The sequence below is a fragment of the Molothrus ater genome, chromosome 12, assembly GCF_012460135.2.
Source record: "Molothrus ater isolate BHLD 08-10-18 breed brown headed cowbird chromosome 12, BPBGC_Mater_1.1, whole genome shotgun sequence".
Lineage (NCBI taxonomy): Eukaryota > Metazoa > Chordata > Aves > Passeriformes > Icteridae > Molothrus > Molothrus ater.
In genome coordinates, this window is record NC_050489.2 from 7,378,849 (window position 1) to 7,622,641 (window position 243,793).

The 243,793-nt window shown below is 42.2% G+C and overlaps 9 protein-coding genes across 10 annotated transcripts; 4 read left to right on the forward strand and 5 right to left on the reverse strand.

Moving 5' to 3' along the window:
• Positions 1–56,566: 56,566 nt before the first annotated feature.
• Positions 56,567–68,659, reverse strand: SHCBP1 (SHC binding and spindle associated 1). Its single transcript, XM_036390345.1, has 13 exons — positions 68,536–68,659; positions 67,780–67,968; positions 67,139–67,254; positions 66,309–66,517; positions 65,438–65,530; positions 64,483–64,716; positions 64,211–64,376; positions 62,831–62,951; positions 59,795–59,926; positions 58,830–58,948; positions 57,825–57,911; positions 57,264–57,405; positions 56,567–57,022 (listed from the first exon to the last, which is right to left on the reverse strand). Exons 1-13 carry the CDS (start codon positions 68,657–68,659, stop codon positions 56,703–56,705), a joined length of 2,052 nt encoding a protein of 683 aa, XP_036246238.1. The 3' UTR covers positions 56,567–56,702.
• Positions 68,660–85,346: 16,687 nt separating this feature from the next.
• Positions 85,347–90,252, forward strand: LOC118691047 (histamine H3 receptor-like). Its single transcript, XM_036390068.2, has 3 exons — positions 85,347–85,572; positions 85,641–85,807; positions 87,963–90,252. The coding sequence occupies exons 1-3, from the start codon at positions 85,347–85,349 to the stop codon at positions 88,842–88,844; spliced, it is 1,275 nt and encodes a 424-aa protein (XP_036245961.1). The 3' UTR covers positions 88,845–90,252.
• Positions 90,253–91,257: 1,005 nt separating this feature from the next.
• VPS35 (VPS35 retromer complex component) lies at positions 91,258–115,603 on the reverse strand. Its single transcript, XM_036390067.2, has 17 exons — positions 115,577–115,603; positions 108,712–108,810; positions 107,260–107,356; positions 106,642–106,765; positions 105,303–105,485; positions 104,786–104,999; positions 103,976–104,059; positions 103,435–103,544; positions 100,333–100,429; positions 100,094–100,242; positions 99,400–99,607; positions 98,741–98,896; positions 96,595–96,717; positions 95,516–95,695; positions 94,117–94,356; positions 93,291–93,434; positions 91,258–92,151 (listed from the first exon to the last, which is right to left on the reverse strand). The coding sequence occupies exons 1-17, from the start codon at positions 115,577–115,579 to the stop codon at positions 91,972–91,974; spliced, it is 2,391 nt and encodes a 796-aa protein (XP_036245960.1). The 5' UTR covers positions 115,580–115,603; the 3' UTR covers positions 91,258–91,971.
• A 164-nt stretch (positions 115,604–115,767) lies between these two features.
• Positions 115,768–121,536, forward strand: ORC6 (origin recognition complex subunit 6). Of its 2 annotated transcripts, XM_036390181.2 has the most exons (7): positions 115,768–115,839; positions 116,231–116,360; positions 117,154–117,317; positions 118,389–118,478; positions 119,289–119,401; positions 120,596–120,667; positions 120,958–121,536. In XM_036390181.2, the coding sequence occupies exons 1-7, from the start codon at positions 115,775–115,777 to the stop codon at positions 121,122–121,124; spliced, it is 801 nt and encodes a 266-aa protein (XP_036246074.1). In that variant the 5' UTR covers positions 115,768–115,774; the 3' UTR covers positions 121,125–121,536. The 2 variants fall into 2 exon arrangements, with proteins under 2 accessions (XP_036246074.1, XP_036246075.2); XM_036390182.2 differs by lacking the exon at positions 118,389–118,478.
• Positions 121,537–121,890: 354 nt separating this feature from the next.
• MYLK3 (myosin light chain kinase 3) lies at positions 121,891–167,516 on the reverse strand. The gene is given in 17 exon segments (XM_054516140.1): positions 121,891–123,585; positions 124,428–124,560; positions 127,508–127,660; positions 128,656–128,741; positions 128,743–128,785; positions 130,195–130,265; positions 130,983–131,124; positions 131,745–131,854; positions 132,138–132,231; positions 133,376–133,481; positions 134,668–135,221; positions 137,276–137,714; positions 138,941–139,031; positions 139,990–140,055; positions 156,079–156,202; positions 158,358–159,314; positions 163,011–167,516. Coding segments are annotated over 15 exon segments (2,169 nt in total). The 5' UTR covers positions 156,088–156,202; positions 158,358–159,314; positions 163,011–167,516; the 3' UTR covers positions 121,891–123,513.
• Positions 167,517–167,591: 75 nt separating this feature from the next.
• C12H16orf87 (chromosome 12 C16orf87 homolog) lies at positions 167,592–179,836 on the reverse strand. Its single transcript, XM_036390180.2, has 4 exons — positions 179,630–179,836; positions 175,980–176,076; positions 173,669–173,851; positions 167,592–168,130 (listed from the first exon to the last, which is right to left on the reverse strand). The coding sequence occupies exons 1-4, from the start codon at positions 179,693–179,695 to the stop codon at positions 168,012–168,014; spliced, it is 465 nt and encodes a 154-aa protein (XP_036246073.1). The 5' UTR covers positions 179,696–179,836; the 3' UTR covers positions 167,592–168,011.
• A 6,914-nt stretch (positions 179,837–186,750) lies between these two features.
• GPT2 (glutamic--pyruvic transaminase 2) lies at positions 186,751–211,581 on the forward strand. Its single transcript, XM_036390317.2, has 11 exons — positions 186,751–187,436; positions 195,992–196,081; positions 197,556–197,664; positions 201,274–201,407; positions 203,323–203,566; positions 204,303–204,382; positions 204,940–205,076; positions 205,775–205,949; positions 206,380–206,535; positions 207,538–207,650; positions 208,882–211,581. The coding sequence occupies exons 1-11, from the start codon at positions 187,110–187,112 to the stop codon at positions 208,970–208,972; spliced, it is 1,656 nt and encodes a 551-aa protein (XP_036246210.1). The 5' UTR covers positions 186,751–187,109; the 3' UTR covers positions 208,973–211,581.
• A 1,903-nt stretch (positions 211,582–213,484) lies between these two features.
• Positions 213,485–220,174, forward strand: LOC118691065 (borealin-2-like). Its single transcript, XM_036390101.2, has 10 exons — positions 213,485–213,679; positions 213,941–214,069; positions 215,027–215,067; positions 215,424–215,484; positions 216,125–216,192; positions 216,951–217,018; positions 217,690–217,728; positions 218,797–218,929; positions 219,146–219,232; positions 219,997–220,174. Exons 1-10 carry the CDS (start codon positions 213,523–213,525, stop codon positions 220,042–220,044), a joined length of 831 nt encoding a protein of 276 aa, XP_036245994.1. The 5' UTR covers positions 213,485–213,522; the 3' UTR covers positions 220,045–220,174.
• Positions 220,175–220,878: 704 nt separating this feature from the next.
• On the reverse strand, positions 220,879–232,139 carry DNAJA2 (DnaJ heat shock protein family (Hsp40) member A2). Its single transcript, XM_036390100.1, has 9 exons — positions 231,967–232,139; positions 229,215–229,274; positions 228,042–228,262; positions 226,652–226,732; positions 226,196–226,329; positions 224,823–225,019; positions 223,269–223,413; positions 222,967–223,094; positions 220,879–222,485 (listed from the first exon to the last, which is right to left on the reverse strand). The coding sequence occupies exons 1-9, from the start codon at positions 232,042–232,044 to the stop codon at positions 222,297–222,299; spliced, it is 1,233 nt and encodes a 410-aa protein (XP_036245993.1). The 5' UTR covers positions 232,045–232,139; the 3' UTR covers positions 220,879–222,296.
• Between the last annotated feature and the right edge of the window lie 11,654 nt (positions 232,140–243,793).

A 243,793-nucleotide genomic window follows, 5' to 3' on the forward strand; every position in this document is an offset into this window, starting at 1 on the left:
TATTTATCTCTGCAACCACTAAATATTGATGTTGCTCATCAAAAATTTCTAAACTACAACCAACAGAACTGCTTGGGGCTAATTATATTTGTACTACAACTGTGCATTGCCTCTTACAGTCATATTTGAGCTTCCCTACTTGCTTTAGTATCAAGGGCAAGCTACTGCATCAGTTTGCTCAGGAAACTGCAAACTTTACAGTCATTAACTTGGTGTCTTGAATGCTGCAGAGCAGCTTAGTAAAAAATTATTTATATGATTCTTAAAAGACAACAAAATGTTTTCCACAAAGAACTCAGCTGTGAAACATAACAACACCATACAAATTCTGATTCAATTTTCAGAGTCACAGAATGGTTTGGGTTGGAAGGAACCTTAATGATCATCTTGTTCCACTCCTCTCTCAGGGACAGGGACACCCAGGGTGCTCAGACCCCCATCCAACCTGGCCATGGACACTTCCAGGGACCCAGGAGCAGCCACAGCTTCTCTGAAAACTTGTTCTGGGGCCTCAACAGCCTCTCAGGGAATAATTTCCTCCTAGGATCTAACCTAAACCTCCTCCCTGCCAGTGTGAAGCCATTCCCCCATGTCCTGGCACTCCATCCCTTGTACATTGTCTCTCTCCATGTTTCTTTGTAGGCTCCTTTCAGGCCCTGCAAGGCCACAATGAGCTCAGCCCAAAGCTTCTCCTCTCCAGGTGAGCAATGCCAGCTGTGCCAGCCTTTCCTCCCAGCAGAGCTGCTCCATCCTCTGCTCATCCTGGAGCCTCCTCTGGCCTGGCTCCAGCAGCTCCAGGTCCCTCCTGTGCTGGGCCCAGGGCTGGGGCAGCTCTGCAGGTGGATCTCACTTGGATTGTATGGAAAACAGGCATTTTTACTGTTTTACTTTACTGTTCTAAGGACTTCTGAGTTAATAACTCTTTTAAAGAGCCACCATTCAACCATTCCTTAGGCTGCTCTACCACTAAAGAAAAAAGCATTTCTATGCAATAGCAGAAGTTATCAAAGGCTGGAGTGATTTTTACTGAATAAAATTACACAGGTTCTATATAAACACTTTAGAATAGAATAGCAATATAGCAATAATCAAATAATCCCCTGCTATGCTGAAGAGGAGTTCATCTAGTTAGGCTGGGCAATATAGTTCATTTCCTCATCACAGTGTTAAAATTAAAGATGACTGTACTGCAGTGACTTATTCTGATCCTTATAGACATGGAAATTACTGTAATACAGAAAATGGTACAGTTAGTTGAAAATAATTATTAAAGCCTAAGTTATTAGCATATATGAGAGTCAAAGAGAACAGGAGAAATGCTGGTTGCTATTGTTTATGTGGTAAATTTTTACCCTGGTTATTATGCAAATGGAAACAAATAGGGATACTTTTCACATGTAATGAAAAGAAATTAAAAACTTGACTAAAATAAATCACACTTTTAACATAGCAGTTCTTTCAGCTGAAGCTCTGGTTGATACATTGGATAACCCTGTATGCCTTCACCCTGACATACTCTTATTTGGAACAGTTTGTTACATTCCCATTCTGTCAGTGAAAAGACATTTTAATTGAAAAATCATTTGCCCATAAAATTATCATCATCAATTTACATTCTACAAAGGGACTGCATTATGACCATAAAACAATTTGTAAGTAGATTCATTCTACCCACTAAATCACTTCACATTATTCTGTGAACAGAATGATTAAAGCAGGTTAGCATTTTGCTGGCAAAGTAATTATGTTGTTATGCATTTCAGCCATACAGATACTTGTAATAGCTACTCCATTTATCTTGGTGACAGAACATCTATACTAAATGGGTAGAATACATTTTATTTACTTGATGCAATTCACTTAATTCACAAAATACTTTTAAACTTAGTTTTTGCCATCAGGAAAGTTTTGTCTATTTATTTATTAACTTTCTTTTTATTTTATTTAGCTGATCAGAATTTGTAAGCCATTTTAAGAAAAAGTGAAAATAAACGTAGTACTAGGAGTAGCTCAGCTGCACAGAACTCATGTGTGTAGCTTAGGAAAAACCTGCACAGTACAGCCTGCCACAGCCTTTTCTCTGCTGTTACTGGTGAGCTAGAAAAGAAAAATGACAATTCAGTTCTGAGGGTGACAGCCACAGTTTGTCATGAATCCCACTGGGAGGCAGAGCCCAGTGGCTCCAGGCTGTGGCCAGTGGCCAGCTCTGGCAGTTGGATCAGCAGTGTGGGGGTGGCCACCTGGACACGTGCAAACCAGCACAGAGAGCAGCAGTCAGTAAATGGCACTGCAGTTTTATATCTCTGTGCCATCACCATCACCACAGCACTGCCCACTGCAATCCAGCACAGAGAGCAGCAGTCAGTAAATGGCACTGCAGTTTTATATCTCTGTGCCATCACCATCACCACAGCACTGCCCACTGCAATCCAGCACAGAGAGCAGCAGTCAGTAAATGGCACTGCAGTTTTACAGCTCTGTGCCATCACCACAGCACTGCCCACTGCAATCCAGCACAGAGAGCAGCAGTCAGTAAATGGCACTGCAGGTTTACAGCTCTGTGCCATCACCATCACCACAGCACTGCCCAGTGCAATCCAGCACAGAGAGCAGCAGTCAGTAAATGGCACTGCAGTTTTATATCTCTGTGCCATCACCATCACCACAGCACTGCCCACTGCAATCCAGCACAGAGAGCAGCAGTCAGTAAATGGCACTGCAGTTTTATATCTCTGTGCCATCACCACAGCACTGCCCACTGCAATCCAGCACAGAGAGCAGCAGTCAGTAAATGGCACTGCAGGTTTACAGCTCTGTGCCATCACCATCACCACAGCACTGCCCACTGCAAACCAGCACAGAGACCAGCAGTCAGTAAATGGCACTGCAGTTTTACATCTCTGTGCCATCACCACAGCACTGCCCACTGCAAACCAGCACAGAGACCAGCAGTCAGTAAATGGCACTGCAGTTTTACAGCTCTGTGCCATCACCACAGCACTGCCCACTGCCCTGCAAATGAAGGATCTCTGATTGCTGGATCCACTTGAACCCAGCATAGGTAAATTATTTATGTTGTCTGCATTGGAAAATACATGCAAATATGCAAGCCTATACACTTAAATCTGACTTCCTCTGCTAGTGAGGATTTAAAATCCATTTACAGGAATTCTAATGGTGAACAGCAACAGGAGCAAGGAACAATAGCTGACATACCCAAAAGGTCCATCTCTCCATATTCTTTAGCTTCAAGGTAGGAAGAGTTAAATGTAGGGGTCAGATTTCCAAATATGCTAAGAGTGTCAAACTTTCAAAGATATAGTCAGAAAAGAAAGGGTCAAAATTATTTAAATATCTATGTGCAATTGTTTAGGTACTCTTTCTGCCATGATTAACTATAACTTACATTTAACAAAAACAAATTAAAATAAAAGCACAGACAACATCTCCACACAGACACCTTTTTGTGGTCTTCTCACACCAGAAGGGAGCTGTGGACATGAGGGGAAAAAAGAGTAAAAGCCCTTTCCCTTCACCTCAGGTTTGTCACATCAGTCCTGTGACTCCCTCACAAGCACCAGTCAAGTTTTTTCAAGTTACCAAGGGCTCTTTGAAAATTTTGTTGTTTGACTGGGTTTGGTTTTTTGGTTTGGGGTTTCGGGGGGGTTGGATTTTGGTTTTCTTTGGGGGCTTTTTTGGTTTTTAGGAGTTTCGATGAAGAGCAAAGCATCGATTGCTTGGTGACCATAATATCATGTTTTATTTGATGCTCAAGCCCTTATGTTAATCTGATGAAAATGTGCTTGCAGTAACACTATTCCTGCTAAAAGAAGTCTCAAACTGGTTTCATTCCACCCCTGTGCAGACTTTATAAACTGACAGCAGCATTATTGCTCTCCAAACACACTCCATTCTCATTAAATGGCTAATCTAAAACCAATCAACCAAAACATAGAAGAACTGCACCGAATACAAATCTTTTACTCCCAAGATGGAATTCAAATTAAGGTAAATCACAATTATATCTCAGATCTGAGTGACCACCTTTCAAAAATAATTTGCTACAAAAAGCAGTAGCTGGAAGAAATCAGATCTTTTCCTTAGGAGCCCTCAGCAATCATTTACTCATGTGAATGATTAGTACACTTTAAAATTTCAACAACATTATGAAGGTAATAACCTATATGCAGTTAACACATCTCTAATAAACAGTAGAATAAAATAGAGGTTATTAAAAAGCAAATGTCAGGATTGAATAATTAAAATTATTTCTACTTAGGTGGATATTGTCAGAAGTTAAATTTTATCTAATCCCTAACATAGTATGTATCTGCTTAAAAGTGGTGTAACAAGCCTTAGAAACTGGTGGAACACAAAATATGTGCATTATCTTACACACCAAATTTGAGCAGACAATCATTACTTGAAGTTTTCTACTTGCTCTACTCCTTGGTACCTGTGTGAATAGTTTCTGCCTTAGATCCAATATAATTCATCTTTAGGACGTGCACTAAGATGTGCATAAATCATCATCAATTAAAAGTTCCAGCAACATAAAGCTTGTATGCAGAGTTTGATATTTTTAATTTATTTGGGGAGGGGATAAAACCAAATAAAAATAAGTAAAACTTTGAAAACGTAAAGGAAGAATTCTTCAGATTGCATTTTGGAATTAAAGGAAGATTTGAAGTTCTCTCATTCTGTTATTGACCTGCTGTAGAAACCCCCTTGGATAATTCATTTCAGAACTCTCTTTCTTTGTGTATTTACTGGGGCCATAAATGATGTCTTTCTTTACTCCTGAAGCATTTTGAAGTCCACAAGTATACACTGAATGATCAAACAGGATTTACAAAGAATAGCAAGGCATAAACTGCACAAATAAATGCCTCAGGTTTTTGTCATGATGATTTTATAGTTAGAAACTTACAGTTATATGGATCTAATTTGTAAAAACATTTCAAGGTACTTCATGGAAACCATTTGTAGTTCTATATTTGTCTTGAAAATTGACAGCTCATCATAAATTCCTTTTTTATGTGTCTAATTGGCCATCTTAAATTGCATGGTGACTGCAACAAGCAGTTCCAAATTTCTGTTATTATGAAATCTTAATTGCCCCTTAGCAAATGTTAGAAACATTGCAAAGAAAGAGAAAATTGACAAGCAGCATTCTTCAATTAATTATTTCTCCCCATTCTATCTGTTATATTTCAACAATTCCACTCAACAGATCCTCCTATGCCTTTCTAGGATGTTAAAATAATACCATTATCACTTCCTTTATGAAAGCTCTAACTCATAGATACTCAGCTGATGGAAAATATCTAATCTCCCATTAAAACAACTCAGCAAGATTAATTCACATCACTGAAAAGAAATTTAACCTACATTGTTTCAAAACAGGCTCCTGTTCTCAGCATGCTGCAAACCAGGTGTGCTCTAACAAAGCCCACTGGTGGGATTCCTGCATGTCTGTGATTTCACAGATCAAGGGAGGCTGGAATAACACCTGGGCTGCTTCAGCTGCTGCTTGGAGGAAATGTGTTTTATGTAAATAATGAAGGAAGGGGGATAACAAGCCATGCCCTTGAACATCAAGGAAAGAAAAATAAAGCAGAGCATGGTCCATTTCTTTCACATGGATGCTCAAGAGCTGTGTTAAATCACATTCTTTTCAAAACTGATTTGGAGACTCATTTAATCAGTTATTTAATTACAAATAAAACAAACAGTGTTTGAGCTATGAAAAGCATAAATACGCTTGGAAGCCTGAACGGGTAAATAGAATTATACACTGTAATAAAACCTTGCACAGATCTTTTCAGCCAGGGCTTCAGAGCACTGAGATGCTCCTTTGGAGAAGCATAAACAATGCAAAAACCTGTAATTGCAATGTCAGTCATGGTGTCCATACAGAATACCAAGTACAAAATCATATCTTGATTTATTTCCATGGTCTTTGGCGAAACAAAACCCTACAAAGCCAGCAGCAGAAACACAGTGTCCTCTGCTGGGGAAATCCCTGACATTCCTTACCTGAACATCAGGGGGCCAGGGAGAAGCATGGTTCTCCTAACCAAAACTGAGCCAGCTCAACCAATCACTTGTTCCAAAAATTCCATTTTTCACACCACACATAAAAATAAGAGAGAGAAGACCATCCTGGAGATCCTGCTTCAGTGACTTCCAACAAATCCACCTTGACTGATTGATAGCTCAATAGCCATCACTTATATAATTCACCATAAGTGATCTTAAAATCCTTTCCTTTTCATGCATACTGTCATTGTTAAAAATGACCAATTGAGCCATTTGTCACAGTGAACTAAAAGGGCTCCTGAGAACAAATGTTCTTAATCTTTTTTTCTTTTTTTTTAATAAGATGAGAATTCAGCTACAAAATGTGCCATCTGTAATTTAGAATGGAACAAGAACTGCTGCTTAAGTCAATAGCTCTCTTTGATTACTGGATGTGATCAATTTGCCCATGCACCTGAAGAAGCTGTAGCTCTCTCTGCTAGGAAGACAAATAAGATCTCTCTCTCTAAACTGAGGTACAGAGGAAAAGCCTGTGTGAATCCTCTCCCACAGCAGCAGTCAATAATGCAAGGGTGCAAAGTTGTAAATTTAACTGAACAAAAAAGGATGCAATTATCAGAAGCATCTCTCCAATTCATCTGGCATTTATATTTGAAGGTTAAATATTGTATTTGAGGAGAAAAAATAAACAAATGCATAGAAAAATGGTAAAGAAAACAACAGAAGCACCAACCACTAACCAGGGCCAACAATAAATTTTTGTAAATACATGAATTCACAAGTCACATCCCTTATAAATTGCTTCTATATTTTGTGATAAATCAATAAGACTGAACTTTTAGTGACAGGCAATACCTTATTTGCACATTAATATCCCTTTATATTTAAGACAGCTGATAGAGTTACATTTTTTGCTTAGTTAACCAACATAACACTGAGGCAACCTCACAGCAGTGATGTAATGAAGTTGAATTAACTCGTGGACAGAATGTATGGCTGTGCACCTAAAGTTCACTACTGATGCAAAGCAATCTTGGTTTTAATTTGCACTGTTAAAATACCCAAAATGCACTGAATGGTACAAACTGAGTACATACCCAGGGTGAGACTCACCTAGTTGTGAAAAGGAATATGGACAGGGCAGAAGCTGGTACTGATGTGAAACACTGCCAGAGGCAGCATGGTACCAACAGGGTAAAACCAGGCAAAAATCACTTGGTTTATTGTACATTCATTGTAGAATAACCTCTGTACATTGCCCCTAAAAACCTCCCTTTGTGACAGGCTGGCAGTGCTTAAAATCTTCAACTATAGTGAAAAATCACAGGAGCCTTTCACCCTAATGTTTAATGACCAGTGGAGGACGCAGTGAGACTCAAAATGTGTTAACTTGGCAAATATGTCTCCCTGGAAAAACACACCCTACTCCAGCACCTACCTTTGTAAAATCTTCCAAATATTTTTTTTTTGAGTTCTCTAATGGGCTTGTGGAAATCATGACCTCTGTTGTATTTAGTTAAATTGGTAAGAAGCAGCTTTTAGAAAGCATCTTTATTTGCATGGGTGTGTCAGAACAGGAACTACAAATTGTCAGTGCTGGTATCATTTGGAGCTGCTGACTATCAAACAGTGTAGCCTTATCTGCTTTTTTAGTTCACATGGGCATAAGTTATAATATCTCTTGAAAAAGATTCTGCTTTAGTCACAGGTTTGGAGCACAACAAGAGCTCACAGATCTGGATTTATTCACATTAGAGATTATTATCTGTCCTGAGTCTGTTCTAATGCAGACATGATTTTCATACACAGGATCCTGTCATGCACCATTTCAAATGAGTTCTGCTGTGCATTATGCACAGCTCAGTAGCAAATGAAGGGAAGGCTGTGTTGGCAGATCAAGGAGAAAATTCTAAGGCAGGTATTCTTAGACACTTCAAAACTCCAGCCTGCTCCTAACAAAACAAAATTCCCCAGTGACATCACTGGTGGTGGTGTAATATAATATTTATTATATTATTGTGATCAAGTTGAGTGTCTGATTTACCATGACCACACTCCATGTGCACATTGGCTAGTTCATTTCATGTGTGCTCATTCCATTTGTGCACATAAGAAAGCAATTCTTTGCACAACTGGAATCTTTGTTTGCTTGAAGTTTCCAAACTCTGTTTCCAGATTGTTTCCTTCATTCAAAATATACTTTTCCTGAAAAGGATTCAACAACTCAACTGTGACAGTGCTCATGCAACTCAAATCAACTAAGTACAAAGGCAAAAATCAGGGATGTGCTTGTATATGTTTACAGGAAGAAATATTCTCAGATGAAGACTTTTTCCCTAAACTAGAATGAAACTTTATTTCTTTGAATGAAATGGTAAATTTAAAGTCTACAGGGGGGAAAGATAATTCTGTTTTTCCATTAAAAACTGTTCCCAGTAAGATAACTATCAGCTAAATTAGATAGCAGCTAAATTAGACAGCCCAGTTAGATACAGCTCCAAGCAGTTATAGAGCATTTATCAGAACTGTACTTGAGCCTAAGGCCAGCTTGACTATAGACAGCAGATCCTTTACTGTGGATGTGGTACAACAGATGCATTTTTTGTCTTTGCATACTCAAACAAACACTTGATCTACAGGTTTGTGTGGAAATACAGCACAATCAGAGAGCAAAAACAAAACCCAAGTCCACAGTCATTCATTTAGCAGTTAGAAAAATAATGAAATATTTTTCAACAAAGGAGACCATGGTTGTATCTGTTCTTCTCTATACAGATCTTTTTAAAGCACTACTCTGTAAAATGGTACTGGAAAATCCACCCCCAGCTATTCACAGTCACAACAGAGAGATAGACAGACAGACAGACATATACACTTCACACAGAGCAAAGCACATATTACTGCAATATTAATTGGAGTAACATGCAGTAATAATTGGATCCAAATGCCATTTCACTTGTCTCCTGATCTATTTCAAGAGCCTTCCACATTTTCCCTCTTTTCTCTTGCAGAAAACCTTTATACCATTCTCTGCTATCAGTCACCAGACACCTTCCCAGGAACATAAAAAGCAGCAGAATAATTTAATGCCTTGGATCTATATGTCATTCTTGTTGCAGTGCTGAGCTCCCTAAAAATCTCATTCAAACATATCATTGCATCTCTAATGTCAGATTAGCTCATGCCATCAAAGTCTAGAACTATCTGTAATTGTTTAGTTAGTCCAGCAATATTTTCATTTTCTAGAATGAGTTGTGGAGAGGGGAGAGAAGATGACTGAAAGTTGCATAGATAAACAGGACAGCTGGTTCAACTTGAATGGGCTCCATAGAAGTTTTATGTTTCCAAGTCTACTGAAGAAGAGTGTCATCATTCCTGTCTACTGATAAAACTGAGGAAAAGCTGCCACAATCATTCAGCTGAATTCAAAGCACTGCCACTGTGATCCCCTAAAGCTGCTTTCTTAAGTTGGAAATAAATGATTTTTTTTCTCCTTTGTTTGCTATGCCAAGAAGAGATAATGCAGCACATTCAGTTAACATTTGTCCCTGAAGCACATTATCCCTCCAGGAGTATTATGTGGGAGTAGCACAGCCTTAGTGTTTCAAATTAATCAGGAATGGGATTAATCATGCAAGAAATAGAAGTTAAAATGCAATATTTAAAAATAAAGTTACAGCAGTAGAAAAGTATAATTAAAATATTCTTCCTATCTACAATTTCTGTAGATATTGTAGACATCTTGCCATGTTAAATTTGATTTTATCAATTATTTTTTAATTTCTCCGTTTTAATGCCTTAGAGAACAAACCTGGCATTTATTAAATCCTAGTTTGAAATTCCTGAGCTTTTCTTCCTATTCCCTCATTTTTCAGCAGAACATAACAGCTTCACAAAGATTCTGAGAGCATCAGGTGAGGACAGGGGCCTGTGGAGGGCCAGAGAGCAGCACTGAGAGAGGGGAAGGGAAGAACTGAGCAGGGGATACAGGGAGCGTTGTCCCACCTGAGAGCTGACCATGGAAATTAAAGCAGAATTTCAGAGCACACTCAGAACAATGTCATGTGAGTGTCAGCATTAAGCACAAGAAAAGTGAGCACAATTCATAACAAAAAAGGGCAGCCAGCAGTGGAAGGGCACGTGGCAAAGTTCACCAAGAGCTCTGTGTTACCTCAAAGTGGAAAATTATTCACTCTGCAGAATTCACATGTCAACCTCTTGGGCAGGATTGCTCTAACTGAAAATATGGGCAAGCATGCTTATTCCCTCCTTCTCCTCACATGTGGTGTCTTAATTTCAATCAAAACCCTTTCATTTACTGAAGTCAGGTTTTCAGGGAATTCTGCCAGGACCTCACTAATTCCTTCAGCTGCAATTTCCACCAACTATAGGACAGGATCAAGCATCATGACATTATTTGAAAAAGTTATGTATCATGGACTGCTGGCAGAAAAACAGAAAATGAAATATTTATTTCACATGCATATTATGAATCTCCTCCTATTTATTTGCCACGATATGTATTAACAAGGATTGCTCAAACCTTCAGTTTTACCTGGCCAGAAGCAGTTCCCCAACTGGAATCATGGTTTTATTATTTACCATAAACACCACAAAAAACTAAGAGTATAGATAATCATATGTGTATGTAGATTGCCTGTATCAAAATTAATTGCCTATATTAAATTCATGGACAGTAATCATCTGTGTGTATTTTTACAGGTTCCAACCTTACTCCTGTGGAAGATAAAGAGACCAACACTTTATTTCTGCATGACCACACTGAAGCAGAAGGCAGCTGCTTCCCTGGAACCACATTTGCTCTCTCCACCCATTTGTTCTTCAGAACTTGCTATCTTCCACCCGTTGCTATTTTATCCACCCATTATCTTATACCACCAAATGTTCACTTGAAGTACAAAAAATGTTTATCCTTTTGGTCTGCCAAGGCATTTTTTTTGTATAATGATACTGATATTAAATATGCCAGATCAATGTTAGTTTTCCTTTCCTACCAAGAGGCCAAATGAAATCTCTTAAGAGACAAAGTGCTAAGTGTTTTATCTAGTTCATGGTTTTAATCAAACAGTATACTCTTAGTTTAAAATGTATAATACAAATCAATACAGATCCTAGGATTTTAAAATACCAGAAGTGTTGCTCAATTAAATTGCTGTCAGTAAAAAAGAAAGAGCTGCAGCTTGTATGAATAAGGCATTGACAGTCTTCACATTAACATGCTGGGGATTAATCTTAAATATTGAAGAGCTCAGAGGTTTACAGTTAACAGATTTAGAAGCTCAGTCAAGCACAGGTTTTATACCAGTGGGAAGTGCTCCAGCACTTTGTCCTTCTCTGCTTGGAGCACCTTCAAAGGCAGCAGGAGTGGAGCAGTGATTTCCCAGGGACAGGGGCCCAGCCCAGCCGGGTGCCCCAGGTTATCCCCCACATCCAGCATCCCAAACCATGCCTGGAGCACTGGGGCTGGTCTGGAGCTCCTCTGGGGGGAGGCACCCTCCAGCCAAACTCCTGGGGTCTGGAGCAGCCCTGCAGGGATGGAAGGGCACAGGCTGACAAAGGGAAGGCTCAGGACATCCCACTGCAGCTCTCAATTACTGAGGCAGTCAGGGTTTAGAGAGCAGGCGCAGCCAGGATGCAACAAAAGGAAACAAGAGTCACAATCTGCAAATGAAATTCTCACTAGATATATTGAAAAAAATTTTCACCATGAGAACAATCAAGCCCTGGAACAGAATTCCAGAGAGGTTCGGATCTCTGTTCCTGAAAACACTCAAAGATCAGTTTAAAAAAGGATCCCAAGCAATTTGGATGCAACACAGAGTCAAAATAAAAATATAAACTGGGGGTGAACACTCAAAAACTTTGTTGCTGATTATCAAAAGGTTTGGAGACCACTTCAATAAGGAATCACACAGCCAATGCAACCCATTCATGAGTGCATTGCCAAGTTCATCATTCATTTACAGGAAAATATTCAGTTCCACGGAATATTCAGCACTGCACACCAGACTGAAAGAATATTGAGATTCAAGAGAGAAACTAGAAACTCTAAATAAAGCTTGAGTTATGTGAAGGCATCCAAAAAGATTTTTGTGGATTTACTAAATTATTCTACATGTAGATTGCAAAATTTAGGACTCAGAAATCCCACTAAAATTCTGGACAGCTTAGTTATTCAAATAAATCCTCACACCAGCAGGTGCCAAGGGAATCCAAATCACACTTCATTTCCAAGGAAGCACAGCTTAACGTCAAGAAATTTTAAGTAGGGGCTAACAGTGCCAATTAGCTAAGCCTGTTAAACCAAAGACATGGCAGATTGCTCCAAAAAGTTTGAGGCACTGCTTAATGTTAAACTTGCAAATCTTTAACAAGACAAAATCCAAGAACAAATTTGTCTCAAGCTGGAAGAGAGGGGCTGGAAGTAACAGCAAATCCCATGAGTTACTCTGCTGCATTATTTGAAATCCTCGGGTAATTTTGAAATCAGATCTATTTGCTTGAATCAAACTGTGGTTTACATCACAGTTCTATCCCCTCACTTCCACTAAAAACTGAACAAAATACAAATATATATTTAGTTGCTAATAAAGAGAATTAGCTATATATATATATATCTATAAAAATCTTTTGAAATTAGAGAAAAAGATAGACACAACCCTTCAAAATTGTTTTTTCATGTTTGATAATATTTTGAGGATTAAGAATTATTTTTGAAACAAACTCTTGACCATGTCTATGGAATTCCCATTCTGGCCAATAAAAATATTTCTATTCTGCTAAATTAAATTAATATTATTACAACTAATTTATTATTTAATTTCTTAACTCCCAAAAACCACAAAGTCTATGAGGAGCAGAGGAGGCAAAAAAAGTCCTTCCACAAACCACAGAATACTCCCCTTCTAACCTTAATTACTAACATTTTTAGAAAATACAGTCATTTTGCAATGTCCCTGTAGCCTGTTTATGGACAGAATAAAATAATGGCAAGTTCTAACACCATTATTGTTCCAAAATTTCCTTGCATGCCTGATTGATCAGTACCTCATCTATGCACATTTGTCAAAAACTCCTCAACAACTTCTTCTGCTGTTTTAAAAACGTCAAATGAACATACTTAGGTCCTCCATGTAAAAATTGTATCGACTATCACCTCCTTTTGCATAATTGTTGTTTTACTCAGCTGTTTTTTGATTTTATTTCAGAAGCCCCTACCCCACACCCCCCTTGGCTACTCCCAGCTCCAATATTCTGCTGGAGGTCTCACATGCAAGCCCCTCAAATCACTGTTTAGCAAAAACTGCCAGATCTCAGCAGCAACTGCAAAGTACAAATGAGAGTAAGAGCACAAAACCCCAGCTCCTGAAGACTGGGCCATGCAAACATCTGGAGATTTCCAGGGTGTGGGAGTTCACTGGGCAGAATTTTGGGGGCACCTGCTGACATGTTGTGCTCCAAGAGCTGCTCTGAGCCTGTGACTTCTGCCCTCCACAGGAATCAATCTCATTATCCTCCCAAATAAATACAAATCTTTCCCAGACTGTGATCTTCTCCTGCTTTCATGAATTATAAAGTACAGAATTGCTCTAAGGTCTCCCAGTATCAGGCTCTTCTGGCATCAAACTACACACAGAGATTCCTTAGTTATAAACACAAGTCCCTTAATAAGTCAAGAAACTCCTTAGTTGAGCCTTTGGTTGCTTGGTGTTTGAAGAAAATAAAATTGTATTTATCCTACAATTTTTTGCATATTTCTGATGGTTCTTAAGCCAAACCTACAAACTTTATGTACATTGAGCCATTACAAACAGAGAGGGTGCCTTCCTGACTAAAAATTATTCCTGGATAAATTTTATGAAATAGCACACAGATATTAGAAATGTCTTGAGACAAATTCCTGTTTACCAAAATTTATAATTTCACATATTGTTTGCAATATTTGCTAAAATCTATTTCAAAGAACCTGCAAACACTTAACTTTTCCCAACAGCTGAAAAATAAAAGGACTGACAACAATTGAGCCGTTTCTGTTGACTGAAATAAATAATTTCTATTTTTAAAAGATTTTCAGAATAAGAAAAGTGATCTGCATTTTTTAAATAGATGTCAACAGCTAAGTTTTTGGTACAATTGGTCACTTCAGCTCTTCCAGCATGTACAAATGCAATAATAAGCAAGCAACAAAGATACCTGACAGAAATTCTCCTGAGTCCACCTGGAGCAGGCTCAAAATAATGAGGCTGCAACTAAAAATAAACTAAACCCTTTTCCAATAATAGAAATAAACACATAAAACAACAACCAAAAAAAAATCTGTACAATTCATACAATTTTTTTCTAATAGCTGCATTTCTAGACCTAATCACTGTTTCAGAGATGCATCATAATTGGCTTGTTCAGATTTATTAATGAACTCATGACTAATTACAATGCTTAATAGGCGATCTCAGGTAGAATTCCAAGAATACAAAATTATGTTTAATGGGTGAAGAGGGAAATGTTGATGGAGAGATGAAGATAAATCATGTACCAAAAATCAAGAATGAAGACAGGTGATCCAAAAGAAGAAATCAGTATCTGAAGAGAGAACAGATGTTGCCAGCTGACTCCAGAGCCACGTGGCAAAGCTGCCCCTTCATTAGCAATCACAGCCCTTCCCTTCATCATATCCTTGTGCAGATGCAGAATTGGATTTGGGATTTTTGTATTTTTTTTAATAATCCAGTCATCACTCAGATGGCCAGAAGTGCCTTCCTAATTCAAATGGGCCCATTTGGATCCACTTTTAAAGAGGGGAGATCATTTTCCCATCAGAAATTCAAGTTCTTGAAGCTGAGGTTTTGCAGGAGGCTCTGTGGAAATGTCTCAGTTTAGGAGCCATACCCAGTGACCCCAGAACAGCCCTCTCAGGAACTTGAGACAATCCTCATTTGAAAACTGTGTGCATCCTCATTTACAACAGGAATTCTGTATTTCACACAGCAGAAAACTGCTCAGAGCAATTCCTGCTTGCTGCCTTTTGCTTGTCCCTCAATGTGGCTTTACCCTGAGACCAAGGAAAATCAGAATTCTGAGAGCATTTCTTCATCTGCCATCTGCTCACCTGTGCTGCTGAGCCCATGGAGTTGCATCCTCAGAAGTTTTATTAAAGGCTGCAATAATGGCCCAGCTCTCATTATACACCAGAGAGAGCCTTATGAACATCCCAACCACAGGAAAAACTTTAATCAGCATTTGCTGATTTGCCTTTTTACATAAGAGTCCAACCATGAATTGAAAGCCAAGTCTTATTACTTGCACTGCTTTCATAATTAATTGCTTGTGAAAAAGTTAATAAGGTTTACAGAAATGTAATGCAATGAAGCCCAGAAATGTCAGAACACTAACACAGTCTAAGAAATGGAAATTGCCTTTAAAAACAATTCTGTTCATAATTTACCCATAGTGTTTGTTGTTAGCACATTAAAACTTACTTAATTACAAATGGCAAATTAGAAACTATCATGTCCAAAGTGGGTTTTAATCAAAAAATAGAGATACCTTTAATTAAAAAGAAACAAGATACCTTCAAATGAATCACCAAACCTTTGGATAAGCCACAGAAATAAGCAAACCTCAAATAATCCACAGGCCTTCAACAAGAATTGAGACCATCAAAGAGAAAATAAATTGTCAAAACAGACAAGAAGGAGAGTCAACTTTCCCCCTTATTTCCTTTACCTAGATTTTTAATTGGAAGCCACTTATTCAGTATTAGAACACTTTGTACTCAAAAGTTACTTTCAGAAATCTCTGTAACTTCAGTGAGGAAAGCTACAGTTATGGTCAAAATGACTTCAGGTATCCAAAAGGCAGAAAGCAACTTAACAAATGCAAGAGACTATTTTCAATAAAGAGTTACAAGACCTCCTCAGCCTTTCCCCATTTCCCATTCATGCACTGTAGATTGAAATTTAACATCAGTATGCAGCTTGATAAAAGCAGCCTCATAAATTTACCACTCATTTTTTCATAGAATCACAAATTCAGAGAATCTTTCTGATAAGGGAATCTCCTTGGAGATCATCTGGGATTTTTGACCCTGCACAGTTACTGTGGTGAGACCTCACAGTGACGTGGGACCCAGGACTCCCAAAAACCTCAAGGCACCCCTTGATTGACCTCAATGCAGCATTTTTATGCTCCCTGCAGTTTCATCACACAACAAACAGGGAGCTTTAAGTGTTTTTCATTCTGCTGTGGTTTGGGAGGTCTCTGTGCCTAACTACAACTTTATCAGCTTGGCCCCAGCCTTAGCAGGGACTGAACAAAGCTCTACATCTGATCTTTGCATGTTCTCTGGGTGTGAGATACAAGTTCATCTTTAGTTTCAGAATCCTTAAAATATAACATTAATTTGATAGATTCAGCCTTCAGTTTTAGCCAAACCACACTTAAATGCAAACAAACCTCTCTGGGGTTTACATTTTACTGGAAGGAGCTCTCTTCTGTCAGAAAAGCCAAAGTTAGAGGAATGCTGCTCTTTACAGTTTCACCTCACACATAAATAGTCTTGGCAGCTGCTGGCAGAGGTGACATTGCCACAAGGGCTGTGTCATGCTCCTCACACTGTGCATGCACAGCCCTCTCAGTGCTGTGGTCACATCACACCAAGGCTCTGAGACACCTGGCAGCCCTGGGCCTTCATTCTGCTGGTTCTGCCCCTGGTGCTACATCAGGATGGTTCATGTCTCACTGTGGGCACCAACACAGCTGTACTTCACATGCCATGGGACCAGCAATTACAATAAATATGACTTTACCATGATTTATTTGACTTTTGAAAGAAACTCACCCAAATAAAAAGCAATTTTAATTGAATGAAATCTACTCTGTTTCATCATTAAGTCTTAATTTCATATTAATTTTATTTTCCACGTCTGCAGAGCATGTTTACTCATAGAAGCAAAAGATGTAAAAACTAAAGATAATATTCTTTTCTCTTGACCTCGTTTGGTCAGAGCTATTGTGTCAATGGTGGTTTCAGTTCACTCCTGCAGCAGCACTGCCTTGGTGGCTGTGGAGCAGGAATTCTCTCTTCCCTTGGGTCTTGCAGAGTACTCATATCCCTGTTCCAGTGGATTTTTTCCTCTGTGCATGGACAATTCTTTCCAATATTTAAAGACCAGTTCAGGTTCACCTCCCCCAGTGTCTTTCTGCTGCTGCCTGAGCTGAGCCTGCCCCAGGGGCAAATCCCAAACACCAGCACCAGCTCACAGCCCCCCCAGTCCTTCTCCAGCCTCCAAAAACAGCTGTCCTAAAGAGAAACTATCCCATTTCTCCCTCAAAATTCAAGGTAAAAACCTCCCATTCAGTGTTAAAATTGTGTCCAGGGTATATTTAGTTTTCCTTGCTTCTGAAACATAACACATCCTTTAGTGGATCCATGAGCATGGCCACAGTGCCCAGATAGCTTCTGAGTTTTTCTTTAAAAAGGACAAAAATCTTTATAGTAAAAGCATTGCTGCTAGCCAAAAGCACTTAAAATAATACTTTTCTTTTGATATTGGAGGGTAAGCATCAATAGGAACTGATATAAATTAGGGCCTGTGAATAGGTACATTGTACTTTTAGAAGACTTTATAACATAAGTGTCTCTTGACTTTTTCATTGTTTGAATAAATGACTACAGGAGAAGGGTTTTTGAGAGGTTGCTGATTAAAGTGCCCTTTATTGTTAAAAGCATAATTAAGTAATACTTGAATTTATAACTCTCTTCAGGGAGTCCACACTCCTAAAGAAATTAGAAAATGGCTCAGCCAGAAAGTCATCTAGTTAATAATAGCTTTTAATTATCACAGCTAGCCTGTGTGGCATTCACATTTGCAAGGTTTCATTTTATTTAAAGAAATTAAAGTGCAGATCAAGTCACAAAACTCTCCTTTTATGCACTGCCCAAAGTCCATTAAACAAAATATAATTTAAGAACAGCATGGAGTTATAAATAGCCTGCTGTTTGCAATAGCCTGTCAGTCTGTTCCCAATTATATATGTTTAGCTAACAGCTCTCTAATTAGCAATCTCTTCTGACTACATAGCTCCTAAAATGTTTACATTGGAAGTCACAAATTACTGTCTAATTATGTTGGCTACATTATTGTGCATAAAACATAAATAAAATATCAGCCTATGCTATAAAAACAAAATGTGCTGTCATCACTGCATGACTACAAGACACACCATTGATATTCCAAGCCTTAGAACTACCACTGAAATATGTAATCATATAGAAATATACACAAATATTTATACAGCCAAACTTGTGTCAGATGATGAAATCTGTATCTCATCTCCACAGCTAAACCAGAGCCAGCAGATAATTGACATTTTCTTCCCCCTCCAAAACTAGGATGTACTACACAACTGTGAATCAAAAATAGAAATAAATTGCCACGGTAAACTTTCCCTTGGAAAAGAAGTGGCCAACATCTCAAGTATTGGGATACTTCAAATAAACCAGCAATCTCCTCTTCATATCTGAGCTACTGTAACACATGTGTGAATTTTTTCTTCTTCATTAATTATCCTGAAGTGGCCTCCAGACTGTCAAATGAAGAGCACCAGGCTCTCTGTGGAACTGCTGTATCTATCCAGGACATTTTTGTCAGATATGCTGCTGTGTTCCTCTGCTGTGTTTATGAAAGTTGTCATGCTCACTTACACAGAGTACAGCAAACATCTCTGTGCCCATGTAACACAGCCCTTTCTCCAGCCAGCCATTGGCAAATCACATCCATCAGCACACACAACAGCTGGCAAATATTGTATTTCTCATCCTCTAAATGGGAAATTGTTGATTAATACTGAAAATATGAATTGATTTCTTATGAATATACATAGGGCAATTCTTCTTCTCCTTAGAGAAGTTTGTGTGGAATGAACAAAAAACCCATGAGACTTTCTAGCCTGTTATTGAGAGCTGAAGGAAATGTGAAAATCAGGAAACATTTTGCTCTTCCCAGGAGGATAAAAGCTGGCAGAATATACTGGCAACTTATGGCACCACCACTGAAGCTAGGCAAGGTAAATCATGGTGGAATTACTTCCATCTTGTGTTTAATTGTATGTATCACCAGGCTTTGGAAAAAACTGTGTATTGCTTTTTGTTCTCAATTAGGTTACTTTGGATGCCTAAACATTTTTTAGCCAGATCTAACACCACAGCTTGCTGACACTTTCTGGAGTAAGGTGGTTTTTCAGACCCCAAATAATTTCAGTAGCAGATGTATTAAAAAAAATACTGGTCTTTGATACTGTTTATACTGGTAGGATATAATTAGTTGCATAAGTTTTCTAATTTAACATGTTGGATTTATTTCAGGAATAATAAAGTACTTGCAAACCCCATCCCGTGTCCTTAAGGAGTGACACTGAAAAGTTAAAAAGCCAACCAGGTTTGTTGTGCATTTCCTCTAATAATAGCTGACCTCCACTTGTGAATTATTCTCCCTTTAGAAAAACAAGACAAACCCAAAATAGCTGTTCCCATTTCCTCCAGGGCCCTAAACTATTTTTTAATATATTCTCACATCTCAATACCTTAATTATTAATTTGTTCCCTCAGCTGACTTGTTTTGTGAGCTCTCCTCACCAGCATAAACCTACTTACCAGGCTGCAATTTTCAACTCATATATGAGCCTTCATTTTATTAAAAACCTACTCCCTAAACACTTGCCTATCACTCAGAAAACCACCTGCCACACATGATTACATTAATTCAGCTTAAAGTTCAGGAGAAATGTGTACATTATTAACAATGAAAGCAAACATATGGAGCAGGTGACCTTGCTTCTGTCAAAGAATAAATGCACTCCATACATTCAGCGTTTGGTGGGAATGACCTTTACATGCAGTTAATTCACCAACTCAGCTACAGTGAGAAATAGAACATTTTTACTGATCGCAAATTTATTATGGAAAAGAAGTTCCCATACTTTGTTTTCCTGGCACTGTTTTATTTCAGAGGATTCCATGGGCCCCAAGGCATTAATCCTGAAGCACTATGAACAAATTACAGAGCACGTTGCAAGCAAGATGGACAGGGAAAATCCAATGGCAAAGCTGAACTGGGCAAAGATTGGTAAATCAGCATTTGAGGGGGGGCAGGGTGGGGGTGGAAGAATCAACTAAGCACAGCATCCCATTTGTCAACTGCTGGATTCCACAGCCCTTTCCTGCAGAAAATAGCTCTGCTTCTTTCAAGAGGCTAAATTACTTTCCATGTGTTCACTCACAGCAGACACATTGAACATTAAAAGTTTCCTTCCAGCCTTTCCCACTCAACCTACACACAATGTTAGTGTACAAAGGCTTAAGAGTGGTGGAAGCACAGACATGAACTTCAAAAAGACACTAAAATTCAGTCTCATACCTGAGGAAAATTGCTCAGCTATTTCGAGGTTATCCTACAGAGTCATGCACCAAGAAATATGCCCAGAGTTAGCTACCAAGACACTTTTCTTTCTCAGGATCCCCCAGAAGTCTACAGAGGGCAATTCCAAAAAGGGGAACACACTGAAATTACAATTACTGCAAGGGCTAAATACCCAGCTACAGGAGTATCCATTATATGGTGTGTTTTTTTCAGAAAATAGCATTCTAATAAATACTCTCATTAGAGCTCCACACCTGCTGCCAGCCTAAGCTAAACCTACAGAGAGATTTCAAAGTGAGGCAATATCAGTTCCACATTCACCTATTTCATTTTTATTTGCAGAAAAGCAGAGGGGCTTGTCATTTGTTCACCTTCCAGGACACAGCCTATGTCTTTTAAATAACTCTGCCCCTCCAGGAAAACTCATCTTTATGAGTGTATTTCTAATATATAGATGATTATCTCCACCACTTTCCACATACACATTTCTCAATTTTGTTATTGTAAATAGTGAAGGAGTGTCTGAAATATCCCCCTCCCCAGTGAAGGATAGGCCACTTTTATGTAAAAGGAGTGAACTTTTTTTTGTAAGGTCCTTAATAACAGCATTGCAGAAACCACAACAAAACATTTATGACATTGGGATAATTATAATCACATCCAGAGAGCCTGCTAATAAATCTAGTCGGACATGAAAATGAAAAGGAATTTTATTTTACTAAATCAATTTCATTTTGTCCTTTAAAGTAATGTAAGTAAATTAAGTAACTCAGTTTTGAGACACACTATTTAAGAGCATCTCTTTGGAGAGCAAAAACAACAAACAAGGTTTTACTTCAGAGATGGGATTGAAAATTCCAGCATTTAATTCCCATGGAGAAATCCATTTGAAGAATTTACCATAGATTAAGGTAGGAAATATATGACTTTCCTAATTTTTACAGAACTTACCTCACTAAAGGAACAAAAAGTCACAGTCATTTGTTTGGCAGGCTGGCCATCAATGACAGTAATTTGACATGCTGTGAAGCTTAATTTTCATTCATTTTAGGGAGGCCATAAAAGGTTAAAATTTTTGTCATTGATGATTAATGCCATAAATTAAGGATATGTTAGAGAGGGTATTACACAAAACAGCATTAGTCTGTAAGGAACTTTGCTAATATAATCTTGGACCTGGTGAACAGCAGCTCTAGAAGGTTAATAGAGTAATATTGAGCATTCATATGTTGTCTTTTGTGTTTATACTTTGGTGGGCCAAAAAAAACTGGTCATTAAAAGGAAACCTTGGGTTTTTAATAAGAAAAATTACAGGGAGGAAAAGAAATTATGATTAATCAATTCTAATAATTTCTACAAATTATTATCTCAGCTGCCTTCATGGTTTGTAATAATGCCTGTAAATATATCATCTTAAAAGTAACATTAATATCATAGTGAAATTTTAGCTGGTAATTGTCTAATACAGCAATAAAGAAAACTTTAGAATTCAACCTACATTAATGAAATGCTCACAAACAGATCATTAGTTGTTAACATTTTAAAAGTAGCACTTGACCTGTTTCAACATCAACCTAATTCCTCAGTGTTGTTTGGATTATCCAAAACATCCTATGAATGTTCACCTTTTTCTACTGGCTTTAGACAGGCTGGAGAAGAATGTATAATAATAACAAATAATCATAACTTCTAAATTGAACACTACAAATACTTGTCTTCAACTTGGTAATTTTTCTATTTTACAAGTATTTCTGTTAAGTCCCCCATAGTTCAATATGAGGGGAAACACAGACATTTCTCTAATGCTTTTCTTCTGTATTTTTAATATAGGATTTTTTTTAATATGAGCCTTAAGTTCTGTCAACTATTTCTACTATTTTACATTATGCACACAGATTTAAAAGTGCTTTGTTTTTTATTCAAATTTGTCTATTTGCCCAGATCTCACTTAGATCCCTTTTCCATATATTTTTATTCCTAGTATTAAATTCATTTCATGTCTCCCCTCCTTTTGAAGGCATCATTTTCTCCTAAGCAACAGATGAAGCTTTTCATCTTTACATCACCTACTTTTTGCCAGGAAAGCTTTCTGCTTCCTTTTGTATAACTCACTGCAGTCCAGTGGACAAGTCCATTTGCTCCATGACCACAATCACTTCCATTTTAAAACAGGAAAAACAGCAACACTGGTGTTTAACCAGCAAACAGCCTACACAAATAACCTTATCAACAGTTCTTGTCTTGTGCCAGCAGAAATAAAAATATCAGTAACATTTATTGCATTTGTCACTACTTAAATAAACCTAAATAACCCAAGCAAACAGGCTTCCAAACTGAGCAGAAGATAATGCCACTTGCCATGGCTGTTTGGAAAAACAACATTCTCCCCAATTTATACCCAGTTTACTTCAGATCTGTAAGCCAGCAGTGAAACACACTGCCATATAATCTTTCTTAGTTATAAATTATTAAATAGTAATTAATTGTAAGCTGAGAGTGTAATTGGGCTGTTAGTATGTAGGTTTTGCTCCTGGGATTATTCAACTTCAGCTTTAGTGGAGGTCTCTGAACAATTTCCTATTACCTTATAATGACTTTCAGTAAATGCTTATCTGCATCCAGCAGATTGTTCTGCTTCAAAATACTGTGCTGCAAGAGAAGCTGAAGTATCATCACCATGAACTAATTATTTATGGTTGAAAATGTCAAAGAGACCCTTACAAGTTGCTGAAGCATAAAATTTGCCCTGCCTTCAACTTGCTATAGTCTGACGAGATTTCAGGTTAGAACAGAACATCCCAGGGCTTGCTCTGGTACTGTTTTAATCAGATTTCTTTTTTTTTTAATAGGCTTCTGAGAGAATATTGTACATTGCACACATCCCTTCAGAAATGGTCTCTAACTGGTAATGAAGCACAAAATGGTTTGTGATTATTGGGTGCTTTCCACAAACTGCAGAACCTGCAATGTGCTCAACAGAGCTGGCAGGGCCCTGCTGCAGCAAGTCCAGTGTTTCCTTCTAACAGCAGCTGGTTTGCTTTGCATCTTACAAGATAACAAAAGCAGTTAATTGTCCTAAGTTTATAACAACACCAAACACACATCACAGGACAGACAATGTCATAAGAAAACAAAGAAAGATGGCAATATGTAGAAACATCCCAAACATTTGCCTGAAAATTATTGTCCCACTTCAAATCTTTCCAGTTTTGAGCCACTAACTAATGTTTGAAGCCTTGGGGCTGCTTGCTAAATTGCTCAGAGTTGCAGAGATGAGTAGAGGATAGTGGGTCACAGATGCCAGAAGGGTTTCTTCACATTCACCTGGAATGTCCTTTCCAGCCATGCCACAAGTTCATGCAGTCCAGAGCAATTGCAGCAAAACAGGGCAAAATGTGTGTGTGGAAAATCACCTCCCTCTCCAACAGAGCTGCTGAAAATCATCTTCCTAAATAAATCTTTCCAGTATCCTTTCGGGATTTCTGCAATATTGTAGAATGCTGAAAAGACTGTTAAAATCAATGGATGTGTCAATTATTGTAATTTTGAAGAACACTTGTTAAAAAGGAAAGATCCCCGAGTAGAGGCTTTGTGGATGCTGCCTGTATGCTGTTGCTTTTTAAATGTAATAATAAAAAAAAAAATCCCTTCTACCATAGCTATTTTTTAAAAAAGTAAAAGATTCACTGTTTTGCAGTTCAGGTCTTGATCCCAAACTGTTACTGAGTCAAATCAATCCCAGAGCTCCTGGCAAATTGTCATTTCTGCAAGTGACATGCACAGAAAGATGCAGAAACAGTTACTGTCAACCTTAGTGTGATTGTACAGTCTACAGGAGTACAGAGAACAGCCTTTAGAGGTCTTCAGACTTTTTTTTTCTCCCTGAGATCCCCCTGATCATTTCAGCAGGTGTTATTTTTCTGACAGACATTCAGGGAACTAACAAGTCAAGCCAGATGTACACGAGCACAATATCTGAAGGTTTCTTTAATGTGTTCTTTAGATTGTGAATATCTTTTGGACCCAAAAGTTCCCAGTTAAATTGTTGCACAACCTAACTTTTATATGAAGGGATCTCTAACACATCATGCTATAGTTGCTGGTGATCTGATCTCTGTTTATAAAGAATTGCCAAACACATGAAAAGCAATTAAGTTCTCTGAACTCTCTGCTGCCTCCTGAGCAGTATAAAATTACACCTGTGTTCTGAGAGTCCAGCTCCAGCACTCCACACCAAGCAGCTTCCCACTGCTCTCTGCTGCTTTTGCAACAGTAGAAGATGAACATTTTCCTGTGAGGACCCACTGGTGGGACAGGAGGTGATAGTGGGTACAGATTTTAGGAAGAAATTCTTCCCTGTGAGCGTGGGCAGGCCTGGCACAGGTGCCCAGAGCAGCTGGGGCTGCCCCTGGATCCCTGGCAGTGCCCAAGGCCAGGCTGGACAGGGCTTGGAGCAGCCTGGGACAGTGGAAGGTGTCCCTGCCCTTGGGGCTGGATGGGATTTAAGATCCCTTCCAACTCAAACCATTCTGGGATTCAGAACTGCAGGGAACTGCAAAAGCCTTTTTCAGGGTCCACCCCTACTATCAATATGCAACAAATTATCAGGTCTTAATTATGAAAGCAACACTAAGCAAACCGAGGTACTACAAAGTCCCAGCTGTGGCAGCATGTTTCTTTAAGATAACAGACACACATTTCTCTTGAAAGTGAGATTAATCTTCTACAGCATATCAAAAATCTCGCTCTGGGAAATGTCTCTCCACATACTAAAATGAATTCAGATTTGGGAAGGATCAGAGAAAAATTGCCACTTTGGGCTCTCCACTCTCCAATCACAGCCATTTGAACTGTGGTCCAATGAGTCCAAATAATAGGAAGAAGAGAACAGAAATTATCTCTGATCTACTGTGCTATGCCAGTTACTGCAACATGCAATACTTGTCAACCTCCTCAGTTTTACAGGACAGTGACACAAAAATTTCAGCTGTTTCCTAGAAGTTTCCTTCTATGCATAATAAAACTTTTTCATCATCTCATGGCTTGCATAGAAAGAGCCCAGTACACACATGTACATTAAAAGCATGAAAATTCATGCACAGCACTGAAAGCCCTCTGAAGACCCAGCCATATCCAAATATTTGTGTCATCTTTAAGATTTCTCTTCTACTTGTAGAAATCCCAAACATTAAGAGAGAAAGTTGTGGGAGGAGCTGTGATAAATACTCTGCCATGCTAGCAGAGAATTTTCACCTCCAGTTATGCAGGCATTTCAAGACAGCCTGAAATCCACCATGCTAAAATTTAAGCAATTAAAAGGACAACTATCTACTTTATCCATAACAATCTTGTGATATTCCTTTTTTGATTAATAAATTCTCTACGTCTTTGCAAAATGCAAGCTTCTCTTGGCTGCAAAGCTGGAGCACCCTGAGCACTTGCACAGCAGCTGTTTGCCATAATTCCATGCAGTATTCCAGCCATGGATCAGTGTAAAGTAGGGCTGGTAAATGGCTCCTAACAGGACATCATAAGTCTACAGACCAAACCCCTGCATCCCTGTCTCATGAAAATACACTGCATTGGGATTGCTGAAACTGCCAGCCAGGCTTTAAAAAACAAAACAGAGAAGACATTATGAGAAGAACATTAGCATTAAAATATCAACTCATGCATTCTTCCAGGGAAAATCCTACACAAAATGAAGCTGAATTCCCCTCAAAACAATAAACTCAGAATGCAGCCATCACTTTCCTAGTATACTATACATTTATATTAAAAAAACCAAACCAAACTGAAGAAACAAAAAAAGCAACTTAGACCCATTTTAAGCTTCTTTACCCAGGAAATTTTAAGAAACAGGCCACCAGATTCTACTCACTCCACCTTAGTTAATTTTCCTTGAATTAATAATTAAAGGTACATCTGGTTTGTTCAAGAATAGTATTTAACATTAATATTAAAGTAGCAGCCATAATGCAATAGAGGGGAAACCCTCAAATAAACCATCCCATGGAATGACTGCAGGTATTTACTTGGCCCCCCCTGCTCCATTTGTTTCACTGCAATTACTCCCCTAGCCATAATTAAACAGGGCAGGAGATAATTTCAGGTTTTTCCATCACTGGCAGGCACTGTCTGAAGAGGCACATCCTCTGTGTGCCATGAGAGCCAAGTCACAAACACAGCCCTGAATGTCCCCTCCCCTCACAGCGGCACCTGAGGCTGCCCAAAATGCAATTTCTCCCTCTTTTCATTTCCCACATTTCCCTTTTAATTTGACTGCTGCCACTAAGGGCCCAGTCACTGCTACCTAGCAGAAAAAAAAAGCTTTTTATCAAGTTGCTGGTTTATCAGCATTCTGAATGTGCTATTTTTGGAAGTTGAAGTTTGCAAACAAGCCTGATTTATTGAGCTGGAATTGATTTACCATACCTTATAGGCAACACTTTAAAAAGCTGTTCTGGGCTAATTACATACTCGCTGATTCCCAAGTGATTAATAAAGTTCCTGACTAATTTTCTGTCTCTCTTCTGAGCTGCCAGATGGAGTACAGAAAACCCATCCCATAACGCAGACTTTCATATTAGTGGATAAAGTTTGCAGAGATGAAAAAAAAATAAAAACATGGGAAAATTTTATATTTGAACATTCCTAAAATATATAAATAGATCTCACAAAACAGGCTTAGCCTTTCCTCTGTTTTCAGATCAGGTCAGTGATTTTTGGTATTGGCCTCAGTTTTTACAATAGTGTTATTACACCAATATTTTAGGGTGAATAAAAAGATATTTTTCATTAAGCAAGACAGAAGGTACTTTGCAGACACTTGTGCCATTCAGAGCTGACATAAGTTCCTCTGTTCTCTCAGTCTCTATTCTTTCCTAAGAATGGTTAAGAGGAGTTTGTGTCACTTTCCTTTGGCTTTCTCACAAACAGAAAACACTCTGAAGGTGACCTTGCTGTTCTTTTTTTTTTCTTTAAATTTCATCATGAATATAAAGAGTAATCAGAAGATGTCCAGTGATCTAATTCTTTAGAGAGTGATTCAAATTCATTTGTCCCTTACAAGAACCAAAGGAAAAAAAATTCATTATTAATTTAGGCAATTAAGAGTCATTTGAAAGCAATAACCAGTACATTAAAGAACCTGTCTCTGGAGTGCTGCTTACAGTCTACCAAAAGTTAATTTTAGAGCATTTCCAGTGAAGAAAGGTCATTTCTTAGATGTGTTCTAGAGAATATTGTAATTTTTAAATGGCAGCCTAAATGAAAAGTGGTTTTTTGTAAATATGGGGTAAATGGTTAAGAGAATTAGAAACAAAATTAAATATATGTATTATACTGATAATGTCACTTTAAATTAAACTATGTATGATAAATATTTATCTTTTCTTCTTATTATCAAAGATGAATCTATGTATTTCTTCCCTATACGGTACAGTCAAAAATGCAAATTTCTATACAAGACACAATAATGAACACTAATTCTTTCTAGCTTCTAGAATCAACTGGTAGAAACAGAGTGTAACTTTGCTTCTACAGGAAAGGTGAGGAAGTGCCTTACAGTGCAAAGTTTAAATTGATATTCAGTTTATTAGTGTTCAGCTCTTGCCAGCCCCAGTGTACAGGACCAGAAGCAGCCCCTGGAGGCTCACAGGATCCCCAGCACTAATCAGATTCTCTGGACTCATCTACAAATTACCTGTCTCACCTTTTGCAAAGGGCAGAAATAGATTATCTACATGAAAACTCAGTATTTACTGATGGCATCAATTCTATGGCAGTACAAACTGGTGAAGGGAACGACATTAAACTCTGTACAACTGGCAAGAGTTATACCAAGAAAAAGAGTGCAAGACAGGAATAGTAGAGGCAGATAAGTAAATTTCCCCCACAGTAAAGTCAGAGAAATGATAACACAGTCACCAAGGCACAAAGCTGTGATTAAAGTTTCAAATTCTGTCTGCACCAGACTTTCTACATGATAAAAACAGTGCACAGCAGCACACCCACATTCCTCAGTTTGTCATGTATAATAAACTATTAATCTTTTCCACACAAAGGGGGAAGTGCTTCACAAGCCTAACAAATGTATCAAAAAATACAGGGCTGGTCCTCACAGTAATTAAAGGTTTGTGTGTGATATTGCTTGGCAAATGCAATGTTAAATGCTCTGAACTCTTGTGGAAGATGAGGTAATGCTGTAAGGAAATATTCTCCCCTGCCCTGAGTAGGTCATATTCTGGGATTTTTATAAAGGTATTAAAAGGTAAGAAAAAGTGCTGATGAAATTTCATGCATGTTCATTACACCACAGAAACCAATGCTAGCAGAGAATCCTTTCCAGCTTTACTCATATCAATAATGCAGCTAGATTAGATAAAAACATGAGCTTTTATTTATTATTCTGTCTGTCTACAAAGAAGTCTTAGGTCCCCATTTGAACACCCCTCTCAGATCTTGGCATCCATCAAGAATCCTTATCACAAAACAGTCTTCAATGAATAGGAAAACAATAGAGACAAAAGCCAATAGCACAAAATAATAATGTACTCTCACAGAAATCATCTTCACATGACATCAAAAAGGATGAGTTCGGAATAAAGGTTTCTTTCAATCAAAGGATTACAAGTACATATAATAAAACATATTATTGTGTTCTGTCAAATTGGAAGACAGCAGTAAAGTTTATTTTGATAAAGCAGAAGAGTTCTTGGGACTAAATTTTACATTTCATACTGCAAAATATATCATTTTTGTACAAATATACTAAGAGGCAACAGTCCCAGTAAACTATATTTCTTATCTTTTCTGCCTGGTCTGGCATAATAACAGTCAACTGACATTCTGAAATAGCTGCATGTGCCAGTTAGAAATTTCTTTCCCTCACACTCACAGACAGATATCCAGCCTGGACTGGAGAATGACTGAATATTTATGCATCATAGACTATCCCCTAAAATTATTCCAACATCTAGACATTATGATCTGCAACTTTTTAAAGGAGAACTAACACTAAACTAGCAACACAGACATGGGTTACCACACTGGGATAGATCCACAGCCAGCAGTGGGGTTTCAGCAGGAATTTGTGGAAGTGTGCCTTTCTGCTGAAGAAGCTACAAAAAAGTAGCAAAGAATTCAAAGAGGCAACTTCAACAAGAACTTTTAGCACCCAATAAAGAGGCACATTTTTTTCCTGAGTAAAGGCTTGGCATTGTAACCAGCTTGATTCCTGCTGTGCTCCAAGGAACCTGCTTTTGTGATTCTTTATTAAATAAATCAACTGGACTGTATTAGAAATACTCAGCCTCTCTAACAGAAACAATAACAACATGATAGCCAGCTGAAAGAAAGGGTCAGAATACTTCTGCTGCCAATAGCTAAATTTGAGTTATCATAAGGATGCACAAGGTAAATTAGGAAATGGAGCAGAAAAGCAGATAAGAAAAATGAAATGAAAAGCATAGGCTGAGAGGATAGAACAGAGAAAATGTGGCTCAGGGCAGCAGAAAAGCACAGATTTGCAAATGAAACATGCTGTAATAGAAAACAGATTGAAACTAAGGAGCCTTAAGAACAGAACCTTGCTCAGAGATCCAAATTATTGTGTCCTTCAGCCTGCTGACAGCTCCTCCAATTGCCCCCCAGGGCACTGCTGGCCCTTTTTTGCTGCAAGGGAGCATTGCTGACTCCTGTTCCGTTTGTCACCCACCAGGGGTTCCAGGGGTTTTTGGCAGAGCAGCTGCTCAGCTCCAGGCTGCCCAACAAATGGAGTTACCTGTCCCATAGGCAGCATCTGCACCTCCCTTTGCTGGACTTTGTGAGGTTCCTGTCGGTCCTTTGCCCCTCACTTTCCAGTTTTAACCCATGGGGACACTGTGAATGCCTGGAGTGGCCACACAAAGCCCAGCACAAGCCCATGCCCAGCAAAGTGGACAAATTCCTTTCACCAGCAAGGCCTCTGCAGAGGGGCAGTGTCACTGTCATATTTTCCAGAAAAATCCCTTTGCCCGGGATTTCTTATTCTGGGAAGCTGGGGAGAAAAATGAAAATAATATTATCTCATTTGCTTCTCCTGTGTTTTGCTGCTTTGGAACGTGGTTGGAGATTGTTCATCCAACATGTGAATTGTTTTGACTTAATGACCAATCCCTGTCCAGCTGTGTCAGGACTCTGGAGCGTCACGAGTTTTTAATTAGTATCTTATTAAACCTACTGTAAGTATCCTTCCTCTATTCTTTAGTGTAGCTTTAGTATAGCATTCTATAATATAATATCATATCATAAAATAATAAATTAGCCTTCTAAGAACATGGAGTCAGATTCATCTATTCCTCCTTCGTCCTGGGGACCCAGCAAATACCACAGGGCAAGAGAAGGAGCTCTTAGTTGGCAGCTTTAGGAAAAGAGATACCTTGGCACTCCTGAAGGAACTTACTTTGTTCTTGGAATTAATTGGTTTTGCACCTCTAACTTCTTCTAATTGCATCCCAGACTTGAGCTCAAGCCTTTGTCCAGATGTGAATGTGCCCTTCCAGCAAACACAGTTTGGGAGTCAGAGTTTATGAACTTGAAGTTTCCCCCTCTCTTTTGTGATACAGCTTGTGGGGCTGTGCACTTGAAGTTTCCCCCTCTCTTTTGTGATACAGCTTGTGGGGCTGTGCACTGAGTGCCTCAGAACATAGCTTGGTTTTAGAAGTAAAGCATTTTGCTAGTCTTTGTCAGGAATGATTACAAGTATTGCTCATCTTGAACAACAAAGGTTGAGCCAAGGTCGTTCTCCTGTTCCATTCTGAGGCCAGGGCTACAGAGGGTGTCTGTTTGTCCATCCTGTCACAGTGCTGATGCATTTCATGGACTGTGCCTCATTTAAAACTAAACAAACATTTCCTCTCTCCATCCTGGCTCTGCTGCAGCTTGTCAGGCACTACAGCCTGTGTCATCTGCTTCCCAAAACCAAGCACTAAGGGACTTGTGAGAAATGCCTAGGAAAATCATTGAAGAACATTAAAACAAGCTGCCCTGTTTGATTTGCTTTAAGTGGATATTTCAGTATAATCTTTACCACACAATAAAAATATCTATTGAAAAAACAACCTTGCTCCTTGAGCACCATCTTTTTAAATACTGCAATATATGAGGCATAAAACCCCCAAGTGAACAAAAGCCTCAAAGGTATTGGTAGGAGAAGCATCCTCTTTGGAGCATCTGCTGGAATTTTTACTTAATAAAGATAAAACCAAACACATAATGAGTTTGTTAACTTAAAGGAAAAGTAATTATTCCAAATGCTGTTCTAACCTTCCTTCTTTGACTGGGAACAGACAAGGTTACCAATATTAGCACTTGATAACTGAATATGTTTATTTATCAAGAGGAGAATCAGACAGGAAAAGGTAGGAATAAAGGTAATTTTACACCACAGTGATTGAATAAAACTGAAAAGGAAAACAGGAACAGTTTTTTTATCATGTATCTCTGAAGCCAGTGGAGGACTGGACCTGATAATAACAAACTGGGATACATTTTTCTGCAAAATAACCAGGCAGTTCTTCCCCTTCCCTGATACATTAAATAAAATGAAAAATTATCTGGACTCAAGAATTTGGATAACTGAAAATCCAGGCCACAGTTCTCCCAGTGTGGCAAAAAAAAATACATGCCACTGCCTCCTGGTTTTCCCTTAAAACTTCTATAAAGCACTGAAGATTTCTGCCTCTGGCTCTTCTCAAAAAACTCACTTTACTGTATGACAGAAAAGTATCTAGAAAATTTCATTTTCATGAGGTAACAGCTTTTTCAGTCTTCTCTGATAGGAAGTACATGAAGTACCTTTAGACTTCAGGTTTTTCAGGCTTTTCTCACATCTGTCTACTTCCTTTCCTGAGTAAATTAAAATATCAGAAGATTTTTTTTATTTGGTTTTTTTTTTTTCCAGAGCTGTTTATTGACATAAATGCTTAAATCATTGTATTTGCAGAAATCTTTCCACATCTAAATAACAACTCAACAATTTTTGATATTGTTTTTTCTAAGTGTTGCATTTAACTGTTGCAAAGGTGTGCACAGGCCCAGGGAGAAGCTCCAGAGCTCCTCTGAATTCCAAGATTCTGAAGTGAAAAGTGCACACAGGGAGAAGTGCAGGCACTCGGTGAGATCACAAGAGCTAATTAGCCACCTGCAATTTGTGGTGCATTGCCTCAAACTCCACTTAGACTTCACAGCATTTGAAACACTTAAACTTCTGACTTTCAGGATAAGCTTGCTTAAAACAAAAGAAAAAATGAACAGAGCACAGTTCCCTGAAGGAAGTAACTTGTAATCTTCATTAACCCCATTATGTGCAGCATCATTTCATCACCCTAACACTCCCTGCAGCTGTCTGCCAAGCACAATCTCAAGAAAAGCTCATTTACTTATGGCTCCTGGCCTTGCTCCCTAGAAAAATTTGCTAAAACAAATCTCAGTGTCAAAAGCAAGCTCATTAAATTTTTACATCAGGCTGCCATGTTCCCCTCAGCTCCCTGGGTATCCATACCTCTTCCTGTCGTCAGCTTCCAGTCCTCAAGGCTCACATGTTTTCAAGGGCACAAGCAAACCAATTATGAGAAAGGAAGTTATTTCCTCACTGCTCTACAATTCACATTCACCAAGAGCAGCTCAATTACCCCATCACACCACCCTGCTGAATAACACAGTATTTCCACATGCATCTCATTCAGTACCAGTATTTGTGTTGAGGCAACAACAGCACTTTAGCATACTGAAAATGGGGATTGAGCACATTTTCCACCATTGTCAGTCCCTTTTAATGATGTAGTTTTTCCTTAATATAAAGGAACACCTAGCCATTTATCCAGTGGTGATGTTAATGTTTCAGAAGACATAAAAATCCTTAGATATTTGGAAAAGTTAAAAACATTTATTGGCTTCACCTTAATCTATATTATGTTGGGTATTTTCAAGGAACAGGCATTTAAGGAATTGAATTACATGAAAGTTATATTCCCTGTTCACCCATCCACTCTATTTAAAAGGTACATAAACAATTTTTGGGTTTTTTTTAAATCTCCTCTCTAATTTTATTGGATTTTAAATATTTATTTCACATCTAAAGGATTCACATAGCAAATATTTCACTATGCTTCTCAAAGAGTTCTTGGGATTTTACTTGTTCACAAGGCCAAACACAGTAAAGATTATGATTTTATTCACCACCACTTCACTTTTTAATCTTTTTTCAGGTCTGCCACATCTAACTAACATTTGATGGAGTGCAGTCATTCCTTCCCTGCCCAGGCCTGCACTGCCACTGGCAGGTAGGATGCAAATCAATGGAATTGCTTCTGAACTTCACAGCAAGAAAGATTTCTCCCTCAAAAGTGCCACAGGCAGCAGATGCTAAAGCTTGCAATGCTTTTTTCTACTTCCCAGATTTCTTGGAGTTCTGAATCAGGATTTTACACCAAATATGCTATCGACTGCAGATCTACACTTCTTCAACCACAAGTGTGGTTAAATCATTAACAGGCAACTGACCCAAAGACATCACAAAATCCTCAGACACCTGTTACACGTTCAAGCTACTGATGATCATCACCACCATCTAGAGAGTAGAGTCAACTTAGTGAGACCTGGAACAAAAATAATTAATTTAAAGAAAAATGGGGCAGAGGAGAGAAGCAGGATGTGGACTCAGCCCCTCTCACCCAACTCATTTATTGCAGCTGAAACCATTTCCAGCACCATTGTGAGTGATCAGGAGGAGCCACGAGGAGAAACCATCAGCATCCCAGGGATTATGGATACCCCAGGACAGGAAGGAAAGGCTAACATTAACATCTCTGCAATTAAAATCAAACATCCAGCACCACAGATTCCCATAGCTCCTGATGGCATTTGCAGTCTTCTGATGTCAGCTAAACAATGTTACTCATGGAAATGACCAGAAACACTGAAAAAGTCATCATGACCAGCTGCTGAGAGCTCAGGGATGCCACACTGCCCCTGACCACACAGACAGACCCACTCCACAGCCATTTTATGCACTAATATATTAACAGCAAAGTACATTTTGGAGCTTTTCTGACATTTGACCTATAGCAAAGTATTACATTTAATATTGGCATTCCTGCATGGAACTAAGGGTAGAGTAACCCATTCTGCATCTTCCTAGCTGCACTTGCACAGCCTTTACAGACAGAAAAAGCTTGAAATTGAAAACCATTTGAAACCAAGACAAAGTAGACAAACAAAAAATCACAACAGGTATTCCTTAAACATCTGAAGCTGTTTTAAATTTCCAAACATCAGCTTCCAAACTGCATTTACTCTCTGCTGCCAGCTGAGAGGCAGCTCTGGCACCCAGAGCCTGCCAGTCCCTTTCATTAGGGCCAGTGACCCACAGCCAGGGTACTTTCTGCAATCATTGACAATTGCTTTGCATTTAGTGCCCAAGGCCAAGGCTGCCCTGACATGAGCCAAAATTCTCTCATCACCCACACAGGAGGGCAGACTTGCCACGAGGATTTCTGACCAGAAACCTGTGCCATTGGTGTCCAGCTTTCAACAGCCTAATCATGGTATCCTTGACCAAATAACACTGTAGGGATTTTCTGATGCATTGTTTGGGGGCTTTGTGAGGGCTCCCTCCCAAATATATAACATTCATGAGCAAAAATTATCTGACACATGATATGCCACTTAAATAATGAATATTTACTCCATGTACACATGTCCAACTGGCTCTAGTGAAAATTCAGCATCTTGGATGTGTCACAGAAAACTAAACATCAGAACGAATAAACCTTTAGTAGAAAAATGGCATCTTTTTCTAAAATTTGACACAAAAATTATTCTTTAACATTATCCCATTGAATAGAACTTTCTCCCCCAGTTTCACAGGGCTGCCACTGCCTTTTTAAACATGTTCTTTTCAAACAATCATGCTGGGTTAGTGAATTGTGTGCTCTGTCATTCTGAGATGAACTCAGACAGCAGTGCAGAAAAAAAGATAAATCCAGAAACCCCACAGGATCTATGTGCAGCATGTATCCCAATACTGGCAGCAGCAATATATTTTCAGGACCTGAAAAAAATAAGTACCAGCTGCACAAAAACAAGGTTCAGCTAAATAATAGGCTGCTCTCCTGGTATCTATAGCAGGTAAAACAAGCATCTTCATGGGTGCTTCTGCATTTCATTTATTAAAGCAAAGTGCACAAAATAAGGCTAAAAGGGCTAAGATTTTGACCTGAGAATGAAGTACTAATCATGATCTAGCCCCTGCAAAGTATTTTAATTTCCTAGGTATCCCATTGAGATAAAATGTCTCAAAGTGGCACATCTTACATCGGATTCTCAAATCAGAGCCTGTTGTCATTCTTGCTGTACCACATTCATTTTTCAAACAGCAGAAACATTCCCAAATACATTTTAGCTCATGCCAGAGATTGTCCATAACCACTTAATCCTCAAATGTTTAACCTGCTAGAGAGGCAAGTGAAACTTTCAGATGCACTTCTAGAATGAAGAGAGGCAAGTGAGTCTCATTTATCACTTGCAACTTCAAAATTTTGAGCTTTATAGATCAAGACACTGTGAATATTCCCTGGAACATAACATCAGCACTGCTCAAATAGGGGCTGTTCTCATTAGACTGCTGGGCACCTTTTAGGAATATTGTGTTGTTATAAAGACTGGCAGTTCCTTGGTTAAGATTAAAGTGAGCCATTTCATTACTGAAACCCTGTAAAACACTGCATCTGAAAAGCCTTACTGCTTGTAATAGACCCAGCCTGAATAGACCTGAAGAATAATATATTTGTGCAGAGCTCTTAAACTGATTGGATGCTGCAAGCTCCTGTCTGTGTGGGAGTCTGCCCACTTTGGAATTTCAACAGCTTTTTCATGAGCTGCATGTTGGGATTCACAGCACATCTACACTTTGTCATAGGCACTACCCTTTATATCATTTGATTTCAAAGCTGCTTGCTACAAATCCTCTGCAATCAGGTTGTTATTAATACCTTTAATCTGCCCTCAGACAAGAAATCTAGTGCAGTGGGGTTGTGCCAAGCAGGCTGAGCAGTAATCAGCAACCATATCTGATGGATTATGTTCTTTGTACACTATTTACAGTGAGCAAGGAACAGAAAAACACACATATGCTCATGCCTTGTGCTACTGTGCATGCAGGCACTGCTGCTGGCTCCATCTGTATTCCCACCACTGTGTTCTCTGCAGCCAGAGCAGCTGAAAAGGAATAGAGGTTTGGGGAAAGTGCCATACTGCCCCTCTAATGGAATGAAATAGTCACAGCTTTTATCAGGTAACATAAAAGCTGCTACAACTTGAATATACTGTGCAGTAAATTGCAATTCTGAGCTCTGCTATATGTTGTTTGCTTTTGCATATTGATTGGGAAATCCAGGAGTTTGCTGAAACTTAGGAAAAATGAATATCAATTTCTGTTCTCCTTCTGGAAAAAATCCCTCATCGCTGCTACTTATCCCTTCAACTTCAAATCCCTTCAATTTCACTGCCCTAGAGTCATAGTTCTGAGACCCATGGAACTAGAAGGCAGTCCTGTGCTACTAATTTGAGAGATTTTTCCTTTCATAGAATTAATTCTGGCAGTTGTTCCTCCTTTTTCGATGTTGTTGGGGTTTTTTTGTTTATTGGGTTGTTTTTCTTTGTTTTCAATGTATAGCCAGTGGCAATGTTCTATGTGTGTACTCTAGTCTAGACTCCCTGAGCCCCTGCTTTCTACAAAACTCCTTTGCTCAGTGCACAAAGAGCACCAAGGTTCTCTGAGGTTCTGGTGAATAGCACAGATTTACCACACACACAGCAAAGAGTAATCAAACCCCACAGCCTTTGTCAGTAGGAGCCAAATGAAAATTCATTGCATGGAGTTTTCAAACAATGCCAATCTGCTGAAATGACAGCACAATGAACTGCAATGTTGACAGAGATAACAAGAAATCACCCAAGATTGACTTTGAACAAACACACAATGCTCCCTGGATTCCAGGAACCATTGGTGATGGGTGAAAACTGGGAGACAGCTCAATAAAAGCAGCAGCTTCATACAACCAAACTTTGCCGCTTTTGGATTACTCTGAATTCATATCATTTTTCAGCTTCTACTTGAAGAAACTCTTGCTAGAGACCATTGGACCTGACTCACAGCTGGACAACAGCTGGGTGGAGGTTGCTGAGTTAGGAAATGAGCTATGGCTATCCCCCAGCTCTCAGTTCAGGAACTGGGGATAGCTCAAAACAATCAGCACAAAGAAATCATAAACCATTAGTCATTCAAAGAAGCGTGAGATTACACAGTGCAGGACTTGTGTGAATACCAAAGACCAAAATTTATCTGAGGAATTTCCCTGCACAGATCTGGCAGCACTATATATATTACCCTGGCTGCATTTGGTGAATAAATAAGTAGATTTAAGCACTTGCAGAAGAGGCTGGAAAGGGTCAGACGCACTGGAAGGGTTCAGAAACTGATTATTGATAATCAACATACTCACAGAGATAAATGCAAGTAAATGTCTCACTCTCACCAAATTTCTTTGAAAACCCCTTTTCTAAAGGAGTTTTACATGCCAGATAATAACAACCATCACTGACACTCTGAAACAGCCAGGAGTTATTTTTATGGAAACAAACACAATAATTTTCATCTGCTGCCTATTGATTTTGTTCTGCAGCTTAGGCACAGGTGTGTGTGTGCTCAGTGCATTTGAAATGTTCACTTACACTGATCTCTAGAGGCTCCCAGAACAGGACAGGAAAATAATCTCTCTCTTACTCTGTCATTTCTATTTATTTAACAGCAGCCCTTTATGTGGCCCTCCTTGCTGGTTTATCTCATTCACAGCTATTTTTAGCATGTTCCAAGGTGGGGGAAGGCAGTAAAAACTGGCACTAGAAAGAACAGAACATCCTGGGAAAGAGGAGAAAAGGATAACCTCATATGCATGTAAATAATTCCACACTGCATGACAGAAAAGTGATCGATTTTCAGGCCTGACTCATGATCATTTCATCCAGCTGTGTGCACACTTCAGAGCACAGATCTTGCAGCCTTATTATATATATATATATATATATATAACAGAAAATGAACATGTGTCATTTCCTGGAGTATTGTGACATTAGTTCAAGTGCACAGAGTAGCTGAAATGGAGATGTATGTACTATCCCTGCACAAAAAGAGATTTTTTCAATCATTACTTTGCTAGTATTTAGCAAAGTGTAGTGAATATCAAAGCATGAACATATTCAGTGTTTACATCCTCTGAGTTTACTCTGTTTCTCCCCAAGTTCACTGTGATCTGCAGTATAGAAAAACCTTCTGAAAAACACCAAAAACTATGACAGTAAATCAACTGGACCACAGCAATGACTATTGAAGTTCTTTTAGATTAAAGATTTGAAGAATTAATGATTAAAAAAAGAATCCTTCTTACTGTAGCCAAAATTAAAAAAAAAAAAAATCTGCAGCTCATTTTGGATCCTAATATCACTTCCTAAGCATAATTTGCTCACATCAGTGAGATAATTTGACAAAATTCTGCGGAAGACATGGCCTGCCAGCTGACAGAACTCAGGAAAATTCCTCAGGACTGGAGGCCCTGGAGGGACTCTGAACCCCCAGCACATTTCTCCTTACCAACAGGCAAACAGTGCAAGGACAACAGCACATACATGGAATTACCTGCCTTGGCAAGCACAGGAGTTTATTCAGAAGTGCTAAACAGCTTTGAGGAAAGGCCAAGAGTTAAGCTGGTTTTGCAAAATGTTCTGCAGAGTGAAACAGCTGTGATGGAGAAATTCTAAGTCTGAGCAGAATCTGACCAATGTTTTCAGAAACTCAGCTGAAGCATTTATTTCATGGAAGCCTTCAGAGAAAAAAGTCAGATAGTAAGAACAGACTAAGTTACAGCACATGGAGCAGTTTCATGTTTTTAAATTTATTAGGCCAAATGGATTTCATCCTAAAATATTTTATTTGCCAAGAAATCTAGCTGTAAGCTCTGAGAATCCAAGGAAGACAAAGGTAGTGCCAGAACACTGGAAAAAATGGGAAATAAAGAACTGATCCTCCAAAGAGGGACTTGGGGAAATCATTTAGCAGCTTAATTTGAGCTCTACAAAAACTCAAAACCCAAAACAGAACAAAAAAAGCAGCAGCACCAAGAGTGAGACAAACAAAACTCCCCACTGCAATCAATAAGCTCCTGAAGATAAAATACAATTATATAGCAGGCAACATTGATTTTTTTTTTCCAAAACAAACCAAGTTAAACTTAATTTTCCTCTGTAACAGTGAACAAGAGCACCTGGATATCAGGTTTTCTGTAACTTGTCTGTAAGAGGTTTTTTGACAGTATTTCATGTGACAGTGCAAAGCAAGCTTGGAAATGAGATGAAGATGAAACTATTGCATGAAAAGAGACAAAAATGGTTGAACAACTTCACTCAGAGAACAGTTATTGATTATTGCCTGTCCAGAACACACCAGGAAGGTTCCCCTGTGCTCACTACTAATACATTTCTTTAGCCCAGGATGAAACTTCCTCACTAGGAAAGTCAAAAATGTCAATTTTATCACAATAAACTATTTCAAAACCTGAAGAAAAAAAAAATATTCTTATGGTGAAGAAATGCCACACCAGAATGAAAAGGAGGCACTTGACTGCTTTCAGAGCCTAATGATGGCTTGATGAACCCAGCAATGCCCAGTGAGGGAGCCAAGCAGCCTCGTGGGCCATGTGCAGCCACTCTGTGACTTACGGCTTTCTACTCTTTAACTGGCCTCTCCAGCACCAGCTGATAAATCAACACACAAGTCATTAAATGGTTCATTATCCCAGCAATATGATTCATTCTCTCTGCCAGGAAGAAAGAAGAAATGATGGGCATCTTCTGCTTGTAAGCATGGCTGTCCATCAATCTAACAGATTAAGTGCACGAGGGAGTTGAGTTTGGTGTAAAGGTCAATGGGATGCTTCATGTGCCAATTTTTCTTCTGCAAGGCTTGACCTCTTAGCAGGGGAAAAAAGCATGGACAAAGAGGAAGAGAATGTGGTTATCCTGCTGTGTAGACAGCTTTTTAAAATAAAATAATAATTTACCTAAAAAATAAGAGCCATGACAGAAGAGAATGGAAACAGGGCTTGCACCTGGTCACCATGAAGTCTGGCACCATCAGTAGCCTATGCTCAGAAAAATGTCACTTTTTTGCCAAGCATTCACATTTCAGATTGTCCATGGAGGCCAGTAGGTCTGAATAAGAATTACAAGATACATAATAAATAAGTCTCTGTCATCATATTATGCTGAAGATCATGCAACATCCCTCTAAAAATAAAAGAGTTTGAGGAAAAAACCTCTGACCTAACCTAAGAAAAAGCAGAAAAATGTGTATGATCATTCCTTCATAGAAACAATGAATAGAAGCAAGTGTGCGTTCTTACTTCCAGTCACTCATCATATATCAGCATCCATTACATAATTTAAGAACAAGCTGATTTATAAAAAGATTCTGTCCTTATCTCAATCACAGTAACTCAAAGCTTTGTCTCCAGAATTGAAGGATTGTTATATTTCTGATTTTATTTGCAACAAGAGTTTGACTTCCTAAGAGTGCTTGGGTTTTCTTTTTTTTCTTCTGCCAGAAAAACACTCAAAGAAAAAAAGCAGAAACATTTGTAGTATGATACTTAGAGGAGATGGGAAATATTAGATTTTCCTAAATAAATCAGAGAATTGTGTAAAACCAGACTAAGAGCCAGAATTTGGGCTAATTTTGTACCCAGAGTAAGCCCAAGGGTTTTTACCAGAACCTTTGGTTGGAGCTTTCCACACAAAATTAGATACAGCAAGATTCAAAGGATATTTATGCAAATACTACATGATAGTGATGGTATTTATATAAATTATTTTCTATAGTTACATAGGCAGATCTGTTCCTCAAAGGAAAATCATTTCCAAATTTCCAGACTATGAGCATTCCTTATAAAACATCACATTTCAGTGTCCTTGTAACCACGGCCCAGAGAGATGAAGACATTCAGGCACAAATTTTAATAATATCACTGCACTTGTATAAAGATCCAATTTTGTGGAAGTTGAAAGCCCAGGTATTTTTCACCAATGCCAGTTGCTCTGTAAGTACAGAGCTGTTACATTTATTCCTAGATATCAGCTATTATGCACCTCTCAAGAGGTGGAATGTAAACTGCCAGAGCAGCAGGATGGTTCTGCTTGAACAAATCATGGAGATTGCATGGTCTGGCTTTCAGGCTTAACAGGACTGCAGCTCTTCCTGCAGAAATTGCTAACAAATATCTGCTCCCCAGCTGGCAGAGCACACAAATACAACAGGTTTAGTAGAAAGATTCTTTGCTGTTTCAAGTTACTGATCAGAAATAAGCACTGCTCAAAAAAATTAAGTCTCAAAACCATACATTATCTTGAATGGCTGAAAAACTTCTCTGTGAAAAGTAGTAATTTTGGAATTGGAAGAATTTTTTTTTTTGCTTAAATTTGGAGGTAAAAATCTAAACAACAAAAAATTACCATATTTCTAAAGCAACTTAGAACTGTTCTGCAGAATACATGGAGTGAAGAGGTGGAAGATACGAAAAGGGAAAAAAGGAAATGCAATGTATGCACCTAAATTGTTTCCTTTTAATCTGGAGATATCCCCATAATTTGCTACCAGTAACAGAAGGTAACAATTCCTGCCTTTCTCTTTGGGGAAATGGGGGCAGAGTTCCAGGGTTTCAGGGCAGGCAAAACACCTTCACATCTGCTTGGCTGAGAAGTCCTGGAGTGCTGCTAGAATCCTGATCATTTCAGAAAAATGTCAACAGTCTTCAGGTGACACACAAATTCCTGAGAATCAACGGGTTTTGTGATTAAAGAAAAATAAACACCATGTGTAGCATTCCTCTGGATATGATTTAGTCACAAATGACCACGGTTTAAAGATTTACCTCTCTGCATAAATGGCAGAACCATCTCCCCTCCCAGGCAGAATTCACTCATTCTTAGGGCAAGGCAGGAAGGGCTTGACCAAAGTTCAGGTTCCGGGGACAAGGCCCCACCCCAGGAGCTGAGCTGACAAAGTTCCCTCATCCCTGGCTGCTCTAATGCTGGAATCCACCAAATGCCCCAGGGCCAGGCTGCAGCAGGTGCCCAGCAGCCTGCCTGCAATCACTGTATAAAAATAAAAACTCGTCAAGAGTTTCCCAAGAATTTCACCTCTTGGATTCCTCACGCATAAAAGCATTTTTTTATCTCATGTCAAAGACTAAACTATTTTATTCTTTGGATTTAATGGCAACCATATTCTGCACTTTGGATTTTTGGGGAAAAAAAAGCATATCCTGTAAGGTTTTAATTTACAGTCTTAGTATGTTCTAAGCAGTCCTACATTTCCACAAAAGTGTTGATTTCAACTTTATTCCATCTCAGTAAGTGTTCCTGGGAATTAAATGGAAATGACAGCAACAGAATTGGTTGTGGATAATGTATTTGGAACCAGACTACATAAACTAGTATTATGTATAATTAATTGATGATCACAGAGAGATCTGCCTTTCTAGATTGACTCCTATAAAGAGCACCTTATGTTATATTTTTGCAAATCTCTTTTCCTACAACTCGGAAAAATTTATGTCAAAAAGCAATGAAATGTGACATATTCCCACAGAGCAGAGACATTAACTTTTTCTGAAACTAGTCTCCATGAAATAAAAAAAAATTAGCATAGAATTAACATTTTTGAAGACTCCTAATATGCAAAATTATGTTATTGAAATTGACAGCAGTGAGGTTTGTCTCTTCACACAGGTCCAGGAAAGGATAACCTCAGAGGGACCAATGGGCCAGCCTCAACAACTAATCATGATTCAGATACTTAGCAGAAGTAGTAAGAAAAAGGAATATGAGTAGTAAATCTTTTAGAAGAGATTTTTCCCTCTGTCCTCCCTGACAGGGCTTTAATGAGACTCAGGAAGGGGAAGGTGAGGGTGTAGGGGAAGGAAAAAATAAAAATCTTCAGAAAAGATCACTTGTGGGAAAAAGAAGAAAAGCAGGACGGATGAAAGGCACAAATAGCTCAAGTTCAAGATCTCCTGATTTTCTACTGCAATCTAGTAAATTCTTCATGTTTTGCTAATTATGTGTTTTCTTTGTTAAAATGCCAACTTTTAATGAAAATAAGGGAAAATAAACATATTTTTCAAAATAATATAGTATTTAAATGAGATCAAAACCACTTCTGATGTTTCATCATTTGACATCCAACATTTAGCTATAGTAACTATCAATTTTCATTCTGAAATATACTGAATTTCACTAGTTAGGTGCTTTCTCCCCACATAGCTGCCTTTATATATACTTTATATATACAATATATATCCTACATGCAGCATATATAGTCCTGTGTATCTATTGAGTAACTATTGGCAGGTATCAAAGGTGCTGTGTATGATTTCACAGAACACCTTTCAAAAGTATTGAGACTGAAATTGTTCCAGTACTGAATTCCAGAAGTCTGAGGGTGTTTTAACCCGATACATAACAGGGGAAGGGAAGGGAGTGAGAGAGAAAGGAGCGAGAGAGAAAGTGCTAGAGTTCTGTTGTATATTGTATCACATATTGTAATGGTGTATCAACCTGAAAACGACTGTTTTCCAAACTGCACACTGAATGGAAACACAGCATGACTGAACAGAGGCCATCTCCAAGGGCCACCACTCCCCGCACTACGCAATTCAGGGTCGCTGCAGCAGCCGATGCCGTACCGGAGCTGTGTATCCAGCCGTGCATCCAGCTGTGCATCCAGCTGTGCATCCAGCCGTGCGTCCCGCCCGAGATGCGGCGCTGGAGCGGAGCGGGGGTGGCACAGGCACAGCTGTGCCGGGACCCTGCAGAGCCCCGGGTGCTTTTGTCCCCTCCGTGCCCCGCTCGCAGAGCCCGGAGCGCCGGGACAGCGGCCCCGACACCCTGCGGGGATCAGCCCAAACCAGACCCCGCGCATCGCTCCGGAGAGAGGAATCGCAGCTGAAGGGAACTTTTATACCAGAGTGCCTTCTAGTGGTTATAGATCCCAAACCTCAGCTCCAAACAGAAATCCCAACACCGGCCAAATAATTATTCACTGGGCCAACCACACAAATATAGTCATAGGTGTCTTATGGGAAATGCTTGTGGCATATCACAGTTTTCCTGTTTATAAAAATAGAAACGTGATTTAGTCATAAAAGGGTATTATTTACCAAACACATGAGCAAGAAAATAATAGACACTGAAATAGAGTGTTCATCTTTAGGAAAATACTTAATTTGAATTGCAGGTTTATGTCAGTTAGGAAAATTAGCAATATTGTGAGTTCATTTCATTGAATAACCCTAAGAGTTATTATTTATTAGAATGATTTTTAACTGTACCAACTACACATTTATGTAATATTGGGCCATAAAAGACACAGAAGTTTACACTTGGATACCAAAAAAAATTCACAGTCTCAACTAAAAGTTCCCTAATACATAAAATAGCCTGGAAAGGTGAAAAATAAATGGTCAGACTACTGAGGAATCATTACTATTTTCTCAGCCTATCAACCTGATCTGTGTTTTGCAGAAACTTTGCATTTCTGTATTTGCACTGCAGGTGTAGCTCCCTGGCTGCTGTGTTTAATGTACTTTCACTAATGGCAGCAGCCTTTGGAACAGATCTCTAGCCTAAAGTGTGATAGGAGGACTGGAAACTGCTGGTGAGGGGGATTTGTGCATCTTCACTCAGCCTCTGAGCTGCGTCCACACCACATTGGAGTCACTTCTTCAAGCATCTTTGCCTTTTCTGGAAACATCCCAAACCAGTGTTCAAAGCCATGGGAAACATTCCCAAGGAACACCAAACCATGCTGCTCATGCACCAAACTGCTGCTGCATTTATTTGAATGCCCAAAGGCACCTCAGAAGAGAAGTTTAATGGTTACAGAAAATGTAACCATTCTACCTTAGGGCTCACTAGTAAAAGTAGTCAAAGCTGATTACAAAATTCTATAGACAAGAAATAAACAATCCTTTGTTTCCAGCTCCTTTCTGTGACTGCCAACCACATTACCACATACACATCCTTCTTAATCACCTTATTTAAACCCAAAAGTAAATGCTGCTGCTCCCACAATCCCCAACACACACCTCTCAATTAGGACAGCTTTATACCAGAGGATCTATTCCTTTCTCTTGATGCTGTGTTTAATTTATTTACATTTGTTGAAAAACACAACAAAAACCTCTGGTAATTTAGGGAATTGTTCATGCAGATAAAATCTGCTGACTCCAGACACCAGCTGAAGTACCAGTGCCACTGGAGTGCCCTCAGGTGACCTCTGAGACAACCATTTCACAGGAAAACAGGTACATAAAAATAGAAATAGAAAATGAGGCAGCTTTGGGGTTTTTTACCATGGGGTGACCAGAACCTGAGGGGAGGAGCCCTGGGGTGAGGAGCTCCATGCCCTGGGTGGGGCTGGGGAGGCTCAGATGTGCCACAGGCAACTGAAATCTTAAGCACCTGGAAATCAAGAGATGGACTTTGAGACATCAGTGGCTTTTTACACTTTTCTGGCTCTGAGAAATTCTAGGAAAGCTTTTCACATGCCCAATGCATGTGGGTAGTGTTTCCAGCTGAATGTCCTGATTAGCAAGAGGGGTCCCATCAAAGACAACAAGAAAACACTGGGTTGGCTTTTACTGAGGGAAGCAAATAGCATCCAACACTAAAAAAATTCAAAGTCATTAAAAATGCAGATCTAGAATTATGGAAACATAAACAGCATTTAAACAAGTAGGAAAGTTTCAATGAGACAGTGCATGCATTTGCAAACACTTTGTTAGCAATAAATCCTGGTTCTTGAGAGCTTCAGTGAAGAAGAACAGCATTGCTACTGCTGAGGACACTCTCCAAAGATTCTTGACTGAGTGGTATGTGCATTTTCCACAGCAGTACAGAAGGAAATGTTTTAGATCAGTTAAAATGAAAGAATATAATGTTGGCTGCTTTACCAAAGTAACTGAAGAAATCTCAGCTTTATGGTCTTGCTCTTTATCTATATCTTTTATTAAATTGCTTCATAAGTAGTCTTCCTCTGCAATGAGAGAGAGCTCATCCTTCTGAAGGCGGTGAATCGATGGAATGAATATCCATTGCTGATTGCTATCAGGCACACAGCAGTTTAGGAGAGCACTTAAGCTTTAAAGAACAAGCTTAAATCTTACTGGAGACAATTATGTCCTTTGCTAACTGAAGAAAATGGTTGTAGTACCTTTAACAGAGGCTCATGATTATGTTCAGCAGTAAGAAAAATATTATAAGTAAAAGGTAATATTAGAGTAGCCTGGACACAAAAATACACAAGACAAATAGAAATTACCTGCTGAATTGGAGTGTCTTATATTAAAAAAAAATATGTGTTTCTCCAGTTCAAACTTATAACCAGTGGGTCAGACTGTGCATTTGTGCTTGCCAGGATTGAGGTGGTTTCACAAGGCACAGAAAAGAACGCATGTGCTAAACCATTCCACCCCAGACATTCCTGGCACCAAGTTCCTGCCTAGTCCAGCACTCTTACAGCTCTCAGCTGGAAAAAACAGCTACCAAAATGTTTGTAACAATTGGGAGATTTGCTGGTGCTGGGCCAGGAGCTGGAAGTGCAGTGGAGCCCAGGATGAGCTCTTGGCACAGAGCAGAGAGAATCAAAGCCTTCAAAGCCTTTTCTCTTTGCCAGAGCACACCTGGAGGGGGCACAGAGAGCTCCAAGGTGATGCACATGGGGTCAGGGAAAGGGAAAGCAGCTTCCAAGAGCCCAGGGCAGGAGGAGGCTGAGCAGGATTGGTGCCCCTGTAAGCTGCTCTCGGTGCAGTGGCACAAATTCCTCCTGTGCACATTCCAGAGCCCACCCAGAGAGCTGTGCAGGTGCTCTCAATGGCTGCAGCAGCAGCTCCAGGGGTGGCAATGTTTGCCACTGTCCTGAAGGAGCCAGGTGTGCAAGAGACCCTGGGCAGTGTCAGCCCCCCATAAATCTGCTGCTCTCTGCTGTGCCTGCCTGGGTACCAGAGCTCTGACCCAAGGCTGCTCATTCTAAGTCATGTTTACTTCATCTCTTCCTTCAGAAAAGGTCAGTTCTCTCTGATTTTCTGGTGTTAGCTTGTGTTTCCTTTGTACATCTGCAGCTCAAATTATGATGGAGGTCTCCCCTGTATGGTTCCCTAAGCTTTCCTAAATTGATTACAATTAAAATAGACAGATCTTTGACTGATCCTCTTTTCTTAAGCACAGCTAATGCAGATTAGCTGTCCACAGAAAGAGGCTTTAAGTATCCAGTGCAAGAAAAACCTCATATTAAACATTACCAGTGGCATCACCACGTATCACTGTCATCATTTAATGCATTGTGCTCTTTGACAAAATAACAAAAATTAGCAACTAAAAATACTTCTGTGCTAAAAGACCCACATTTTCTTTCTTAGAATGTAGTGAAAAAGACCCCACATCTTTTTTTTCTTTTTACCCTCTCTCGTGCATTTCATGTGTGCTGTCTCATTGAATAGCTCAAACTACAGCACAAAGGAATCCTTGGGTATCCCTCTGCCTAAGAGTGGCCACAGTTGTATGTACTGGAAAATATGGCTGTACAGAGAGCAATAAATCTGAAATTTCTTAACTACTGTTCAATCTTAATTTTGTTTCTAAACATATCCAAACACATCAAATGAAAGAGATGTGTAATATGAGAATGAAAACATGACAAACTCTCATATTAGAGTACAACATTTTTCACTACATTCTAAGGAAAAAAAAATCCACAAGTGTGAGCACACGTAAATTATTAAACCACAGGACTTTCAAAAGTACATTTCTTAATTTTGGAAAAGGGTTTTATTCTGTTTTGATGAAAAGTCATGGTCAAGAAAAAGATTTCCAGCACACGGAGGCAGATGAATAGAATTTGTACAACTTACTATATAAAAACCAACAAATTTTCTGTAAGATAAACTGTGCCCATAAAAAGCAGATGGATGCAAAGGGCTGGTTCCTATGCTACTGTAAGTGCAATAAACAGCAACCTTGCTCCATTGGGATTAGTCCTTACAGAACAGGCTGATGAGTATCTCAGTAGCTGTTGCAAGCACAGCAATCAATGCCTGTGAAATTAATGCAATTTTAAAATCCTTGCTACGACAAGATTTTTAAAGAATTCATTTGCTCATCCCCATTTCTCCTCCAGTGACTCACAGAGCTTAGGGTACAGCTATTTGAGCCCTCCAAAGACATCCCTGGATAAAAGCATGAAAGGCAGGAATGAGCCCAAGGCTAGGGGAAAAGGAGCAAGGTTGGTTCTTAATGTTCCCAGACATGAATCCTCAGGAATAACCCAAAGAAAACAGAAGGGTTATTCAAGTCCATCTAAGCACTGGAACCTTTGTCAATGTTTCCTTAAGAAATGCACTTGCTTATCTATAATCCAATTTCTACATGAAGATTTGGCCCAGCTTTGGCACAGATTTTCACTCTAATTTCATTCTTTATATATTCTTTCTATGCTTCAGTATCTGAGGAAGTCTCTTAGCTTTTAGAACTAACAAAAGTATTTCTTAAAAATTCCTTTGCAACCACAACTTTCTCCCAAAAAAGAATCTTTGATGACTAATTCTGCAGGAACACAGGTATTGAATTTGACTGGCACAGAGTTGATAATGCATCAAAATAAACGCCATGGTTAAATTTACCTGGACTGATCTCAGTGTGGCAGCACAACCAGGCCAGCCATACACCAGTGATACAGCACCTGCTCATGTGGAACTGGAAGGAAACATTTCTCTTTTTTCAAACTTGTCAAGTTTCCAATAAAAAGGTTTAATAACAAACCCCAAAATTAGGATGACAATTTCTGACAGACACAAGCAGCAGGGATGAGCCATGCTCCCTGCAGGCCACCATCAGGCATGTGAATTTTATCAGAGCAACCACACAAAAACCAGCTGGCAAGACCTGTTCAGGCTCACAAAAGGCCTGTAACAGAATTCTTCACAGGACTCTGCTAGAAAACCCAAATAAAAATATGATAAGAAGCAAAATACTTCATCAAAACTACAAACTGTCCAGAGGATAGAGATTGAAGAAGGAATAATTGCTTTACTGTCAGTATGGCTAAAGAGTAACAGTAATACCTCAAGATTCTGTACAGAGCTTTTCTCTGCAATTTGACAGAAAACACGAGAATTTTCTATCTGCACAGCTTGGTCAAAAAAGCCCACCAAAACAAAACCAAATGGATGATCTGGAATAGAGATGGTGAGCAACATCCAGAGGCACAGAACTATGGTTTTGTTAGGTAATTGTGTCCTGCACAGCAAATAACTGCTGAGAATTGTTGTGTGTTCCTGCTCCAGGGCCATGGAGCTGTGCCACTGCTGCTCAGAGCCTCTGCTTCCATGGCTGGGGCAGCTCTGGCCTGAGCTGTGCTCTGCCAGCTCCTACAGATTCATGCACCCCATCTCCTGAACAAAGGAACTGCTCATGGAAGTGTTGCTAATTTATCATTATCACAAGATGGATTTTAGGCATATGTTAGATTTTCTATTGAAGAAGAAAATTACTCCTGTTCTTTTTCTGAATGAGTAAGGTCATCAGGAGGCAGCTTTCACCTGCCAGTCTTCTGAATCACAGGGTAGAGCTGGATTTTTTTAAACTCACAAACCTTTTTTTTTTTTTTAATAAAATAGAAAAGATTTCCATGCACATTTCAGCGTGAAAGGATATAACTCCCTATTCTTTGCACTGATTGCAGCACTTATCAAAGAGAAACATCTGCTGGGGCACAAATACTGCAGAATAATCTCCTTTGGGTTAACATTCTGTATTTCCAGGATGGATATTTTCTAACCAGATAGCTATAATAATTTTAAATCAATCTAATGTACTATGATTAAATACTATGATTAACTGAAGGAGAAAGTTAAGGTAAGACCATACAGACCTCAAAGTTTCTGCAGCATCCACTCCCTGTTGTACGTACAGGAGGGACTTGTTAGAGATGGAAAGAAATTGAAACTTTCCACAGAACCTTGACATATCAGATCACATATGACTGGATGTGCAGTAAATGTAGCTTTAAATTACACATCTGAACTACTTTGCATTGAATTGCATGCAGGTGAGATATCTACGTGAATTCTCATTTCTGGCAGTGTCTATCAGGGTTTTTCACTTCAGGCAGGTGAGAAGCAGAGTCACATAGAATAAAGAAGGTATGGCTGGGTCAGTTACAGTAAATGCTCTCCAAACAGAGCCCTGGGCCACAGGGATGTGGTTGCTTTCAGCTGCTGCCAAGCTCCCCTGCACTCATTGTGCACTCCATGTTTTATAGGAGCTGCTCAGGCTACAGACTGACCAATTCACCTCTCCAAAATCACCTCTGCTTTGGTGGAAAGCCCAGAACAGGTTTGCAAAGTCACTTGTGAAGTTCTTTCCCTTCCTGTGAACTGGTTTTTTTTTCAGTAGCTGAGTATTTCCCAAGGAAGAAATTTCCCCATGTTCATCCTTTTTCTCCACTGACACTTACCCTATACTCACTGCCTTCCTCCATGGCTATTTCAGCCAATGAAGCTGCTGTGACTTTCTCCTCTGTGCCCCAGTTTGAAAGCCCTAACTGTGTCATGACATATGGAACTGTCACGTTTTACAGGCACTTTTTATGTCCACCCACTTTTCCTGGTGTGTTCACCTTGATTTAGTGCAGGTTTAAAAAAAAAAAAAAACAACTAATAGATGTGTTTCAGGAGGGAAGGAGCACAAACAGTTCCAGTGCTTCTGACAATATGGTCTTACACACAAAAATGACTGAGGAAACTGAGGACTGGGGCAGAGCACTCCCATAAAAAAGCGATTTACACAAGGGAAAAGTGCTGTACTCCCCATGGGACCAGCTTTAAATGTACTCTGTTTGTGTACAGACATTACATTGGCGCGTTTCCCATCTGAAACAAAACACGAGAAAATGGAAAGCCACACACAGAGTGAAGTAACAAATTCAACCCAGCCTCCTTTGCCTGTTTCTATAGTAACCAGCTGCAGTAAGTGCTTGGCAGAAATCTTAGACCCAGACTATATGAATTGTTTATGTAATTATATTTTACATGCAGACAGATCTCTGCCTCAATAAAGTCACTGTATCACAGGAGAGATGTGTGCTTTACTGCCTGCGTTAGCAGAACAGATGGAATACACGGCACCACCATGAATACAGCCAGAGACTGAATTTTCACTCTGAATTTTTAACAGTTCTGGCACATTGTTACTCCATAGTGTGTCTGTTCTGGGACACCAAATGGGGCATTCTGTCCCTAGGGCTGTCAGTCAAGCATATCAGAAAGCACTAAACTCACTTGTAAAACATCTAGGTGTTGTTTCTCTTACTGAGTAAATATTTTCCAAAATTACAAATATTTTTATACAATCAAAGAGTTCAGAGAAAATAAAAGTCCTATTAGAGGGACATCTGCAATCTGGAATGAAACCTTAGGAATGGCCTCAGAATGTCTAACAGTCAGTCAGCTGCGCCTGTTTGTCTGGGGAGATAATCTGAAAGATGAAGCCCCCTATGGATACTTTGTTTCCCCTTTAAAAATGTCTAATTTGTTGTTAAATGGACTATACTCAAAAGCTCTAGACCTTCCTGCTAAAGTCTAAGAAGTCACAAAATAGCAAAGCTATAGCTATTTCCCTACACCTGAAATACAGCATTAACCTCTTTTCAGCATTTATAACACATTTAAAACACTGCATGTTGCAAAGCAGCACATCTAATAAGAGCACAGCATTTCACCCCTTTACTCCCAGGTACATATCATTAATACACTCCAAAACACTATTTTCTTTTGGATTTAAAAACACTGAAGCAAGAGAAGTTATGATGCTAGTCTGTGTTAGTTTTAAGCCCCTTGTTAACTCATTTGAAAATAAGGTCTCCCAAAAAGAAAGGCATGAGCAGCACAAAGTAAAAGCGTGTACAGCATACTGGTAAGACATGTCATTTGTTCTGTGTTCATTTCTGCCTACTTTGGGCTGAAGCATTTCAGAATTTAGAATACAGAATTATTCATAGCAGGCTAAGCTTTATTTTTAACTCTCCACATAATCTGACATTACAGGAATGGATTTAGTATAAATTTAAACCAAACTCTTAATGCAGTCAGATAAGTTCCCTTTAAAACATTCTGTCTTCAAGAAAGTTCCCCCTGCTATTTTATGTCTCTGAACATTTGGTGGCATACCTGGTTTCTAAGGCTTTTATTCCACTGCTCTTTTTTCCTCACTTTCTGACACACTTCCTGGGTTAGAAACTCACTGACTATTCATGATCTTTTCTTCTTTACATGACTGCATGAGTTTTCCCCCATTATTTGTAGGGTTGTCCTAGAAATAAAACAATCATTCACGCTGTACTTCAGATCTGGCTTCTAAAACATTTTACTGGTGTTGTCCAAAACCTATGTCCTTAAACAGATCAAGTAGTTAATGCTATTGCAATCACATCTTCAAAAAGTGACCTGGTAAGGCCAGACTGCTGCTTCTGATAAAGACCAACAATCAGCAGAGGAAAACAGAACTAAGTTTTATACAAAGTTTTGTAAAAACAGCATTACTGCAATAGGAAAAGTAAGGCAGTATGTTCCTGTAAGATACAGCTCAAGTTAAAATGGCTCTCCAACCCATAATGGAATTATATTCTAAGCACCCAAAGATCATATGAAACACAATTCAAGGTGGATTTGGAAACTGCTTTCCACATTATCTAGTCCTGGAATTAGGCTGGGAATAGAAATGGTGGATTTCACCATAACAGAGGGGTCTCATACATATTAATTAGTCTCATCAAGGTTCCTAGCATAACCTTTTATGTACTACAGTATACATTTACCAGAGTGAGGATTTCCTCTGTGCCTTTACTATAATTTCCCCATAACATTGGAGAAGTCTCAGACAAGTTTTCCCACTAATATAGCAATAGAATCAAAGAAAATTCTAAAATTACACTACCAAAATAATTATTGGCTTGTTGAAATTACTATCAGTCAGGGAAGGAACATAAACACAGATTATGCTTAAATTGAAAACTGCAGAGTATCATCCTCAAACAGTAGAAATTATCAAAATTACCTTACATTGAAATGATGAAATTGATTTTTCATTAGGAGTAAAAATACAAGTACCTCATATACCTAATGGAAAAAACAAAACCAATGCTCATCTGTGTGGGGGTTTTGGCAATTTCTTCACTACTTTGAAAGAAATTGCAATTTGAAAAGCCCAAGAGATTAATTTATTGTATCACTTCACTATTCAGCAAACAGCAAGGGTTAGCCTGCTACACATGGCCAAAAAGGCAGGATAACCCTGACCATAATGAAATGCCCATGCATAAATGGATACACTGAAATAGCAACTTAAACCTGGCTAATTCAGCTGCTCTCTCTGCATTTAATTATTCTAATTAAAATCATCAAGCATATATCTGCCATGAGGCAATTACAGGCTTATATTTTCATGTCCAAAAGAAAATGCAAAGCTTCACAACTGAAAAGCAATCTATTACTACACCATACAATGCCAGAAAGAAAAATATGATCATCTATGAAACCTGCCCCAGGAATGGAACACAAGACAGACACATCTGAACAGGGGACACTCGAGGCAGTTGTGGTTTACAGTTTGTCTCCACCAAATCAGGGAGCAGAAGGGAATGACTTCAAAGACCAGAAAACTGGTGGGATGCAAGACAAAGGCTTTCACAGCTCCTGTCGCCTCAATCCCATCTTAAGGCCAACAGGTTTCTGCTGTTTCGCCCTATATTTCAAACAAGTCAAAAAAGGAAGAGATTCTTTCCATACTTAAAAGACAAAAGTAATCAGGAGTTCTGTCTGCCCCCAAAACACCAAAACCCAGAAGCAGGGAAAGGATGGCACAATCTCCCAGGCTGCTTTGTAATTCAAAACAGCAGCTGGTCCATGGAACTGTAGTGTGTTTGTTATTCAGAGCCTGCACAATCCCAGAATGTGCCACAATCCTGGACCCCATCTCAAATATTGCTTTTTTACCACACCACCTTGTATGAGCACCAGCCATTTCAAAGGTACTCTGCCAGCCAAACACCAGCTTTAACCTGATGCATTTCTCTCCCAAACTTCAGTTGCTTGTCCATGAATTTATATTCCTTATAAACAGATGCACAGGCGACTTTGCGAAGACCAAGAACGTGCTAATGTGAAAAATGCCTGTGAAAAGCATGCTTCATACTATTAAATACTCACACCATTAAATAAGCACACCAAACCTGGAGAAAAGCAGTTGAACAAAAGGGCAAATTTTAAAACAAGCCTTTGAAGAAAAGCTCTAAAAGACTGTTTGGGGACTCTCAAGTAAAGCGGGACTTGGTTATACTACTGCTTCCAGGTTTTAATTTTGTGCTGAGCAATCAAGGCCTTGTTAGGGTGGGTTAAGACCACCCAGTGATTTACCAACAATTACACAAGTGCATCCTACTGTGGGAGTGACTCAAGTGCAGTCTGCAGAGCACAGAACGTGTGGGTGCACCTACACACAGCAGGAGCCAGCCACAGCCAAGCATGAGCAACTCCAAACAGGCACAAGAAAGCAGCTGGAGCTCCTGGGGGTCCTGGTCCACAGCCAGCACTGGGTCCTTGTGACCACGAGTGCCACAGCACATGTCAGAGTTAAGATTACCACAATACAGAGCATCACCACACAATTCCAGAAGGCTTTAAACATTCCCCCAAACAGAGGAACACCTTACCTCATCAGAAGGCTTCAGGTGTCTGCCCATGCACAGTAACATCAGGCCACCTCAGAAGGCTGCAAGCAACTGCCCTTCTTGTTCTTTAGGACAGCCTTTTATCCCTTCCTGTTAATGCCCTGCACCTGTGTGCCCCTCACTGTTAATGCCCTGCACCTGTGTGCCCCTCACTGTTCATCCATTGCACCTGTGTGCCCCTCACTGTCCATGCCCTGCCCCTGTGTGCCCCTCACTCTTAGTGCATTGCCCCTGTGTGCCCCTCACTGTTCCATCCATTGCCCCTGGGTGCCCCTCACTGTCCATGCGCTGCCCCTGTGTGCCCTCTGCTCCCTTTGGTGTTGCTCAGTGCCCCTGGGCACTCCATGGCTCGTTGCTGTCAGTGCTGCTCACCTGCTGCTCACAGCTGCAGCTCACTGGGGATGAGGCTGGGCCCAGCCCCACTCCCCATCATCACAAACTGTGTGCCTGCAGGCAAGGCCAATGGGATCCTGGGGGGCTTTGAGAAGAGCACTGAGCAGGTCAGGGAGGTGACCCTGCCCCTCTACTCAGCCCTGGTGAGGAGCACTCAGTGCTGTGCCCAGCTCTGGCTCCCCAGTACCACAGAGACAGGGAGCTCCTGGAGCAGCTGAGGGTGACACAGATGGTGAAGGGACAGGAGCATCTCTGGTGAGGAAAGGCTGAGGGAGCTGGGGCTGCTCAGCCTCGAGAAGAGACTGAGAAGGAACCCCATCCCTGTCTGTCAGTGTCCAAAGGGAGGTGTCAGAGCACAGACCAGGCTCTCAGCAACAGAACAAGAGGAACAGGCAGGAACTGATGCCCAGGAAGTTCCACCTGGACATGAGGAAGAGCTTTCCTGTGCAGTGACCGAGCACTGAACAGGCTGCAGGTCTCCCTCACTGGGGACATTCCACAACAATCCTGGACACAATCCTAGGCCATGAGCTCTGGGATGGCCCTGCTGGAGCAGAGAGGTAAGACCAGATGACACACTGTGAGCTCTCCAACCTGACCCTTTGGTGATAAAGCTGACTTTAAAAACAGAGACAAGACATTGTCTAGAGCTCAGCCAGGCTTAAAATGAAATGCAAGGGAAACCAGTACTACATGTGCATCACAAAGGCAGCTCACCCAGGAGATTTAAGGTGTGGAGAAGATGGACAGAAGAACCAAGTGAGTTTTCAGCCCCAGTCCTTTAATAGGGATTACACTTGGGTAATAAAAGCATAACACCATAATACAACTCTTGGCATGTGACCTAACTAATAACTGTACAAATCCTACTGCAATGGCAGCAGGAATCATGATAGTCAGAAAAAAAAGATACCAAAACTTCCCTTCCCATTCCATTTGAACTGATTGCCATCAACAGAAACAAACATTTCCTGTGACATTAAGTTGTCATCAGCTTCTGTAAATCCCAGTTCACTCAGTCTTTTCCTGTGTATCTGTTTCTTCTTTGCAGAAGTAGCCCCAAGTACATTTGCAATTTCAGAGTTGTTTTCAGCTTGTTCAGAAGTCTCAGCTCGCTTATAAAGCTCCAACTCATCAGTTACACATCCAGGTTGTTCTTGCCTGGTGCTCTCTGCACAGGCTGTCTCATCACCTGCCTGGGTAGGCTGTGTACACCCTAAGGCAGGAAACAGAATGTCATCAACAGTCATGCAAAGCAGCCACACCATTAAAAAATCCTGGAATTAATTTTCTTCAATCATAACATTGTCAACTCATCCCACTCTTTGGTACTTCATGACAGCCACAAATTTCAAAGTTATCAAGTATGCAATCCAAAAACCTGGGTAAATGAAGCATGCAATCCAAAAACCTAGACTTAGTAATTTCAGGAGTTTCTTCTCAGAAAAGAAAAGTACCTTCTGTTTCCTGTGCTGAAGCATCCTTCATTTCAGAGGGCATTGCTGGTCTAACCAGGACCACACCATATCCTTCGTTATTGTGGATCATATTGTTAACCATGGTTATCCTGGGAGCCTCATAAACTTCATCCAAGAAGTTCTACAGAACAAAAGAGAAATGTAACACATCATGTCCAGCAACAGGGACATAAAAATCTTCTTGTTTTAGGTAGAATCAGTTCTCTGTATTAGCTAGAGCAGGATTATTTGCCTACACAGGAGACATTGTGAAAGGCATTTTCTCCTTCTGGCAGATAAGAAGTAAAACCAGGGAATTGCTGGAATGGATAAAAATGAAAATATCATACTGCAAAGCTGTCTGTCTGTAGGAGGGGTTTGTCTTTGCAGAACTGGTTCATCCAGCAAGGATCAAGGCAAGTGCAAGGCAAGCATCATGTGTGACAGATGAGAGTTCCAGCATAGCACAGCAGGGTCTGAACCAACCCAAACCTACTGGCACTAATTGCAGCAGTGATTAATTAGCTTTTGGCAAACCAGCACCATGTGACTGGGACTGACCTTGACCAGTATTCCCTCCTTGCAGTGGTGGATCCCATTGTGCAGCAGGGTGCACGCACTTCCTGGATAGATCTCCACACCAGCACCCTGCAAGACACAGTTGGTAGCAGTTCACAAGGAGTTTAGGCACATTTTTACCCTACAAGACACAGTTGGTAGCAGTTCACAAGGAGTTTAGGCACATTTTTACCCTACAAGACACAGCTGGTAGCAGCTCACAAGGAGTTTAGGCACATTTTTACCCTACAAGACACAGTTGGTAGCAGTTCACAAGGAGTTTAGGCACATTTTTACCCTGCAAGACACAGCTGATAGCAGCTCACAAGGAGTTTAGGCACATTTTCCATTGAACTTGACCACTCCATGGCACATCTTTGTGTTCAGCTACCAGTTTGCACAATGCAAATCTGTATTACCCCTCCAGCTTCACAGCTTTGTTCCCCATCTCAAGCAGCAGTACTCAAGGCTGAGGCCCCACAGCATGGGGCACCAGACCATGAAGGCCTGCTGAAGAGCTTGTGCTTTAGTGATCCCTCTCAATACCTCAAGCTCCATCATTCTTCAAAATACCCAAAGAGTATCAGAGTCCATTTTTGTGTTCATCATCCCTCTGTAAGAATCAAAGGTGTCCAAAAAGGGCATTTCACTTGCAGAAACAGAAATGAGAAAACTAGCTATGGGCAGAGAGACCAGAGAATCACTACAGAAGCACTGCAGGACATGCACCAGCCATGCAGCAATGATTATTTCACAGATGTCCCCTGTTACTGCATCACTTTGCTATCATCACACACAAATCAGCCTGAGACATTTCACTAGATTTGATAAGAGGCTACAAGACCCCTGAGACCAGTCTTGATTCAGTAACATGTAGCTGTCCAAAATGAATTTGTAAAGGTTCTCTCCAGAGCAACACAGGCCACCCCGTGACTGACTGCACTATTTCCAGAGATAAACCTTTATTTTAAATTAGGAAATAAGCCAAAGTTCAGAATGAGTGTGTACCTTTGCCCCATAGAGATCTGAGTTTCTCATCAGTAGCTCAGCTGATGTCCTCACTGTTATTCCAGTGGTTTCACACTGTAACACACAATTCTCCAGTGCTGTTTTCCCATGATGGACATCTACATACACAGAAACAATTACTGCTGAATGAACCAGTTCTGCAAAGACAAACCCCTCCTACAGACAGACAGCCTTGCAGCAGCTTTGCAGTGTGATATTTTAGTTTTATCCACTTCAGGTTCAATTCACTGATTTGCTCATGTGTGGTTTGAACTCATGCTGCTTTTCTGGTCTAAGCAGGGACACTGCTACAAGGGAGCACTGGTTGGAGATTTGTCTTACAGGCTGACTTTTTTAATTATGACAGCAATAATTCTTTTCATTACATTCCTAAGAGACTTTTGGATTCAAAAGATATTAAATACAATCATACAAGTGTTAATAAACATTTTAACATGTTTTAAACCCAAATGTCTGTTGAGGAGAAATATTAGCATCTTCTGCAAAGACAAGGCCACAGCCCATAAACCCCTTGGATACAACTCAGTTGAGTGTCAGCTTGAAGGTGCTGGAAACAAATTTCTACAGCACTCCTACAGCATGTGCTGCTCCTCACTGGAGCACTGGCTGGGGTCAGCTACAGCTGAACATTGCCATGGGGGCTCCTCTGTGCAAAGCAGAATTGTTTCCATTTCCAGGCAGCCTGACACAGGCTGTGCTGCACTCAGGCTGCCTTAACAGCAGAACCATGATCAAGTTAATGATCTTATCCCAGTAGAAGAATAAAGCATAAGAGCCACAACACCAAGTACAAACAGAAGGTATTTTGATTTCCACATCATAAGCAAGTTAAAAAAATGGGGGAAGACTTGATATGTATACCTGTAGGGCTCCTCTTGACAACACTGGGCCCCAGCTTTAATTATGAAAGAGTCACAAAAAGGTCAAGATACTTTTACACTTACTTAAAATCCCCTCCACAGCATCATGCTGCACTAACTTCAGATTGGAGATCTTTATATTGGCTCCTGTACAGTCAAAGAAGTTGTCTCCCTTCCCTTGTTTTTCTATCACGACATCATCTGGCAGGCCATAGCCTAAGGGCAGAGGTGAGAGACACAAGCTCAGAGAACATCTGGTGACAATGAGGTGCTCAGAACACAACAGACATTTAAATCAATGACCGAAGTTTAAAGCTTGATGTTTTAATGCCTCGAATAGGATTTTCAACAAGTGGCCAGGCTACACCTTACATCCCCTCTGTGCCAAGGTGCAGGGACTCCAAACTAAACTCAAGAGTTACCTTACTTGAATGGCACACAACAAAATGCAAAGTTATCTGAGAAAGTTGAACAAATGGGTAACTGAGCTCACATTTGCCAAGGCCAAAGTTCTCACTCCCAAAAGTTACCAACAGAGCAGGAGGGATGCAGGAATTGAGGCCAGTCTGCTCTCAAAGGACAGAAGTTCACTACAGCAGGTAGAGGTTCCCAAGAACACAGAGGGAAAAAGCAGTCACACCACAACACAGGGGAAAAAAGTGCAAAGGGCTTGAGATTGTTAGCATGCTTCATTCAGCTTCCCTATTTACATGGAATTTGGGGGAAAATTCAGTGCTCCTGTGTTGCACAGGCTTCCAGATTAATTCAGTTTAAAAAGCAGCTTTCACAAGCACATGCCAACATTGATTTACTAAACCATCCGCAGTTGTCAGCATTTAAGCACTTACAGGAAAATTTATGAGCATGTAAAGCTTTTATTGCTTGTCACTGACAAGAATCATGATAAGGAAAGCAATAATGCCACATCCATTACAGCAGCACGAGCCCTATCATTTTCTGAAAGCACACACAGATAAGAAGTGCCCGAGCAGGATGCCAGCTTCTAACCAAGTACATAAATAAATAAACAGTGCCACATGCAAGTAGAAAGGTTAAAAACAAAATGAAAATAAAAAGCTTTGAACAAGAGTTGGCAGAAAGTTTTAAAGACAGGCCATTGAATGCAAAGTTAAGTAATTGATACTTCAACACATGATATTACCTAGAAATCTGTTCCCACTGCTACTGATTCATGGTCACCCCTGAAGAGGAGGTGGCACAGGGCAGTTCCAGCGTGTAAAAAGAGAGCACCACAGGACAGCAAAAGTTTAACTTCTCACCACTACAGAAAGATGTTATTAACCAAAGCAGGAGTTTTAGGAATGACTGTCCCGCAGAGTGCCTGCAGTTTTCTAACAGTGCCCTTAGCTTGCTTTACACCTCACCTCTGAAGCAGCAGCTCCAGAATGAAGATCCACCTGCTGCCCAGTGCTGCTCACTGCCCAGCAGGGCTGTGCCCCTGCCTGACCCTGCTCCAGAGCAGCCAAAGGCCACTGTCACCCACTGCCACTGAGCACAGCTGATGCTGCAGTCCCAGCCATGGCACAACCTTGGCACGAGCAGAAGGGAAGCTCTCAGGTGCCTCTGCAGCACCTTCTTGTCTGGCATGGAAGTTATCTTCATCACTTCCTGCAGCTGCTACTGCTTTAACCTTATTTAGTTCCTGTAAGGTTTTATTTATGCCCGATTTACTAATTTTCATACTTTTAACCTCAGTACCGACTTTACAGTAGCTGGGAAAAAATAGAAGCTTCTACTAAGCAAAATGACATATCTTTCATGAGTCACCCCTCCATCCCAAAAAAGCCACCAAAGCAGCCAGCTGCTCAGATTAGTGCCAGCAGAGTTTGTCTTGATGCTCCTACTTCACATGTTCCTGCCAGCTCCTACTGGTATAATACCCTATCTAACAGGAGTCCTTATAAGAAGTTTAAATACCTGACAAGTACTTCTTATTCAGAGCATGGTTTGCACTAAAAATACATATTTATATGCCTTGCTTCTTAAAATAGAGTAGCTCATCCTTTAATGTGTGCTACTGCACCATTTGTATTTCAGTTTCCTCAAAGCTAGAAAAGCAATAAATAGCACCACACACAATTTCAGAACAATGTCATTCTTGAGATAAATAAAGCACTTTATCCATGTCCCTTGTCCTGCAGGTGCACTGGTTATCACAATGTGTGTCTGCATAAATCAAACACACACAGGAGATGGGTAAGAAAGAAAATGACTCATAAACAAGAAGGGCAAGAAAAATAAAGTCCAGAACAGCAGGAAATTAAACCCTCAGCCTTCTTCTCATTAAGAAGCTTTGACAAGATAAAAATGCAACTAAATAAGTATCTGAACAGCTGCAGAAGCTCCAGTGATAAACAGACTGTAGCACTGCAACAGTGTGTGCCTGCCTAAAGCAAAGGGATACACCGAGAAATCAAGAATGGTGAGGGAGAGACAGCAACATATCCTAGGCAAAGCAGAAGCATTTAAAACACAAATATTTTGCAAGAAAAATCCTAAAATCACATCTGTTGTTTCTGTTTCTGTGGAAAAAAATGTGTTAATCAAAAGTTGCCTCCTCCACCCATGTGCTTCACCCACTGCAGAGCCAGGCTGGCTGCCCCAGCTCCCAGCAAGGATCAGTAAATCCTCACTGCACATCCTGGCCCCTGCCCCCTGCACTCCCTGGGCTGCACCAGCACGGGGGCTCAGGCTGCCCTGAGGCACATTCTGACGCTCAGAGAAGAACAAGGACATTTCTCAAGTACTCCTAAGTTAGTAGAAGCCTCTCAGAATTACTTCTCTGTTTCCACTATTACAACCATCAAGTGCCTTAGGTTTCTGTTGAATCCTCTGTATTGCCTATATAATCACCATTTATGCAGGCAAAAAGGAAATTATGAATTTGCTATTAATCAGCAAAATCTGCAGTTTATCTGCACTACAGCTAATTAAACAGTTCACTCCACCCTGCATTAGGCACGGGTCTACAGCAGAAACAGGAATACTTTGAAGAAAAAAGCTCCTGGCAAACTCTGCAAAGAGTAAATCCTTACACAGAGCCAGTTTAAGACATTCCATTTACTTGTTTAAGGACCTTTAGACTAGCAAACCTGCTACCTTCCAGCTCTATTGAATCAGCAATGGAGAACATGCCATCCACAAAATAATGGCCAGGACAGATGATGACTCTGTCTCCTTCATAGCAGGCATTTACAGCTGCTAGCGGATCACGGTGGAACTGCAAAAGACAAAGAAAATACAATCAGCTCCCAAAGAATGTGTAAAAAGGGATGCATTTATGCCTGGAGAGCTTGCTTCAAATGAATGTTGCTGCTTTTGCTTTAAAGAAACCCTTTCAAAGACATTAATAATACAAAATTTCTACTTTGAATTCAAGAATTGTAGCCCTCTGCAGACAAAACCAGCCTTAACACATGACTTTGATGTTTGTGTCACATCTGTTCCCCCAGGAGAAAACTGGGGCACACCCAGATAAAAGAGCACAAGCACCCCAAAGCCAATCATCTCACAATGGCCTTGGTTCTAGGCCAACACTTCAATTGTGCCTAAGTGATTTGCCATGAAGAAATAGATGACAAAAGGTAAAGAAAATAAAAACCAAACAATTCAGCAAGTAGATCAGAGCTAGTCTGAATACTCCTGTGTTTGCTCCTGGTACGAGTCACCCCCAGACAGAGTTCAAATACCACAGTAGTAAATAGTGCCCATATGATCCTGTTCTTTGATAAAGAGGGTAGGGTGATATCCTTAACAAACATTACTGAGGGATTCCATACTGAAGTATGACAAATAGTAAATAAAAACTACACATTTATTGCTTCCCAGCAAATTCCAGGGTAAGCATAATAAGAGCACTTTTTCAGTTGCCAAGTCAGAAAATCAGATTTATAGCCTAAAAGTTACTCCAGGATGTTCCCCACACCTCTATTCTGGCAATCTGTAATTCATGAATGATCAGAATATAGCAAATCATTTCATTTGGGTCCAAGGAATTCAGCCTCTTCTTAACTGCTGAAGTAGCAAGTCTTGTATGAATTCACGAAAACTAAACATGGCTGCTTCTAAAATAAATGTATTTCCTACACAGTACCAAAGCAAGAAAACTATGCTTCCTCCCTCAAACCCTAGATCATTATCAGCAGCATCAAGAGACATGGGCATTTCAAAACTAAATTCAAGTGTCATGCCTTACAGTGATTCATTGTAGAGTTATTAGAGGTTCATCTCATTTCCTACACACAGGAAGCTGCTTGTATACCCAACAGGCACAAATGAATTAAAAGAAATTATTTGAATCACACAATTTTCCTACTTACTGCTTAAATGACAGTGGGTTTTTTTTGAACTGACAAAACAATCCCACCACTGTAGTATCTTGCAAATGTAGTATCTTGCACATGGTAAATTAACTTATCCTTCCACATTGCTTCTTGAGAGGAAAAACTATTAGCAGACAGACAATTCCTGCTACTGCACCTGTATTTCTAAGGCTCCACAAGATTCTGGGCAAAGTTTGTCTCTTGTCAACAGCTGGAGCAGATTTGCTTTCATGTTCCAGGGCACAACATGAATGACCTTGGCACCCGTTGATCTCAGTCCTTTAGCCTGGAGGCTGCCATATTTTTGGTAACCAAACACATACCTGCAACAAAAGTAACAGAGCCAACAGCTCTTCCTTCAGTCCCCACCTCCTCTGAGTTCTGTGACTCCCCTTAGGAGCCTCCTCCCTGCACAAACCCACCAGTTACCTCAGCAGAGGATTCTCAATCAGTTTTAGCCTCTGTTTTATGTGCGTCACTTGGTCATACAATTTTAGTCCTTCCACCATGGAAACGTTTTCTGCTTCTGAGTCTGAATCATTGCTTGATATGCTGTTCCTCACATTTAAAAACTTCTCATAGAGCTCTTCACATTGAGATAACAAGTACTGGTAATCAGCTACCAGCCCAGAAGGCACCCGGTGCTCCAGGATGTCATAGTGCCTGCAGTTCAGAGCAAGGGGTCAGCACAGGGCACATTCACAATCCTCACAGACCAAACGTGAGACTGGACAGAACCTGAGGGGTTCTGCATCAGTTACTTGAGACAAGGTTCTCTGCAGTCTACATCAACACTGCTCCATTTTATTTGAAGCAGCAAAATCAGAAAAAATCTCAACAGATACAAACATTTTACTTTCTAAACAGCTGCCCAACCGCCTTGAGAGATTGTCTACTATCAGAAACTCACCCTAAAAAAAAGGCATAAGCACAGCCATTAAAAAAAGTAACAATTTAGAAGGTAATATCTAAGCCTTTATTAGAATAACTGAGAAGGATTCACACACATTCCTCCTGGAGAATGATCAATTTACAAACTTTTGTTTACATTCAGCTCTGTTGTGGTTTTTATTTTATGCCCAGGGGTAAAAGTGGAGCACCCCATGCCAGCTTTTATTAGGATTAAACTCATATGAGTGTGAGGATGACTATTGCTGGGTTTGGGGCACCACCTGATGGAACACCAAGGCTCAGAAATCAAGTGGCAGCCTCAGTTGTGATCTCTTTCCATACAAGATTTTGACCAGCAGACAGTGAATGCTGTTAAAACAAACCTGCTTTGGCTTACAAGTCAACAGGGGCTTTTCACACCTAATTGTGAGTCCCTATTCCCATGACACTTCCAGCGGTTCTGCCCTAAGAACAGCCAATGTGTAGCACTCACAGTCTCAGTCGGGGCTCAACACATCTCACAAAGTAATCAAACTCATCCTCCTCCTCCTCGTCCCAGGTCCTCCAGATGCAGCGGTAGAAGAACCTTGGGAAGCAAAGTGTTAAATCACACAAGAGAGCAGAGTCAACAGCACTGGAAACACACTGTAACCAAGCTGAGAATTCACCTCTCTCTAGAAATTCATATTACTGTCCCTTAGGCTGCTCAGTACACACACAGTCATCCTTCGTGCTTGCTGCTTACCTGCATAAAGAGTTTTACTTTGTGTGTCTAAGCTCAAAATTCATAATAACCTGTGTTCTACTTCCTCAAAAGGGAGTGAACAGCTAAAACCAGGTTTTGAAAAGCAAGACTGACACTCTTCAGATTCTGAGGCTTTCTGGCTGTTTGGTTTTGGCCAATCACCCTTCAGCTAAGCTTTTTTTCTGACAATGTAGGTAATTCCTCCTATTTTAGCTTTTTTGTCCAGTCCCACAGCCTATTTGTAGAGAGGTTTCAAACAGCATGTAGTGCTTGAAAGAAAAGGAGGTAGAAAAGAGACAGATGATAAAGCAGAAAAAACAGAATATGTGAAGAGACACCTGAAGAATAAAGAGCAAATTTAGGGGAAGAGGCAAAATGCAGAAAGAAAAATGGGACAAGAGAAAAATCCAGAAAAATGTTAATGAAGAGAAAGAACACTGTATCAGTCTACAGGTGATACAGTCCAAAGAACTCTGGGGTGAAAAAGAGAGGGAAAGCAGTCTCCTCAGAGCACCAGTCACCAGACTGACTTTGGAAAGCCTGGCTTGTGGGGCTGCCAGCATGGCCCAAGAATTCAGGACAGAACCCACTGGGTAGCAGCAGGGTGCAGTTGTCCTACCTGACATGCTCTATGGCTAGGGCTGTCTGGTCAAACTCTCCTGACTCATCATAAACAACAAACAGCTCCTGCAGCAGGATCTGATGTTCCTTCAGCTCCAGGAGCTCCTGCATGCACTCCAGGGTGAAGCTGCTGTCCTGGGACTCGCACAGGAACGGCTCACTGAGCTGCACAACTGCCTTCAGGGCTGGGAAATTCACATTCACCACCTGTGGGAACAAACAGCTCCGAAATCCCTCAGAACTGCAGAGCCAGCTCAGGGAGGGGAACGTGGTGTGCCTCAGTCAGGGCCATGCTGGGTCCCATTGACCCCACACAACCAACACAAATGGCACCTGACAGCCAAGGCCATCTCCTCAGCTGAAGTGATAACACAGAGTTAAGCTTCTCACAACTCCACAGCTAGAGAGCATTTTCCATATCCAAAATCTCATTCAAATCCCTCATCATGCTCATAACAAGGCCAGTAAGTTGCTTTTCCCAATCCCTTTTATTTTTTTGCTGTTGCTGTTTTTAAAAAATGCCAAAAGCAATATCCTCAAACTCAAATCCATACTTCACAGCCCTTTGCGACTCCTTTGAGGGTCATTTTTCGAAGTGCCCATAGGATACAAATAACCCAAAGAGACAGCCTGGGCCAGTGAAAGCCATTTTGTCACTAATTGGGCAGAAAAGAGCTGAGGGGCCACAAAGGTTTTCCCTCCTCAACCATGTGATGGAACTGCAAGTTTGAACATCCAAGACCTGGACATTGAGAGACTTCGAGAAGTCTGTTAGGGAGGTAAGTTATGTAAAGTGGAGACAAATGCCTGAGCAGCAGCGACACTCACCCTGACGAGCACGTTGAAGACGTTGGTGCGCCAGATGGCCTGCCAGCCTGAGGGCTCCAGAACCTTCTCCAGGTACTCAGCTATGAACCGCTTCGCCTCAGAGGCTCTGCAATCCACTACGAGAAATTCAAGACACGACATTTATGCAAGGAATGGAAGGAAACTCCTCCAGATCACTGGAAAATGGAAGTCAACATGATTGAAACGTTCCTCTACCACCTCTAAAGTTGGACTTCATTCTGTTATGGTTGCGATAACAGAATAGTACTAAATAGATGATAATACAATGGTATTAAACACATAACATGTGCTTTATCTAAAACAGATTTACAATACACAAAAAAAATTTTAGGAAGACCAGCTAAAACAAGGCACAGCATCCACTACTTACTAATAGTCCTGCCTTTCCATCATTTGCATTTTATTTACTTATATCAAAATTACTGCCTCCTGGTCCACCAGTTAGAGCAGCTGAGGTTACAGCATAAGCAGGGAGGATGTTTTCTATATGTTTTCCAGCCCCCATTATTAAAGGCATCTCACAGCTTAGTATATACAATTGACTTCATTTAAACTGAATTGTTTAAAGTTACTACAAGAAAACTAGCACTACCTTACTTCTGTATGAAAAAATTACTTACCCAAGATATAATCCTGGTAAGCGCTGAATCGCTCATAAAACAAAAGATGATCGGTGTGAAAAATATCCGGGAAAAGCACGTTCCCGTCTGGCACAGTCCTTCCCAGGGTAGTCCCCGGGTTGCCGCGACTGCCATAGTCACTCCAGGAGTCAGCACTCCAGTCACTCTCGGCATCTTCCCCTTGCCGGTCTGGGAAGAGGAGCGGCAGTAAAGCAAACCCCACAAACTGTCACACCACCACTCACTCACTCCTCTGTTCCCAAAGATCTGCTCAGCCCAAGCTCTATCCTGAACCTGCCTTCTACAGCACTCCTTAACTTACCCTTGGGGAAGAGTTTCAAACCCACACACGTTCCGAGCCGCCCATTGCAGCGCCGTGGTAGGCACTGAGAAACACACCAGAGCTTCACCATTAACAGGAAAAAAACTCCGCCACACTTTAGAGTTGATTTGTAGGGCTGATTTCCAGAGCCCTCGTTTCCAGCGCTGTGCCCACGGCCCGAGCCGGGGTGCGGCCGCGGGTCCGGCCGGTGCGAGGGCCGTCCGGCCAAGCGGGCGTTACCCTGCCCGGGGCGCGGCCCGCGGGGGATCCGAACCGCGGCGGAGCAGCCCGGATAGAATGGCCTGACCCGGCTGCCCCTCCTGTCCCCTCCACGCCGCTGCATCCCTAGGGCACTGCCCGAGCGCGGAGCGCCGGCTGCCCTGCCCTGCCGGCTCTCCGCGCCCTCCCTGCCCGCAGGCACACACAGCCCGTACCCTCGGCCTGCTCGGGGCGCTCCCGCGGGACGGGACCGGGGCCAGGAGCGGGACCAGGAGCGGCGCCGGCAGCCGGCGAGTCCAGGCCGTCCCCCTGCGGTCCCGGCGGCCGCGGCTCCGCCATTCCGTCCGCTCGGCTTCAAACCGCCCGGGCAACTGCCGGCGCCAGCGCCGCGCCCTCATTGGCTCGCGCCGGCAGCGCCCCGTTCTGATTGGCCGTCGGCAGGCAGCGCCCCGCTCTGATTGGCCGTCGGCAGGCAGCGCCCCGCTCTGATTGGCTGTCGGCAGCGGCGGCCGTTGGCGCGCGGGGCCCTTCGCAGCCGCCGCTGGTCCCGCGCTGGCGGGGCTCGCTCCGGAACCTCCCCCGTCCGGCACAGCCGAACCCACGAACCGCCCCGGCCCGGCCGGCAACGGGCGTTCCACACTCAGCCTGGCGGCCGGGCAAGCTGCCATCCCTGCCGAGAGCGGATACACAGAGCCCGGAGAGGAGCGGCCAACCGCGAAAAATGTAAAAGCACCCAACAATCAGCACCCACAAATAACAGAATGGAATTCTCTGGAGCGCCGGGCCGCCCCGCTTTGCTTCCAGCCCTGGCCGGTTCGTACACAGCAAGCACCTGATCAGGATGTGACACACCGGCCTGTGTCATGCCCCAGCGCTGCTCCCGGGGCCACTCGGCCTGTTCCCAGCTGTGACAGTAAGGGCTGGCGGCGATTAAAGCCAAAGCAATAGCTCCGGAACAGCGGCGGCCACGAGAGGGCTGCCTTGGATTTCCGACAGGCGATGGAACCGCTCCGTGCCCGCTCCCCAAACACCAATGCTGTTCCACAGCAGCAGCAGCAGCAGCACCGTGCCCCTTTCCCAAACACCAATGCTGTTCCACAGCAGCAGCAGCAGCAGCACCGTGCCCCTTTCCCAAACAAACACCAATGCTGTATTGATTCTCTTAAGTAGTGTGTTAAACACAGTTTTGAGTTATAAGAAAATGTTAAAATAGAAACTATGCTATGTAAGATATATTTTTTAAAGAAAGGACTTGCAGCGAAATAGCAGCCACAGGACACCTAAATCTTTCAGAGAAAAAGAATTTCTTGCCCTCTTATCAGAAGAAACAAACTTCTTCCCGCCTCGAAGGCGCTGTTAGAATTCAGAGAAGAAGTTGATGATGACCAGACAGAATCCTGTGTTTGAATGGAATTTATGCATCATGTATGAAGTGTATGAATATGCAACAGGCTGTTGTTTTTTAGGGTTAATCCTTTGTTAACAGGTGTCCTTTTTCGGGCTCGTGCTGCCCAGAAAAAGGTACCCGGACGTCCGTAACTCTTTGTCTCTATTGTCTCATATTGAATTCAATTTGTCCAAATTATTATTACTCTAATTGTATTACTATTTTTATAACCATTTTATTACTATTAACTTTTAAAATTTTAAAAACAAGTTATTGGTGTTTTTCACAGTTTAGTCACCAAGAGGTTTCTGTTGATGTTGTCAGAATTTAACCATTATACCGGTCATGGGTGTTTAACCATACACATATAGTTGCCATCTATCACAATTAGTTACAAAATTACAGTTAAACATCTGAATCCCTCTCAGAATCTTATTGGCAAGGTCAGGCTTTCAGAGCAGAGTGTGTTTGTAAATAAAGTGTCTTTATATTAGCACATATTAAGTACTTAGGTGGAGCAAAGGGATGCCATCCAGTGGGATTTTCACAGGTTGAAAGGGGCCTCTTGGCCAACCTCATGCATCTGAACGAAGCCAAGTGCAAGGTTCTGCACAGATACAGGCTGGGCAGAGAATGGACTGAGACTATTCCTGGGGAGAAAGACTTAGGGGTGTTTGTGGATAACTACATAACCATAAAGTTATGGCTATGGAGGTTCCCATATTTAGATGTTTTGATTATTTTTCCCCTAAATAGGTACAATGAATTCAGGGACTCCTCAGGGCTTACAGTGGGAAGATCAGTTCTTCCTCACCAAGGTGAAACATTGGCACAGTGTTGAGATCAGGACAACTCATTTACCCCTCTTTGTTTTGTTTGCAAAATAGCTGGGTGCAGATTGTGTTCCATTATATGAGACTTACACACTGTTTGGTTAATTTCCCCCAATCCTTGTAAAGAGCCGTTTTGCTTCAAAGAAACACAGCCCTGGTCATTGATTTCCAGAGCCAGTGACTGCTGCTGCAAGTGTCATGGACATCCTGAGCTCCATTTGGTCAAAAAACTCCTCTGCAGTTGGTTTCCCTCCCCTCATGTTGGAAATAGAAGCAGTGCTCTTGTTGTTGGAGACCTTCCACTTTCCAGCTTGCACGTGCATGCAGAGTGCAGACCATCAGTTATTTTCCTGAACTCAGCTATTTTTCTCCCTACAATGTTTATCCATCCAATTTATTATTGAGCATGAATTAGTGCTTTCCTGAACCTCATTTGGTAACTCACAGTCTCCTGCACAGCACACTTTCCTTTTACCTCAGCTATTCATTTTTGCACTCTTTCCCAAGCTTTTTTTTTTCCCTGTGTAAGACTGAGCAGGTCTGTGTGAAGTCCAGAGGACTGGCAGTATTTCACATGGAACAATGACACTCCTGAGTTTGAGAGAAGGAAGGGAAAGTGTTTTTCCTCACTCTCTGCTCTCAGCCCTCACACTTTTGAATGAAATCTCACTGCTGCTGCTCCTGTGAATGAGATGGACCACTGAGATGTTTCTAAAACCCTCAGCCTTATCTTAGGCCCCAAAAAAGATTTTTTTCACCTGCTGTTTCCCTTGAAATACTAAAACAGTGAGGGGTGCTCATATGCAGAACTCTGTCTTTTGAAATCTGGAATACTTCAAAACTTGACATAGCAAATAGAGTTTGAAAATCACAGAAGGTCATTCATTGCTTTACAGAAATTAACACAAGTGCAGCTACAGAAACCTAAGGAAATGCAGAGAGGAACTAGTGTCTTACTACTAAAAGATAATTAATTGTATTTTGGTATTTCAGTAATTTTAACTGAAGAAACACAACGGTAAAACAAACCCCACAAGTGGGATTTGGCTCATCTGGGTGTCCCCAGACATATCACAGATCACAGTAGTTCCAATGCAGGTGGCACAAAGGCATCAGTGATGGCTCAAAGCCTGGTGCTAACACACCCCACTGGGTAAGAGGAGCCTCAGCTCTCCACAGCGCAGCTCTGGTGGCTCCAGTTATTCCAGGTAAGAGCATGCAGCCAACAGGGCCAGGATATCCCTGCCTTCCATATGTGGGCTTGTGAAAAACCCACACATCTGCAGGAGTACATGTGATAACAAACTCACTGGGCCACTCTCAACCAGACCTTCATTGTGCCACTGATCTTCCTGGAGCAATGTCTGCTCATGCCAATTGAAAATCTGATCCAGAGTTAAAAGCTTGAAGAAAAATAGTAGAGTGTTTTAGCCAGCGTCCTAATCCAAAATTAAAAAAAAAAAAACTTCATTCTAATTTGCTGATGGTACTAATTCTCTTTTATGGACATATACATATCTCATTTGAGAGTAGAAACTATTTGTGCTTTAAAATGTCTTAAAATAGAAACTTCTCAACCATGTCTTAGTACAAGGCAACCTTAAACTACAACAAATTATTTAATTACATGCAACGAAAAAAATTGTTAGTTAATATAAGGCTTGCAAATCAGAAAATGTCTATGAAATGTGGGGAATAAGCAGCTGAGCCAAGCCAGCAGAGATGTGACAGCCATGGGAAAGAAACAAGGATGCACAAAAGAAATTTAGAAGGAGACCACCACATACGACAGTCTAACATTCCTTATACCTTTCTTATTTTGGCACACATCTTCTTTGTTGCCATGGCAATCACTGGAGTCTTTCTAAGCCTCCATTTCTGCACTGTAAAATGCAGATAATATTCTTTACTGCATATATTTCAGTAATGCATTGCAAACGACTTTTATGGCAGGGGATGAATGGTGTCACATAACTGTAGATTGCTGTTAATTAGTTGGCTTATTACAGACTGGGTTAGATAAGTGGTGGTTTTTGACAGGAATCTCTTCGGTCTTTAAAATTTTCTTTTGTAGCAGTATAAACTTAAACCATTGTAAACTTAAGTGCATTGATTCTTACCAGAAAAGCAATTGAATTTTTCAAACCTGTTCTCAATTCTTTTCAGAATCTTCTCAATATTGGCTTCTTCAGGAAGATACTGGGTGGCTTTAGGATTGTTCTAACAGCCACTTTATATTTAAAAAACCCCAATAACTGCATTTGGATTTTCATGTTAATAGACCATTCTTCTCTTGCAATTACCTTTACTGCTTCCAAAATTCTTGTGTCCTCCTATCAAGGAGGTGGTAAAAGAGATTTTAGCCCTTTTGCTCATTGAAGAGGATACTGCAGTTCTGTTTTCAAGATCCACTGAAGAGCAGACAAAGGAACATTCTAGAAGACCTGCTTTGAGCAGGGAGATTGGATTAATGACCTCCAGTGGTCCCTTCCAACCTTACCCATTCTGTGAGAATGCTTCAGTAGAACTGGGTGCAGCTGAGAACTGATCTAAGATAGGTGGGGGATTAATTTTTCCACTTTTTCCTTTCCTTTCCTTTCTATTATTTTACACATATTGAGACATATCTGCACCACAGCCATGCTCTCACCTGAGGGAACTTTCAATCTAGACACTGATTTACATAGGACTCTACATAATAATGGAAATTCAAGTTCATACAGAGTGCTTGACTAAGACTCACCTGCAACAGAAACTATTGATCATGCCCCCTTGGGACTGGGAAGGGCCCTTCCTCAGATACTCATATCTTTGGGGAAAGGCCTTGAAAGAGCCAGGAAACTCTTTCTGAGATGTCTCAAAGTCATCAGGAGCACCAGAGGCATAAAACAAGGCTCCTGCAAGGTGTTCCTCAACTGACTGCAGAGTACAATAGGAACACAGCCCACAACAAAATGTTCTCTTTGTTTGGAGAGGAAACAATAGGCAGGCAGATTTTTCCAACAGATGTTAAAATTGAAATTAAGAATTGATGGGAATAAATAGAGGCTTTGGGCAAAACCAGAAACTGTAAAGAGGCTTCAGCTTTATGACTAATGCTGTGAGAGTCATACATCAGGCATTTACACTGTATAACAGAGTGAATGCTGGTTTTTGCCTCATTACTCTCAAAATTCTCACTGGCATTACTGACTCCTCAACTTCCTGCCCCTCCAGAGCTGCTGACCACATCTTTGAAAGAATAGCTAAGATGCAGTCATTAAATGTAAAGATTAAATGATGATAACACCAGATGCAGAATGCAACAAATTGTTAGGCACAATTATGTCAGGAAGAAGGCATGATTGAAGAGAATGAAAATCACTTGCACTAGTGATTTTGCCTGATCATTGCACCTCTTCATTCACTGTAAACAAAACAAAATTAAATTTACTAATGATGCAACAGAATGCAGCTGCTGGAGATGGGATATGTTGTTTTGATCTACACTTCCTTTTATCTCAGTTAAAATTTTGAACATGGCCATTTAAAGGCAATTCTCCTATATTTTTGTGATAGTTCAAGTACTTTAGGTTCTTTTTTCCAGAGGACAGCTGTGTTGTTATCTTGACAACTAATGTGTAGTAATGATGGATTTAGGTCTTAAAAATTAGCTACTAAAGTGTGTCAGAAAAGAGATGAATTCGCCTGAAGTGATTTCTGACAAACAGTTGTGAGGGGGTTTATGAGCAGATGGCATTTGGGAGGTTGGAGCTGTGTCAGTGCCACCAGAGCAGTGAAGACACACACACACTCCAGCCTGGGCAGGAGGAGCCACAAGAGAGAATGCAGACTCCACTGCAATTGTGGGTTTGCTTTTCTGGTGTTGATTGGGTTTTCTGCAATCTGCTTAGCAATTTGTGCATAATCACAATGATCCTACTGCATGATCCAATAATGACACAACCCATAACTACATACACACTTAAATGGCAAAGCCAATTCTTGTTCTAACACAATTCTGAAGATACTTGGGAATTTAAAAAATATGTTGAAGGCCTTTCAAGAAAAAAATGTGTTTCAGACAAAATACAGGTTTTCTGCTCAGTAAAGCAGGTACTGGGGTACATTCTAAGGTCTGTGGTTTATAAAACAATAGAATATGGGACCCAGTGATTCCAAACACCAGTGGCCCCACCTGTGGCTGGAACAAAGCTTGCTGGAAGCAAGCAATAAAAACCCAATTAAAGCTGCATTAAAGCACAGGCAGTAGAGGGTGGCCTAATTCCCCCAGCTCCCAGGCAGTACTGCTGTGGTGTGCTCAGCCCCTGTTCCAGCAGCTGGTGGCACAGGGAAGCATGGATGTGCCCAGCTGGGTGGGAAGTGCCTGGCAGCGTGGTATTCCCAGGGGATGAAAACTAGTTCTTGTGTGTCCTTGACATGCTGACAAATAAGGGCTGACTGACTTTGAACAAAGTCAAATGCCTGTCTCCTATCTCAGCTGTGACTCACTAAATATGCAGCCTCCTGCTAGGCAGGTAAAACGCCAGCATTCCAAATCTTGTCCATAAAAAGCATCTTTTACTAACATCCTTCTCCTGGTATCAAGCATTCTGCAGCACTTGTAACCACACCCCTGGCACGTGCCTGTCACTGACTTTTTCATGCCAGATTCCTTCTATCCATTAATTCCCTTCCAAGTACAAAAATGTGAGGTTCTCACGTTGGCAGTGGCAGCAGTACATCCCCAGCACCGCTCCCTGTGTGACACAGCAGCTCCTGCTCTCCTGCTGCAGCCTGGAGGAGTGAGCAGGCACTGAAACACAGCTGCTGACCTGAAAAGCCTTCACAGGAATATATCATCAATATGCTTCTAACAAATGTGCCCAGTGAGAGATGCTGCTTTTGACAAGGGAGCACATAGACTCCTCTCCAAAGCTGCCAAGAAGTGGCACAGTCCTCAGTACCCCCATCACAAAAAGTGTTGCTGTCCAGGAGTTAACACTGGTACTGAGGCAGATCTTTCACCTCTGAGAAGATCAGGCTGAGAGGGGCTGGGAGAGACAATGTTTTTGTTCAGAGTTTTGCTACTGATAATAGGAAGATAACAGCAAGTGGTTTTCTCTACCTGTATCAAACAAACCTGGTCCCAAATGGAATATCCCATATTTACATACATTTACCTTCTATATGCCTCTATATCCATCCTTGAATTAATCAAAAATTGCTCTTTCTAGAACTCTGCTAATACCAACACCTGGCCTGGCTTTTCAAATTTTATAATAGATCAAAATGAAATGTCCCAGATATTTCACTGTAAAGATTGAAAGGAGTTACTTTACTCATCACTTGTCCAGTTAGCCTGGTAAAAACAACTTGTCAATTCTGTCCTTGCCAGAATTGATATATATTTGGGAATGATAAAAACCAGGAGCTCTTAAAAAAAGGCCAGGACCAAGGCTGTTATTTTCAGTGTGAATCACACTGCAATGCCACTTACATTGAGCTGTTGTACTGCATGGAAACCAAAAAGTCCTCCAGAAACTTGCATAGCCAGGATAAAACTCAAGGATAAAGCATAAAAATTGGGGCTGAAAGACCAAAACAGTAGCATATCATATCATATCATATCATATCATATCATAATATCTTATTCTAAAGTAAGAAGGCAGCCTGGCCCCACTGCTCTCTTCCAAGGCATCTCCCTCCTGATGCCCAAAAGCTAGGCAGGAAATAAATCCCCATAGACCAATGTCTACAGAGCAGGTATTTGTTTATTGCAGTGCCAGTGGTGAGTGTTTTGTGGCTAATTGGCTTTGCACTTGCCATTTTTTCATTAGTACCATACCTATCTATCTCTAAAGCAGGTGGGTACCTGGTGAGTTTTTTCTTCTTTTTTGTCTATTCAGCATTAAGCAACTAGTTAACAATATACTAGCCATTACATTGTATAAAAAGTTATTTCTATCTGGTTGCATAGGTATAAAAAGCTATGATTCAGGTTAGATAGGTATCAGATTATACAGATATATAAAAACTCATGATTTAGGTTATATTGAAATCAGGTTACATAGATATCTTATAACTCAAGCTATATAGGCACCTTGTAACTTTGATCTAAGTTATACAGGCATGACTCAGAATGGCTCTTGTTGCAGGCTTAACACCCTTAACAGTTACTGCAGAGCCATGAACTTCAAGTATAACAGAATTGAAAAGTGCAAATATCAGCTCAGAAACAGGAAACCTTGCCCAAATTATTTCTTTGCATAGTTTGTTGGTTTTTAAGAGGGATCCTGGTCAGATAAGGTCATCTGGGAATAGCAGCAGATCCTTCAAAACAGGAAGGTTTTGTTGCAACCAAAGCAGATGGAGACACAGAGCCCACAGAAAGCAGCATCTGGAAAAGTCAGCTGCTTCATTTAAAGCAGGAAGCAGCTCTGCTGGTTTTAGGTAGCCTTGTTAGCAAACTGGGACAGGAGTGGAGACTGCTCAGGATGTGGTGATGAATGTGCTATTCTGCTGCCTCTGCAGCTGAGGAAAACACAGGCTGTTCAGGGAGCATCCCTCCTGACACTGGCTTAGGAGCAAAGTCTGTGACATTTTGAACAAGAAAATGAAGCTGCTATCAGCATATCAAATTGTGAGAGTTAGTTAAAGCAAAGACTATGACCATAGGGAACAAAACAACCCTTATTTTTCTTAGTTTCATGTCACAGATTACTATTTAGAAAAATATTTTAAGATGACACCTTCTGGTTGGTTTTCTACCACTGATGATTGCCAAGAATCCCATCCATTGTACATCTCTGCTTCTATGAAAAGTTCCTGTGCAGCCACAACCTCTGCATGATGACTAAAGAAGAGAATTCTAGCAGGGAAAAAAACCCAACAAAACCCAACAAACCAAAAGGTGCAGAAGAGACACACAGGCAACTTCCCCAGATGTTGATGAATTTCATAGGAAGGCAATGGGAGCTTTTTCCTTCTTAGCCAATAACCTCTGATTGTTTAAGTGTTGCCATTAAGCTGGACCCCAAAGGGTGGTCACAGCCTGAGCAGATGCATCAGAGCCTGATTCTAACTGTAAGGAGCCCTTGAAAACCTACACAGGTGATGAAGAGAAAAATGCCAATAACATCTATCATCAGCAATTGTAACATATTTTCTCATTTACCATAGTGTCACCTCTCATAAAAACCAGCATGGATCAGCCATGATCAGTGTAGGCTGTAACACCTCTGAGTAGCTGAGAAATGTTAGACCCTTTTCACCTTGATATTTTCACAAAAAATCTTCACCCTGCCTATGGAATAAATAAAGCTATTGCTGGATCAGAGAAAATCTGAAGGTTGATCTGGTGGAAGAAAACTCATTAATCTCTATGATGAGATGACAAGCTCACCACATAGCTAGAAATGCAGCACCTGTGTTTCCACTCCATTTCAATTACATTCTTTGTACAAATAATAAAGCTGAACTCATCATCAAAGGATGAGTATCCAATTTTAATACAGCAGATTTTTATCATCCTTCTTACAAGTAAGATGAAAAATTAATTTGATGGATCTACACTGTGTCACATCAGACAGACATGGATGGGTGAGTACTGCCAGTAACTTCAGGCATCTAATTCAGGTTGCAGTGTTCAAAGCCAAGGTCACTCTGGATAGTCTTTGGGAAGCACAGACCCCAAATGCTGGTGTCTTGATTAACCCTGGGAGGCAGCTACTGTATCATCTCAGTGGAATTTAGTAATTTACACCAATACCCCTGCAGAGCAACAAATGAAAAGACTTGTAATTCACTGAAAATTTAGACTGGGAGGTGAAGCTGTGTGAAAAAAATGCAGAAGAGTCTTATTGATTTCTATAAATCCCAGATCACTTTCTTCTTCTGACCATCTCTTAAATATTTCATGGTCAGGACCAAACAAATATTCCACTGAAATCTGGGGTTTGACTCATAGACAGTGTACACAGGTTGTTGACGTGATAATTTGAAAGCTACAAAAATGCAGAGCAATGTCAGAAGCTATTTTTTTTATGAGTCAGACATAATAAATACACACACATTGAAATACTTAAATTTCTTGATTGAAAGGTCAAAACTTTTTTGAAATGCTTAGGCAGAAAACATTAATTTTTTTCATAAACCAGATGAGGTCACTTGGAACATGAAAGGAAGTATTCATGAAATCACAAGTTAAATCGAAGTGTTAATATTAACAGCTGAAGGAAGATAAAAGAGAGGATGAAATTCCCAACCCTAGAGTGGCATTGAAGGGTGGTTCAATGACTATAAAATACAGTGCAAATCTGAGGGCAAGACAATCCCCCTGATGATAATTACCAGGTCCTGGTATTAGCAAGAAAAGGGCATTTCTATCATTACAGATGTACCTAGAAGAAATGTTATTACCCATTAAAGTCCCCTATTATTCTGCTGTCAGTTACCATCTGTTAATGAAGCCTTCATGATCTGACAGTTCATTCTCTAATTGCCACCCTGTGCCAGTCTCTGGTTCACAGCACACTGTGAACTGAGCCTTCATATATTATACATTTCATGAGCTGAGTTTGCCAGGCTTCACCTCTGATGTGATCTTTATCTCCTCCCTAAGTGCCATCCTCCCACACAGGCAGCCCATGGCTTCAGAGAACCCTTTGTGGGCTGCTAAATTACAGACTTCTCTGCTGTTCTGGCACTGGAAGAGTATCCTTATGATCAGGCATTTCTTTCAAAGTTTGCAAGTCTCCTGTGAGACAGTCAGCTCGACTGTTTGTCATTAAGAGGTATTTAATGCTAATTATCCTGCCATTCCTCAGCTCTCTCTCCAGAGTAGTTTTTAAGTTTCCATAAATACCAGCTCGTAGCTCTGTTGAATAGCACCCTTTCAGAAATTTGGATTTTTTCCCCTCAAGACAAGGCTGCCTATACTGAGAAACCTGTACAGCCACATTTATGTTTTAACACCTCCTATGTACTCTGATGTCTCTCAGATGCTTCTCTCCCATGTGATATTCTCACCACTACACAGACTGGGATGCTTTGGGTGTGTGTGGCATTTTAATAAAAGGTCCACAAATATTCAGCACACTGAGAGGGAAGCCACAAAAGCTGGTCAAAAGGAAACTCTCAAAGAAACAGATTTTAATTACTGCTTTTCTCAATTTTAGATGGCAAAGTCTTCTTTGCAAGGGATGTGTATATGCTGGAATTCTACAATTAGAGCACTCTCCAGGGGAATAAAAAAACAGGCCAGGGGTTATTCATCAAAAACCAAAGCAGGTGTCCAAATAACCAGGCTGCAATTCCCTCTTCCCCCACTCTCCCTGCAATAGCTGTCACTGCAGCACCTCTGGAGATCTGGGGAACTCAAGCTCAGCTTTCTCCTCAGTCTTTCAGCTTCCATCCTGAGTACATGAATGAAGAGAGGGCTAAATGCCTGTACCTCTGCCACATCACAGAAGGAAACATGAGCCTCAGCCACACTGCAGTATAACCAAATTTCACCTGTGTAACTCAAACATGCTGCCTTTTCAGCTTTGAATGGTCTGACATCAGGCCAGGTCTGTGCCCTGCCTTCCAACACCAATGGCTAATTCTGACACTCTCTTCTGATCTCTCTTCTGATATCCCTTCCTCCAACACATCAGGTATCTCCATTTAGTCACTTATGAATAAGTGTTTTCAGAATTGATGTTCATTTATTATTTAATCTTACATTGTCCTGCTGGATGGAGGTTACTCTGAATAGCAAAGCCCTAATTATGTTTCCCTTTGATGCAAGAATTCATCAGCTGGCTCTGGTTATGATCAAGGCTGAGATTTTGAAAACCAAGGGCTAATATAGGAACATCCAAACCAGATCAGGCTCAGGCACTTAAATCCTGTCTCCCACAGAAAGCCTTGCTGGGAAAAGAGCATGAAAGCAAAGCAATCATATCATGATTACCTCCCCAGAATGAAATGTAGCTTCCCCAGAACACCCTCCTAGTCTCCAAGGATTTGCAGTACAGGGAATTCTTGAGAATGAAGTTGCAGGTTGTGTAATTACCCTCAATGGATAAATTTATGGTCAGGATTTACATGAACTTTCAGTATCCACTATGCCCAGTGAGTTCTTATACAGATAAAATGCATGTTTAGAGATGCTGGGGAGAATACTGTGAGTCTGTGCTTATTATCAGCTTGCCATGCAAATATCCTGTATCTCCTGGCTGGAGATACAGAAAGCAGCCTTGCTCCAGCTTATTCCTGGGGAATGCCATCTACTGGTGGAGAAGAAGTTGTTGTGCAAATACATTCAACTGCCAGAAACACTGTTTGCCCAGAACTTGAGTATCTCTCTGACTAGAATTGCCAGATTAGCAGGACTATGTATCTGGACATTATCAGTGCAAATAAAGGAGGTGACATGCCACGGGGAAAAGGAACTTTTCCAAGGATTAGGGAAGAATGAACTAAAAATGTGAAATAAGCCACAGTCTGGGTACCTCTGATTTTTGCAATGCTCTCATCACCAATACAATGTTAAGAGATATTTTTGGAAGTCTGTCCAGCCCTCACTGAGTGAAATCAGAGAACATTTGGTTCTCTGTAATGTACTTGCAGCCAAGAGACAAAATCAGGATGACATCCTTTGATGCTGGCAACATAAATGAAATTGCCTAAGTGAAATACTGATCCATGAAGTATCCAGGCTAGGAAGCACATCCATGACAAAGATGGATCCCCAGACTGCTGAACTGGTTATACAGAGTACCAGGAATAACAGGTGAAACTGCTGAATGAATCCAGAAGGAGCAAAAGAAATAAAAGTACTTGTAGTGTTTGTATTTTGTTACAATGCTGCTCAGTTCTAATGAAATTCTGGTGTAACCTTAAGGCAATTGCCTATGGGATGACTGTTTCTATTTACTGCAGCCTAATAATCCAAGTTCATTAGTTAAATCATATTTCAAACCTCTCATCTGTATTCATCAAACTCACAAGTCTTACTTCTTGACAAATAGTAATTAAAACAATAAAGCCGACATCAAGGGGGCCCCAGGCTCGTGATGTCTGGATGGATTCCCATGGAGTGGGACATGGCAATTGTGGCCCCCCCTGAACTGCACAGCACAGAGCAGACCCCACTCAGCCCAGCCTGGCCCCTCTCCCCTCCCTGCCTCTGCCCCTGTGTCACATGTGAGCACAAGAGGCTTTCCTTCAGCAGCAAGTCACACTAGAAGAGGATGGAAACCAGTTTGTTGATGTCTGAGCAGGCAGTGATGCCTCTCAGCAGGAACCAAAGTGCTGCAGTCTGCTTTCTCTGTGCCAGAGCCATTCCCTTGCAGGTGCCTTAAAACCAGGCTGGGATAACTTCACCAGCTGCTGCTGCTGACACCCACACCAAAGATGCCACAGCCTCATCCCCCACAGGACAAGCTCTATGGATGTTTCCTTACTGAAGAAAAGAAAGTTCCTCCTTGGTAAATAGTAGGTCACACTGTGAACTCTGAAGCAGATGCCCTTCCACTGGCACTGGTCAAACAGTTGATTTTTCTCTGCATGTGTGGGAACAAGAAGAAAATGTGAACTGCATCAAATGCAGGAAGACTTCTACAGAACATTTTAAAAAATGAAGGGAATCAGTAGGCAAGCAAAACTCTGGCTGGCAAAGGGTATAAGGCTAATAGGAAATGCTCATGGAAGAATTTAGTTTTCCCCGTTCATTTAACTAGGATCAGCTCCAACAGCAACATTTGATTTCCCAAGTGATAAAGCCTTACAGGCATTTTCTCAGAGAGTCTAAAATCATTCCTTTTTTCTTGGCCAAAATACCAATCACTCATAGCAAAAGGATAGTTGACAACAACCTTTAAAAATAAAACAGGACTATTAACAAGTACATATTTTGTCAAGATTTGCAAAACTACTAATGCATAGTTTCTTTTAAATAAGTGAAGGTTCCAGCTATGGCATCCCCCTCTTGAAGTGTGCAACAATTTCCCTTTAGCTTCAGTAAAGCTTTGGTACCAGAGAGCATGTGGCACACCAAGAAAACTGCCCCCCATGTGGAAGTATCTCTGTAAAGAACAACAAGAAGAACATTATGTACACTGTGCCATTTGCAAAAGCCACAATGACTTAGCTTTGGGTTCAGATGCAGGCAAAGACTCAATGTAAATATATTTATTACCTTACTTAACTGGAAGAAGACACCAGAGGGGTCTTCAGTACCCTCTGGCCCAAGAGGCTCTACAGCCAGCTGGAGTGTACCCCCTCTCCAGGTGGTTTCCCAAGTATTTTTGGAAGCTGATTTTGGGCTGTTCTGGAAAAACAGAACTATCTGTCTGCCATGTGGGAAAATTATTCTGTTTTTCTGTCATTGCTCTGGATATACTCACCCACATATGCTGGAGTCATGGGAAATGGCATGATTCAGACAGCTCTCAGAAATTAAGGAAGGATGTCTTTGGAAGTGAAAACAATTTTCAGGAAATCACAGGGGAAAAAAAAAGTTAAAATTTCAGAACACATCGGTATTGATATGCCTTGAAAAACAACACTACATCTTTCATTTTCTTGGGCTATTGTCGCTCCTCTTTACTAACTCTAATAATTTACATATCTTAGAGCAGGAAAATGCTTGAAGTCTGGATTTTATGACATGTTGTTCTGAGAGTGCTGCCCACCTAATGCACACTTGTATCACTAGGACAGTCTTCAACAATAAGTCTCCAGAATGCAGAGTTATGGACTGATAGTTCATGGTTTTAGGAACAGAGTTTTGTTAAGACATCATCCTCTGCCAAAGCAGCAATAACAAAGGAGCTTTTAAAGGCAGTGAAGGCAATTATGGGACTTATTGAGAATCTCAAAATCTGCCAGGAGGAAAAACACTACAAAAGCTCCTTCACATAAAGAACACAAGTTTACATGCTGCAAACTCACTGAGCTGCTGTAAAATTACTTTACATTAGAGGAGTTAAAGAATATAGCAATTATTCATGAAAGAACAAATTCTTCCATGTTTTCCTGGTGCTTGAGATATTTATTTTTTTTCTTTTGAGTCTCTTGGCTGACTCTTTATCTTTTACATACCACAACACGATCAGAGAGCAGTTAATATCACAAGCTTGATCTTGTCCAAACTGAAGTGAATGGAAAACTGCCAATAGGGCTCAAAGAGTAGAGAAAATGAGTCCCCAAACTAGGTGTTAATCACAAGCTCCCATTGTTCCTTTCACTTTTGTTTTGCATGGCTTTACTTATTTGCTTTAGGGAGAAAATTATATGGGGACATGTAAAAGGAAAAGGAGTATTTTCCTCACACATATTGGACACGCAGATGCCATTTCTGTCTCTGCACTGGCTGTATCATAAGCAGTTTAAATTGCAAACTATCCTCAGAGGAGCTCCTGATTTACAGAGATTAACTGGCCTAGAATTTGTACTTCTAGCGTTGACAAAGGCTTTATCTTTCCCCCTGACTAAAAGGCCAGTCCACTGTTACCCTGAGAACAGATGCTTCACCCCAGACAAATAAGAGGGAAGTAATTCAGCTGCTCTTGTTGTCTCACCTGATGCCCATTGGAATAGCTCTCTTTAGAGAGCTGCTGTGATTGCTTCTAAACTTATTTCAAACTTCCGATTTATGCAAATCTTTTATAAAAGAGGAGTTTACCACCTGTGAAACATTGGCTGAATGGCTGAATTAAGGGAATATTATGCATTGGTTTTGAGCAAGTTCTGTTGCCATTTAGTGATAAAGGGGCCCTACCGAAGGCAGCAAACCCCAAAGTGCTCTCAGCCTCCACGGAACTCTCATGGAAAGGGAGGCAAAGCCCATCCCTCAATGGCCATGTGTTTTAAGGCAGATGAAGATCCAGCGGGCCAAAACAGGTGAGCAGAGATAAAGCTGCATTTCCTCTTCTGAATTACCCTTCAAAGTCAACAAAGCTCAGCAGCCTGAGCAGCTCTTTCAGGGGTCCCTAGGTCCCTGCTCCCCGGGCCACCTCAGCCATCGTGCTGGAGGCTGAGGGAGGCCCAGGCCCTTTCCTGGCTGCTCCTGGGTTTGGTTTTTGAACAGAGCTGCCTTCCGGAACACCGGCTCCTTGACATCACCACGACAGTGCACTTCAACACTCTCCAAGGCCACTGCCCGTTTTGAAAAGAAAAGTCTCAGAAATACCTCATTCCTGCAATGTTGAGGGAAGGAGTAGCCAGGCCGGGCAGTGAGCCCTTGTTGGCGCTGTCCCGGAGGGAAAGGCTGAGGCAGAGGAGGGGTGCCCTGAGGGCGAGAGCGCACAGCCCGTCCGGAATGGCAGAGCAGAGACCACCGGGGAGCGCCGAGGGCACGGGGACCAGCTGGGGTGCGGTGTGGGGAACCGGGCAGGCAACCCAGCCTGCCTCGGCAGCGGCTGCGAACGGACTGGGACGGACTGGGAGAGGCGCTGGGAGCGGCGCTGGGAGCGTCACGGCCGGGCTGGGGAAGGCGGGCACGGGGCGCTCCTGCCCAGCCCCAGAACCCTGGGCTGAGGAGGGGCGGGCAGCGGGCACGGGGCGCTCCTGCCCAGCCCCAGACCTCCGGGCTCCAGCCGCGGGCTGGGGGTTCTGGCGCACTCCCCGCTCCTCAGCGCCGCCACCGCGCTCCAGGAAGTTTTGCCGAACCGACTCCGACCCCAGCAGCGGGCGGATTGGGCTGGGCTGGGCTGGGCTGGGCAGGGCAGGGCTGCGCCGCCCGGCCCCTCGCTCCGCCCGGCGGGGCTGAGCGGGGCGGGGCGGTGCCGCAGCCGAGCTCGGGTCCGGGCAGTGTCGCGGGCTCTCCGCCGGCACCATGGGCCGGGACGGGCCGTGGCTGAACCTGTCCGGCAGCGCCTGTGCGGCGGGCGGGCCCTTTCCCGCCGGCACCGCCGCGCTGCTGGCCGCGCTCATGGGGCTGCTGGTGCTGGCCACGGTGCTGGGCAATGCCCTGGTCATTCTGGCCTTCGTGGTGGACCGGAGCCTCCGCACGCAGGGAAACTTCTTCTTCCTGAACCTGGCCGTGGCCGACCTGCTGGTGGGTGAGTGCCGGGGCGCCGCGGGGCGGGGGGGTGGCTCCGCCCGTGTCACCGCCGAGCTCTGTCCGCAGGCGGCTTCTGCATCCCCCTCTACATCCCCTACGTGCTGACGGGCGAGTGGAGGCTCGGCAGGGGCTTGTGTAAGCTGTGGCTGGTGGTGGACTACCTGGTGTGCACCGCCTCCGTCTTCAACATCGTCCTGATCAGCTTCGACAGGTTCATCTGTGTCACCAGAGCGGTAAGGGCTGGGCAGGGGGTGCAGCGGGCAGGCAGGGGCTCCAGGGCTGCCTTTCCAGGCACGGGGATTGCTTAGGGCACCTGGCTCCCAGCGCCCTTGAGCCTCTCTCGAACAGCGCATGAGACAGGGGCGAGCTTCTCTCAGTCCTGGAAACAGTTCTGGGAGTAATCGGCTTTGCCAGAAAATGCATTTCCTTCTCACTTTCACAGTGGAAGAGGTGCTCTGCTTTCCAGAGAACAGGCACAGGCTGTGTCTGCAGAGGGAACAAGGTGTACTTATTTCCTCCCCAGCTGCATCTTGAATAAGGTGTAAGGTATGACCCAGCTGAAGCAGAGCTGCCCCCTCAGGACACGGCCATGCCCTGTTGATAGCCCGCAGGCAGAGACCTGCTCGCCATGGGTGTCGAACTCTCAGGGGAATTGGATGTGTACGGCTGTGATGGGTCAAAAGTGGCAGATAAGAAATTAACATCTCGAACAGGATGCAAATGCCATTTCTGTATAATGGCCACAGAAATAGCTCAAGTCCTGTCTGCAGCATGCCACCTATTAAAAAAGGAAGATTAGACTTTGCACCTAATTTACACTTAGACCATAATGCCTCAAAGTATTTTGGATGGTGTCAAAATAACACATTTTACCTGTTAATAGGTTTCACACTTCTACACACACTTCTTGGTTAGTTCCACCCCCAGTTTCTTCAAGTGTTCATTTAAGTTTGTTGCTCATTTAAATCACCAAAAGTACAAAGAGAGGCTGCAGAATCAATTCAGCAGTTTTACCAACTTCTTTTTGAAGAGGGAGAAATGAACAGATTAATTCTTTAACAGTCAACACTCAGAATTCCTTTATTTTCTAGGTTCTGAATTAGCCATGAATTTTTCTTTCAAAAACCAATCTCTCATGACTATGCACATAGTATAAATATATAAACTAGACAGTTTCAGAAACAGAAATGAAAACTGGTCATAATAAATGAAAATAATCATCCACTTGAAAATACTTCTAATTAATCCCTCATATAAAAATCCCTCCCCAAGCAAGAGTACAGAAGATGACTGTTGGGTTAGGGCAGTAAGAGAACACATAAGCAGTACTATCTGAAGTTCCAAATTATTCTGAATCTCAATGAAAATAGTAACTTCCTCCAAGACTGCTCCCAAATCATTCATAGCTTTGTTAAGGACTGCAAAATCAGACCAAGTTCAGACACACTCAGGTTTCCTCAGCTCCATGGCTCCTCTACCAGAACAGCACTGGCTGTGGAGATCAAGGCCCACAGATGAGGGCAGTAAACGTGAACCCTGTACAGAATTTAAGAATTTCATATTCCAAAGGCTGTGTGGCTGCACTGTGGAGGTGTGAAGGGTGAATTCCAAGCTACTACATGAGTATGTGTCCTCAGGAAAAACATTCCAGGGAATCAGAAATAGAGATGATCTTGACTGATTAATTCTGATTAATTCCATTGCTGATATGGCTTACTGGCTCAGTATTAGTGACACATTATTTGTGCACCTTAGCTTCTCTATTTTCTAAATAACTGAAATCAGTTGTTCTTCTGTAAAGCACTTTGCAGATCACAACACTCCATCTATACACCTTAACTGAAATAGGAATTCTCTAAGTACTTGATGAAAGAATGAAATTAAGTATATCAAACAGAAGAAGGTGTTGTACAGTAAATTGTGTGATTTTCACATTAGGAAAGAGTCTCTCTACAAAGTAGAAATAAAAGAACTTGCCTGATATTCTGTGAATTCAAACCCTTTTACGTATTTCAAATGATTTAAAAATTCCAAATAAAGGGTCCAATAAACGTTTTTAGCCATTCTGTAAACAGGTAGCACAGCTAATGCAATTAAATATGAAACTGGTGACAGCCAGTTCTGGGAAGAGCAGTGGTTATTTGCTTTAAAGGAGACTTAGTTTTCAAGCTTTTAAGATCTGATGCATTTCTCAGAACTTATCCAATCACCTTGGTAAGGTTTCTTGGAAGTCATATTTCAGAAGTAACTCTTCTGTTACCAGTAAGCTTGGTGTAAAACCCTCATCCCAAACCCAGTCTCTCAGCAACCCTCACAAGTGACAGAGAGGGCCATGCTCCAAAGCAGCCACATGGGAGATGTGTAATGTGTGTGACTCTTGTCCCTCAGGTCAGCTACAGGGCTCAGCAAGGGATGACCAGAAATGCAGTGCTGAAGATGGTATCTGTATGGATTGCTGCTTTTCTCCTCTATGGGCCAGCCATCCTCAGCTGGGAGCACATTGCCCAAAAGAGCATCCTCCCTGAAGGAGAATGTCATGCAGAATTCTTCTACAACTGGTATTTCCTAATGATTGCCTCTACTGTTGAATTCTTTACACCTTTCATCACTGTTATGTACTTTAACTTAAGTATTTACCTTAACATCAGGAAACGCACATTGCTCCGAAATGAAAACCTCTCACTCGGTCAAGAGGACTGTGAAATGAATTTCCAGGGGGAAAAAAGGGAACACACAGTGTTTTTTGTAAAGCTAGCTAACAAACATGAGCAGAGAGCAAGCAGCCTCCTTCCCCCAGGGAAGGCTCCAAGGCCTCAGGCCTCGGCTGAGCTGGGCACTCAGCCATGCAATCTGAGTGCCAGTCTTGAGCTTCCACCCCTCCAGGTGGATGTACAGACCAGGCCTCCCAGGAATGGCTTCTGCCAAGCAACAGCAAGCCTTTGCCAGCCCAGCAGCAAAGCGGACGTTGCTAACATCATGGCAAACAGATTCAGACTTTCCCGGGACAAAAGAGTAGCAAAGTCCTTAGCAGTGATTGTCTGCGTGTTTGGCGTGTGCTGGGCTCCATACACACTCCTGATGATCATCAGGGCAGCCTGCCACGGGCACTGTGTGCACCACTCCCTCTATGAGATCTCATTCTGGCTCCTGTGGGTGAACTCAGCCATCAACCCTGTTCTCTACCCACTGTGTCACACGAGCTTTAGGAAAGCCTTCATAAAACTCCTGTGTCCACAAAAAGCCAAAATTCATCCTGACATTTTGATGTGAGAAGTAGGAAGGCTGAAATAGTACATATTGTATTTGGTGGGAACACCAAAAAGCAAGTATTGCAATACCTGCAAATATTTATGGAATACTGGTAAGTAGGCACAAGTGTAGATATTTATGAATATGTAGAAATACAGTCATCCATGTAGCTGGGAAAATCACAGCAATTAAAAGAAAGGTAATTTTTCAAAGCTCTTTGGGAAATTACACCAACAGTGTATTTTCTGGTAATGGTGGACTACTGTTGAAGTGCTGAAAACAAAAAATAACTTTCATGGCTAATAATTAGATTTCAGGCTCTGTCACTTTTAATAACTGTAAATATTGCTGGAATTTCATAAAGCATTAATCTTAGATCTGTTATATCTTACTCCCAAACCCACTTCAAGACATCAAGAATCTCAGTTGTTAAGTCTAGGATGCTTTCCCTGCCTCCACTTAGTGGCAAGTCAAACAAGGCATGACCAAAGATAAAAATACTGGAAAAGCATGGGACAGGAGGCAGCACAACAGTGATGTTACCAGAGAAGCTGAGCAACTGTAGCAGGTAAGGGAGCCCTGATGTGAGGGAAAAGGTGATTGAAATAGAAGAAAGTGGAATATTTAGTAGAACAAAGTCCAGGAACAGAAGTTAAAAGGGTTTTGAGCTTTTTAATAGGAGATACAAGAAATGGTAACTTACACACTGGAAGAGTTTCACTAGGAGTTCCCTCCCTCAGCAGTGACTTCCTGCCCCCCAGCAGGGTCCTGCATGGGCAGGAATCTACTGAGGTCAAAACTCCACTCCTTACAGGGCTGAGGGTATTACCCTGTGCTTTGCTGTAAACACAGAGTAAGCCTAAGTCTATGAGATCCATGACAGAGCTTTAGGTAAACTTCCCTTCCAGTAATTTTTAAAACATTTAGAGTTGGACCTTTACTACTTGTGGCTAGATTAAAAAAAAAAAGTAGTGTCGTTTTCCCCTTCCCCACTCATTGAATCTTTCCATCCATCAGGTCACTAGTGGTCAAGAAAGTATCACTTCAAGTGTTGAGATATTTCCCAGGTTGTGCATCATGACTGGCATGACTCAAAGTCTGTTCCAATTTACAGCCTTGCTACTGCCCAGAGTCTCTGCCATTGTGCCTGTGCCACAGGAGCAGCTCACACAACTGATTCTGAGTTTGGAGTAGGTTTGTCCCCCCAGGTGTCACATGGAGCATCACTAATGATACAAGTTTGTTCCACCATCACCAGCATTTTCTGCATAACCTAACAGATGCTTTCATTGCTGACAAGTGATAGTTACTGAACAGCTCTAATTGTCCATTGGCATAGTCAAAATGCATGGTAATACAGTTGATCTTAAACTTTACAGGCAGTAAAATGATATACTTTGTAAACTTTCAATAAAAGTAATTAAGAGCTGTGGAAGAGTCCTAACTGTGTAGCCCTTACAAGTGGAAGAGGGTGAAAAAGCACCAGACTACAACATTTGGGTGACTGCAGCTGAAACTGCAAAACTGGTATTTCAAAGACACTTTCTAAGTTACAAGGACTGACACTGAGGACTAAACAGACATGGTTAGCAAATACTGTAAACTAGAAGGGCATATTCCTACACTATGAACATATCCACATGAACATAATCACCACACTCTGCTATGGATGTGCTATAACAAAACACCTTAACAGTTCTGCTATGAGGAACAGTTTCAACAGATACAGAGCAACATGAAGAGTTTTGAATCAGCATCAGTTATAAACCTGGGGAAGTAAAGCCTTTAAATTATCTCCCCATTCATTCCAAGCCAGACTTATTCATCAGTATATTAATGATCTAATTGTTCTCTACTCTGCAATTGTTTCCTAGGATTGTATTTGCCTTTCTCAGAAAACACGTAGCACTAAATTACTGAACAATCCCACCAAAATCTCATTTAATTTAATATCCAATTAAGCCAGGACACATTTTCAGAAAACAGTGTTCACTCAAGGAGTAATGCAATTCAATGAGTTATCTTCAGAACACCACGTTCAGTCAAGGCAAAGCAGCCAGGTCAGAACTGCCAGCAATTGGCATTAACCCATGGACAGGACCAGCAGAGCAGCAGCTGCCAGTGGCTGTGCTCTGCTGCTCAGTTCCCTACAGCACTGGCATTCAGCTGTCACTCTCTGGCACAGAATCCAGCAGGATTCTTCTTCACTCCAAGCATGTCATAAAAACATTCTGAAATGTGAGCACACATCATCTCAGCACCACGTGGAGAAACACTGGCTTTGTATCACAAACTCCCACATTAGAAATGGTGGCAGCTGCCCAGCTCAGCCAGGGGAACTATGCCTTGATTCTTCTGTCCCTACAAAACCAAAGTTCTTTCACTTTCATCAGAAGGTTCAACAGTGGGCTCTGAAGAGACATGAAACAACAGGTGTTAATAGCAACTTTATTGTTTCACCGGTGCAAAATCATGATACTGAATAAACTTGTGTAATGCATTTTCCCCTAAATTTACAGTAATGAAGGTTATACATATCTATATAGATTGCAATTTCTCTATTTTTTTATACTATTTGGAACAAAATTATCTTGATAAATATGCCCTGTGCACAGTACTGGCCCTCACTGAATGTCACAGAGCCTTAATATGCAAAATATAACTTCTGTTTTTGAACATGGTACTTTAAAACTCTCCAAACATGCATTAATATATTCTAGTTTTAGGGAAAAATATTACACTTAGTCTTAACTTGGCATTAAAACAAAAGCACAAGCAGAATTTGACATACAATAATCCCAAAAACCTGATGCTCTGTAAGGATCAGACACAGTTTCAGCTGACAGTCACTGCCAGTTTAGAGCTCTAGTGCTACAGAAGCAACAGTGAACAGACAGAAGAGAAATCAGAACTGAAGAGCCCTACCATGTCACATGGATTTCAAAGAAAGTTTCAGCCATGCTAACTGATGAAACCTGTAGTTGCTGGTCCAACCTTCCAAATTTGTTAAGAGTACTCAACACAAGTGTTTGAAGTGCCAGACTGAACACATGAATGTTAACTTGACATTTCTGAAAGGCACAACCTAGGAACCTATCTTAAAAAAACCCATGGTATGTAAATGAAAACAGGTACAGTGAGTGTCTTTCTAAAGAACAAGACCTTCATAAATTGGCCCCTCAGATTCTGGTGATTCCCTCCTCAGACGCAAGTGCTCCAGTGTGTTGTGAAAGTGTTTGTTAATTTGTTCTGTTTCTTCAGTAGACTCAAGGTTTGGGAGATCTTCTCTGATCTTCTGTATAAGCTGATTCAAAACCTGAATTGTCACCTACAAAACACAAAACAGAAGTCTCAACATCCTCTGTGTACAAGTGCACAGACATTAGTTTGAACAGACCTGTCTCTAAGCTCTCTGTCTTTGGACCATCTTTCAAAATGCTGATAAGACTCTATGCAGACAAACTGCTGGGCACTCTCTTCTTGTAACTATTCCAACAGCATTTCTCTCCAGTGTATTCAATACAAATTTTAAAAGCTTCAGACAAATGGCACACACAATCTGACTGTATATGCACTGTGAGATAATTGTTCTTATAGAAGTCAGTCAGGATGGTAATATCAGATTTAAAGTTATTCTTAGAGAACAAGCCATGGCTGCCTACAGGCTGAAGTTCAGCACTACACAAAATGCACTGCAGGCCACCAGAGCATCCAGAGAGCATTTTTACATCTGCCAAGTGCTTTGAAATTCAAAGCTTTGTTTTCATCTCCATCACATACAGCATCTCCTATACTAGAGCACCCCTATACTGAGAAGCCAGTTCAGTTATTGGAAAGTCAGCAAATCCCTCAAATTTCTTTAGGAATTCTCCCAGAACTGCAGGGTATTCTTTAATGTCTGGTCTCAATCAATGACATCAGAGAAGACACTGATCTCTACTTGACCAAGCAGGTTTTTCAAACTGCATAACTGTTCTTTATCTGCTAACAGAAAATGGATCAGGTAACTATCTCAGATTATACACACACACAATTTAAGCTGAGTACATATGGTGTCATATCTATTTTAGAATTTAAAGCTTACACCAACCTGGCAGAGTCAGCAGTGACCATGAACACCTGTAAAGAATTTTCCTTCCCTTATGTACCCATCAAGTTTGGTACCTCTAAAACTACTACTTTCTCATCTAAGTTCCAGTAAGTTTTATTCTAAAATATTTTAGGTATACAAGTCTCACAATGTTTAAATTCATAACTGAACTGCTAACATTTCCCCCCAATGTGAGAAGAACGAAGTTTAATCCAATACTTTTACTACCACATCAAGAATTGACTCTTATCACAAGAACTTGTGCCTCTCATGAGGCTACAGGGCAAGCTGAAGAGAATTTGTGGTATAAGTGTGACTGAAGAGCTTAAAGAAACCTTCTTTAAAAAAGAAGCAACAGAGAATGGATTTCCACTCACCGCCTCATTTTCCTTTTCATAAAAATAGATATATCTATTCAGAATTTCTATGAAAAGCTGGACTTGCAGAGAAGGGTCCATGCACTGATTTGCTATCTTCAGAGCCTTCTTTAGGCATTCCATCACTCTTTTTCCTCCATGAAGCTAGAAGGAAAAACACCAAAGTTACAAGAAATAAAAGAACCTTAGAGAGCTCCAGTATCTCCTCCCTTGGCACACACATCATTTCCTGGGGTTCTGCCACAGAAACACAAAACCACACAAACTGCAAAGAGCAAGCTGTCACTGAAAGCTTACCCTGCCTGACTGCCACCAACATTAGATTTTGTTAAATCACACAGCAACATGAACAGTTGTTGAAAGCCTTCAATTATGAGATCAATTGACTCAATTTTGTAGCATGTACCATAATGCATACTTTGAAAAATATGTTTCAAACACTGCTCCTTAAAATGACAACAGCTTATGTGACAAGCCCTGACGAGCACAGAGGATTTTTTAACCTTTACTTCAACAGCTTGTATCTGTAATTTGGAAGTTTAGTAGTTCACATGCAAACTGAGCTAATAAAATAAATACAAGCAAAGTGCAGCCCAGTCAACTAGCCTTTAACTAGCTGATACTCAAAAGCTTGCCTGGTACTTGCACCCTTAAATTAGAGTTTCCTCCATGTTTTTATTTATGCAGTTTACGCTCCAGTGAGTTTTAGAAGTTTCACATATTAGAACCTACATCACCAATGTATCTACTTTAGAAGTGTCTACAGAAGGAAGGCAGCACTGTTAGTGAGGCAGGATGTGTCCCACTGCTGTCCCTTTGTTCTTACCTCCTCTCCATTCTTGTCAGTGTTTCGGCCAGACCAGAACAGATGGGCACAAGTGCTCACAGCTCTGCACTGGTCTGGCTTCTTCAGGAGTTTGGAGGCTGCCAGTGCACACTGAGTCCTCAAAGGCTCGTGGTTCTCCTCACTGAAGCACTTCATCCTCTCAAATGTCCCAATTATCAAGGTGATTGCAGCCAGCTGTGCTTTTGAGTCACTGATTTCATCTTCATATAGAGAGAAGGCCTAGACAAGGGAGAAAGCAAGACTCAATCAGAACACATCAGGAAAAAAAAAAAATCACACCTGCTACTCACACAGCAAGAAACTGTCCAATTTTGCATTTGTTAAAAGCTTCAGGCAGGAAAAAAAACTTTCATGTAGAGTGTAAAATCAAGTAAATCCACAGACCAGAAAAAGTCTTACAAGAAATAGTATTCAAGTGGTCATAGCAAATAAGTGTGCTTTCACATAAAATCTGAAGATTGAGTTTTTCCTCATTCAAGCACCTATTCAGACACAGAACTTCAGCAGCAGAAACAGTCCTTGAAGAAGATTTGGTTCTTTGAAACACACAAAACAGCTGAGCAGAAGCTGACAGCAGGTCAGTGATGACAGAGTAGGTAAGAAAAGCACTTGCACTGCTGCTACATGGATGAAGACTCGTCAGAGAATAGACAAATCTTGAACTGTATCTCTAATGCAAAGTACATAATTGCCATGCTGCTCTCATGGTCAGAACTGTGCTATAACAACTGATACAACACAGTGAGCAAACCCAGCTTATCAGCAACTCTGTTTAAAAACATGCATTTAGTAGCAGTATTAGAGGAAAGATTAGGACAAAGCTACAACATGGATAATATGGAACACATTGGTTCTTTTTGTGATGGGTAGGAGGGGAAGGTTTTGCCACAAGTAAGGCTTAAGACCAAGTTACAAGTTTAAATAGATTTTCAGAGTGGTTTGTAATAGGTTCCAATAGAAGGATTTTAATTGGCAAAGCCCAGCATAGCAGTTGTGAACACTGCAGATTTTAGAAAACTTCCAAAGAGTGCTTGTGGTCAGGGCAATACCAGCTGGGTATCAGGAGCTGGAGACAGAAGCAGTGAAGGAGCCTTTTATGCTGAGAAAGGACACTCCTCCAGTGAGCCAACTACACGAGCAGGAGGCAGCATTGCAACATACCACTGTTGTCAGACTGAGTATTCAAATCAGTAGCAATGGAGCTTAATTCCACAGCAGCCTGGGAAGCAAGAATGAAATGAGGAGTTTCTACCTAGTAGCACTGGCTGTCCATCATTTCAGGTGTTTGAATCACACCAGATGGTTCAGTGTTCAGCAAACCTACCCAAATCAAATGAAAGGCAGCACAGGACACCAGCTCTGACAGCTGGACACTCACCTGGGACATGAACTCATAGGCCACAGTTTCATGATTCTCAAAGCCAATCTCTCCTGCAGCCAGTGCTCCCTGCAGGAAGAGTCGGAGAGGCAGCTCTGCCAGCTCTGCTTTGATCAGAGCACTGATGGTCTGATGAGCAAATGAGAAGATCTTCTGGCACTTCTTCTCCCATTTGTCATCCTAGACAAGAAAAGCAAGTACAAGCTTGAACAAGAGCATCGCTACAAGGAAAAGGGAATCCGAGTTGTTCTAAGATCTGTTAAGTGCTCCAGTCTGTTGCTCTCTGATGCCACTCCAGTCACTCCAGCAGTACAGCATTGCCTTCAGTGGGTCTGCACAAAGTATTTCTTTCATTTATAAAAAATTTCACACCCATTTTTCCTACCAGCTCATAAGAGCTTTCTTCAGAAGCCTACACTGAACTGCAGTTAGAACAGCTATGCTTAGCACATAACTGAGCAAAAGCCTAGCTAGCAAAGGGGAGAAAAATTCTGTTCAGTCCAGAGCAATCAGAAGTGGAAGAGAATTTTAAAACCTTCATTTTGAAGAGTATTTTAACGTTTAAACTTATTTCCTCACAATATAACACCCACAATAAAGGAAATGCATATTTAAGGTAACTATCTCAATCAGAAAGCATTTAAGAGCCAAAATGGATCAGTCATTATTTTAATGTACACTTTTACTACAACTCTAACTTAAAGTAAGTGCTTTCTTTTAGGTTTGGAAACATTATAATAATGCAGCTATAATTTAGAAATTGATGAATTTCAATATTCAGATTTAAATCAGTTTCAAGCCATCAGTTCTGGTCTCCAGTAAAGGCACATAATCTGTCACCTTAATGAACAAACAAAACCTGCCAATTTCTGCTTCTTCACCTCTCAAGTAATAAAGTAATTTACTATGGCTTGATAAAAATCTTCATTAAATTAAAAAGCACTCAGACCTCAAGAAGAAACCCAAACAAAACCAGCCTTCTGTATCAAGTCTGAGTATATTTCTGTAGCCAGCCAAAATGCATTTTCAAGGAAATAAAGCCAAGCAAGCACACAAGAGCCAGCTCGAGGTGAACGTACCACTTTGGAGTTGTCTTTGTAGCGAAAGGCGAGCTGGTAGGCAGCAAACACCAGGGGCGGCAGCGTGAAACGGATGCGCTGGTTCCCCCCGGCCCCAAAGTGCTTCCGGGCAGTGTTGAGGATCTACAAGAGAACACTGTGAGCTCAGAGAGTCCTCACAGAAACACGCACTCGAGGGAAGCTCAGGCCCCCACCTCAATGTGCTTTTAGGTTACATGTGGATTTCATGTCAATAACCTGAATATACAGAAGTCTGGAATCAAATTGTCACAGACATATTTTATGAAAAATCTTTTGTTAGGAATTTTTTCTCCTGACAAGTTGAGAGGCCTCAGAAACAAAATGTAAACAATGATTATCTGCTGCTGTGGAATTCAACAGGTGCATCTTTGATTGGTCTCATGTTGTTGTTGTTAATTAATGGCCAATCACAGTCCAGCTGTCTCGGACTCGCTGGTCAGTCACAAGATTTTATTATCATTCCATTCCTTTCTATTCCTTGCTAGCTTTCTGATGAAATCCTTTCTTCTATTCTTTTAGTATAGTTTTAGCACATAATTTTCTTTTAATATAAAATATATATCATAAAATAATAAATCAGCCTTCTGAAACATGGAGTCAAGACTCTCATCTCTTCCCTCGTCCTGGGACCCCTGTGAGCACCACCAGAACCCATCACACACTGCTCAGCCACTCCGGCTAATACACTTGGACTAGGCTGTTAGAATTTGCATTTCATATCTCTTTCATACAGAATGCAGAATTTAAAGTAAGATACTGTGAAAATCCTGTAACTTTGGATTTTTCCTCCTGCTGCTGTATTGTAGAAAAATTTGATGCAAGCATTTGTGATGCTGAGGGAGCTATTAAGCATTACTAGTAAAAGGTGTTAAGTAGCTCATAGAATTGTACCTAAAAGATAACGTGACAAGTCCTTTGATGGCATTTAAAGGGGGTCAATGTGATTAAAGCAAAGCACTGCTAGATGAGAAAGAGACTGACACTCAGAATCTTTGGAGAAACAGCTTCAACATCTCTAGCTATGTAAATTCTTTTGGGGTAGAAATATTAATTTCCTTGGAGCCAGCATTCCTTTGAGGGAAGCTTTGCTCTCAATAAGAAAAATACAAACACCTTTGTGCTTGACTCCAGTGATAAGATCCTGAAACACAACTGACTCCAGTTCCTGTATTCTTCTCCCCACTACACAAGTTTCATTACACTTCAAGCAAGAGTTTTTTATACCAGATCTTAAAGTCAAGCTAAATCAATGCTAGTTGTGTTATGCATAGCTTGCACTTTTTTCTGTTGCTCTATTCTCACTGTTTATACAGTGTGACATTTATTTCAGGCACAAACTGTACCTTCACAGTAGTCCCTAAGCAGGCCTGACTCTGACATGAGCTCACTGCCATCTGCAGCAGATCCAACTTCATCGCAGCTTCTGCAGTGGATCTGGCATAGACAGAATATCCCTGGCCCTGTACTCTAACACACACTTCAAGATAGTTGATTTGAAGTTTAAGTGACCTCCCTAAAGCCAGATATAGCAGATTAACAACAGAACTACAATGAGCTGCCACAGATCAGCTCAAACCATTACAAGTACCACGATGTACAGATTTCAAGGATGTGTCAAATCTACTGCTACAGATGGACCAAGCAGAGAGGAAAAGCATGTGGAACCAAGCAGCAGGACATACATACTGTATGAAGACACCATCCTTACAGAAATTAAAATCCCCAAGGCCAAGCATACTTAGCTCTATTTTCTGAGTTTTTCTGCATTCCCTTGGTATCAAAATACACAAATAGCACAGTACTTCATACAGCTCTTGCTGTGTTTTCAATAGATCATTATATGAAGTTGTCAGAACATTAGGAGTTCCACAAAATAATACAGATAGTTGCACCTCATGGGATGAAAACTTTCTATCAACAAATGCTTAAGTCCTCATCTGCTTTTTCTGAATAACCAACATATCATCCTACCACTAAAGGTGTCATACATAATGTTCTCTGCTGAATTTGTAGTGCCAGAGCAGTGATGCCCCAGCTCCCAGCTTCACTCAAGTCTTGTACAGTCAATAATGCAAGAACTGGACAGTTCAGAGAGCACAGACACAGACAAGCACCAGTCACCAACCAGGTACTGCTGGTCAGGGTCATCAGAACGCAGCAGGTGAATGAATCTCCCCACAAGACTCTGCTCATCTGCAAAGTCCTCAGGGTCAGGATCTTCAGCAGGCTGGTCTGGCTGATCCTGGATCAGTGTGGATACCAAATTCATGATAGCATCAACCTGTAAAGGCAATAGAAGCTCTGTTTAAACTATAGTAATCCATAAGCATAAATTGCCAGCAACTGGGAACATCTTTACAGCCACTCATAGTGCTGATGCTTCAGACATATGGGCCTTACACCCTGAAGAGAAGGGTCCCACTCAGCACAAGTGGGACAGGACAGCACAGCAGTGCAGAGGAAGTGTAGATTCCAAAGGCTATGCAGCCTTCTTTAGATAGCAGACTCAGTTTTGAAGGGATTCAGGGTCTTTTTTCACACCTAACAGATTACTGTCTAGGCTGAGGTATGGGAAATCAGAAGTAGCCTCTAGGATGAGGTTAGATAAGAGACATTTAAGAACAAAGGAGGAAGAATTACCAAGTGGGATAAAGCCTGTGCCAGGGGAGGCAGGGGCATGCAGGCTAGGAAACAAAGCATGCCCTGCATGAAGTCACTAAATGTGTTTTCAGGTCTTTGAACAATCATGAAAATACCTAGATTTTCAAATTAACTATATCATACCTGTTCTTGGGACACAATTTCTGTGTTATAATCCAGTACATTGCTAAGCACGTAACAACTCATGCTCTTCCTGGACTCGTAATCAAAGTATTCAAAAAGTGGGTGAAAATGTTTTAGTTTCAGAACTGTCAGGATATTGTTGTAAGTATCAACTGGGATTTTCAAAAGTCTAGTCAGCTCCTTTGAAACAGCACTGCTTGTTGCAATACTAGAAGAAAATATATGCAAAAAATTACAATTAATCAATGGTTCACAAAGGTAGGCAGGTTTAAAATCTGCTTCAGAGTATAAATTCTGAGGTATACAACAACCACCAAGCAACTTGGTGCTATGGAGAAAGGAAACAAATACCAAAATAAGTCAGATCTTGCTCTTTGGGACATACAGTAAGAAATGCATGTTTTAAGTTGCTGCCAGCAGAAGCAGAGTGTGGCTGCAAAGGCAGCAATAGCAGAACTCTAGAGTGCTGTAAAGGATGCCTACAAACTGCACACACATTGTGTGGATATACAGCACAATTTATTCATGTGGAGCAAGTCCTGGTTAGCCAGGAGTTTAATCAGGGCTGCTGCAGCTCAGTCCAAAAGCAGCGACCTTCCACATCCAGAGCATGGCTCTGCTATCTCACCAAATGCAGAAGGCCTGATTTCAGGGTATTAATTGCCATGCCAAAGAAAATGCAAGAGACACTTACTGTTCCAGATTAAGTTTGTTGAATATTTCCACAGTAGTCTCCAACACCTTGTCAACATAGTCCACACGGTCTGGGTAGCATTTCATGGCCAGGTTAATGAGAGAAACTTGCAAAGACACCACATCCTCTGAGGGCATATCCTGCCGAGACTGAAATTTAAGACAGCATGAAACTGACACTAAAGCACAGAACTTTGCAAAAAACACCCCCAAAACTGCATGCAGGGATACCCAACATACCTGTATAACAGTAGCAACCTGCTGTGAAAAGATATCAAACAGTTTGATATCTGCTGGGATACCAGGTCCATCTTCACGATGTGCAAATAAAGCTAACCTGGTGACAGAGCAAGGAAAGCAGCTTGGTCAGGATAGCTCTTCCACTCCTCAAATATTCCATACAGAGAGAAAGTGGGACTGGCAGAAAAAGCATGTCCTTTAGGTATATTTGGAAGCTCTATTACAAGCAAAAAGGAAATTAATTTAAGTGAGAAGCCTTATGAGCAACTGAGCCTGGTAACTATCAGTCCTGAAAAAGGGTGCTGACAGAAAAGGCAAGGTGAAGAAGGAACAGGAAGGACATTTCCTAATTTATGTTCTTTAGCTAGAAGCAAGTGATCTATTTTTTCCAGAAAAAGAAGTATAGAGTAGGCTCATGGAAGAGTAAATATCCTGCATTTATTCATTCAGTGATATTACTGAAATTAGACACCCAATAGCATCCTCCACAAAACAGCCTCCAGGAAAAAACCACACAGAAGGAATATGCTGACTTAACTATTCTTTGTCACTAAAGACCAACCAACACGTCTGGAACTTACACTATTTGCAGAGAACAAAATACAAAGTGAACTTAAGAAGAATGGAGAAGTGAAAAATATTGGGTTTTGGGGGAGTGGGAGCAAGAAATTGCCATCCAGCAAGCATTTAGGAGATGGTGAGAGGTATTTTTATCTGTAAGAGAAAGTCATGCCAAGCACCATTTCTGCAAAAATGAGATACAGGATAGAGAGCACCACTGTCAGAAGACTAACACCTTACCAGAGCTGAAGATTAAGAAGCTCAGCACTATCCTGACTTTCTAATTATTGAGGTCATTATACTCTGAATTAGAAGAAGAACTACAAAAAATATTTAGGAAAAGGCATTGCATTAATTTTTTTAAAATTCTTTCTACAGGGTTTCTCAATTTTGATTCTGAATCTGAAATAAAGAGGCACATAAGAAAAGCCCAGGAGGCAAAAAAACTTCACTGCCAGGAAAAATAACACATTGAACTACTCTTATATTTGATTAGGGTGATAAGAAGCAGACTTTCTAAAGCCAGGAACAATCACTGCCTTTTCTTAGAGGCACAAGGCAGCTTTCCTTGGCAACAGCTCAGTGTAAAGACAGCAATGCTACAAGGTATGAACAAGCTGCAGGCAGATGGCAGCATAATTAAAAGTCATGAATGCTTTAGTAAGGAAACAAAGATCCCAAAGCAGCAAGAGTACTTGCAGAGAGAGATTCCTTTAGCAGGAAAACCCCACAGGAATAAGGATAAAATTTTCACAAGCTTCTTCAGCAGTCACTGATGTTCAGATTTAATTACCCAATGCCAGCTGAAACCAAGATGAGAAATGCCAAGAAGCACAATCTACACAGGGCAGCTTCACATCTCAACTACACAATACTGAAGCTCCTGGCCACTGCTGCTACCAGCTCCAACACAAACACAAGAGCAACATCCTCTCGACACACATGGATTCCAAGGCCAGATCCACTCAAATGCTCCAACACTGGCAGTAACATTACAGTCAAAATCTCAAGCTGCCATACTGCAAAGACAAACATCATGCTGCCACCTTTCTTGTCCTACAGCCCAAAGGGAGCTCTGGAAGCCTTCAGTGGCCCAACAAACCCCAGCAGTGGTAAGGCTGGGAGGACAGAGGGTCACTGCTGGTCAGTCACTTACTGGTGTTTGTAACATAACACAAAAAAACCTTACTGTGGAGGTGACACCAAAGTTTAACAGGGCAGGAAAAGCTATACAAGGAAAGCCTTCTCACAAGAATGACACTGCCACACTCCAGTGTAAGAGCCTAGCAAAATATCCCGTGACCTCTTTAAAAAGTAATCAAGATAGTCTCAGAAATCAGTTACAGGCAACATTTCTTTGGATTTGGGGGTTTTGTGGTGTTTGGGGTTGACAGTTTTGGGGTTTTTTTTTTAAGGTAACAGAATTATGAAAAATCTCAGCCACAGCATTGAAGTGTGGGAAACCAAAGAAGTCCTGTGAACATCTCTGTATGAAAGCAACAAAGGCAGCACAGTGTCTCTGACAAATGCACAAACAGTGAAGGTACTCCAATAAAACCCAAGTCTTGAACATATAAATCTGACATAAGCTGGAGAAGACAAACTACAGACTTGGTGAGTAAAAACTTCAAGATCCTAAGTTGTACCAGTCATGCCCAATACACTCAAGTCCTGTCCAGGCATTAGAGAGGATACAGCAATCCCACCCAATGCTGAATGCCAGGGGGACCCAAGATCCCTGTGCTAACTGAACTCCATGCATTGGTACATAGATGAGATGCACATGTTTGGGTGCAAATGCAAAGGACAAGGCTTTTCTACAGCCTGAGACAAGCCAGGCAAGGGCGCTTCCTTTCTGCGGTAAGAAAGTGCAGGTGCTCACTGAAAATCTGTGTTTCTTTTCAGGATACAAATTAAAACTTCAGTTTGACCTTAAAGGCCTTTTCCAACCTAAGGAGTCTATGATTTCTGCCCCAAATCTGAACTCAGTGCAAGCAGTTTTAAGCAGTACCTCCACAGGAAAAACATGCTTTAAAGAGAACAGTGTAGATGCTAACGGCAAGCTAAGAATTAAGAAGGTAGTTCCATTTCCTACTAGCTCTGAAGAAGCATTGTGGTGTTTTCTGATCTCTGACCCTGCAAGGTGCAGTGTTCCTGACAGATGATTTAGCTACTGGGATCTTCAAGATTTCAAGAAGTACCTATGAGAGATATGGCTGTCAAAGCAGGGCACTGCTGTCACTCCAGTTCTGAAGCATGAAACTGCTCAGTACTAAATGGGCTGTTTCCTGGCTTTATCTGTTTACAAGTTTTAATCAGTCCATAAAGCAGGTTTCATTGGAAGCTGTAAAAGCAGAGTCCAGACAGTAGAAGTTACAGAAATAATATTCTTCACAGCTTTAATTACAGCTGGTAGAAAGACATGGAAACAGTGAAGTGGTATCAAAAATTAAACATATTCAAATGATAGAAGAATTATCATCTGCTTGTGCACAACACAAACTTAATTTTGAGTCAAGTTCCACCCCCTTGGTCACTCACCTGTCAATTAAAGCAATAATTATATTTTTCACATTCACATTTTGGTGCAGCTCAGCACAGGCTCTGAGAAATGGGTTCAGGGTTTGGAGGTGAAATTCATCTGGGAAAACCTGAAGTTTTAGATCAATAGTCATCAAGTTATAAACTGAATTTGCCCATTGTTACACAGAAGAAAAACGCAACAGAATAACTCTAAAGCAGATAGCCACACAGTAAATACACTCTGGCCCATGAACCTGACCTTGGCTGGGTAAATGCATGAAGCAAGAGATATAAAACAAATGGGTAACTGAGGGCCCACCTCTCTATTACAATTCATAACACAGGCACTACTGCTCAGATGCTTACAGCTACTGCAACAGAAGGAGCACAAAGTCTCCACTCTGCCCATCTGGTAAAAAATACAGGACAAGCTACTGTGTACAAGTCCCAGTGATGAAGTTTTCCAGTCCACGAGGAAGATGTGAAAGCTTCTGAATCTGATTAAGTGTATAGAAGTGTCCCTGTGTCCCATCACTGCAACTGAACTCAAGCAGCTCACCTGTATGATGCACTCCATGAGGTACTCCTGAGCTAAAGCATCTCGACAGTTCACAACTTGCTCCAGTATTCCAGGCAGAACAATCTAGAATGGGGGGGAAAAGGTCTTGCAGTGATTTTAGAATTACCTCCTAAGTTTATATTCACACATACATTTAATCCAAGCAGAGCAGAATTTCTAACAGTTCTCAGCTGATTCTCTACATAAAGACTTTTTGATAAGAAGCTCCATTTTTCTGCAGGTCCATCCTTCAGAGAAGAAAAACAAACTACTGATCTCAGAAGTCTGTCCCTTTCATACATTATGCAAGCTTTGATTTCATAAGTCAGTGCCACTGGCTTTGCAGGCACATACCCAGGGTCTCAGCAGCACCATGGCAGAACTTACAAGGGACAGACTTTTAAATAATATATTTCCTTCACAGGCATTTCACACAGTAACAGTTCTCTTGAATGCTTTGGGAAGCACAGCTCACAGCTTGTGAAATCTATCCCAGAACACCGGATGTGTACACATCCTTTAGACCAACCCATTATTCTGCAAGGAAAATGGGAATCAGGAAGGAAAGGTTAGAATTTCTTCTCACTGTCACAGACTTACAGGAGTACGTGTGAATCATGTCCTTGGCCTGAGAGCACGCTGTATTGCGCCAGTATTCACAACTTTTCCTCTGGTCAAGAGTTTGAGAAGCACTGGGATTACTGAACTTTTAGCAAAGCTTTAACACTTCCAGCTGCTCATATGAAAGTCCAAACTCGTTTAGTTTGGAAAAAGCTGGCAGAAGTCAGAAAGAAAGGAGAGCCATCCCACCTGCTTGTATCTCTCCACATTGACCCCCTCCAGCTGACTGAGGCGGACCAGGTTTGTTCCCACCAGGATCCTCAGCTCCTGCCTCTCCCGCTCCCTCTTCTCTCTGTCCCGACTGTGGCCCTGGTGCTGCATTCGCACCCACAGCTTGTTCATCTCAGCAAAGTTCAGCAGCACAAAATCCATTGAGTCACTGATGTCTCCAGTAGTTTCTTCACTGCAGTTGATAAGAGGTTAAGAACAGAAAAGCTTGTCAGAGGTATTCATCCTTCCAGCCACTGGTGAACATACAAGTTTTAATAAGGTTAGAGGGCGGGATTCCTGGGTTCATAAGAAAGGTTCATGTTCTCACTTGTGAGGAACTTTAATGCTAGAAGGGAATTCTTAATGGATCAAACACCTGTCAAGTCTATGGAATTCTAGCACATCTACTTCTCTCAAATCTGAAGTAAGTAACACAGAAAATTTAAATAAGCTCTATTAACAGTAATTTTATTAAGTCATAGCCCATCCTTCTTACTCTGCTTGCTCGCCTTCATCTGGTAAGATATTCCTGGTACACTGCAGGAGATAGTTTCTGAGGAAGAGGCCTCTAAGAGGATGCTGCACTCCACGGCACATCTCCACCAGGTCTTTCAAAATATCCTTCCTGGACTGTGGAAATGACTTGACATAGACAACACCTACTGTTATCAGCAGATACCTGCAAAAGGCACAGAGTCACACAATAAACCATAAAGAAACAACATGACACTTAAAGGCAATAGTTCCTTTTGTCCATGATGGCAGGATTACCAAAGCACAAAAAAAAGGAATAAAATTATCACCTGTGTCCCATAATTTTGGATATTTAGTCAGCTTTCAACTCCTATCCTCCTCTGCTACAGAGCACAGCAAGTCTGAACAGCCACTAGACCTCACTACAATGCTTGACACACTGAATGTGTAAATGCTCACAAAGTTCTGAATGCTCTCAGACCAGCTCATTTATACTTCCAGCATCCCACTAAGCTGGAAAACAGCTCTGACACATATAGTAAGCACCACAGATTTCATCAGGGAGAACCAGAGGCTACAAGCAGGCAGGAAGACAACTCTGATGGTTACATACAGAGGTGAAGACACTGTGGTAGCCATCAGCCAAAGCCCAGAAATAGCATTGAATAGCACTGAAGATGCAGCCTGGTGTGTACAGAGCCTCTCCCTGGCATGAACATAAGGTCAGGAATGAAAAACTTGAGTACCAAGCAAAACCTAAATCCCAGAAGTGACTATGTCAAAGATGCACTGCACCCCAACAGTCACATATTTAAAGCCTCACAGGCCTTCAAGTATCATTTCTGGCAAGTTATCACTTTGCCAAAAAAAAATTCAGAAACACAAAGACTCTAAGAGTGAAGTCACAAACTTTCAGCTTCCTTCTCACACTTCTTATTCTCTAAAAAGGCAGAAGGTTATGAAGCAACTCTTGTGTGGCAGAAGGTAAGATCCAGACCCTCAGGTAACAGAAACAGTTAATAAATGCATAGTCAATCTCCCTGATCAGAGCATGGTACTTGGTTATCTTCCACTGACCAGCTCTTTACCCAAAAGCCAACTTCATTCCAAGATTGAAGTGCTCTCATCTTGATCATGTGCAAAATTAACACACTGCCAGGAAGAACTGACCTTCTGCACCTGCACTCTTGGCCTAATCTCAGAAGTGTCACAGTAATTGACTCCAGATAGGCAGAAATAATATTGACCATTGTAAACTGATTGAGAAGGCAATCACTGTCTGAACCCAGAGCTGGACAACTATTCACCAGTTGAAAAAAGAAAAAGCAAACAAAGCCACACATGAAAATATACACACTTACAGTCTTGGAATGATATTTCCAGCATATTGTACTAGCTCATAAAGGTCTGCCACTTTCCTGCCTTTGGCAAATTCATCTGTCAGGTAGACTTCCAAGTAGTGTAGTTCATCTGAAATTGCCATGTCTTTTCCTCATAGTTAAGGATTCTAAGTTACAATGTCTACAACATCTTTTCATAGTAATTTGCTCATTCACACCCAGGAAGAAAAATGCTGTACCAAATACAAATATGCCCATGCAGGCAGTACTTCTGAACAATAATCATTGGGATAAATGTGCAAAATTAACCTCAAACCTTTGAGCAATTTTTAGCATATTAGGAAAGGGAATAAAACTGGGAATAAAAGAATTGTTTCACAGAGCTGATATTGTTTTTAGAACTAGACTCCTGAAAATTCCCAGAGGAAGATATGAAAGACAATAAAGACTTGTCTTATACCAGAGAAAAACTGAACTTAAACAGTGAGCAAAGTGCATGTTCTCCTACAATACATACACAGAATTGAATTCTGAGAAGTGCTAATAAGTCCCTGACACAAGATACCATTGTACCAAAAAAGCAGATGAATATCCCATTGCAAATACATTTCAACTATTAGTTTCCTCCTGAAAGGATACAGAGCTCATAATAGCTCTTTGGAGACAACATAGAAGTCCTCAGCTCCCCAAGCATGTTGGAAGCATGTTTCAGAGCATCCATGAGCTTGTTCTTGTCCTTCAGAGGAGGAAAGAGTAAAGGCTGTTAGAAATGACACAAGGCAACTGCAGGATTTTTTATCTATGAAAAAAAATCTCAAGCGATTTAATATCCAGCTTATACTACACCACCCATGCTAGCTATGTGAACATTTTACCTGAGGTGATAAGAAGATGCATCTGAAGACAGAGCCACAGTAAAAAAAAAATCACAATGCTAATGGTAGAAAAATCTAAAATCATTCTGCTTATGCAGCAATCTCCTCCCAACACTCAGATTCTACTGAGCAAGCAAAATAGAATGTGTTCCCCTCCTCCAAATCTGGTCTGCTCAGATCTCACAGATCTCCTAGAAAGCTCTAGGAGACAGACAAAACACACTGCCATCATCACCTTCTCCTTCTCACCCACAAAAAACACCTCACTGAAAGCCACCCCTTACTAGTCTGCATCTAACTTGCAATTCTGGTGCATTTAATCCCCTGGCATCAAAGGATACAACACAAACCTCTAATCTACCACTTTTACAGACTTGAGCAACCCATCATAAGCAGCAGCAGTAAGTTTTGAGGGAGAACAAAAAGAATTGCTAGTGTGATCCACTTAGTGTATTTATACTGCCACTTAATCACAGATAGCAGTGAAAAGCACAGCTGCAGCTACTTGAAGATTTCCAAAGCATTCCACTGAGCACAAAACTGGAAGAGGTGTTACACTTCTTGCTACTGTCATTTGGCTGCAAACAAAGTTAGCTTGGCTAACCACAGGAAAACATATGGGAATATTTAAGTTTTCATTGCAACTTTAAGCAGTTTCCCCAAATAAAAGCTGAGGCTTCTCAAACCCGAGAAAGCTCCGTGTGATTACATAATCTGCCTGAATTGCCTACAATTCCCAGACAAAAATCTCAGCACAACACCAGCCCGTGGTGTTTTCCAGTCACAGAAGAATTCACATGTATGTCTACAGTTAATCAGTACAAAATTGATCCCATGCAGCCGGTAATTCATCAGCAGCCTCTCAGTCTGACAGTCACACCAAGAAAAGGCTACATGAAAAAACCAACAGAATGGTGGACAAAAACAATAATCTCATAATAAAGTTCATCTTAGGTTTATTTAAATGCAAGCATGTAAATTATAAAGGTACATCTTTAACTTATCTTGTCAAATACTGGAGCAAAATCAGGAAGACACATTTAAAGAATACCCAAGGCTCACTCTCAATGAGCAGTTGCCTCACTTATTGGCAAAACCTCTGGCCAAAGATACATAAAGGGTTAATTTTCCTCACAGCACTAGAGATTGGTATTGATTTACTGTTTTATTCCTAGCAGACAAGAAGCTTCATTGCCTTTGAAAGTCACATTCTTACCAAGCATCTCTTCATCTGGAACGACTGCACCTTCACAGCCTGAATGGCTTCGTCCAGGAGCTTTTCCTGTTCATCCTGAGGAGATTGCTGTGTTGTTGGCTGGAGGAAAACAGAAACCAAACAAAACAGAACTCAGTGAAGCTGCTTATGACTCGACTAAAACTGAATTCCTACACTTTAGAATGCACTGCAAGTAACACTGCAGTGTGACACTCAAGGCTTGTCAGAAATAGTTGTGTGACATGTAATGGAGAAAGTTCAAGTGCCTGGCAAAAACCTGAGGGGAGTTACAGGTATCCTCAAGCACCACTGCTTCTGGACAGCAAAGCCACAGGGGCAGAGCAGGGCCAGCTTTTCCTTTCCAACATTTAAAGGCCAAGAACCCAGTGCAAGTATCTGGGAAGAAAAGCTCCAAGAGAATGCAGAGACACGACTGTGCTGAGAGGAAGCACTGCTGTTACTTGTGTCCACAGAGCTTCAGAGCAGTGCCCAGAGCACACACTGCAACTGCACAGATGCTGTCTGTGCTCACAATTCACCAGTTCTCAACTGCTACCTGAGCTACCATTCCATTCAGGACAAGATCCTGATAAGCAAAGGATAAAGTACAGTTAGTGCATTCCAGAAGGTAGAAGCTACTTGCACATTGGATCAGAAAGCTGAAGAGAAACAACAACTCTTCATGTGTCCTTGTCCCTGTCACACTGTCAGAGTGACACTCTTGTTTCCCCTCAGAGAGGCACATTCTATGCCTTCAACTGAAATTTCCACTATCTTTTGACTTTCCAAGGCTCATACTGCATTTTCTTAAAATATTAAATAAATCCACTGCTTATATCCTTATATTTCCCCTCAATCCAGCTATAACAGGCTTCTCCTACTGCAGCTGCTACCCTCCCCTCTACCAGAACAATGAGATCAGTTTCTACAAGCTTCTTATCTTTAAGTTATTTGCTAAGATGTCCAAACTTAGATCAGAACCCCACTGCACCCAGCCTTCCTCCTAAGGCTTCACAAGGAAACACTGCCATCCACCTCTGGTTCAGGATCAGCCTTCAACACCCCATTACAGCATCTCCATTCGACCTTACAGCTTGTTTTCAGATGGCCTCTCTGAAATACTGCTGGAGACAAAAGCACTGATGCTGTATTTCAGCAACAGCTTCTCTAGTCATGACAAAGAGCAAGCACAGTCATTTGCACAGCAGGTTCCCTGAGCCTTCACCTTCAATAAACTCTCAGCTATTTATACTTGTTCCCTTCATCCACTGTGCTCAGAAGGTCCCTGGTCTGCTCCTTTTAACTGCATTTCACAAACAAGCTGGAAGGCCATGAATTACATCACCCTAATGTTTTTAAAAACTCTGTCTTCAGTACCAACTCCCACATGTCCCATGTGAGGAGTCCCCAGAAGCATCTGTTGAGGACTGAGATTAAAACTGAGGCCTAAATTAAAGCAGGGAAGTTCTAGTTTAACACCAATTTAATGGTGATAGAGCATTTCACACCCCTGTAATTCCCAATATAATTTAACCCATTTGATTGGGTTCCTTTTCTGCAGTTGAAATCTCCCCACCATCCTTTTCCCCACACAGAAAACAGAGAGTGCTCTGCAATGCTGATCCTGCCTTGATCATGCCCTAATGGAACTCTGCTCTTGAAACTCCTCAATCACCCAGCTGGACAAAACCGAGGCTGATCTGATCCAACACTGGTGACACACCTGCTTCAAGGAGGTTATATGAGAAAAAGGTTCCTTCCAACCAACACTTCTGTGAGTCAGTGTGCCTCAGTAATACTCCAACTATGCACAATAACTAATTAAGACATGTATTTAGTCAACAAAAATGCCATCTCTGCTAATTAGAGTGACTCCACCTCTCACAAAGCTCTCTCTCTATATAATTAATCAATGTGCAGGTCTTCCAAAAGTGATTTAAGCATAAAGAAAAAGTAGCAGCCATGGTTAGATGATCCTCTTTCCCATGCAATTCAATAGCTACAAACCCTTAGACAACCTCAAACTGTGAAACAAGTATGTTCTGCCAGCAGAAGTTTGCTGTAATTGCTAAGCTTTAATTATTCAATGGCAGATCAGACTTTTAAGGAACACGAAATGACAGTGCAGGGACTAGCGTGCAGTAATCAATATCAGAACATCACATTACAGACTTGCTGAATTATGTCTCTGCCAGAACACTAGTTACTCTCTACAGTCCCCTGAATCCATACCAGTGCTTTAGAGAAAGTAAATCACTACTGAGCTGAATGCCATATGCTCTGAGCACATCAAATCTCTATTAAAGCACAGCACAGGAACAATGCAGCAATGCTAACACTGACCACAGCTTCCCAAGCCCCCTTGTCCTCATGGGCATTAAGTTCACACAGCCACCAGCCCTGCTCTTCCACCCCCAGCTGTTCATGGGGCCAGACAGTGCTAGGAGAGCAGTTAGGCTGTAAACCATCTAAAAAGCTGTAAGGCAAGCCCAGCTGATTAATGGATTACCATTTACCTGGTTCAGCCTAAAGCCACATAAAACACTGCAAGTAGGGCTGTGAAAAGAAGGCTTTTTAACAGCAACACCAAGTCAAAGCATTACTGAAACATACACATATTTACTACAGCCCCAGGAAGTATTTGGCTGAGTCCATGGGCATTGGTTTCCTTACTTTTGGTGTGCAAACACCTTGGTTATAGAATCATGGCTGCAAATTCAGAACTATCCTTTTCATGATACCAGCTATGAGCCCAGCAGATACATTTGTATCTTCTTAGAGAACTTTAGCCACTGTAGTTTAGCAGCAGTTGGGGAAAAATTGGAGTTTCATTCAATTATAGTGTCAGCTTTACATCAAACTCTGTCTGCATCAACAGAAGACAGAATACTTCCAGTTCTGCTCTGAATGTGAACAGCCAGGACCCACACTGTATTCAACACTGGGACTAAGTACTGAATTCATCAACAGAAGCACTTTCATATTAACACAAGATATTAATTTATTTCTTCTGTATCTCTCCAATATATGGAGAATTAAGAAAGAAGAGAACTCAATTCGTATGTGTGTTGATTTGAAGACTGAGAAGGTGATCCACTAAATTACAACAAGGGCACTGTACTCCATGTTAAGAAAAGACAACTGCAGCATTTTCCAGTGGCAGGGGTAGCACAAACACCTACACTGCTGTCAAAAAGATACCACAGGAGCAGTGGTGTCACTTGAGGGGTTGCTTGTAGCAGCTTTATTTCTGTAGGAATAGAAAACATCTTAACAACAGCACTAGTGAACAAGTTCCAACTTTTACTTTTCCAAGTCTGAATATGTATCAGCTTACCCTTTTCTTCCAACCCCAGAAGGAAAGCTACTTTCAGCTTTAGAACTGCAGGGGTTCCCAAACATAACCTGGTTATTATCAAGTGCTACACAAGATCACATCAAGACACACACATGCTACTAACACACGCCTGAAGTTTGAGGATGTGGTGACAGAAGGCAAATGAAGGAAAGAGAACATGCAGCAAAAGCCTACCAGTGAGATCCAGCAGGGCACACAATGAATCAGAACACAGCTCTGTCAGAGCCCATGCTGAATAAAGCTGTTTATGTTCTCTATCTTACACTTAAATTACCAACCTAGCAACATAAGATGGTATTTTCAAGTGTCATTTTATCAAAAAACAATGTGGAGTCCTAGATCCATCTACAAAAACAATCTTGAACATCAGCTTTTGAAGTGGAAGACACTGTGACCCTGGGCAAAAGCAGCAGTGCAGAACATCCTGCCTTGTCAACTACACGTACAGTAAGGTACAAACCTCTGCCTGAGCACAAGAGGAGCAACTTACAGCTTTAATGATGCAGCTATTTAGAAATGTCTGAGCTATACCCACACTTTATTAAAAAAAAGATACACTGCCAATGTTGGAGAAAAAATGGACAGCTGATGTGAAGGGTTTTGCTTTGCTCATTTCTGGCTCTGAAGCAATGAGGAAGCAGGTGAGCAGTGGGGAGGGGACAGAACTGCCTCCCCAGGTGCACCAGCAGCACAAGAGACAGAAGCCTCCTGCTAGCTGTGAGCACAGCGCCAGCCTAAGTTACCACATGCAAGTTATGGAAGTCAAAACTCACAGCAGATGAATTTGGAAGGGGGCTAAGGAAAGCTAGCTTTTGGTATAGGCTTTTTTTTTGTGTATTTTTCATTCCTTTCAGGTTTTGTTTCTTTGGTTTTTGTTTGTTTGTTTGTTTTGTTTTTTTTTAATAAAGGCTACTAAACTAAACTGTAAGTTGCCTTGGAAAACAATTTTTTTAAATCCAAAACAGCTTGAAACCAGCTGAGCAGAATAGTCAATACAAGTTATCCTGCAGATAACTATTAGGGAAGTGTATTACTGCAGCCATAAACACTATTCTAGATGATGACTCTCCTCATAACAGTTCCTCCTGAACGTACAAAGCAAACATTGCACCTATTGTGTAAGACTTACTCATTTTCTAACACTCAGTTCCATGAGATTCATTTGTAGTTCCATGTTTGACACTGAGCTGCACTCCAGAGAGGGCCCAAAATAATAACCAATGTGCTGACTTATTTCACTTAAAAAACTGGTACCTTGGAGTACTCAAGAATGACACAGAACTGAAAGACAGCAGAGTTCCATGGAGCTTGTCAAGCCTAAAAGCTCATGTTCTGACACACAGGTGCCTCAAGCTGCATGCAGAGTATAAATAATAATGAGTAAAAGGTTGTGCTTCCATTCCACTCCAAAGTGCATTTTCACCTAATCTCCAGAAGTCCTTTTCTTTAGGTAACTGATGTGCCCACAGCCTGTTCCACATGGCAGTTCCTTCTGTTTGCTCACCCAATGACAGTGACCCAGGGAGGCTCTCCTGCCTCCTCCCACTGTTATTGTTCCCTGCCACCACACCACTGCTGAGACGCTTCAGATGGGGCTGCCCAAGAGAGGGAGGGCTGAGCTACAGCAGCAGACCAGGACACTGCCAGCCTGCAGCACACACAGCACTGCTGGCTAACATATTACCAAAAAAACCAAAAACCAAAGCATAAGCATTTTATACCGTACAGGAAGCATTTCTCTGCAACACTGCAGGCTCCAGAACTTCTATCACATCTCACAGTATAGGAGCTCAGAGATAAATCAGAGAGATGAAAGCATTTTTCACGTGTTGAAACTGGTACTTACTGCTACAGGAAGCCGCAAGACACTATTAAGTATTAAAGAGATGGACTTTTCATTCAGGGTATGATCAAAAGCAGCCAGAGCCCTCTTAAAACAAGTCATGTCCAAGGTACTTAAGCATTCAGCCTCAAGGTTTAAACCAAGCTCAGCCACAGGAAATCACAGGAGAGCCTAATTTGGTAGAGGGAATTATCCCATGTTTAACACCTGTGATTATCCCATGTTCAACATCTGTAACTTTATTTTTTCTGTATCACCTGACAACAGCTATTCTTAGAAAGAAGCCATGAGACCAGACAAGTGTCTGGCCAGTTCCCATGGAAATGACAGGCAAAGGAAAGTAGTTGCACTGCTGAATAATTGACCAGCACAAAATATTTGTGTAGGGGACAGACACTGGTGGCTATGTAATTTTGCATTTCTCATTCACCCAATTCAGGATTTAACATTCCTCTTTCAAGTAACAGTACAAGTTTTGCCTAGAGATCAACATACATATAACTTTTTTTAAAAAGGCTGTTCCAAAAGCCTAAGAACTGAGCAATCCCCTGTTTATGAAGCATTCATTATTTTCTGCCCCACTATCTGTACTGTTAGTACTGTTCACATGCCACACTTAGGCTAATTACACATTGTGGTGGTTACAGCAAGTGCTGCCTAAAGTTCTATGGAATATTACATTCCACTGAAGGCACATTAAAGACACTTGAGTTTTACTAGGAAATTGACTGTCCCCTTATTTTCATTGATGACTGCAAAGTATTTCTCAGTATACATTATTTCCATGGGGAAATTTCAGGTTTCACAGAATGAATGAGGTTGCAAAGGTCAAACACCACCTTGTCAGCCAGACCAAGACACGGAGTGCCATGTCCAGCGTCCAGTCTTTCCTTAAACACCTCCAGGGACTACGACTCCACTACCTCCGGGGGACAGTCCATTCCAATGTCTAATCACCCACTTCGTGAATAAATCCCTCCAAACGTCCAGCTTGAACCTCCCCCGGCACATGTCCCACTGCTAAGTGCCTGGGAGAAGAGGCTGAGCCTCACCTGGCTGCCTCCCTGCCTAACATACACCAACATCTGCGGCAAAGAGCGCTAAGGAGCTGCGCCCACCAATGCACAACCACCTCTTCGGCCGGAAAAGAAAGGAACTTAACTCGGTAAGCCTACAACAGCAGTCTTGGAGGCTCAGGAGCGCAGGCTGCAAGGCGGACAAGCACAGCACACGTGCACAGAACCGGCAATGACACAAACCCGGGATTAACACAGGGGCAGCACGGCCAAAGAGAGCGGAACTGACCGAACTGACCGCTGTACGGCCGCGATTCCGCGGTAAAAACACCGCCGTTCCCTGCGCCCCTACGAGCAAAGGGGCCGAGCCCAGCGAGTCGGTGACCGCGCCCGGGCCGCGTTACCGCGGGCACAGCGGGCCCGGCCCGCACCCCAGCCCCGCCCGGGCCGGACCGTGCGGCCTCCGCGCCCGCTGCAGCCCCGCACCCGGCCGGGCCCGCCGCGCCGCCGGCCCAGCGCGGCGGCTCAGGGCGCTGTCCCGGGCCCGTCCCTCGGCCGCCGGCCCGTCGATCCCAGCGCAGCGCAGCCCCGCCCGCGGCAGGCGCTCCCGGCTCCCCGCGCCCCCCGGCCGCTGCCCCTCACCCTCACCATGGTCGCGCCGCCGCCGCCCCCGCCAGCGCCGCCCCGTCATGTGACTGCGCCGCGCGCACTGCCCCGCCCCGCCACCGCGCGCCGTCCATTGGCCCGCTGAGAGGAAGGGCCGCGCTGCGCGCCCATTGGCGGAGCGGGTGGTGATTGGCGGCGCGGCCGGCCAATGGGCTGCGAGCGCGCCAGGCGCGGCGGGCGATGGAGCGCGGGGCCGTGCGGGCCATGGCGGCCCGGCTGGGCCTGGCCGAGCCTGCCCTGCTCAGGTACCGCCGCTCGTCCCGCGCTGCCCTGCCCTGCCCTGCCCTGCCCTGCCCGCAGCCGGCTCCCTGCTGGTCCCGCCCGGGACAGCGGGTCCTGCCGGGCCGGCCCGACTTGACCCGCTCCGCTCCCCCGCGCCGTGCCTGGCACCGCAGCAGCGCCCGCCTTGAGTCTCGTGGATGCGCTGGGAGCCGCGGGCTCGGTGAAGCATTGCCGGCCCTGCCCTGCAGAGCTGCTGCTGCTCAGCATCAGGGAAGGGCGGCCGTGCCGCTTCAGCGCCCCGGGCCCTCAGGCCGTGCTGCAGCCGGACTGCCGACCCTTGGGTCGAATCCTGTGGAACGTTGTGCCTCGTAGCTGTGGTTTTGACGAGGGCTTTGTGTTCTGGGTGTTTTGCAGAAAAGCTGAGGAGTATCTGCGGCTGTCGCAGGTGAAGTGCACGGGGTTAATGGCTCAAATGACGGCGACGAGCAGTGCTGTGATGTGCCTGGACCTGGCGGCGAGTTTCATGAAACAACCGGTTGACAAAGTAAGGCAGAGCGTGTGACTTGGCTGGCTGGTGCATTCTGCCTGACTCCACAAAACCGCTGTTCTGTAGTGTGTGCTGGGAGCAGGAATGGGAAATAATAACTAACTTGCCCCTAAAGCCCGCAGTTTGCTATGGTAGACCTTTCACTGTTCCGTTTGAAACAGTGAAAATTGGGATCACCATCATAGTCCCTTCACAAAGTAAGCTTGCTTTGGTATAGTGTGAACTATACCAATGTTTGATTTGAACTCTTGTAGTAACAAATAGATTACCAACAAAGATGTTAAATTTAAGATGTCTCTTTTACTGTGGGGAGAAAGCAGCTGCTCTAAGAAATCTCTCACTGCAGGGGTACCTGTAAACCTCCATCTGTAAATCTGCCAGGTGAACAGGACGGAGCTGTCAAAATAACGCCTGGTAACCTATTCTGATTGTCCATTTACAGCAGAGGAGAATTTAATTGGACCTGACTCCGTGAAGGTCATGTCTTGCTCATGTCTTCAACCCAGGCTTTGGTAATTTTGGTCACTAATTACCTTGTGATGAAGGGGCCATCTCATATATAGAAATGTCAAAACTTAATCGCAGTGAAACAGCCTAAAAATATCACTGCATTAAAAGATGTGGCATTCCTAGGTGGTTAATCTTTCTGTGTGCAGTCAAAACATACATTATTCATTGCACAAATTTGTTTAGTGTAGTAACTGAACTTAATGGTTATATTGGTTGCCTGATTAAGATGTCAGAAAGGACTCTTGCTAATTCTTGGGGCTTGTCTTTGTCTTCTTGACAGAGCTATTGTGTCAAACTCTCTGGTTTGAACAAGACCACCTACCAGAGCTCCATGAAGTCTTTGGAGTGTTTGCTAGGGGTGAACCAAAGGCTGGGGATGCGAGACTTGGCTGTGCAGTTCTGCTGCTCAGAGGCAGTGAACACGGCTTCAGAGATCCTGCAGAGGTGAGGAAGCTCTGGTGGGCACACTGGGAACCACAAGTAGGGTTCTTAGCTCTTCAGCTGTGTAAAGAGCTTGATGGTTGGAAGGGCCAGATATCTCCTACTGATTGGAGCACTCAGGTGAGTTCTTAGCACTGAAAATCCAGCCATGAGCTGGGCCACTTTTTAGAATACCTATTAGAAAGATTAGTCTGTGAATCTCAGCAACTGATTGTCCAACTAGGAATTTTTCAGCTGGGAATAGTGTAAAAAATAAAGGATTCTAAATCCCTGTATTTGCCCATAGCATCACACTGTCATCCATTTAACTGCTGATCATAGCACAGTTCAGAAGTAATGCTCAGTAGAAATAAATCCTCCCTTTTGGGGATAGAGATCTCTTAAAATACACATCACTCTACCTGTGAAACCAATAGCTAGAACACTTCAGTGGAGATTCAGCAGAGTTAACTAAAATTTCCCATTCTGTATGATCTGCTTTGAGCAGAGCAGTCCCTGAAGAGCTCAGGGCTGTCCCCCTGATAGCACATGTTTAATGCTGTTAGGTTAGGGCACAAAGGCTGTGCCTTCTTGGTGGCACTTAATACAAACTGGAAAAAAATAGCCTGGGGCACGTGGACAATAAAAAATGACATTTTTCAGTGCTGCACATCCACTCTGTCATATTCCATTTATAAGCCTTCCTCTCTGTAACATTCCAGGGAACAAAGAAACTGTAATGCTGCTTCTATTGTAGGATGGATTTATGGAAAGCATCTCACTGTAAATCTTAAGATGTTAGGGAGAGCTAAAAGTGCTGTGTGGATCAGGAGCACAATAAGTAGATTTTAGTGACATGCCTTGCTCCAGATCCCCGGTTTGAAACACCTCTAATTCCAGAAGAGGAGGCCATCCCAGCCCCCTTCCTTTCCTCACCTGTTTTGCTCCTCTCAGGCAGTAGCAGCTGTTTCTGCTTGAGTGAGTTGCAGAGGCCCAGGTGGCCCAGCAGACCTGTCCAAGGTCAGAGTGACAGATGGATTTGAGAGCTTCATGTGAGGCAAATGCCCGGTCCAAGGGTCTCTTGCTGTTCCCCAGGTACGAGTGCAGCCTCTCGGAAGCACAGCGAGCGGACCTGGATTTCTCCAAACCCCTGTTTGTAACAGCTGCTCTGTGCACTGCATGCAGGTGAGTGCAGCCCAGAGACCTTCTGGTGAAATGAAATACCTGCTGAGACACCAGCCAGTGCAGCAGCTCATTCATTCAGGGTCTTGCTTAGCATATTCTGCTGCCCTGCTCCTGCAAAGCTGGGGCAAACCAGCCCTTTCCTCATAGTGAAGTCTTCACTGTGCACTGCACAAAGCAAAAACTTATATGGCTTCTGGTGAAATGCTGCTCAAGTTGCAAGAAGGGCTTCTGAGCACCAAGAAGCAGCTATTCTGAAGAAGGAAAATCCCCAAGAGCTACACAATCCCATCCCGAGGGTGCTGTAGCATTTGGGAGATGGCTCTGATAGCTGTAGGCCCATGTCAGCTAAGAGAGGTGTGTGACTCAGCCAGCACCCAAAAAGAATTTGCTTGTATGCAAAGATCTTCCTCCCTCAGCATTATTACACTTTGTGACAGTCTTATTCAGAGTATAGGTGCTGTGTAGTTGCACAGCTCCTGACAAGGGCTCTCTTGACACATTCAGTCACATTCAGCTATTTGTTATAGTGGCATTTTGTCCTGGTTTCCCTGAAAATCTGAAAAGTTACCTTTTCCTAAAACAAGTCCTTATGTAAACTGAACTCACTCTGAGTTTCATTTGAGCTGTATTGACTGAGTAGTGCAGGGTCTGGTTTTTAACCAGATTTGTTTCTGAATAACACAAGGATAGCTGACAAAAAGTCAGGCCTGCCTTCCTCATTCTCACAGGCAGTTTGTACAGTAATTACCACCTCACCTAAGTGACAGTTGATGGAGTGTTGCTTTGTACAGAGATAACTTTCTCTTGTAGGTGTTTGAAGCTAAAAGTGGACAAAACTAAAATGGTGGCTACATCTGGAGTGAAAAAAGCAATATTTGACCGGCTGTGCAATCAGATGGAGAAGATAAGCCAGCAACTCAGCAGTAAGTTTTGGCTTTGGCCTCACAGTGGCCCCGTCCTGTTACACTGGTGATTTCAGTCTGATCACTTTCAGCTGTCCCTTTCCAGCCAAATCTGCCCTTCCATTCCATTCCAACATGTTTCCTGCAGCCCAGTTCCACTCCCAGTCCTTGCTTCTGGAGAAGTTGCAATAGCTTAGCAAGAACAAAACCAGAGAAAAAGTGGCAAGGACAAAAATAATATTTTCCTCTCTTCTCAAATGCTCACTGCTCTTTACAGTCTCTGCTGCTGCAATTTATTCCTTGCTTCTCCCATACTACCTGACCTATCTTGGATTCCTCCCTCTTGCCTGGTTTCTGCATCCTGTTAACATGGCAACCTGGCACACAAATTATCACAAACATCTTCTCAGGCTGACTCACTCCTTTCCCCCACTGCAAGATTAACAAACATAAGCCTTGCTGCTCTGCTACCAACTCAGCCATTCCCTGGCACCACCCCTCCTCATAGACTGGGCAGATGTCAGGAATATTTCTTGCCCATTGTTGAGCCTGCAGCTCTCTCTGCTCCCTTTTGTGGGGGAGAAATACAATATGTGCCCTAATGTCCTTGTATTTCTGCTGCTTCCTCTTTCTCCTTTTTCTTTTCCAGCTTTTTTTACTTTCCCACTGAAAGTTATTCTCTCTCCCTGTGTCTTCATACCCTGATGTTTCCTGCAACATGCTGCCTGAATCTACCCCAAAAGCTGCTACTTTCTCCTAGGCATGTGCCCCATAAAACCCCAAACATTACCCAGCCCTAAAACAACTAAAGACAGCTGGGAATTTCCAGAAGAATTCAGGGAAGAAGTGTGCATCTGTATACCTGCACAGCTCCCTGCCTGTTGTGGGTATCTATGAAAATAGTGGGAATGGAATACAAAGGAAAGAAAGAATTGATAATCCTGCCTGAGTGACCTAGAAGAGTAGCAGTGTGGTTTGGGGCAATGAACATGGTGGGTCAGTGTGGTTACCAATGCAGCAGCCTGCTAATTAAAGCAGCCAGTTTGAAGTGCTGGCACCTCTTGTAGAGCTCAAGCAACAGTCTGGACCAAGGAACTGCTCTGACTGGACAACAGTACTTGTGGAAGGTGGCACTGCTGTCAAAGATTCACATTTAAGCCACCCTTGGAGCTCCAAATACCATTCAAAAGCAAAGCAACTTACTTGTTTTTTTAGAGGCTGTTCCACTGGCTGCGGAGACCCCTGAGAGCTTGCAGAGCACCCTGGAGCAGTGTGAGCAGGAAGATGGTGAGTTGTGTTTAGCTGTGAGACACAATCACCTCACTGGAGTGGTTCTGAGCTTTCCTGCTGCTCATGTTGGAGTTGTGTGATGGGCCATGATGCTCTCAGTCCTGCAGAGCTTTGTGGGAGCACAGAGAGCCTGGCAGCAGGACACGGGGTTTATCCTGGATAGTACCAGTAGAACGAAGGGCAGCTGTGCTATCCTTCCTGCTGTCTGTCCATCTGCTCACTGCCTGCTATCCCCAGCAGCATGCTGCCCATGATGGCCTCTCATGGGCTTTCTTGTTTCCTCACAGGCTCTGAAGAGGATGAGGAACTGCCATGTAAACAGTCAAAGACAGAAACTAATCAGGACTATGAGGAATGGAAAAAGAAAATCCTGGAAAATGCTGCTAAGGCAAAAGAAACAAGGAGTACTGACTCTGTAATGCCACCCAGTAATGTAACTGCTGCTTGCTCTTGATTTTAACTCTCCCTCTGCTCTAACAAGAGACCCAGTAGCACATGAATGATGGCTGCCTGGGAGACAGCTGATTTTATTTAGGTTTTAAGTATTTAAGAATGTTATTTTTAATAAATGACACCATGGAGTGGTGGGATTTTACAGAAGTGTGTGTGACTGCTCACAGGCTGTGGCATTAGGGGTAGAATAGCTTAATTCTCTTGCTACAAGAAGAGGGTAACATTCTAATGCTGCTTCAAGTGTAAATAAGTTATAAGTTACAGGCCCTTGGGCCCCTGGCTGGAAGCAGTCAGTGAAATAAGAGGAAAGGGACTAACAGTGCCTTGTTAAACTGCAAAGCCAGCAGAAAAATAAAGCCTTATTTTTTAGGTTTTTTTTGGGTTTTTTAAATAAATATTGTTTAGTCAATGAATTTGACTTATTTTCTTGTGTATAGGAATGAAATCTCTTGTGCTTTTGTAAGGGGTCCCAAATATTCCAAGTACTGGAAAGAAAAGCTTTGTATTATGACATCTTCTTGGCACAGGTACTTGGAATGCAAAATAAGAAACATAGAGGAGATGCCTGTGCCTTAAGAAGGCAAATACCCAGAGGGAAAGGATGTTGACTGGGCAACAGATTTTTTGTGTCTCGCAGTCATAAGCTTAGAGAAGAGGTCTTTGTTCCATTCTCTTGTATGTTTTCTGCCTGGCCTGTATTTCTGGACCCACCCAGAAATACTTTCAGGTTTGTTTGGCAGCGGGGCTTAAACCAATGTTGACGAATATTCTTGTTCCACTTTGATGAAATTTATTAGTATTAATTCAGAAATATACAGACCAATGAATACAATGACATTCAGCATGCAGAAACACTGTGGAAGGAAAACATGAACAAAAGTGGGCCTTCATAGAAGGTGATAAATTATCAAGATTCTTCTCTGTCCCAGTTCTGGAAATGCTGCAAAAAAAGTCAGGACTTTGCAAAGTGAGAAGCACTTGAGTGGAAAAGATTGCCTTACTCTGGTCTAGCTATCTTACAAACCTCATCATTAGCAACCAACACTTCTGCAAATTCAAGGGCTCTCAAAGTCCATAAAGTTCAGAGGAACTTTACAGGTGCCTTTGCTGAAAAGCTACTTTCAGTAATACTAGTTTCCATTTTTCTAGGAGCCCATCTAGTTCACACTGAGTTTTGCAGAATCCAGAACAGGAAACCACAGGTTTAATAAATAATATTGTACTTTTATCTGAGAGATTGTAAGTGGCTCCCACTCTATGCATAAGAGTTTAAAATCCAAAATAAGTTAATATTGTGAAGAAAAGGTTTAATGTTCAAGAGCTAAGTGAGGGGGGAAAAAAGGGCTTCAACCTCCTAACTGGACTAAAGGCAGAGTCTGGCAACAGTTTCCCTGTCACTGAACCTATCAGAAATGAAACCTGCTTTGCATGTCACACCATAGCAGCTTCTCATACCGCATTAAAATTTCCAGAGAGGAGAAACAAATCCTCAAACTAGAATGCAAAATAGCAACTTAAGTGCTGCAGTCATGGACAATGAAACGCACTTACAAGTTTTAAAAACATAAAATCTCTGGAACTCTCCTCTTTTCTCTACAACATGAGATCTTTTTGCATAGACCCAACAGTCATTAGGTGATTTGTATGCATGGCAGTTTCACACATCTCCTTCCAGAAGTTCAATCAGTTCAGCTCAATTCAACTTGCCCTAAGAAACTGCAGCAATGGACTGACTTAAGTTACCTCAAACCAGGGTTCCTCACAGTTCCTAACTATGCAGTGACTATTTTTTAAAGGAGAATAGGATAATAAAAAACCAAAACAACAAACCAAAACCATCCAAGCTGGAGTTGCACTGAAGCATCTTCATGTTGTGGGGAAATTACCTTTTGGAAAGAAATACAGAAGAAAACAATGTCTGTATCTTTTGTTTAAGTAACAAACACCTGAGGGACATGTTGTGCCACTGTGTGGCAGTTCTCTAAAGCTGGTAACTCACAAACATCAGTCAGGAAAAAAAGTCTAGAGATCCCATGCTTGGTGTGAGAGACCAGAAAACTGCCAGGGGTTTTCTGCTATAAACACACCAATAATACTCTGCAGAATCAAAGCCTTCAGTAAGAAGTCAGCCCCAGTAACAGCCATGTTTTTCCACCACTGTATAGAACAACTAAAAACTTGTAAAAACAAACAAAAAAAAGCTTCTGCTTTTAGAAATCTTGTGTTTCTTCCTTAAGGTTCTTCTGGAACCACAGCACTAACACACAAAATAATTGAGGAAGACAGTCCCAAAACCTTATGTTATAAAACAGGGATAGAAATGTTTGGAGACACTGAGTCCCCTTCCACGTTCATGTCCATCTCCAGGAGTGGAGGAGGTTCACCCAAGCTCATGCAAGCTTGACAGACATACTCTGAAATCTCTTCAGCCTGTTAGCAGCAGCCACCACATAAAAGTGTTTCTGTGAACAGAACAGAACAGTCCAAGTGTGAGTGCAACCAAGGTAAAGGAACTTCCCTGCAGCTGCCAGGGATTTCTCTTCCTGGTAAACCCATTTCCCTCTAGTGACCCCCAGCCTGTGTGGGTTGCAGAGGTTCCTGCACAGCACTGAGGTTCTGCAGTGTTATTATGAATTGTACAGTGATAGGTCTTTAGATTGTGTCATCTTTAAAGTGCAAGTGCAGAATTTTGCCACCAAGCAGTTGCAGTGCAGGACTGAAAGAAGTGTAAGCCTCTGGTTTAACTCCTTGGCAAGGAAATGCAACTCCCCAGTGACAGAAGAGAAGGAAATGATCCTGAGTTTGCCTCACAATTCCACAGACTTCCTTCTAACAAGATCACTGTGTTCACCTTTTAGGATCAATTATCTACAATCAAATAGAGACTCAAACACAAATTATTACCTATCACTTCATAAAAACTTAGTTCAGAAGGAACCTGAACTGCAGAGGGAGGCACAAACTGCCTTAAGTTATATCCCTCCTCCTTAGTGACAACAGATCAGTGCAACTGCTAGCAATGGAAAAAGTGTAAGAGAATGAGCTTTTAATATAAAGTTGCATCTGAAGCCTCTGAGCACGTAGAAAGAAATATGAAAAATCTTGTAAACAGCAGTCAGTGTGAAAATTGAAACCAAACTTGTTAGAAATAGAAGCAGGACCAAACACTTCATTTACAGCAAAAACAGACTTCACATCTGGTACTTACAGCCAAGAAGCCTGTGGGCACCAGTGAGCCACCACACAGGAGGAGAGAATGGCTGTGCCTGTGGTGTGATTTCCCTGTGGAAGCAGCTTTATTTACCTTCCATTTCCTGTGGGTCATGTAGCTCTGCAGGAGCAGCTGGGACTTGAGGCGGAGCTTGCACTGCTGGGCCTTGGCAGGGAGGTCCGAGAGCCACTGGTGCTTCAGGCACTGCGTGGCGCTCATCCGGCAGCTGTGGGGAGAGGGAGAGAGCTCCGTGAAACCCGGCCCTCCGCTCCCCGAGAGCTCCGTGAAACCCGGCCCTCCGCTCCCCGAGAGCTCCGTGAAACCCGGCCCTCCGCTCCCCGAGAGCTCCGTGGAAGCCCGGCCCTCCGCTCCCGAGAGCTCCGTGGAGCCCGGCCCTCCGCTCCCCGAGAGCTCCGTAGAGCCCGGCCCTCGCTCCCCGAGAGCTCCGTGGACAGCCCGGCCCTCCGCTCCCGAGCCCGTGAACCCGGCCCTCCGCTCCCCGAGAGCCGGGGAGCCCGGCCCTCCGCTCCCCGAGAGCTCCGTGAGAGCCCGGCCCTCCGCTCCCCGAGAGCTCCGTGAGAGCCCGGCCCTCCGCTCCCCGAGAGCTCCGTGAGAGCCCGGCCCTCCGCTCCCCGAGAGCTCCGTGAGAGCTCGGCCCTCCGCTCCCCGAGAGCTCCGTGAGAACCCGGCCCTCCGCTCCCCGAGAGCTCCGTGAGAGCCCGGCCCTCCGCTCCCCGAGAGCTCCGTGACAGCCCGGCCCTCCGCTCCCCGAGAGCTCCGTGAGAGCCCGACCCTCTGCTCCCCTCCTCGGAGCCCCGGGCTCCTCTTTGTTAGTGTCCTAGGGTGACATTATGATGCTTGTATCCCCATCCATCTTCTGTTTATGCTGGATATTATGTTCTGTGCCTTCAAGACTGGCTCTGAAGAGTGAAACTTTTGTTTTGGTTTTGCTATCAGCCGCTCCCCCACAGCTGGTGGGACACCCAGGGCAGTACATGGTGCTGCTTTTGCTTTTTGCTTGGCTTTTTGCTTTGCTCTTGCTTCTGCTTTGCTCTGCTTTGCTCTTGCTTTTTCTTCTGCTCATTAGTTAGTTTAGCTAAGCAGTCCAATTTTTTTCCTGGACTGTTTCTCCTTTCCCCTTTTTTTGGAACCTGCTCTGGACTGGGACCTGGGAACACCAAGAGTTTGCACCCTGTGGCTGCAGCAGCTGCCCCAGCACAGGACGGACTGAGAACAGAGCGACCACTCCCAAGAGAGACTTTCTGAATTTGTCATCTTTGTCAGAGCGGTGACAGAGTGGTGCCATCCGGTATTGTTCATTTTGTGTGCTGGGGGTGCTGTGCCTGTTAAATAAACAGGTTCTTTCCACTTCTCTCTGAGGAATCCTTCCCGAATCGGTGGGGGTAGAGACCGTGTGGGTTTGCTTTCTGGAGGGGCCCCCTTTCGGAGATTTTCTCCCAAATTTGCCCTAAACCAGGACAATTAGGGATAAAGAAACTGCCCCGAATGAACGAACACGGGTGCAATGCCCGTGCCCGGGATCCTGACAGCATCCTGCACTCTCCAGCAGGAGGGGTGAGCGGGATGAAGGACGGCTGCTGGCTCTGCAGTGCCTCGCTTGAGCGGTGCTTTAGTTAATGTATCAATTTGCTATGCAAATTCACAACTTTGCTAACAGAAAAGTAACATTTGTGGTGTTATCTGTCTGTCCTGACAGCACTAGCTGTGCCTCGTATTTAAAACATATTCTGTGCCTCATATTTAAAAAGCACAATTGTCTATTCACCCTAAACTTGGATCAAGTTAAGCATACTTAATATCCTCACATCCAACAATGGGCCCAAATGCCACAGCCTATCCTAAAATGTTTGGGAAATATATGGTAACAGAGGAAATCTTGAGGTTGAGCTGTTGAGAACAAAGTTCAATTTGCCTTTCTTCAAATCAAAAACCTATACCTAACTCCTGAGCTCTGTCTGAGCTGATGAGAAGACAACTCCTGCCTGCCCACCCTGATTTCAGCAGTCAGGAAGGGAGGGAGGGGGCTGAAGGTCCTGCCCAAGGCCAGACCCAGGGTCCCAGCAGGGCAAAGGTGCCTGGGCTGCAGGAGAGCTGGGGCTGCCACACACCCTGTGAACAACGGGGCCAGCTGATCCCTGCTCTGCCACTCACTGACAACATTCTTCTCTCACATACTCCCTTCATTCACAGCTCCTCACCAGACTTTGAGAGGGTGCCTCTGGACACCCTAATCCCATTGCACAGAAGAACTGAAAACTCCAAAGTTTACAGTCTCACAGCAAATCATCATTACAGTCTGAGAAAAAATCCTTAGATGTCTCCTGCTAGCAATATGCTAAATTTCACTTAATTCTTTGTTTTTCATAGCAACCTATTGTTCAAAATGGAATTAGTACTAGAACTGATTTGTCTGATTTAGGTAATCATCTGGAAGCTATTAATATTCTAAGCACTCCTTTGAATTCCCCTCAAACACACAATCTGTTTTACTGTATGCATCATTTCCTGATTTGATTAGTTTTGTATCACTACTCAGCAAGAGAAAAATTTCTGTTCTCCCAGCCAACCTCCCAGCCATGGTCTGACATCAATATGATCCTGATTCTCTGTATTGTTTCATATCTGCAATCACTTTGGATCTCAGTGGAGCCAAGAATGAGAAGCCACAAGCAGAGTTAAGTCCCAAATGCTCCCTAGTATCTCCCAAAAGCCTGTAAACCACTTTTGAAGAGAACAATGCACATTTTCACAGCTGCAGCTTCCATTTATCCTCCATGGCATTCAAGAGGCATTTTTGCAATTTCTGTCAAGGCTTGTGACAGTCCAAACTAACAATAGAAACAGTGAAACAGTTTTTGCTCAGAGAAGCAAAAGCTTTAGAGATAGATTCCTATACTGCAAACCCTTCCAGATTTCCTGTGTTCTGCCTGTATTGATGCTACTGTACAAAGCAACTTTCCTCAGCAAGGGTACACAGACACTTTCCTTTTAAATGGGGGCTTCTGAATCACTGAGGAACTGCACAGCAAGCCCAGAGCCAGCACACAAAAATGTCACGTAGCAACTTCTCATTGTTGGCTGCAATCCAAACAACTGCCTGGTAAGAATTTAATATCATTGGTGCCACTGTGCTCACAATCAGACCCAGGTACCTTTTCTCCTTCACAAGCAGTCTGGAAATAAAGTCTTTGGCGTCCTCTGAGAGCTGTTCAAATGCTTCTGCATCAAAATCCCAGCTGCAATTGACTACATAATTCATTGTCTCTGCATCAGTCTCTCCCAGGAATGGGGACAGGCCACTAAGCCTTAAAAAAAGAAAGATGGGGTGGGGGAGAAGAGCAGTTATCATATGCAGGGTGTAGTTTTCCTTCTATGAATCCTCTGCTGTGTAGCTGTTGTTATCTTATGGAGGGTTCCACTTCTCAGTCCCTGCCAGGATAAGGCAACAGTTTGGGGCAATAAAGTGTTGCAATTTAGTGTTACCCCCTAGCAGTTCCCTCAGGTCAGGGAGTACCATTAATAGATCCCTAAGGAATGGATTCAGTGAGGAGTTAGGGACATCCTTCAGTGCTTTCCCAGCTAGGAAAACTAGAGGGACTCAAGAGCTTTCCCAAATCAGGGCCCATTTCCTTATGTGGCTTGAATTAAACAGAATTCTGAACAATAAATTACTTTTTACAGTTATTCTCTAAGCCCATCTTTATTGCTTCCATCATTTATTACTTCATTCAATTGGGTTTTGGCTAACATACAAATTTAAACCAGAAATGTATCCAGTTCACAAAAAATGCCTGTGAAAGATTCTGGGATGCAAAACAAGCTCATCAGAAGGTAGAGACTTTGGACAGACAAGCTGTCCATGGTTGCCATCCAGATGTCAGAGAAAAGTTTTAGCCCTATTCATGACAGGTCATTTCGTAGACCCATGGCACAACACAGATCATATTAATCCTCCTGAGAAGATGCACACCAAGTCTAAGATTATAAAATGATCAGATTACAAATTTAAAAATTAATTCAAGTCCTCAAAAATTAAAATTCTCACATGTTTTGGGCAACTTTTCAGAGTAAAAAAAAATACCTGACCCATTTACCATCACCTTATCTAAGTAAGATGATAAGGGAGAAGAACATTTACATATTTATCAAAAGGCTCACTTGTTGTTTAGAACTTTGGACAGACAGTGAAGTGCCCCTGTATGGAAAGCTGGGGGTTTTAGCAGAATTCACTGGGAGGGGTCACAGCCAGAGGGGCTCAGGGGCTGCTGCAGCCTGGCCTGCAGAGCCCTGGGGCACTCACAGCATGTATGTGATCACACCCACACTCCACATGTCCGTGGGGAAGGACACAAAGTCATAGTTCACCACTTCGGGAGCCAGGAACTCCTGGAGTCCCAAAATTCACCTTCAGCTTCTCGCAGGGTTTGTACCTGTACCAAAAGAAGAAGAGCCATGAGTCAGGAGCTGGGAGCTCATCCCCCCAGGGAAGAGCAAGGCACAGCTTTTGGGAGCATGGCAGGGGAGCAGAGCTGAGTGCTGGCAGCCAGGGCAGCTCTGGGGTGACCTCAGGGGAATATTCCAGCATTGTCCCTCTGCCAGAGCAAAGCCATGAGGAAGAACAAGACCTTGCAAAGGGCTCCCCCAAAGAGTGGCAGCAGCTTTACCAAAGAGTGGTAGCCAGACACCACAGGATGCTTTCCAGATGTTGTCCAAAACCCATAAAACAAACAAAGCAGTTTTGATCATACAAGATTTGGAGAGCAGTGGATTAGTGGGATGTCCCCAGCTACAGCTCAGGGTGAACATCTGCACCACAGATATAACTCAATGTAACTGAGGTGGGACTGAGGAGGATTATTTGGGCTTGGGAACAAGTAACAGTGACCCCATAGAGGGGAAAATGACCCTGTTCTTTTTGCTACTGCTAACCAGGGAAAGGTTACAAAACTGAAGCAGTAACAATTGCCACTGAGGGCAGCTGGAGTCACATCTGTGTTCAGACAGAACAAACCACTACAGCACTGCTTGGAAATCCCTTTCTCCTGGATGATCTTGTTCCCAAAACAGCCCTCCCAATTAACAAACCAACCAAATAAAACTCCAAACTCAATGTACATTTCTTTCCTTTCACAAGTATTTTATGGAAACAAAGTCCTTGAACACTTGTATACAAGCACATAAATATATATATATGCATGAATGAACCATATTTTATCTGAAGAAAAATCTCAAAGGATTTAGAAAATAATTAGAGAAATATTATTGTTCTTACTGTCCTAATAATAGTAGAAATAATTCCTTTTTATTCTAGGGCACTTGACCTATGCTTTCACTGCTTTTCTTTAAACTCATGCAAGCAAAATAAAAGAATGGAGAAAATTTCCTATTTTTCTGAGGGTTTCCCTGTTTCACATGGGATGGCTCAAACATGCTGTTGTTTTTTTCTTTTTTTTTTCCTTCAATCAACTCAACTACTTGAAGAGTTTAGCAGATAATTTCTACAATTAGAACCTGCACCATGAAACGCTGCAGTCAAGAAGTCTCTGGGAGCCTTCACAGAGTCCCTAGAGTAAAAGCTCTACATGGGGAATAATTTTGAGATAATTAGAACAGTAGTAAAGAGAAATGTTATTTGAAAAAGTAATTAGATAATTAATGCACACAGCAGAAAACTCATGCCTGCAAAAGCATAATGTTTAGCTCATTCACACAGAATTATTACAGAGCCATCAAAACACTACCCCCCACCAAAGAACTACCAGAAACATGTCAGAGGTTTGATTTGGTGAGTTTGATTTGGTTTTGTTTTTTAAAATAATTCACAACTGAACTTTCTTACCTCCTTGCTAATCCAAAGTCAATAATTTTAATCTGGTTTCCTGTGTGATTTACACATAGGATGTTTTCAGGCTACAAAAAGAGAAGAGGATATTTTGAGTTAAATGTTTGAGAGAGATATCTAGCAAAAGATAGTATAAAATTCCCTCCATAAAAAGCCACAAATGCACCCTGTTTTATTTTTTTTCCCAATGAGAATGTTTTTCTAGGTGGGGATAGGGGGGTGATGGGGTTCAGCTGCAGAACTGTCTATGAGCCAGCCTGGTTTTAATGTCATTTGTGTAAGGTGCTCTATAAACAGGCAGGAGAAAACCAGTTGGTATTTCTGTTTAAAAATATCCATTATTAAGGGACTATTAGGAAAACATTGCAATTTTGCTGCAGGTTGGTTCCAGGCAGTAAAAGGTACAAACTATAGAAGATGATTGAACAGGTATTGTACACTGTTAAACAGGGAAGGGCAAATAGAGGGGAGACTGTGGGCATTTCCAGCCAAGGAGGTTTTGGGTGGGTTTTTTTAATCCATGATAAAAGGGAATTGTTTAATGCTACAGAGAATGAAAAGCATCTGATTTAAGAAAGGCAAAAGCCCAGAATCCTGATGATTCCAAGCAAGCTAATGAACAGAAATTGGAAAAAGGTAATGAATCTCTACAGCTCCATTCATTGCAGTCATTAATTCTATTCCTTTATGACATGAGTCCATGAAATGAGAAATTACTCCTCAGTAATGAGAGACTCTGTGGTGCCTATAGCAGCCCCACTAAAGCACAGAGAGCACAAACTGACCTTCAGATCTAAGTGCAGAATGTAATGCTGGTGCAAGTAGTGGACTCCTTCACAAATCTGCTTGGTGAACAGGATGGCATCCAGCTCTGTCAGGTGGTAATTTTCATCTGTGATCCGGTCAAATAATTCCCCACCATCAAGACTAAAATTTTCACACAGAAAAGCATTAAAACCCTAAAATCTTGCATTAGCCCAATTTATTTCCACATTGGGAATTAGGCTCTGTAATTGAGGATCCTAACAGAACATCCAATATAAAGTGTATCAGCAGCCTCAATGACTTCAAGAGACTTATTCCTCTTGAAATTAAGTATCAATCTAAATTCAAAAATGGGAAAGTTGGCACTAGTATTTGGGGCATACATGTCAAACCCAAACCCACATGACCTGGTGATCCTATGGGACCTGGAGAACCTACAGAGAGTACTAAAGTGTCTGTTGTTCTCTCATCTTACTAGTCATGGGAAAATAAGTCTTCAACCTACAAAATTTACTACATGGAACTTCTCAAACTGAAATCTGTTTCACTGAACTTAATTCTGCATAGAAGAGAAAATGACTCAGAGATAAAGCTCTGACAAGCTTTTAACCTGAAGAAATTACTTTTAAAGCATTGTTTCTTCCTTCTGAAAGTGAGATTAACTCTCACTTAGGCTGGGAAACCACTCACTTCTTCACAGCTCAGAATTATCACTCCCTATTTGCTTTAGTGACCTGAGAAAACCCAGACATCTGACAATTCCTGAGATCATTTAGACTTACTATTCCATTATCAAAGTGATATTATTTTTGGCTTCAAAAGCATCATAAAGCTGGATCAGATTCACGTGATTTAACTGGTTCATGATGTTAATTTCATTTTTTACTTCCTCCTGAAAAAAATAACAAAGTAACAAAAAATAAGCAAAATACACTCCTTGAATTCCAACATACCAAAACAGAACTATTTATAAAGCCCAACAACAGCTACATCACAGATCTCAAGGGGACTGGGGGTTTAATCATGAATACAGGAGATGATGAGTCACAGCAAGCCCAAGATTTTGCAGTATTTGATGGTACCCAAGGATGAGCTGCCCCTCATGGGGCAGCTGGGGGCAGTGGTGCTGGCCCTGGCAGGGAGGGCAGGCTCAGAGCTCCTAGCAGTGGGGTTACCTTCTCTTTGGCTCCTTTCACTTTGATGATTTTGGCTGCCAGGTTGAGCCCCGTCGATATTTCTGTGCACTTGTGGACTTGCCCAAAACGCCCCCTGTGGATGCCAAGGAAAAGATGAAAGATGGGAAAGATGGGAAAGATGGGAAAGATGGGAAAGATGGGAAAGATGGGAAAGATGGGAAAGATGGGAAAGATGGGAAAGATGGGAAAGATGGGAAAGATGGGAAAGATGGGAAAGATGGGAAAGCAGCTCAGCACAGAAACCTCTCCTGGAACTATTCTTATCATGAGCAAAAATAGCCCAGGACAAAGTGAACGGAGTCGGGTGGCCAGCAGCATGGAGCTCCTCTTTCTCTCAGCTTATGAAGGATTAGGTTTATCTTTCCAGCCAGTTGTTCAGTGCTTACATTAAAATATTAAACCCCACTGGTCCTGCTGAGGTATGATGGCCTGGCCATGCTCTGGCTCCCTTCTGTAACTGGACCCCCTTGCTGTCCTTCAGAGATATGTTAGTGGCTCTATTAACAAGGATATTTCTGTCCTGATCCCAGAACTTTTTAAATGACCATAAGACCAGTAACTGTAGCCACTCCAGAGCCTGCATTTCTGGCATGCTGTAAATTCTCCCCCATGTCATGCAGATATGTTAATGCCCCTTGGGATGATTCCTAACCACCATCTTCCCTGCTGTTGCATCACATTGCTTATGCTTATTAAGCCATATTTGTATGTGGATCCATGTGTAAATCAAGCCTTCTTGTCACATAAGTAAGGATACAGGAATACAAAAGCTGAAGCAGCTGCAGACTTCCTATGAGTGAAAACTAAACATAAGGTCAAAATAATTATAACTCTTCTTTAGTTTTCTTTAATGTGCAGCTCAGCACAGAAAAGAAAAAAGATTTTGGACGCTGCCTGGCCCAAAGGGCTTTTTTGACTTTTCAAATGCTCTGAATCTGTCTGCCTTAAGGGTACAGGTTCTTCCCACAACACTGAGGCCAGGATTATTAAAACAAATGAAAAGAACAGTCACCAGGATGGCAGTGAGGCATCTGAAAATGGGGCTGGGGCAGAAACCACCCATCTAAGGGACATCCTTGATGTAGGAGCAGCTGTCATCACCCCAAGGGCTCCAGGATGAACCCACCCCCTGTGGCTGCCGAGAGCTGTTCTGTCCCTCACACCCAGCCCTTGGGGCCAGCTGCAGGCTCCCAGAGCTTGGGGACAGGCACACTTACCCCCCCAGCACCTGGTGCCGACACACGGAGTAGCTGGCGGTCACCTCCGCTTGCCTGACGCTCACGATGCGGTGCTCGAAGGGAGCCGGAGGAGAGGGGCTGTCATCTGCAGGGGACACAGGCTGCTCTGACATGGCTGCACTCACCACTGCCCTGCTCCACCTCTTCACACCGTGGATTTCACCCCACAGCCTGTGAGGGGCTTTCACTGCTAAATCCTTTGCACAGACAAGGAATGCAGTCCCAGAACTGAGATCAGCATCCCATCTCCTGAACCTCCACTCTGTTTTTTTAACCCACTGGACAACACCTTCAGGAGACCAACATCTTAGTTTATGCATTAACAGAAAGGGCCACCAGAAAATACTACCTGAAAGTTTGAAAAAAATTACACTTATCTTTTAATTGTTACGTGACAGCCAGAAAAACCAGCAAAAATACACAGCACTGAGGAGTGAGGACAGTGATTGATAAAATCATGGGGTTCCTCTTAGCAGCAAGAATTTTGCAGACAGTTTCCAAATTAAAGCTGCAATTATTAGCATTACAACTACTAAGTTTAGTCTGTTTGTGGTAAGCTAAATTAGTTAACTATGATCACTCAATGTCCAAGGTTTTCTAGGGTAAAGTTTCATTAAACCCATTTTTTATGTCCCCTTGAAAGCAATTTTAGAATTAATCTCCAGGTATCTCAAGCTGCAATTTAACATGTATTCAACTCATCTCCAGCCCCTGCTCAGAAAGCCAGAGCAGTCAGGTCATCTGCCCATGTCTGTACAGTCTGGAACATACACACACACGTGCTGCCAGGAGAGAGCATTCCCTGAGACAAAGCAACCAAGTGTTCCCCCAGGAACCAAGAGATCCGTGGCCAACAACACAACAGGCCACAACAAGGAACATTTCCTGAAGTACTTTTTGTGCTCTGGATCTCTAGTCCATAGTTGCTGAAGTGTGCTTGGTTTGCACCCTCTATCTGAAGGAACAAATGCTTCATCAAAAGAAAATTGTTTTTTTCAAAATTCTCATATTTCTCATCACACATACACTTCATGCTATTTTATTTTAAATGAATTTTTTCCCCAAAACACACTTTAAAGGGAAAGTTACTATTAAAAGAATCTGTGAATTGTTATTCACATAGCCAAAGGTACCCAATGCAAAGAGCCCTTGAAGTGTAAGACATGGGTGTTCTATTGAGCACTGCTCCTGCTCTTGCTGTCTGTACAACAGGCAGGAATAGAACAAAATCCTCAATGTACAAGTTTCAACAGCAATTATGAGCAACTTACCAATGATTTCTCCTTGAGTGGGAAGAGCTCTGCCAACTGCCAGAGATTTGGTCTTCTCTGGTGCCTCTCCTGTACCCTGCTGAGCATCATGTCTGCTTCCCCCTGCAGTCTCAGATCCCCTCCTCTCAGACTTGGTATCTGCTGGGGATTTTTCTGCTTTTGCTGTTTCTTGATAGATTTTCACTTTTGCCCCTGCATCTTTCACAGGCTCCTTTGCAGAGGTATTCTTTGATGTTATGGGCTCACATTTTAATTCTGATTTCTCTTCAGCTTTTTCACCTGGTTTGGGCTTGCTCAGGGATGGCTTTTGCTTTCCTGTTTGAGGTGCAAGTTCATTTTGCTTATTGTCCCCTTTAACTTCTGAATCTGGCTTGGAGCTGATGTTTTTAGCACTCTGTTGCTGTTTTAATTTGTCAGGCTGCTGTTTGACTCCTTTCAAGTCTGCAGGTGTGGATTTCACTTTGGAACTTTTACCTCTGCTGTCACTTACATTTCCCTCCTTGGCCATCTCAATCTTTTCTTTCATGTCAGTCATATGTACACTGATGGATATCCTGCAGAGCAAACAGGAGACATTTGATATTGATGCAGGAGGCCAGCCTGGGTTTTGTAACTTTGTGGGGCAAGAAAAATCTGTTTCCAAACCCATACATTTCTATAGTATGGATAAAACCTAACTGTACCAATCCTGCTGGGAATGACCCAGGAACACCAAGGGGAGAGCACCAAAAATCATACTGGCTCTTTCTCTGTGTCCTCCTCTCTCTACATGTCTGCCCCTCTGCTGAACAAAATGTCTCACCCTGCAAAGAGTTAATCCCACATTTGAAAACTTACCCACTTTTTGCAATTATTACAGTTGGTCTAATAAAACACCACTCAGATACTGATTGCCTGCACAAATTACAGGCTGATTAGCTAAATGGCTGCCTGCTCACATGGCTCTACAAACCTGATGGTTTGTGTCCTCCTCCAGCTGGCTGACCTGCACACTCAGCCATCTGTGTTTGGGTCTTCTGATGGGATAGCATTCTTTCCACAGCTTTCTCTTAAAAATCTGGTTTTGATAAACTCTTTCACTCCAGCAATACTATTTTCCTTGACATTTTAACTACTGGAAAAGTTTAATGATTTTTTCCCTCTTGTGTTGCCTAAAAAGAGTACAGGTTAGAACCAATTCTCTGTGCTCCTAAACTCCATCAAAGACATTTGAGTGATAATGTTTGAGTCAACTGTTACAGCTCCAACTGTATGACTGACATGAGCAGTCTGATTTTACCAAGGCTGAACTGAAACTTGTGAAGTTGTAAAGGAGATTTTATACAATGGCAAATGAAGCCAGCTTCTGATGTCTGGGAGAGAACAGACCTCATTTTCACAAAAGTAATTGCCTCTTCCACTGGAGCAACCTCATTACAAAAGATGTTCTAAAAGAAAATGGTTCTGCTTTCTTAAAACAAGAGTGTGAAATGTCTCATTTTCTGCACCTTTAACACCCTGGTGCTGCTCTGGTGTGAGCTGGGAGAGCAGCTGAAGGCAGCTCTGAGCAAACACTTCCTCTGCTATCTAGACAAGCCTGAGCTCAGTGGGACTCTCGGGCACTTCTCCAAGCAGGGGAACACAATGTCCCTCTGATGCCTCTGTGTGGGCTTACAAACTTCATTAGAAGCTGCATCCATTTTAGAGAGGTGTTTACCACCCTCATGTGACTTCCCACTCCAAACCATGACAATGCTGGGCTGCAGCTGCCCCTGGGGTTTACTCCAGCTTCTGCCTTCCACTTACTTGCTGGCCTCCCTCATCCCCAAACCAATCCCTGGGGCTCAGACACCAAATTTGTACACAGGAACAATGGTGAAATTCCCCACCCAAAGTCATACATACATTTGTGGGTGTGTATGGATGAGAGTCTGTCACCCCCCCACACACATATAAAGCACTTTACAGCCACTCACACAGACAGAGAGGCATTGGGAGTTAAAATCTGCCACAGAAGTTCCATTTGTTCAGGTTTAGTTGGGAGGGGTCTTTTGGTTGTGGGGTTTTGTTGGTTTTTGTCATGTGGGTTTTTAAAATTTTAAATAAAAGGGATTAAAATAAAATCCCTGATAAATAATCCAAAGGAAAATGGACTATGAAACACCTGTATGAGGAAAATATTAGCCTGATAGAGATGAATAAATGAACAATCTTTAGGTGACCAAAACACTGAAAACACTGAGGAGAACAAACACAAATTCTTTGGTTTCGTCACACACTAATAAACATCTCAAATTCCTTTCACCCCCATGGCTATAGAAACCAAGGAGTTGGGAGGGAGGGAGTGGTTTGAGTGAGTGGTTTATAACTACCTGAGCTCCTCTGTGGTGGTTTCTGTGTCAGCACACAGAAGTGCTGCCACCTCAAACCCCTCTGTCCCACCTGAGCCCTGGGCTGCACAGAACTTTACTCAGGACCCCCTGAGCCTCCTGCCTTAACCCTTGTAGAGTCTCTCCTCCTCTCCCACCACACAGGAGCTGCCTCCTTTAATGGGCTGGCTTTCCTTTTCTCCCTTGTAAGCCATGGAAAGGTTCCAGGTCCCCCAGAAAGCCACCACCAAGGCCATTACCTGGTGTGAGTCACTTCACAGCCCGTGTCAGATATGGCCCTGGATGTGGAGGGCGCAGCCTCCCGGGACACCGCGCCCGCCGCTGCAGCTTTGCTTTCATTCTTGCCAGGCTTCTGCTGAACGAGCTGCCTGTGGCACTCAGCAGGGCCTGGGGCTCTGTCCCCCTTCTGGGCTTCAGCAGGAGCATTTTGGTTGCCTGCACGATCTTGATGTATGAAGGGAAGACCATTGTGTTGATTCACAGCTTTGACATCGATGTCCTTTTGCTGTGCACAGCTCTTAGAGCTCTGTGTTTTGCCAGCACCTTCTGCCCCTTGCTGCTGGGCTGTCCTGTCTTTAAGCTGGGGTTTGGAGTCAGCTTTGTGGGCTACAGCACTGGAAGTGTTCACCTTCTCACATGCTCCCTTGTTTTCATCCAGCTTTTTCACGCTTTTTGTCTCTGAATAAAACAATCCATTAATAAACTATCCTTGGCAATAGTCATGGCAAAACAGAGGAGGAATAAAGCAACACACCTCTCAAAATAACCTACAGAGTTACACTTGAAAAGATAGCAAGAATCCCCCAGAAGGTTTAAAATCCTTACATCATCAGGCTGGAGATATTACTCATGCTCATGGCTTAAACCCAGAGATTCACCTGCTGGACTTGGATTCCTTAAAGCAAAAAAAACAAAACCAAAAACCTGCAAGGCTCAAGTTCATTGTATCTAAAATCTGAAATCACTTTGTGGGCAAATATAACAGGTAGTTTAAGGCACTGCAGATCCTGCAGGACCCAATACATCCTTCTCCCCAGTTAGGGGGGTAGGGACATACCCAGCAGGACTCCAAGGGACACTGAGGCATGAGACAGCACCCAACTTGCAGTTAGCACAAAAGGATTAAAAGGTTCTCCATCACCTTCCCATGACAAAGGCTGTGGTTATTAACATTCAGCATGCCCAGATCACCAGCAACCTAGGTTTGCTCACAATTCTCTGTAGCTTTTGGGTCAGAATTGTGACCATTTGCTTTGTTTTTGTCACTTCCAAAGCCATGAAGCTAAAAAGGGGACTGCCCATAAGGCAAAGGATTCACTGACAATTTGTGAAGACAGCAGCATGACAGGGCCTGCTCAACATCACCTTCACCCCTGCTGCAGCTCCACAGGCACTGACAGTGGATGCAACAGGGCAGTGCCCTGACAGATGCACCCTAAATAGGAATCTGGCCCTGACACACCAGTGAAACTTGCTGATCAAAAAAAGATATTCCAGTGTCAACACATCCCTTTTTCAGAGAGGGGGAAGAGGGAGGGCTGCTTCAGAGGTATTAATGGAAAAGAACTTATTGGGTTTGCTATGTGATAGGGCCACTATCTTCACAGTACCTCCAAACAAGCTCTGCTCTCTGAATTCAGCTCACTGAAACCCAACTCAAAAAGCCCCAGCTCTTCAGCTAAACAAAAGTGCTCCTTTTAATCTTCTAGCTTTTTGTAGTGCTTGATCCTGGGGACAAATCATCATGTGAAGGTGGTGAGAACAATTCTATTCTCCCAGTACTGAGGGGCAAAGTTACTCAGTTACATCTGAGTAATTCAGGTAGTGGGAAATAGCAGGCTATTAATTTCCAGTTTGTCTGCTGCACATTCTAGAGCCTGCAGCATGCCTGGAGTGATACATACCTTCCAGAGGCTTCTTGCTTTCAGTCTGGGTTCCTCTGTTACTAAGCACATGCTTAGGTTTTGCACCACTCTCCTCAGACTTATCTTTGGCCTAAAAATGACAGGGGAACACAGAAATTACAGTTACAGCCAAGAGTGTCTATTTCCCACTAGGTTCCTGCAGCTATGTAGGCATTCAGAGTCTGTGAAATGGACAGTTACACCTCTTCTGAATTATTAGTCAGTGCTCTGTTTACTTCTTTCCTCCAGTCTCACCCTGCCTTTGCAGGCAGGCATCCTTTTAAAACAACATAACAGATTAATAAATTAGCTCACTGCTTTCCAACATTTTCACTGTCAAGGTTTTTGCCTCCTGTCATCTCTACTCACATTGATTAAAAAGTATGACATGTGAAACATGAAACAGTAGAAAAAGAAATGATGCTGTATTTCTGTTGCTTTTTGGCTGGTGACAGAATGAAAAGTAATGTTTCTGAATATATTTGTCAAAACATATTTGTCTCAAGGTACCTAAAAATTCATTATTTGACCTGATAAGAGGTGGTACCAAAAAAGAACCTCAAGTTTTAGATCAACGCTTGTGTATGCACTTGACATTTCACATGTCACCTTTAGAATTATTAAAAACAGAAGCAGATTTTTATCTTTAAGCAGTGTTTTCCCCCCAATTAATTTGAGAGGAGGGATATTTTCTAACAAGACTACTAAAGACCTCACACAGCAATACATGTGAAATCAAATTACAGCTGACTTCTGTGTAGCAAAAAGCATTACACAAAATTAGGGAAAGGCATAATATTTCCTGTGGTTGGCATACAGTTAAAAATCTAGTGATGATCGAGCCTCCTATCCTGATTTGTTCAAGCAAATAAGCAACACAAAGTATTTCTGCAGGTAACTGATTACAGCTGCACATCAGCCCTTCACCTGTTAGTAAAAGCAGTTAAGGATTTCATGCACCAATCCTACAGACTGAACAGAGTCTCCCCACCTCCCATTCCAAAAAACCCCAAACACCCAAAGAGCAAAAGTAGGAAAAAAATCATTACCCTTTTTATTACAGCTCTAAGCAAACCTGCAACAATGACCAGGGTGAACATTATTCTGGCACAACCCTACATGCAAAGAAAGCCTTGGGTAAGTGACAGTTTAATGCTGGTGCGTTTTTTTCTGGTTTTTAAGTAAGAAGTTAGAGGTTTGGAACTTAGGAAGCTCAATTCATAGTCTTTGTTGACTCCAAGCCCACAAAACTTCTTCCATAAGCATTCCCAAGGCATGCCTGGAATGCTGTCACAAACAGCTTCACCCAGAAATGCAAACAGGACCTCCCCCCTCCCAGCCCAGCCCGTGATAAGCAGAGCCCTGGGACAAACAGCAAAGGCTGGAAAACAGGAATAAGCAGGCAGCAAGTTCTTTTTCTGTGCTCCCCCTGCAACTGTGCAGCTCTTTGGACATGTCTGTGCTGCTGTCACAGAACAGGCTGCAAAATCCAGACCCAAGTTAGCACATGGCTCAGCACAAGGTAATTTGTTCACCTGTGCTCTCTGCACGTTTCCCCGCCAGGTCACGTTCACACACAGCCTCACTAACTCAAGATAGTTCAGATATCACTCAGTAGTCTATGATCAAAGGATGGACTTAAGGTTTAATAACTGACCTCATGCTCCAATTTCAAAAAGTGTTCATGACCAGAAACAAAGGAGGACAATGATGGTCACACTGGGGTTTGCCATAAAGGTGCTCGCCCACTACACCCTGACTGCTCTCCAGCCAAGGCACAGGTTGGAGCCTGGGACACTGACCTCCACCCCCTCCCAGTGCACCAGGTTGTCACCAGCAGGTCATTCCACCTCAATCTGCACCTGCCTATCCACAAAATCAAGCAAAGGACAGTATCTGTCTCCAGGCATTTTGCAGTGACTGTAATAACACAGCTTTACCCAAAACACATCAGACTTTCCCATGTCTCCAAAAACCTGTAGAACTGAAGCTAGAACAACTGAAACTGAGCTTTATCTCTATCCAGATTTAAGGTTGATAACTAATGCATGATTTATTGTTCTCAACACTAATGGAAGCACTTTATAAATTCTCCTGTCTCCTAACAGGCCAGCTCACTTGTCAGCCTCTGGCACTTAAAAAGGGAGACCAGGAGAGCACTGAAAGCTTGGAAAGTTACATTGTCATCAAACACTGCCCTGTTCTTCTAATGGGTTAGATGTACCTCCCCATCAAAGGATTTTACAGCTTTGGTGAAAAATATTTGCATTAGATATCAATGGACATTGTCATTTGAGCTAAATTCTCCTGACTGTAATCACATCTCCACACACATGCAGATCTGGAATGAATAAACATATTCCAGCCATTGCAGTTTTCCTCTCTTCCATTCCCATGGTGGGGTAGAAGCCACAGTGAAAACTGGAAGATCCCATTACCTAGAACTAATTCCACATGCCTGTAACTGTTAAAAAACAAGGCTGATCTATTTTCAAACACCATATCAGCTAAGTACTGCTCTTGCCTGTTCCTCACTCACTGTCCTCAGTAATTAAGAAATGCTTGGGAACTGATGTCTGGGAACTTGCAAACACAAGAACTACTTGATTGCAGGAGTGAATGCTGTCAATGGAGGTGATGAAGTCACAGCTGCATCACAAAAATGTAGCTAAAGACAACTAAGATGTCAAAGGATGTGTAAATCTGCTTAGTAACATGACCATAAACCAGCACAGGTCTCAGGAACTGCTGCTGTGTTCAGAATTTGTGAATGAACAAGGAAGTAGAAGCTTCCCTCAAAAAAACCCAAAAGCTTCTAGTATGTTACTCATACTTTTCACTGGGACCTCAATTCAGTCACTGATTTGGGTGACATTGCTGAGCTTTCAGCACTGGTAGAAGCTGAATTTTCCTTTCCAGTAGCAATCTCCTCCTCATAGCCCTTCCAGGGCTGCCCAGCACCCTTCAGGAACCTCAGACACTGTTTTGAGCTTACTCCCTGCCTTAAGAGCCTTGCAATTCAAAGGTCCCAGCAGTAACCTGTGCCAGCAATACAGAAAGGAAAACTTGAATTAAATATCATGCAAGAGATTGACAGGAGAGCCTAAAGCCCTGCTATGTCATAAAGTGAAATGAAGAACAGTAAAACTAAACCAACCTCAAGAGGGATTTCCAGCAGACTCCCCTTCTTCCAGGGCACAATGCCTTTGAGAATGAAATCCACTACTTTAGAATTTTTTAATACTTCTCCCACAAATGTAATAACTTTATCCAGGGTATCAACCCTTTTCTCTATCTTTGCCAGCCTCTCCTTATGCTTGGAGGCATCTAGCTGGGCAGCCTTCATCAAATTCAACACTTCTGAGCACATGCTGTGCACGTCAGCCTGGGCAGCGCTGTCCGGTTCCTTTGGGCCTTTCTGCACTGCATCTGTGCCACCAGGAGCTGCTTGGGATACTGTGAGCTTGTTAATGCCATTTCCTACAGCAGCAATGCCTCTGTCCGCTTGCTGCAGTTTGCCTGTCAGGTCTTCTTGGAAATGCAGCAGTCTGTCCATCTTTTCATTCAAAAGATAGAGTTTTTTGTCCACCGTACTCAAACTGTTCACTTTTGGAGGCTGAAACTTGGTCAGGGCGTGTCCCTGTGCGAGGTCCAAGCTCCCCACAGACATTGTGTCCAGACAGCAGGAAGTCAGACAGATTAGGCTGCCTTTGCATTAATCATAAATTAGAAAATGAGGCTCTGAAAGTTCATCTTCTTCAGCTATTCCTACACCAGACAAGCTCACTTACTGGAGTCACTAGAGCATATCGTGAGATAGCTACTGCACAAAAGATTTATTTCTGTGTTATCTGTTTCTTACTGTGATGGAGGCAATGATGGAGGCAGTTTGGCACCAGACTGTGTTTTCTTGTGCCTCCTTGACGTCACAAAACCATTTAAAATTCTTTCTCGAGTGGCTGTTGATAGGCAAGCATCTTAACAATGGCCAATGCCTGCGCAGGCCTCTGGAGGGAGGGGGATTGTTTTCATGACCAGTTTTAGTTCTGTGATAATGAAAAGGTGCTAGAACATTTCCCTTCATTAAACAGGAGAAAAAATAAAAGTAAACTGGCTGGCCTTGTGCTGAAGCTTGGAAGAATTCAGCTCTGTAGCACGGATGCAGAACGCCCAGCATAGACACAGGGTGCTCTTTCAGTTGGCTGGCACTTGAATTTAAAAATAGAGTACAATGACAATGACCTGAAATACATATCTAGCACCAGCATGTCTCAGTCAACTGAAACTTCTAAAATTAAATCTTTCTCCCAGGTTATAAAAATGAACCAAGTTAAAAAAAAATCATAATGAAGGCACAGCAGAATTAGTCTGACTATTAGCAATTAAATTATTAAATCATAAATCTTAAAGGATTTGTTATTGACTTGCTCTTCACTTCTGAATCACAGCACAACTACTATACAAATGACAGTCACTAGAGAACAGAAAAAGTCACTTCACATTGCACAGGCTCCACTGCCACAGCTCTGAATGCTTTAGAAACATTAATGAATGTACCCTTACAATAGCACACAGAAGGGGAGTCAGTTCTCTGCCACAGAGGATGAACTGTGGCATCAAGAGAGAGCAGTTTGTCCCATGCCAGATGTGACCCTGTCACACGACTGTGTCTGGCTCTCCTGGTTCCCTCTGCACTGCTGAGTGCAGAGCAGGGAGGAGAAACAATGGAACCACAGCAAAGCCTTTGGGATCCCCAGCACCCCTCTGCCTCCAGTCCCTTCCTCATTTTTTGTAAATGGTATATGGAAAAAAAAAGTCACTCTTAAAGTGAATTTCCTGTATGACACAGAACATTCTAGGCATTAAACCCCTTCCCACAGAGTAGTAGCAGCATTAAAGTTACTCTCTCAAGACAATGTTGGATCCTTGCCACTTCTGTAAGATGAGAATTTTTATTTACACTTTAAAAGAAGTGTTACATTATAGCCAACCTGGTTTTTCTGTGACATTTAGAGGCAAATAACCAGCTTTACCAAACACAGCCAAAGCTGTGAGACTTGGACTGTTCATCACCTTCCCAGGAGAGTTTGAATATCAAGCAATGACTTTAGAAGAAAACCTGGCACTTTGTGCCATGTCACTTCTCCTGACCAAAAAGGTATTTTAAAGTCACTGGGGTTTTCACAGTGGTCTGGGATAGAATGGTGTAAGTTTTGTGATATCTCATACAACACAGTAAAATATTCAGCTCTGTCTTGAAGGTTTAGGACATGGACAATAAATGCCTTGCAACTCTACTACTGCAGTTAAAGAATCAAGAGCTTTTAGCCAAATGCCTCCAAAGAATTAATTCTTTCAAGCCCACAAACATGCTTGATGACAAAAGATAAAAACAACCAACATAATTCACTAAATCAAGAGTACCTGCTGAATGTTGTTCTGTTAGGAACAAGAAGAAAGTGGCAGAGTCATGAGAGTGTTGTATTTAAAGTCAGACAACTTACAGCAGATACTTCAACAAGGAAGCTTAGCCACAGAAAGTCATCCCCAGCTGCACACACAGAACTCGAGTTGCCACCACCAGTGTGGTACTCCAGGCACAGCACAGGGCCAGGAAACAAAGCAGGTACAACCAGGAGCACAACTGGCTGTGCTTGGGGGCAAACAGGAGTCCTGCAAAACCTTGAGCTGCTCTCTAAGTTATTTAACAACTGAGAGCAAAAAGCATGATTGCTGCCCAATTGTATTATCTAGTGTTATTATTCCTGTAACTGCTGGTTTAATCCTCTTCACTTACTGTGGTAAATGCTGTGTAAAGCAAAAAGTGGGGCTTCAAAAAAAAATAAATAAAATCCCATCCCTTTCTCCTCTGGATTCAGCCACATGCACTGTGTATTCCAGCCACATGGAAGAGATTTCATCACCCAACTGCTCACACAGTGCACTGAGAGATGTTTGAAAGAATGCTCTACAGAGAATTCTTGCTAAAAATATGCAGCAAACATTCCTTGCTAGTGTTGTCTGAGGAACAGGGAAGATACAGCCATAACTGCCTCCTACTCTGATACAGCTGTTTAACCTATTATACTGCTTACATCAAACTGTGCCTCCATAAACAACTGCAAAATTACAGATGGGATGAAGGACAGAGAAGGAATTGGTCATTTGGTCATTTGGACCAAAGTAAAAAGTTTTAAACACCTGTCACAAAGTTAAGGTCGGCTATTCTTTATTCTTTTCATTTTCTCCTCCACTCTCTCTCCTTTTGCACTGCTGGCAAACACACAATCAGAAAAAAATGGCTCTGGCAAGTCTAACAGTTTGTCTTTCCTTCAGGATGATAATATGCTCAAATACTGGCAAAAATCCTTTTATTCCTTTTGCTTTGAATTACAAAAGCAGGCAACTGTTGTTCAGAACATTGATTCAGTGCCCAGTGTTCAGATCTTGCTTGAGCAGCCTGCAGAGAGCATTTATTTCCATTGCTAGTCCCAAGCCTTTTAATAGTTACCAAAAATAAGGGAAAAATCCTAAAATGCCTGACACCAAAAAAAAGCACATTGTGATAAGTGCCACAGCCTATCAAAGTCACTTTTGCTTTGTGAGGAGCTGTGGCTTAAAAGGACATTTTGCACTTAGATACCACAACACAGGGTGCTTCATCTTCAGCCCCCAAATTTACAGAGTGCTGTGTGAACAACAAATGCCAGAGAGCACAGTTATGTTCAGTCACTGCCCAAACTGGTGACCCACAAGACTCCATCACTGTCTGGGTGTAACCTGAACAAAGTTTCTGATGACAATTGGTTTCCTGTGGGTTTCTGCTCATTTCTTCCAGCTAACAAAAAATGAGCACTGGGATCTGGAGTGTGCAGGCAACTGCCTTGATTCCATTGTCTGCTGGACTGAAACAAACCTTTCTGGTCCCTTTAAAACACCTCCAAGGTATCAGGTACCTCAGGAAGACAGAGAAAAGGAACACACATGCTGGAGAAACACAACTACAAGTGACCTTGAAGCAATGATGCCACAGAGACTTCTATTCTCAAGGGGGAGAAGAGTTTATTCCTCTTTGGCACACACCTCTCACACACTCCCAGCTGGGAGAGAGATGTCAGAAAACAAAGAGAAAAATTCAGATTCAACACAGAAAACCTATCATATGGCAGTTTAGTTACCATTCCTCCTTGCTAGGTCTGACCCAAAGGAAGGAAAAAATCCTCAAAGATGGAGTGAATAGAAAATAAAACATAAAAAAAAAAAAATCTACACCATGTACTGAAGTGACAGCAGAGACTGATACCCCAAATGAGAAATGTCACAGAGGTTAAAACCAGCTGCTCAAACAGATCATCTCATTAGATTGTTGCATTGCTTCCAACAACATTGTAAAACTGGAGATGGCTGACAATACATAAGAAAGTGAAAAAATAACTTTTTATATGGCCCATAAAAAGCCAAAGCTTAATACAGAACTTAAAGGCTTTGGGAAAAGTTTGCAGTGCAATAGAGTTCCAAGGAGATGGAAAATGTAATGTGGCAAAACATCAGGAGATTACAAAAGGAAAAACCAAAGCAAATAAACTCAAAGCAGTCTGGCTACATCTGATAAACACTGCTCAGGCAAGAAAAAAAAGTAAATTTTTTTACAACTGTATTTTACATATTTAGAAACCAGATGTCAGTTTTTTCAAGTTATAATAAAAATCCACTTAATCTACATCTAATTGCTGCAGCTCATTAACATACATTTCCCACTTTTCTCTACAGCAAATGAAAGGGTAACTGAACCTTTTTAGGGTATCTAAATTTCTGAAATACTAAACCTAGTTTCTCATGAACAGCACAAAAGGTCAATTTACTATATCCACAGAGTAATGCTCCAGCAACAGACCAAATCTAACAGCAAGCACAAAGGAGGCAGTGGCTCTAACTCAGAGGAGTAACTTCCAAGGCAAGATATGCCCATCAGCCTGGATAAATCCCTCCAGCCCATGGCTGCCTTTCCTGCTGGGTCCAGGGGAAAGTCCAGTTCCTCACCCTGAGAACTGGACCACAGCTGCTTTAGAAGGCCAAGAACCCCACATTTAATGCATCACTCATGCCCTGTTGGTTGAAATCCATCTGCCCAGTAAAAGGATCTGTGGAACACTGTTGGTATCCTCAGGTGACCCTGGCAAGAACAACTCAATATTGCCTCTGTCACAACATGGCTCTGGTGCCAGGTACCCCCATCAATCACCATGGAAACTTGGGGTTTCTAGTATTGAATGAGAGAAAACTGCTAACACAGTCAATTAGGAAATACCCTTGCAAGTCCTGCCTTCCTTCCCCACTTCCATTTCATTATTTTCCAGACAACTGAATCTAAGGATGTCTGCAGGAGCAGCAGAGCCAGGGATAGGTTACTGAACCTGATACCATGTGCACTATTGTAATGCATCTCAGCCAGGCAGCTGACAGCAGAGCTGAACAGATCAATTATGACATTTCATTTACATCAAAGTGATGAGATTTCTAGATAACACTGTTTACCATGTGCCCACAGTCCTTCCACCAGGTTACTCTGCCTCTCAGGATGCCAACATGGCACCTGCTGTCTATCCATGTTCACTCACTTGACCCCAGAGCTTATTCCTCACCACCAGGTCTGTTACTCACAGAAACTACATTAGAAAGCTCATTACTTGAAATTTTCATCCTTTCAATTTATTTTATTTTTAAGCAGCTATTAAACTATGGAGCAGAAGAGTTGTAACTGAGAATGTTTCCTCAGTGTGGTGGTAAGGATTGAGCCTCCCACTCCTCCACACCCTCCAACAAAGACCTCTCCTCTGGAAACTGAACCAAAAAGTCATGTTGATCCTGCTTCCCCTGAATTTCAGTGGTTCTATATCTAATGCAGTCAGTTCCTCATAAAGCCTGCTGATTTTAAGGGTCAGCCACAAAAGCTCCCCTCAGAGTCAAGAAGCTTCTTACTCACAAGATGCTCTCTCAGTACTACTGGGAGCTCAGCAGGGAGCCCTGAGGCCCACCTGACACCTGCCAAAAGCTCTTGTGTCACTGCAGTTTGCTCAGGTACAAGAAATTGTGTGTCACTGGGATCTGCCACAACAGGAGAGTGACCCTGGCTGTGCAGTAATGCCAAGAGGAATAAAACCAGTAAAAGCAAATTCTCCTCATTGAAGTGATGAGATAGGGCTCTCAGGATACACACACAGGGAACAGACCTGTTGCATAAGAAAGGGTTATTTCTAGACAGTCAACTTTTCTGAAAAACAAACTTACATAATCCAGAGTTTGCTCCAAAACACATTAAAACCAGCACAATTGCTCTTGCTGACTTGAAATTTGACTGGCTTCAAATCAAATCCCTCAGAAAAGCCTCTACTTTGCCAGCAACATGCTTTTGTTTGAGAAGATGCAAATGCCCTAACTGCACTTTCTGCGCTTCTGCTCCTTTCCTACTTCAGAAGATCTTTTTAGCTTCAAATCTGAAAAGATACAACAAAAATGCACACTCAGAGCTGTTCTAACTTGTTCATTTGTTACCATCATTTCCAACTCCACCTTTCACCCCACCATGACTGACAATTGTTGTAAGAACACATCATTCTATTTTCTTTGCTTCTCCACTTACGTTCCCAAGGTTGAAGGGCAAGAACTGTCCTCCAGCCCCCCTTCCTGGACACTGAGGTATCACCACCTCAGCACAATTTTACATTGCAGTGGTTTAGGTCTTTGACAGGTAAAACACACAAGCACCTCAAATCATGCTGGACTGCACTGCAATTAAGAGACAGAAGTGTTCATGGGCAGCCATGCAAGAGGCAGCCTCCAAAACCATCCAACTGGACTCCAGCATCCCTTGGTACTGCCACACACCCTTGGAACTCCTCCCAGGTGGAGTTTACAGAAGCAATTCCTGCCATCATGTCAGGCCTGTGTAAGCTGGGGTCTCAGTCCCTGATTTTTTCTCTCGCCCACGTTCCCACCTGACAGCTCCCAGCTGTGGTACAACAAACACCAAGCACTGCATTCACTGCTCCTTGCTAATAATGCTCTTTGCAGGAATTAAACTATAGGGTTTTTTAAAGTAAGAACTCTTTGCCATTGCTATTTCTCACTGAAACCCAAAACACCATGTTAACAAAATTTTAGATCAAGTAAATACTTATGTCCCCTATAATGAAGTCTGTTATGTGCTATATTCACCTGCTGATTTAGATCTCTGGTATTTTGCTTTGACATCATTCACAAATACAGGAATAACCATCACTTCAGGCTTAATAACCATCAGTCTCAACACAAACTGCTTGGAAAAAGATTCAGAATAAAGGAGTTTGTGTACAAAAAGCAGTGGTTTTGCAAACTCTTCTCAATAATCAAAGCTCACATAGAAGCCCCTTGCTGTCCTTGAGGTGAATGTTTCAATGTTTGGCAAAAAGCAGAGAAATTGCTGCATCCATCTCAGCTGTGAAAAACATCTCCAGCTAAACTTATAATGGTTTTTATCAGGTTGGAAGAAGTATACAGGAAACAAACAAAAGAATGTGATCTACAGAAAAGCTTCCCTAAAGGAACATTATACCACATGCCAGTGGAATTGCAGAAGGCAACTAACAACAGGAATCAAGTTTCTCAGAGCATGGAATAAGAAGGCAATTTTTTAAGTTTATCTCTCTGAAGCAGATAGCTTAAGAACAGTTGGGTGTGAATTAGAAGCCTTGAATGAGGGCTCCAGTGCTATGATTGAGCACAGAGATCCATCTTTCCATCTGGGGTTAGTATCTCAGCACAAATATCTAGTAAGAACAGAAATTCAGAGCACATTTGGTACAGCCATTTCCACTCCCAAAACAGCAAATACCCCTCCGTGCTTCCCTGCAGGGCTTCTATCAGGACTCACAAGTTTTGCTTCTGAACCACCTTGCTACCTTAAATCAGCAGTCAACAGACTCCAGAGCATTCATTTTCTTCAACCACACAGACATTTCTCTGCACTCATAGGAGGCTCCTGAATTAAAACAAATAAATCATTGATTTTGGAATTCTGCTGTTAGATCAGTGACAAATTAATCTCCAGCTGCATTGCAGAGACAGCTGTAGTGTAAACAGACACACTGATTATCAGTGCTGGACTACAAAAACAGCCCCAAGGCCTGGCACCACAAAGCCAAAATCACTCAGAGGAAAGCAAGCAAATAACAGTGCTGATAAAAGATCCAGGATATAAATGGTCTGGATTTCATATTAGCTGATACCAGGAGTATTTGCCACTAATGGGTAGTAGGGCAGTGCCAGCTAGAAATCCAGTAACAGTGCATCAAGACCTTTCCAGTGCAAAAAATTAGGAGAAGAGTTAAAACACATCCACTGGATGCTGGAAAATACTGCTGTCATGTTCTCCAGAGAGGTAAGCACATTCCACCTGGCAAGAGTCCCTACATAATATCCCTGAAAATGGTGAAATACAGGGGTCTCATGCTCTTGTTCCACCACAAAAGGAGAAACAGGAAAATTCTGACAAAGTTTGTGTACACTGAATCAATCCATTGAAGAGTGGATTCTGCACTGACCATAAAACAGATAAAAGTGCCCCAAAACAAGCTCAGTGTCCCACAGCAATGACTGGCAGCTTCCTACCTGCCTTGCCAAGACCGGCCATCCCTGCTGGCCAAGGTGACAACTGCCTCACACAGTGGGATGACCCACAGCCATTTGGTAGCTTGTGTACAATGTGTTCTGGCCCTAAACCTGATAATTCTGCATCAAGAACAAGAAACAAGAAGGTCAGCCAGTCATCAAATCTGTAGCAAACTATTTTCTTTTTATAGCAAGACAGGTCAAGGGAGATGCAAACCAAGCTGTGCTGATTCCTAAAGGGGTGCTTGGAATTAACCAGAACCCTGAAGCTTCCCACACTGGGCTCCTGGGGACTTTAGCTGAAACTGGGAACAGGAACCCACCAAGAAAACATCCAGAACAGAGTTATTGATAGAAAAAGGGCATTTCTTTTCAACTCTGCCCAGCCCCAGACTGTATCAGTGACCATGCAATGGCAGTGCTGGAAGGAATCAGGTCTCTGAAGGGAAGCATTCAGCACCTGAAATCAGAAATATGCCTAAGATAGGTGAGCAGAAAGCACATGGGCTGCTCAAGCCTCAACAACAAAACAAGCCACCAATGAGAGAGTGAAAGGTGAGCCACAAATATAGAAGACAACAGCAGGAGGACCTGTTAGCTCCTGCTATCTCAATTCAGCCATGGAGAAGGTGAAAACAAACCTGGTTTGTAATGTCACAGACTATATATAGTTTACTACTTTAGTTTCTGGGATATGAACTGTCTGAAAGGATACTCAATAGAGTATATTTAGACTGCAGACCACTATGGTGCAAAATTTATATTGGAGCACATGACATCTTCCTCTTGAGCTCCCACAAAGTCTGGGGAGACAGTGTTAATAATTGAGATACTCAGAAATTAGTCAATCATGTATTTTTCTAAAAATCCCAGTCCTTCAGGATGGTTTACCAATTCCATTCATTTCTTTCAGTCTGTCTGCCTCTGTGAGCTCTCCACAGCAGTGTGCACACAGCCTGCCAAGAATGTGGACCCCAGGAGGGCTCTTTGGGCCCTGCAGTACATGGACTGTGCAGAGCCTGCATCCCAGAGCTGCTCTGCTGGGGAGAGAGAAGAGTGACTCCCAGGTGAGCAGGAGCCTGAACTGCAGGTGCCAAGGCCTGATCTCCATCTGCAGCTCTGCAGTCCCAGCATGAACTCCAGAAAACAGGAGACAACTGCTAAAAGAAATTAAAGGTAATTGTTGTGCAGTGCAAGAACAGGAAGCTCAGGATGTGAACCAACAGCACCTGAGGAGTTCCAAATAACTCTACACAGGATTCAGAAAAATATCTCTGAGCAGCAAAAGCAGCAAGACGTTAGCCCTCCAGAAAAACCCCACAGAGTGAGACACATACCCCCAATCACAAACATGAATGAGCAGAGGAGCATCAAGATTAACTTTTAGGACACAGCCCTCATTAGGGCTGTGTCCTAAAAGAGGATAAAAAATGAATCAGGTCCAGCAAATCAGAAGAAAGACAGCAGCAGCACTAAGGTTAAAAGGATTGATCTAGGTGAATATCAAAGCTGTTCAGCTCCAGAAAGGAAAAACCTGAAGGAAGTACAGGGGCCTTGATCTTCAGGCACACGTTACAACACTCCTGTCACTGCCTCTCCTAAGAGTCCAATTAATTTCAGAGAAAAAAATGCCTCATCTTATTGCTTGAGCACCAACTTTCCCCTCCACTGTACCTCTGAGCAATAACAGATTTCCAATCAGTCTGTGAGAACATGCAGGGCACTGTTGCAGAGCTGCCTGGGGTTAGAGTCCTTCCACAAGAGCCCAGGTAGCTGGGCCAGCCCCTTGTTTGAGAGCAGGACAGCACAGTACCCCAGGTACTGCACAGGAGACTCCAGCCCACAAACACACAAACAACAGATTCCCCCTGCAGCCACTGACATCAGAACTTACACACACCCACCAGATCCTGCTGGGACAGGCTCAAACCTGACCTGCAGGCTGACACTGGGAAAAGAGAGCTCTCCCTAGGCTTAATATTAACCTTACACATTAGAGCAGTTCTCACCAGCTTTACTAAGAATTGCACATGTGGTCCAAGACTATTCATCCTTATGGGTTCTCTGCCAGTCCCATCCTCCAAAAGTATCCTTCCTTTGCAATGCTCCATGAATTTGAGTACTAGCTTTGTGAACAAAACAAAGGATGATTTTCCAAGAGATAAACATAATGAGTTTGGTAAACTGGCCAGAGTGATGTAATCCAATGCGAGACATCCAAAACAAAGCTGGTTTTGACTGTTAGTGCACTGAGGACAAGGAAAACCAATAAATCAAAATAAAGCTAAGATAACTTTTACCTGTGGACCTTAATGTGTTTCCAGAAGAGAAGCACCATTATCACTAATTTTACAGAAAAGGAAATTGAAGTAATGAATATGAAAGAATTATTCAGTCACCCAACAGATCAATTACAGAGAAACAAGATATTCTGAATCTCATTATAGTCTTCATTGCAAAACACTAACTCTGATCTGCACAGAGCCAAGCCACAGAATGCCATGGAGACAGATAACTGCAGTACTGACTTATTTGCCCCAAGACATGACTAGTCAAAAAAAACCCTGGATCATTTGTTTTTATGGTTCTAGGGCCACCTTCTGTAGTCCTGAAAATCTCTTTCATTTGCACTCCTTCAGTAAAAAACCAAGAGAAAATCTCATGTATTTCAGCCTGTTTATCACCTTTAACAAAAAGCTGGAAATGAACAATTTAAACACATCATTACCTCTTCAACAAGAACAACAGATGAGCAGTATATTCAAATGAACAAACCAAAACATTTTTCTGCTATGTTGCCATAAATAGACAACAAAACATGCAGTCACTACGATATGAAATGTGTCTGGTCAACTGAGCCTGTTTCTTATGTAAGATATGATTCAAAAAAATCATCATACTCTGGCCTATTAAATCCATTACATGTTGTTACATTAGAGGAATTTAAAGCTTTGGAACAATATCCTACTTATCAAAATTAGTAAAAATTTTGTCTGTTCTTCAACTGAGCCAGAACTCAGTTTATTGCTGTTGATTTAGTTCATTTACTCCATTGGCTCTTTAAAAAACAAAGATGATTATGAATACAGGCTCTTTAAGAAAAGCCATTACAGCTATTGTTGGACAAAATACATGAGGAAATCCTTTCTTCAAAATTTTGAAAGAGAACAGTTTCAAAAAAACCCACAACAATCTGATCTATTCTAATTAAAATGCAACTCCTACAATTTTATATTTTTTAAATTTCTTGAACATTATTATATGTCCATGGAATTCTTTTTAAAGTTGCTTAAGTACATTTTCTGCTACTGCTCTTTTCATCAGCTCAAAAAGTAGGTAAATGCAAACAGGCTACTGAAAACAAATACTTTTCCTAGACTTTCTGCCACAACAGCAACTGAAACTGAAGCCCACAGGCATCTTGAAAGCACAGTGGGTTTTAATAGGTAGCTTACAAAGGTAGAAAAGCAGATTCCCATCCTCCCTTCACCAGTGGTGTCTCCACAGCTCTGTGCTCACAGGGTCTGTGCTCTGTCCATCAGGGCTCCAGCTCTGGGGAGAGCTCTCTTCTGCTTTGCTCCTCAGACCTGTGCACTGCGGGGTTCTGATCTCACAGCTTTCCAGGATGACCCCAGAGCACCCTTTGAGGCACTGAGTGCCACCACTCAAGGTGATTGCACTGCTTCTACCACAGGTCAGATGGGCTCATGCAGAACTTGGCTGCTCATGAAATCACCTCGGGGTCAGCCTGCCCAACAGAGTCACTGTATAAAACACACAGAGCTATGGCAAGCAAAGCAAAAAGCACTAACAACCAACCTCCACATCATTTGAATATCAGTCTACCATCCTATACAATAAATGTTCCAGTCAGAATAAAAGTTTGAACGTGCCAAGGCTCCCATGAAAAGTAAATTTATTTACAAAGGCAAAGCCTGCAGTCATCATTTCAGAAACACCTCCTTGAGGCTGGCAGGTGTTTTGCAAGCCAACAGGCTGCACAAGCTGGCCAAGAATGTCAAACACACACAGCATGTTACAAAAGGCACAGAAACCAATTCTGTGCCATTCAGAAAGTTTTCAGTTTCAAACCAGGCCCACAATAAAGCACTAAGGAGTCCCTTACCGTAAATCTCTTTATGTAATCTGAAACACAAAATCCTCCCACGCTCAAACGTAGGGATCTGTGCAGGGCAGATTCTTGATATAAAGTCCCCATTCTGTTTGTCTTGTGTGGTGGTCACCCTGGTAGCCTGCAGCCTTTCACTGAATAAAGCTGCACAGCCTCCCTGGATCTTGCTAGAATTCTGCTTGTGTGATAAACCAGGCATTTCATCTTATCTGACACTACACCAGGCATTTCAGTCATTTCACTGCCTTATCACAGTACTAAGTTCTGTCCATATCCCTGCAGTTCACTTCCTGAATCACTGATAACAGATACTCCAGGGCACAGAAACAATACAAGATGACAGCCAGACCTCTGGAGCCACTGAGCAGTCCCTTCTCTGCATTTCTTTGTTCCTTCACTTATTTTAATCCAATTTTACTTTGCTGTAGCTGTAACTTAAGGACTGCACTTTGGCTTCAGCCAAGCAGTGACAAGACTGCAATTTATCCAAGTGCTATTCTATTTTTCAGTGACACTGATAACTGCTGCAGGATATTGCCCTCAACACAACACAAATCTAACACATGTGGGAATTTCTTGCATGCCCAATTTCTTAAGCACAGGAATAGTGGGAACAATGAATGGACTCAAAATGACCATTCAGGAGGGTTCATCCTCCATCAGAATTCACACACCTATTATGCCTTAAGCACTGTCTCTACATGCACACAGAGCCATTCCCTTCAGTCTCTAAACACCTCACTTACTTGCACAAGTGTATGTTGCCATGAAGGCCATGTAGGCATATTTGTGAACCCCCTAGATCTAGGATCTTTAATTTCTACCTACACAGTTAAATATGCAGCCACAATGCACCCAAATGATGCTCCTCATGCATTTGATTCTCAGCCAATGAATTCCTTTTTATTTTACCCTGTGTAAGATATGCTTTTTTTAAAAAGAGTTCTTACCTGTAAGTTTGTGTCCATGGAGGACAAACACACAAACAGAACAGATACGAAGATGCTGGATGACCTAAGAAGGAAATTAGTTCTAGAGAAGTAGAAGGAAATCTGCTTTCAGTTTTAATCTTTGTTTTCCTCTTTCACTCAGCCAACAAGCTGTAATAGAATTATCTCTGATTACAAGCTGCAAGTGATCTAGCATTAAGATGAATCCATCAGGCTTGGGCACACAAATGACAGTCTCTCACTATGGCTCTGCCTTTGAGCAGGTGGACAAGCACCTCAGGCAGCAGGAGCAGGGCCTGGCATGAGCCACATCTTCACTGCTTCAATCCCAACAGGAGTGTGTCCCACCACAGCAGGGGTGCACCCTGCCCTGAAACAGCCAGGCCAGTGATGGAGATAAGATACTGTACCTTTAGCATTATGATCTAAGAGATGTCAGGTCCAGACGTGGGGGTACAGAGCTGGCTGCCCCTCTCACAGCAACAACAAGTGGTGTGTTTCCAGCTGGGTTTGTACAGCAAAGTAACAAATATGCTGTTAAAAAATGAAATTAAACCAATGTAAGTACAGACAAAACCAGAATCAAAGTGAGTGAGGAACTCTTGCAGGGCAAAAGCCAGGGAGGAGATGGCCATGCTTGCTTTACTGCCTGGCAGGGAATGTTTTTCAGGCTATTTAACAGACAAGTACAGAACAGGGGTTGCCTGGGGTGACTTCAGCACAGCTCTAGAGATGTTAGTAGTGTAACATCCTGCTAAAGGGACACAGGCAACCTGAGGCTGCCTCAATGCTGGACTTAAACCTGCAGAGATGAGACCAGTCTCAACTACCACACCCCTGTGCAATGCCTAACTCAATCTCTGTGCCTTGGCTTTTCCACCTGTAAAACAGACTTAAACCTTTCCTAGCTTATAGAATATTTTCACAGCTTTAGGATCTATTATTATCATTCTGCCCTTTTAAAGGGCAAGAGTAAACCATAAATTCTAGGTTAAAACTGCCCCGAGATTTTTAAGACACATCAGCTTGGTGCATGCAGTGGCACAGGAATACTGGTGCCCTGTGAGCTGAAAGCCCTGCCCCTGCTGAGCCATCCCACATGGACAGGGCAGGGATGCTGCTGGCCTTGAGGCAGCACCTCCAGTAGCATCCCTGGCACTGGGAACAGCACCCAGCCACTCCCAGAGGAACAGGAGACCATCCCCATGGACACCAAGCTCTTCAACATGGCCTTCAGCTTTTTTACTACCATGTAACTGATTGTGGGAATTAAAGACTCCAATCCAGTACCTAAGAACAAATATTGGAACTGCTCAAGAGGTGCAGGGCTTGACAATGACCCTAGACCCAAGGGAGGGAAAGAAGTATTTTTATATATTTGTGACTTCTTCCAATAGCACAAATAACCATGCAGTTACTCTAGATTTAGTAAAGAGACACTATTACTTCATGTGGCAGCAGAGGCATGTACAGCATGCAAGCACCATGCCACAGGGGAAAGCTTGCATGACAAAGAGAATCCTTTAGAAACTTTGGCAAGAACTCTGGAATGAGCAATGCTCAGCCTGCAACCTTCCATTAGCAGATCTAAATACAGAACCATAGTGTAAAACAACACCTTCCTGCAGTATTTGCATTAATTAATATTAAGAATATAATTATTATGATGAGTTTCACTGGCTGCATTTTTCCATTTAGGTTCTGAGAAATAATTAATTTGGAGCTTCTCTCTCCCTCAGTTTAATTTCCAAACTCATAATGTCAGTTCTGGACTGTGTGATTCTGTAGGTATTAAAAGGCAAGGATTTAGTAGCAACTATGTAACTTTCAATCCCCAACAAGGAAATACTCCACTTTTTACAAAGTTAAATGTGTTTCTGTGACAATGGACACAGGAGTATATTACCTTTAGTACCTGGGTAAAGTCTAATGGATTTTACATATCAGGAAATACCGATCTTGGTGCCTTGCCCTTGAGCTAGAGGCAAGGAAAGTGATCACTTTGAGTATAGGCTTTGTAGGTGTCACAAGACACCATTTACTTATAGAATAAATGCAGAACTTGACCAAAACTCATGCACATAACATCCAACAAATGAAACCAAGATCAAGGTTAGTACTTCAACTTTTAGACAAACTCTTCAAACCTGCTATACTTACACCCCAAAACTCCTCTCTCAAACTAGAGAGGATGCAGCACATCAGTGCATTTGGAGCACAGACCAAGACAAGAGGTAGAGAGGTTTATTTTAACTGGCTTCTCCAGCCAGCTGCTGACAGATTTTCCAATTCCTGCCCTAACTACAGAGTAAAATGAAGGGGCTCAGTATTTTTGAGGCAACCTCTCTCATCTCCCAGCATCATCAGCCTCTGTGAATTAGGAGGAAATTCATTTTCAGGGAATTTATACTCTGAACATCATGACTTAGATCAAATAGTTAATACAAAGTACCTTCTTTCCTGAAAATGAGGGGAAGCTTTAGTCACTTGGCACATTTCTTCTACACACACTTAAGAGTTATGAAATCACTTAAGTATTTGAGAACCTTTTTGTCATTAATAATCAGGGGCAGGGAGCTTCTAACACTGATGTCACCCAGTCTAAGTCACCATAACTGTGCCCTAAAGATCAGCCTGAAGGTTCCCAGCTCTCTTCCACAGGCACTTCCAAAGTGCCCTGCTGACTTACCCTTCCATTACGCTTCCATCCACACCTCGGGCTGGAGCTGAAAGCCAGCACAGGAGTGTCCCCAGGGAAATGCACACAGGATCAGCAGGGAACTGACACCAGAAATGTTCAGGTGCCCTTCTGTATCTGATCAGGACAAGTATTCAGGAGCCTGTGAAGACTTTGAGTGATGAGGCATTTTCTAAGAGCAGTCAATTCCTGGTTGTCTCTGTGCCAGTATCAGCTCATTGCTAGAGCTGCTTCACTCACAATGGATTAGTATTAAAGGACAGGTCTGCAACCCTCCCCACCTCATTAATATTCATTTTAGATTTTAAATTCCAGTTACACAAGGACTCATGCCCAAGGCTTGATGCCTCATAAATTATATTCCATTTTTAAACCTGCAGCATTTGCTCTCATTGTTTCAGAAGGAAAACACTAGCAGAGACAGCTTTAGGCAGGCTGCTTTTGTTGAAAAGAATTCTATCTAAAGCCCTGCTTTAACTTCATTAGCCCACAAAGATTTGCACTACAACGAATCCTGCCTGCAAAGCACAAATACAACTGCCAGCAAATTTTAATTCTGTCAATATTCTGCTTTTGTTCCAGCTGCCAAAGCAAGTGCATATAATGTCTGCAGCTGAATAAACTCACAAAAGACAACTTACCAAGGGAAGATTTGAAAATAGCAACAACCACATAAAAAAAATCAATTAAGAGACAAAGTGACTCTGTATGTACTTTGTCATCTGGCAAACATGGGTGGGTGATGTAGATGAGTTTGCATTGAGAGCTACCACATTACACAGCAAACCTGGCTTTGATGGTCAGAAGAAAGGTCCAAAGGAGAAGAAATTGAAGCCTTCTCTGTAAGGGCGAGGGCCTAATTTTTGGGTAGCAGTCTCCTCCTTCTGTGAAACCCCAAGCCTTGGTACACAGGTCAACCTGACAGCACCTGGATCCTTCCAGTCTCCACTACTGAAGGAAGGAACAGCAAAAGCAAAAGCAAACTTTACTCATTTTACCATTACAAAAGGTAGAAGTTGCTGCAGCACAGATTTCATATTCAACAGCCTATTAGTTTAAAACATGGACAGGTAACTGGAAACAAAATTATTTTACATCATTCTTCTACCTGCCTTCTAAAAAGCCTTCAGCAGGGAGAGGAGCAGACCAGGCTCGTTTCCCAGCACGGGATGAGCAGGCTGACACTTGCAGGGGATGAAAGATTTTTATCCAGCTCCTATCCTGCAGATGCACAGTCCTGTCATTTTTATAAAGAATTAACACATATCCTCTTGCCCACTCTGAGCCACAGAGGTAGTAATTACAGCCTCTCATTTAATGGTCCATTAACTAGAGGAGACATCATTTAAATGAGTCAGCCCCATAAAGTACACATGAAGCACATGAATATACATGTGGAAATCAGAATTATAGAATCCTCTAGACTGAATATGAAATTCAAAGGTAAATATTTTAGCTGGGCTTTAACTTTGGCAGGCTGGATTGATGACTTTTAAATCACTGTCCCCTAACCAGGTTCATTCTAGCCCTCAAAAACCTTCTTCACAAGATGTCTCCCCATTTTGACTCAGCTCTGAAAAACAAGGATTAACACTCTCAATCCCACTCCCAGTGGTGGTGGATCTTGTTCATCTTCCATATCATGTCTGAATCTGTTGCCCACAGAAAAGCCCAGTAAACTCACAAGTAAGGGTACAGATGGGGAAGACCAAGCACAGGAACAAAAGAACACAGCCTCTGGAGAATTCCTTTTTCCAACCACTGAATTTCTAGATATAAAGGAACTGCCCAACTCCAGGAGCAGCTGGAATAGCAGTATCCTTACTCCTCTGCAAGGGCAGCACCTCTCCAGTCACTCTCCCTGTTCTCCAAACTGCCCTGCTCCTCCTCCAGCTCCATTGCTGAAGCAATGCACTGCTCCTTCAGTGACATCCTGCAGGTCTCCAGGTCACTCTCCTCAGAGCCTGACCACACTCATTGTTAATTCCCACCATCAGACCTTTCTCCATTCCCTAGCCAAATCCAGCTTGTCTTTTTCCTACCCTCTGCACTCCAGGCATGCTCTCTCTGGTCCCTGCCTCCCCCTCACGTCTGAGTGAGCTGCATTCACCTTCCTGCCTTTGCTATATAAGGAAACCCCACTGCAGCTCCAGTGCTGGCTAGAAAGGAAAACTGCAAGCCTGAAACCCCAGAAACTGAGATTACTGTAACCACAATACAACCCAAGAACAGGCTGACAGTGGCCTTTTAAGTCACTGTGCTTTTGAGTATTATTGCAGTCACAGAGTGCAAGCTGTCAAAAACCCATTAAGATTTCACAGCTTGATCAGCAAAAAAAGCACTGGTGAACTGAGAAGCAACAATCAACAATCAGTAGTAATTAATCTAATATAGTCTCAACCCATCTGTTAGTCACACAAAACATAATTTTTATGACTTCCTCCGATTCCCAACGTTCAAATAATGAAACTTCTTGTTTCCAAAGAATGCATTTGTAACACAGGCATTCAAAACAGAACATCCCCCTGCTCTTTACCATTTGCTGTATTTTTATTTTTGACCTTTCTGTAGTTGGTAGGAGTAGGGTTCTGCTCATTTGGATTTCAAATTTTTGCAATATATTAACAGTCTAAGAAAGATTTTAAAAGACAAAATATTTTGAGAATAATTGTCCTATGCACTATTGCCATCAGTCTCAACCACTGAACAGTACAAATTGTTCAAGTATCTGTTTCCCCTTCCAAAGTCCTTTAACCTTTTATTTTTTTTCCAGAACTACATTTAGATGCACACGCAGGAGCTGTAAGCAAACGTGAGCTTCCCTGTTGCTAAGAAACTGTGCGCCAGAGCCTGCCCTGCCACTCTTGGAAGCAACAGCACCACAGCTGCCACGGTTGGAATTCGCTCAGCGTCAAGAAATGTAAGCTAAATATTTTGGATGAGACTCCCAATCTTCTTAAAATGGGTGTGAGCAACAATGAAAGAGAAATAGATCTGGAGATGACCAGACTCATGAGTAATCCTAATGCTGTGGGACACTTTTCCCCATCAGAGCACTCAGGCTGTATTTCAGAATGCAGCTATTAGTATTTCTCTAAATTAGGCTTCTTGCTCAATTTCCACTCAGCCCATTATACACTGCTTTGAGGTACTATTTTCAAAACATTCCTCTTTGTAAGTGTTAGAAATAGTAATTGTGATCATTCAGCTAAATAAAAAGTTTGCTTTAAAAAGGCCTTTTTGAAAACCTTTCATTGGATGTCCAGACCTGCCACCATAAAAAAAAAATCTTAAAAAGTAAATTCTAATGCTCATCTTCTAATTTTAATATAGATTTGTCCACACAGTTTAGCAGGGAATTCTAGTTGTGCAATTAAAAAATACTTTTTTTTTTTATAGTTTCTAATTTAGTTTCTTGTTTGTAACAAAATCAGAGGTAAAACTATCTCAGGATCAGGCTCTGAATCAGTACTTGGCAAAGACTCAAGATACCTCTGTCTTATGCATTTCCTAACTTACTGCACCACTTTTCCTTCTTTGGAATTGCTCTGTCCTAAAGAACAGAGATCTCTGTTAGTTTTCTAAGATGACAGGAAACAGTTTTTATCCTCCACTGTTTCAGAAAGCTACAAAAAAAGGCACTTTTACCTTAAGCCTCAGTCCACAGCTCCTCAGTGAACTTAAACAAATTGAGCCTTATTCTAACTTCATTCACCTGAGTTACACACCAGCGGTTCAGTTTCAATGGTCCCCAGCTGAGAGACTCATGCAAAATGAACAGCTGTTCTCTTCCAGAGTTTCTTACACTCCTGCCTTTCCTCTGACTCTGTCTGTACAACCAAACCTGTACCAGGACACTGTGTGTGGTTTCACAGACAGATTTCATACCTACTGCACTCTCATGCAGGTTATGACATGTCTAAATCTAAAGATCCCTGAGCTCTGCTGTTAATAGGCTGTATGCCATTCCTTAAAAATATCCTTAACACATCAGAATTCTTTATTTGCTGAAGAATTCAACTCCCCCAATAAACACTACTGTCAATACACTACACTGCTGTGCTAGTAAAATAATTTATTCATTCTACTGAAAACCAGAACTGCTGGGTCAGCTCTTGCTGCAGCAAGTTCACTGACCTGAAACACTTCTTTGGTGTGGCTGAGACCCAGGAGCTGGGGCCCAGAGCACCTCCACAGCAGAGACTCCAACCTCCCATCACTACACCTGCTCACATGGCCACACCCCTTTTGCTCCAAAACTTCACTGAATAAAAGCAACTCAGACCTCAGTCTGAAGGTTTCTCTTTATTAGCATTGTGTTTTCCATTAAATATTCATAAGTTGTTTGTTCCAAGACAAAACAAACCACAGAAACTTGGTAAGCTTCCAGACTATTAATATTTGTACTCCTGGTATCTGGAACACTCACTGTTCTTAACAGCATTTTATGGTCCTCAGTGCTGTCCAAGATTAAAAATAGTATTTAATTCTTAACTGTGATTAACAAAATTAGTAAGTTATAATTGAGAGAAATAACACTTAGTAGAAGACCAAAGGCAGAGCTCAGGTTTGATGTACAAAGTTAAGAAGCACCAAAAAAAGCAACTTATGAGGGGGACTGAAGGGAAGATGAAGAAGAGGTACCTGATCTTTTCCTGGGGAAATGCTGCATGATGACACCACATGATTCATGTGAACCATGTTCTGGGCTTGAAATTTTAAACAACATTGGTGAAAGCAGGCTTAGGTTTTCTTCTGCAGAAAAAAAGAAATACAGACATTTATCCAGTTTCATTGCCTCCTGCCTAATCAATTCCTTGCCTCTTACTTAGATGACACATCCTAACCAACAGCTGGCAGTGCCAGAAACCATTATGAAGTAAGTGCAGGGAAAAAAACCCAAATATTTTAGTATATTGATTCACAGATATTTTCATTTCATTATGACCTCACAATATCTGTTGAAATCATGCAGTGTCTGATTTGCCGTAATGCAGAAAAACTGATTTTCATCTCAACCAAAAAACCTGCTTAATCATTTATAACGTTGGGACAACCAGACTTAAAATTCTGTAACCTGTTTTGAAAGTGGTAACCTAAAAAAAAGAGGAAATAAATTTATTCTATTATTTTTAGAGCTGTCCTACCACTACTGCAACCAAAGTGGAAACCTCCTTAAAGCATAGGCAAATAACTGGGGAAAGCAATGCCTTGGAATGCTGCAGTTAGATTTACCAGAGGTTATTTGCCAGAACCCACAGTGAAATTAATGAGAAAAAACACTGACAGCACTGTCAATACTTTGAAGGACAAATTGCTTTTAGACTCACCTGAAGGCACTGGCTGTTAACACTGGCTCTCTGTATTGCCATACCAAGCAGGAAGATCTGTGGGGTGGAACAGTTGGAACTGAGAGCTCAGCAGCAGCTACAAGGAGCCCAGGTCCTGCAGACCAAACACCCACTGACAGCTGAACAGCCTGCCAGGCCAGTTCTCCTGTAGGAGCCCTGTCCATCCTGCTTCCCAAGACTGGCCCATGATGCAAATCTAAGCCCTGGAGGTGCAGAGTACCATGAGATGTGCTTGGAACACTCCCCAAGCAAACAAAAGCCCTTGCACAGACACTCAGAGTTCCAGCACACCTGCACCTGTTCATGCACACACAGGGATCCCTCTCAAACAGGCCCAGCCTAAACTGTGCCTTAACACAGCTTTCTGCTTTCATCACAGCTTGTCAATACCTTAAAGGTTATCAGAAGCCAAGCACCATGTCCTGTTAGGCAGTAAGATGCTAAACATCCCTCATAGTACAGTCCAAGATACAAGGAACAGACACAGAGATGCTAATAGCCTACAGGATCACTGTTTCACTCTAAAATACCCCAAAATCTAGAAAAACTACAAAAGGAAAAAAAATCAAAAAGCACCATATAAAATCAATCTTCTTTGGGAACTGATATTCAAAGCCAGTATCTCATTTTTAGTTTCTTTCTCAATAAATCCTGCCCAGCCACAGGACAATGATAATCTGCAAAGTACTCCCCAATACCTTGTCCCAATTGCAACTTTTTTAATCAACCATAGCAGTATCAGAACAAAAGTAACTGGACCATTAAAAAATGTTTGTAGAATTTCACCAAAGAAAGCATTCAGGGGACTTCCAGGGGAAGTGACAAGTTTCCTTAAACCATTTTCTATTTGATTGCCAATTTAAAGTTCAGAATTTTCTGGTCCTGACAAATTATCCAACTCCACCAATCCTCACACCTCCAGAAAAGATGAAGCAATGTTTCAGTGCAGACAGCCAGTAACACCCATTAGCCGGATCTTCATTTCCCTTGCTAGGTAGGAATGATGTTCTAAAGAAAAATGTTCTTTCAGGTTGCTCTCACTGAAAACTGAACACTCCCTTTTGCTGGTCTCCATGGTGAGAATGCCTGAACACCAGGGAGCTGTTTGGAATAAGGCTGCCATCTAGGAGCAGAGAAGGGGAAATGCAGAGAAATCTCGAGGCAAAATTTGAACCGTGAGCCCACTTGATGGTCAGACATGCTATTACACAAAGCTATAAACACTGGAAGCACAGATCTTCAGGGGAAAAAATGGATAAGAAGCGGCAGAAAGCAGAACTTGTTAAAAGGTGGTTTACAAACAGACAGTTCCCAATACAATCCTCAATTATTTGGCTCACAACAAACAGTTTATCCAGTAAGGCAAGTCAACATGTACAGAGGTGCAGTGGCACTGCACTTTATCTTCTTCCTTTCATTAAAAAACTGCAGCCTAATTCACTTTTTCTAAAAGAGTATTTTTCCATGTGAGGTTTCAGGCTACAAAAAATGCAGTGAAATAAATGAAGTCAGCCACAATGACAGTCAAAGGCAGAGCCTAAAATTCTTACACTGAAACTAGTCACAAGAAAACCTTCATGTAAGCAGCTTCCTGAAGCCTTACCATATTTATTCTTGCTTCTCAGAAACTATGCAGTTTCCAAGCAAGTCAGAGCTGCAGTACACAGAATTTTACTCTTTCATCATTCAGCTGTCACTGGCTTTATTTTACTTTCATAGATGGAGAACAAATGCAATTTACAATTATAATCTACAGTGATTTGTCAGTGTTTCATCCATGGATCATCTCTAACACACAAAAGAAAGAGCTCTTGAGATCCATCATGCTGATGCCTATTTTGTACAAAGCAGACACTTTCCAGTTCAGTTACTGAATATGTTCCAAGAAATCTGTCTTGGCACAACCACAGTTACCAGGGCTTTTGGAAGAGGCTGAAATGTCCTGTCTATACTGGAAAGAATGGCTTGTTCCTGGTTGGTGGGAAGAGAAACTCAGGTTTCTTGCTCTGCCAGATCCCCTGGCAAAGACCCACTCCCTCCCTAGAGTGTTTTCAAGGCCACCTGCTCCCATCACAGCTTTCTCAAAGAAACTGGAAGCCATCAGGGAAAAGTAGCATGAGGATATGTGGGAAAGGGATGACAGAAGAGACCTGGGGAATACAAAGAGAAGAAATACAGAAATAGAACTCAACCACTGTTTCAGGAGAACCTCCACCAATGAAGGCAAATAAATGGCCTTGCACATTTGAGAGGTACAAATGTGTTTTTCAGAAGTACTGATTAGAAAAGGCACCAATCTTAATGTAGAAATTAACTTACAGTTTTGTCACATCCAACAACATTAACTTTGGTCCAGTGACAGAAACCAATTCCATGTGCAGGAGCAGAAAGAGACAGAAACCTGTAGGAAAGCAGTCAGAGCACCAAGAGACTGCCTTGGCACCTCCCCCTGTCCCTTCCTAACACAGCACATCTCATTCCAGCCTGACCATACCCTTAAGTCAGAACTTCCCTTTTGTCACTGGGACTTGTAACTTACCATGCAAATGAATTCTCTATCCTTAACTGACTCATCTGTCCTCACTACTGGTATCTGTGACAGGCTACAGTTCTGGGAAGCACAAGTTCAATGATGCACAGAAGTAGGTCCTGTATTGGCAATTTCTCACTTACTGCAATAAAGACAAATGTGTTTTAGTGGCTTAAGCACATTTCCATCTCCACACACCATCTCTCTCATCCAGTATTAACAAGGATGGAAATAATTCCTTAGGAGTTAAGAAGTGAAACCACTTTCCATGCTTCCTGCTTTCACTTACACAGGTTGCATTTGATCAGTGTCTTGTGGCTTAACTTGAAGCTATCACAGCTCCTTCTGTTAATCAGTAACTAATAAACAGCCAGTATCTGATAGTCCAGCTTTTTTAATAAACATTTTGGCTTCCACCCAGAGATCAGTCCTGTAGCTGAACCTCGTTAGGCAATTCCCATTACTCAATGTGATACTGAAAAACACCAGTAATACTGAAGAAAAAGACATTCAGTTGCATTTCCCCTCCTAGAACAGAGGAAATTAAAGGTGACTAAATCCCAGTGTGTCAGATTTTATGAATGCAATTATCTCCTACACCTCCTCCTTCAGGGTTTTACACAGCTTGAGGCTTTGGGGTTTTTTCTTGGTAAAATAAAGTCTCCATATAATTATTAAAGGAAGAATTTTGGCTGAAATTGCACTGTATTACTTTAAGAAAGACTACTTTGTTGAATATCTTCCCCAGAACTATTTATATCAAAACAGCTCATTTTTGCACACTCAGATAGACTTTGCTTTGGTATTTACAGTCAGCAATACAAACACAAGACCAATAACAATTATGCTTTTAAAAGACAGTCAAAAAAAGCTATGGGGAGTTAAATGAACTACCACAGCATGTTTTGGAAATACCAGTCACAGGATGCCAATTGCAGATCTACATTTCTGATGTCTCCTTCTCTCCCTCTCCAGTAAATAATGGGCCAAGAAAGAGTACAGGACAAGAACTTACCAGCTGGACAAGGCAGATACTCAGCAAATAATTGTCACAAAACAAGTACCTGGCTCTCAAACTTCAGGAGTCTGACCCCCAAAGTATATGATTTTTAAAAAACAACTCTATGGAGCAAGAAATGATCTTCTACAGATAATTCATAAAAAACAGGAAGCTGTCTAACAAAACAATCCTCCCACATTAAACCATTGTAATTTTCTTCCTACCAAAAGTATATCACATCTATTACAAAATGTCATACCTAGGATGAATACCAGATTTTTAAGAGGATTAAAACCAACACACCCTGAGTATCACAAATGTACTTAATTCTCAGTTCAATAAAATATTGGAATATCAATTTATTAAAAAGTTATGTGAACTGTACATACGTAAACTGCAATATAGCTGAAAAATCTGAAATATATAATTTTAAAGGAAAATCATTTATTTCTGAAAATATTTAAAATATTGCATTTCTGGCAGCAAATTCAAAAGAAGTGCTCTGGAATGGGTGCAGTCTCTCTGTGCATTTGTCTTCAAGGCATGAAACATATCTGCTTTCTGATTTTTCACAGCACAATCTTGTGACCACTTTTTTTCTGATTTGTAGAGACAGAATTCGATTTCCAAGAACAGCAGTAGAATTTTGAACAGGAAATGCTATGGTCCTTGTTGGTGCAGACAACACACTTTCCGAGAGTCCATGGCACCTTGGAAATCTGCTGGCCATCCTGCATAAAACTGCATCAGATTGTGCTCACAAGTTACAGAATAAGTCTTTGATTGATAATTTTTCTGTTTATTTCCGCCAAGGCCACTGAAAACACGAAGGCCTTTTCATCTGAAAGGTTAGCATACATGTCAACTTCTTTTTCTTGTTTCTCTGTAGAAGAAAAAAAAGTCACTATTAGAAGCTTTTTCTATTATTTGAAGTTAATGCAAGTTATACAGAAATTAATAAATTATGTGAAGTAGTGGAATTGAAGTTAGACAATCAATTCCTATGCACGGAGGGAGTAAGAAAGAGGAGGAAGTAATAGAGGCACACAAAGGTGCTGGAAGAGCCACAGAATGAGTCAGCCAAAAGCATGACTGAACTTCTCCTCTTTAACAATGAAGGAAGAATGAATTGTTAACATAAAGATAAACAAGTATTTAAGGGTTCCTTCAGGTTTTTTTTGGTTTTAGTGGTTTGAGTTTTTTTCTTTACATGACCACCTCCCATCCAAGAAAACAAAGTTATTTCACAGTATGCTAATTAAACACAAGATTTGCCCCCTTACTTTACAGATACATGAAAGAAACCCAGGAGTTTAGTGACAGGGTCAAAGCCAAAGAGCAGACACTCGGATGAAGTCAGGCTCCAAATTTACCGTCATGCACATTTCTGGACTTTCTACACTGCAGACTTTCCATCCCATCCCAGCTGTAGAACAATGCTAACACACCTCCTTGAGCAAGTAAAAGCCCATCAGTTCCCTGTGCTGATGTTGGCTTGCTTCAATGCCACAAACAGGAAGCCATCAAAAAGTTTCCGTACTGCAGGGCTCAAATAAACTAAGTTACACCACAAAAATTAATAAAATAATATAATTTGAGTAATACCACTTGCATAAATACTACCTCCTCCAGATCCTGACTGGTTCTATCCCAGTTTAGCAAGCCACAGGTAGCTGACACAAATTGTTAAGAAAATAAAGCCAACAAAGAAACAGTTTTGTCAGCAAGAGACCAGGCTTGCAGACAGAAGGAAGAGAGAAATACATTGAGAGCTTTCAGCTGTGCAACTCTATCTCTAATCCAGGTTCCACATGGCCTGGACTCATTTCCAGCCACAACACAAAGCTCACCTGAGAGACCCCTCAGTCTCACTAACACACACTCACACACGCCCACACTCTGGCAACTGCTCCACCAAGACACCCCAACTAGCATGGGAAAGCCAAAGAAAAGGCAGCACTGGAAAATAACAGAAAGCACGAGCAGGAACAAAGATCCCAGCAGGTCCCATCTCCACCTACCCACAGGGCTACCCTTCAGTGGGTTCACACTCATGGCAATGGTTTTATTTGGCTTCACATTTGTGTGCAGCTATGGAGAGAACTCCAGCAGACTGCCTGCCGTGTGAAATCAAGTGCTTGTGCTCAACAACTGAGTGGGAGAAGCTCCAAAATCCTTCACCACTGTGTTCTGATTTACTGACACAGAAACAGCAGAAAACAGCTTTTTGCTGACTTCCTGGCTATGCAAGGCAATATCCTCCAGTGCATTGAGTTTGAAATGAGTTTCAAAGTGAGTTTCACTGCCAGTCCTACCCCACAGTTTAAGACAAATCAGCTTCTGTATGTACACTCTGGGCTGCTCCACTTCCTCCCTCTCACCATTTAAAAATTAACAATGCTGGGAGCAGCTCTGAGTACAGACACTACACACACTGGTTATTCCACATTAACCTTTTCTATTTTCATATCTAAGCCCCACCCCTTGATTCATACTTCCTGATCCAAACGAATCCAGCCACAACTTGAACATATCAGCAAATATGTTAAAAATACTCCCCCTGCACCACACCCTGGTTGCTGTTAACAGACTGTGGACTTCTTAGGTTCCCTTCCTCCCAGATCAGCCTTATTCTGAGACTTCAGCTTAGTGAAATCTTGATATCAAAGAGTATGAGGGATTAACACAGGTGTGCAGGCTTCATGCACTCTCAGGACAATTGCAGTTCTCATCAGTAACAAGTGAAGAGCTCACACCTGCGTGACATTTTGTCATACACTACTCCTAGGATACCACAGCTTCCACACACACACTGAAAACTTTCCCACTTCAGTCTTAACTGAGAGTAGTTTTGACTCATTTCTCTATTATGAGCAAAAGAAAAACAGTATTGTGTTTCTACAAGCCAGCAAGACATTAAAAACTAGGGGGTTTGCTATACCACTGAGAGGCTATTTAGGCAAAAATAGCTTTTCTGGATCATGTCTCTTGTATCCCCAGATCTCCTGCAATCCCTTTATACTGCAGCCCTTAAAACAGTGATTATGTATAAATCACATATGGACCTCCCCCTTCACAAATTTTGTATGGATTCATTTTTCAAGATAGCAAGTTGCTTCAAATATCCACACTGGCAAAGTAAATGTGTGAGTAATGAAGCTGGAAATTACAGGAAAAAGAAAACTTGCATCAAGAAAATGTATTCAGCTTAAGTTTTATCAGGATACTGAAATGTCTGTATCTACCTTTATGAAGATTTGGCCTGCTAAGTAACACGTCTGCTTCAGCAAGTCTACTACTCTTACTGAGACTTACTTGCTGGTAACCTCTTTCAGAACAATCAATACCACTTCCCCCAGTATAAAAGGGGTTTTGTTTGCTTTACTACAATCAGGGTTTTTACCCAGATAACAAGGCAACCTGGGAACCAGTCTAGCTGTACGCACAATAAAACAAAGAACACACCTCCACAACAAAATCAGAGTCAATTATTATGGTGTGTTTGTACTTTCAAAATACATTGCAGTACATCTGACAAAGAAATTAAGTGACAATTTTGACAAGCCAAGGCTGCAGGGAGGAGTTCCTATTTTCCAGGGTCATCACATGCCTCTGAAACATGTGATAGGATCATTTTCTGGGTCCCAGTACTGTCATATCCCCTCAATCTACATCTGCTTCCTCTTTCCTCCCCCTCCATTCCTTCTTGCTAAATCTGCAGGGAAAATAGCTTGTTCAAAAAGCCTTTTTGCTTATTCTATTCTTCTTAATTGCTGCAGCTCTTTGCTCTAATGTGAGCCAGTCACGAAGGACACAAAAGAACCAGTCAAAGGCACAGACACAACTGGGAACAGGCACAGTGTGTATGGAATTGCATGACAAGCAAGGAAGCAAAGCTACAGATGTCACTGGGGTCTTTAGGAAGGAAATTTTCACAGCTGGATGGTCTTCAAATGTACAGATAATCTGTTCTTCCATGTTAATACAACTGAGGTGTTTTCTGTCTGCCTGTTTTTCAATCTACGAATGCATTAGGAGCCAAGTATCTAAACCATGCAAGCAATGGCTTCTTTTCAGTTCTTTGGGGCAAAAGCACAACCTCTAGTGGCAAGTAAGAAATACCCAAAATGTCCTTGAAACATTCAACAGGCAAGGAAATTAGATACTGACACCTTGCACTGCAGAGCTGACTTTCAACACATACAGGCTGCTAAAAGGACTAGCAAGCACTCACACAAAAACCACCTTAACTGTAGTAGAATTACAGTTGCTTAATAGACACAAACAACACTATCAAGCAGCACATGTGGGAAAGGAATAATATTTCTAAAATTCCTGCCAATTACTCCACACATAGTAGTTTCAATTTTGTAAGCAACTTGAAAAGGGAGAGGTCAATGTTAACTTGTTTTAGTAATTATTACAAAAGGATGAGCTCCCTGTTGAATTTATTTTTATAGCCATAATAGCCTTATAGAAAAACCTTTTTTTTTAAATCTGTCTGATAATCGTAACAGTGGTCTACACACACTACAATCTCACATAACCAGGAGTAAAAGAATATTCTAAGCCTACTTACTCCTGAACAATAAAATGAGCTGCACTGGGGCAAAGACAATGACAATTGGTTATGAGCCAAATCCCTACACAAGAGGCTGAGGAAGAGACAGCCATCACAAGACCAAGGTAAAGGCATGGTAAAAACAGCACGAGAAGATGAAGGCAATCTTATCAAGTAAGATTCAACTTTAAGAAAGGCCCACCAAGAAAAAGGCCCACCAAGAAAAAGGCCCACCAAGAAAAAGGCCCACCAAGAAAAAGGCCCACCAAGAAAAAGGCCCACCACACACACTCCTGTGCAAAGATCCCACTACACCTAGATCTCTACTCTTCTACCTCCAAGCACTGCAGCATTGTCACACTTTGGAGTTTGCAGCAAGAGGCTAGAAACATTCACCCTAGTTTTGGTCAGGAAAACCTGTTCTCTTAATATCCCTCCTGCTGTCAAATTCTTGCTTTTTGGAAACTATAAAACATGTCTTAAGAAATGGATCTTTTCCTTTAGTTGCTTACTTGCATTCCTCTTTGTCAGGAGACAGAAAAGAAGATTCACTTTTATAGGGCAACTCAACCAGCTTGCTGGAATTTTAAAACCAAGGCTGCTTGTGATCTAGACTGGCAGTTAAATGCCTAGGAAGGATCCTGAAGCTACCAGACAAGTCCAGCTTGGGTCACTAACAAATAGGGAAGCTATTATAACTTATTGACATCAATAAGTCATACACAATAGTGAAGAGATTAGATAATACCAAGCGCATTTCTATTACACTAAAACAATTGCCATCTGGAAAATGCACAGAATTAAATTCCACCTCCTTTTTCCACACTGAAAGCACTAAAAAACCCCCAACAAATCCAAATTTATACTTGGTTTTTACATTAAAGAAACATTAAGAAACAGATTTACATTAAACAGCAGAGATATCAAACTTGGTTTTGAGAAGTTTTGAAGGAATTTCCAACATGGATTAACACCCTTTTTTATTTTGTAAGGTGGAAAGGAAGAAATAATCGCATTTCTGAATTATGCACATGATATACTTCAAGATTTCAGGAGTTTTAGGAACAATATCTGCTGAATATTTGTATGAAGTTTCATCATTCCCCTTTTATCTGCCTTCCAACCTTCTGAAGCCCATGCTAAGTTTTGGATTCATAACTCAGGTCGAAAATTACTATCTCCAAAAACACAGCTAGAAAATGCAGTGTCAATAGGCTCTTAAAACAAGAGGAACCCTAAGTGACAGTTACATTCTTGAGGGTTTCTAGAATTACTCTAGCTATGTAACAGCCTCTTTAATCATTTTGTATAATGATTAAAACCAGCAGGTCACCAAGGAACCTTAACAGACAAGGAGACATTCTTTCCTCCAGAAACAGGACTAAAATTCGGGTTATAGTAGTGATTCAACATGCCCCTTTTACTTTGGCCCCCCAAAAGGTTTCAAGAAACTTTTAAAGTAATCCAGTCATCCTAATCTCCTCTCTGACAACAGATATCATTATACAGTTCTCCTTGTGATACAAAGCAGCAGCACCTCAATTAAAAAAAAAAAAAATTAAAAAAATCACCCAAAAAAACCACCAAAAACCTACTTAACACTCCAGTCCAATGGCTTTCAACCTACATGTTGAAACTTGATACAGTGGCTAAAAATACAGATTTAGATCTTTGTAGTTCGTTTCATCAGACACTGAAACATAAAACCAGAGGTCTCTACACATGCAAATCAGTCCCTTCCCCACATTAAGGTATCAGGTACTGGCTGAACTAGTTTACTTATTGAATGGTATAAAGGTTTGCTGATTACAAAAGATACAAACAGAAAATCCAACAAACAGATTTCTGCAGCTCTCATACCTCTTTCTTCCTCGTGCTTTTTTGCTGAGGCACTCTTAGGTCTTCCTCTTCCTCGTCTGCTCTGGTCTGAATGGCTGTTGGACCTGGATCTCTTGCGGTTTTCTAAGTCTTTATTCACTGCAGAATTTATCTTCTCTCGCTTAACTCTCTCTGTCCGCCTCCTTTTGGCCTCACTCTTGTTTTCTGTGCAAATGAGCAGAAATGGTATGATGCAGGGTTGTTTTCACCTTTGTTCTTAACTTATTCTTAATGCTTACCCTACCCAATCAACCTTTGCCTTTCAAGTGCTCAGGTGCCTGTACCTTTACAGAACAATTGCATCTGCATGATATCCATGCAGAAATTAAGGTGCCAGATCCAGAAGGGTGTTTCACTTCTTGATTCCAAGGATCAAGCCTTTAATTACTTCAAAAGCATTTTGCAGCCTGTGATGTTTGCTGGGACACAAGAAGCTGTTTCCCAAATAAGATGGGAACACAAACTGCACACATCACAGCCTTTAAGACACCACATTCTGGATCTGTTCCACTAGAAAATCATACAGCAAACACCACAGCACTGGGGCTTCCAATGACACTAACAATGAAACCATTACTGCTGCTCAGACAAATTGAATGCTGAGTCAGTGGTGCTGGCAGTGAACACCTCAGAACACAGTGAACGTGTCCCACCACATCCAGCCCGTGACAGGGCCCCTCATGCTCACTGCTGAACAGGTATTGTTCCCCTCAACACCCAAGTCAGTCAGGGAAAGGAGCATTTCCATGAGTTTAATCTGGAAGTTAAGCATGAATTAATGAGCTTGGGTACCAAATACAGTACAGTCACCACAGCACACTCATGGATTAGCTGCACATCTGTAAGGCTGCAGCACCACTCCACAGTAGCTGCACTGCTGAAAATACTGGAACAACATTTTGTAAAAGCTGTTGTGGTTACCTTAGGAGCACAATACAGACATAGACAGTCTGCTGCTGTATCTCTCTCTGGGGAACTGATTTCCTTTGGCTGCGGTTGTGCCATTGATCTTGTACAGACACAGGGACAAGCTGGACAGCAGGCTCCAGTCCCTGAGGCTCATACAGAACCTGCACTTCAGAGTGGCACAGCCAGGGTGAGGTAGAGCAGGGGAACCTCTGCAGAGCCTGCCTAACCCCTGCTCACACAGGGCCACCAAGAGCCAGCTGCCCAGGACCATCTCCAGAAGGCTTTAGAGCACCTCCAAGGATGGAGACTCCACAACCTCTCGGACAACCTTTGCCAGTGCTTGGTCACACTCACAGTAAAAAGCACTTTCAGAGCTGCTTTCCAGCAGGATTTTGCCTCCCCTGCTGCACTTCCTCTTGTGCAAAACTGAATTATACAACCAGATCATGGCCTTCAGCTTCATTTGATAATCAAAAAAGCAGGAGGAGGAAAGAAAATTGATCAACACTTCCAATCTACCAGAGACATTTCTTAGCCTCCTCTACCCTGAAAGCTCAGTTGTCAGCATAATGTCGCCTAACTCCCACAAGTGGTATCCTTCAAAACATTGCTACAAAACATCAAATAGCTGACTTCCATTTTGTAGGTCTGGTAGATCATTTTAAAAAGTAGCTATTATAGATCAGATATTTGTTGGGTTTGGTTTTGGGATTTGTTGGGTTTGGTTTTGGGATTTGCTGGGTCAGGTTTTTTTGGGTTTTTTTTTATATATATCATTCTTGTCAGGCTTTTTCTAACGAATTCCTACTACTGCAGGAAGTGATATAAATGAACACAAGGAGAATGCTATTCATGCCAGAAAGTACATTCAACTGACTTCTTACTTTGTCCATCAACAAAAGAAACACAAGTCAGGCACAAAAAAAGCACTATTTAATTTAATCATGGAGAGAGAAGCAAGATCCACCCAGTTTTAGATTAAACATTATGACCAATTTTGTATTTTCAGAAAACCCAGCTTCCATCAGCATGCGCTCTGAAATCAGATCCTTTTGGGACCTCTACATGTTTAGCTTCAAAACAGGATTAACACAAAGCATTCTGTAAGGGGTTATTCTGCATAGTGATCAATGTGTGCAGCTAGAACATACACAGAATAAATGCCAACATCATGAGTACAAAGGAACACTGAAAACACCAGCTTCCCTCTTCTCCTCAAAAATCAAGAAAAATTAACATATTCGAAGTCTAGCATGCACAAATGGAAGGGAAAGTGAACTGACAACAATCAATTTACAGAGAGAAGTAAAATCCACTATCTTTTGCCTCCAGGAAATAAGGGGAAAGAACTGTTGCTCCTTCTCCCCCACTCTGGCAGTATTACCTGTGATGGGTGGTGATCTCTCAGCACGTTTGGCGTGCAGGAGTTTTCGGCTGATAAATATGTAGCCACAGGGACATGATTTACATGCAACAGGAACCTGGGAAAACAAATGACAGTTTTTTCAGATAATTTCAAATTATGACCAAACTCCTGTCTCATGAAGAAAAATCACACTTAGTAACTCACATTTTGTCCTCAGAGATAGCTCTTCAAGCTCAGTGTGTATGGCAAACTACAGCCTGTCCTGTTACTGTATTTAAACATAATAAAGCCAGATTCTGCTGTAAATCACTCACCAAGCCTTTTCTTTATGCAGTTGTTAAATTCAAGCTTGAAATGTACAGCTGTTGTGATTGCTTTGCACTACTTTTCCCCAGACTGACAGGAAGGGGGTGGGGGAAAGCAGAGAGCATTAAAGGAAGGCTGAATTAAAATAGAATTCGTTTCTCTTCAGAGCTCTCAAATATCAGTAGTGAAATCAGTCAGACATTTCCAGTTTTGCTTCCTCTATATACTTGAAAAAAAAAATAATTATGAGTTAAAACCGTCAGTACATTGTGAATGCATTCACTTCCAGCAGCATTTGAAAGCAGCTCCTTTAGAGAGGAGCAGCTTTAGAGGCACAATAGAGCCTGAAGCAAAACAGATGCATTTGCAGCACGCTCTGCTCCAGCGCTGCAGACAAGGCCGGGTGGGTACAGAAGGAGCTCGTTAATTCAAAATGCAAATAACCCAGCCCAGGCAGGCAAGAACTGACTGCCGGCCCCGGAGTTTGAGAGAATACAGTGCCTCTGAGCAGCTAAGCAGACAGCAGCACTATGCTCCCCCAGAAAATAACAGTGTAAAACAAGAAATGCCACATTTAATATGAAAAATAACAAAAATCTACTCAGAGCAATTAAAAAAAGCAACACTGATAAATTACAAAGCTCATTACCTTAGTACCAAGATCTTTTGGGATCTTTTAGAGTAGTAAGCAATACACCATGTTGCTTTGATTAGGTTTAAGACTGAAAACACAAATCAAAGCAAGTTTAGGCAGAGATCTGGAAGAGATTAAATAACACACATTAAAGTGGAATCATGCTGAAGCATGATAGTGGGGGGAAAAAGGCAGGAGGTGATTTCTCAAATGTAATTCTTTAAGACAGGTCACTACAAGTCTGCCAATATCCACTGAAACGAACAGGAGCACAGAACCACAACTGCCCCTCAATTTAACCAGACACGGGGAAGAACAAAGTTCCAAAGTTCTACTGACACAAAAACCCTGCCAAATTAGTACATGAATTTCTAAATGGGAACTTAACTGCTACTCAGAATAAACGAATTATTTTGCTTTCTGTAGCACATCTGAACTCCTGCACTTCACCCTACAAAAAGCTTGCAGATAGACTTTTTGATACAGGTTTTGCAGAACTAGGGATTTTAAATCACTTAATGGAGACACTGACATAAAAAACGAGTCCAACAGAGGTTTATTGAACTTTAAAGGTCAGAATTTAGCAGACTTGTGTGCACGGTTGTCTCCTCGTTCATACCTCAGTGTAACAATACTAAATCCCCATCATCTCACAGATAACTTGTGTGTTCTTAATGTGACACAGAATTCCAGCTAAATCCATTTCTGAACACTTGGGTCTCTCCAATAATTACCTTTCCAGGCTTGGCCTAAAAAAACCAACTTTGGCAAAGCCACCCAAGGGGATTGGAACAGAGTCAGTATTTTTCAAGGAACTCAAGTGTGTTTGACAGAACAATACTGTTCTCGTGTTACAGGTTTAGCACATAGGGGTGTGCAGCATTTGAGGGTGGGGGCCTGGGGGAAGGGGTTTATCTCTGAAGCTGATCACTATCAGTTACCCTTTGAAGACCCACACTGATAACACCCTGCAACATAATTAAGGTAAAAGTGTCCTAAACACTATTTCACACTGTTTAGCATTTTCCTAATAAAAAGGGAATTTTTCTCATACAAGACATTTTACCTGATGCTAAATTAAGAAGTGATTATTATTTCCTCAGATTGACTGCAAGTACTTGAGGCTCCCCAGCTTAATGGGGCTGTGCTTTGATTGTGAAAATACTGAAATATGATATATTATCTAAATTACAACAGAAAAATGTGTTGAAGTCTTAGAAGTGTTACTCAATATTTCGCACCAATAATTGTGGGTGTCTAAATATTTCCATGCATGCCACTTCTACTGAAAAAAATCAGAAACAAATGCTAAGCCCTTGCTCATGGAAGAATTTAAGAAACACCAGCACAGGACACAGTCATATAAGAATTATATGAGTTTCCTCAAAATCTGCAAAGGGTTGACTTGTACTGTAGGCCTTAGCTGCTTGCTCCCTCTCAAATATTTGGCAGTGGAAAACAAGGTGTTTTCCAGTATGAGCAATGTGTGCCAGAGCAGGACATATAAGCACATAAAATCCATGGAAGCCATAGAGGAGGTGCTAACAGAAAATCTACATTGACAAAAACTAAAACACATGGTATGCATATAAGTGTAGAATAAAGTGACACTTTTCACGTCAGCTTAAAAATCCTACAGTGTTTCCTTACTTATTGTTGCTAGTTTGACATTCATTACATTTATCAAAAAAAAAAAAAAAAAAAAACCCAAACCAAACAAAAACACCACCACTCTCATGTATGATTTCTCCCTCGTTTTCGTTTCTCCTTTCACCAACTGAATAACCAGAACTTGGCACACGATTTCTTTCTCAGAAATAGTATTTCAGTGACGTGCCTAACGTGCATTTGCAGCGGTTGATCTGTTGGTTAAAACATGAAAGGACGCCCACACACAGCTCAGCGCTCCCAACTGTGCCAGGATGGGCAGGAATACCGTAAAAACTGTGCAAGTCAGAACAAAAAATGCGATTTCTCTAAAGCTATGCAAGTAGAGAAAAATTTTATGAGGCTATTTATATTTTTGTAGGTACGTCTAAAGCAGTGACTGGGGGTGCCTTTCCAGGGTGACGGAGCCGATGTCCCCCGGAGTGCCGGTGACAGGCGCTGCCCCTCGCTGAGCCCCAGGGCCGCTGCAGCGCCGGGCCATTGTTCGGAGCTCCGCTGCTTTCAGGGCTCACATCATTGCCGGTAAACGGAGACAGGCTCCTGACACGGCAGCGGTGCAAGCAGCTGCCGCTCTGTGTGAGTGTGAGCAGCTCCATTTTGTGCACACCAGAACCCGCAGCGGGACACACCGACAGCTCAGCGGGCACTGGGGAACCGGGCACAAACTGCACCCAAGGTCTCCCTCCATTCCGCTGCTTCCCGACCACCCCCTGGGAAAACAAGACCTCTGAGCCCCCTCCCGCCCAGCCCCGGTCACATCAGTCATCCAAAGGGCAAACTGCATTATATAAATCACCCGGCTCATTGTATTTTTAACAGATCACACAGTTACTAAACAACACCAGCACATAAACGTGAGGTTCTGCAGTCGCGCAGAAACCCCTCAGCACAATACAACTACTCCGCTACCCTGCCGGAGGGACGCGGCGTTCAACCCACATTCCGTGCAGAAGCTGCAATGGCAACAACCATTGAGTTCACACAAACACCGACTGGAGCCGCACGGAGCCGGTCTGCCCGCTCCGCCCTCCGCAGCGCGGGTCCGCCGGCAGCCGCTCACCTGCTGGTCGCACTCGGGGCAGGACTTGGTGGCCATCTTCACTTTCTTGGCCCTACTGGAGGACATGCTCGCTGCTGCCGTGGCTGGGCTGACACGGCCGCGGCCGGAGCGCCCGCCCCGGGAGGAGCCGGCGGGAGGAGCGGGAGAAAGGAGGTGGAGTGAGGAGCCGGCGAGAGGAGCGGGAGGGAGCGGCCAGAGAAGGAGGAGCGGGAGGAAGGAGGTGGAGTTGGAGTGAGGAGCCGGCGAGAGGAGCGTGAGGGGGCGGCCAGAGGAAGAGGCGGCGGGAGGAGCCTCGCGCGCCCCCGACAGAAGACTAGCCCCGCCCACCTCCGCGCGGGCGCGCGCGGCCGGCCCCGCCCGCGCCACCGGATTGGCTGCGCGCCGCCAGCGCTCGGAGCCCCCTGGCGGCCGCGCTGGGAACGGCCCGAGGGCTGGGAATAGTGAGGGGAGCGGGAATGGCGGGGGGAGCGGGAATGGCGGGGGGAGCGGGAACGGCCCGGGGGCTGGGAATAGTGAGGGGAGCGGGAATGGCGGGGGAGAACGGGAACGGCCTGGGAATGGTGAGGGGAGCGGGAATGGCGAGGGGAGCCGGAACGGCCCGGGGGCTGGGAATGGTGAGGGGAGCGGGAATGGGGAGGGCAGCAGGAATGAGGGAGCCTGACAGAAATGTGCCTGCCGTCAGAAAGCACCAAACACCACCTCTGCGGTTTCCGTCTCAATTCAGAAAGAGCCAAGACTGCAGCAGAGGGGGATGTTTATCGCCTGCTGCGCTGCTGGGAGCCCGGTGGTCCCAAAGCGGGGTGTCTGTCCATGCCTTTTAGTGGGTTCTGCTCACAAATGGGATGTTTTCGAGTACAATGTCCTCAGACAGCAATGTGCCACTGCCAGACCCTACCAGGACCAGAGCAACAGGAACAGCTATTCAGGAATTTCTGACACATAATTCATTATTCATGCATTCATGCATGTCCTAGCGAGGATCCTCCACATTGTCATGCCAGCCCTCTCCATCCTTACTACCAATACAGTATGATGAATAAAGAATCAAAGGACATCGTTTGCAATGTCCTCTCCTGTGCCAGAAAAACCTGTTGATTTTTTTTTTCCTCCTCTTCCACAAGTGTGTGCCCTGAGCCTGGTTCCCACACAGGGCATGAGAAGGTCCTGTTCGGTCCCTGTGAGCACTGGGGCTCCCCATGTGTGTGGTGGTTTCTGGCTGTGTACACAGGTACCAGACTGCCTCACTCACCCTTTTCCTTTCCTCCTCAGTATTTAATTTATGACTCAGAGGGTGGATTTGTTTCCCTGTTCTCCCTGCATATTTTTTTCCAGCCTATACCAGTCCATTGGCGCAGGTGTTTCTCCAGAGATACACAAAGACAAGACAGGTTTATTTTCCATATAAACTGTGACTGCTGCCAGAAAGCAAATATGTTCTATGTAGGCACAACATCCAGATTTCATTCCTGAATCCAGAACAAATCCATGCAAACTCAGGATCTTGAGCTTGCATTTGGATTTTTAATTTTTTTTCCCTGATTGATAAGGTTCAGCCATAGCAAAACAGAAAGGTATTTGAGGAGGATTTGCAACAGCAGGGGGCTCTGCTGAGTCTAGTAACAGTATCTAGTAAATAAAAGAATGAATATACTAGAGGGCTCACAGACATCTATGACAATACCCTGCTTTTCTTCATAGAGTAAATAAAGTAGTCAGCTGTTCAACTACTCCATAAAAACAAAAATGTTTTCCTTACTGAATGCAAACAAGGTGCTAGAAAACTAGATTTACCTGGCTAGAAAACTGATTTACCATACATGTATTTTTCATGTTATTCTAATTTTTTAGCACATTACTTTTGAGTTCTGAAAGTCCAGAACAATTTCTTTTACATAATTTCAGAGGTTTAATACAGCACTGAGATAAAAACAGCAAATAAGAGTAGAGGTTTAAGGGTACAGGTATTTTCTCTCTTAATAGAGTCAAGGCACTTTGCAAGATCAAGCCTCGCTTAGAATGTCTTTTACACCAATTTAAAATAGAAAATAAGAAAATTCCGCGATGTCTCTATCTTATGAAAAGCTGCAGGTGGCTTTGTAAGTGCCTGATGGTTTCTTTTCTCTGCTGTTGTCACCAGAGACTCCAGCTGAGCTCAAGGGCCTGAGATGTTTCCACTGCCTGCCACATCAACTGCCTGCAACTATAACCTTACAAAGGAAACAAAAATTCCAAAGTAGGATCAATTCACACATCTGATCCTCCTCAGAGTGCGAGAGAGAAGCGCTCCTGAGCTGTGTTTCTGCTCAGCACTCCAGGCAGTTTGGAAGCATCCTACTCTCCTGCAGTGTCCCCTAGGAGAGCTGACAGCCTTGGGCTCTGTCAGCCCCAACGTGCTGACAAAACACAGCAAATTGAGAAATTAAATTCCTAAAGTGCTCTGCAACCTTGTGTCAAAAGGGTTATAAAACACATCCTGGTTAAGTAACAACTTCCTAATTAGTCAGCTAGAGTCAGCAGGGGTGTTATTCTTTCCACGGCCAAAGTACTGTCCAGAGAATTCTTAACTTATATCTAAAATACAAGATTAGGATGCATGAGAGCAAAATTACAAATAATAGGAAGAGCTAGATTACAATATTTGCAATGTTACCATATAGGAATTGAAATTGCAATGGACAGTATTCAACTGGCAAGAAGAAAGTACTGTATAAAAAAATACACTGATTAAACAGACAAGCTTCAATCCTATTTTATTATTCTGATTTTGGTAATCTTGATAATAATAATAGTTTATAGTACTTAATAATGTTACTGTGCTTCTCACCAGTGGATTTCAGGGCAGCTGTAATCTGAGTCCCCTCTGAGTCCTTTCATAGGCAATCAAAGTCGTGCCTAACAAGTCCTTTGAGATCCCATTACTCTGAATTTGGGCAAGACCAACATTTAAGAGGCACAAATGTTGGCTTTGTTCTCCAAGTACAGCTAAATATTGAGAGTTTCCCAATTACAAAGCATTTTTAAATTCACAATGTTGATAAGCATTGATGCCTCTTGGTTTCAGGAAGCCCAGGCTTAGGCTGGCTCCTGCCTCTGGCTCAGCTGAGCACATTAAGGCTTGCCTGAGGGAAAAAGGCCATGGCCTCAGATTTTAAAAAGAAGCTTTTCTTAAAATATCAATAATTTAAACTATCTCATAGCAGTAGTGCCTACTGTTCCCTAAAAAAAGGCTTCCAACATTTTATTGTCACATATTAGGCCTTTTTTGTGGGAAACTTTTTTAAAACCCACATGTTGTTCTGAATAGTTCAGTTTCTACCAATTAATATAGTTTCACCAAAAGCTTACATTATTTTCATAGAGCATCTTTTCAATTAGTTCTAATGAAGAGAATTCAATAGATTGCACATTCCATCTGAGTTTAGTTTTTGGGTAGGAGCTTGGGCTTTTTTTTGTGGGTTTGTTTTTTCTTTTTTTCCTTCTTTATCATGAAATAATGAGTTGTTAAACATTAAATTATGAAGTCGCTTAACTGGCATTTTCACAGTGGACTGCATTGAGCTTTGCACCAAATCTTGAAGTTTTATGTTCAGTTTGAAGAACAGTAGAAATTGTCATTTCTCTGAAGATACTCCTTATATTCTGAACTGCTACCATAAAGCAGTAGTCCATAGTAAAAAAAAGCCATCCTCCTTACTTGTACAACACAGAGTACAGAAAACCTTGCTTTTTTTGTCTGAATAAACCTGGTTTTCATAATGTGGTTTTCATTTACTTAGTATGCTCAAAGATTCCCAAGTACCATTAAAAAGACTTTGGCATTTTAAGCTATTGAGAGCAGTTTTCTATCCAGAATCTTTGTTTCAATGGAACAGCAGCAGCAGAATGAATGCTCAGTTACCACATGTCATTATTGTAATCATGGGGTTTAAACCATGCAACTATTCATGGCAAAGCAGCTTGTTGAAGGTCTGTCAGAATGGAACATGTGACAGCAGCTGTTATCCTGTTTATCACTCTTGTTTCTCCAAGTCTCCATCTACCTTTCCATGTATTTGTGCACTTGCTGCTGTTCTGTATCTCTAGCTTGGCATCATCAACATGAAATTCATTATTTTAGCTTCTTAAAACTGCAAGAAAAGCAGCTTGTGTCTTTATGGCTAGAGGTGGAACACAACCTGGAGATCAAAGCACCTCGGTAAGCAGCACTGTCCACCTTCAATGTCTGGTTTGTCTGAAACCCGTGTTCATATGATTTGCATATTCATTTAGGAGCAACTTTGCCTCAACATGGCAAGTTCATCCTACACTATTTACTTTCAGGAAAGCATTTGTATTAAAATAACCTTTGGAGATACATTTACCACATGTAAAGAGAGAGATACTTTTCTCTAACACCACTTCATACTGCATTTACCATGGAAAGGCTTTGTTTCATCCCATTTATTTCCTGCGTGCTTTTCTAAGAAATTACCCAGACTATTGAATCCAGTTTTGCATATATTTATTCCAATGTTCTACTAAAACCCATTTGGCTTGTGCCAAGTGCATTTGCAGGTGTGGAGCCTCAGTCCAAGGCTGCCCTGTGTTACACACTAACCAGCAGCCTCACAGAATTTGCAAGCAAGGTCTGAGGCTTGCTTGGCTTGTCACCAGTGCAGGGACAGAGATACCAGGGGATCTGTGCCTTTACTTGTGGGGGATCAGAGGGAGACTCAGGGCAGTGCTGGCTGGACACTTTGTGCTACGCCAGCTCTTTCTGGGGGGCGGATTGGGGGTGGAACAGCAGCGTGTGGGCCAAGAGCAAAGGTCAACTTGTGTTCTTCCCCCAGCAAAATTAGTGCTTCCAAATTACAACCTAAACTCTGATCTTTAATAGTCTGGGTAGCATTTCAGCCTTGATTTCTAAGGAACCATGAAATACACTTGAATTAAGATAGCTGGGAAATCTACTTGTATCCACTGAATGTAAATATTAGAATTTAAAATAATTTGAACATTTCAGGTGATCTGATAAAAGCTCACTATAAAATCCAATCTGGTTTTGTGATAAATCCAGCCTTGACATGTCTTACCACAGCTTGAAATATTTTCTTCGGAACTACTTTTTATCAAACATAGAAAAAAAGGGACATGACACTGTTAATTATCGAACTGCCAGATTCAGAGAGCACTTGGCTTTCCAGATACACAACTGATGACAACTTTAAAAGTTAAGTGTCAAAACATACAGGCTCCAAAACCTGACATTTCAAAAGTTAAAAAGGCTTATGGGGAAAAAAATCAGATGCAATCTCCTGGAACAGCTGCGGCGGCTTCAAGTAAACAAAAATGGACTTCTTGGAACAGGAATTTCTAACAGACCCAATTTCCATTGGGTCATTCTGTGGGCAGAATTTTGGAGGCAGGACAAGCAGGGTCAGAAACACTCAACATGGCCTTCACAAACTGAACAGTAAACAAGAAAAAGCTCTCAGTAAAATCAGTACAACGACTGTAAACAAAAAAAAAAAAATAGTTTTCTGCACCACCTCAAGAATGTTCCTTCAGCACAAAAAAATTCCATCTCTGTTATTTTGTTAACTATGACTTGACTAAAATCCTCAAGCAGCAATTATTTTTAAATTAGCACAAAGCAAGCGCTGAAAAATATTTCACTTGAACTAGAATAAGGACTGGAGCAAATGACTAGTGAAACTAAAGACCATGGCAAGCAAAAGCTTGTTAGGAAGAAGAAATAGTAAAGACAGAAAAAAAGCTAAAGACATAATTGTATGTAATGAAATAAAATCAGACACGCCAAAAGCAGCTTCCTTGCTCTTCATCAGCCGAGGAAAACACCAAAACAGAACAGAACCCAAGTCTCAAACCATCTAATTTAGGCACCTAAAATTAGGAAGCTGGTTTGCCATATTCTAAGAGGCAAAAGAGAAAGTAAAAAGAAGGTTCTACAAAAACAATTAACAAATAAGGCTGATTTACTGCCCAGGCTCCTACTCAGGGAGGTTACATTAGGTCATAGGAATATTCCTGAGTGAATGATCCCTTATTCCACTCTCTGAGCACAAACAAGGAGGCTCTTCTGGGCACCCAGGATGGGTAAAAAGGGCCTTCTCCTACCCAGGAGCAGCAAGGAGGAAAGAGAATTTACCTCTCTCCCTCCGAATTCTGCTGCTGTTGTATTTCATGGCAGACCTCCAGTCATTTGCTATGAAAGCTGAACTGAACCCGGGAGATAAAAACATTTTCATCATCTGGAAACAATGAGGAAACTGTGAAAGAGGACCGGCTTGTTCCTGCGGGACGCAAAGATCAGGAGCAAATGCTCCCCTGGCAGGGTGACAGGGTGAGGGACGGGGCTCTGGCGCTCGTTCAGCCTCGCTGCCTGCCCGACTCTAGAGCCGCTCTCCAGCAGCCCCGCAACAGGTGACCGAGCCACGGCAGAGCCCAGCACCAAACCCACCCCCGAGCCCATCCCCGAGCCCATTCCCGAGCCCATCCCCGAGCCCGCCGCCCCGCACCCCGCATTGCCAGCTCAGAGCCCATCCCCGAGCCCACTCCCGAGCCCACCCCCGAGCCCACCGCCCTGCATTGGCAGCGCCGAGCCCAGCTCAGAGCCCATCCCCGAGCCCAGCTCAGAGCCCATCCCCAAGCCCACTCCCGAGCCCACCGCCCCGCATTGCCAGCACCACGCCGGCTGCCAGAGCAGCGCAGGCCGCCTTTCCCCCACGGACAGCGAAGAGCCAGCGTGGGCAACGCTGCGCTCCTCACAGCCAGGGCAGAAAAGCACACCCAGACAAAGGGAGCGCTCTGTGCGCGGCCGGGCGGCGGCACCGCGGGCTCCGAGGGGCAGAGAAGCGCTCCCCAGCACCGAGAACACTTGGCTCTGCCGTTCCCGTAGGAAAATCCCCCGCGCTTGCCCTGACCCCGGTTCCCCCCGCATCTCCAGCAGCGGGAGCGCGCCCCGCCCTGCAGACAATGCGGGAGCGGCCCGGGGAGGCCTCTGGGTGCGGTAGTTCCCTGCCCATCACCTGATGCCGTGGGCAGGCGCAGCCGGGACTACAGCCCCCGGCAGGCAGCGCGTCCGCAGCCCGGCTGGTGCAATCACACCTTAGCACGCCCCGGGGCCGGGGCCAGCGCCGGCTGGGAAAAGGATGGGTTTGCCCGGGACTCTTCCAGAGCACTAGCGCGGGCACTTCTGTCGGGGCAGGGGGCTGCAGCGCTATTCGGATGCAATGGTTGTTTCTATTTCTAATTCTGCTCCTGTGGTGGCATCGCAACGCTGCAAGATCAGTTGTATCCATTGCAGCTAAGTTTGCGGGATCTGGACATGAGAGGATCGAGCGTGTACGTGTAACTGTGCCAGCTCTTCGGCATTTCTCCTGCTCGCGTGCATCTGGCTAGCGCCCGGTTCCGACTACAAAACACACCGATCCCCAGCGCTCGTATCCTTCATCTGGCTTTGGGAGCTACCCGAACGACCATGCATCGGTTTGTCTTGGTTGCCAGGCAAGCTGCGGCACGGCTGTGCGGCCGCGGGCCGGGGGGCTGCCGGGGCGGAAGGACGGACATGGCTCTGCGCTGCGCCGCTTCGCTGGCGGCCGGGCGGCAGCCGCGGGGTCCCCGGCGGGAGGGGACGGTGCGCTGGAGCAGCGCTGCCAAGGCCTCCGCCGTGAAGATCAACGAGAAGGCGAGCAGGGAGAAGATCCTGACGCTGGAGTCCATGAACCCGCAAGTGAAGGCGGTGGAATACGCGGTGCGCGGCCCCATCGTTCTGAAAGCCGGGGAGATCGAGAAGGAGCTGCGGAAGGTGAGGCAGGGGCGGCGGGGCGGGGCAGGACAGGGCAGGGCGCGCTCCTGCAGCCGCACCGGCTCTGCCCCGGGCGCTCCTCCGCCGCCGCTCCCGGCTGGGGATGTGGCGGGGCTCGGCGGGGACGTGACACCCCGCGGGGCTGAGACGTGACCCTGTGGAAGCCTCGGGAAAGCGGGAGGCACCGCGAGTGCCGCTGCAGGGCTTCCTACCGAGTTAAAAACTCCCGGAGCACAGCAGCGTTTTCCCCATCCCTCTGCTGCCCCGAGCCGTGGCCGGACGCGCTGTGCCCGGCCCCGCTCCGCTGCGGCATCCCCGGCCCCGCGCCCCTTCCCACGGGAGGCGGCAGAGGCACGAAACAAAGGAACCCTCCGGCCGGCTACTGTTTATCTTGTGTCACTGGCTGCCTAAGGCAGATACGGGACACCCCCATAAAGCAGTGTTTACATTTCTCCGGCCACTTTGACCCTTTGCTGCAATCCCGTGTCCTTTGTGTTATACAAGGGGGTGAGTGACCGGCTTTCATCATACTGATAGAGCGTTTGAGTCCTTCGTGAGGATTTCAGAGATCCTGCCTTGGCCGGGGCAGGAGGCACCTGGCTCCTGACAGGTGAGCTGGCCCGGCTCTCCAGGCACTGCTCCGCAGCCTCACCCAGCTCTGCTCTGGATCATCCGAGGAGATCACCGAGAATGCTCCTTTTTTTTAGTTGCAGAAGTTGAGGTGCCCGGGGACAAACCTTCAGAGCACAAACACTCAGTAACGCTGCCCAAAGTTGTAGGTGGTTGGTTCTCTTTGGCAGATCAGATAATAAAGCAGATCCTAAGGGTTTGGGCCAGTATGTGCTAAATAAAGCATCCAAATCAGTCAGTGCTTCTATTTTGCTCTTCATATTTCTTTCTTATTCCTCGAGTATTGAAACAAAAGATAATAAAAAACCCTTAGCAATACAGACATGGCTTTTTGCCTCTGCTGTTCAAACCACAGCTTCCCCTCTCATCACAAGGACACATTTTTGTTTTGATGAAGCATTTGGCAGAGTAGTTTTTCTATAATTTTAGATATTATTCCATGCTGTCACTGCTTTAGAGAGTCTTTCTAATGCCTTATTACAGGTACTGCAAGACCATTTTCATTAGTTCATGTAAAGTGCTTTGAACAAAAACGTGCTACAGCAATTCTAACCATGAGAGTAAACTGGTGATTCTCTGGTCTTAGTGTTACTTGTTTCCCCTTGTTTTAGAAGGTGAAGCATTGTTTTCAGTGCACTGTAGTATATGCATCAACTATTTATGTCTAACTCAATAATTATTACAAATAACTTCTTTTTTTTGAATTTCACTTTAAAACTTCAGAGTGGTAATGAAGAATTAATTTTGGAACATCTGTTTTGATTTTTGCCTCAAAACTTGTTTATAAAGGTGTCATTGTGTTTATGTAACTAGGTTCCCTAGTGGATGCATTTTCCAGAGTATAAAATCTTCCAGTGTTCTCCCTGAGTATGTTTGTTTTCAAGTTAACATTACTGAGCAGGAGATATTACTTGACAAAACAAATATAAAAGGCCCTTCACAAACTCCTCCCAGCTCCCCTGCTTACTCCAGTTACCAGCTGAATCACTGGCAGAAAGAATAATCTACTGTGCACTTTTGAAAAAATATAACAGCAAATCATTGGCATTCACTTTATTAAAAGATTTTTATGTCAGTTTAGTGTTGTGCTTACTTATGTGGCATTTTCTATTTAATTTCTTTTTTCCTGGAACCAGTCTCATGAAATAATGTTTGCCATTGATAATGGCTACCAGCATTCCTAGAGGTGACTATGCTTTAACACAAGTAAGGCAAACAAACCTCCCAGCTGGCAGGGAAGGAGGACAGAATTACTGCAAAAGTTGAGACAGTGTATCTGCAGAGAACACTAATCAACTTCAGTAGAAATCCTTTACTTGCTTCCACACTTCTCAAGTTACTCATTCCTCTTTTCTGAGAAAAATACTGTTAATTCATTCTCTTGTTTAATCAAGCTGTCTGCTAAAGCATACAGTGTTGAGTAATGCCTAGGTTCCTTATAAGTAAAGTACTATAGGTTATCTAATTGTCTATTTTTTGTGTGTGTGTCTGAAATTTAATTCTGTGTGCTCACACATCAATAGCATGTCTTTGTTTCCTTTTTATTAAGTTGTACAGCTTTTTCCAGCCCTCTCAATCTTAGCTCACAGGGTTAGGCCAAGCACTGCCAGCAGAATTAACACTGATGGATAAAGGGAAGAGGCTGAAGTGGTTGCCACTTCAGGAAAGAGGAAGGAGATTTCCCACAGCATCTCTAGATCCATGGCCACTCTTCACTAACAGCAAGAATTGCCCCATAACACTCTTCTACATCCTACATCAGGCAGGAGAGCACAGGCTCCCTGGTATGAGGTGGAAACACTGCAGTGGGTAGGGGTAACAAGAACAGGCAGGGGTGAAGCAATGGCAGTAAATCTTTTATCTTCTTCTGCCCAGATGCCTTTAGGTAATTTGTTTCTGAACTAAAAGCACCCTAAATGCAGCAGCCATTGTATATAATCAGATGTGATAGAGGCTCTCCCTGTTTAAACTTGATTCCATTTGGTTACTCTTCATACTTGTTAATACTCATAGAGCTGTTATGGAGACTATAAAACATCTACTTGAAGCTGTTTGCACAGTGTAAGCTTTCATCTTCCTTGAGGTTTGTTCTGCTGTCTCAGATCCCAAAGAGCAGCTCCTCTGTTATTCTCTCTGGCACTTGCTGCTTCTCTATATTAACTGCAAATGATCACAACAGGAGCTGTAACTCCACAGTGCACACAGAAATAAGGACTGAAATGTTACTCAAGAAGTCTCTGACTGGACAATTGAAGGGATATTTCTTAAAAGAACAAATAAAAGTGAGGCATTAGTTTTAGCCTGGGACTAAGCCAATGTAAGTGACTAGTAAAATACTCAATAAAGCAGATTAAGATTGATTGCCCAATACAGGTGGGGCATGCTGTACCTGGATTTCACAAGTTTTGTTGGCTTGTGTCCTGTATTCATCTAGGTGGAAAATCAGGGGTTTGAGCTACATTAAATCTTTCAAGAGGGAAATCTTCATGCAAAATCAGTGATTGGATTGCTTTCCTGAGCCTTTTTTTCATAATTTTGAAATTGTGTCATGCTTTGAAAGTGAAAACCCTTTTTCTCTTCTTTTTGCTATTGGTAGAAATCAGCTGATTCTGACTTACTAAGATGACAGAAAGAACTAATTCCAAAAATTTTCCTTGGTGTTTCTGGCAACTTTTTAAAGCTAGGGCACAGGCATATTTTAATAAAGGATTACACTCTAAATAGAACTCTCTCAAATAAGACCTTTCTTCTACCCCCTTTGTATAGACTTGCTAACAAATGGCCACTGTATCAAGTATTGACTTTAATTACATTTCAAACTAGAAATTTGCTCCTGAATACAAATCAATGCAAGAATAAAGCAAGGTCTGAGAAGAGGCCTTCTCTTTACCTAATCAGCAATGACAAACTAACTTATCTTTACCCAGGGAGGACACATACCTGATTTGTTGCTTTGTATTCATGCTAATTTTAACTGACCTTGTTGTGGAAAATCCCTTCATATCTGTTACTCTGACATTTCACCTATACACTCCTTTTCTCCCCAGTTCCTGATTGGGTTTTATATAATGTCAAGTTCTGTGTTAGGTTAAGCTGCCTTACATCTCCTGGCAAAGCCTGTGCAAATCAAACAGCATTGCAGGATCCACAGGTCAGCTCAGGTGACGTTGGAAGCAGGGCCTGGCCCAGTGTAAGGCACACAAGGTCCTTGCAAACTTTCGAGCTGCTGAAAGAGAACTGTAGGGTGGAAAGGGGGAGAGGGATGGTGTGCAGGGATACATTGGTAGCATGTAGGGAGTTCCTTCAGATAGCACAGGTGGGTAACACATCCCAACCCTGGGCCTGGAGCCATGGGCCTTCACTGGCATTATACACTTTCTATACACTGAAGGCCCTATTTTTCTGTTACCTTTACAGCAAAAGGGTTGTCCATTCATCTCCTGTGCCCACGCTTTTCATTTGCTTAGCTATTGCAAATAGGTTCCTGTTTCAAGTTTATTCAAGCCACTTGTTCACTCCCTACATTGCTATTTAGACAATAAAACTACCAAAATCCTTCTACTTAAGTAACTGAAATCTCAGGCAGCTTCTGCTGAAGTATTTTGATTAAAATACTGTAGAGTTTTTTTTTTCCCTCACTAATTCATCAGACTTTAAAATTGAATAGAAAAATCTGACTTAGAATCCAGCCTTAATTGTAAATGTGAGTTGACTGTGTTCCTGGGAGTTTTGGAAAGATAAAACACAATTTAGACAATGACATGCAGAAATATAATTTAACATGCCAAGAAAAAGAGACAAGATTGACTGGTACACCCAGTAATGAAAGATGCTAAGCTTAAATTACCATCCTGTAATTTTCTGCTTTGAATACGTGACTGTGTGCACACGAAGGAAGTATCTTCCAGGCAAGAGCATCTGACCTCATTAAGACAGAACTGTTGTTCCTCAGTTGTCTGTACATGTTGCATACATAAGTGAATCTGTAGTAAAACCCATGGTTTTTAAGATGCCAGAAACTACTGCAGATGAAGGTGAAAGAAAACTGGTTTCAAGAGCACAATTATCAAAATCATATTTTCAGAAGCTCGCAACCCACAGAATCCAGTTTTTGATATTTTCTGGTTGAATACATTAGCAAAATTTATTCTAAAATAGACCTTTTCCAGTAGCTCTCCAAGTTAAGTGGGTCTTAATGTCTAATCACTTTCTAATGAGCATTATTTTAATTCTATCATTTAATTCTGTTATGAAATCTAGTGGTTTATCTATATAGGCAAAAATTCTGAATGCAAACCCACTTTGATCAATGTGTCAGGAAAAAGTAACCTGAGGACAAGTCCTGTTCTGTAATCTCTGAATCAGATCTGCCAATTAATGGTCAGTCCCACTGATTTTCTCATGTGATATGAGGGGCATGCAAGTCATCACTGCCATTTTAAGTCAAAATCCAGATTTTGCCTTCTCCTTCCTCCCCAAAACAGCTCATGTCAGCTTGAATTGCACAAGCATAATACAAACTCAAAGCCTTACTCCATGGTAAGCAGGTCAGGTTTATTTTTCTGCTGTGAGCTGTTTTAATAAAAAGATTGGAATGCTAATTCAGGTCTTCAGGTCCCTATTAGTTAAGGGCCTCTGGGCAGTGCTTTCTTGGCCTCTTGAGAGGAGGAGAGAAAAAAGCAAGCAAGTAACTTGGCTACTACAGTGTAGATCTCAGCCATGCTGAAATGTTTGGGTTTGCCAGCTCTGATTGTAGAGCTTGTTTGTGCAAGTCACAGCAAAAGCAGTCTCAAGGAAATAGTGCAGTGGTTCATAGTGTGATGTTGTTGCCTGATACCCATCAAGAGGAGGCACAAAGCCATGGCAATGAAAATGAGACAATTGGGAGCAGCCAGGAGCAGGCAAATTCTGAAATTCAGAAATAGCTGTAATACCACAGTTCTCTTCTGGGATTAAAAGCAGCTCACATTTTCATGGCCTCCTCAAGGGAACTCTTTTCAATTCTTTCCTATTGCCATTTCCAAATCCACACATGCTCTCCCCTGAGTGATGGCTTTCCTTTGAAATTTGCTGAAGATTTAACAAAGACAGTGTCAGGTCAGTTTGGGCCATTCTTTACTCTTTCTGGGCACGGTGGTATTCTGCAGTTTGCCAGCACTGTCAGGTGGTACCTTTGTAAAGGGAACCTCCAGGTACACTAAAACTCCTGGCAGGGCATTGCCCTCATGGTAGTTCTTTGGGGTGCTGTATTTTCTGGCATCACATTGCTTCTTTGATCAAGTAATTCTCCCAACACTTCTTCCATCATGACTCTCCTTCAGAGACAGCTCATCATTTCATACTGTTCTCCTTTCCTAATGGGTTTCCTGAGGCTCTGGGGATGTCTAGGGGAAGAGGAAACTTCCCCAAACCTGGTTAACTGCAAAAAGATTTCTATTGACTTTGTGCTAATGAATTCTAGTTCATGTATAAAAATCCCTTCTCCCAACTTTGTGTGATATTTAGTTGTTAGAATAATTATGTCTGGCTTGCTTCAGGTTTCATCAGGTTTCTTAAAAGATGCATTTCCTCTAAAAAAAGTAGAGAGACAGAAGTAACAGTTGAAGGAAGTAATTTCCAAAGAGCATATTCCAAATCCTGGAAGATTCTTTTATTCCATTAAAATCCTTTCATTGTCCAGAAGATGCCTACTAAAAGACAATACATGTTTTTATATTTTCTCTTTTACATGTGGAGGTGAAAGATGGCTTCTACAGCTTTAAAAAAGGGCTACTACCATGGATCTGTTTGCTGCCCCTGTCAGAGGAGTGGCAGGAGCCTGGCCTTGTTCCAAGCTGAAGCTGAATCACGTTGTGAGCACAGTGTGAGGTGCCGCCAAAGGCAGGAGCTGGAGCAGAGCTTGTTTTGTAGGGCTGGGCATTTTTCTCCTCCTTGATGTGGTTTCTACCCTCCTCACAAGGCAGGAGAATCAGTCTGGAACCTACTGCTCACGAGTTTGTTATTAGAGCTCCTGTTATGCAAGCTTCCCTTTTGCAAAGCCTTGCCTGTTTCAGTGCTGCCAGGCTGCCTGTGGAGCACACCTTGGCTGCACCCAGACAGAGGCCATGGGAGTCCAGATGTGCTGGGGCACCCCTAGAGGAGAGCAAAACAACTCCAGTGGCCCAGTTCCTGCTCCCCCTGTGTGCTCCTTGGCTTGCAGGGCCATAACTTGTCTCAGCTCAGGTGTGTTGCTGACATGGTTAAAGACTGCTCAGCCTTCTGCAGTGAAATAAATCCATGACCTGTTGCAGCCCTTTTCCTGCTGCTCTACAGTTTGATACTGAGATTATCAACATCCCATTCACATTTTCTCCTTTCTATGTTTACATTACTCATAAATTACTAAACTTCAGCCTCAGATAAGTGTAATGTCTATCTGACATCCCTATTTCTAATTTTTTATTTAGAGCTGAAATGCAGCTCTTAATTTGGGTGCTCACTTAGATCAACAAGCATAAAAGCAAATTACTTGATGGACTCAGTGTGTCACTTTCAATTATTTTAAGTGAACTTTTTTTTTTCAATTGCTGCTAAATGTAAGGCCATATAAAATTGACTCTTTTCAATCAGGATCATGTAAGCCCAGTTGTCTGGTCCTAATGCCATTTCTAACTACATACTGAATTTTAAAAGAAAACCCCCAAAGGCTCTCAGATATACAATGGACTGGATCCATCCAGTGGGGTACTGGGGATTGTGCAGCCTTGAACCTCCAAATCTTGGCATACCTGGGAATCTCTGTCCCTGGGGACTACCTGTATTATTGTTATTTCCACATCTGGCTTCTGGGCTGCCATTGAAGTCCAACTCCATAGTCCATGGTGGAAAAGCAGAAATTAGTTCAGGCTTGCCAGCTACATATTTTATATCCAAATCCAGTAATTGGCTGTAAGTACATGGACCAGGAAGAGGCTGTCTGAGTCCATACCCAGAGTAAGTTGTTATAGGTCATTTTCTACAGAAAACTAATCAGTCTGATTTTGCAGTTCCTTAGTCCATGTGACAATTCTGTCACTGTTAGGATGCCTCCCTACTACCTCTGAAATATACATCAGAATAACTCTAAATTTATTATTGCCTCTCTCACTTATTTTTCTTGTAATGTTGGCCTTTACTTTCAGTTAATATTTTTTATTTAAACCACTGGTAGTTTTTTGAATCAGTCAGTGCCTTGCCTTTTTCATGCCCTTATTTTATTTTGCTTTTTAAAGAGCTGTGATTGCTAATCAACATTCATTAACTTCTTTCCCTGTGTTCTCATGATGTATTCAGTTTCTCACAGGAAAAATGGCGGTCTGTTCAGATTTTGGAGACTAGGAAGCTTTTAAATATTCATGGTGATTATTTAGCACTTCTGTTTATCATAAAGAGCCTCACTAGGATATATTTTGTGAACCATCTCTACATGGAAAAGTGCGGTCATCATACAAGGAATACTTAATCTAAGTATAAAATAAATAAGCACTTTTTTGTTTTTACTCTCAAGGAACTAAAGGTCTTGAGGTTTCTTTTATTGGTGGTTTCTCAAATATCCTCAAGTCTTTTTAGCTTCTTGACTGATCCATCCCTCCCTTAGGTGTCTCAAAGAAATTGCTCTAATACTGACAACTCAAAATGCCTTTTTTTCATCTTTTCTACTTCAATATGTGGTTTCCAGCCAAGTCAGTCTCTTACTTGCAGCTAGCAGAAAAATAAAAGCCAGCCTTTAAAAATGTGTCACAGTCAACAATATTTCTGTAAACCATTTAAGATTTCCTGGCAGTGTTGTATAAGAAATGCATTAAGCTTTACATTAAACACTGTAGCTGTTACAGCCACATGACAGATACTAAAAAAGAATCTTCTACTACAGCCCTAACAAAACATTCTGAATGATCCCTTTCTAGGGAATCAAAAAACCCTTTACTGAAGTGATTAAAGCCAACATTGGAGATGCACATGCAATGGGACAGAGACCAATCACCTTCCTCCGTCAGGTAAGGCTACTAAAATATTATTATTCATTTTTTATTAGAATGCCTTAAAGCTGTCTGATATAGGTGCTAGTATAATTGAGTCTCTAGATACAATTAGACTTAAAATAGTTCTTTTGTAAAGAATTTAAAATGTTCATTTCTGAGCCAAAGTCCTATTGTTTGCTGCTTATCCTCTTTTAACACAGTAGCTTTCCTTAGTTCCCATATCATTCCCCACCCACATTTTTTCCTGCCACTTCTGTGTTATCAGTCAGCACATTCATTATCAACAATGCTCTTCAGGAAAGGAAGGGGTTCTCTTTAAAGAAAAAAACAAAAGCCTTTCTTCATCTGAGAGAATACTTTGAAATCTGCATGTAGCTGGGTTCAAATACTTGTACTGTGTCTCATTTTGCACATTTTACCTCTGGGCAAGCTAATCGGCAGGTTAACTTTTAGGAAAGATTACAACAGAATTCATATTTGTACATTATTCCTAAAACACAAATAAGGTTAAAATGAGTATTATCTTATTTACTGAGCATCCCTCACACCCTCATGTAAATTTCTCTGTCTATAATAATGTGAATTCAGAGAGTTCCAGGACAAATTGAAGCTTTATTAAGCTGAGGGTCCAGATGATGAGATCACAAAATCAAGCTATGCAGCAAACTAGGGAGACGTGAGCTTCTTCTAAATTATTCAAATGTATTACAGGTTATTCCAATGTTATTAAATAAAATGGGAAATCCTTTCTTCCCATGACTGTGTGCACACATGGATTAATTAATTGCCATTGTCCCACAAGATGACAACAGTCTGTCCACATTACACCATTTAAGCATAAAAATGAGAGAGACTGGAATAAATTAAGCTGATCTCAAGAAAGACCTCTCAATTCTTTGTGTCTTACATTCCTTCATTAATTTAATTCTGCTGGGTTGTGTTTCTACTTTTATTATGTTCTATATCACCATTTCTTTTTTAATTAAATATTTCCCATGAATTCAAATCAGTAGGAACTAGAAGTTTTTTTGGGGAAAGATTATTAGAACATGCCACTAGGACTTCAAAATGTGATTGTATTTCTCAGCTCTGCTCCATATTTAAAATCTTGATTTCTTGTCAATAAAAGTGGGCTAGTAATACACAAGGCATGGAGGATAGAGCTGCTTAGAGATAACATAGGAATAGTTAACTGTGCTTTACTGTGTTTGCACTATGCTTAGCTTACCTGGAATCTTCACTGTCTGTAATAAAAATAGTTAATAATTCTAGAACTGTTTTTACCAGCTTAACTTGGAACCTGATAAGACATTTTCTCTTCTGTGAGAACAACCCTTAAAAAAAAACAACTGCAAACTCTTCATCAATAACCTTTCTTTTAAATTAGCCAGTATTTGTGATCTTCATTTCCAAGGAAAGTTAATATAAAGTTAACTAAGTTAAAATAACTAATGAAAAGTGGCCAATTGACATGTTCTTGGCACTGCAGGTGGTGGCCCTGTGTACATACCCAAACCTGCTGGACAGCCCGAGCTTTCCCGAAGACGCCAAAAAGCGCGCCAGGCGGATCTTGCAGGGCTGTGGAGGAAACAGCTTAGGTAAGGCTCTGCTCTGGTGTTAGGAAAACACAGCTGGTTCAGTGTCTGCAGCTGTTCTGGTGTTAGAAAAACACAGCTGGTTCAATATCTGCAGCTGGTGGGGGCAGGTTTGCAGTGTGACCTGCAGATGGTGACCAATGGGGCGAATTTTTGGTGGGAGTTGTCCCAGAGCAGAGGGTGAGGGTTATGCTTCTATGGAGCCCTTGCCACAATAACTTCTAGGCATTACTCTGAATGGAATGCTGAGGAGTTTTTGTACCAGGAAAGAGGCTCTGTTCTGTTGGTATGACATCTCTTAATCCAGGGCTCTGTGTCTCCTACTTAGACTAGGTGGAGGGTTTTACAGTTTTACCTTCTCCAGTTGTTTCTCTGCCAAGGAGCCCACTGTCCCTGTAATGCTGGTGTCAACAAACACTATATGTCCATCTCAGCTGATCCAGTGCACACTCCTGGATCTTCATTTTGAACCATCAGTTCAAGTGTGGTTTCTGGGCTATCAGAAACTCAGGTACCAAGGTGATAAGGAAAGCTACACTGCTGAGAGTCTTTTACCTTGCTGAGATAGTTTTAACTGAAGGTGTCAAAGCTCTATTTCTCCAAGGTAAAATAACTCTTGAAAGAACTACAGAGCTCTGTTCTTCAGCTACTCTTCCTACAAGAGTGCACATGTCATATCCACATAAGCACAAACTTTGCATATTCATTAGAAAGGAAATGGAAGAGGCAATTTCTTTCTCATCTAGTGACTGTGCTGCCTACCTGTACCTGGCAAATGCCATGAGAATTTCTACTCTGCAGATCCTGTTACAGCTGCTGGGTGCAGCAAAGAATCTGGCAGACTTACCTTCTTTCAAGTAGGCAAACAGTGACATTTCAGAGAACTTATTACAGTAATTGGCATATTTCTTAATCTTTGTGATTGCAGTGCCTATTTGCACTGGTATATTTTGAGAGTAGGTGCTATGAAACTTAATAAAATAACAAAACAAAATAAACAAAACATAAACAGTGATTGCATTAGCAGCATTTCAAGCTTGACAACACAGCCTAATACAGAATGTGTTTTATCTTCACCTTCTTTGTATTGGTTTGTCTTTTAATGTAGACCATTAAAAACACATTATCAAAACTGACAAGTTCCTCTAGCTCAATGGATCCCTTTCCTGTCTTACTTTGGAATAATAAATTCACACGGTACTGTTGGCACATAGGAGTTGCTGGGGATATATTTGAATTTTGACTCAGTCTTTCTTTGTAATGATTGTCTAATTTAGGGATGTGGAAGGAGTTCTCAGAATGAGCAGTCTTGGCCCCTTGGTGCTCCTTTCCCCTTAAGGTCATGGTGGCATGGGACACAATAACCCCATGTTATAAAGAATTCAGTCTTGCATAATATTTCAGAAATGTGTTCCTTTTTTTCAGAAGATCACACATTTCCCATAATTTCTGTTAGCTCAGTAGATTCTGAGGAAGTAGGCCTGAAACAATTGCAGTATTCAAGTAAGATGATAATTCTGAATATACACTGTTCATTTCGGTGGCTAAATTTGGATTCTGGTGTCTAAATGTTTTTTAATTTTGAAATAATTTATGCCAAGAACAACTGTACCTCTAAATTCCTGACAACTAAAACCCCTGTAGACTTTACTGATGTGCTGTACTGTTTTCTGCCCCCTGTCCACCCTCCCTGGCTCCAGTAAGGTGTGCCAGCCCCTCCTCTTGGCCTCTGGAGCTCATCAGCCTCTGTTCAGCCTCCCAAAACACACAGCCAGAGGCACTGGGACGTGCAGCTGAGTGGAAGTCACCCCTATCACTTTGTTGGTAGTCTGACAACTTACTGCTGTTCTCTTCATGGCTGAGAAGGAGAAATTGCCTTTCTTGTGAGAAAGCAAAGATGAAAAACTGGCCCCACTGTGTTGTGTTCAAAACCTTATTTTTCAACAAATTAGTCAATGCAACACAAAGGTGGAATCACTACATAGGGTCAAAGTCATTTGAAGTGTTGCACTCATATCTACACCGGCCTATTTAAAGGTATTAATTGTAAAGTTAATATGAGTATGAAATTTCCTCTGGAAGTGAACTAGAATGCCCTCACTTCCAATGAAGATCCATTTGGCAAAACCCTACTCATGGTTTTGAGTCTTGCTACTCCCAGGCCATGTATGAAGGCTCAGATATGTCCTCATCTGAGGACTCATCTTGTGTCCAAAACTGGGCAATTTCTCTTGTGTCCAGACTCTCTGGTATTCTGCTGACACCACTTACTTTGCATGTAGGATAACTGGAATATCTTTCCAGGCATTTGAGACATCCATCCTATATATAAAAATACATAATATATGCAGCTTTTTGGACTGGGTTTATTGATTTGCATCCCACGGTGCAAGCACGGGTTCTAGTCAAAGCCATCAACTGAGTACAAGTCAGTGTAGAAGTACAATGCAATTAAATGTTCTGTATGTCCTCAGAGTGGCAGGACTCAGCACCCAATGGAACACAAGACAGAGGGACAGCTTAGGTTTGTTCTCCTCCTTTAACAGCGTCCTCCTGGCTGTGGTCAAACACCCATGTACACCAATATAACTTCCAGTCCTGTAAAAGTAAATGTTTGGGACATCAGGGAGTGTTGTGCCCTGAATCACCATTTTATCCCATGCAATTGTGCAGTGCTTGCAAAAGTTCTTTTTTTTTTTAAATCATGCTTTCATGGAAGTCCTACCAGGCAGACTACCAGCAGATAACAGAGTGATAAGAGTTAAGTCAGGCATAATTATTCCACTCCACCCAACAAGCAAAGAAGATTCTGCAGCTTCCTGACAGTGTTCTAAAATAGATGTACACTTGTCACTTCTTTGTCCATCAGTCTTAGGCTTCATAGCTTGGATTCATTCCTCACCTTGACCTAGGCTTATTTTCACTCTTTGTTTGTTGCACATTCTTGGCAGTGATGCACACAGGCATCTAACATCTCCTTTTATTTATGATTATTAGTTGTGCTCTGTAAACTGCACATAAGATTGGGGAGATTCTAGGCATTTCTGGTGAAAAGTGGTTGTGGGAGATGCTGTGGGGGAAGGAGAGAAGCAGTTTAGGATTTTTTTGGTTTCAGACTGTGGGAGAAAATATGTTATTTTCATGTTGCAAATAAAACCCTTATATTTATCATGGATTAAAAGAAATTACTTTCCTTTCTATTGCACATGGTGCCTCTTTTCCTTGTTCCCATTGCTTACATAGAAGTTTGTTTACATCCAGGAGTGCTTCCAACATAAAGAAAGCAACTGAAAGATAGTAAGAATGGGATTGTTGTCCCAGTTTGCAAAGTAGGCTTGAAATCACGCTTTTTACCAATCCAGTATGTTATTTTTGTATTTTAGTGATGCTTATTGTATTTGTTTCCTTCCAAATTAATTCTTTTGCTCTATGAACAAACCAGCTCCCTTTCCTACTCCATGGAAAAAAAAGCAAACCCATCCTGGGGATCCATATAAATATGGCTCATATACACAAACTACTCCATCCAATACCACCTCAGGAGTTTTGCTAGTAACAGAAAATCTGTTGTACATTGCACTCAATTCTCATCTCATCCTGCATTTTTCACAGGATCCTACACTGCCAGTCAAGGTATAAATTGCATCCGTGAGGATGTGGCTTCATATATTGAGAGAAGAGATGGAGGGGTTCCTGCAGATCCAGATAACATTTACCTCACCACCGGGGCAAGCGATGGCATTTCTGTAAGTGATAAAAGAAACCTGTTCCTTCTTGGTACAAGCTGTATCTTATCAATTACCTCTGCAAACACAGATCCCTGTTGAACATCTGGTCTCACCAAGTCCTGTGAGTTTGATCTGGCAGACAAAGAAGCCACATTCAATGAATATCCAATCCTGTGAAAAAACCAGTGTGAATGTCAGGAGCCAGCTAAAAGTGTGTGCAAAGTCTCTTAGTATACATTAATTGTACCTTTCTGTAGAGGTAATATGAAATGAGCTACAGGTGCCTAAATATAAATTTAGAAGATTTAGTGCATTCAGACTAAATAATGGTTGTTCTCAGTGGTTAAGACACATAAACACTGAAGATTAGAGGGTATCAGTCAGTGAAAGAGGGAAGAGGGAATGAACCTCAGAGGTGAGAACTCTCAGCTCTTCTTCCAAGTAAACTCTGCTAGTGCAGATCAATGCCAGTGAAAATCCCAAAGATTTATTTCTGTTTGTGTATTTTAGTTTGTTTGACGAAAACTGCAGGTTTTGGGTTCAACCAAGGTTCAAAGATAAGTATGATAAGTTAAGACAGGAATACCAGTCTCTACTCCTTTGCACAGACACAGTTGCTGGCAGTGCAGCAGCAGTTTGGCGCTTGTGAAGGCAGCCTTTGGCAGCGTGTGGGTGAAGGTGCTTTTTTAAAGGACATCTAGTGGCAGAGCTCAGAATGACAGCGGCCCGGCAGGCAGCTCCCCAGAGCTCGGCAGGCAATTGGCTTTCAGAGTTTCTGACACTGGCAGCTTGTCAGGAATGGCAGCGCAGCACAGCTGATCTGCACCATGCCGGTTTGATTGCACCACTGATGTAAAGCCAGCGCTACAACTCATTCTTTGGCCCTTCTAAAGATAAAACAACTATTGTTTCACACCTCAGGGGAGAGAGGGTGTTAAAGAGTTTTTAAATATGCATTTGGTCCTGATTATATGTTTTGGATGCTTGGTATTTTTAAACTTGTCGTGGGTACAAAATTATGTTGATTATAAATCATTAGCTTAGCAGCTGAGTATGTGATGAGAGGCACAGAACAGCAGATTTTGTACTAGAATCACAAAGAAATGAAAGGATATTGCTGCTGAGAGAAAAGATATTTTTGGGTTTAGATGCCAATTACATGCTGATAAGGATGCTTGCTTTGATTGCACCTGTACTTCAGAGTTCTCCCGTGGTTATAAAGGCAAGAAGTCTCTCTGCTTCCTGCCCCTTGTGCACTGTTTTATTTAACTCACATGTAAAAAGCCTCCACATCACACAGACATTGGGCACGAGGAAGTTGTCTGGACTGACCCTAGCATAAACATTACCTTTCTGCCTGTATCTTCTGGGCATAAGCTACATATTACTATTTCCATCCCAAGACATGCAGACTTTGGTCTATTCTGTTACTTGAAAATGAAAACATAATTGCTCCTGATGTAAAACAGGTTTCACTGTTCCAAGGGAGAATCTGCACAGGCCCCAGTTCTAATTTCTGGTTTTATTTATTGGTCTCTTGTGGTTAATGAGATAAAATGAATGGAAGGCAATAAGCAAGAACTAGCTAAAGCTTCTTTGCTTACAACAGGGCACAGCAAAAAGATAATGATCTTGATATTCCTGTTTCCAACTTGCCCTCTAGCCTTGTGCTCAGAATGTTTTTCCTAAATTTTTTAGTTGATCGGGCATGATCTTTGGAAGTTGTGACATGAGAGGATTCCATTAAGCTTAGACCATCCTCACTCAGCCAGTAACAACTTGAAATAGATAACTCTCTTTGACTATCTGCTTCTAGGACAGAAATCCACCTTAACTCTACACTTTTTAGGAAGTTTAATAACTAATTCCAGAGAATATTATTAATTCTGGTGCATGACCTTTTTTATTTTTTAAATTCCTACTTTTTCCCCAGGCAATTTTAAAGATCCTGATCTCAGGAGGTGGCAAATCCCGAACAGGAGTGATGATTCCTATTCCCCAGTATCCCTTATACTCAGCAGCCATCTCTGAACTGGATGCTATCCAGGTGAATTACTATTTGGATGAAGAAAATTGCTGGGCTCTAAATGTGAACGAACTTCGCCGTGCCTTGAATGAAGCTAAGGCATATTGCAACCCAAAAGTCCTCTGCATCATCAACCCTGGAAATCCCACAGGTCTGTAGGAATTTTGTTTTATGAAGGGGTTTTAAGACCATTTTCTTTCCTTTTTCATTCATTTGACATTGCAGGCAAATCCTAAGTACATATCAAATATGTTGAGCTGAATTCCAGAGATCAGTGCTCTAAGTAGGACAGACTTTACTTTTAGAAACATATTTCCAGTGTCCTGGAACTCCAGAAAGGAGGGAGCAGATTTACTTCACAGGATCCTATTTGAAGCTGCTGCTTCCACTGAAGTTTTCCAGACTTGTGGAATGACTTTCAGTCACTTTTGGTCTTTAGGAAAGATCTTGCTTCTGGCATGGCCTGTAGCCTCTTGGCTTCTGAAGAGCAATGACTGTAATAACTCAGAACTCAGTGGCAAGCCTCTCTCAGAATTTAGCTTTTTGAGTAGTTGAGGTTGATTGGTGAGAAGCCAGCTCCCTCCTAGCCATCATGCATGGGAGCATTTACAATTATTAGCTATACACAGAGTACTCTCAGTAAGTCCTTGATTGAGTACTGTATCTCACACTGCCTTTGCTTGAGATGGACTAAGTTACCTTGTACCATACTTCTTCCAAAAGTGCTCCTTAATTTCATGTTTAGTGAACTGAATGCTAAAGTTCAATAGCACTTTTCTGAGGAAGAGGGATATCTTCTTGAAAAGTTGGTAATCTAAGTAGGTGTGGGTGAAAAGATTTGTATGTGTACACTCCACTAACTTTTTTCTTGCTTTAAAAATCAACAGGACAGGTGCAAAACAGAAAGTGCATTGAAGATGTGATACACTTTGCATGGGAAGAAAAACTTTTTCTTCTGGCTGATGAGGTAATGAAATAATCTGTTCTCTCCAAAGCACAGCTAAGGGTACTCATATGAGGTACAATTTGTTCCATGTGTGGTAGTGGCATTTCTTAAGTACAGGGAACAGACTCTCTGTTATCATATTAAGACATGAAGAGACATGCAAGATTCTTAATATCAAAGGATCAATATAACAGGTGGCTTGACCTGGGTTTGAACTAGAGAGAAAGTGTAGGGGACACAAGGAAGAAGTTTGCTGGAACAGACATAAAAACCTACATGGTGCTCAGACCACTTCAAATGGAAGAAACAGAAGGAAAATCAATTCAAACATACAAGTAAAGGTTAAATCATCCAATGGAGCTCGCTGGTCTCCAAAGACCCAGCCTTTAAGTGTGGTGACATCAGATAAAAAGTCTCATTACAGTAACTAATACTCAACAAAGAACCTTGTGTCTTCTAACAGCTTTGAAGTTTTGAGTGTAAGGACTGTTTCTTCAGTTCAGATCTGCCTCTCTAAAAGGCCGTGTTTTATCCTTAGTTGGGGGAACAGAGCACATTAATGTCTTCTGACTGTTCAGGTTTACCAGGACAATGTGTACTCTGAAGGATGCCAGTTTCATTCTTTCAAAAAGATTCTGTATGAGATGGGACCCGAGTACTATAACAATGTTGAGCTGGCCTCTTTTCACTCCACCTCTAAGGGATACATGGGCGAGTAAGTCTGATTTAGTTTTTTTTTATTTCATCTTCCTCATTAATCTGGTGGGACAGCGCTTTCATATTACTGACCTGAAGGTAATCCACCATAATTAATCCTCTATTAATTTTAACTAAAGACTATTAAGAAAAGAAAAACAAGCACAGAGTAATGGATTAACTCAGTGGTTTTCAAAGTACCAAATATTTAGCGTATTTATTTCAGACACCTAATGCCTCAGTCCCACAAAGGTGAAATCCTACAGTCCCAATCTGGACCTGTGATAAAGGAAAATTGGCCTCCAACATTCAAGGGAACAGCTCAATAATCAAAAGGGAACAGCTGGGATATTACACATGTTTGGGTTTGTTTTTTGGGGGGAGGAGGACATGGAAGAAAAAGAATTTCTTGATTAAATGTATGCTGCTACAGCCATATGCTCTTGTTCTGAAGATTAAAGATCCATGTTAATTGTTAACTTGCCTACCAGGGAAGCTGCATGTCCACTCTTATCTCTGTATGGGATACTAGGACTTAATGACATGTCATGCAGCTCCATCTTAAACCATATCAGTGTGGCAGCTGTTTCAACAAGCTGTATCTTACCTATTGTGAGATTCTCATCAATTGTCTTTCCACTTCTGCAATCATTTACATTGTTTTGTTGTATTTATAGACTTGAAGTTAACCAATCTCTTCTGTTCACTTTGTCACAGATGTGGCTACAGAGGAGGTTACATGGAGGTCATAAACTTGCACCCAGAAATCAAAGGACAGCTCGTTAAGCTGCTTTCTGTTCGCCTTTGCCCTCCAGTCTCAGGACAAGCAGCCATGGATATTGTGGTGAATCCTCCAGTACCTGGAGAAGAATCTTATGCACAGTTCATAAAGGTCAGCAATAACATGCTTGTTCTTTTGTGCATTTCACAAACCTATCCTAAGTACTGGGAACTCAAATTATGCACAGAAACCAAAGAGTCTTCTTTTGTTTCTCCTATCAAGTCAAATCAAAAGTTCAATTAAGATGCTCTCTAAAAAAAGCCAGGAGTGGATGCTGAGGAAGGAGACTGTAAAAAGAGAGCACACAGATAGAGACTTCTGCAGGTTGTCTGTCTGCAAAACTGTAATTGTACCCTGCTAAAGCCTTTTTGCCCTGTTTTTTTAAGAGCACAACTGGAATTTAGAACATTGTTTGCTCTAACAGCTCAGCAAAGCCCTACCAGTGTTTCACTTGAGAAGGGCCTTTTGAAAGATCATCATTTCTCCTGGTGTTTTATTGCTACTTGAAATGTGTCCAACTGAACACCTTCCTTTTAAACAGGAGAAGGAATCTGTTTTGAACAATCTTGCCAAAAAAGCCAAACTAACAGAAGACATGTTTAACAAGATCCCAGGGGTTCACTGCAACCCCCTTCAAGGAGCCATGTACGCTTTCCCTCGGATCTTTATTCCTTCCAAAGCCATTGAGGAAGCAAAGGTCAGTCAGCCATTCTCACCCCAATCCATTTCAACCTCCTCTCACCTGTGCCTGCCACTTCCAATGATGAACTTTGATTCCAGAGATGGAGAACAAAAGCAGTATTTCATGGGCTGTATATGATCTTAAATATAACATGACCTTTATTAGAAGAGAGGAAAAGAGAACAGATCATTTCATCCCAGTGCTAAGGCTCCCAGGCTGAGTGTCCCCAAGGATGTTGGTGTTTAAGTCACACAAGTAGCTGGCCCTGTGCAGTTCCAAATTGCTGCCCTTGCCTGGGTTAAGGGGACCAGCATGTGTGAGTGGCAGTGTGCTACTGACCCTGCAAGAGAAGCCCCATTCACCAGGAAGGGGAAAGAGGGCTGGAGCTTTCCTTACAAATTTCACCTTTTTGCCTTTGGGACAGTAACCTATGTTAATAAATGATAAGTCTCTGTTCCTAAGTAGAGCTCTGAAACCTAATTTGTAATACTCATTTCCATTAGCACAGCTGAGAACAAAAATAGGGCTGTTTTTCAGCTGCTTATTTGATTAGCTATCTAACCTGTACATATTTAAGAACCTCTCATAGTTATTAATCAGGGGACTTCCTTGGCAGCAGATTATTCTGGGGAAAAAAATAGTAATTGCCAACAGAACTGGAACACACAGTTCCCAAATTAATCTTATCAAATGTCAGTGCCTTAGATTTTTCCAAGTACAACTTTCAGACTTCTGACAAAAGTTACAAGCAAGTCAAGGGGAATAACAAAATTACCTAAACCCTTTCTTTTGAAGTGAGTTTTTGTGTAAGTTCTTCAGCCCTGTTCCTCCATGAAGTGCTGTTAGTTAATTTAGTGTGAACTGCCCCATTAGCATTTGTTCCTCATCTTCCTTAGTAAATTCAATAAGAAACTAATAATGTAACATTAGGTTTCAGGGGGGAAAAAAAGCACTTATGAAATTCTATGTGTTAGGAATATTTAGACTTCAATAATTCTGAGGCATCCATTCCCTTAGGCTCACAAAATGGCACCTGATATGTTCTATTGCATGAAACTTCTGGAAGAGACTGGAATATGTGTTGTACCTGGAAGTGGATTTGGCCAGAGAGAAGGAACCTACCATTTCAGGTACAGTTTCTGTTTGTTTTAAAGCAAAGTAGCAGTAGTAAGCAAAGTATCATCCCAGTTCTTTCTCTTCTGATTAAATGCAAGGATTTTTATATCAGTTTATGTTGTCTCAGTTTCCACTGGACAGTTTCTGTGGACTGACAGCAAGGTCAAAGACCTGGTCTGCTAGATGAGCTGTACAAGTTTTTATGGTGTTTTCACAGCTTGCTGGCATTATTTTATTCTGTTTTTACATACTGGCATTTGAAATGCCTTCTCCAGGAATACAAACAATACTAATAGTTTAGACTTTAATTTTAAAGCTGGCTCTGGAATTACAAAAATTTCCCTGCATTCTTTTTTGGGGAGGAGGGGGTTAAGCTGTTTCCATATGGGAGAAACTGCATGAAAAATGCAGTATCATCCCTATAAATCTGCTCCTTAAACACTCTGTATAACTTTACCAAAACAAGATGTTGAACTAAATATTCTAATACCAAAACTGTTGCTTTTGCTTCCAATAAACAGAACTTTGCTCCAGCCAAGCCACTGATAGCTAAAATTTGTCACGGAATTCAGTCTTCCTCACCCTGTGCTGTGTTGTTTCTGTGTGTGAAGCCACAAAGCAGAGGGTGCCTCTAGCCTTGGCAGTTGTGCAGCACAGCCAGCTGGGTCAGATCTGGGTACACACAGCTCCAGGGAAAACCTAGAGTCCATTCCTGCACCAGTGTGGGAAAGCCATTGTGTTCTGGGGGCCTTGCAATCCCACACCCCATGGGATTTTCAGGGTGTGCAGAAGAAGGGAAAAAGGGACTAAAACCTGCAGAATGGGATGTTGCAAAGTTTTAATGCTTCTGCACTCAGGTTTAAATTAAAGAAAAAAATGTACATTTACTTGTAACTGACATTTCTTAAAGCTCTAAAAACTGGGTATAATTTGGCATAAATGCCCAACAGTGGAAACTGAGTTGCTGTTATTTCTTACTGATAATCTTCTACACCACTCAAAAAAAAATAACAGTTCTTGAATTCCTATATTCTAACCAATAGAAACAAATTGCACTAGTTTAAGAGTATAGTTCAATTAAAGTATAAATACAAAAAAGTGATAATAACATCAAAAATATGTTAAACTTAACATGTTACTTGCTGTGCCTTGAGATTGATCAAGATCTGTGCAAAGATCACAGTTTAGTTGGTTCTGAAGATAATATGGGTTGGTTTTTTTATTTCTTTAAATATTATTTTTCAGAATGACCATTCTTCCTCCAGTAGAGAAGCTGAAGATCCTACTGGAGAAAGTGAAAGACTTCCACATAAAGTTTCTTGAAAAATATGCATGAAACTACTGTGGCTTTTCCCCCCTCATCCCTTCCCCTTCAAGGCAAATGCAGACAATGAACAATGATGTGCTGAGAATGTGCTGTTTATCTAATTTAACTGAATTCAAAGTAGATAGAACCAGACTCAGATACTTCTACAACTTATTGGACTATTAAAGTTATGTCTGGTGTAGAAGACATTGTTACACCAAGTTTTTTTTTCAGGGGAAGGGGAAGAATGTGAAGAAAACAGTGAGAAGAGTCAGTAAATGTTTTTGTGCCTTGATTGAAAGTTACATTTGTGAACTTTTGACTCAATAGGTTGGGGAAGGGAATTGCTCATTAAAATTACTACTGTCATGTGGGGTGTTTTGCAAAACAGAAATGCCAAGTTCAAATGTTTAGATAGGAAATTGTTTCCCATCTTAAAATTCTACTAAACAAAAATCAAAACTCCTACATTTTAGGTATTGCTTGGTTTAATTTTTGTTGGTTTTGTTGTTAAGTGTTCTCCTAACCTGATCAAGCATGCAGGGACAGTGTGCTTATTTAAAAAAAATCTTCAGCAGATGTGTGCAGATACCTTTGAAATTCTGCTGAAAAGAAATCCTGCCATCCCAGCACAGCTGGAATGGAATATACAGTTTTGATCAGAGGAGTGAATGTGGTGTCTGCTTGAACAATATTTTTATGAAACTGAAACATAATAAGGAATACAATCTTCTTCTTCCTGTGCTATTCAACACATGATCCCAGCATAAGAGCACTGAATACTTCCTGCCATAACAATTCCACAAGTCTCCTGTTAGCCCACATCTTTTATACACATGGAACAGGGTAAGTTAGTGTCTCAAAGCAGATGTGAGTACAGTCAGTCCTTTCAAGTAGGGTAAAACACAACCCTTTCAGAACCACTCTGTCTGTGGGGAGCATTTGTTTGGAAACCCCACAGCCCCTGGAGCTGGCCAAAATCCAGCTGGAACTTGCACAGCCTGACACGTTGTTACCAGGAGAAATGCTGGGCTGATTTCTAATGAAGAGGAAGGTATTTAAAGGAAAAAGTCTTACACCAAGCATAAAGAAAATGAAAGTACAGCTGACCCTTAAATCTTCCACAGTCCTACTGCTGTCTGAACGATCCTGAGTGCTTCTCAAAGCCCAGCTGAACAAGGTGGCTATCTGGGAGTACAGCTGAGTGACTCCACTAATCTCTGCCAGCTTCCCTGCAAAACAAAGGACAGCCTCTGTTTCTCTAGAGCTGGAAGCTGGACACCTTCTGCTAGCTCTGATAAAGGGCTAAAGAAGCAGAGCTTTCACTATTCAGATGTGAAGACATTAGCATTTGTCAGGCTTAGGCTCAGCTGTTACAGAGTTTATTCATCAAGAATATCACATTCAATCCAGTCATTTATTTTAAGTTATTATTTAGAAGGAAACTCATTTTAATGTCTATTGGCACTTTGTGAGGCTGCTGTTGTAGCTGGTCCAACACCCTGTGCTGATCCAGCTTTCTAAAGCCAAGGGCTAGAGAAAGAGCACCCAGATAAAGCTGTGCCAGTTTCTCATGTGAGGAAGATGGGATGCTGCCAGTTACTGTCCTTGCCACAGCAGCCCCTGTCTCTGACCCAGCATTAGCCGTGGCTGAGCTTCCCACAGCTCCTTACTGAGGCCTGTGAGAAGAATTTATTCCTCTCAAAGGGTCACAGGTTATAGATGAAAATGGCATGGCTGCTACACAAAGCTGCTGTGGAGGATTGGAGAAAAAATGACGTTTTTCTTCTCAGAGCAGTGCACTTCTGGGAGGAGAGCACACTGAGAGCACTTATGCTGCTACACCCATTGAAAAATACAACCTGCCAGCACCCAGCACTTGGCATCCTAATATGCACTAATAAATAAAACAAACCCAGAGAGCAAAACCGTGGGAGGAGGTCACAACAATGATGTGAAAATAAGACAAACAGCACTTTCCTGCTCTAGGAATGTGTCCAAATCAGATCTGGCTTTGGACTCTTAATGCAGTGTAGATTGAAACTAAGATCTAACAATGGGAGTTAGAATATTTTTTATATTTTTGTAACTACAGCTTTTTCATGGGGTAGTATTTGTAATCTAATAAGTCAATAGATTTTATATTCGCCTTGCATTTGCACCTGATACTTCTGGAAAAAAATGTAAAGGTTTACAAGTTTATAATGATAATTTACAGGTGTGAAAGGCTTTTTGTTTTAAGTCAGGACAGTAATTCTTACACTTTTGAATCAAAATATAATGGCATAACTGAGTTTTTTCTAAACATTCTATTATGGTGCCTTTTCTGTTTCTGACATTATAAGGGATAACAATTTATTCTTGATGCATCTCATATGGAAGGGTGGTGATTTCTATTGTCCATCCACAATATTTGTATGTATTGTGATAAGGTTAATGTGCATTTTTGTGGAACAATCCTGTAAACCTAAGACAAAAAGGCTTGTTTTCCATGTCTTTGAAATATTTCATTAATAACAGACAATTCTTCCTTTCAAATGCATGCTTCTAGGTTTGATCTTCCTCCAGGTGCTCCTTATAACAGTACTTCAGATGTATGAGACTTCCAAATAATAAAGCACATGTTAAAAAAATGGTAATATTTCTCCATTTTCTATGTCACTGGAGTAACACCAGCTGGATTGCACTATGACACATTTAATCCCATATTCAAACCAATATTTACTAATATTTAATAGCCATGTACCAGATCATTAATTTCTGCATCACTCCAGTTTATGGACTTGACATTTTTCCAACTTATTACCACAAAACTATTCCCTACAAGAGCAGAACTGTAAATAGAGATGGTCTTAGGCAAGTTTATGCTCATAATTAATTCTGTAATGCAAGGGTTTGTAACCAGGAGTCAAGCAAGCCAGACTTTTTTCTTCACAGAGAGAATCAGCCAGGCAGCTGAGGCTGATCAACTGTGTCCTGAAAGCTTTGGTGAGGTGTTGTCAGTTCTCTTTTTAAAAAACTTCTTACATGGCTTGTAGGAAATTAAACTTATAGAGCAGCACTATCTAGTCTTTTTGCGGTGACACCTCAGAATACTTTAGTGGTGTTTGTTTAGTAATTTCAAAGTAAACAAAATTTAGGAAAAGGGAAACTAGTCCTGCTTCTGTAAACATATATGCATATGCCAGAACTACCAAAAGCAGGATATTCTTTTCTTTATGTCAGGATTTTGAGTGTTTTCTGGAACAGAAACACTTACCTGTTTGTCTGGAAGAGTTTTTTTGGGGGGATGTGGGAAGTGGAGCACATTGTTTGTTGTACAAACAAGAAAATTGTCTGATACAAAATACTTATATTATGAATTGTCAGTCAGATTTTTACAGCTCTTTCTGAGTGACACAGTCTGTCTCATCTGGCTTAGGAGATGTGCCAGATGAATATGATACAGGAAAAGCTACTCACTTCAGAGAGCTTGCAGCATCCATATACACAATGTCAAAACCATTAGTGTTTTAAAGCATTATCTAAATGCCTTTTTGCACAGTTCCTTGATCAAATTTGTACAAAACTCATGATACAATAATACCTCTAGTATTATTTTTTAAGTTTAGATACATGCAAGATAAGTTTCTTCATGGAATTCTATTTTTAATGATATGGATTTCAATATTTTTATATATCCAATACTTGGTGTAGCCACACCTTTCTAATGTTCCCTGTTACTACGTTTTTGTTAAATCCTGTCTTCACCTGATCAGAATTTGCACAAGCTGTAACCATTTGCGCTGGACAGAGCAGGTTATTACCTTGGTTAGCTTGAAGCCCTGCATGCTCTGCACACTGAACAGCAGTAATTTAGTGACATTTAGCTAAACCCAAAGCTGAGCTGTGGAACAGGGCCCTTCCTATGGAGCACAGAGCCTTCCCAGCGCCTGGGGGAGCCGAGCACCGCCTGGCCCAGCCCTGGGCACAGTCCCGGGGATGGAAATGCTCGCCTGCTCCATGCAGCTCCTGAGGGCCCGGGGCGGCTCCAAACAGGGACCAAAACAGCGCAATTCATCTGTGCGTGTGTGTGAGAGAGCCTGCCCAGTTCCTGCAGGGCCTAAGGATCATTAAATCCTGGAATCATGCAATGTTGAGGGGTTGGAATGGACCTTAGAGGTCAACTTGTGCCAACGCCTCTGCCTGGGCACGGACAGCTCCCACACGGCTGCTCAAGGCTTTATCCAGCCTGGCCTTGAGCACTGCCAGGGTTGTGGCACCCACAATCTCCCTGTGTTCCAGTGTCTACCACCCTCAGAGTAAACAATTCCTCTATTATCTAACCTCAGTTTCCCCCCTTTCAATTTGTACCCATTCCTCCTCGTCCTGTCACTTACAGGTGCCAAGGCCTGAGGCACCTCCGAGAGGGGCACTCCCGACCCTCTCCCTCCCCTCACGGCGTTCCCTCCCTTCTGACAGAGCCCGGGCACCGCGGGCTCCGCTCGTCCCCCGCCCGGGCGGATCCCGGCCGCCCCTGCCCGCCCCGGGGTGTGTCCGGCCGGTCCCTCTGCGGGCACGGCTCGGGCCGGCTGTCGGCCATGGCCCCGGGGAAGGCCCCGTGCCGGCGGCGCAGCAGCGACTCGGGCGTGGAGCCGGACCGCGGGGCGCTGCCCCAGGACAGGGACCGCACCGCGCTCTCCCAGAAGAAGAGGGACCAGCGCATCGCGCTCTTCCTCAGCGACTTCGACCAGCAGGGTAGGGTCGGGGCTGCCCGGCTGGGGAGGGAACGGCGGCTCCGGGCCGGGAGAGCCCCGGGCCTGGAGAGCCCCCTCGGGCAGGGCCGCTTGCCCCGCGCCCCGGGTTGGCGGCTGATGGAGGCTCCAGGCGCTCCCACTCCCCACTCGGATTTCTCCGGATAAATCGCTGTTTTAACTTGCTTTTATAGCGCGGTCTTGCAGTGCTTATACTTGGAAACATGTAACAGGCGTGGCAATAAGACCGTGTTTTGTTTTAAAGCCAAGGAGCACATCCAGGAGATGAAGAAAGAGCTCGATTCGCTTTTGCAGACAGCGGAGAAGGCGTTTGCGGTGGAGCTGCTGACGATGCCGGCTGCCGTCAGGAAGATGAAAAGGAAAGAGGTGCTCGGTGAGAGTGCGTGGCCCTGTGCTCGGGGTGCGGGCAGCGGTGTGCCCGGGGCTGCGGGAGAACACCTGGGAACTTGCTGCCTTTCATGGAAAGGTTTGCTTTGTCTGCCCTGTATTAAGCAGATCAGCAGTGCTGTTACCCAGCAGATGCTCGCTGCGCACTCCTGTTCAAGTAGACTGATCTGTCTATATGCAGGGTATAGAATTAGTTGGTGACTAGTCTGGAGAGTACTGTTAAGTGTGCACTTAGGTAATCTTATTTAATGTCTGAAGAGACAAGAAATAATTACAAACCTAGTGTTTTCTGAGTGTAAAACCAACCATTTTGTTCATCTGAATCTGCTCATCCTTAGCCACCGAGATTATTCTCTTTGTTAATTTGAACTCTCCTGAGCCATTCTAATCTAGTCATATACCTGTGATGATAAGCAAACAAGTTTAATTTTAACTCCCATTGATGCAGAGGTTTAAGATGTGTGCACTCAGCATCAGATGTATATTCTAGTGAGAACTGATGTTTCTGGAATCTGCCTTGCAGCTGGAAATTGTAGGGGCCACACAGAGATCAAACCTGAACCTCTTGAAGAACTTGAGTTTACTGTAAGCCTGAGTATGTGTTTTGGTGTCCTTCTGGAGACACTTCTGCCCTAGAGCATTAGCTGTCTGCAGTGCAATGTGAGCGTGTGGTGGTTCTCTGAATGTGGGGGATGGCCTGTGTGCCTACACTCAGGACTCTTTCAAGGATAAACACTGAAATGGCCTCAGATTTTGATTGTTGTTTTGTAGGAGTGACTGTTCTACAAGACTGGAATCTTCTTCAACACATGCTGACCTAGGGTTACCTATTTAACCACTGTAATCCTGAATTACTTGTTTGGCTTCTGAGCCCATAAGAATATTAAGATAAAAATTATGCAAGTAATAGCATCTAAATAAGTCATAATTCCTTGAGTTACAGATTTGCAAGGACGGGAGGAAGTGGCTCTTGCTGCTGCAGTGGTAAGTGTGTGTTTTCAAATCTTATCACAGTTTACAGAATAGAATTCTTCTCTCCCTGCTGTAAATACTTCAGCCAAATGATTTCATTTGGCTGTGTGTTTAAATAGAAGATGATATGAAATGACTCGGCAGCCAGCCATGGTGCAGTTATGAACATTACCTAAAGTTTTAGGATCTTCTGCTGGCAGAAATTCAGATGTTTCCAAAAAAAGCCAAAAAAACAACTGGTGTTTAGCTAATCCCACTTCCTGTCAGTTGCTTTCATGCCCTTTTAGTTCACTGCCTCTTGTAACATAATATGCATCTACTGGGAAAAATCTGATGACCTTCCCTTGTTGGATAAATATTTTTTTCAGACTGACTGCTCTGTAGAAGACATGCCAAATCCCAAACTGGTGAGGACCAACAGCAAAAAAGGCAGGTCAACTCATTCATATATAGCCTGTGGTTCTTGCCTTATCTTTTTTTTTTTTAACTGGTTTGAATTGAGCATTTGTAAAATGAATGCTAAGCCTGAAGAATACAAGAGGGAAAAGTGCATAACAGACCCCAGCATTCAGTGTGGAGGATCATGAGCTATGCTGCTGTATAGGTACTTTAAAGCATGAGATAAGAGCTTCTCTCCTTTGCAATTTATCAAGGGAAATGGTAAGAAGAGACAGAATTAAGGCTTTACAGTATAGCAGGAGAGCTAGGAAATCCACTTCTCTTTTCTTAGGTTTCCCTTAACATTCTGCCCATTGAGCTTTGTAGGAAATACAAATTTTTCTTCACATCCCCAAAAATGCAATAAGGAGGATACTACCACTGGGGTGTGATTCTGTTTTCTCTGTGGGCTGAGGGATTATCTGGGGTCTATTAACTGTCCTGTGTGTCCCAGTGCCTGTGCTGAACACACACACTTTGTTCTGATCTGTGTCCCAAGTGAATGACATTGGATGGCACAAGGGCCAAAGCTGTCCATGGGGGGAAAATAGGCTTCAAACACGAGGCTGAAGTGGTGTTTTGTGCTCATCATGAGATCTTTATTTTCCTTGTCTTGCTAATACATTTATAGTTAAGGTAACTACAATTGTTGAGTATGAAGATACCAAGAACAGTTCTGCAAAGAAAATAACTAAAAAAGTAAGTTTATTCTGTTTTTATCCAAAAAACATAAGGACTTCATCAGTTTTGACCTGCCACAAGCCCTGCTAGATCCATAAGAAGGCAGGCCAGTGCTCTGCTGTCTGTTGGAAAAGTCAGTTATTTTAAATGTAATATATTTGAAGTTAAGCAAGGCTAACTGTAAATTATTTTCATAATGAAATATGGTATCTGCACTTCTAGTGACTAATTCACACAGGCTGGCAAGTACTGGCATGGCCATTCTCTCTTGACTTGCCAGTAAGTCTTGATGGTTTGAAGAACCATATTTTGTTGAAACTTTATTTTTTAAATCAACCTAGTGTTTAATCCATGTTTTTCTATAACTGAGTAGTTTATTCTTGTCTCTAAACCAAATCAAGTGTTTTAGTTTTGCCATCTCAGTCTGTCTGGGCAGTGTAGCTCCTCAGCCAGACACTGATGTAGCAAGCTGGCAACAAATACAAAAAAGATTCTGTGCAATTACAGACTTCTACAGTAAAAAGGCTTAAAAGTTGAAAGGGTCTATATTAGGTGGTTGGTTGTACAGAACTTCAGTAGGAATAACTATGATTTGGCATTATGAAACTTCTTTTAGAATGTATATTTGTGTATATATATATCTCAAAGGCAACACTATGGGGCTTAACTGCCCTTTTTCAACAGGAAATTTTTACAGTATTGTTTCCTGCAAATACCTATCATTTTGCTTTCAAAAGCTACCTTTTTTAACTGCAGTCTTATATATACATTTTTAGATTTCCAAAACCAGGTCGCTGGTTTCACTGGCCTCTGGTTTAAGTGGCAAACTGAACTCTCTTTCTAGGTAAGACTGATCTTTGATAGCTTATTTAACTCACCTGAATTTTTGAGTGCTGAACACAATTATTTTCAAATATAGTAGCTGAGATTTGAGCCCAAAGGGAATACATCTGATAAGGATTCTTCCATAGCCTGAGATGCACTGTGGTGATGTGAAGCTGAGCAAAAAAGCACCTGTAGCTGATGAAGGATAATGGTGCACAGTTCTGAACTGAGGGGAGCAGTACAGATTCCCAAACAATACTAACGGAAGAGAGCATGTAAGGAAAGCATCACTGCTCTGCTAGTACTGCTGAATTGTTCTGTAATAAACACCTAACTTGGGTATTGCAGCCCTCCCTTGCCCACTAACATAAATTATTATTGTGTTCTTGTATGGTTTTAATCCCATATGTCACGTTTACCTCAGGAGGGCTTTTTCACATGTGTTTTTCACACTAGTGCCCCCTGTCATGAGGCACTTCAGCATTCTCTAATCCATTGTGTGTCTACCTTCCTCTTAGCTAAAATTTTACAGTAGAAGTAGATGAGGAGGAAATAAATAAAAATAGTAAACCACCAAAATAAAACCCCCAGCAAAACACAAAGCCAAAAACTATGTTTTTTTAGTGTCTGTTTACTCTTCTGCTAGTGAAGCTTGCAGAAGGTTTCTAAGTCTCTTTGTTTTCATTGCAGTACCACAAATCTCAAAGCCACTCCAAAGGGAGCTAAAAGGTAAGGAGTTTTCAGTTTGCTCTTAATCAACAATTTGGTTCAATACCAAGACACTATACATTATTATCAATCTAGATGTAACAGATCTTCATGGTCTGCCACTAAATGTGCCAGTAGGGGTGCCAAACCAGTTCCACCTCCTGCTTTGGGTGTGGGTGTTAGCTTACATTACATTATTCTGGAGGCACAGGATTTGATGTCCTAACTAAGTCAGTTAAAAAAAAAGTAATTAGAGTATAAATGCTATTCTCACTATTTACAGACTTGCATCTCAAACTGGTTCTCAGAGCCCAACCTGGATTAAAATGTCACCAATACTGCTTTATTAAAAGAAAAATAAAGCAATCCCCACAAACCCCTCAACCAAATACACTGATAATCAGTTCTTGGCATCTTGAATAGTCAAGATTTTTAGTTAGTATCATTCTGCATACACTACAGAGTTTGCTTTTGGCACAAGCTGAAGCTAGGGGGTGAACAACTTAAATGGGTCCTGAAACCAGAAAGTGGTTCAGTTTCACCTTGGCCTGCTATAAATGTCAGAGGCTTGTTTCCATGCAGAACACACCCAAATCTTACATTTTAAAAGTAAAATAATAACTGTTGTATAATAGAAACTTAGGAATTCTGCATGGCATAAGGCACACCCTGTGCATCTGAGAGGTAGCAGCTTTGGTATTTATTGATATCTCCCTCTGTAGTAGACAGATACAGCACATGTCTTATCTTAAGCCCTGAGGCACGAAGTTTCCTCTTTCCAAAACTGTAAACATTCACTGCTGATATTGGAGAGTGGATATTCTTGTTACTGAGTGGCCAAAATGTCATCTTGTGTCACAGGCTTACAAGGTTACTGCAGTGGCAGGCTCATAAAACCTTACCCAGCAGTGCCCATAAGTGCTGCTCATGGTTGGATTTCTGTAGTCTCCTGGCAGAACTGGAAAAATTTAAACATGACTGCCTCTCTCCTAGGTGAATTTTACTACTACTGGCATTTGCTTCATGCTTGAAAATTTCCAGCAGAGCACAGAAAGTTAACCTCAAAGTAACATTTTCATTGTATTCTAGTGCTGGATTACAACAGACTGTCTCAAGAACTTTACCTGCCAGTGGAAGAGCTCAAGGCATGTTAAAAAGAAGTAAATCAGTACCCCAACATAAAAGTGTTCCATTTGTCAACATTCCCCTGGCTGATGGACAGGTATCTTTTTTTAAAAAAAAAAACATTTTCAACTTACAGTAGTTGCTCAATACAAGTAGTCTGATAGTGATAGCTCTTGCTATTCCTAAGTGAGATGCTGCTAAACAAAAGGAAAATGGTTGCCAAAGTTCTGCAATGTACAGGGGAGCACATGAGTTTCAGACAGGTTGGCATGCAGGAAAAATCTTTTAATCTTAGAATTGTTTCTCTTCACAGACACTGTGTACAGCTGGTGGAGACCTCCGTAATATTGATGTGCAGCTCCTGCATCAGGACACAGTACAGCACATCCATAACCTGGTGGTAAGCCTGAACTAGGAGACTTACAGATCTGTGTATTCACACACCTGGTCCCAGGCTTTCATGTCACATTCTGTCATGAATCCAAATTTCAACTCTTTGGAGTTTAAGCCTCAACTGGTTGGCATCAGTTGGAGGAGGAGGGAGAGAAGAACTGCTGCACATGGATCATGTGTAAAAGGAACTGCACTTACATAAGCATGTGCAGTTTGGTGACAGTGGAGGGGCCACAGGAGCATAAACTCTTCCTTCTGCAGTGCTCTGGTGGCTGTCCTGCCATGTGAGCAAACTGCCATTCTCTTATCTCTCATTCACAAAGGCTGACAAAGCTACAGCTCAGTTTTGAGTCTTCTCACATTCCATAATTCTGTGGCCCTTGCTGAGTAAGAACTACACACCTGTTAAGTCCCTGCTGCAGTTGAACAGGAACAACCTTAATGGTTGTGAAGCAAAATAAAGTGGACCAGAGCTTTGTAGCAGCTACTGCCCAATGCTCCTGAAGATGAGGGTACCTGGGCTATTGTTTGAAGTCATGGCAATTATCCAGACACGAGAGATGTTAACTAGTTTACAGTTGTGCAGGTACAGAGACCAGTGCAGCTGAGTCAAGCTAAAGCTCTGGGAGCTGTTCTGTGGTTTTTGTTCTGGCCCTGCCTCTGTAGGCACAGTGGGGAGTGAGTAAGTGCTCACTGCTTGCTTTAACAGTAGGGACCTTTCTTCCAAGTTCTTTTGGGCAGCTTGAGCTAAAATGAGTTTTCCTCCCTCAGAGTGAGCTGACTGTCCTATGTGGAAAGGTAACACCTAAACCAAGTTAATGGAACTGTCTAGTGACTACAGAACATCGGTGACTGCTCTTGCCTGCTGCCTCCCTAGTGTTGAAATCATGTCTATTATGTCTTAATAAAGCTGTATATTGCCCAGTAAATGTTTATATATAAGCTTTTATATCATGTGATGTGTCTTATTAAGTTCCTGTTATGAAGGCTAGCAAAGCAGAAGAAAATTATACTTTTTCTTTATAAAAGGCTTAGGTTAGGTTTTAACTAAATTGACAGCAAAATGAACAGTAGGCTGTATATAGGAAATAAGTTTCTCTAATATCAACTCACAAATAAACTGAAATACAAGGTACTAAATTTTTGAACAGTCCTTAAGACACTTCAATAACTTTAGGTATGTGGTAGCATGTATGAATCTAACACAGGAATAAAATTTATTTCCAGTCTTGTGTATGACATGACAGTAATGTGCAAGATGACAGGTAAAATTAGAATTTATCAGGTGCTGCTGGCAGGAGCCCAAATTAATGCCAGCTGAGGACTGAAGCAGAACTGCCCTACAGTGATCAGCTCTTCCTCCACCCCTTCACTTCAGCTACCATGAATCCCTTCCTCTCTTCCCCTTCAAAAAACCAAACAATCTGAATGGAGATTAAAGGTTTAGAGTGCTACTCTATTTTGCAAGGACTTACAAGCAGAAGACAGGTGGTGTAGTTGTTTAAGCATTGCAGGTTACAAGGACTGACTCCTTGCTGAGAGCAGTCAGGAGAAAGGATCAGCATGTAACCATGGCTTCACCAAAAGCAACCCCAAGTTTGAATAAATGAAAATAAAAGACCCACTAGAGAATGCCACATCATAAGTCAGTACTGAAATACAGATCAAACAGTATTTATTTTTGCTTCATTTTTAGAGTCTATAACAAGGATGTTCAGCAACACTCAAATGCCAATGCCTACCCAAGCACATTGAAACCCTTGGAGTTTGTCCTCCAACCTCATCAATAAAGTGTCAACAACTATCAGAAAAATAACTAAACAAGTCACACTTGAGATTTGTAAAGAAAAGTAGAGCTTCAACTTTCTCACTTAAACAGGAGAGAAACCTTGCTATAGAGGCAGCTTACCAACCCAACACTGTTCATGCACAAGAGTTCCTTAGTTAAGGTCACATTTCTGCTTTGTTCTGGCATTTTTGCCAATTAATAGTAATAGAACTGCAGCTGGAGATTTTAATATCTTCATACTTAAACCAAAGTGCAAACTACTAGAAAAGTAACAAAACCATCTACATTTATTATGTTTCCAGGTTAAACAATTCTTTTTTTAACCTGGAAACATTTCTCTAGGAAGTGAGGCTGAATCAGACTTCGAATAGGATTCAAAGGCTAAGAGAAAGACACCATTATTTCAAAATTTAATCATTCCCCATTTAAGGGGTTTGTTATCTTTAGACTGAATTCGGATATCCTTGTGTTTTCTTCACACAAAGGGGACATGGCTGCAGCCTTCCCTGTGCCCATTTAGTCATCTCTCATTTCAGGAAGAGACTTGAATGTGGCACACAATTGTTATCCAACCTTCACCTAGTCTTAAGGCAGCTTCAGCCTCCCTGTGTTTATAAAATATCTATCATCTACATAGTCTCTTCATACACAGACTAGTTAAAGCCACTGGAAAAGTAAGAGTTACAAGGCAAAAGAAATATATTATACACCAACTGCTTTTATTTAATTTCAGAAACCGTTCACAAGATGGTAGAAAAAAACTTACAACCACTTCTATTTTAGTCTTTCATTGTTCCCAGTCAGCTCTAAACCCATTATGTGCAAAGCCCATTTACCATGCATCTAGATGATAGATACAGGCTATGAAATTCTTGATTCTACTTGTAGCAGCTTATGCAGGTGCAGCCAAATACCAAGCCTCAGGACAAATTGTACACAAACTTTACAATGTAGAATTTGAATTTAAAATATGAAACTTAAAATCTACACAAAACTGGTAAAAATCAAGCACAGATACGAGGACAAACTTAAAACCCATGTGAAAAGGAGTCTCGTCTTCCTTTCAAGTGCTTTATTCTGCTACACAGTCAAAATGAAGATGTAAGCTTGTGGTTAGTTTAAATTACACTCTGTAGATACTATAGACCAATTTAAAAGTTACACATACAGCAATAGATGTCCATTGGTTCATCTGGATTACTTATACAATCCAGCTGGATTGTTGAAAACAAGTCAGGCAAAATTTGAAAGAAAATCCTTGTGCAACTTTTTAGACAAATGTTTACTGGTGGGCACACTGTACCCCAGGTCCATGATGGCTGCTTTCTTCATCAGAACTATCATTATAAGCTTCACGTCTCTGGCCACCACCTGAACCACGAGTGGTATCAAATTCTTGAAGATCTACCTCTTCTGCATCACCAATTACATTGGGAAATTCTGGTCTAGCTGGCAGAAGATCTTCAAGTTCCTGCCCCAGAGAAAGAAATGCATTCAGTATTGCATCTAGAAGACCTAAATAAAGTGACTGGTTTCCCCTAACTTCGAGCAGGTTTGGCTTACAAGTCTATGCTGATGAAAGCCCTGAACTGCAGAGTCATTTAAAAGCATTTGTATCAACTGGAAGACACCACTTCAAGAAAACCAACAGCTCCACATATCATCAACTAGAAGTGCAATCAGTAAATACAGTTGCACTCCATGAACTTATCACACAGCAACAGAAAGATTCTCCTCCTGCCCTCATCTGTGCACCATCTGCACAGCTCTTAAATACAGCTTCCACAAATTCATATTTCAAGGGCTATTCCCAAGTAACACATGGCCCATAAAAAAGGTTAAAAGAACTTGCATCTGAATTTAAGCACTGAGAGCAAGCCCATGAGGTACAATACAGGCTCTTTGCACACTAGCAAGCAAGACACCACATTTATGCTTGAACAGCTACTTACTGAAAGCTTTTCTGGGCTAATCCAGTTATTTTCAGGAAACTGAACATCAAATTTAATGTAGAGATCCCCTTTCTCAAAAGGATTGCGATACTGTGGCATTCCTTCCCCTCTGACTACACGAACACAACCTGCAATTCAAAGAGAAGGAAAGTAATCAACAAAGTGCTGCTGCAGAGCCATTGTCTCTCCATACAGTTCTGTTTCCCCAGCCTGGGCTCAGTTAACAGGACAACAAGGGTGGGATTAAGTGCTGAAGAGTCACAAAAGCATAATCAAAGAAATCCTTATCAGGTCAAGCCTACCTGGTTCAATTACTTTTCCAGGAGGATATTTAACCACAATCTGACGTCCATCAAGGTGCTTAAATGTGAACTGAAATCCACACAGTGCTTCAACAAGTCCAATCTTGTGTGTCATATGCAAATCATTCACATCCCGCTGGAACACCTGGGAAACAAAGGAGATCTCCTTTCTACTACTGGAATCACAACTCCACCAGACTCATTATTGAGAGTTCATTATTATTTATCCTTAGAATTCAATGTCAGAGCAACAGCCTTTGTATGAAGTGAACCTGATTCTATTAATTCAGATGGCTTAACATGCTTGGAAACTTTGTGCCTGACCAAGTGTCACCTAAAATAAGCCAAACCGCACCACACACCAAGGTAAGATTCAAATTAAACCAGGCCTGTACAGCAGCCCCAACTTTCACCCCCAAAATCTTTCATACAAGCAATCTATAAACAAAACTGACAACAGTTTGACAGTATTTCACCTGCACTGGAGTATATAAACAACATCTTTGTTTTTCAGCTCTTGTCCTCAAGCATTTCTGCTTTAGCTCCCTTGACCTACAGCAGGACTTTGATCACTTAGTCCACAGCTGTCAGAAGAGATCTTTAGGCCACATAACTCAGGATTCTTAATCAGAGTAAATCTTAAAATTTGTCCACTGGCAGACAAATGGACAGTGGACATTTGTCCATTGAGTCCCATCTCAGGAGAAATTTTAAGAACAAAGTCTATCCAGTTTTACTCACTAGGACAAAGTAAAGACTGGCAGATTAGCAGTCCTTGGCACAGCTTTGAAAAGCTTACAAAGTACCTAATGAGCAGATAACCAATATTACATCCTTAATATATGACTGTAGTTTAAATTTGTACCCCATGCTACTCTGTCACAACAGAAGACTCCTCGAGTGTAACACACAAACTGTTTCTTATTTCACATAGCTATTAGAATTAAAAAAGGAGCAGTCATCTCAACTCTACCCCACATGAGTTTTAACAGAAGATAAATTGCAATATTTAATTCCAAAGTGCAGTGATTCCAGCATACAGTGAGCATAAGTCTTACCAAACCAGTATAAAGTTTGTTTTGTTAAGTTAATCAGCAAAATCACCATTTTGTGTTACTTCCAGAACCAGAGTAGCAGACATAGAAAGCACATTTGGGGGTTTTATCAGGAGTTCCCTGCCACGTCACAAGACATGGAAAAAAGCCACACTTAGAATTTTGTTAGTGTCACAAGCAAAGCAGACTAAAGTGAACATCCTGAATGGCTCTTCCCTGCATCTACTGTATCAAAGTCAGTCAGAGCTTATCTGAGAAGCTACCTCTTGCTAGCATTGGGAGGCACCACAAGCTGCCAGTCCTCTGGCTAAGGACTTGCCCAGTTTTTTCTGGCTCACCATGAAAGCTGTGTTACACACTAGAAATCTATTAAAAGCTATTCCCCGTCTCTCCCAGAGCTGCAACTGTATCAATTACTTTAAATGAATGGCCATCTATAGAACTTAAATATTAACAACTGGAATAAAAGGCATTTAAAAGATCAACTCAGAAGCATTACCTCATTCTCCTTCTCTTGGAGTAAAAGGACAATATCGCCTGGTTCCACACCGGGAGCCTGATCTGCTTCTCCACTGAATGTAATTCTCTGACCATGTTTCATGCCTTTATCTACATGGACTTCAAGTATTTTTACCTCTTTGATCACCTTCTTCCCTTCACATTTTTTACAGCGGTCTTTTTCATTAATTACTTCACCTAAATAAAGACAAATTTTGAGTTCAGAGATTTTGACATAGTCGCATCCAATTCCTAGGAAAAACTATTTGAAAGCAAGCTGAAGAATTTCCTCAACACAAGTAGTGATTTTGATGTTGCTTTATGAATTCCTCACAAGAGGAAATCCAGGCTTCATTTACTCTAGCTGAGAAAGGGGGAAAGAAGAAAAAAACAAAAGTTCCCTGACTGCCTCATCTTGCAGAATATCCCCACAAGATAGTCCTGAGCAAATGCAGCCAGCAGAACTAGTCTTGCATACAAAAACAGGGAAAGAGAGCCGGTCGCATCAGATTCACCCCTACAAAGGTAATTACTGTTTCTAGCAAACTGAAGGGTGACAATCCAAAATGGCTTCAATGCTCTGTTCTACCTCACCTTTACTTTTCCAGTGAGCTCTTGTCTCTATACACAGTAGCCAAAGTATTAGGGCACATGGACTGTAAGATTTCGGTACTAAGTGCCACAAGCAGATGCCTTTGGCTTAAAACATTAAGCTTCTCACCTTAAACCACCTTTCTGTGAAACAAAGCATAACATTATGATGAAGTTGAAACTACAAAATATGTAGGTTAGGCATATGAAATGTTAAAGACAACATCATTTATGAAATGTTTTGACAAGTCACAAAATACAACTCTTTGTTGTGACAAGTAAAATGATCCACAAGGTGATGTTACTCCTCTGCCAACTGCAGAATACATGGAAAGAAATCATATGAAGGGCTGAACTTGCTACCCCTAATCAGAACCAATTCAGGCAAAGATATCATCTTAATTTGAAGAAGTTAAAAATTCAAAATTAACCTACGATTGTCCTTGGATATCAGGAAATGCAAAAAGACAAACAGCTCCTAAAACAGCAACATCTTGGTTTTTACTTTAACAAAATAGTAAGAGCAGTAAGTAATATTCACATCTAAGTGTTTTTAAAGATGATCAATCCCTACTGCTTGAGCTTTTAGGGTGTTTTTCAGCACATTACACACTGTAAATCTTGCTGCTGTTCTGAGTGAAATGATTTCTCCATGCTGCCACCAGAGTGAGACGCAGCTGACTGGGAAAGGGCAGAAGTGTCCTGGATAAGTTCCTCCTGAGATTTGAGCAGGAGGCTGGATCCAAGCAAGCACAGTGAGTAGCAGAGCAGAGCCTGGCCTACCTTCTCCATTGCAGTCGGAGCACACGGACTGCATCTGCTGCACCATGCCCGGGGCCAGCTGCCGGATCATGATGCGCACGCCCCGGCCCCGGCAGGCGTTGCACTTCTGAACGGAGCCGGCCTTCCCTCCCTGCCTGCAGCACACAGCACCGGTTGCATCAAAAGGAAGTTCTTCAGAAAGAACCCAGAAACCCCCTGCAGCAGTGGGTTAGCATGCCTACATGCCCAGCTGCACTGCCCATTACAGTTAGGTCCTCTGCTCTCCCACCCTTCCCCCGCACAAAGCCCCTGAATAGCTCCAGTTCCATCAACAGCATCATTCAAGTTCAACAATTTGCTGGTCAGAAAACAGGCTCCAGTAAGTCAAATACTGATAAAGATCTGACACAGGAGATCCTTCATTACGCTATCTGCCAACAAAGCAACCAGAGAACTCAAAAATACAAACAAACTTACCCATTACATGCACTACAAAGGACATTCTTGCTAAGTTGTAGTTTAGTTGTCTTTCCATTATACAGATCTTCTAAAGAGACTCTACAAAATAAAGTATTTCTCCTGGGTTATCATTTAACAACTTATTTTCCCCATGTAATTAAAACACTTGCCTAGGACAAATAAACAAACAACCTATTTTCCTAGTTGATATTCCTAACAAGACGAAATCTGCTATCAAAATAAGATTTTAAGCACCATTTTGGCTTCCCCAAAGTTACTGGAAAAAAAAAAATTCCATACATATCAATCTACACTTGTAAATCTGAACATAGTTTTAGAGAAAAGCTGTAATTTAATCAGAATAAACCAGGTAGGATGGGTTCCTGTGTTTCTCAAGAGGAAACAAGCTTATCTAGAATTTTAGGTGCTATTATACAGTCATAATTAATTAATCATTCTACCAGGCAGGTGAGAAACAAGTCTCTGTAAATACTTCAGACAATAATTGTCTATTGTCTATTGTCTAAATTGTCTATTGCATAAATAAGAACACATATAGAGTACTTACTGCTGTACTGGGTTTTCCACACCAGAGAGTTTAGTGGGGAGGGGTTAGCATGTCCCCAAGGCCACTTAACTTTTTAGTGTTTCTCCTAAAAGGGTTTGTTAGTGGAGAGAAATTTTAACTCAATGTATTGAGTTGTATTAAGAACAGGTTGCCTGGCATCAGTATTTACAAATAACAACAAAATCAAAGCTCATTAATAATACACCTGGAGTACCAGCTACTAAACAAGCAAGCATGTGAAGCTAAACAGACTTCACCAAGCACAGTTTGCCAACCACAGGAAAGATGTTGCTTAACTGAAGTTGTTAAAAGGGACCTGCTCAGCAGGCAAAAATCTAGCCATGACTGCAAGAAGAGATCTCCAAAACACAGATGTGATATTCAAGAATGGCTTTGAATAAATAAACAAAACCAAAGCCACCACACACCATTTTCCATTAATTATGAGGTTCAACCATAGTTCCAGCTGGCATTGCCCTATGAATTCAAGTCTTTCCAGAGCACCTCCACAAACCAGAATCTGCCTGGTAATATTTGGCTGTTGAAGGCTTTTCCAGATTAGAACTACCAAACATAATTAAGGAGCAAAACAAAGAAAATAAAGCTAACGAAGTGCATAATTCAAATAACCTGGCAAAGTATTTGGTAGTTTTCTAGATTAACCAACCAAGGAAAGTAACTCCAGATGACGGGCCCTTGCTCTACACACAACATGCAGCTCTGAAGAGCAGTGCAGACTGCAGAGGATCTCAACTGAGAAGTGTATCAAGAACAGAAACCAGCAGCGTTTCTAAGGTCAGGAAAGCTTCAAGGCACAAGTTGCAGCATCAAGGTACTCACTTGAGTGGATGCACCATATCTTCTCCTCTTCTTCTGCCATTGCGACTTCTGCTCTGGCCACCCATGAAATTGAACAATCCCCCACCAAAGATATGGGAGAAAATATCGTCCATGCCACTGCTGCCACTCCCTTCTCGCAGCCCCTGCTCTCCATATCGATCATACAGCTCACGTTTCTCAGGGTTTGACAATACTTCATAGGCAAAGCTTATTTCTTTGAACTAGAAGAGGAAACAGAGTCAAAACAGTGCACGATAATTTAGAACTTCAAGGCAGCATTCTGTGAGTTTCTCCCCCTGCATGAACACCTATCAATTAAGAAGGTACACAATGAAACACTTGTCCCTCATTTTAACATAACTTATTCTTAGCAAGACTTTAAAGTCAGACTTGGGCTTAGTTTTGTTACATCTTACCATAAAATAAGACATTTTACTGCAAAAACTTGGTTAGCTTTGTTCTTTCCTAGCATAAGACAGATTTCTTATAAATTAAAAAAAGTCCAAAAACCCCCAAGTACACAACAGTGCAGAAGCCACAAGGCAGAATATCCAACAGTTAGATACTAACAGCAAAGACTTCAACATGTTGGGCACTTCAAATACACTAACAATTAAGTAGCTCACTGAAAGGTATATTAATGTATTTGGCAAATTAGTATCGTTTCATGGTTATCTCTGCTCACCTCTAAGCAGCCATCAGAACTTCAGTCTGGTTAAAGATAATCAGCTGAGTCAACTTAATTGGTGATTTTTAAATTGCTTTCAGTGTAACAAATCTAATTCAATCTTCCCACATATATAATTTGGTTTATGCTGCAGCAGTTTTAAAAATCTCTACACGTACATTACTCCATGTTGGAAAAACTTGAAAAATTGGCAATCTTTTTCAAATTCTTACACAGATGCCATGGCCAGATGACATTATCTCAGGAAACGAGCAGCAGTTTTTTCCTCAGCATTACCTTCTCAACCAATTTGAGCCAACTGCTGCATTTTGTCATGAGGTGCACTGGCAGATTTTGAGATTGGGGAGAAGTTGACCAGACAATACTCCCTCTCACAGTATGCTCAACAACTTAAACAGCAAGCCCTCAACACCTGTATTCAGTTCCTTAGATGCTACTGTAATAGAAAACTTAAGGTATTTTAAAAAAAAAAGAGTCTTTCTTACTTTATCCCCAGCATTTGGATTCTTATCAGGATGGTATTCCTTGGCCAGTTTTCTGTATGCCTAGTTGAAAGAGGTAGAAAATTATTTAAAATTTGCATTAATCAGTTCTTTTCTGAGAAACTCAAGTAATGTCCTCAGGAAGAAAGAAAATCCTAATAAAGCAAAGCGTAAATATTATAGCATTTCAAAGTCACTCATACATTGATACGACCTAAAAAAATTTAATATTGCCACATGTATACATTAACCAGACTCACATTCACACACAGCTATGGCACACAATAGCCAGAACTAGTTCTCCTGCTTATCCTCATTAACTTACAGGGAGAATCCCATTTGATTTCCATTGAAATGACTTGCTCTTTAGAACCCACTCAAACCCTACACCACAACAGCAAATTTGAACCCGTTTGTCTTTGCCCTCAACCACAGCAGTTCAGTAACAACAAAATGGCTGCCTCAGCTTCCATTCAACCCTAGAACCACTCCTCACAACAATCATTTCCTTCTTCCCTGCCATCACTAATGGAAGGGTTCACCTCACTTTGAGCTCAGTGTATGAGTTACATGTGCAGAAATGTACAGAGAACTGCTTTTATTTCAGTTCTCTAGATCAGCAGGAGTAAGTACAGCCAAATCCCCAGAAGGGACTTTCCAGGCTGCTTTTTTCTGACCAGCACTCTGACATTCTGGACCACCACTGGTTCTTCAGCAGCCCTTCATCTGTTCTGCTTACACTTGAGAGGATCAAAGCAAACAACACAGCAGGCAGAGACTTCTCCCACCAGAGCTAATGACAGTAGGAACTTCAACCCTTCCTCTACTTCACCTCAACACCCTCAGAAGCAATCAGGGGACAGATATTAATAAATTACATTGCATACAGTCTTTTATTTTTCAAATTACACCTATTAAAAGACTACAGTGATGCAACAGCAAAAAATTGAGGTATCAATTCTTGGATTTTTCAAACACTTTATTTCTGAATAACTGAGCACCTAAAGTAACTCTTCAGAAATACAATATTAAGAGCTTTACACACAAAGCTTTACAGAAACCACAACTTCTCAGCTTCTGAACAAATTTCCTTTTTTTAGATCCATTCAGTTATTTCTCATTATTGAGTTTATCTTGAAACACTCTGTACTTTTGCATGCAATCAAGACATGATAAAGAACCAGTGAAATAAAAACTGCTGATATTACAAGCCTAATATTCTGAAGCACAGTAACTGTGAAAACCAAAACTCATACATCTTACTGGACAAATCACCCATGAGGAACAAAGCATAATGTTCCACAAACCTGTGTATTCTATGTTATAATGGATGGTCTCCATATATTTTAAGTATTACAACCAAGAAAAAAAGCAAAACACCACTAAACTGATAACCTAAGTAACATTATCTAATGAGGGAAAAGGGAGCTTGCAATGGTGATCTTTAAAAAGAGAAAGCCCTTACATCTTTTCTGATAACAGCATTCCAGGCCAGAGCAACTCTTACAACTACCCATGGCCCTAAAGGAAGCCATCATTATTTCATCAGAACCAAATCCAGAATCAAGATCTACACTGGCAACATATATAACATCAGTGAAAGTTAATTTAGCCACTGTAAAAGCCTGTTCACTCAGCTCCTTCAGACCAAGGTTCGTTTTAATATTTCTATACTATTAGACAGGTTAAAATATCATATTTGAAAGCACCCATGAAACCTCTTAATGACAATAAGATACACAGGAACTCCTTGGTGTTGCAGACAGTTGGAAAATCTACATTCCACGATTAGTCTAATATGTGGTAATTAATACTGGGTGGTGCAGGCTATGCTAGCAGAAAACTGCTCCGGTTTTCATTCTTAAAGGACACTGATAGCTTTAAGCGAACCCTGTAATAAAATAAAATATTCTGGTGGGCAGTGCCGTATACCAAACACAACCTTCTCAGCGCCTGCCCTCCATCTCCAGCACAATTTCAACACTGCAATTGCCTAGCCCTGCACAAATTAGGCTGCCGCGTGCATGACGGGTAAGGCGCAGTTGTTGGTGCCAGCACCACCCACCCGCGGAAGCCTCTGCTAGTGAACCGTCTGGTTCATTCTCCTCCCTCACGTGGAAACGGTCATTAAGGCCTCCACAAAAAAAAAAAAAAAAAAAGAAAAAAAGAAAAAAAAAAAACCAAACAAAAAACAGGAAAAAAGAAAAAAAAAAGTGCTTTAGCCATTACAGGATGCAATTGCTATAGTGACGACCTGGCTCCAAGTTTTCACCTCCCCTCTTTGTTTACATCGCCTTCCCGCGTTCGGCCTGGGAGGAATCGCATCTATGAGCGAAACCGAATCCTCCCCAGGCCTGCACGTGGGGCAGACAATGGCACCGGTGAGGCTCGACCCGCAGGGATTCTCAGCCCCGAAGAGCCCTTGCGGCCGCGCACGGCGCGGTGCGGCGGGGGCGGGACGAGCCGCTCCCGCCCGCGCTCGGAGCCCACGCGGGACGCGCCGGGCCAGGGACGCGGCGAGCGCGGCCGGCCGGGCCCCGCCGCCCCCTCCTCCCGCCGGGCCCTCGCCCTGCCCGCGGCCTCCCCGACCGCTCGGCCCCGCGCGCGGCCTACCCGACCCCGCGCCGCGCCCGTAGCGCAGCCGCAGCCCCGCCGCCCGCGCCCTGCTCGGCCCTGCTGCCCTCGCCGCCCGCGGGGCCCTGCCCGGCCGGGCCCAGCACCCCCCCACCGCCCGACCTCCGCCCCTCCGCCGCACCTTCTTGAGTTCATTGTCGGAGGCGCCGGGCGGCACGCCCAGGATGTCGTAGAGCTTCGTGTCGGCCACGTTGGCCATGGCGGGGCGGCGGCGGGGCCGAGCGGGGCCGGACGGGCCGAGGGCGGCGCGGGCAGGGCCGAGACCGGCGGCAGGACACGGACACGGACCGGCCGCGACGTCACCGCGCACGCGCTGCGTCACTGCGCCGCGACGCGCGAGGCGCGCGGCCCCGCCCCCGCGGCGGCCCTGACCCAGTTCCGGCGCGGCGCGGCAGGGGGCGCTGTGCCGGGGCCCTGAGGGCACGGCCGGGGAGCGGGCGGCGCTCCGGGAACAGCGGCCTCGGCTGTCCCGCCTGGTACTGCACAGAGCCAGCGCGCTCGAGGAGACCTCTGAGATCGTCCAGTCCCACCTATGACCGAACACTTCCATGTCAACCAGACCCTGGTACTGAGTGTCCTGTCCAGTCTTAAACACCGTGAGGGACGGTTACTCCACCGTCCTCCCTGAGCAGCCCGTTCCAGTATCTGTGAAAAAATTGGACCTTATATCCAACCTGACCGTCTCTCAGTGCAGGTTAAGACTCTTCTCTCATCCTGCCACTTACTGCCTGGGAGAAGAGCCTGACCCCACCTGGCCGGGGCCTCCTTTCAGTGAGTTGTAGAGAGTGATAAGTTCACCCCTGAGCTTCCTTTCCTCCAGGCTGAGCCCCCCAGCTCCCTCAGCTGCTCCTCATCAGACCTGTACCCCAGATTCTTCCCCAGCTCCCTCAGCTGCTCCTCATCAGACCTGTACCCCAGATTCTTCCCCTGTTCCATTGCCCCTTCTCTGGACTCCCTTCAGCACCTCAGTGTTCTTCCAGAACTGAGGGGCCCAGAACTGGACACAGTACTTGAGGTGTGGCCTCACCAGTGCCCGGTACCCTGGGACAATCCCTGGGACAATCCCTGCCCTGCTCCTGCTGGCTACCCTATTCCTGGTACAGGCCAGGGGCCATTGGCATTGCTGGCCACCTGGGCACTCCTGGCTCATGTCCAGCCTTTGTTGACAAGCACCTCCAGGTCCTTTTGCACCAGACACTTCCCAGCCACTCTGCCCCTAGCCCTGAGTGCTGCAGGGTGTTATTGTGGCCAAAGGGTGGGACTAGCATTTGGTCCTGTTGAACCTGAAATGCCAACACTGTTGGTCTTGGCCTGAAATTTTGAACCTGAAATGCCACTGTCTGTGCACCCATGTCCCCCAAGTCCCCAGCCCCTGCCTCCCCAAGCATGGCACTGAGGTGCATGAGGCACCTGCACACCAAGCTGCTGCCTGCCCTTGGGCACCAGTGGGTTTTCCTGCAGGGACATATTGCTAAGTGGTTAGAAATAGCACTGGTACCCATCTGCTCTGGTTTTGTGCTTTGCTCCACTGCTGGGATCTGAAGCATCAGTTGCTGTGTGAGGCACAAAGTGACTCACAAAGTGCACCAACCCCAAGGCCCCAGCTGGGCACCACTCTTTGCAGGCAAATAAAAAGCTGGGTTGTGTTTAATTAGATGTTTGTCTCTTAAAGCTGGGCTAGGAGAGCAACCACTAAGCCCTTCCTGGGCTGTAAGTCTCTTGGTTGTTTGCCCCTTGTTGGGCAGGGGCTGCTGGAAGGCTCTAAGAGCTGTGGCAGGTGTATAGCTAAGGGTGATGGTATGGGGTCTGTATAAGGGCAAACCCCAAAACTGGCTTCCTCCTTTCTGTCTGGGTAAACCCAGGCTGTGCCTCAGAGAGGATGCTCCCTGAGGAAGAGGTGAGCAAGGCTGGGGCCTGAGGAGAGGCTGCTGGGAACAGATTACTGGCCTGACATGTGAGAGAGAACAGAAAAGGCCCTTTCAAAAGATTGTTGTGCTTGTGGCTTAGAGATTTGAATAGGTCCCCTGCCTAAGGGGAGCAGATCTGAGTGCCTGAAGGTTTCTTCCCTCTTGTCTGTAGGGGTGCCCTTCATGGGGACACAGCCTGTGGTTGCACAATCCTGGGGCTGGGTTGGGAAGTACAGTCTGCTGGTGGCTTCTCTGCTGCTTATTGGGAGGGTGTTTTTGGGGCCCTAAATTCCATCAGTGTGTTTATTTGGCCTGTAATGATCTGGTTCAGAACATGATGGTTAATACCTGCCTCTGGGGTTGCAGGTGTGGCAGCAGTCAAGAGCTTCAAAAGAAAATGGAGACTAGTTTTGGAGGGAGAAAAAGAGTGGCAGGCAGAGAATGGTGGAAAACAGTCCTATGGACTGTAATTATTAGTCTGGTTCAGAGATGCACAGAAAGAAAGAAAAGACCTTGTAAGGAAAGGTATTTTTCTTTGGTGTTTTTGGAGGCTGCCTGTACAGCTTTTGGGAATTTCATGGTTTAACCTACAGAGCCAGTAAAGCTTCATGATTTGGTTTACCTGTGCATTACTTTACTTGGTTTCATCTTTTATTTTGGTAAGACTAAATTCATCTGCTCTAGGAACTCTCTGCTGTGCATACATGGCTTGACTATTTCAGATTGTACTTTCTGACAGATTGGTATGTTTCTAGAGAAGATTGTTTTTGTCATACAGGTTTATTTTGGTTTTTTTTTAGTAGGCAGTCAGGTAGAAAGAAAAGTTAGGAGCGTGTGGAGGATCGCTTCTTTGCCCTACAGCTCAGATTTAGTTTTTTAGGTGTTAAGCAGATCAGCAGACTGATATAAGCAGTATTTAACATATAAGGAATGTTTAGCATACCATAGTGTTTATGTTTTCTTTGCATTAAAAAAAAATCTAAAGCTCTAAGAAGGTGAGTTGCTCAAAGCAGTGAGGTGCCATTCTTATCTGTGGCTGTGGGGAGGAAGTTCACTGAAGGTATGATTCAGCCCAGACTTACCTGTCCTGGGAGCTGGGTGGCTCCTGAAGGCACCTGGCATCGTGGGGCCGTGCTGGCAGGCAGACCATGAGCCAGGGCTGCTGGGCTGTGGGGTGAGAGCTGAGCTCAGGCCATCAGCTGCAGCCCAGCCCAAGGAGGGAGTTTAGAGGCAGCATTTGCTTCTTTCTTCTTCCCTGCCAAAACAGCCAGCTTTTTTACTACAGACCTGGTTTATATCTTGCACAATCAAACTAAGCAATAAATAATATGAAAATTCCTCTGGGATGAAGCTTTACATTTTAAGTGGAGCTAAAGAATCCTAGGTTGGGATGATTAGCTTTTTATTGAATTCAAATGTGGATGAGGAGCAAGGTGGTGTTTCTTCTTCCTGCACACTGCTTTTACCATAGACTTGTGAGCTGTACTGACAGAACACATTAGACACACAGCTGCCCATATCTCACACTCAAATTGCTTTCAAAATATCTTCAAGTTGAGACTTCCCTTGGAATCCAAAACTGTATCCTCCCCCACTTCTTTGGTATCACTTGCACATTCTTTGTTTCCTTTGTTTCCTTTGTTGTCCTTTTTAAAAATTATTTTATTTTTCTTTCAGATAAAAGCTTTTCATTTAGTTCTAATGTTATTATTATCACACTATGATAAAAAGCAGTAGCTATATGAATGTTTGTTTGTTTCTAAATAGACTGCACAATTCTCAGCTCTTAGAAGTATTGTTTTATCCTTACACAGACACCAAAAGGGACTATTCAGATTCAGTTATTGTTTCAGACCTTTTTTTTCATTCTTTATATAAAACAAATTTAATTTCTTTTTTAAAATGATGCTTTCTTAGAAATAAAATAATATTGATCATGTTCATCACTGGAAAATTGGAAAGACATCAATTTCATGTTACTACAAATGAAATAACCCCTGTTGAGGCTTATTTATGAAGTTATTTTATGTGTTCAGTGTGGTCTGAACATGAAAATATGACTGGGCATCACTAACTCCTGTTTTATTACTAAACAATCAAATTTAAATTTAAAAAAAGGTGTTCTGTTTAAATACTTTTAAAGAATGCAGTTACACTGAAAAAAATTGCTGAGCTTCTATGGCCATTCTTTGAAATGTTGTTGGTATCAGCTTTCATCAGATAAGACAGTTAGTGTGTCCTGCCCACTGTCTGATTTCTAGACCCTTTTAGCCATGGAGAGCAAGCCAGTGAAGAACAAAGAAAGGACATGAAAGTTGTGGAGAATTTTAGGGCTCTGAAGGGCCTGTTGGGAAGAGGGCAGCTCCAAAGGGCACCAGAGGCAGAGGCAGCCAGCTGTTCCCTCAGTGAGCAGGGAGAGCACCCTGCCAGCACCCTGCCTGCCTCTCCTGAGGCAGAGAGCACCCTGCCTGCCTCTCCTGAGGCACAGAGCACCCTGCCTGCCTCTCCTGAGGCAGAGCACCCTGCCTGCCTCTCCTGAGGCACAGAGCACCCTGCCTGCCTCTCCTGAGGCAGAGAGCACCCTGCCTGCCTCTCCTGAGGCACAGAGCACCCTGCCTGCCTCTCCTGAGGCACAGAGCACCCTGCCTGCCTCTCCTGAGGGAGAGCACCCTGCCTGCCTCTCCTGAGGCACAGAGCACCCTGCCTGCCTCTCCTGAGGGAGAGAGCACCCTGCCTGCCTCTCCTGAGGCACAGAGCACCCTGCCTGCCTCTCCTGAGGCAGAGAGCACCCTGCCTGCCTCTCCTGAGGCCAGAGCACCCTGCCTGCCTCTCCTGAGGGAGAGCACCCTGCCTGCCTCTCCTGAGGCACAGAGCACCCTGCCTGCCTCTCCTGAGGGAGAGCACCCTGCCTGCCTCTCCTGAGGGAGAGAGCACCCTGCCTGCCTCTCCTGAGGGAGAGCACCCTGCCTGCCTCTCCTGAGGGAGAGCACCCTGCCTGCCTCTCCTGAGGGAGAGCACCCTGCCTGCCTCTCCTGAGGCACAGAGCACCCTGCCTGCCTCTCCTGAGGGAGAGCACCCTGCCTGCCTCTCCTGAGGCACAGAGCACCCTGCCTGCCTCTCCTGAGGCACAGAGCACCCTGCCTGCCTCTCCTGAGGGAGAGAGCACCCTGCCTGCCTCTCCTGAGGCACAGAGCACCCTGCCTGCCTCTCCTGAGGCACAGAGCACCCTGCCTGCCTCTCCTGAGGCAGAGAGCACCCTGCCTGCCTCTCCTGAGGCACAGAGCACCCTGCCTGCCTCTCCTGAGGCAGAGAGCACCCTGCCTGCCTCTCCTGAGGGAGAGAGCACCCTGCCTGCCTCTCCTGAGGCACAGAGCACCCTGCCTGCCTCTCCTGAGGCACAGAGCACCCTGCCTGCCTCTCCTGAGGGAGAGAGCACCCTGCCTGCCTCTCCTGAGGCAGAGAGCACCCTGCCTGCCTCTCCTGAGGCACAGAGCACCCTGCCTGCCTCTCCTGAGGCACAGAGCACCCTGCCTGCCTCTCCTGAGGGCAGAGCACCCTGCCTGCCTCTCCTGAGGGCAGAGCACCCTGCCTGCCTCTCCTGAGGCACAGAGCACCCTGCCTGCCTCTCCTGAGGCAGAGAGCACCCTGCCTGCCTCTCCTGAGGCAGAGCACCCTGCCTGCCTCTCCTGAGGCAGAGAGCACCCTGCCTGCCTCTCCTGAGCTCACTGACCAGGGGAGCAGGGGGAGCTCTGGCAGGGTCAGGGCAGGTCTGGTTTATTGTCCTGCCCAGGGGTGGTGATGAAAGCCAGGGCTGACAGGTACTGACGGTACCTCTGGGCAGCACCAGGAATGAGCTGCACACCTCGTCCCTTTTGCCATTTCCTGGCCCTGTTTTTGCTGTCATTACACCTCTGTTTTTCCAATGCAGGCTCCTCCCAAATAAATAATCCACCCCTAATGACTTGTTGCACATTGGCCCCAGTTTTGCTACATCTGCACTCAGATTTGGGTTACTCAGATAATCCCAGCCTTGTATGGTGTTACTGACACGGTTACCCTGAGGTGCTGACCTTGCCTGACTTTAGTCCTGGAATGTCCCTGGCAGTCCCTTCCAATTCCCTCTGCTGTCTGACAGTTTCACCTCTAACTCCTCCTTAAGCACCTGTGGCACCCAGCCACCCTCACAGCACTATCTGTAACTTTTGTCACCCCCTCATAGTGTTATTTGTAATTGCTAGTGAATTTTTTAATGTCATGTCAGTAGTTTCACACATTTTGTTCAGTTCACTGAATCTCATGGCGGCACTGACTCCCTGGTCTGTCCTTTGCCTGCAGCCCCAGCTGAGTACAGCTGAGGGAAAATCAGAAAGTTACTTACTTTTTATCTGAGTGCTGGGCATGTTTTCCTTACAAAATGAAATCAGACATCAGCAAGGAGGGGAACAGTGGCAGGTAGTGCTAAACAAGCTAAAAAGCCTGCACTGTGGGGATCTGAAAGGGGGAGCGGGGAGGGGGTGAGCTTAAGGGATTTTCCTTCTAAGTTAGCTAGAAGAATTTAGGAGTTCTGCATTTTTAAATGCCAAGTTATAAAGGCACTTGGGCTTTACTGGGTTGTTTCCATCTGAAGGCCATGTGGCAAATCATTTTATTCTTGTAAATAAAGTGTTTTGAATTTGGATTTAGGATTTGGAAATTTTGGGTGTAGAGTCAGAGATCACAGAGCAACATAGATTGGGAGGAAAGATTTAATTTCTTCCTCAGTGAGAGATTTCTGTGTGATGAACAGTGTTAGGTGTTATGTATAGACCTTTTTCAAGACTGGGAGTGATCAGAAAAATATACCAGTTAACTTTATTCACCTTATCTTTTCCTAATTAACTCTTGGTCACAAACCTTCCTCTGTGAGCCAGAGCAAGATAAATTGAAAGTTTCAACACAACTTGGCATATGGTGTCTGAGCTGGTGTTATGGAGTACTAAGTTAGATTATCAGGCTGAATTTATAATGGTCTTTAGCAAGATGAAAAGCTTTTTTCCTAAGCTTGGGAGAAAGCTCAAAAGGATTGTTATGTTATCCTGCAGTAAGAGCTGGATGAGTAAAGAAAAAAGTATGTATGTGTATAAAAAGCTAAAAAGTGTGTGCATGCATATACACATTGAAAAGTTGACATTGCAAGGACCTTCCTTCTTCATTTGAATTGCAGCTGATTGCAACCCCTCTCACTGATTTCCCTGGAAGCTTTGTACTAGGCAATGTTTGAGAATAGTCTGTGCATTTCTGTCTGTGTCTATGCCTTAACCCTGGATAAGCATCACCACACTATTGTTTTATTCTAATCATCATTTTTGGTATTATTTGACAGGTTCATCTTGTGTAATTGGTTGGCTTGTCTGCTGTTCCTGATGTGCTAAAACTGTGCTTTGGGGGATTTCTATGGAACACAGAGCTTATGCAGGGAAGTGTGATACAGGTATGTTATATGGATATCAGTACTGAAAAAAGGTGGTGTGAAAATTAGTTTCTGTAAGGAATCAAACCTTAAACAAAAAGGGGTGGTTTTTAGAAATTTTTCTTAATAGCTTTTAAAGAGCCTAACTTAAGACTTGAGAATGTTAGTGAGAAGTTTATTTCAAACCCATAATTTATATATAAAACCAGAAAACCAAAGCATCTTTGCTGAAACATGATTTTAGAGGAAAAGTATAAAAATCAATGCTGAAAAAAGATCAGCCAGCCCTGTTGCAGTCTCTCTATTACATGGGATCCTGAATGAAGTCCAGCTTCCTTCTTTTCCTAATTTAAAGATCTCATTGCTACTGTAATCATCACAGTAGACAAAAATGTTTTAATAAGGTTTGTGTTTGGAAAAGTGTTTCAATTGATTAGGGTGTAATAGTGAATTTAACAGCTGAGATGTAAGATGTGGCCTTGCTGTTTGTTTCTTTTAGTTACCATAGTTTGTAGTATAACAGTGTTATGCCTGCATTCACTATATAAAAATTGTCTTTTTTCCAGTGTTGGAAGAATTTTCTTTTTTCCCTGAGTTTGAAGCATGCAATCTTTTAATTTTACTGACAATTCAAGTTCACTTACACTCTAGGAACTCTTCACAAGCATTACTCTGAAGCCCTGCTGGTTGTGTGCACTTAACTCTGTGTGGAGTCAGAACAGAAGACATTCTTAAGATAAAGGCTACATTTGGTAAAAACACCTGCAAACCCACCATCTCTGCATGCACACAGATTTACACAGGTTTTGTATTTCATGCTTAAAATTTGGATTTAGCTAAAGTTTGCATTTTCATCTGCTTTTAACAGTCTCTCCTCTTAGGGCCTGGTTCCTGTAATGGGTGGAAACATTCTCAGTGAAAAAAAACCCATTCTGTCATCTACTACTTTGTTTTGTATCTGTTCTTTATGTGAAGGCCTGTTCTCAATAAAAGCAGAGTAACAATGACATTTTCCTGTTGCATAAATGTGGAGCTCCTGTTGCTACACCTTTAGATGTATTTAAATGTTCCTGAAGTATGTTGCAGCTGGTACAGGTAAACCAGGCCCTCTAAAAGCAGAGGGAGAGGGGAATGGCTGGGAAGAGTGGAGGTAAGGTGGTGCTGGACAGACTGTACAAAAATTTAAACCAGGATGAAGGAAACTGTTAGAGAAGGTAACTGGGGACAAACAGCAGTTGTTTAATGTTTACTTATTTTAAGAATGCTTTAGCAAAACCCCAAACCCAACAGTAATATGGCTTCTGCAGGCAATAAGCTGCCTCTGAAGGTCCTTTGCTATAAAACATACCTTTTGAGAAAAAAGGAGACAGCAAAGGTGTGTAATATTTTGAGGCTGGGACATGTGTCAAGTATACTGGAAGTATTCTGTAGAAACAGTTCACTGAATACCTTATTTATTCTATAGAGTAAAGCACAGCTGCTCATCAGCCTAACATAACCATCTTAAACAAAGCCAGCCCAGCTTTTGACAGAGTCATGTCTTTCCCAGGGTAAAGAGATTCCTGAAAGTTGTTACTGAATTCCAGTTGGTGATGAATTGTGACTCCTTCATCTGTGCTTTAAGCTTATATTTGTAATTTTATTATAGCTAAGAGTCAAATTATTAATAGATCAACATTTATTGTCAGTGCTTAGGAAATACAAAGGAATTTACTAGAAACTGCTGAATATCAGGTTTCTACTTTTCCATTTTCCATTGCACATGCTCCCCCAGTTTACACTGTGTTGCAGATAAATTAGTCTACACAAAATATTTCACTACAGTTTTGTGAGTGCAAAGACTGCAAAACCAATAACAAAGAATAATATTTCATCTTAAGTTATGAAGGTATCTGCATTTTCTCTTGTCCTTTATATAGTCAAAATTTTGATGTCTAGAGTTATGTGTTATTTTGGAGGAAGTGCATCTGATAAAAGTTTTATGTACAAGATAGATCTTTGTGCTTGGAAAAAATGCAGAGGATTGTCACATTTGAAGTTTTCTAACATCAAACACTTTTACAAGCTGGAGCAGTATCTCTTGACTGGTTCAAGAGTGCTGTTTCAGAGCTGTGTACTAAAGGGCACATCTGTCCTGATAAAGAGATTTTTATGAGTTTCTTTAACAATGCACCAATACCTATTGCATTATTTGTTGTACTTCTAAAGGTTACTTCATAACTTTAGCTTCAGACTTGTTCCAGTTGATCTGACTTTTACCATTGATTTCAGCATAAGTGCAAGTCTGGAGCTTTACCCAATGTCAATCTGATCTTTTCCAATTTGAAACATGTTTGGATAGCAAGTTAAAATCAGAAAAGTTTTTTATCTGTTACTGAACTAATAATGTGGACAGAATATCTGAAAGTGAGATTTTTGCCTTTCAGCTACCACCAATCTCTTTAGCCTGCAGGAATAGTGCAGAACTTAAGGGAGAGAAATATTAAAATTTACTTGCAGATCCTCTCTTGTATTAAAAGCAGGAATTGTGTATTCATGCATCTGCTACCTTTGCACTCTGTGAAAATGTGAAAAATAACTGTTAGCTTGTTATCATCCTCGTACTCCTCTTGAATAATGACTCATTTCTGACTTCTTCTGAGAGGACTGGGAAGGGGGAAAGGTGAAGAAATAAAATCTCTTTCTGTGTTACTTAATGACTTTTTTTTCCTTTTTTTTTTTTAATTCAAAGTGGGAGAAAAGGCCTGAATAAAAAAATAATGAAAGGGTTTGTGAGAAACGGTAATACCTAAGACATTAAAAGATGGCTCTCCTGACTTGGTCACAGGGTTCATATGTAAGATTGGGAGTTTTAAGATAATCTAATCAAACTCCCCCAAAAATAAAAGGCCAGACTGCCTTGTTTTCAGCTAAGATTATTTGTGATATGAAGTTGTTGTTCTAAAGAATTTTCTCCAGTTTTGGGGAAATTTTGGTTAATGCTTCTAATAGAGCACAGTAGTTATCCCTTTCATGAACTAAATGCAGCATTTCCAGCTAAAATGTGATTTGCAAAGTAATGAGGAAATAGGAAGAGTCCAGACAAGAGGGTACTGCAAAGGGATTCTGACTTTTTTTGTGTATGCAATTTTCCCATCTTTTAAATGTCATTTAAATAGTCTGTATTATGTTGGACATGCGACTTAGCATATCAGACAAACATTGGAGATTTCTGTACTGGAGATTTCTGCCTTTTTTTTTTTTCTTTTTTTTTTTTTCCCCCCTCTCATCTCTGTAAGGAATGAAGGAATTTGGCACTTGCCTGTGAAAAAAATTCCAAGTGCTTCGTTGCACGGTGTTTGTCTCTGCAAGGGGATACGCACTGCAGCCCCTGCAGGTCTGCCCCCGGCCGGTGTCCTGCCACAGCTGTGGCGAGGGGAGTTCCTGCAGCCAGGCTGTGCCTGAGCTCTGTTCAACTGGAGGTGGCAGTCACTGACAAAATACTGCTTAGCTAGAGGTCTGAGGCTTGAGAAACCCGGCTTTTCTCATCCCTGGAATGCTTTCCAGCCCTCTCTGATTAAAGCTGGGAACAGTTCTTTAAGACCGTGCGCCAAACGATGGCTGTCATCAGGGTGTGCTTTGTGCTGTGTTACATGTTAGCAGCTCCCTCTAGGAAAAGTCTGCGGTAAAGGACTTAAACTCGTTTCTCTTGCTGCTTATTTGTTTTTCTCCTGCATCCCGGAAATTTTCCGTGTGGCAGTGAAGCAGGGCGGGCTGGCTCTGTGATAAGGATCGGGGCTATTCCCGGTGCTGTGCGAATGCACTGCTGAAAGCAGCCTAGGGTGCCCGTGCTGCCTTGCTGAAATCTTCTGTTCTGCCTTCACTGCCAGAGAAGCAGACACCCTAGAAGAACAATTACAATGGCTCATCTTGAGTATCTTCAGATAAATTTGAAATCTTCTTTCTATCTGGAAAGAAATTATTCCCCCTCAAGTAAGATGAAATGGGCATACCTAATTTCTGGTTAAAACTGAAGCATGCAGTTCAAAGAACATTCTTGTTCCTTTCTCATTTTGATCAGCAAATCTTGAAGACAAAAAAATGAAAGAGAGAAAAGCCTGTTGTTTAAAATGTGGCAGTTTTCCAAATCTAAGTAATGTCGGTGACTTTAAAAAAAAATTTACTCTGTGTGTGTTTGTGACAGTTGGGGATGCCGCTGACCTGAGCTGAATTCAATTACCTTAAGGTTATGAACTCCCCTATGTTCTGTGTGTTAGTTGTCCATCGTAATTGTCTCTTTTCATTAAAGGGATGATTTCGTGGGCAGCCGGGGAGCTGGAGCCGCGTCCCCTGCTCGCTGCGGAGCCCCCGGGCCGCCGCTGTCGCCGCTCGAGGGAGCTCTTGCTCGGGAAATGACTCCGCTCCCACCTGAACCTGCCTCTACCGTGCCCACGCCGAAAATCCTGCTTGACCCCCCCTTAAACTTCACTTTGTCACACTAAGCGTTTTACATTAAAATTACTCATCCTAAATTTTGAGTTAGGATAGAAGTATCAGGAATTGTTTCCATAGTAACCTGAAAACAGATGCTTAGAAACACAATCTAGTAAACT

Excerpts from the sequence above, each read along its gene's own strand:
- DNAJA2 (XM_036390100.1), bottom strand. The coding sequence starts at position 232,044 with ATGGCCAACGTGGCCGACACGAAGCTCTACGACATCCTGGGCGTGCCG. Across the intron at positions 228,263-229,214 it reads ATCCAAATGCTGGGGATAAA|TTCAAAGAAATAAGCTTTGC; the intron begins GTAAGAAAGACT and ends TTCCTCTTCTAG. Across the intron at positions 222,486-222,966 it reads TTAGCCCAGAAAAGCTTTCA|GAACTTGAAGATCTTCTGCC; the intron begins GTAAGTAGCTGT and ends TCTCTGGGGCAG.
- C12H16orf87 (XM_036390180.2), bottom strand. The coding sequence starts at position 179,695 with ATGTCCTCCAGTAGGGCCAAGAAAGTGAAGATGGCCACCAAGTCCTGC. Across the intron at positions 173,852-175,979 it reads GAGATCACCACCCATCACAG|AAAACAAGAGTGAGGCCAAA; the intron begins GTAATACTGCCA and ends TCATTTGCACAG. Across the intron at positions 168,131-173,668 it reads AAAGCACGAGGAAGAAAGAG|AGAAACAAGAAAAAGAAGTT; the intron begins GTATGAGAGCTG and ends TTTCTTCTACAG.
- LOC118691065 (XM_036390101.2), top strand. The coding sequence starts at position 213,523 with ATGGCCCCGGGGAAGGCCCCGTGCCGGCGGCGCAGCAGCGACTCGGGC. Across the intron at positions 213,680-213,940 it reads CAGCGACTTCGACCAGCAGG|CCAAGGAGCACATCCAGGAG; the intron begins GTAGGGTCGGGG and ends TTTGTTTTAAAG. Across the intron at positions 218,930-219,145 it reads TTCCCCTGGCTGATGGACAG|ACACTGTGTACAGCTGGTGG; the intron begins GTATCTTTTTTT and ends TTCTCTTCACAG.
- SHCBP1 (XM_036390345.1), bottom strand. The coding sequence starts at position 68,659 with ATGGCGGAGCCGCGGCCGCCGGGACCGCAGGGGGACGGCCTGGACTCG. Across the intron at positions 57,912-58,829 it reads CAGATCTCTATGGGGCAAAG|GGTGCTGGTGTGGAGATCTA; the intron begins GTACACACTCAT and ends TGTGTCTTGCAG. Across the intron at positions 57,023-57,263 it reads TTCAGCACAGGAAACAGAAG|GGTGTACACAGCCTACCCAG; the intron begins GTACTTTTCTTT and ends TTCCTGCCTTAG.
- LOC118691047 (XM_036390068.2), top strand. The coding sequence starts at position 85,347 with ATGGGCCGGGACGGGCCGTGGCTGAACCTGTCCGGCAGCGCCTGTGCG. Across the intron at positions 85,573-85,640 it reads CGTGGCCGACCTGCTGGTGG|GCGGCTTCTGCATCCCCCTC; the intron begins GTGAGTGCCGGG and ends CTCTGTCCGCAG. Across the intron at positions 85,808-87,962 it reads TCATCTGTGTCACCAGAGCG|GTCAGCTACAGGGCTCAGCA; the intron begins GTAAGGGCTGGG and ends CTTGTCCCTCAG.
- VPS35 (XM_036390067.2), bottom strand. Across the intron at positions 100,430-103,434 it reads ATTATTGCTTTAATTGACAG|GTTAGCTTTATTTGCACATC; the intron begins GTGAGTGACCAA and ends CTCTGTCACCAG. Across the intron at positions 92,152-93,290 it reads ATGAAAAGGAAAATGAGGCG|GTGACAATTCAGGTTTTGAA; the intron begins GTGAGTGGAAAT and ends TGTGTTTTGTAG.
- GPT2 (XM_036390317.2), top strand. The coding sequence starts at position 187,110 with ATGCATCGGTTTGTCTTGGTTGCCAGGCAAGCTGCGGCACGGCTGTGC. Across the intron at positions 204,383-204,939 it reads TTTTTCTTCTGGCTGATGAG|GTTTACCAGGACAATGTGTA; the intron begins GTAATGAAATAA and ends CTGACTGTTCAG. Across the intron at positions 205,950-206,379 it reads CTTATGCACAGTTCATAAAG|GAGAAGGAATCTGTTTTGAA; the intron begins GTCAGCAATAAC and ends CCTTTTAAACAG.
- ORC6 (XM_036390181.2), top strand. The coding sequence starts at position 115,775 with ATGGAGCGCGGGGCCGTGCGGGCCATGGCGGCCCGGCTGGGCCTGGCC. Across the intron at positions 115,840-116,230 it reads GCCGAGCCTGCCCTGCTCAG|AAAAGCTGAGGAGTATCTGC; the intron begins GTACCGCCGCTC and ends GGTGTTTTGCAG. Across the intron at positions 120,668-120,957 it reads GCAGTGTGAGCAGGAAGATG|GCTCTGAAGAGGATGAGGAA; the intron begins GTGAGTTGTGTT and ends GTTTCCTCACAG.